General features: G+C 41.6%; 3 protein-coding genes across 9 annotated transcripts; 1 reads left to right on the top strand and 2 right to left on the bottom strand.

Moving 5' to 3' along the window:
* Window positions 1–701: 701 nt before the first annotated feature.
* DHTKD1 (dehydrogenase E1 and transketolase domain containing 1) lies at window positions 702–39,724 on the bottom strand. Its single transcript, XM_063308151.1, has 17 exons — window positions 39,520–39,724; window positions 37,635–37,790; window positions 37,052–37,263; window positions 34,436–34,630; window positions 31,568–31,837; window positions 30,036–30,207; window positions 27,401–27,599; window positions 19,197–19,509; window positions 15,224–15,308; window positions 12,408–12,547; window positions 11,079–11,229; window positions 9,627–9,733; window positions 7,625–7,789; window positions 5,847–5,929; window positions 3,827–3,996; window positions 3,457–3,542; window positions 702–2,471 (listed from the first exon to the last, which is right to left on the bottom strand). Exons 1-17 carry the CDS (start codon window positions 39,701–39,703, stop codon window positions 2,370–2,372), a joined length of 2,790 nt encoding a protein of 929 aa, XP_063164221.1. The 5' UTR covers window positions 39,704–39,724; the 3' UTR covers window positions 702–2,369.
* A 3,126-nt stretch (window positions 39,725–42,850) lies between these two features.
* UPF2 (UPF2 regulator of nonsense mediated mRNA decay) lies at window positions 42,851–97,157 on the top strand. 7 transcript variants are annotated; one of them, XM_063308143.1, is made up of 23 exons: window positions 42,851–42,930; window positions 48,718–49,097; window positions 49,547–50,326; window positions 61,680–61,840; window positions 62,040–62,237; window positions 63,992–64,138; window positions 65,396–65,458; window positions 67,629–67,732; window positions 68,339–68,424; window positions 70,811–70,919; window positions 72,425–72,538; window positions 72,874–72,990; window positions 73,617–73,802; window positions 74,906–75,109; window positions 76,529–76,804; window positions 78,617–78,800; window positions 82,024–82,178; window positions 83,437–83,526; window positions 85,048–85,146; window positions 86,375–86,542; window positions 92,527–92,668; window positions 93,884–94,004; window positions 95,845–97,157. In XM_063308143.1, exons 2-23 carry the CDS (start codon window positions 48,736–48,738, stop codon window positions 95,852–95,854), a joined length of 3,876 nt encoding a protein of 1,291 aa, XP_063164213.1. In that variant the 5' UTR covers window positions 42,851–42,930; window positions 48,718–48,735; the 3' UTR covers window positions 95,855–97,157. The 7 variants fall into 7 exon arrangements, with proteins under 7 accessions (XP_063164213.1, XP_063164214.1, XP_063164218.1 ...); XM_063308144.1 differs by lacking the exon at window positions 42,851–42,930 and adding an exon at window positions 44,615–44,638 and having other exon boundaries at window positions 82,024–82,163; window positions 83,425–83,526; XM_063308149.1 differs by lacking the exon at window positions 42,851–42,930 and having other exon boundaries at window positions 64,088–64,138.
* Window positions 97,158–110,072: 12,915 nt separating this feature from the next.
* Window positions 110,073–217,320, bottom strand: LMNTD1 (lamin tail domain containing 1). Its single transcript, XM_063309364.1, has 11 exons — window positions 217,237–217,320; window positions 217,038–217,136; window positions 178,723–178,838; window positions 171,258–171,472; window positions 165,881–166,085; window positions 150,832–151,015; window positions 149,299–149,418; window positions 148,448–148,653; window positions 145,497–145,673; window positions 139,682–139,769; window positions 110,073–110,231 (listed from the first exon to the last, which is right to left on the bottom strand). The coding sequence occupies exons 1-11, from the start codon at window positions 217,318–217,320 to the stop codon at window positions 110,073–110,075; spliced, it is 1,653 nt and encodes a 550-aa protein (XP_063165434.1).
* Window positions 217,321–242,336: the final 25,016 nt, after the last annotated feature.

Below are 242,336 nucleotides of genomic sequence, written 5' to 3'. Positions count from 1 at the left end.
CTTTCCCACCAGTATGGTTTTAGACTAACTTTTGGATACATCCAAAAGCCTGTGTTTCATTATATGTAGGGATAAAAATCTCACTTAAGATTGCTTGGGCACCACAATTTTACCTGCTGTCAAATGGATGTGGCTATTTATTGAAGGCATTTATCCCATTTGTTAATAAACTCTAGTCTTTAGCCAAACTTTGTGACTTACTGTGTTACCCAGACCTGAAATGGCCACCATCTGGATTTTGCAGAAACCAGGTACGTACTGTTAATTTGGGAGGGAATAATCCTCATCAAAAATGCTATGTGTCAATCACATATCAGCCCCAGTAGGTAGACCAGACCAGAAAATCAACTCTATAGGAAGACTAGAAATTCACTTTATTGAGATTCTAATAACAGAATCTTGCAAGCCTGATTGTGCTGTGCCTTCCTTTTTATACCCCAGTGAATCAGAGATGCTTTTGTCTGAATCATTTCTGAATATTACCTTGCTTCCCAGACTTAACAGATGTTTGAGCCCTCTTTGCCTTGGTAATGGTTCTTGTGTATTTCTGTTAAGTATGTCTCCCTTACTCTCTACAATACTTATGCTCATAGGACAAAAAAAGGACACAACGTGCCATAGGACAAGTTTTCTGCTTATCAGACACAAAAATCAGCCATTGCACTTTTTATTATTAAAATAAAAGATTCAAGACTTCAAGCGACCTTGATATTTCACTTTTATTACAGTGATATACCTTGATACTCAAGGTCATTTCTTTCCTTCCCTCTCAAAAACATCCTAACAATAAAAGCAGTTTCACATAAAATAGTTCTTCAAGTAGAAGACAGAGAGCCATCTGCCAAGGAGGCTTTAATTTGGATCCTTTTATTGAGCAGGAGTTGGACTTAGTAGCAATTTTCAACTCGAGAACTCTATCAAGGTAGCAGTTTAGACTGTGCAGAAATTTTACTCTGCCCTGGTGCCTGTCCTCTATTATCTGAACTTAAATCATCCTTGAGAAATTCCTTTTAGCCCGAAGCAGCAAAAATACAAGGATTTCCATGATCAGATCTTCCGAGGAAAGCAAGAAACATAAAATGCATTTGGATAGTGCTATAAATGTTACTTTGGGAACATGAAAAGATTTGGAAAAAAACCAGTCACAATTCCTAAAAAATTTGGTTGTAGATTCAGAAAATGCAATTAAAACATTCAAAGCAAACCAAATAAAAATGGAGAAATGATATTTTACACTATTCTATTTTTCCATAATAGAGAATATCTGTCTAATTCTTTGTCGTGACCATCCTCTGCCTCCCCTGTTTTATAGGTGTGAGAACAGAACCTACTATAATTTATTAAAGAATTGCAGTTTTCAATTTATTTTCCATCTACTTCAAATCTTCCTGGAGAAAATCTGTGTATGTGGTTGCTAAAAGTCACCATTGACTAGGTGGCACAAAATCATAATCAATTTCAAATCTAAGGCTTAGTTCCTAGGATGAACTAGCAGAGATGATGGAGAACTTTGGACCATTGATGAAGGATGCACAGCTTCATATTTAGTATGTAATAAAACAAATTCCAGGCTACCACACAGAACCTAGATAAAAAGAAGACATAATTTGTACACAGGAATTTATTTTTCTGGCAGGGAATTGCTTGGCAAAGTTATTCCACCGCCCGGAATCTGAAATGACACAGTCCAGATTTAATTGTTATTTGTATAAAGTAGGCCTATGTAACTCTTGGAAGATGGTTAAAAGTACACACATACAACAGGGTTTGTTTTAAAAATACAAACTATATGTATAATAATCTGTCATTATTTAAACATTCCCTGATTTACTATGGTTTACAAATACCTAACTTTGTTGTGAAAGGGAAATCAATTGTAATAAATATTTTATTATGCAGTCCCAGAAAAGCTTCTTTAATTTAGGAAGTTCATCCTGGGACGTTTTTTTATGGTGACTGCTAACGGAAAATACAAAATCCAAAATTTTAATTTATGGTGATTGCTAACGGAAAATACAAAATTTTACTTGTAATGCTACATGCAGGCAAGCAGGGGATCACTCTAGCTTTGTTGTAATATGAATTAAGAACTTCTGTAACAATCATTATATTGGTTTAAAATGTTGGTCTGTACCTCACACTCACCTATTGGTGCGAACCAGATAAATGTAGATACATTTAAGTCCCATCAATTTGCTATGGGACTGCAATTTTATGCAGATGTTTACATCTGCAGTAAAAGGAATAAGAAACTCCATTTTGGCTCAGGCCCCATTAATTTCAGCAGCATACCTCACAAGCAAACTGAGTTTCAGATTCTCGCTTTCTGGGCCTTGTTGTAACACCAAAAGTCCCATGGTAGGTAAGTCTCAAGCAAATGTTTCAGTAAGAAGATCTTGCTGCTGCTGCTGATGCAGAACTCCAATGCCTACGGCAGGAGCTGGTAAAGCTGGTCGACTTACAAGACAGACCTATGATGAAGTCAAAGAGGCAGCATTAGATTCTGGCCCTTTTTCAGCTGTGATTAAAATGATGCTGAAGATTCAGGTTGCAGTTCTGCAGCCTAGCTACTGTACTCAGATCACACTCCAAGCAGCCAATGGGACATACGTCACAATTCTACATAGTTACTGCATGCAGAAGTCATCCCCCTGTGTTCAGGTTCTCTGACTGCAGTAGCTATGCATGGAGCAGCACAACAGCCAAACTGAGTGCAGGATTGCAACACTGTACTGTAAAAAATACACTGAAATAGATTATTGTATTTTTTACAGCACAGTGTTGCAATCCTGCACTCAGTTTGGCTGTTGTGCCGTTCCATGCACAGCTACTGCAGAGTCAGAGAAGCCTATATAAAGTTAGTTTTATTTATTTATAAATAAAGTAATAAGATACACCTTTCTTTTACTTTCCACTTTGTCTTGGTTCAGGGCACATCTAAAGAGGAACAAGATGATAATTCAATGATCTCCTTCTCCTCATATTTTTAAGTCAGGCTTTTTCTATCCGTGCCCAAACACAGTAACTTTTCTAAAGGCCAGTGGAACCTTTCCATATCTTTCAGAGTTAGAAATCTCTTTCAACAGAACCAAAATTCTCCAAGCTTTCTGAATATTGCACAAAAAGCCTAGGAACTACGCTAATGGGAGCTTGCTCACAATTATCACAGTTCTTGGACCAATGTTAGTTTTGTTAAGGAACTAAGACTAGATACATGTCCTAGACTTGCCTACAGATAGCATACTAATCTGAACTCATTATTGTGTCTTCCATCTTATTCCCATCACGGAATTTGAGGCAGTATAACAGAGGCTGTCTCCCAAACTAGATGTCAACTTCTTTAAGTTTCAACAAAACTATAGAATCCTACGTCTTCATATCACTCACTGACTTTTCATACTTATGCTCCAGTGACTTCTCACTTCCTGACAATTTCAAGAAATCCTGGAATTTTACCTTACAAGCCAGTTGCTTTTGAAACCTTGGTGACAGAAATGTCCATGGGCCCATGTTCTGAGGTTCTTCCTGACTCCAGATGAAAGCTGCATAATAAGAAAAGCATTGTGTAGGCTCACTTCCCTTGTGGTTAATCCTCAGCAGATCATGTTCTTTGCCTTTTGGATTTTTCAATTAGGAGCAGTAAGAAGTATTATTGTCTTTGTCCAAAATATGTACAAGGTGGGACAATTTCAGTGTCTAAACAAATCCTGTGGTTGGGCCTTCTTTGTTTCCTTCATAAAGGGAACATGGGGTAAAAATCTCAATAAAAGAAAACTCTAAAACTAGGTTTTAACCAATTCTTTTCCAAAAGCTACAGCCCACCAACCTTTGGCATTAGTGAACTTATTCATCTCCTGCTGCAGAGGTTCGACTGGGAAAGGACACAGTTCTTCTAATCTTACAATTGCAATATTTTGCTTCTTTTCTTCAAGCAGCTCCCGGTGTTTGGCCAAAGTATAATAATGTTTCCCAGAACAGAGAACCACCTTGCTGACACTAGAGAGAAAGAAAAATGGAATAGTTTCAAACACACAGAGCCAAGGCAACAGGAGCAATACAACATTAACTGTTCTGGAAAAACAATCCCTAAAATGTATTAAATCTTGTTTCAGATGTTTGTTTCCTTAAGTGTCTCTCTCCCTCTCTCTTGTATAGTAGTATACATCTATATACCACTAAAACTCTCATTGTGTTTATCTGTTTGTCTGTTTGCATCCTCAAGTTGGCCCAAACAGTGCATTATACCGCAACAATTTTTGAATCTAGGTATCTAACATCCACTAACTTAAAGAATGTGTAAAACATCTGGGACCCATTACTTCTGTGGAATTGAAATTTCCATGATGTTCAGACCAGTTTTATTCGCAAAGTTGTAGCCATTGCAGTCACGTGATCGTGATTTCTGACATTCCCTGCTGGCTTCCCACAAGCAAAGTCAATGGGGAAGCCAGCAGGAAGTCAGAAGTTGCTGCCGCTCCCACTACTTTTTTGCTCATCTGTGGTCATTCTGTTGATCTGTTTAGGTAAGTAAATATTTACTTATTATGAAGTTCGTTTGCCACTACAATTATTTTTCTACTTATGATATACACTCTTCTTAGATCTTATGTTATGACCTATGGTTACAACAATAAACTTCACTACTACTACTATTCTCCTGTATTGGGGTAAAAAAAAAAATGGTCAGCGTAAAATTTAATGTTCATTCTGGTCACATCACACTGCACTACCTTTCTCTCAAAGGATGACCTAGTGGGTCACAGAGTTGTCTAGTTTGAATTAAAAGGAAAATCAGAATTGTACAGGGCCTAGCAAGGGTCTTTACAGGACCCAATGCTTTCATCAAAATGATGACATCATGTCTGTCATAATTCTGCTTTCATCATGCGTCCCCTCTTGCTCCCCCCATGGATTCTTCTGATGGCTAATGTTTAATATGACTGCAGATACAACTCACACACCCCTTTCATTCATAAAGTTTGCTGGAAAGCTTTGAGCAAGTCAGTCCATCTCGAGCTAACCTACCCCACAGATTTTAAACCTGGAGATGTTTAAACCTTGGAAGTGAAGCATGATCTTAATATGAGAAGTAACCAATGATTTTGCTTTACTCGGAACAGAGAGGGAATGTGGATGCTTGAGATTTTGTTTTATTGTTCTTGGCCTCTAAATCTCATAAATACAAATCTCATAAATACAAGAACGACCAACAGCAAGGTCGATGGACTCAGCTGCAGCAGCAACGGGTGCCCTTTTGGAAGACTTGAAAGACCGGGTTTGGAGCAGAGCATCCTGGAGAAGGTCTATCTGTGTGGTCATAAGTCAACACTGACTTGAGGGCACATAATCAGTTGGCTCTTTAAGCCACACTGTATGCATAACTCTTGCTTAGACTGTTCTTTTTACTGTGTTATAAGGCAACATGTTAAGTCCAGTCTCCTTCAGGTCAAGCTTGACCCCATTGACTTCCTGCAGTTTTCATGGCAATAATACAGAAATGGTTTCTCACTGCCTTCTTCTGGGGTGGTTGTTGACTTCACAGTCTATAAAGCTGCAAGTTCAGCTTGATTCCTGGGGATTACATGGGAACTACCATGCAGTTTTCTTAGCAAAAAACACAAATGCTTTGCCACTGTCTTTACCCAGCATTTCCTGACACTAGTTTACATCCTGAGATTTCTTGTCTCCCATCCAAATACAAAACCAGGCCTGATCTTGCTTAGTTTCAAATCCAGACAAGTTACACTGGGTGCTGCCAACTGCTGAGACCCCGTTCTATTACTTACTAGATTTATCTCTTTTTGAAATAGTAAATACAGTACTACACACTTAAAGAACCAAGTTACCATTTAGGATCCACTGTTGAATCACCAATGACGGGTCTGAAAGTTGTTCCTGGAGCCATTTCTAGTAAGCTTGACACAGCAGTCTAGGAAATAGATAAGAGGGGGAAATATGCAGGTACAAAATTTTGAGAGTTTAGAGACAAACTCTGAAAATGCTAGCCAATTAAAACTGGTTTGCCAAACATTAATCTACCGAATTATATACATGATGAAGATTGTATATAATCATTATCATCCCTTATTAGCTGGGATTTTAGTAGCTGTTTCCAGGTTGTCTACAGCCAACCCTCTTGGTTGCTTTGAAATGGATCTTCCCTCTCTCTGTCAAGGTCATCCTCTTTAGTCTCTACATGAGCTCCAGGAGATGAAACTCAAAGGTAATTGAAGTTGTTAGTAAGATTTCATGGCTCTGGCAAATAAATCTAGTAAGAAGTTGTTCTGATAAAAATATATTGACCAACTCAGATGAATGATACATATATTTTATATTAAATAAAATTACAGAGGTGAGGGTGTATACATGCACACCATGCACACATACGCACACAATTATCAATTAAACAGAATTATTGTTCTATAGATTTTCAAAGTATAAAGTCAACCAATATTTTAGGGCAAGTTTGTATTAATAGACGTATTTGGACATGGAACAAAAAATATCTGATCTGGTTCACTGTGGGCTTACACCCACCAATCATCTTCTATGTTGGGCCTTGACATGTAGGTTGTGCCTAGTAAGGGATACCGCTAACACCTCCCATATCTGCTATAATGAGCTCACATATCTACGTTTCACAATCCCCAAATATTTTTACCATATCCTTGTGCCCTCTATAGAAGGGCACTTATCTGGGGGTGCCTAAGGCCCTGTAATCATGTTGATGCAGAGATTTAATCATATCCCCTTTCAAGCTTGATTATGCATATATTCAGATGCTAAGCCCAAATCAGATGCACTTGTTCTCAAACTGCCCCATGCAACATTCAGAGTTTACAGCTGATTCCCCCTTTGACTGAAAATTTTTCAGACAGGTCTCAATAGCCAACTGTTAACAATACTATTAAACAACCAGTGTTGCAAAGTTCCAGAAAAATGACCAAATTTTGTGCATATCAACAGCGGTTAGAAACTGCTGGATCTAAACATAATCTAACTATGCTTAGTTTCTGATGTGAATGAGACTTTATGTTCAATGATTTGTATCTAGTTCTTTTGTCTATGACTGCATGTACACTAATAAAAAAGCCAATGTTAGAGAAAGGAAACATGGGCAAGCACAATTACACTACTAGATTCTGTAAACTCATTCAATTCCTGGCAGTTTTTGAGCAGGAATTAACCTTCACACATAAGCAGTGGTGTTTGCATGGTTTTAACTATATCACGGCCATGGTTAAAAAAAAAAAAAAGGCCAGATGGCAGTTATGATGATGTTATCAAAGCCAGTTGCTTTTTATATGTGCCTCACATAAAGGAAAGATGGAAGAGTGAACACAACCTGCAGACACCCTGCCCATTGATTAGAGCAGTGTTTCTCAACCTTGGCAACTTTAAGATGTGTGGACTTCAACTCCCAGAATTCCCCAGCCAGAATTCCCCAGCATGCTGGCTGGGGAATTCTGGGAGTTGAAGTCCACACATCTTAAAGTTGCCAAGGTTGAGAAACCCTGGATTAGACGAACAAACAAAAAACACCACACTGTTGTGCCAACACAACCTTTTTAACATAAATGAAAGATGAATGGTGGCAACCAAACCAGGAAGTCTTTATACGCACAGGTAACCGAAGGAGGGTTTTGGGGGAAACCACAATAAGTGGTTTCCGGAAGTTTCGAACCATCTGCCTTCGAAGTAAGTGGAAATACTGAGCTGGGGTGGTTGGATGGACAACAGACATATTTATGTGGTCGCCATCGATCCCCTCTTCTGAGCTATCGCACATCTGTGAAAGAAAAATACAACATAAAAAATAATAAAAGTGGGATATTAAATAAATAAATAAATAGATAGATAGATAGATAGATACTAATCGAAACCAGCTGACCAATTCTTTAAAACGTGTCCTTCATGGGGTTAAGAATATAAAGGTATTTTTCGCAATGTAGGTAGGGAGGTATTTAGGGGTTTTTTTATTTCTTAATAAATCTGAAGAAAGATATCATAAACTCTGGATGAAAGATTTTGTTATCATAGATTTTTATCCGTATTTACAGATAAATCGACTGCTGTAAATCGTCAAGGGAATTAAAGCATTATTTTTTTGGCAATGCAGATTGTAACCTTTAACATGTTAATCAAATTGTGGTGCCTCGTAAGCCTGAGGATGGATACAGAGCTGTCCAAAATGCCCTTTTACTGTCTTTTCTGCCAGTTCCACAGGAGGCAGTAAGTGGCTGATTTCATCCTGATTAGCAATCATCAGATGCACATAGCCAGATCTTATTACATGGAGCTCAAACTCTCAGCCAGGAAGTGAATCCATGGATTGTGCTTTAGATATTTACAGTACATCCAGGTCCTGGCATTCAGCAGAGTTGCAGGAAGAGATTCTGTATATAGAAGGTATCCAGAGGGTATATAGAGTCGTGTAAAATCTTGTACACAGGGGCATTGCATAATGTAACATCTGTTTGTCTTTCTTTCTGAGAGCTTTGGCGGATGGTATATACTGTTCTGATCATCCTCATTGCCCAGAGGCAAAATCGTATAGGGAATAAAGCTATCATATATGCTAGAGCCGTGGTTTTCAAACCTGGCAACTTTAAGACATGTAGACTTCAACTCCTAGAATTCCCCAGCCAGCATGTGGGCTGGGGAATTTTGGGAGGTGAAGTCCACACATCTTAAAGTTGCCAAGTTTGAAGAATTCTGTACCAGAACACTAGTTTCTCATTCAGTGGAATGTACTTGAGACCCTCTTGCCAAGGTCATACCTGGAACAGATTTCAATTTTCCAGACTTTGCTTTACCGGGCAACAATTACTCTTTCCACCACAAACTATTTGGATGGTGCATTTATGCAACTTCTCCAGCATTTTTGTCTATCGGTTGTTCCACGTGTGTTAAGCAACAAACCCCATCCACCAGACTAACGGCCATGTTGGCTGGAGGATGATGGGGATCGCAAGTGCAAAGCCCTGGATTGGAGAAGCCTGTGCTATAGTGTGTGCAGGCAGTCCTTGCTTAATGACCATTCATTTAATGACGGTCCAAAGTTACAATGGCCTCAGAAGAAGTGCTTTATGACTGTATTCACACTTACGACCGTCACAAACTGTTGCACCACCCCCACAGTTACATGATCGGAATTCAGGCACTTGGCAGCCGGCTTGCATTTACAACCAGCTGCAGCGTCCTGTGGTCACGTGATTGCGATTTGCAACCTTTTTTGCCAGTTTCCAGCAAAAAACGTCCATTGGGGAAGCTGGATTCGCTTAACGACCATTGTAAAAATGGTTGTAAAATTGGGTCCAGTGACATGGTGACTCACTTAACAACCTCACTGCTTAACAACCAATTTTCCTGTCCTTATTGTGGTCATTAAGTGAGGACTACCTGTAGTAGAATATGCCCCCAGACCGTGATTTCACAATCCCTGCTTACAGAACAGACAACAAAGCTCATAATCCTTCAACCAGCATAGCTAATGGATTACAGCTCCCATCATTTCAAAGCCACCATGACTACAGTGACTGGGGAACCAAGGAAGCTGTAATTTAACATGCTTAGAAAGTGTCTGGCTTAGGGAAACTGTCTTGGACTACATTGCATTTGGCTACCTGCAAGAATCGTTCAATTCGGCATGAAGAGTGTTCTGGTCCTGCACCATCATAGCCGTGTGGAAGAAGAACCACCAGCCCACTCTGCAGTAGCCACTTGGCTTCCCCTGTAGGGGAGAATATATTAAATATCAATAATGATACATCATCACAGTCCGCAGAATAAGATAGTGGTATTTCTGTCATTTGGTACCAGCCCAAATTAAGTCCCGCTAATCAAGGAGTTGATCTAGCTGTCTGCTGTTGGAAGAGAGGGTTCCCAAACTAATAACAATTCAGATGACCATTATGTAAACAGCCAGCTGCCAGCTTCTCCATTATCAGCGAAAAGACCTGCTCCTTGCTGGAACGTAAGTAGAAAGAAAATCAGAAAGTCTCTGTCCTAACATACCTGAGGAAATGTTGGCTCTAAATGGGAAATAGTTCAGTTGCTGGAATTCTTGTAACTCCATTCCATACATCTCAATAAATCTTGCCAAAGAGGACTCTAAGAATTTTGCTTGGAAGAGGATAACTTCTAGTTTTAGGCAGTGGCTAAGGAACCTACGAGCTATTCTTCCGAAGAAAGCCATTCTGAGAAAGGTTAAGACTTTTTAATATTCATTCAATAAAACTTGTCTCTCCCCAGCAGTTTATGTATTTATTTAGATTTATATGCCATCCAACTGCCAACAATTCTGGGTGGTTTACTAAAGTTATTCAAAAATTAGGCACTATTCTTCAGAAATATCTCCAAAACAAGGCAATAATAATTTTTAAAGCTGAATGTCCTTTAATTACATACAATACCTACACAAATTTACTTTACTCTCTGCACACACTAGCCTAAATGTACCTCTCCTGCTGAAGAATTTGCACATCTATCATTTAGCTGCAATATCTACTGAGCTTCCCATGAGTAACACTGCCAAAGGTTGACCCAGAACAGAGTTTTCTTATCATCATCTGCTTCCATTTAAATATTTTTTCCACTGGAAAAGTCCACACATTCAGTGGTGAATTATGAACGGTTGGTAAACTATGCATTAGGGCTGTGTCTGTTTTGAAAATGATTGAAAATATGTGCTTTGGAGCGTACAGGAACATTAATACAGCACCTCTTTAAAACATCTCTAAGTATCTCTGCTATTTCTTATTCCTATGCATGTCTACTTGGAAGTAAGTCTAACTTTATCACAGAAGCTCACTGCTTAGAAATGCAGACCAAGCAATTCTATATATTCTGTTCAATATACTATATATAGGATTTAAACCCCATCTTTAAAATACTCCTAAGGAAGCCTAGAAGAACTAAAAATACAAACCTCATTTGAACAGAGTTAAATAAAATGGTAAAATAAAAATAACTGGGCCTGAAGTTATGGGATAGGCGAAGGATCATATTAGAGTCAGCTTCAGGAGATAAGTTGTTGTAAAAGTATTTTCTATCAAACACAGATATCTGAGTCTCACCTCCAGAGATAAATGTATCAAATATTATTTGAGCTCCATTGAAGAAATCCCCAAATTGGGCCTCCCAAATGGGCAACAAATTTGGGCTGTCAATACTCATTCCATACTCAAAGCCAAGCACTGCTTCTTCTGAAAGAGGACTGTTGCTCACCTAATTGAGAATGTAAGACAGCAGCATGGAAAATGGCATATTGTCACACACACTTCTAAAGCAAAATAATTGTAGAAGCTAATAAAAGGAAGGAAGGAAGGAAGGAAGGAAGGAAGGAAGGAAGGAGGGAGGGAGGGAGGGAGGGAGGGAGGGAGGGAGGGAGGGAGGGAGGGAAGATTACTGCAGAAATAGTTTAAGGATCTAATCAGATCTGGAAGGTTCATATGAGACTTAAAACTTATACTGTATGTATGAAATTACATTGTTTTAAAAAAAACAACAAATTGGTATCCTAATCTAGAACTTGAGACATTCACAGATTTAAAATTGTGGAGTGTGTGTGTTTTAATCCATTCAGTCATGTCTGATTCTTAGAGACTGCCTGGACAAATCCCTGCAGTTTTCTTGGCAAGGTTTTTCAGAAGTGGCTTGCCATTGCCTCCTTCGAAGGGCTGAGAGGGTGACTGGCCCAAGGTCACCCAGCTGGCTCTGTGCCTAAGTCAGGACTAGAACTCATGGCCCCACAGTTTCTAGCCTGATGCCTTAACCACCACACCAAACTGGCTCTCCACATATATGTATGTATGTATATATACACTCAATCATCATTATCTGTGCATTCTCTTTCCACGGATTCACTTATACGCTTCTAGAAAAGTGTAACTCGTTTTTCATCAAATGTGGTCTTAATGCAGCTATATGTGGCCATACGCAGTACGGAAAAAAACTCCGAGAGCCTTACTGTGTTGTGCCAACATGAGCTACACCACGGGAAAGCGCATTCATCTTCTCACAGTGTTTGTTGTCTTAACAAGTCTCCACATTGTTCTGATAATAGTTCATGTGTTCTCAGTAGGATCAATGCTTCAATAACTGTGGTTTCCGTTTCTGCGAGTTTTCAAGAATGCAACCCCCATGAATAACGAGGATTGTGTGTGTGTGTGTGTGTGTGTGTATGTATGATCTGACACTTTGTGGAATGCACGTTCTATGAGGAGTAGGAAAAGCAGATTACAATACAATATTCTCACGTACTCTCAACAGGGCAAGCTAGTGTGTGACTACTTGGAAATAAATCCAACTCAGTTCAGGAAGTTTTGCTCCCAGAAAAGTACCCATGTGAAGTCTAAGTAAGGCGCAGCGTTGTGAAGTCATCTTGGTTCAACCTTCCTACTCACCTCAAGGAAGCCCTTCTGATCTGGAGACATGTGATTCAAAGGGATGTATGTTTCACCTGTCTCTTGACAAACCAGCATAGCATGCCGCTGGCTGAATGTTCCTCGGCCAACATCTTGCCCACTCAGACGAACGTTAAAACCTTGGTATAAAGCAAATCTATGGTGTAAATTGATAACAATTTGAAAGATTCAGAATCAGGAAGACCTCTCTTCTTCCTAAGGACTTTCCTCAAATCAAGACTGATTTCTTTGCAGATCTCAAGGTCTCTTTTGTCTTCTCTGCCTTGCTATAGTAAGTTTTTTGTTTATTTCTTTTACTACTGGGTGGTTCTAAATACCTCTTTCTGCATGCATTCCCCTATTTATGGGGGGGGGTCAGTTTCATGTCAAGTCGATACAGGTGGTCCTTGTTTAATGACTGCTCATTCAGGCATCATTTCAACTTGCAATGGCGCTGAACGAGTGGTAGCTATGACCAGTCTTCAAAGTTCCAGCCATCACAGCACCCCTGCAGTCACATGATCGCGATCCAGGCATTTGGCAACAAGCCCGGATTTCTGACCGTCACAGCATCCCACAGCCACGCGATCGCAATCTGCAACCTTCCCTGTTGGCTTCCCACCAGCAAAGTCAATGGGGAAGCTGGCAGGAGGTCAGAAGTCGTGATCACACGAGGTCCTCACTTAACAACCCGCACATTCCTCACTTAATGATGGTAAACGGGGACTGCTGGAACTGCCGTTGCTAAGCGGTGCAGTCCCATGACATGGAGCTTTACAACTGCATCGCTTAGTGATGGAAATTCTGGTCCCAATTACTGTAGTTAAGTTTTGTAAAATAGCTTCGGGAGCCAAGCTCACACACAGTACTCCCTCTATGTCAAATGGCTGGGAGCCAATGTTAGCCTTTAGGCAAGTCATGATCATCCCAGTCTAGCCACCTGCACAGGGCTATTTTGAGAATAAAGCAAAATACACCAAACTCTTGCTATTCAGGTCTCTGGAGAAAGTGCAATGTCCAGGAAATGGTACGTAACTGTTTCCAAGGTTAGGAATTTTCAGCTACTAACACAACATGCATAGAGGTAGTCCTCACTTAATGACAATAATTGGGACCAGAATTTCCATCACTAAGCAACACGGTCATAAAGCTCAATGACATGTGCCCTCACTGCTTAGCGACAGAAATGCCAGCACTTCCAGGTGCCATCGTCAAGCGAGTCATTGCTGGTTGTTAAGCAAGGATGTCACATAGTCACCATTTGCGACTCCTGCCAGCTTCCCCATTGACTTTGCTCATAGGAAGCCATGTGTCATGTTCACCGTTTCAATGTGCTTGGTACATTGTAACGTTTCGCATGTCATTAGCCTGATGCGTGTTTCATCTTTGAAGGGAGGACGGTTCCTGCTGGGAGTATGTTTATCTCTTGGCTGTGGGCTCGGAATGTATTTGGGTTATCTCATGTGTTCAAGGTTGCTTTCCCAGGCTAGAAGGAATGACGGTTACCAGCACCTGGGATGGGTGGTGGTGACTCTGCTGGTAGGGAGGCGGGGTTACGTTTGCAGCGAGGGTTTTTAGTTTGTATTTGGCGTGCTTTCTGTCATTCTCAGCTTTCTCTGTATTTGTCTCAAGTTTCCTAATAAATCAGATTTCATTTAGTAACCTCTTGTGAGTCTGAGTATTTGGACTAGGCAATCATTACACCATGGGGCATTGCGATGTCATAATTGCAAGCTGGGTACAAATGGCAATTACGTAACTGTAGGGACTCTGCAACTGACCTAAGTATGAGCACCACTGTAAGTCTGAACAGTTACTGAATGAGTGGTCATTACCCAAGGAGCACCTGTACGAGGAATTTCACACTAGCCTGCCTACTGCATACATTTTTGCTTGCTTCTGCTGTCCAATCCCATAGGCTCAGATAGCCACGGTGATTTCATCCCAGACAGCTCGGCTCATACAAGCAATGTTTTGAGCATCTGGTGGACTATGTCCATGCTCAAACTGACAGGCTGCACAGAATTATATAATGGAAAATTTGGAGGGAACCTTGAAGAGCCTCTAATCCAGCCCACTGCTCAGAGCACGAATCCATTAGGAGAGCACCTCCAACAGATGGCCATCCAGCTGTTCTTTAAATGCCTCCACTTAAAAAGAATCTACGACATCCTGAGGCCATCTGTTCTACTGCTGGACAGCTCTAATTGTTAGGAAATTTTTCCTGATGTCCAACCAAAACCCACTTCCTTGAAATTTAAACCCGTTGTTCCTTGTCCTAACTTCTGGCACAACTCAAGAACAATTCTGCCCTGTCTTCTGCATGACAACTCTTTGGACAGTTGCCATCCTGTATGCCCACTGTCTTCTCTCTAGGCGAAACATAACCACTGCTTCCAACTGTTCCTCATAAGGAACATGCTTTTTAATAATTCATGTTAAATATATCTAGCTGGGTTAAGCGGTTGGCCAGCTACCAAGAAGCTGAAAGAATACTGGCAAAACCAGATCAGAATAGCATCCAAATTTTTGGAAACTTGAGTCCCTGATTCCATAGAATGCCTAAAACTGACGCCCAGTCTACCAGCTGAATTTGGCAGGATACTCAGAGCTAGAAAGGTACTTTCCAGAGGATTAGAAACATGTCTAAATATTTCACAAATGGCATAAAGATCTCACCTGTCCCCTCCCATTAATTTAACAGTGCAATCACGAACTAGTTTGCCAAGCCGATTCTCTTTTTTATATACTTTTTCATTTATATTTATTTTCCTGGCTTAATAGCAGATGCAGCTCTTATATGTTTAAAGACCTACCTTGACACAGTAGAGAGCCAAAAGCTAATGCTTCAGCAGTGGCCCAGTCTAACTTTACTCCTTCTTCCATCTTCAGCACTCTTGACTGCACACCCCATGCAGAACACAGCAGAACAGAAACAAACAAAAATCATTAGTTTGTTACTTCAGCTTCTGAAAGGTCTATGTGTCTTCTCCTTCGTTTTTGGATCTTGGTCATAAACAACAGCATGTATGTCTGCAGGGTGGGGGGAAGAAGGAACAAGTGACATCATACACAACATAACCTCCTTGTGCAAATGGCACAAATTATGTAATTTGTGTCATTTGCACAACAATGTCATAATGCATGTGACACCATCATAGCTTCTACAAGACACCTATGATAACTGGTATAGTGCACTGGCTATGTCTGAACGCTTCCAAGGTAAAATTACATTACTGTGAATTTCACTCAAAGACTTTTGGGCATTCACTCTTTCTCTGTGTTGGAGGAATAAATAAAGGAAGGGAATGAATGTCTTGAAGGAAGGGGGAATTAAAAAGTGATTCAGGATCAGGTGGCAATCTGGTAGCCATCAGTAGCAATGTGCCTGCTGATATCTATCTTGGTGCTCTTCGCTGTGCATGGCTTTTTTCCTACCTTCTTTTAATTAAAAATGGGATGCTAAAATAGTGCAAGGCACTTCAGTAAAAAGTCCCTTTTTGGGAGAGATGTGCGGTGATCGAAATTTGAAATATAAATAAATAAATGCTTCTGTGGTGCCTTGCAATATTTCAGCATTATGCATACACATTTTCCTCTGATCCCTGCATCGAGCCCCCCGCCCAGGCATGTTTAGAAAATAAGAGTTATGGATGAAGCTTTGGAAAGGTGCCCTCCCACCTAGAAAGATGATTAAAATAAACTGGGTTGCCAGGGAATATCCTAGTGAGCTAGAAGTGGTTGTGGAGAGCAACCTTATCAGTTGGCCTTCTGGTCAAGAGATCCTGTATGGCAGGTAACACTCAACATTGCTACCATTTTGTCACTCGGTAAGTTTCCCAGGGCAATCATTTTGCAAAAGCACTCACAACTAGCTTTCAAAATTCCACTGTGCTCCCCGTTTCAAAAGGTTGTTGCCTCATAATAACATCCCATCCTATCCCATCCTTTTTTTTTTTCATACCAAGAAGGTTGGAAATCTTGGTCTTTTGAGTAAGAATTTTTTTCATAATGGTAGCACAACTGTATTTGCTGGTTTCAACTGATATCTGTGGGAGAAGGGGGTGTTGGCTTCCTTTTTCATTTGGCTATTAAAAATGGCTTAGCTGGAACACCAAGGCAGTCTCAGATTCAAACACTAGCATAATTAAGGCTTGCTGCATTTTTGTGCAGTAGAGGTATCATTTACCTTTAAATTAGGGTCACCCTATCAGGCCTGCAAAGAGCTACAGAGAACTCTGTGTGTTGTTAACAATATTGTCTACATTATTGTAGCCCAGATATGGTAGACTTTTAGTTTTTTCTCCAGGTCATACTGTGCCTTATCCTGCCTTTATTCAGAGGCAGCAAAGGAAAAGGTTGGGTGGGAGTAAATTTTTGGTCTAAGGTAATTTACAACAAGTAAATTAGCTTAATAATTAATTAATTAATTAAGAAGTATGAAAAAGCTGTATTTTGTCACCCTGCTTATTTAACTTATATGCAGAGTACATCATGAGAAATGCCAGGCTGGATGAATCACAAGCCGGAATTAAGACCGCCGGGAGAAATATCAACAGCCTCAGATATGCGGACAATGCCACCCTAATGGTAGAAAGTGAAGAGGAACTAAAGAGCCTCTTGATGAGGGTGGAAGAGGAGAGTCCAAAAGCTGGCTTGAAACTCAACATTGAAAACACTAAGATCGTGGCATCTGGCCCCATCACTTCTTGGCAGATAGAAGGGGAAGAAATGGAAGCAGTGACAGATTTTATTTTCTTGGGCTCCAAGATCACCGCAGACAGTGACTGCAGCCATGAAATTACAAGACACTTGCTCCTTGGCAGGAAAGCTATGGCAAACCTAGACAGCATATTAAAAAGCAGAGACATCACCTTGCCGACAAAGGTCCGTATAATCAAAGCTATGGTTTTCCCAGTAGTGATGTATGGCTGTGAGAGTTGGACCATAAGGAAGGCTGAGCGCTGAAGAATTGATGCTTTTGAACTGTGGTGTTGGAGAAGAATCTTGAGAGTCCCTTGGACTGCAAGGAGGTCAAATCAGTCAATCCTACAGGAAATCAACCCTGACTGCTCATTGGAAGGACAGATGCTGAAGCTCAAATACTTTGGCCACCTAATGTGAAGAGAGAACTCACTGGAAAAGACCCCGATGCTAGGAAAGACTGAAGGCAAAAGGAGAAGGGGACAGCAGAGGGTGAGATGGTTAGATAGCATCACCGATGCAATGAACATGAATCTGAGTAAACTCCAGGAGACAGTGGAGGACAGGAAGGCCTGGTGTGCTATGGTCCATGGGGTCACGAAGACTTGGACATGACTTAACAACAACAAATTTTGGTTGAAAGCCAGTTTGGTGTAGTGGTTAAGGCATCACGCTAGAAACTGGGAAACTGTGAGTCCTGCCTTAGGCACAAAGCCAGCTTGGGCCAGTCACTTTCTCTCAGCCCTAGGCAGGAGGCAATGGCAAACCACTTCTGAAAAACCTTGCCAAGAAAACTGCAGGGACTTGTCCAGACAGTCTCTGAGAATCAGACACGATTGAACAGACAAGAAAAAAAACCTGATTACTATATACCTCAACTGGCCAGGGAGGTGTCATTTGCTCTAAAAATTCTTGGATATGTACTTAAAAAAATTGTACCTGGAGTGTATGGGAATAGGTTGCTTGTGGGTTTCACAGAAGAAACCTAACCTCCATTACCATTGTGTGAACTGGCTCATTGTAAGAGGGACTCTGTTCAGAAATAAGCCCCACTGAGTTGAATGGGACTCACTTTCAGCCAAATGCACAAGCAACTGTGGTCTTAATTGCTTTCAAAGTAGATAAATTGTAATAAAATCCATATTTTCAAAATTGGCCTTGAAAAACCTGCATGTTTTTAAAGTTAGTTTGCTTTTAATATAAGGGCAATTGAAATAGGAACTAGTCAAGGTGACCGTTTGTTCATTCCATTCATACTGTTAGTTTAGAAAACTGACTTTATTTTTAATGATATTTCTTATCATAAACATGATGCCTAATATCATAATATCTGCAAAGCTATAAACTTTAGGACTGTGCAACACACTAGGCTCAAAGGCAAAAATGTCCTTTAGTGCACACACTGGCAACTCCTGAAACCAAACATGTTTTCCCAAACTTTAATTTCCCAAAATAGCAAATTTTACAAAACATGTTTTTGCTTTTGCATCCAATACTTAAAGTAGATTAATGATAACATCAATCTTACATCGTAGTTTATGTGCTCTATTGCCATTTTATTGGCTTTATACATCCCAAGCAAATAAAACATCATTTACAAAAATCTATTAGCTAGTGTTTATCTATTGGATAATTTGATTTATACTCCATCTGTCTATTCTATTTCAGCTCTCCATGCTTAATCTGAGCACATCATCTTCAATCACAGATTTCATTTCACAGCTCATTTCTTCCTAAAAGAAAATGATTTAATGATTTTCTTGCATTTGCTTTATTTATATGCTGCCCATTCCTGAGGGCTATCACAAACAAGACCCACACCAATCTTGAAGTTTGGTTTAGGAAAAAAGGCATTAATTTCAGCTTCCCTACAGACATGGGTTGGATTCATGAGAGAGGCCAAATTTGAACCAGCTCACAAGGATGTATTTCCAGATGTCCCAACATCACGGGGATCCACATGGGTGCCTGTATATCAAAAAAGTCAAGAATGTGGTTGCATCATCTTGACTTTTTTGATCCCTCCCCATGGACGCCCCTATACAATTTTCTGCATTTCTAGAGTTGTATTTGAGGATCTCAGACCTGAGTGTGTGTCTTCAGGATGTGGCTGTGCAGATGTAATTCTTCAGGCACCTCCACTGACTTGACCCCGACAAACTGAAGGAGTGGTACTGGAACGCCTGTATCCCATCTTGTGATCCTTGGCGTGGGCTCCACCATGCCAGTCCAGTGAGCCTGAAGATTGGGGCAAGGAGGTGCATACAAAGCCATGCTGGTGAGATGTTCATTGAGCTTAGAGTAATAGGAAGTTTTTATCTCAGAGATCTCCTCCTCAGTTGTAAGGCCCTTGGCTACAAGGCTTTCTGCGTAAGTGTCTGGGATGCTCTTCCGAGATCTATCAAGCAAAATGAGATGCAAAAATGCATGAAATGGACTTTTATCTGATTATGGCAGTGTTTCTCAACCTTAGTCATTTTAAGATGTGTGGACTTCGACTCCCAGAATTCCCCAACCAGCATGCTGGCTGGGGAATTCTGGGAGTCGAAGTCCACACATCTTAAAACGGCTAAGGTTGAGAAACACTAGATGTCATGCGCTGCCTACCTCTGAATAACGTTCAGACACTGGTTTGCAAAGCAGGCTCTGGTTTATTTCAGGGTAGGTACAACGTTGGTAGAAAAAAGCTGAGAGTGACAGGAGCGCGCCGGTGCGGGGTTTAAATACCCCGCGCCGGTCAGCGCCCCCTCGCTCTCGGTCACGTCACCCCCCTTTGTCCCATGCGTTGCCCTGCCATTGGTTGAGGGTTTCCAGGATCGCCCATCCTCAGGTTTTCATTCTTCTGCTGATTGCTTTCAGCTGGGCGATCCCCGTTGTATTGCCGCTGATGGCTTAGGTGGCTCCGTGATCCGTTTAGCTATTGTTTGTTAGCCGTTAGTCGTTGTGGGTTGATGGCTACTTAACTTGTACCCCTTCACCTATTTCCTTGTCATTGTCATGAGTGCCATTGCGCTGATGACTTTAGCTCAACGGCACTCATGACATACTGCCCCCTTTCCGAATAGTGTTCTCCCCCGGGTTTCTGGGTTTTCCCCATGGAGCTGTCAAAATGCCACATTTTTTTTTTTTTTTTTCAAAGTTCCCGCCGGAGTAGTTGTCGCCCCTCCCTTTGCTCCTCCCTCTACCACGTGCCTTCCCCGGGTGTGTCCATGGTGCGCATGCTCGGGTTCTGACCTGGCGTGCGCATGCTCCAGCCACACCCTGTTTGTTTGGCTCAGTTCGGCGAGGCGAGAGGCGTGGCTGGTCGGGTGCTTCTCAGCTCCAGGTAGGGCCCTTCTTTTCTTATTTAGAGTGCGTCGCCTTTGTTGTGTCTCTTGGGCGTTGCCCCCAGGTTGCCCTGTTGACTTGCTTGCCACTCCCCTGCGGCCGGGGGGCGGGGGGAGGGTGCTGGCGATCGTTTGTCACCACCCCGTGGGCCCGGGGCGGGGGGAGTGAGTCCCGGGGGGGGGAAGGTCCACCCAAGTCGCGGGCTTGGGGGGGGCCCTTTCCCTTGGGGCACGGGAGGCGGGGGGAGGCCTGCGGGGGGGGGTTTGGTTTTGCTGACCTTGGTTGCGGTTTGTCGGGGTATGCCCGGTGAAATGCTCTGGTCAGGTCAGGCGCGTTAACGTTGTGCGCCGCCACCCATTCCGGGTGGGGGAAGTGTTTCCACCTGACCAGATAGTGTAGGGTTCCTCGTTGCTTGCGGGAGTCGAGGATGTCCCTTATCTCGAAGTGGTGTTGCCCGTCGATCATGAGCGGTGCGGGCTGTGGCGTGCTTGGGTGCCATCGGGAGGTGGTTGCCGGTTTTAGGAGGCTGGTGTGGAACACCGGGTGGAGCCTCCGGAGGTTGTGTGGCAGGTCCAGGCGTATTGCTACCGGGTTCACTATTTGCGTGACTCGGAACGGCCCGATGTACTTAGGCCCCAGTTTTTTCGAGGGTTGGGTTGACTTTAGGAACTTGGTGGAGAGATAGGCCATATCCCCCGCCTGGAACGTCGGTTGTAGGCGCCGGTGCTTGTCGGCCTGCTCTTTGTAAGCAGCCTGTGCCTCCTTTAGCGCCGCCGTGATTACTGGCCATGCTTCCGCGATCTTCCGTCCCCAGTCGCTGGCGTCCACCTGGGGTTCCGGGGGTTGAGGTAGCTCCGGGATGGGGACGAAGTCGCGCCCCGAGACTACTTCGAACGGGGTTTTCCCCGTGCTCGTGTGGACGGCGTTATTGTATGCGACTTCGGCGAACGGGAGCAGGTCAGCCCAGTCGTCTTGGTGGTAGTTCGTATATGATCGTATAAATTGCTCTAAGGTGGCATTAAGAACCTCAGTGGCTCCGTCCGTCTGCGGATGCCAAGCCGTAGATAGGGCCTGTTGGGTCCCCGTCAGCTTCAGGAAGGCCCGCCAAAATTTGGAGGTGAACTGTGTGCCCCTGTCAGTCACCACACGTGCGGGACATCCGTGTAGCCTGTACACGTGGATGAGGAAGAGTTTGGCTAGTTGTTGTGAGGATGGGACCGACGTGCAGGGGATGAAGTGGGCCTGCTTTGAGAAGTAGTCCTTCACCACCCAAATGGCCGTTTTCTTCTGGCTGGGTGGGAGGTCCACTATAAAATCCATAGAGATTTCCTCCCATGGGCGGGAGGGTTCTGCCACCCGTTGCAGTAGCCCCGCGGGTTTGCCAGGTGCCCGTTTGGCCCTAGCGCACGTTGGGCAGGACGCCACGTAGGTTTTTACGTCTCGCCTGAGCGCGGGCCACCAGAATTGGCGCCGTGTTAGGTGTAGGGTCTTGAGGAACCCAAAGTGTCCCGCTTGCTTGGCGTCGTGTGACCTATGCAAGATCGCCTGGCGTTGCGAGTCCGGGACGTAGATTCTGCCTTCCCCCCATGCCAGGTCTTGCGCCATCGTTACCTTGTCGGGGTTTGCCAGGAACCAGGGGTCGGTTTTGAGGGCGGCGGCGAGGTCCTTGCGCATTCCCTGGTAGTTGCGGTTGGCTTCTTTCCGTCGCCGGTTGTCCCGCCGTTGGCTGCGCCGTAGCGTCGAGCTGCCTCCGTGCGCCGCTTCGGGTGGTCACGGCCATCCCCAGTTGCGAGGCGGATAGGACCGTCCCAATGGTGTCTGGGGCGGGCTCTTCGTCTTGGGGCAGCCGGGAGAGGGCGTCGGCCAGGAAGTTCTTCTTGCCCGGCATGAACTTCAGTTGGAAATCAAAGCGGCTGAAGAATTGGGCCCATCGGACCTGTTTTGGGCTAAGGCGTCTAGGCGTTCGTAGGGCCTCGAGGTTCCGGTGGTCCGTCCAGACCTCGAATGGTTGGGTGGCTCCCTCGAGTAGGTGTCGCCATGTCTCTAGTGCCGATTTCACCGCGAAGGCTTCTTTCTCCCAGACGTGCCATCGCCTCTCTGTCTCGGAGAACTTCCTTGACAGGTAGGCGCATGGTTTCAGGAGCCCCGTGGAGTCTTTTTGTAGCAGGATGGCTCCCAGGGAGAAGTCTGAGGCGTCGGCTTGGACCACGAACGGCCGTTCTGGGTCCGGGTGCGCGAGGATTGGCTCCGTCGTGAACAGCGCTTTCAGCTTGTCGAATGCGGTCTGGCACGCGGGAGTCCAATTCAGCACTGTGCCTGGGTTCTTGGCGCGTCGGGTGTCCCCCACCCCTTTGGTTTTGAGGAGGTCCGTTAAGGGGAGGGCTATCTCAGCGAACCCCCGGGCGAATGACCTGTAGAAATTCGCGAATCCCAGGAAGCTCTGTAGTTGCCGTCTGTTGCGGGGCCGCTCCCAGTTTAGCACTGCTTCGACTTTTGCGGGGTCCATTTCGATGCCGTCCCCGGAGATTCGATACCCCAAATAGTCTAGGCGCTCTTTGTGAAACTCGCACTTTGTAGGCTTTGCATAGAGCTGCGCCCTTCTGAGCTTGTCGAGGACTTGCCTGACTAAGGTTACGTGTTCCTCGTGCGTTTTTGTGTAAATGAGGACGTCGTCGATGTAGACCAGGACCCCTTTAAACAGATGTTCATGCAGTACCTCATTGATGAGCTGCATGAACACCCCAGGGGCCCCCGCGAGTCCGAAGGGCAGTACCTTGTACTGGAACGCGCCTAGGGGGCAGTTAAACGCCGTCTTCCATTCGTCCCCCTCCCTGATTCGGATGCGATAGTACGCCTCGCGAAGGTCCAATTTGGAAAAGACTTTGCCCGTGGACAGGTGGGCGAGCATGTCCTTCACCAGGGGTAAGGGGTATTTGTTGGACAGGGAAGCCGCGTTTAGGCCCCGGTAGTCGGTGCAGAGCCGTAGGGTCCCGTCTTTCTTCTCCCGGAATAAGACGGGGGCTCCGACCGGTGAGCATGCTGGCTCTATGAATCCCCTGTCTAGGTTTTTATCGATGAACTCCCGGAGGGTTGCCATCTCCTTCGGGGTCATCGAATAGATCTTTGGTCTAGGTAAGGGGACGTCGGGCAGTAGGTCGATCCGGCAATCCGTCTTGCGGTGGGGGGGTAGTTGGTCGGCTTCTGCCTCTCCGAAGACCTCGGAGAAGTCGGCGTATTGTTCTGGTAGGTCTGCTGTGGTAGCGGCATTGTCTTGTGTGGTCGCCTCCGCTCGTCCTACCGTGGGGTTGCTTTTGCCAGCTGGTACTGGTGCTCGATACTCGCCGTCGCCGAATGTGAAGGTGCGGGTCGCCCAGTTGATCCGCGGGTTGTTTTTCGCGAGCCATGGCATCCCCAGGACTGCAATGGGCCGTCCGATGGGCGTGACTACGAACGATGTGCGCTCGGTGTGAGTGCCCATTTGCAGGGTGACCGGCTCGGTTTGTAGCGTGGCTGGTTTCCCTCCCGCTGTAGAGCCGTCCAGCTGGTGGAATGCCAGCGGCGTGGGGAGGGGGAAGCAGCGGAGGTCGAGTTTGGCGACTAGGTCGGGGTGGATGAGGTTTTTTGAGCACCCCGAGTCCACTAGTGCCGCGGCCGTGGTGGCTCCGTTGCCGGCAGAGAGTTGAATTGCTGCCAATATTACGGAGCTTTTGTCGTTTCGTTGAGGTGGTCCGCGTTGCTGTCCCACCGCCTGCCTCGCCACGCGTCTCAGAGCAAGCGGGGAGCATTTCCCGCCGGCTGGTCGGGGTCGGTATTGTCCTCTTCCCCCCAGTAAGCGTCCCAGCCCTCTTCCGGTGTCGCTGTGGCCACGGTCATTCGGCGGTGAGGGGGCGGCCCCGGGTTGGGTGGTTTGGGGCTAATTTTCGGGGCGGGCTTGGGCGCGCTGGTCGGCGGTCGGTTGGCGAAGCAATCCGCCGTCTTGTGCCCTAATTTGCCACACCTCCCGCAGGGCTCCCGGTTGAACTTCTTTTTTGGGTATATGGGGCCGGCCATCCCCCCGTGTGGTGCGGGTACCTTTTTCCCGACATAGTTTGTGTCTTCCGTGGTTGTCATCAGGAAGGTGCGGTGCGCGTGTTCGGCTTTCCCCGCGAGGTGGATCCACCCGTGTAACGTTTCTGGGTCGTCGCGGTAGAGGGCCCATTGGAGAACGTCGCGGTTGAGCCCCCTTTTGAAGATTTCCAGCAGGGTGGTCTCAGACCAGTCGCAGACCTTTCCCGCGAGGGCTTTGAACTCCAGGGCGTAGTCAGGGACCGTGCGTGTGCCCTGTTTAAGTCTCTGGAGTGCGCTTTTCGCCCGTACTTTAGCTAGGGGGTCTTCGAAGTAGTTTTTCATCTCTTTGATGAAAGCAGGGAAGGTGGCGAGGGCGGGGGAGCTGGACTCGTACAGTTGGACGTACCAGTCCGCCGCCCTGTCTTGGAGTTTGATCGCCACGGCGGCGATCTTGTCGGCCTCGGAGTCATAGGAGTGTCCGTGCCTCCCCATGAACTCCCTAGCGTTGGTCACGAAAAACGAGAGTTTTGAGGGGGTCCCATCGAAGAAGATGGGGAAGTCCTTTGGGGCCCGGGCGTTTTGTGCGGCCCCGCCTCTCGCTTCCCGGGGTGTGGTGTCGGCCGCCTGTGCCGTCTGCTGGCTCTCTGCTGGCCCGTGTGGGTTCGGTGCTTCGCTCGGGGTGTGGGCTTGTGCGGGGACGTCGTTGGGTGGCGCGGGGGGCATGAGCGCCTGGAGCATGGTCCGGAGTTCCGTCAGCTGAGCCCGCATGGCCGCGAGTTCAGCTCGTGCCTCCTCGTCCACAGCCCGCGCCGCCGCTGGGGCCGGTTCCGTTGGCGCGTCCTCGGGGGTGGGTTGCCGGTGGGGTTCATCGTCCCTCCGCCGCGGGTCCGCTTCCTCCTCCGTCTGATGGGTGTCTCCGTCGTCCTCCTCCGTGTCGCTCACCGTGGGGCTGTCGCTCCACGCCCGTTGCTGGGGTGCGATGTGGGGCGCGGGGTCCTCCGCTGGTTTCGGAAGTCGTGCTGCTCCCTCCCGCGGTCGGGTTGCCTCCGTCGCCATCTCCCCTTGGGGTTGGAGCTGAGGCTCGGGTCGGGTGGGGTGGGCGTCCATGGCTCCGGGTGTCCGCGGTGCCTCTGGCCTCGGTCGGTCCTCCTCTGTCTCTTGCCGCGCGGCTCGCCCTCCTTGCCCGCGTCGTTCCGGCCTCATCTTGTTGGTCTTCTCGCCGTCTACTCCTCCCGCGGCTCGTTGTCGTCCGGTGGGGCTCGGCGAGGCTGAGTTTATGACTCTCAGCTTTATGTCATGCGCTGCCTACCTCTGAATAACGTTCAGACACTGGTTTGCAAAGCAGGCTCTGGTTTATTTCAGGGTAGGTACAACGTTGGTAGAAAAAAGCTGAGAGTGACAGGAGCGCGCCGGTGCGGGGTTTAAATACCCCGCGCCGGTCAGCGCCCCCTCGCTCTCGGTCACGTCACCCCCCTTTGTCCCATGCGTTGCCCTGCCATTGGTTGAGGGTTTCCAGGATCGCCCATCCTCAGGTTTTCATTCTTCTGCTGATTGCTTTCAGCTGGGCGATCCCCGTTGTATTGCCGCTGATGGCTTAGGTGGCTCCGTGATCCGTTTAGCTATTGTTTGTTAGCCGTTAGTCGTTGTGGGTTGATGGCTACTTAACTTGTACCCCTTCACCTATTTCCTTGTCATTGTCATGAGTGCCATTGCGCTGATGACTTTAGCTCAACGGCACTCATGACACTAGATTATGGCAAAGCTCCCTATTTTCAGTTGTTCTTGTTTGTACAGAACACTTACCATTTAATATATTTTAAAACTGCATGGTAATGTCTAAAACATCTCTAAGTCATGCATGTACTTAGGAAAAATAAAGCTCAACAAATAAAATTACAGTTAAACAGCAATGACACGAGAAAATAAAAAACTTCCTTTGAGTCAAGGTTGGTCTAATGGACACACTTTTGAGGTTTTCTCATAAACAGTATGGAAGCAGCTTCTCACTGCCTTTTTCCCAATGTTGTCTTGACTTCCCAGTGTAGCCTATGGGCCTGGGATTTCTCCTACCCAATTAAGAATTTAGTCCAAGGTCAGCTGGGTGCGGCCATCTGTTGTAGGCAACAGACCATTTTAGAGATTAAGCCCCCTTCAGAGAAGGCCCTCTTGGATTGTAGGAACAGAAAAAGCAAAATAATTACTCTGGTTCAAGCATGCTATTAAACTTGAGGGAGCTCAAGATTCTGTTCTTATAGCCAATTTCAATAAAAGTAGTTTTAGCCTTCCTGTGGAGTTGATTTTTCTTGGTCTGATCTACCTAGTGGGGCTGACAGTAATTCAGTTGCTGGCATTCTTGAAACTGCATCTTCTTCACCACTATCAATCTAGCTAAAGAGGACTCTAAGAATCATCTTTGGAAAAGGATCACTTTAATTTTTAGGCAGCTGCCAAAGAGCCTGAAAGGATTAGAAACATAATTTTCCTATCATTTTGAGGTAAGGAACTGGAGCGTGTGTTCTAGAGCAGTGTTTCTCAACCTTGGCAACTTTAAGATGCGAAGAGTTCAACTCCCAGAATTCCCCAGCCAGCAAAGTGGAGAAAAGTGCTTCAGATCCAGCACAGATGGGGACCTTCTTTCAAAGGATTTGTGCATTTCCTGGGCTTGCAAGGAAGCCATGTGGACTCAGGCGAACATGAATTATAGAGGCAAGGATTAGATGGCCTTGAAAGAGTTGGAATAGACCACTGAGACCATCAAATCTTACTTCCACTTCAATGCAGGAATTCAAATTACAGCATCCCCAACAGATGGGTGTTTACCTTCTGCCTGAACACATCTGGTAAAGATGAACCTGCCCCCACCCTGGGAACTGATTCCATTGTCAACAGCTGTTCTGGTTGCAATTAAGCCCTACCTGATTATTTTATACATGGTGGGGTTTGTAAAAGAAGGCTCATCGAGTTCATTGTGACCCCACTGCCGATAGCACAGTAAATCCACAATCACATCCTTCCGGAAATGTCGCTGGTACTCCACAGCCAGTCGGGCGGCTCTGATAACTTCTTCAGGGTCATCCCCATTCACATGGATAACAGCAGAGCCAACTATCTTACCTAAAAAGGGAGAGAGAGAATAGGGTGGAGTCATACAAAAGATGACTAAATGAAACAGAATTCTCTTGGAACATTTGGCCAGATAGACATCCATTTTTTGCTGCCTACTTGGAAGGTGAAAGGTCCCCTGTGCAAGCACCGAGTCATGTCTGACCCTTTGGGGGGATGCTGCTTTCGTGACACTTTCTTGGCAGACTATAGCGGGGTGGTTTGCCATTGCCTTCCCTAGTCGTCGCCTTCTCCAGCAAGCTTGGTGCTCATTTTACCGACCTCGGAAGGGTGGAAGGCTGAGTCGACCTGAGCGGGCTACTCAAGAATTCAGCTTCCACAAAAAACAGGGAGGTTGAGTAGGTGAGGATGGCTGCATTGTTAGGCAGAACAACAGGCATCAGATGGTGAGAGAAAAGAAGGAACAATTCATTGGATAGAGCTGTGCTCTAATCCTCCTAAGACTGCTGCTTTCAAACATGGAGGTGGACATAGACCCACTGCAGGTTTTGAAGTAAGATGTGGGAAGTACATCTCGTCCTTCATCAAAACATAAAATATCATGTGAACCAAACACTGAACAGGCTTGGATGATAATTTGATCAAATCACTTCAAATATATTAGGTAAAGATTATCTCAAATTGAGCTCAACTCCTGGGAAGTGACTACAAATACACCATCATAGTTTTATCAGCAACAGTCAAAAGAGATATGCCACTGCCTTCTTCTGTGATGTTTTTTCAACTGCCAACAGACCTGGAAGGTCCAAGTGGATTGCCACTGCCATCTTCTAGGTTGCTTTCTTTTAACTTCCCAATCTAGATTACAGATTCAGATTTCCTGAAGGTCTCCTTTAAATATGTTTGTCTATTTACTGTAAGGTTTTTGCAGTTCATCTCGTCTTAGGATGCAGGATTTTGGATCAGAGGTCTGGATCCTGAATCCATATAATTTTGCAAGTATACTGAAACAGGATAGCCACAGTCAAAGGGCACTATCCCCGCTATATAAATATTGAGTAAAATTTTTGAAATAACATTAGATTAGTACTGCATATAAAACTTATCAAAATCATTATTAAAATCAAGGTAATATTCAGTAATTAACAAAAGGTAGGCAATAGATGAAACATACGTCAAAGTAAACAATAACCAGAATTTCTATTTGATCTAAAAAGTCCTATCCTTATTTAACGAGTTAGGCAAGATCTAATATAAACCGCTGAGCTGTCGATCGGAAGGTCGGCGGTTCGAAACCGCGCGGCGGGGTGAGCTCCCGTTGCTCGTCCCAGCTTCTGCACACCAAGCAGTTCGAAAACATGCAAATGTGAGTAGATTAATTGGTACCGCTTCGGCGGGAAGGTAACGGCGTTCCGTGAGTCATACTGGCCACATGACCCGGAAGTGTCTATGACAACGCCGGCTCCAAGGCTTTGAAACGGAGATGAGCACCGCCCCCTAGAGTCGGACACGACTGGACTTTACGTCAAGGGAAACCTTTACCTTTACCTTTATACTAAGAGAAAGCTAAATTTTAGATGCCGTCTGAGTTCTTATGTAGAATTATAACCTGTGAATGGTTTCCAAGTTGAATTCAATTCTGTATCAGACGTATTTTTCAAATAGCGATTTTTGACAAAATTATTGTTAAATGTATGGATATTGCCACATTTTAATTTGCTGTCCTTCTAAAAAGAGAAGTATATGTGATTCCAAAAAACCCCATAAAATATCTTAGCAATTGTTATCATATACAGAGCCAACTCTGTCTGGTCTCTGAAAACACCGCACATTTCTTGTGTACAAAATTGTTGTACGCTGGGCAGAAATTGAGAAATTTCCCCCTCCCCTACAGAGAGGGTGGAAATGTAAAACCTCGCATGTGGGGGCATGACATAACGTAACACCTGTATCTTTCCCTGAATGCTCAAAGGAAGGTGGACTCTATATAACATTCTGATAGAGCTAACTCTGTGTACTTTGCAGGAATATAAGGTTTGGTGATGTTTAACAGAAAAACAGCTTGTAGGAAAAATAATTCCACCTTTAAGATTTGTTTCTTACTATACTAAATCACCTTTCTGAACTGCTGAGCTTTATAACATTGCCTCTAGATATGAAAGAATAATCCAACCCGATGACTGCATTTGCAACCTTTTTCAGAAAACAAATTATGTATTTTGGCCATCAGCACTGGCGTAATATGCCAGTTGCCAAGATAAAAGAGTAAAACATCTTGTACCAGTTTTCTCCAGGTGTGATATTCACAGTCTGTTTTATATTTGTCTTTCATGGGTATTCCCAATGTCGCACATCAATTATCCTGTTTAGGTTCTGCATCCATTTAACCGCACAGTCTTTAACTTGTTCAGTGTCTGAATCATATTTCAAATCTCTACATTCCTTAACATTTTTAAGCAACTATCCTCAGAATTCTGGGATACGTACCAATATCGCTACAGTACAAGGATGATCTTCCTCGCTCTGCTGGGGTGGTGTAGCCCAGTTGGTTATTAACAATGAGATGAATGCTTCCACCTATTCTAAAATGGGGCAGATTGGAAAGGGTAAATGTTTCTGGAACGATGCCTTGGCCAGAAAAAGAAGCATCTCCATGGACCTGTATCACAAGGAAAAATGGCATCAGTAACAAGACTGACTGGACCCTGCCTTCTTCCAAAGAGACACTCCTATACTCATGGGGGAAAACAGATATGTGGTACTGCTGTATTTACTTAAGGAGCTCAAAGTCAAAAGGGAAACTTCTCTGTATAATAGACCGGATGGGTAATCTGCTCACTCAGTTCCAAATGATCTGGAAATAATGGAGAACCCTTAACTTCACATATACACTGAGGGGTGAGGTGCAGATGTGAATTTAATGTGTGACAGCTGTGGAAAAAAAAAAAGAAATTCTGTGCAAGGGTATGGAAAGGGACTGAAAATAAAATGGCATCATTTTAATGCCCTTAGATAAATCTAAGGTATGTCTGCATTTGGAAGAGTGTGTAGAAATCTGGTCATCGCATTTGAAAAAGAATAAAATAGAGTTGGGAAAATACAGACAAAAAGCGATCAGAGGGGCTGAATAGATTTCTAATGAGAAAAGACTAGAACATTTGGGCTCCTTTAGTCTGGAAAAAAGATGAACGAGGGATGAAGAATGCAGACAAGTAGAGATCTCTGCCTCAAAATACTAGGAACAAAGGCATTTAATGAACCCTTGGAAGCAGCTTTAGGTCAGTGTTTCTCAACCTTGGCATGCTGGCTGGGGAATTCTGGGAGTTGAAGTCCACGCATCTTCAAGTTGCCAAGGTTGAGAAACACTGCTTTAAGCAAAAAAAAAAAAAAAAAGGATTTATTCACCCAGTACATAACAAACCAACTGGATTCGCTAATGCAAGATAGGGTAATGGTCATTAACTTGGGTGGCTTTAAAAGGAGACAGAAGAGTCCCAAGAAGGACAGTCCCATCATAGTCTGCTAATACCGAAGTTTCAAGGTTACCTCCACACTGGGGGCAGCACGCCTCTAAATGCCAGCTGCAGAAGAACAGCATGGAGAGAAGGATAGGTTTCCATTACCTGGAACTGCAGTTTGGAAATGGAGGGGGCCTATAGGCACTCTCACCCTTCTTTACAGTAGAAAGGCCACAGATAAAGCTTTCTAGTCTTCCAGAAGACTGAGATTACTTTCAAACTATTCTTAACCGTTTAAAACTTCTGGAGAAGCACAGTGATTAAAATAGCCTCCACTATTGTTTTACACGTTGATGGTCAGCAAAGCAGTATAATTCGTTTAATTCATCTGACATCCTTTGCTTAGTTTCTCATCTGAGAACAGAGAAGACCATGCTGAGTCTAGCTTTCGCAGTGTCTCTGTCTCATACACCTTCAGGGCAGTGCTTGGCTCAGGAGTTTAGTTCATTACCTCCCATCTAGCTGTCTATGCTCCCCATTTTCTGCTGATTCTCAAGATACCTGCAGGCAGACGACTTTATCTCCTGGCTGTGCAGAACTGGCTAGGGAGTAATCTCCATCCAGCAAAGATTGTTGTCTCCCTCGCGTTTTGCCAACGGCCACAGGGTTGATAGCTTCTAGATGGGAAGGATTCGGCAACAAGATGACATGGATCGGGCGGTGAGACCCAAAGTCCAGATCCACAGATGCCGTGAGGTGGGAGAGGACATCTCCAATTGCAAGCGAGTTCTCCGGGAATTCACTCAAGCCTTGCATTTTACGGAACATCAGCTTCCCAGAAAGGTAAGAAAATCACATGTAATCACTTTTGCAATTCTGAATAAAATTATTAATGCGACAAGTTCCAAACATCTGGTCAACCATCTGTTCCTTCCGTCCTTGAAGGTTCAGCTCTTGCTCTTTCTACCTCTGTCTGCTTTTTGAGGCATTGCTGTCTTTGCTTCTAAACTTCCTCTGTGACAGCTGGCATCTTTTCTAAGGACCGACGTATCATATCTGCATGGCTTCGCTGTAACTCTACCCTGTGAAAGCTGTAGCTATCACATGACCTGGCTTAATAGTGTTCACACTTACTGAACACTATCTCACATCATCATCATTATGCAATCTATTCCCAAATATGTACCGCAGGCTGTCCATAAACCATAACTTGCAAACCATAACACATGAAAGCACAGCTAAACAAGTTGTGACATGTTGACATGATGTTCAAAGCAGAACTAAGAAGCTGTGATTGGTCCCAAACATACATTTCAAAGCCAATGAGGGAAGCAGATCTAAATTCCAACTCCACTTCCTTTTCCCATGGAATTCTGGAAGCTCCAGAAAACTGAAGATGCTGAGTAAACTCTATGTTGGCATGAATCCTTTACAGATCATGTCACACCACTCAATAAGCTGCTCTCAAATATTTTGACCTTTGGGAGTGCAGCTCAGGGTAGAGTACATGCTTTACATAGCAAAGGCCATGGGGTGAAGTCCACACATCTTTTATTTGGCTTCTCCAAATAAAAAGGTGAAAAACTTCTGCAGGAGACTTGCAGAGTTGCTACCAGTCAGAGTAAGCAATATTGGGTTGGATTAGGAAATACTCTGACCTTGTAAAATGTTTTTCTAAGGTCCTATGATTCCAACCAAAAGCTAAGGTTTTGGAGAATTATTTCTAGTAGCCTAAATATGCTAACTCTAATAGTTAAACTAGAGTTTAGCTACCACATTACAAAGGCAATTTTGCTATATTTTTATTTAACCAGTAAGTGACGTAGAGCTCATTCACACACCATTCTTGGTATCTCCTGACACCGAGATTGCCTGTTTGTCATTGGTAGAGGATGTGCCCTCTATCTTGGGGCTAACCTGCCACTGAGGAAGATTGCAGCCAGATCAAAGTGATCCAGCAGGAAAGTCAGGTTTTCCTGGGGAAAACAGAACAAGAGCCAGTTTGGTCTAGAGGTTAAGGTTCCGGGCTAGAAGCCAGGAGGCCGTGAGTTCTAGTCCTGCCTTAGGCATGAAAGCCGGCTGGGTGACCTTGGGCCAGTCCCTCTCTCTCAGCCCAACTCATCTCACAGGGTTGCTGTTGTGGGGAAAATAGGAGGAGGAAGGAGTAATAGGGATGTTCCCTGCCTTGAGTTATTTATAAAAATAATATAGGTGGGATAGAAAACAAACAAACAAACAAACAAATAAGACTTCCTACAGGACTATTCTGCTTTGCACAGAGGAGCAGCCATTGCAGGACCACCCCACTCCCATCCAGCCACGAAGGTCTGTGCCTCCCCAGCTATTTCTGTTTTAGCTGCCAGAGGAATCAGATCCTCACTTAGCACCCCGCTTTTACTTTTGTTTTTGCTGTGGCGGGAATAGCGACCTCATGGAAATTATTCCACAAGATCTTTCATCTTGGGTTGGGAGTGCTGAGTGGAAAGGGAGAAGCCCACATAGTTGCTTCAAGGAGGACGTATGTCCTCTCCCACAGCAGGCACTGCTTCTTCCCAACCTGCAAGATCCCACCGCTGCACAGGAAGCATTGTGAGTTCACTTCTGTGCAGAGAGCAATTTGATTGGCCTTGCTGCGGAGGTGCAGTAAAAGGAGCACAGTTGCAGAGGGGTTTCAGAAAGGGCCACACTTTCTGCCCCTCTCAGGGATGGGGGAGGAAAGCACACTGCGGGGGACCCAGGGAAGAGCCCACAATCTTCCTACCAGGCCTTTGACTCTACCAGATATGAAAACACATGCCTGAGCTGTAGGCACTACTGGGTGACTTCTGCATACAATGCCAGAGAAGAGATTACAGGTAGTCCTCACTTAACCACAATAGGGACAGGAAAACAGGTGGTTAAGCGGTGCGGTTGTTAAGTGAGTCACCATGTGACCAGAACCGATTTTATGACCATTTTTATGATGCTCGTTAAGCAAATCACGAGTCATTAAGCAAATCCAGCTTCCCCAATGGACGTTTTTTGCTAGAAACTGACAAAAAAACTCACAAATCGCAACCATGTGACTGCAGGACACTGCAACTGGTCATAACGTGACCCCGCTGCCAAGTGCCCAAATTGCGATCATGTGACTGTGGGGTGCAACATTTTGCGACAGTCATAAGCGTGAGCGCAGGTCGTAAAGCATTTTTTCTAAGGCCGTTATAACTTCAGACTGTCGTTAAACAAAAGGTCGTTAAGCAAGAACTACCTGTATTAGGGGTGAAATATTTGTCAGATGAGATTTTGATGGCCAAAATCAGCTCCAAAGGCCTCTAAGGGAATAATCATGCCAACGCGATTATGGTACATGCAGCTTTTGCTTCCAGCTATCATTCCATATCAAAATTAGCTGTCCTGGAGGACATTTTTTTAAAACCCATTCCTTACCTCAGGCGGAAAGTGAAGAAGACCTGTGAGAAGATTAAGTCTGCCTCGATGAGGCATGCCAAGGATGATGTCTGTCACCCCGCTATATGAGCACATCTTTAACAGTTCGTGAAAGAACCCCATCATGCTCTCTGCCCCTTCGCCGCCATAGCGTTTCACTGTGGCAAACTTGGTGGCTAAGAAATGATCAAATTCCTGTGAAACATAAAATGTTGGAGTTATTTACTCAACTTGCTTCACTACTGGCTACCAAAGCCTCTAATGTAGCATCAGATCTGCATAAGGAATAACCACAGTGAACTCTAAGCGAAGTTACCCTTAGCCAGGATACACCATCCTAGGTCAAAACCAAGTTTCCAAACAGGGTGGATAATCTTGATGACTGCCAATAAAAGCCATTCAAAATGAACCATAAAAGGGAAAGGGGAATTTGTGCTGGAAGACAGAGAAAGACATACTCAGATCCAGAATAAATGACCACAGCAGTTAAGGTTTGCAAAACCTTTTCATCATGAACTGTTTTGAATGCAAAATATCTCCTGTCAAGTTCAAAACAGTTGTGCCACACTCAAAATGGGCTGTTTAGATCATTCTGCAAGTGTTTTGAGCCAAAAACAACCATTTCAAACTTGAGACAACCGTTTCAGAGGATTGGCACACACCTAATAATGTAATAATGTACTTTTAGTAATTGTTTAATCACAATTAAGAGATCCTTATTTTCTGTATCCATTAGGCCACGGCTATATGAGTATGTTCTGAAAAAACGGCGCACAAAATGTTTTACTGCTTATCTCTTAAATACTAACTTTGTCCTAACAGCCAGGAACCACGCTGAGACAAGGAGTAGGTCTCTAGTGTTTTATTACTGCTACATAACAGAGAATCCTAACAAACTGAAGAAGCATGGGAAAACCCAGACAGATAAACCCCAAAGACTAAGGTGGGCCCGATCTGTGTCTCTTTGAATGGCCACCTAATTCCTCAGTACTACGCATGCGCTTTATAGCCTGGATGGGAGCCCCCTGCTCGCCATCCTCACTCATGACAAACATAAACATCTGCAGATCTAAGTTCAGTTGACTGGTTGAATTAAAGAATTCTGCCAAAAATTCACTGTTTACAGGTAGTCCTTGCTTAATGATCACAATTGGGACCGGAATTTTGGTTGCTAAGCGAAGCTGTCATTAAGTGAATCTGACCCAATTTTATGACCTTTTTTGCAGCAGTTGTTAAGGAAACCAGGAGGTGGTTATGCGACTTACCTGGTTCCCCACTGATTTTGCTTGCCAGAAGCCAGCCAGGAAGGTCAAAAATGGCAAACACACATGACCACGGGATGCTGCAACAGTCATAAATGCAAACCAGTTGCCAAACACCCAGATCGTGATCATGGGACTGCAGGGATGCTGCAATGGTTGTAAGTGTGAGGACTGGTCATAAGTTGGTTTTTCAGCACCACTGTAACTCTGAACTGCCACTAAATGAATGGTCATTAAGTGAGTGTGATCTCATGGATAACAACCCTATAACAAATGCCTATTTCACTAGAACTCTTGCTCTTCCTTAATTTGGCTGTCCTTTTTCACCCCCAACAATGGCAGAGGGACAGCCAATACAGAAATGGAAACAGTTCTTTTACTTGTTCCCCAAGATGTAGTATTCACTGTTAAAAATGCATATGTACAGCCTATTCAGCTGTCTTCAGTCCAAAGGGATTAGAAAAAAATAAATAATAAAAAATAAAAATAGGATAGAAAAGAATGCAGTCTAGGAGTATTTAAGGAACATGCATGCACAGCTCACCACCTTGACTCCCCCCCCACTTTAAGTTTAATCCTATGCATTTACATGGTGTTTCACATTTGTACTAGTCTGGTTACAGATAACAAATGTTATCAATAAGACAGCCAACCTTAGCATCTTCTGTAGAAACCAGATGTTTTGCAAAAATGGACCAACGTCCTCAATTCCTCCTGGTTACGGAGATATTTATTCATTGGACTTTGCACTCTGTTCACTCATTCACCAATGTGGGCAGTATGAATACACAGTGGGCTAATCTGAACCTCAAACAAACTTTTAGGGCTTATCTTTTGTATTTCTGTAATAAGACTGGGATCAGAATGGACTATTTACCTTGCTCTATAAACACAAGGACTTTTTTTTCCTTCCTAGACTCATCTATGCAATTTGAGTAATGGATATTTTCTCTTTCAATTAGGCTCCAAAGTCAAAGCAAATCACTCCCTTGAAAACGCTTTACTATCTCTATTAGCACGTAGTTGAATGCATACAAATTTGCAAATCAGGGGAGGACAGACACGAGCACCAGCACACTTTTAAAACACTGCCTCCAACAAGAAAGTGCATTCGCCACAGACAGACATATTCTACAAATCAGATTATCTTCATATTCTAATTCACCAAATAATGCTGTCAATTAGAATTCAGTCAAGGGGAAAAAAAATCCCTTCACAATATCAGATGTATTTAGTATTTCAATCATATAGCTGAACAACCATCCATTTTTATGAATTAGCTTCGGTTTTGCTTCTTTATTCTGTAAAGATAATGATTTTCTTGCCCGTGTATGCAGATATGTATACAATGCACCTGAGATTCTAGCATGAGCTTGGACAAATACTTTTTCTCTTCAGTAGTAAAAGCTTCTTGTTTCAGTTCCTCAAACCGTTTAGCAATCCATTCCTTTTCTTCCATGCTTGACAGCTGGCTAGTCTCTATAGAAATATGTCCACAGAAGATATGTTCCAGGTAAGATAGGACATCTTCAAGAGAGGCTTCATCCTTTCCCATGTTCAAAAGCCCTGAAATGAAAAGAATGGGATAATAGGGTGCCTCTGTCCAGGAACCATCCAAGATTCCAACAATAACACAGATGTTCTCCTTGCAAAACAAAACTTTCAGTTGAGTTTGACTGTTGTGGATTCTATGGGCCTATTCTTAGCAACAATATGGAATATAGTTTGCTATTACCTTGTTTTGGGATTTGTTTTGACTTCCCAGTCTAGTTTTCAGCTTTAGGATTTGCTGGTGAATTTTCATCCACGTATTACTCAGGACCAATACTGCTTAACTGCTGCATTCTACGATCTTCAACCACTGAGGTAAGAGCTATTTCTGAACTGACATGAATTGGATACAACTGTAAAAAGACCCACCTAGTTATTATTATTACCTGCTGTATTGAAAGGCCCTTGTAAGGTTTCCGTCAGGACCTGAATTTCAGGCACCGCATCCATCACAGCCTGGCCAGTAAACAGTGGATTGATTTTGGCAGCTTTGTGCCCATGTTCATGATATGCAGTCACTAAGCGAACTAGTCCATGGTCAGCTATAAATTAAGAGAACAAGTATAATTTTAGCTAGTTTCCAAATCATTACATATGGTGAGAAAGTGTAGGAGGAATCCAAGTTTCTTCCATAGGTCTGATGTAAGTAAAAATATAGTAGCATGTATAGTCAGTGATAATTTGTGTTGAAAACTTGAGGGGTGAAATCCCAATCCTAGAAGAGAGAGATCCAAGGATTCCCAGGGAATCTGAACCAGGCCTGGTTTCTCATTTACTTCAGTGAAAGATGCAACTCTATAGATTCAAAGACATAAATCCAAGACTTGCTGGAAAAACAAGCTGGAAGTCTCGCAACACAGTAAGGTTTTCTGAACACTCTGGATGTTGGCATCATCTTATCCATGTCAATCTATTAATGATATTCTACACCAAACGTCCAGACAAGATTCCACTAAAGTTCCATTAATCCCCGCACAAACAAAATGCTCACCTGAGATTAACACAACCCTCCCTGTGAGCAAAGAGTTTTGAAGGGTTCTTCGCAAATTAGTCTCAGACGAAGACCTGCTCTATATTGCCCCAGAGTTCTAAAAATGATGGACCAGGACTTATCGTTGGGCTTTTTGGTGGCCCGCATCATAGCGGGACCACTGTAATCTAGCACATCACGTAAGTGGACCTGGTTAAAAGCTGCTTGATTCCACCCCTATACTATTTATTTCATTATATCGACAAGCCATATTTGGGTATTATGTGTCAGATGTATTAGTAACCTTGTAGCTTTTTATGCCTACAGTGTTCTGCCTGGGTTTGATTAATACCCAGTGCTATTAGCTGTGGGTGTCCAGGACAAGGGAGGAGGGAGGTGGAAGGAGAAAAAAGATTGTGTTTAGAGCAGTGTTTCTCAACCTCGGCAACTTTAAGGGGTGTGGACTTCAACTCCCAGAATTCCCCAGCCAGCATGGCTGGCTGGGGAATTCTGGGAGTTGAAGTCCACACCCCTTAAAGTTGCCGAGGTTGAGAAACACTGCTTTAGGGGGAAGCTGGATTTAATCCTGACTTCATCCTAATAACATTTAGCAGAAAGGTAGAAAATGGCTTTTTACACCACAGCAGAAACCGTGGGATAACCACGAAGAGGCAGTTCTTGCTGAAGGCACAAAAATCCCAGGCAGGCTTGCTCAAGAGTTAAGAAGCCAACCATTTCCCTTTATTCTCGTTTTAAGACTGGCGTAGCACTAGCTTTGATATTCTAGAGGTGATGGATTCGTCCCTGGGGGAGCTGGGGGTGTTGACGACCGACAGGAAGCTCTGGCGTGGGCTGGTCCATGAAGTCACCAAGAGTCGGAAGTGACTAGACGAATAAACTAGCTTGTCCCATTCTTGGCAGCAGGAGGAAAGCAGATCCAGCGTGAGAGAAGCCACTTGACCACCGATCTGCCGGGACTCTGTGCGTGCTCAAGCCACTGTCACCAACATGCATCTGAAGCTCGACTTTATATAAGATGGATTTTTTTTTTTTTAAAAAAAGGCAACTCTGCACAGAAGGCTTCACGGAAGGCTTTTGGGATTTCTAGGTACCTCTCATGGAAAACAAACTAGCAACTCTCCCATCATCAGCAATTTGGGAATTATTGCACGGACCCCCGTGCTCCCCCCCCCCCGGGGTGCATGCAAGCTCCCCCCGCGATGGAAGGAGCAGCGAAGCCGCCTCCCACCCACGCGGCTTCCCCATCCCCGCGCAGCTGCACCGCCCGGGCTCCAGCCGACCTGCTCGCCGCGAGGGCGCCGCTCGCTCCGCGCCGTCGCCCCTCTCCTCCGCCTTGCGGCTCGGCTTATACCCGTAGACGCCGCGCTCGGTGTGGTACCCGCGCCGCGGGGACCGGGCGAGCAGCGGCCTCTGCCACCCGAAGCGAGCCCCGCCGCGCAGCCAAGCCAGCGAGCGCGCTGCCATCGCGGCAATCCCGCTCGGCTGATCGCGGGCCAAAAGCGGGGCTCAGCCTCCGACGACGCCCCCAGCGCTGATTGGGCGAACCGGAGAGGGAGGAGGAAAGGACCCGCCCACGGGGAGGGGGGGCTCTGGATTTTTAGGAACAGTCCGAGCAAAAGAAGCTGCAAGTTGGGTTGTGGTTGACAGCGGAGCTTTGCAAACCGCGTGGATATGAAAGCCATGCCCTCCAACACGTGTTTTCTTCTGCATATTTTGCTATTTCCAATGGAAGGGAACATATATAGCTCAGGGTTGGGCTGTGAAGCCCTTGGGGCTCTCTGAGCTTGGTGGTTTGATTACAGACGTCCCATTACCTGACTAGGTAACAGCATCAGTGCGAAGGAGGGTGGGGTTTCTTAGTAGGGTAATGAAAGCAAACCACCAGGCTCCGAGGGGACCAAGGACTCCATGTTTTGCTATTTATTGCATTTGCATCCCAGCTTTGCTCTGGTTGCTCCAGGGGCTTACATAAAGGGGGTCTCTTCTAATGTTACCCCACAACCTGCATCCAGCTGAGCAGGGAGAGGGAGTCTGTATCTAAGCTACCCTTGAGCTTCTATGGGGGGGGAGCTGGACCAAGAATCTGGGTGTTCTTCATCCAAGCAATGCCTTCCTGGTTACAACACCATCTTCTAGAAAGCATCTCTTTGTGGCTTCTTCACTTGTACTTTCATTTAATTTCCAGCAGCTGGGTTTGATATTTACAATTTCAGGCCCAACCCAACCATAATTGCTGATGGCAGCTCTGTCCCCAAATACACTTGGACAACACTAACGGGATGTGGACCCCAAAATCAGGCACAGCTTTCCACTCATCCTTCTCTGTAAACACATGACCACCATTTCATCCTACTTTTAGCCATTGAATATTTCCGGTTGTGATTCTCCATCTGTAAAATGGAAGAAATTGTGGACTGTCAAAGAAGTCTCTTGCATAACATGATCAGACTAATAGTATTTTCAAGTTCTTTACACATGCGTTAACAACGGCTAACATTCGTACCCAATTTAGCCATGTTGATTGAGAATTCTTGGACTTATTTATTTATTTTATTTAGTTATTTTCTATCCCACCTTTATTATTTTTATAAATAACTCAAGGCAGAGAACATACCAAATACTCCTTCCTCCTCCTATGTTCCCCACAACAACAACCCTGTGAGGTGGGCTGGGCTGAGAGAGAGGGACTGGCCCAAGGTCACCCAGCTGGCTTTCATGCCTAAGGCGGGACTAGAACTCACAGACTCCTGGTTTCTAGCCCAGCACCTTAGCCACTAGACCAAACTGGCTCAAACTTAGACTCAGATAATGTAAATTAATTAGCTGCAATTAACTAAGCCATCTTCCAGCTGTTCACATGTCTCCAACCTCAGTAAGGCTGCTATGGATTTTTGTATATTTTTGCAGGAATTCTCAGCCACACTATTCTTCCAACTGGAAGATGGCTTAGTTAATTGCACCCATTTCTGTTTTCATGCTTCTGCTAAAAGGGGTAGAAAAAGAGAAAAACCAAGGAACATATAGTGTGCCTAGGCCTACCAGATTCTGGGTCTAAAAATCCAGAGAACTATTTGAAGGCAGCAAAGATGTATGGGTAGCCCCCTTTGCGACCATCTACAGTCATTCGGATTTTGCAGCTAATTAATTTACATTCTCATGATATTACTGGTACCAATTAAATTGAATTGAATACCATAAACAGCTGAGCCCACTACCTGACAGAATACTTCATTTAATTAAGCTTTTTAAGGCCATGTTGCCAGTGAGTTTTGCACATCAAGTTTTCCAGTTTCTGGGGCGGGTGGGGTGGCAGCCTCAAAGACTAGTGTATCTCAGAGGCTCTGAAAACCTGGCTTTGGTCCCAGGCCTCAAGTTGATGTATTATTGTTTCTCTCTGTCTTCCCATGTCTTGTTTTTGTTCCTTGTATGATTATTTCAGTCTGGGCTGTCTGTCTGGTTTAGTGTTTTTATGGTTTTTCCTGGTTTGCACACTACTCAGAGTCCATTGGAGTTGGGCGACTTTTCAATTCAAATAAAAAAAATAAAAACTAGAAGTAGAGACCTGGCGAAGAAGTTGAACACGTATCAGAAGTACAAGCCAGTTCTACTTTGAGACAAATGTTTATGCACTAACTGCACCTATATCTTACCTTTAATAACACCCACATTTCTCATTTCTGCCTTCATAGTTTATTTGATGAATGTACCACCCACCTGTTGTAACAGGAAGGCTTTCTTACAGCAATAAAAACATGTATACACAAGCACAATTCCTAGTGGGTTTCACTAAAACCAAGACAAGGGAGCAACTACATACTCTGCCTGATCCTTTTGCAGAAGTAGTAGATTCCTCTAAGCCTGCTGAACTCCATGAACATATAAACTTTGGTTCAGCTAAGATATAAAGTTAAGACCAGCCAGCTCATTCATTCATTCATTCAGATAAATGGTTTTGGAACCATGCAAACAAAAAAACACCCATCAGGGGAAGGTCAAATTGTTTTCCAAACTTTATATAGTTAAACCCTAAAAATGCATGTTGCTTGAGTCTCTAATTAGGGTCGGGAGTAAATTTTGTTTTAAAGATCTCTTACTTTGACAAGCATGAATAAGCTTAAGGCTACACATTCATTTCCCCCCTCTCTGAAAGACTTGGGAGCAGAGCAGCGATTAAATTCTTGCCACTGCCTTCTAATATTCTCAGATGGGCACGCACCCTACGCCTTCTTATCCTATCAGCAAATTGGAAGGAAATTGAACTGCTTTCAAAAGCTGGAGTTTGGAGGGTTAGCTCCACCCCCACAGGACAGCCACGCCTCCTCGGCCACTTCCGCCTCCCCTGGTAACCAAAGCACGGGGTTGCCCTGCTCTCTCTCCGCCTTCAGGACCCACGCGAGCGATGGCTGTCCCAAGCAGTGCCTGACAGATCTGCAGCCACGGTCCTAACCACCCGCCGCGGGGGAGGTTCCCGCTCCTTCTAGCGGAGTGCCGAACGCTGCTCTTTTCCTGCCTCTTCCCCTCTGAAGGCTGGGGGCTCGAGGCGGAGGCTGGGGCGGCCGGGGTGCGAGGAGGCGTCCTCCGGGGCAGCCTAGGGGGCGGGGTCCTCGCCCTGGAAGAAAGTGAGGGGGGAGAGAAGAGCCTGACGGAGCTAGAGCTGCAGAAGCTGGAACCGATGTTTACGGCGGGCCGAGGTAACCGCCCCCTCGGCTTCCTCCGCTCTTTCTCCCCCGTCGGGAGCGGGGCCTGGGCAGGAGCGGGCGGAGAGATTGGGGGGCGGGGGAGGGGCCTGGGGGCGCTGGGCGGCGGTGGCGGCGGGCTGGAGGGCCTGGCCGCCCCGGGAGAGCCGGAGGAGCGCGGGGACGGACGGGCAGGCGGGCAGACCCCGCTTCGCCACCCCCTTCCGCCGCGAACGCGCCGGGGGTGGCTTTGGCCCGGCCGCGCTCTCCCCCTCAGGCGGCCTACCTCGCAGGGGCGTTGTCGCGGGGAGGCAGGAGTTGAGGCGCCCCTCCCCCCGCTTTGAGCTGCTCGAGGGGGCGTCGACCCCCCCCGCCGGCCCCCGTGCAACGCGACGAGAGGGGGCGAGTGGGGGGAGGGTCGCTGGCAGGCCGGCGTGGTTGGGGAGGGGTCGCTGGAGCCGCAGGGCCGGCGGGGGTGCTGGCCCCGCTTCCCCCTCCTCCTCCTCCTCCTCCTCCTGAATTGAGCGCGAGGAGAGAGGAGGGGGCTGTCTTCTGCTCCACAGGGGTCGGGCTGGGCGGCCTGGGGGAGCTCGGCCGGGGCTGGGCCGTTCGTGTAGCTTCGGCTGGTCTGGAAGGGCTGCCGGGGAAGACCCGCGTTTCGTGGGGGAAGGCAGCGTCTCTGTCGAAGGCGGTGAGAGAGAGGAGAGGCGTTCAGGTCGGCGGATCTGAGGGAGTACCGGAAGCTCGTTTTGGGGAGCCCAAGGGCTCTGCTTGGCTGGTTTTCTTCCGTTCGTTTGTTTTGGGCCGGTCTTCCTGTAGCCTGTACTTCTTGGGGCCTTTCAACAGTTTGTGGCTTTTGTGTTCGTTCAAACCTTTTGGAGGCAGGTTTGTTAAGTCTTGACTTTCAGGTATTAGCAGTACAACCCACGTTGCTCTTTTCCTTTCTCCGAGGCACCTGAGCACCCTTTGCCTTGGCCATCAGTTTGGGACACGCGTGTGCGTGTATATATGTCTATACGGATAGATAGACATAGACAGACACTTGAAAGTCAAGTAGAAACTGCTGCCCTCTCATAGAATAGAATATAAATTTATAAATAAGAGAATTTTAGCTCCCAAACCAGCTTCAAACCTATACAAAATTTTGACCCATAAATTCAGGAGAGCTTTTAACTCCAGCCATTTTAATCCCCTCCCCATAGCTGTTTTGGAAGGGAGATATAAAAGAACTCCTTTTGAAACATGTTAGTGTCCCTGGGCATGGGTGCAATAGAAACCATGTCTCGTATTCTTTGTTATTATCAGTTTTATAGGGATACTCATCACCAGCCAATTACGCTTCTTTTAGCTAAGTTTCCAGCAGATTCCGATATCTGTTTACATTATCTGTTAATTTATCAAGACAGCTCTATTTCTATCAAGTAGCAACATGTTGTTACATTATATGTAAATACCACCCAAAAATGGCTGATAACAGTTATTGACACAGGTGCTAATTTTACTTTTTTAAAAGCCTTATTCTGCATATGCTGGTCTATGACTGTAATAAAGATTTGTTGTTATTTTTACAAATAACATCTGGTTTGTTTAGTGTATTCTGAAGCATAGTCAATTCCTGTTTGCAATTCACCATGGTTTGGGGGCTGCATCAGCCTTTCCTTAATGCAATTAGTCATATATTTTTTCAGCCTTGGAAGTAGCAATTCTCTGCCCAGGAGAGTAGGTGAGTGTCCAATTTCAGTGTCTGAAATCACTTTGAAGTGTCACAAACTCCTGTTTGGCCTTGCAAGAACTACGCATAACTTACATCTAAAAGAAGCATTTCAGGATCTGTGTAAGATTGCTGTAGTTCCCAGTTTAATAAATGTATACAGTATGATCTGCTGGATTATTATACAATCATGAGGGAACAGAAGAAGATTCAGTCCATGCATTTTAAGACAACTTTTTCTAATAGCTAGGATAGGTCACAGTACTATAGTCAGAAAATACTTGGTCAAATGATAGAATTTGAGAAATTTTTGCTTTAAAACCTAATAGAAAGGCTTTTGGCTACACATATAGCACAGTGAAAATAGTTTTAACAGTCAATTGCTATTGTTATATGGTTATGAATGTGTCAGTGCTTTTATAGCTGTACCACAGAAATACCGTAACTCAGGTTTTGAAAGTGATACTAATCGTGTTCTCCTTGCTGGTAACCAGCAAAGACAAAATTTCACATTTAAATGTGGCTCTTAGGGCAGGGTGTGCCTACTCTTAACTGAAGCGGTCTGTGTTTCTGCAGCTTCAAAGAACAGCAAACATCTGCCATATGACATGGCAATGCAGTTTAAAATATAGGTTTCCATTTATACTAACATATGTAGCTTTGTTGAATATGCATATCAGTAAGACAACAATTCAGTAATACTTTGATGCCATCACCATCATATGTAGTTTACTCTGTGACTTTGAATATTAGTATGCCAAAGGCAGAGGATTGTAACCCAAAGGAGGGTGGCAGAGTGTTTTTATATTATAGATAATAAGCACTTTTTGCAGACAATCTACATTGACTTGATGGTACATAATGAGATAAAGAAGAAGAAATTCAAAGCTCATTCAAATCAATTTCTGTAAGAAATGTAGAAACTTAAAATCTATGTAGAATATAAACTGAGTTTAGATTCCTACGTCTACACATTCTAGAAAAAATGACACTTGAAAATTAGGAAAATTTTCTAAAGATGTTCTGGGATGCTTCCAGTATTAATCCCTGATTGGTCTCTTGAAATTTCATTGCATCATATTTGTATTTGCTCACCCTGTTATTCTGTTGGACGTAACTGCTACTTTGAGGGATGGGAAGAGGCCCTGATAATCCCATGGCCATAATTCAGAGTATTGAAAGTGTTAGTTAATACACTTCGAAAAAGTTAGTTTTATGTATATGTAGTGTGAAAGAGAAGAATATCTTGCCACCTGTCTTCCATCCATCTTCACTAGATATACTTTATCCATCAGATATTCTTTGCTGGTTTCATTCATTATGCTGAGCTATGATATGTTCATAGTTTCTAAATCAAACCATGGTTGATGACTTAGTATGAGGGGCAAACCCAGAAAATTATGGATTATTTAGTAAAGCATGGTTAAACAATCTGTTTTGGCAAGCTGTCAAAATCAGATTATTAGGTTAGCTTTGTTTCTGTGTTGTGTAGTTACAAACACCAGAAATACTCATCTGTGCGGAAAGATGTCAAAGTTCTGTATTCCTGAATCTCTCTTTAAAAATGGCAAAGTTACCCTAGATTCAAATTTAATTCCTGGTGACGTTGTTTATGTAGTTTTTTTGACAGCATTAACAAAGCGGTTTGCCATTGCTTTCTTCCAGCATGTCTCTTCAACTTCCCATTTTAGCTTCTTGCGCTGGGACTAGCTGATGGCCTCCCATGCAAGTACTAGCCAAATCTAATCCTGATTAGTTTTCAGGATCAGCCAAGTTGATCTTCCCAGTGTTTTAAAGAAAGAAACAGTACTACTGTAGCAATTTATCTCCTTATAAAGTGAGGACTGCACTGAGTGGCTAAGAATAGGTAGGAAGGGCTGATTTATGTAATTATACTTCCTTAGTGAAAAGTGAATGCAAATAGAAAAGCCAGTGTATGGGTTATAAAAAGGAAGATCCTGTTTCAGAGAAAAATTTAAAATAAGAATTCACTGATCACAAAGTTGGTGAAAAACTTTGGGTATTAGCTGGTGAATTACATATAGTTGGGGGAAAAGATCAAGTGTCCCTTGAGTCAAGCATGACAATACAAATGTGGCTTGTCACCATTGACTTTGGGCTGGTTTTCATTTCCCCAGACTAGTTTACCCTCTTGGGATTTCCTGGTAGCCTCCCATGTAAGTACCAATGATGTATGTTGTAGGTTAGCTCTTTTTGAGATCAGCCAAGGTATGCTTTTTGTGATAGTTCGAATTATTTAAGTAGATTTTACGTGTTTGTCTGAATTCCTCATATAGTGTGTTTTAAACTGAACATCCGGTGATTGCTTCCTGTATTCCCTAGTTGCCAACTATTTTCAAATGTTATGTTTTGGAACACACCTGTTCATAGGGGCTGGATACATAGCCCCAACCTTGTATTATGTCTTAATGGAAAATGGAAGGTTTGTTTAAAATGTTCATTTTTATCCAACATTTCTTAATATGTCCCAGGGTCTGTAGCATGTTCCAGGCTTTATGCCCTACTTGATTAGATTTAATCTTTTAAAGTAATTTTATTGGAGATTGTACTAGTTTTTACTACTGTAATTATAAACTAAAAGAAAGAGAATAATAGAAGGAGTAAAGGATGCAAAGGGAAAACAATAGAGACATAAAGAATAGAAAGAAAGAAAAAACGTAAGAATATAGTAAAGAAAAAGAAAAGTATATAAAGAAGTGGCTTCCAACCTTCATCACAATAAGTATAAACTATTTTAGTAACTTTTTACCTCCTCTTAAATTACAACAAATGATTTCTTTTTTCCATATCCCATCACTTTTTGTTTCTAAAGTTCCATTACTATAAAGAAGGCAGGTCCTGTTGTCCCCATGCTACTTAGAATAAGTTTTCTGGATCAACTGTTACATAAAGTTTAAGATTATATCCCAATTATTTCCCTCTAGAAATAGTGCAGTCTAAATTCCTAAGGGCGGTGTTTCAGGTCTTCTCTACCCCAAATAGCGACTCCCATTGTGTCCTGAGCCAATTTGATCTAATGGTTAAGCTGCTGGACTAAAACAAGAAACCAGAGTTCTAGTTCTCATCCTGCTGTTGGCATGGAAGCCAGCTGGGTGACTTTGGGTCGGTCACTCTGTCTGCCCTGGGAAGAAAGCAAGGGCAAACCACTTCCTGAAAATGCTGCCAAGCAAACTGTGGACTTGTCCAGGTAGTTGCTAGGAGTCGAGTCTTGAAGACAAACAAACAAACAAGAAACCTTTCATTTTTGGACATGTAGCATGCTATTATTGTCTCTAATGCAGCTAAATTTTGTGTAGTGGCTTGTATAGTGCCGGAAAAGTAAGTGGACACCACCAAAGCTGGTAATCCAGGTCCCTTTCCAACTGAACAGCATAATCGCTCAGTGCTTTTATCTTACCATGTTATTATGTATTGTATTATTTATAATGTACTACTGTGTTGTAATACTGCTTGGACATCTGACTTCTTGTAATTTAAATTGTTGGCCTTTGACTGTAATGGAATTAATTAATTAATTCTAAATTATCTGACTAGAGAACGTGTGCTTAAACCCTTGAGTTTTGGAATTCTGGTCTTTGAAATTTTTTAAACAAGTGTTCATTGCACTTGCAGCTTTTACCTCTATTTATTAACTGCTCACTGTTAAATAATTCATACTATTCTTGGACTGAAATAAAATATAGCCGTTGAATGTTGTATCCGTTTTAGAGAACAATACAATGTGTTCATTTGCTTAAGCTCTTGCCAGCGTTTGCAGACTTCTTTCTTTACTTCAACTCTGAACAACTTTTTTTAAAAAAAAAAATTATAGTTACCCTCTAGATGTGTTGGATTTCAGTGGACTTTTTAGCACACCTGCACTGTCAGATTGAAAGAGGCTGATACATATCTTTATATTATAGATTAATATATTAGACACTCAGTTTATGACACGAAAAGCTATCTGACAGCATGTAGCTTTGGAGGCAAGGGTGGGAATGTATTGGTAGATGTAGTTTTGAAAAGCAGATGAAAGGCTTTGAGTAATCACTTGTGAATGTAATGACACTTTGATGCTATTAATCTTTCAGATCTTCCTGGATAACATAATGCCAGCTGAGCGTAAGAAGTCAGCAAGCATGGAAGAAAAAGAAACATCATTAAGTAACAAAGAAAAGGAGTTTGGTGAGAGGCGGTCAGTGAGCAGCCGGGACAGACCCAAGGAGGATGTGAGGCTTGGCATGAAGAGAGAGATGTTGAAGCCACCTGAAGACAAAAAGAAAAAAGTAGAGGAGGAGAAGCGGAAAAAGGACGACAAGGAATGGAAGAAGAAAGACGACGAGAAAATAAAATCTGAGGAAGAACAAAAGAGAAAGGAGGAAGAGGAAAAGCAAAAACTTGAAGAGGAGGAGAGAAAGAAGCAAGAGGACGAGATCAAGCAGCAGCAAGAAGAAGCAGCTGCTCAGTTGAAGTAAGACTTCGTGTGTTTCTGGTACCTGTGATTTTGGAGGATAGGGAAGAAGATGCTGGGAGAAACGTTTAGAGGAGCAGGGATCCTCTCCTCTCCCGCAAACCTCCCTCCCCTCTTGTTCAGACATTCTACTTTAACATTAAATTTTTTCACCATTCAAAGTGTATATGTGTAAAACCTTTTAAAAGAGACGGCTCAGTTTCAAATGACTATATATATATATAGCACTAGAGAACATCTTAGACAAGCCTTCCTTTCTGTATGAGTAGATTTTCTAAGACAATGCCTGCCATTTTCAGTTTGGATGGATGTGTGCATTACATTTATTATTATTTTTTTTAAACAAACGTATTGCCCAGTCCTGGTGTCCTTGTTGGTCTTTGGTGAAGGTTTTTTTATGGCTGAATCCTGACGTAAAATATAACTTTGCCTGTTCATGTACTTTTTAGGGAAAAAGAAGAAGCACATCAACTGCACCAGGAAGCTTGGGAGCGCCACCAAGCAAGAAAGGAGCTGCGAAGCAAAAACCAGAATGCCTCTGACAACCGTCCAGAAGAGAACTTCTTTAGCAGGCTGGACTCAAGCCTCAAGAAGAACACTGCCTTTGTTAAGAAACTAAAGACTATCACCGAGCAGCAGAGAGACTCCTTGTCCCACGACTTCAATGGCCTCAATTTAAGCAAGTATATTGCAGAGGCCGTTGCATCAATTGTAGAAGCAAAACTGAAAATATCCGATGTAAACTGTGCTGTGCATCTGTGTTCATTGTTTCACCAGCGATATGCTGACTTTGCTCCATCGCTGCTTCAAGTCTGGAAAAAACATTTTGAAGCAAGGAAAGAAGAGAAAACGCCTAACATTACAAAACTGAGAACGGACCTGCGATTCATTGCAGAATTGACGATAGTTGGGATTTTCACAGATAAGGAAGGCTTATCTTTAATCTATGAACAGCTAAAAAATATTATTAATGCTGATCGCGAATCTCATACCCACGTTTCAGTGGTGATTAGTTTCTGCCGGCATTGCGGAGATGACATTGCTGGTTTGGTACCAAGAAAGGTTAAAAGTGCGGCGGATAAATTTAACTTGAGCTTTCCTCCCAGTGAGATAATTAGCCCGGAGAAACAACAACCTTTCCAAAATCTGCTGAAAGAATATTTTACATCTTTGACCAAACATCTGAAAAGGGACCACAGGGAACTGCAAAACACTGAGAGGCAAAACAGGTGAAATTTTAAATGATCATAATGATTTGCCAGAGTTTAAAAATGGATTGGGTGAGAATTATTTTTATTTACCAAAGGCAGTGTTACTATCAGGTCTTGCCTTTCAAGTATAATAGCTGGATAGGGAAATGAAGTAATGGCAGAGGCCTCTCTGTGTCTTCTCCGCAGTAAGTCCCATTGAATGTAATGTTGCTTGTTTCTAAGTAAGTTGATGCAAGACTGTAATCTTGCATTCATTGTACAACTGTGTTTATATCCATTTATATATTACTGTCCTGGAGCTACATGTATAGTCAGTATTAGCATAGGGTGTTCTAGCTTATTTTTTAATTGCAGACCCTGATTCCATACAGATGAATTCTGTAACTGATGAAGTTTCTATTACAAGTCTTAAGTACAAGTCTTGTTGACAGCTAAGAGATTTACCCAAGGTTGCTGAACCTAATGATACGGCAAACAACTTCACGTCATTTGTTGGCCCCCATCTCTCTGGTTGTTGTTCCATCAACTTTGGGGACTAGTTTGGCTTTTCTCAAGCAGACAGACAAAAGCCAGAGTACGGTGGCCCAAATGGGATTGCCGTACACAGAGTGAGGAAAACTAATCCCTTTCTCAGCCCTTCTGTTTTTAAAAAGACCCCCATGTACACCAGGTGTGAAAAATGAAAGTGGAGCAATTCTACTTTTTCACTACTTTATCTTTCCTTGTTTTCCTGAATGATTGATGTTGCATAAGCTATCTGGGAACATGTGTTCAGACAATACAGGAGGCCATGGTTGGACCAGGTAAACTAAGGACAAGGTCAACTTTCCACCTTAATCACAGTGTGAAAATATGTCTTGTGCTTATTTTACTTGGTCTAACCGTGGCTTCCTATATTGTCAGAACCCAGCCCAAACCCAGTTTATTTATTATTAAGAAAGGCTCTCACATCTTCCCTTAGCCTAGATTTAGAATTATTAAGAAGGGTTCTCACATCTTCCCTTAGCCTAGATTTAGAATGATTTGTTAAGCCAAAGTACAATAAAGCTTAGTCTATTGTGTAAATACAGCCTGATTCTTTTCTCCTTGGTGAATATGTGATCTTTTATGGAAGCCTAGCATAATGGGTGGACTAACAGATGTATGTTCGGTAGAAAAACGTTGAGAGTAAAAGCAATTCAGACTGCTCTGTAGCCGGAAAGGTAACCTACTACAGGCAGTCCTCACTTAACCACAATTGGGACTGGAATTTTGGTTGCTAAGCAAAGCGGTCATTAAGCGAACCCAACCCAATTTCACAACCTTTATGTGGTGGTCATTAAGTGACTCACAGCAGACATTAAGTGAACTGTGTGGTCATTAAGTGAATCATAGTTTTCCATTGATTTTGCTTGCCAGAAGCTGACTAGGAAGGTAAAAAATGATGATCATGGGACACTGTGATGGTCATAAATGTGAACTGGTGGCCAAGTGCCCAGATCATGACCATGTGGATGCTGCAGTGGTTGCAAGTGTGAGGACTGGTTGCAAGTTGGTTTTTCCAGCACCATTGTAAGTCTGAACCATCACTAAATGAATGGTTGTTAAGTGAGGACTACCTGTATGAGAACTTTGTGTTATTTAAGGTCAGCAGTTCTTTATATATACTCACAGGAAAGAGTTGTGTAGGATATGTTTCAGATGGGAGCATCAAAGCAGCACATAGAATTAAGAAATGAGGATCAGAGGAATATTGTCCTATTTGTGACAAGGTGGTTAGGTGGTTTTGTACGTGTTTATGGATATTCTCCAAGATTTCTTTGTCTTGTAGCTCATGCCAGCTAGTACTTTCTCCCCATGTGCTCCAACCTATTTTTCTCTTTTAAGTATGTAACAGCTAATTAATAGTTGTAAAATCATTGATCTGGTAGTGCACCCTTGTTTATGATATTGCTTCTGTTACTACTTTTGTTTGTTCCAGTTAGTACCATTCAGACATAGTCATATTTTGATGCCATTGGACTGTTTTATACCTTAACAGTGGAAATAATGCCTGCATGACCCACAGAAACAAAATAATTTATTGGGGTAATTGTTTTTAGAGAGCCAGTTTGGTGTAGTGGTTAAGGCACCAGGCTAGAAACCAGAAGAAAACAAACAAAAATAAAGTTGTTGGGATCTCTTCCTTGCTGGTTTTTGATTTTTAGTCCATTGATAACTAACTTACCCCATAATGCAATATAATAAATTTTATAACATTGTAAGAATTTTTTTTTGCTGCAACATAATTAGCCCTGGCAGTATTTTTCTCTAAATCAGCTGTTGCTGAAAATCAGAACTAAACTAAGACGCCAACTTTCAGAAGATCAAAACGATCACAAACAGTAATACCTGAGAAGTTAAAAGAATAAAATGAAATGTATGAATTGATACATGGATGATTAATCTTCCACTTCTTTCATACTTTGCATAATGTTGTTTATTCTGATGGGAACGCATGGCACATATATATAGGTGTTTATGAAGAACGCTTGAAAATAACTCCAAATTTTTGTATCAAGTTTTGGGAAGTTATTGTATACCTATCCAACCTTCCCAACTAATTAGCACAGTCAAGGCAGTTAACAGCTCTCACACCAGCATCAACTAGTAAGATAAAAACACTAAGATGTATAGAGAGCCAGTTTGGTGTAGTGATTAAGGCAGTGTTTCTCAACCGTGGCAACTTGAAGAGGTCTGGACTTCAACCTCCAAAGCTGGCTGGGGAATTCTGGGAGTTGAAGTCCATACCTCTTCAAGTTGTCAAGGTTGGGAAACACTGGATTAAGGCATCAGGCTAGAAACTAGGAGACTGAGAGTTCTAGTCCTGCCTTGGGCATGAAGGCAGCTGGATGACCTTGGGCCAGTTTGTCTCTCTCAGCCCTAAGAAGGAGGCAGTGGCAAACCACCTCTGAAATCTTGCTAAGAAAACTGCAGGCACTAGTCCAGGCAATCTCCAGAAGTAAATGCTGACTTGAAGCTACGCCCCCCAAAAAAGTTTTTAAGTTCCTTGCAGTTGAGCATTTGGACTGAAACAATATTTTGAGATATGGTACTCCTAGAAAAGTGTGACTAGTAAATTTCCTTCTGAGAAAATATTGAAATAATGAGAGTTCATCTGGTTAAACACAAGTTGCCTGAATTTTATGACACTGGTGTTGGATAGGCAGCAGGTAGTATTTAGTAGCCTTATGCGTTGAATAACCTATGAATAAGCAAAAATATTAAAAGGCAGAAAATCCATGAATTGCTTCTAAAACTTGTGAAATTAGTATCAAAAGATTGTCACAATTAAAAATATCCCCTCCCTTTAATGTTAGTAAATATCAAATGATTGGCATTGGGTTTTAAATTTATCTTATGATTTTTAGATGATTTTTAGAAATGATTAGAGTATCTGATTTGATATCTCTAAGGGTAGTGTAGACTTGAGTAAGATTCTGCCTTCTCTCAAGTCCTCTTGACTCCATGGATATTATCCCTCCCAGCAGATAGCACAAGTTTTGTCTGGGCTTGGAAGTTAGTATTAGGGTCTGGTTAGTATTTGGATGGGAGATTCCTAGGGCTGCAAGCTAGACTGGGTAGTAAAAGTGTACTGGTGGCAAACTGCATCTATATCATTGCTTAGAATCTATATGGTTGTGTTCATGAATTCACAGAAGTTGTTTTTACTCAAGGGAGATTTTACTGCTACTTCTGATTAACTCTCTTCAACTCCTCTGACACAGTCTATGGATACGAAGGCTCACCAAACCTGTAAACTTCAGTAATTAATATTTTCGTTCAGGGAAGCAGTTTTATATTAGCTATCCTTGAAACCAGAACATTTGCTTTGATTTTTATCATTTTGACCTTCATAGCTTTATTATGTAACAGTAACCTATCTATCCACACCTGCATCACAGTTTTATTTCCAGTCATATTCCTGGCAAATACCAAATTTTTGTGAAGTAAATGTAAATTATGATTATTATTTTTTTCTCCTCACAGCGGCTGCCATGTCCTCAGCATTTTAATATGCTTAGCTTCAGAACTCGCCAAAACATTTGCATTCCCAGTCATAGCTTGTTGGAAACACTGCTGTATCTTAATGCTGGCTTATTTTTAAAAAATAGTAACCATTAAAAAAAATCACAATTGTTTTTTTTATTTTTTAAATATATATAATTTTAAGAATTCTGGTTATAATAGTAAAATCTAATACACACTAAACTTAAAAGAATAGAAATGAGTAAACAGGGCAAGAAAAAAGAAAAAGAGAAACAAAAAAGTAGGAATATAATAAGGAAAGAAAAGAAATATATAAAGAAGTGACTTCCAACCTTCATCACAACACGTATAAACAAGTTTAGTGACTCTTCACTCCCTCTGAGGTTACAAACATTTATCTCTCTATCCCATAGCCCATCTCTTATCTATAAACAAATCCATAAAACTTCATCTTTTCAGTCCTGGTGTCAGCAGAAGGTCCATAAAGAATAGCCAGCAGTTACAACATATCTTGTTTTAACCTTGATCAAATAAACCAACTTTATATTCCTTCTTTTTACTTCTAACAGTCTTAATCTTTAATTCAAATATTGTAGGATTTGATATCTCTTCATTTCTTTTTTGTCTCATTGCAGAGAGTTCTTCAGAGCTTTAACAAGCCTCCTTTGTAAATGTGACAGGAAAAAATTATCCAGGTGACACTCTTGGTTTGTCATTTGTATTTCCCTTTTAAATTTTAAAACTTTAGCCACTTTCTTTTGTAGACCCAGTGAAGCTTCCCTTTCTAAGTCATTCTCTTGGCCTGTCAGTTGTAAATACACTTTCGATACCATCTCTACCTTGTCAGCTAAAATTTGTTCTACATCTGTAATTTCTTAAATAACACATTTTGGACATAGTCTATCCATAGAATTAGATAGCATTACTGATATTGTTGATATTGTGGCTGCTGTTTTCTGATGCCATTCTTCAAAGGTCTCCAGTATTTTTATTGTTACAGGTAGTCCTCGCTTAACAACCACAATTGGGACAAGAATTTTGGTTGCTAAGTGAAGCGGTCATTAATCAAATCTGACCTGATCTTACGACCTTTTTTGTGGCGGTCGTTAAGCGAATCACCATGGGCCTTATGCGAACCCATTAAGTGAACTGTGCAGTTACCCACTGATTTTGCTTGCCAGAAGCCGGCCAGGAGGTTTGAAAATGGTTCTAAGTATGAGGACTTTTTGCAAGTCAGTTTTTTCAGCACCGTTGTAAGTCTGAACTGTCACTAAACAATTGGTTGTTAAGTGAGGACTACTGTATAATGTTTGCACCATCTTGCAGGCCTGTATATCTTTCTTCTACCTAAAACTTTTAGTCCCCTGTAGTGTCCAGTTTTTGAAATCATGAAATTACTTATTTTGATTATGTCTTGTAAAAACCGAAACAGAATCTATTTCCCACAAGAAGCTGAATAAATTCCAAAACCTTACTGTAAAAGTGTCAATATTCCAATGTTATCTGGACCCTTAGTCTGTTTATAAGTTTCTAAGATCAAAATCTTACTTAGCTTTTTGATGTTTATTTCATATTCTTTAAATTCTTAAGCTTATGATTAGGATTTTCTTTTGTTCAGGACTTGAAGGCAGACTCACCCGGCGTTTTCCAACTTGTTGTTCTGAAGGTCTTTAATAGCTTAAAAGTAGTTAATGAGCAATTTCCGAAAGTGAGGTTTGTGAATTTAGTGCCCTTTAAAAGTCGCCACTGTGGTTTGCGAGCATGATGGCTAGTCCCATTGTCTCCTGGCACTCAGACCCACAGAAAACCACTGTCCTGTGGTCTCCTTGCGAGGACAAATTGTCCAGAGCACAGGTGGGCACTATCCTGTCTTCTCCTTACCCCAAGGGGTTCCGAAGAACTGGTCTACCCACCAGTTCCTTGGTCTTTGCCATGGTCGTTGGCTCCGTTTTTGCGGAGCCGTATTCAGTTTCCCATATCTCCCCCGGAAGTCATTTTTTGTTCTGATTATTTTATTCCAGTTGCTGTTCCTCGTTTATAATGATTGATTTTAACAGAAGTATACTTTCATAGATAATAAAAGCAAGTTTGCCTTCCTGCCTGCCATTCTAATACTCCATGTAACATGAATTGGACGTGGGTTAACGTCGGTCACATTTATTTGCCTTTTCACTCTTTGCTTTAAACATATTGTTACACACTATTTTATATACCCTCAATTGGCCTAATAATGTATAGTTTTAATAGGTATTTAGGATTCTTTTTTGTTTAACAAGGTTGTTCTCACTCTTCACAATGGTCTGTTAGGTTTCTCTGAGATTTATAACTCAGTTTTGTGTCTGTATTGTTGCCCTCATAAATTAAATGTAGCCTGAGCCTTTTTTATATTAAAACATATTCACTAAGTTTATAACAGAAACCATGAAAAAAACAGCCTCTGCTTTAATTTCAAGGCCTATGCCCTACATATGGAGCTTTGTCTATTTTAATACTAAAGATGAACAATTACGTTTTTGAAGAGATTTTCCTTTTGTATTTGCTAACAGAATACTTTTTTGTTAGAAAGTTTTGCTGACGTTCAGGCAACATCTGTCATCTTAGCTTCTTCACACTGGGTTTATTCTCATTGTCCTATAACAAGCCACTGTAGACAGATCTGTAGGGTTTTTTGCTCTAAGCCACCATCTTATATTTCTTCATTGCCTTTTGAATCTGGTTTGAAATCTGCTTGGATATTTTTCTCCTTTTGAAAACAGATTAAAATCATAATTTAAACCAGTGTTTCTCAACCGTGGCAACTTTAAGGTGGGTGGACTTCAACTCCCAGAATTCCCCAGTGAGGTTGAAAAACTATGACTTAATGCAAATACAGTGTTCTAAATTTTAGAATAACTCCATTGGCATGATAGACCTTTTAGATATGCACACTTTTGAAATTCACTGAACAAGAATCGTTAAGAGTTGCTACAGGTTTAATTAAAACATTGGCATTGAGTACCTGATGTAGATACACCTCACAGCACAGTTTTGATTGAGGGTGCCTGTCAAGTGGAACGCACTGAACTGTGAAGAGAAGACTTGCTTTTCCTCTTCTCCAACATGTTATTTTGATAAGTTCTGTAGAAGGGAGAGTTTTGCTGCTGATTGCATAGAAGTAATGTGCTTGGAAATGAAGTGTGGTTGCTTTCTGAAGTATAGAATTTCAAGAGGCAAACTTGAGAGTTGAACTAGTAGCTGCCCTTTCAGATCAGCTGCCTGTCACTGGATCTGCTGTTGAGGCACTTCTTATTAATCCAGAACACTAGAAGACCTTTGATGTCTGCAGCCAATATACAGTTTTCAGCCTTGTCCTGTTTCTTTCTTCTGGGTCTGGAAGCTTTGAATGTTTGGCTTCTGTGACTCAACGAGTGCTAAGCCTACAATTAAATGGAGGAAGTATTAGATGGTTAGCATCCCATTAAGGACAACAAATTGATACCCATTTTATTCTCATAATCCCATTAACTGCAGCTCCTCTGTTCTCTTTTTTTCTCTAAATACTCCCTTTGTATTTTCTTAATCCACCCTTTTCACTCTTTCCTGATTGATGCCCTGCTGTAATTTTTCACCCCAGATCTTTTAACCTGTCCAGTTCCACAACTCTGAGTTACCTCTGTTTAGATATTGCATTGCCATTTCAGTTATGTCTCTTCATGTCTATTAGTACTGTACCATTCTGGGAAAGCAAGAAATCCTTCTATTCACAGGAAGGGCTCCTCTAACAGAAGCTTCCAGTAAGAGAAAGTTGTCCACAGTTGTTACAAATTTCTGTTTCCTTCCTTGAATCCTACCTCCTGTATTGTTCGGAAGGCGTCCCCCCTCCTTTCAGAACAGTTTGCCCCAAACTGTTGAATAAAAAGCATTATCATTCCACTTAGTATGATGAAGACTGAATTTATTTTATTTATTTTATTTTATTTATCAAATTTGTCACCACCCATCTCCTCCAACCAGAGGGACTCTGGGCAGTTTACAATATAAACAATAAATATAGAATAAAGTTTCAATATAAAACACACTATAAAACAATTTCACAGAGCTGCCGAATATAATAAAATCCAGATGGCTGTGGTCTCATTCAGTCATTGCATAAGAGGGGCACTTCAAGGCACTAGCCAGCCCCAAGTATGACTATTCTCCTCCCTGCCCCAAGCCCAGTGGCAGAGCCAGGTCTTCAATTGCCCGTAGCTTACCCTTGGTTGATCACAATATATTTTTATTTTGTTAGATTTATAACCTGCCTCCAGTACTCCCTCCTCCAGTTTTTCTTTCACAACTGGTCTATAGTTCTTATTCATGCCTTCAGTCACTTTTCAACTGATATTTGATTACTCTTCCTAGTTCCCATCTATCCTGTCACTGTATGTTGCTGCTTCGGCACACGTTATAAAAATGTGTTCCTTGTTCTTGGAGGAGGACTTGTTTGTTCATCTCCCGTACTGACCTCTGTAAACTTTTTCTCTTGGCTTTTCTTGCCGTGCCTCAAACCACTGGGCTTGTTATGGAGCTGTACAAAATTATTATTTTCTCATATTACTGAACACTTTTGCATTACTTTATTTCACTCTACCAGTACCATTTACACTTAGCACCTTATTTATTTGTTTTTATTTATTTTTCAAATTTGTGCTCCTGCCCATCTCCCCCCAAAAAGAGGGACTCTGGGCAGTTTACAATAAAATCAGCATTAAAACGATAAATATACAAAAACACAATACCATTTCCAGACATAAATACAAAACAAAAACAAATATAAAATCCACGTGGCTCTAAGGTATCTAATACAATGAGGAGGGCTCTACGGTGCCAGCCACTGCCAAGCATGACTACTTGCTTTCCCACCCCAGGAGAGACGGCAGAGCCCAGTCTTCATGTCATGAGTAAGGATGGCGAGCAGGGGGCTCCCATCCAGACTGTCAAGCGCATGCGTAGCACTGAGGAATTGGGCAGCCATTCAAAGAGACACAGATCGGGCCCGCCTTAGCCTTTGGGGTTTATATGTCTGGGTTTTTCCCACGCTTCTTCAGTTTGTTAGGATTTTCCTGTTATGTACAAGCAATAAAACATTAGAGACCAGTTCCTTGTCTCAGCGTGGTTCCTGGCTGTTAGGACACTTCAGTTTTCTATGGAAGTCCAGGAGAGAGGAGGCCCGCCTTGCCTCACCTCCAGGGGCAGAGTGTTCCAGGAGGCGGGAGCCACAGCAAAGAAGGCCCGCTTCCTGGACCCCGCCAAGTGAAATTCTCTCACAGATGGGGTCCATAACATGCCCTCTCTGCATGATCGGATGTGGTGGGTTGATGTCATAGGGATGAGACGGTCCCTTGGGTAGCCTGCAGCCTTGCATTGCTCCTCCTTGTATCCTCCTGTGCCTCAGTTATTGATAGAATAATCTTTGTGGTTCCACCTTTGTTGTGCTGGTCTTAGCTTTGTTCTGATTCAAACAAAATGAAGTTGTAAGCATAATATGTTTAGCTGCTGCTTAGTGAGTAGACACAGTATGGCTTACCTTTCTGTTTAATCATTTGTAATGCATTTTCTTCTTTCTGTGTGTAGGATAAGAAAACATTTTCACTGTCAGATATATCATTCATGTAATATAAAAGTATGCTGAATCTCATTCATTTTTAAATATTGACGTTCAATAGCCATTTGCCTTTTAAATTTATTATCATTTACTAAGAGAGCATCCAGATGCCAAGTACTCTTTACTTTGGAAGGATTCCTCAGTTGTATGGAAACCAAATTGGGACATTATAAAATATTGTAGTTGTATTTACGTGACAATCTGTTATATCTTGGAACAAGGATGGAAGATTTTAAAAAAATCCAGATGAAATCTGTTGGCTATAACCAAGTATAGCTTCAGTTGAATATAAAAAATACTGAGGGTGAGGTACTGAGAGATACAAAAGAATCAGGATGGATGTTCCCCCATCTCGGTCATAATAAAGATCATCCATAGGAACAACCAGTACTATCCTGGTTCAGAGCTGAATCTTGGCTGAAAAGGGTTGAGATAGACAGCTTTCTCTAGTGTGCTCTATGGATGGCCACTGATCTTGATCTTTGTAACCTTCCCCCAAAAGAGGGAAGGTTAGAGACTGAATGATAGTTCTCAAATATAGATGGATTGAAGGAGGAGCACACCACAGCCTTTTTCAGGACTTGGTGTTAACCCTTCCTATAGTGAGACATTGATTACCTCCTAGATCAAGTCTGGCACAACACCTCCAGGGCCCCTAAGGAGCCATGAGGGGCAGGGATCAGGCCCAGAAGTTACTGGAGACAAAACAGTATTTTGTCCATTTCATTAGAGTTTACAGGCCAGAAGTAGACCCAGATAATGTGGCCAGATGTACTGGTCACCACAATTGATTCTGCCCATGAAGAGTCAAGACTGGCAAATCTGAGCAACTTTGTCGGCAAAGTGCTATGCCAACTGGTCACTGTAGCCAAGTGGGACATTTACTTGTCCCTTTCCTAAAAGGGAATTGGCCATTCAAAATGTCAATGCAAGGCAAATTTAGATTATATTCTACACAATTAAAATTATGGTTAATTTAACAAATTACTCTTTTGCATTTACTAAGATATTTATGTGTCTTTTAAGGAAGAAATTAGTAGGTTCAGCTTACTGTATTCTTTGGAAAATATAATACTCAAAGTGTACCAACTGTTTGTACAATATGGTAATGTGTATAGTAACTGCCTTTATAATTCAAGTTATTTCATAGATTCATTCGCTTCTAGTTTTGGAAGGCACTTTTGTTCTTTGCAGTAACTTACCCATAGGTTTGAAACAAGCTGGAAGACAAAACAAATGGGTGTTGTATGCTTTTATGTTGCAATACTACAAGATGAGAAGGATACCCTTTTCTCTATCAGTGGTCTGAAGAACTCATTTCTCTATATTTGAACTAGCATTTTACTTCTAGGAGTAAATATGTTTAGAGAAGTATTTAGAGATTTGGACTGCATTCACTAGTTTCCTTTTTCTTCTTGTGAACTGCCATAAATATTAATAATTGTGTGTATAGATGTAGATATAGATATAGATTTGAATATAAGAAATGGAAAAAGACCTATAGCAATGTCTGTCTATAAGAAGTGAATATGTTTTGATGTATGTTCAATATTTTAGAATTGAATATTTATTGGTCAATATTTTTCATGCATTTTATTCTAGTTTTTTCTTGTTAAAGGAATTAAAAACTGTAGTTTTGATAACTTGTTTACAGTTAGATTTGGGATTAGATGGATTTGAAGGGAATGTTGGCAAAGTCTTTTCATTTTGCTTTTTTCCGGACTGCACATGCTCTTCTAGGCGTATTCTGCATTCTAAAGGGGAATTGAGTGAAGATCGGCATAAACAGTATGAAGAATTTGCTATGTCTTATCAGAAGTTATTGGCAAACTCTCAGTCTTTAGCAGATCTCCTAGATGAAAACATGCCAGATCTCCCCCAAGACAAACCAGTGCCAGAAGGTAAGTAAATTATGTAGTTTGAAAACTGGACAAAGATTACTACCTTTATTTCAATAGTAAATCCTTGCTTACTCTTACGTCCCACTGATTTTGGCCCAGTTTATATCTTTAACACTGAAGGAGGAATTTGGGGGCAAAATTATAACTGAAATCCCTACTTCACTGAATTATTTAATGCTTTTATATGTTTAAATTACAGAACATGGTCCTGGCATTGATATTTTTACTCCTGGCAAACCTGGCGAATATGATTTAGAGGGGGGAATCTGGGAAGATGAAGATGCCAGAAACTTCTATGAGAACCTTATTGATTTAAAAGCATTTGTGCCAGCTATCTTGTTCAAAGACAATGAAAAATGTTCTCAGAACAAAGATTCTGGCAGAGATGACTCTAGAGGTACAGTATTTGGTTTTATTTTTGAAATAATGTCTTGGAGAATGGGGTAGACTTTTATTCTGAGCTGTGGTTAGGGTTAGCTTAGGAGTACTGTATGTGCAAGTCTTATACTTTTTAACATTAATTTTAACATTAATTTTAAAATTAACTATGGCTATATTAGCATACAATGATGAATCATAGTTGGATTAATAAGAAGCCTTAGTTATGTTAATAATGGCTCATAGACAACCATGGTTTGTTTTTCCTTCCTTGTAAAATTCAGTATTCTAATAGCCTTTGCAGGGTGTGGCACCTGCTTGCTACCATGGAACTTACTGTAGAAATAGGTTTACTGAAGTATTTCCTATTCCTTTCCTACTACATCAGTAACATTTCATGCAGTGGATACTACTGTATTCTATTACTATAACTAAGAAGTACTTATCTCCCTTGCCCATTCTGGTTCCAGTGTTTTTCTTCTCTCCTTCAGCCCATGCTTGCCCATGTTGCTTGGAGGCATCCATAAGCTTAGTGAATAGGACTTTTCCAAGCCTTCTCAATACAGTGTTGTCCTTTTCTTCAACCTTTATTTTGAGTAAAGAGGTTATAAATCTGTTACTTTATTGCCGTGTAACTTCATGAATTTCAAAACCCTACTCCTTCAACTTCTTTTCTTGTGAAAAGTTTGTTTCATCTAAAATCCACATGTATCAAGAAGCTGTCATTATCCAGAGATTAATGAACACTTTCCTCCCCCCCCCCCCATCCATTACTTGGCTCACAGCTCCTAGAATTTCACTCTTTTCTGACATTTATAAGGAAGAAGCAAGGCATGGTGAATTTTATATACCACTGAGCCTGGGGAAAGAAATACTTTTACAGGCTGAACAGTATGGAAGAGAAGCCATAGATTAGAGATGAAAATATTTAGTAAGATACAAGAACAAGTAGAGAATGGCTACCAATGAGTCTTCAGTAGCTATATGTATTTTTAACTTCTACTAGAGTAGATGCTAGCTTTTCAAGAGGAAGTATGGAGTATTCTCAGTATACTGGGCAGTGGCCATTGCACGTAGCGATGGCCCAGGACGCAGTAATGTTCAGTCATTACTTTATAAAATAAAGCAGTTTTTCTTTAGCTAATAGTCAATTGTAGCAATAATCACATTCATAGATCAGCTGAAGTTCTCCAGGGATTCTGGCTCAAATTCAAAAGGAATTCCTCTGAATGGAAGTGATTTTTTAAAGGGGTTGAATTTCCTAGCCATTGTTTCCTCCCACTCTGTTTCTTGGTAGACCAGTTGAATTATATGTAGAAACAAATCAAAGATAAATAAGATATACAAGATAAATAAGACACTTTGTGAGCAAGCCAGATTTCATAAGCCAACAATAGACCATTATCTCAAACTGGTTTGTGGCATGTACCAAAGCATCGATAGTTTCAATTGGATTTGAATAAACCACAATGTAGCTTAATGCCTTGTGTAATATGATCATTGTCAATTTTCTATTTTTTTTAAATAGTTCCAGCTTTTTATTTTCTGGCAAGAATAGGGTAAGAGTGCTTTTAACTTCTTTAAGAAATGAAAATGTCTAAGAGATGAAGCCATGTAACAGCTTTAGGGGCCAGATAAATGATTTCTTTATTTCATCTATATTGCTCTGCTTTTATACTTCAATCAGAAAAATACAAGAGATCAATATATGCTGTTTGAAGGGCAAGGTTATATATATATATATATATATATAATTTACTCTTTTTGAAATAGAACTAAAAGAAACTAAGGATAAAGATATATCTGGCACTGAAGATCTAGAGCTGGATCTAGAAAATTTGGATATTAATGATGATACCCTTGATTTAGATTGTGGGGATGAAGCAGAAGATCTCACAAAAAAGATTCTTGATGAACAAGGTAAAAATGATTTGGAAAAGTATGTTATTAATTTCTTATTAATTTGTATACATGGAATTAAACAGTATACATAACCTTTTAATGATATGGATAGCCTTGTGGATGTGGACGTGGATAATGCAGCTAATTTGGGGAAACTTTTGTAACCCTGAACAATAGAAGTTTCATCTGTAAGTTGCTCTTCAGTACTCCTAATGTGTACAGTCAATGATACAACAACTTAACAGTTGCATGTGGGAGTAGAAAAAATCCTTTTGGCAAGGGTTAGTTAATAATTAAAAGGTAACGTCTCCTCTGCTGCTTTTGTGTGGGAGCGGACACCTGTTTAATAATTGTATTATGAGCAGTGAATCATTTTTCCATTGAGAATTGTGGCCAATAATTGCTTCCAACCAATTTCAAACAATGTATTGCTAGAGAAAACAATACTCTTTGTTTGCTTTTATTGAAACAATATCATATTTTCCAATTAAGGTAACTGGTTGCTCAAACCCAATGGCTTTAGCATCAGATTTCTTTGTGTGTGTGGATCATGTATAACACTTGCATGTTGAAAAAAGTAAATGTGACATTCTAGGCATATAACCTATTCAGTAATATCCCTGTTAACATTTTTAATCAAGACAAGTGTCACCCCTTGATGAACCTATGACAGCTGGAGGATTAGTAATTGTGGGCTCACTTTCCAGCCTTGCTTCAGTCACATACTTTCAAAGATGAGCACAGAATAAATTGTCACCTACCTCACAGGGTTGTTAGGGTGGATGTGATGGCTTGTAAAGCACTTTGTATGGTTAAAGGTGCAATAATGTGGCATGTGTCTGCATGTGAGAAAGATGAGTCATTGATATGAGCATGAGAAGACAAGTATTATCTTGTTCCATCCTGTTTAGTGAGTTTCCTTTACAACTGTAAATAAGTACTAAAGTTGAGTAAAAGGTGTAAATATTTCCTTTTTCCATTATGAGATCAATTATTCTAATTTCTTTCTCGCATGAGATTCACTTTATAGACATGGTCTATGGCACTGCATATTTTTGCCTAGTTTATAATGGCATTGAATATATTCTTAAGCCCCAAATGGTTTAAAATACTCACTGTATACTGTTGTAATAATAAGTAAGATAGTCTTGGATAGTTAATGTGTACAAAAAGGCAAAGAGGCAATTACTTATTAAATTGTTCTTAATAAAGGTTTGCTTCCGTGTAATGTGTTATGGGTATATTCAAATATTTTTCTATTTTTAACATGATTAGGCAAGAAACAGGGAGCAGATAGCACCGGAGCTGAAAATAGTGACGGAAAGCAAGCTGCAAGAAGTGAGTTTTGAGGTGGTACTAAGAAGAAGCAAGTGTTTTAAAGTAGATAAGCTTATAAGGGGTAGGGACTAGATAGAAGTTCCAGGAAGAAAGGCGAATGTCAAATTATCTGTAACCAGAAAAGTTGCAGAAATGTACCCAGTAGGACTTTTTAGGAACAAAAAGATAAATTATTTAAGATGGATATTCTTTGCACTAGTTTCATCAACAAAGACAGAGAAAAATAATTCAGGCCCTCTTGTTGATGAGTTTCAGCTCAGTGGTGAGCTGAAACTTTTAGGTTTTTTGGTTGAGAATTTTTAAGTTTTAAGTACATGTATGGTATAGTGGTTAAGGCAGCAGGCTAGAAGCCAGGAGGCTGTGAGTTCTAGTCCCGCCTTAGGCATAAAAGCCAGCTGGGTGACCTTGGGCCAGTCCCCTGCTCTCAGCCCAACTCACCTCAGAGGGTGGATGTTGTGGGGAAAATAGGAGGAAGGAGTGTGTGGTATGTTTACCGCCTTGAGTTATTTATAAAAATAATAAAGGCAGGATAGAAAATAAATAAAATAAATAAATGTATTTCTCTGAGCTAGTATCCAGAAGCTAGTATCATAACTTAATTAGCACACACAAATAATAGCACATTAGCCAAAATGTAGAAAAAGCGTTCTTCGGTTTGAGGAACGGTTGCTCATCCAATAAATTTCTCAGTGATCATCAGAAAGAAATGAAAACAGGTGATACTAACTATATTTAACCTGCCTTTTAATTACAGTTGTTTAATTTGAATTCATCCATCTTTGCAGTCACTTAAAATCCAGTGGCTTTCTCTTGAGTTACAAAAATATTTTCACAGTAGTTCAGTCAATGTAGACTGTACAAATATTTTGATCTAAAACAGATAGGACAACTATGGATATGCAGAGTATCTCTGAAACCTTGAAGAATTTGGGGAGTAAGACACTTTCCTTTCCTCAGGGCTAGGAATGGGAAATTAGGGGATTTTAAAAAAATGGGATCATGTCCTAAAACAAAGTCTGAATTTGCAAACATGCTTTCCTGTGTCAGCCTGCAGTTTAAATACTGAAGTCCATGTATTGCTTTATTTCATTAGTTGGCAAATGGAAGTGTGGATATGACTAGAGTATATCATATCAATAGAATCAGTGCAATGGGGGAGACTGTTAGATCTGTGTGAGAATATGGAATTAAGTAATACTTCCTGAAGCAAGACATCTAGCCCTCTCCCCTTGGTGTAAATGTATGCTAGCTAGAGAATTCAATGTAGTATACAGATATTTCAGTGAAAATCACGTCTATGGCTAGTGTACCATGAGTGCAAATTGCTATGTAAACAAGAGGCTGAAACAAAAACATTCCCTCTTCCATAGTTACAAATACTTCTGCTGTTAGGATAGCCTTAAGTTGTTGAAATATGCCAACTACTTTTCAAAGTAAAAGGTTTAGTAGTAGGAGAAATCGTATACAAAATAGCCCAAGTACATACAATTGGAGTTCAAGGAAAGAGGAAGAAATCCAAGGATAATATCCACAGTGAAGTCAGCAGCAATAATAGTAATAATAATAATAATTATGCTGTTCGATGTAGCCCTTCTAAAGTGCAAAGTGCTTTACAGTTCTTAGCTTGAATTACCTTGCAAGAACCCTGTAGGGGACTGGTGACAGGTTCCATACTAGGGAATTTATGAATGTGAGGATATTCTCCTTGTAGAATGTCAACCAAAAATGGATGAAGACACTGAACTGGAGATTTAATAAGGAATCTACAAGTCTGTGTTACTTTCTAGATGGAAATGGATTCCCTAAAATATTCATGTTGTATCCTTGATTTCTTCTAGGAGAAAAAAACCCCCAAATCATGGTCATTTTGTCTTCATCTATTAGTTCCTTTCTAGTCACCCTTATATGTGTGCTTTGCCCTGTGTCTGTTCTTAGGTGTCACTGCATTAATTCTCTGTTCTCTTTTGCTGTACTAATGTCAAATCCATTTCTCTGTTTTGTTTTCTCTTCCCCCTTTTAAGGCTGTACTAGGTATTAACTACTTTTTTTCCACTGAAAAACTATGATTCACCTGCCTGTGATTATGTAGTTCTTGGAGAGAGATTTTTAAAATGTTATATTTTAGTTGTTTATCTGCTTTTGGCTTATCTCTTTTTTAATACTTGATTAGAACAAGAAGATGAAGAAGCCAGTACTGGATCACACCTAAAACTTATAGTAGATGCTTTCCTTCAACAGCTCCCAAATTGTGTAAATAGAGACCTAATAGACAAGGTAAAATTGATATCTAATATTTCTACTTTGTTTTTATGTAATAAAATTTTCTTGTTGATGTAACAAAGTATAAAGATAAGGACAGAAATATATATAGCATTCTAATAAAAATATGGTAAATATTGACTGAGTTCCACTTTTATAAATGTTCATGTGCCAGTGAACTGATAATCAAATGTGTGAGTTTGTGTTCACTGCCTGTATATCCAACAAGTGACTAGATTTAAATGAAATTAAATCTAATTATCAAGGTGATTTTCCCAGTTTGAGTCTCATCTCTTGCATTCTGACCCCTTTGAATTCCCCTGAATGCAGGAAACTTGACAGCTTGCTAAAAGGTGTTCAACAATGATTTAAAATGGTTTTCTCACGTATGAATGTGAAACTTGGGTGGACAGAAAGGGACTAAAATTTGTTTGGATTATTAATAGCTGAACAAAATGATTCTATAGGCCCGGCCTCAGCCAGAAATCTCTTGTTGAGGGAAGAAGCTGCTATTCTCCAACATGTAACTGGAATATAATAGCAACCTGCATATTAAGAAGTGAATTTATTAATAGTTTGCTTGGTTCAATTCAGATTTCAAGTCTACTCTTCCTTGTACAGGCCGCGATGGATTTTTGCATGAATATGAACACAAAGGCTAACAGAAGGAAATTAGTTCGGGCTCTTTTCATAGTTCCTCGGCAGAGGTAAGCCTTGATGTAAATGTTGTATTTGAAGTTGGATCTGATATCTGAAGAGAAGTGTGGAATCAGTGTGGGATAGACAGCAAATTTTTCTCGTAAGTGTCTTCAGATTTTAAAAGCCATTAGTATGCAAGAAGAAGGATTATTGTTTGATAGAGGCTTGTCTAAAACTTGGTTAGAGATAAATTTGAAACAGCCATTTGATTGTTTGGATTCTGGCTGGAATGTTGAAACTTAGTTTATTTATTTTTTCATTCTACCACTACTACTACGACAATGTTTCACTGAATGTTACTTAATTGTTTTTCTTTTAAAATGTGGGTGATTAATAAAGCTAGCTAAAAGTGTGTGGGGCAGCAATGTAAGTGCCACATCTGATACATTCTAAGTGAGAAAACTGGCATTAATTTTTAAGAATGATATACAGACCACCCTGGTCATCCAAAGTTCTGCATTTCTACAATTGCTAGACAGGGAGTAGACTTCAGTATACGCATAAAAGTTTTTGTGTATCCACAATTTTGGCCTTGTTCTTTGTTTACACATACACACATGCCTGTTCACTATGTTAATCATCTCCTCCTCCTCCTCCTCGTCACTATCCATGGAATTAATACCCATGATCACAAGATGGGGATAGCCAGAGATAACAAGGGCTTCCTCTATGTAGCTATTTGTCTCAGCAGTGTCCGCCTGATCTTGTTTGGAACTGGAAGCTAAATCAGATCAGACTTGATTAGTGCTTAGGTGGGAGACCACCATAGAATTCCAGAAGTATGGGATAAATTACAAACTAAAATCATTTCCAGAAAATAGCATTTCCATATAGTTGCCAAGCAAAATAACTGGATGTGTCCCTAAGTCATTCTTGATGAAATATTTGGAATAACTCATTGGAAAGTCTGGGCAGTTTGTAATATAGCTCCTGTTTGAACATTAATCTTTTCTTGTGTTGTAGTGGGTTTGATTGTATTTTCTTATATTAGTCCTGGGACTGGGGCCATAATAAATAACTCTGAAAAAATATGGTTAACTCATTCTTAATACAAGATTAATTCAGAATCTCACCAAGATGCTAAGAGCCAGTGTAATGTAGTATCTAGCCTTTGGACAGGAAAAACTCAGATTTCAGTATGTTCTCAGCTATGGAAATACATTGGGTGACTTTGAATCAGTGTTCGTTTCTTAGCCTAAGCTATTCAAAATGGTTGTTGTGGGGATAAAGGTAGAGGGGTGTTATTTTATATATATATATATATATATATATATATATAGCCTTGAAGTTTTTGGAGTAAAGGTGAGATATTCAAGTAATGGTTATTTAATGAAAGAAATTATTAAGAATAATAATATATTCTTAATCACCCCTTAACACAATGGCTGCACTTTCTTGATAACTTACCAGTAATATAAATAGGTTCCCTAATATTAATGTTATAAATATTGTATTAAGGGCTGTGTGTGGTGTTCTGCATGCTGAAAACAGATGTATTATGAAATATACCGTATGCTTGAATTGGTTGGTGTTCATTGTATTGCATATGAATAGTTCTGTTACAGCTGTTAAAACAGGAATGGCAAATTGTGGCCTTCTAATTGTTGGAGTGGAGTGCTCATTATTCAGCTTCATAGGCCATGGTGACTGAAGCTGATAAAAAGTGGGCTAGAAAAACACTTAAAAAGCTGTATGTTCTTGCCACTACCTTAATGCGCTGAAAGGGCTTAGGCCTACAAATATTTGAACTAACTTGCATGCACTACATGGAAATGTTATGTCTTGTATGCAGTCAGGGTTCAGGCCTGGATTCGGGATTGAAACGGGATTAATTGCACTTGTGGATGAACAGGATGGGAATAGTCCATCCATTCTAGCTCTCCTTGAGCTCTCAATGCCTTCCAATAATGTTGACCATTGGGAGTTGGGGGCATGATCCTTCAGTTATTTTCTTCCTTCTCTGAGGCCAGTTCCAGTCGGTCTTGGTGAGGTGAAGCGGTCCAGCTCTAGAACTCTGCGTTGTGGAGGGCCACAGGGCTCAACCCTCTCCTTGTTCTGCTGGATAGATAGGTGGTTATCTAAATTTCTTATTAAATTAGAATCTGACTGACTCAGAAACTGAATTTGACAAGCCAGGATTGACTAGGTTAGAAAGTAATCTTGGTTGTGTGCTAGTGAGATACAAAGGTTTTTGGTGCTGGGGTCATGTCCCTTTTTGTCTTCCCACCCCTGTAGCTCCATATACTCTTAGAATTTGGGCCAACCATGTGCAGATAAAACATCCAGTTTGGAATTTATATTGCAAATATGTAAAAATTAGATTAAAAAACAGTTGGGGATTCCTAATTGTTCTTTGAAATACTACTTTATACATGCATTATCCTTTATTTGCAGGTTGGATTTGCTCCCTTTTTATGCAAGACTGGTTGGCACATTGCATCCCTGTATGTCTGATGTAGCAGAGGATCTTTGTTCCATGCTGAAGGGTGACTTCAGATTTCATGTATGTTTCTGCTGGTTTTTCCCATACTTCAAAACATCTAGGATAATATTAGTGAAACTTACAGTATAAGGCCAGCATATTTTTTTATGTTTCATAAATTAGAGTACAAAATATTATATAACCCTGAAGTTTGACCATGCATATATTCAAGAGCAGACTTATTTCTGAACCTTTCATGTGAAAAGACTTCTTTGAAAATACTGATTTTCAGAGAGTTCCAAACCTTGCTACCCACTGTAGAGACTGCCACGTGGCACTGTTTGTTAAATTGCAGTCTTTGAGTAAATGATGAGAGCAGCAATTGAAAAATAGCAGATTCATAATTCATAATTATTCATATGACAATTCATAAGCAGAATCGGCAGCCAGTTGAAATTTCTAGATACTTGCTTTTTCAGCATGTTCATCGGGCTAAGCCATAAAAGACTCAAACAGCAATTGCTTTTTAAATTTCAAGTATTTTCTTGTATGGTACCCATACATGAAAGACCAGAAATGGGGGAAGGGGGAATCCAACTAGTATTCCAAAACATAATGATCAATTGACTGTGAATTCTTTTTGTTTGTTTGTTGTAAGTCAGACGCTGTACTGTATAAACAAACATCTGTAAACCATTACATAAAATCGAGAGTGCGTTGCAATAAGCTGTCATGCCTACCATATATTTATATACTCCAAGAACATTTTGTAAAGGCTGTTTACAGCTTTTATTGTTGTAGCAATCTATTTTACCCAGTGATGAGACATTTTACTGATAGTAACAGTGGCTCCACCATTGACATTTTTTACCAGAGTCAGATCCGATCCTTTTCTCTGCCACTCATGACTAAGCCAGCGGGTTTGAGTTTGTTTTGGGTTCTGTATTGTGTGAGTGTTGGAGCGTAACATCTTCTGTATTATTGCTGTAGACCACATTTTGATATATTTCAACAGATCAGATACAAGTGAAAATTGTACTAGCTTTCTAAGAAATATATTGGAAACAGAAAAAGTAATGGCAATTTTAATTTCTGGTTTTCAGGCATGAAGGAGTGGTGAATCTTGTAATTAAGCTTTGAATTCTTTTGTCTAAAGACAAAGTGTTAACTTTCTTCATGGATGCAACTATTTGATTTGACTCCAAGCGCTATTTTATACACTCATGTATATAAGTGTATAAAATAGCCCTAAACAGCAACTCCTCTATCAAATCACAGGGTGTTTTTAAAGGTGAGCCTCCGTGCACAGCATTTTTTGCATCCTGGCTATTCAGCCTTTGAACACTATTTATATGATAGTACCAGGGAACTAACTTTATCTGAACATGAATGGAGAGACAGAAATATTTTGCTACTATATTTCTGGTCCTCTGTTGGAAGGCAGACCTTTGTTCAAAGCTTGTTCTGCAAACAAGAATTCTGATGTTCAACGCAGTCCAAATTAGCTGGACTGAACTTGTTGCTGTTTGTGTGTAACAAAATGTACATTGTCACATCTAGAAAATAAACCATAATCCTGTCTTCAGGTGAGAAAGAAGGACCAGATCAATATTGAGACAAAGAACAAGACAGTGCGATTCATTGGTGAACTAACTAAGTTTAAAATGTTCTCCAAAAGTGACACGCTGCATTGCTTAAAGGTTAGTGTTTATTTATCGGATCATGTCCCTTTTTCATGACTAACTAGAGGTTATTATGCTTCAAGGTAGACTTTTAAAATGGCAAAGGGGGTTATGCATAATTAGAATTGTTTGTAATGATGCTTTATGAATTAACCATTTATGGTTTTTTGTGTTAAGATTTAGCATTATAAATTGGAATAGAAATATGTAAATACATTGTAGCACCATGTTTACTTGTGTCCCAAAATAAGCTTTCTTGGGATCTAAAAGAAATATAGTGTGCGAAGAACACCTCACGGTGCATGAATGTTTCACTATGAAATACCTTTAACACGTGATGCAAACTTTCACAGATGCTTTTGTCCGACTTCTCTCATCACCACATTGAAATGGCATGTACTTTGTTGGAGACTTGTGGTAGATTCCTCTTCAGATCTCCAGACTCCCATTTGAGAACCAGCGTTCTTTTGGTAAGAATTGTATTTTTAAGACATGTTTTAAAGCTTTGTTCTCATGGTAAATTTTTATTTATTTATTTGATTGCTATGGCCGCCCATCTCAACAAGTGACTCTGAGCAGCGTAAACATTCTTGGGGGGTGGGGGCAGTGGAAAACTAGGCATGGTTCAAGTATTCTTCATGGAGTAGCACAGGTACTTAGGATTTACTTAGGGAATGTGAAGAAGGACAGTCCCACAAATGAGGTCTTTTCAGGTGCAGGTCTTATTTGTAACACCCACTTCATATTACTGGAAGCACTTGATCACCCTAGTAAACACAGAAACTGATTCCAAGGCTAGTATGAAATGTTATGATTGGATAGCTGGCTACAGGCCCAGGAAGTAAGTAATCTTGGAGAGAAATTGCAGGTGTCTTACCTTCCTATATTATCAGTCCCTTTGGTTGAGTACCTAAAAGTGGCACTTAGTGACAGTTGACAGGAGGCAGGTGAAAGAATACCTCTTAGTTGGTAATATGTATATATTTTTTAAGCTTCTGAGTTGGTTAGAGAAGGATGGCTATGAAGCTAGTCAAAACCAGGGTCTAATTAAAATCACCGCTTGCCTGCTCTGAATGATTTCATCCCTTGTTTCTAGGAACAAATGATGCGGAAGAAACAAGCCATGCACCTTGACGCGCGCTATGTCACAATGGTGGAGAACGCTTACTATTATTGTAACCCTCCTCCAGCGGAGAAAACTGTTAGAAAGAAACGCCCTCCTCTCCAGGAATATGTTCGGAAGCTCCTCTATAAGGATCTCTCCAAAGTCACTACTGAAAAGGTTCCTTGTTTTCTTCTTCTGTGGTCATTATCGATACGGAGAGAGAGATCAACCCATATGCAGGGGAGAGGGGTGGATGAAATTGGGCAGTTGGCTAAATAGATTTTCATTTAAAAAAAATTTTTTTCACGATTTTGTAATCGTTAAAGGACGTTGGCCCACTCTGTAAATGAAGATCGAAGGTGGAAACCAGATATTTAGAAGTAAACGATGACAGACCTAAACGTTGAGTAGAGCTTAAAATGGCAATATTGAATGAACATTTGATTCAGAATCAAATAATATTTCTCAGATTTCTTATAGATAATTAAGTTCTCCTGCATAGTTGTCTGCATTAATTTTAATGTTTATATTCTCTGAAACAATGCGCTTATTCAACAAATAATTTAAAGCTACAGTTCTTAAGCTGGCCCTGCAGATAATCTTACAATCATCACAAGCCTGCAGCATTTGGTAGGCCTGCTTGTTTGTTGCATCATTTGTTGCACCTTAAACAGCCTCTCCTGTGGACAGTCCTTACTTGCCACAAGTAAGTGGCCGTTCATAAGCTTGTAATTGCCACTGTTCATTGAGGGCAATCACATTTTTTAAAAATCTTACGCTTCCCTTGAAAGGTTTTTGAATTAAATTTTGGGGATTGAATTGGTTGGTTGTGGCTAGCAGGATTTTCCTGTAGTCCAACAAATCTGGAATTTGTTGTGGTAACAGGTCATGAAGAGAATATGTGTATCCAAAACAATGTGGTTGTTTTGGAATATTGTTAAAAATGCTCAAATATTAAATCTCCATTCAGCAGATTTTGGGTGCAACAAACAAAATTTTACTTCACACTTCACCACTGGACAGATCAGTACCACTGATGCAATTTACTTCACTTGTGGCAATTTATATCATGAGGTAAACTGACATAGGTAATGAAAAAAAATTCAGTTATGTGGTTGCACAGCTTATTTAATTACATTAGTCTGGATTTATTGGATGCCTCTTCCCCCCAGATGCTCTATTAAATTAAAGGTTTACTCTAATAACCAACTTACTAATTTATATATCCAACTTTTTTTTTTATTACTCTCTGAGTTAAGGTTCTTTAAAATTTTGCCTAGGTCCTGAGACAGATGCGCAAATTGCCTTGGCATGACCATGAAGTGAAAGATTATGTTATATGCTGTATGATCAACATTTGGAATGTGAAATATAATAGCATTCACTGCGTAGCCAATCTTCTAGCTGGATTGGTACTTTACCAAGAGGATGTTGGAATTCATGTTGTGGATGGTGTTCTAGAGGATATTCGACTAGGAATGGAGGTACAGTTCTTTAAAAAGTTGCTCTAACTACAGAAATAAAGCCGAAGTATATTTACATTACTATTATTTTTTTTGTAGTGCTATGTTCTCATAGTAAATTATATGTTTAAGTGCTTTTCAAAAGGAGAGATTTAAACCAGTTCTTGGTGTGAAGTAGCATCCTGGCCACATTCTTTTGTAGTGCTAAAACATAATTTCCTGCTTTGTGAATAAACAGAAAATCAGAAAAACTTTGATCTTGCATCCTCCCCGGTGGCTCCCATGTGATAACGGGGAAACAAAAAGTTTATTCCACCTGTCATGGTTTCACTTAGCAGGTTCCAAATAACTCATCCAGTCCAGTTATGGTTTCAGACAAACTGTAGCTTTCTATTTGTCTTGTTTACCGGTTCACTGCGGTTCTTTTTTAAACCACTGGTTTTGCTTTGTATGTACCTTTGGGATCTGTTCAAATGAAGCTGAACAGTTCCTTTTTCAAAAAGGAGACGACTGATAGCAGGCATGCTTGCAGATTAGGGCAGGCACATTATAGTTGTGTACATATTGCTAAAACATGGATTTAACATGTGAATGTTAAATACTTTTCCACTGAAATACTTCTCCACTGAAAAATGCCCTTTTGGGGGCAACAGATTGTCATGGCTGTACTATGGTAGTGTTTTCTCTAACATAATTCACTAGTTAAGACTTCAGCTTTATGTCCAGGATTCATTTGGTTGACTGATACATGTGAGATATTGGTTTAGATTTGTAGTTTCAGGTTGACCGATAGAGGTGCACATTAGCTACTGAGTGCTGGAGAATCTTCCTTGTAAGCACTTTTACAAGAGCCAGTTTGGTGTAGTGGGCAAGGCACCAGGCTAGAAACTGGGGGGCTGTGAGTTCTAGACCCACCTTAGGCCCAAAGCCAGATGGGTGACCTTGGGCCAGTCACTCCCTCTCAGCCCTAGGAAGAAGGCAAGGGCTAACCACTTCTGAAACCTTGCCAGGAAAACTGCAGGGACTAGTCCAGGCAGTCACAAGGAGTCCCCACTGACTCAAAGGCACACACACCAAAAAAGGACTTTTGCATACTAAACTTCACTGAGCCTTGTCATGCTGGTCTGTCATGAAAATCTGTAATATACGCCAGTCTTCCCTACCCCCAGACCTTGCAAATCTTTTGGGACAGCAGCTCTAAGTATTTCAAGCCAGGATTCACATCTTATTACCTATTTTCTACCACTATTTATCGCTTACAAAGCACTTGCATTTTTCACAAGTACAATATAGAGATTTAAAGAGAAGGCAGCTCTCTGAAGAAAAGATTTTAAGTCTTTGTCTAAGCCGTATTGATTTTTGTCTTTATTATTTTTTAACCTCACCCGGTCACAAATGAAGAGAACGTTAACTTTGCAATTGCTTTTTGTTCATTTGAAGGTTAATCAGCCAAAATTTAATCAGCGGAGGATCAGCAGTGCTAAGTTCCTTGGTGAGCTGTACAATTACAGAATGGTAGAATCAGCAGTAATATTTCGAACTCTGTACTCATTTACATCATTTGGTGTGAACTCTGATGGTACACCAAGTCTCCTTGATCCTCCAGAACATCTTTTTCGAATTAGACTAGTTTGCACCATCCTTGACACCTGTGGACAGTACTTTGACAGGGGATCTAGCAAGCGGAAACTTGACTGCTTCTTGGTCTATTTCCAGGTAGGATAATTTTAACCTTGTGATCAACTTTATCTTTACAAATTATACATTATTCTATTTACCATGCTAAATAAAATTAACAAGAATGACTTAGATAAGAATTGCATAATTGAATCAGTCAAAATGAAAAGAGAGGAAGGGAGAGAGAAAGAAGAGGGAATACACCAATGAAATAAGAGAGCATTTAATAAAATAGTCATTTGGTTTCATTCCAACCTTTCCTATTGATTTGGTATCAGCAGAAAATGCATCTTAGATGTAGGGAGTGTTAGGAAAATAAATTGGTGAAAGACCTAGAAACCACAGTGTAATTAAGAGATGAAAAAAGTAAGAATTGGAGCACTGAATATTCAAGGAAAGAACAGTATGATTAACAGTATCAATAATGGTGAAAGTGGATCATCATCTTCTCTCTCCTCTTCACTTTTGCATTTCCAGGGAGGCAAATCAAGTGAAAAAAATAAGATTGTATGTTGAGAAAAAGCCCCAAGGGTACATAGAAGTCAAATCTGTAGAGAAAATCCAGCGCCACATACCATTTATATTACAGTGGTTTAACAACACAAATGTAGTTTGTAATGACCAGGTTTTGATTGCTTTCCTAGATCCCAATAATGTTGGGGCAAAACAAATCTTGGGTGTGTGGTGGATCCTGTTCAAGACATGGGGGCAGCTATTGAGAAGGCCTCCTCCAAGAATCCTGTAGATGGCACTCTGGAGGGAGCCAGCTATTCCAGATACAAACAGTTGGAAGCACATGGATGTACAACCTCTGCAAAATCCAAAAGCCTGAGCTTTGATGATTAGTACACTCTTCTCTAGAAGCAGTCTGGTTAAAATAAGATGAACATTTTCCAAGGTGTTAAGAGGCTAGGTGTCATCCCCCACTTGAATATCTTGAATGTTTGTTCAGATTCTTTCAATTTAAAACATTAAACGGGAAACTGGCATATGGAAGAGTACCTGTGTGCCATTAAAAAAGAAAAAAAGATAAGGCTGTCAGGGAGCCTCCTTGGCGATCTGTGTTCTGATAAATATAAGCTTCGGGATGGGCCACACCTACCATGGCAAAAGGTTTGTGAATGGGGAATCTCTCCCCCATGGCAGGCACATTGTGAGCATGCTCACGACCTGCCGTCAGAATTCAAAAAAGTCAGGAGTATCTACAGACAAGGGGAATGTGTGAATGGGAAGAAGTACACCACTGTTTTAATTTAATTAATTTTTATTCATAAATATATAACTTTGGGGCAGCATGTTGCTTTTTGCTGAGTCAGAAAAGTGGAAAGTATTTTGCATGGTTCTTGTTCTTAACAAATGGCCACTTATGTACAGAATAAGTTAGTTGTGATCAGTTGTTTTATACCAGGTTATAACAATATTTTTTTAATTAACTAACTTGCTTAAAGAGTTCCTAATTGATTAGACTAACTAGAGAAACTGTGTAGAGCAGGTCCCCAGTTTAAGAATGAGTTCCGTTCCTAAGTCTGTCCTTAAGTTGAACTTGTATATACGTCGGAACAGTTATTTAGCATCAGTTAGTCAAATGTTTGTCTTAGTATATAGTATATATTTTACCTTTCTATGCATATAAAACATTTAAGAAACATTTCCAAATACACCAAAGCATCTTAAACATAATAATACATAAAGCAGTATTGTGTGTTTAACCTGAAACATTGTGCTTAACTTGAATTTTTAATATAACTGTCTTTATGGCAGTCCGTTCCTAACTAGGAGTCGTCCGTACACCGGGGTGTTCTTAAACCGGGACCTGCTGTATTTACTGTGCAGTGATCTTTGTTTTTTCAGAGGTACGTTTGGTGGAAGAAAAGCCTGGACGTGTGGACAAAAGATCACCTGTTCCCTATAGACATTGACTATATGATCAGTGATACATTAGAACTGCTGAGACCCAAAATAAAGCTCTGCAATTCTCTGGAAGAATCTGTTAGGCAGGTGCAAGAATTGGAAAGGGAGTTCTTAATCAAACTAGGTAAGACTGCTACATCAAGCACAAAGGGAGCTGAAAAAATTCCTGCTTTGGGATTTTTCATTCTTAGAGCACTATTTATAATTTTAAGATGTCTCTGGGTAAGTGGGTATGAATTTTCTTTTTTCCTCGGAGGAGAAAAGTGCTTGATCGGTGCGAATATAAAGTTCTATGAGACTGTATGAATCCTGCAGTGTACCAATTGAATAAATAACGACCCCCATTCCTATTTCCTGTACTGGGCCAGCCTCTTCGTTGAGAAGATGTATATTCCACTATGGGATTGTGAAGAAGGGACAGAACTAAAAGTTGAGACTGAAAGGAACACGTTAGGGAACATCTCTTTGCTTTGAATAAGCTTGAATCTCCAGAGCCAGAGAAGCGCTGCAAATCATGATGTATTTCCTTTGAGAAATCCTGAAGGACTATATCTGATGACTGGAGAAGGACAAACATTGTCCTTATCTTCCAAAAGGAGGGTCCTGAAGCTGCAGACCATTCAGCTTGGCATAATCCTTTGGAAGATTTCGTGATTCCATTAGAAAGCAATTAATCCATTAGCATCCTGAAAATAATGTGGTAGTGACCAGAAATCAAATTGGGTTCATCTAGAACCAATCTTCATACCTTGGTTTTACCTTACTTTTTCATTGAGGAACTCCCTTAATAGATTGTGGGAATACTATTGGTGTAATGAATCAAGAAGGTTGTGATTACACATGATACCGAAAGGGTATCACATATAACATCAATACTTGTCTCTGTTTTTCCACAATGCAGGATGCAAAATGGTAGATTTAAGTTACAGGAAGGCAAATTCTGGTTGTAGGAAAACAGTTCCTAGTAGTACATTTCCGTTGTTGCCTATTCATTTGTCCTTTCCAGACAAACACAAATATTACTCAGGAGGTGGTGGATTCTTAACTGAATGTGGTTAAGTGGAGGCTAGATGGTCATTTGTCATGGATGCTTTAATTGGATTTATGCACTGAACATGCAACTTGGATTTTATAGTTTTCGAGTTTTATTTTGGGATTGGGGGGTGGGGAGCAAAGCCTGTTCCAAAGGGAAATTTATTGGATACTTGTTAGCTATAGTAGAATAGCAAAGAGTTTGTTTTTCTTAATGTTATTTGTAAAAAAAAAAAATAGTGGCATTTTTCTGGGTTTAGAATCTCTTACTATTCACTTTTAAGGCTGTTGTTTTGTAAGCTTTGGGCCGGGACTGACATGATTTCATTGAATAGTCCAGCAAGTGAAATTCATCTGCCTTTCCTCTTTAGAAGACACAAAATTATCTTTGGCCTCACCTGAAAAAGAACACCAATGAATGAAACATCTCTTCTTAGCCTGGTTTCCTAAAGTTGTCATACAGTATAACCTTACACTGCTAAGTTGTTATGAATGAGCAGATGTTTCATCTTGCTATCATTCTGTGGATCTTGTCTTCCTGAATTCCATTCTGTCTTTTTTTAAAACTACTTAATCTATAGTTTTAAATGCATCTTTGCTTACAGCAGTATTGAATAATGTGATATTGTTGATGATCAGCTCCAGTCAACACCTAGCCATTGTAGCTAGTATTGAAGGCTAATGGGAGCTCAATTCAACGATATCTTGAGATCCTCAGGTTTTTCATCCCATCTTACAGGCAATAGATACCTTTTTTTAAAATTCACTGAAGTGCTGCTGATACATGGCAGATCTTTGGGTAACTGAATTGCATTACAATTGAATTACAATTGTTCAGTTGCATCACAAATCCTTTATCTGTAGCAATATTTGGCTTCTGCTGTGGCCAATATTCCAGCAGGGATCGTCTGCTGATCTTACAAGCCCTGAGCCTGTAAGGGACTGAGCACTGGTGACGGGCTCGTTGAGGTCAAGTTGCTCCCAAAATGGCATAATCTGGTGCAGGTGCTGTACATGGATTTTTGTGACTTTTCATGTGTGCTGGTGCACATAGATAGGGTAGAAGGAGAAGTGGGATGGGGATACTGTTTGCAAATGGCATGGTTGCACAGCAATACAAATTAACTTCTAGAAAAATAAAAACAGCAAAAAAGGGGGGGGGGGCAGATCTCTACTTGAAAGACTAGTCTGGGAAATTTAGAGTCCTGGAACCAGTGTGAAATTTGGAAGGGAACTATAGCTATCCCTAGGTATAATCTTGGACAAATTGAACTGTGAAGCTGAATCTAAAATTACATTCCAAAAATAAAGCACGACAAGATACTGCGGGGGCTGTTCTAGGACAGATGGCATTTGCCAACTCCCACAAACCATTTGTCTGCTAGTTCCTCTCCACATCTCTTCAACGCTTCAGCCAAGCAGGTGCTGCACGTGTTAATGACAGCAGCAGAAATTCTAAAAAGCAACTTCTTCAAGGTGATTAAAGTCATTATTACACTGTCTTGTGAAAGTATTAAAGAAAGATGGAAGAGCAGGTGGCAAAATGAACTGATGCCAACAAGAAATATAATACAGTTCATTGTCACGGATCAGAAATGCTACCTCTGGATCCAGAAATAGATGCCAGTATCAATTGTAGTTAGCAGCTGAGAACTACATTTCAGCATTAAAATATTTTTAAAAACTTAAATATGAACATTTTAAATTGCTGATCTAAGGTTTATAACAATTTTTCAAATATGCTCTTCTTAAAATTACTTCGAATTTTCCTGCTTAGAAGCAGTAAGAGTAGAAACTATCCGTCTGGACCAGCGTTCAAGTGGTAAATCTGTACCTATGCTGCTCACTTTTGCTCATTTTTCTGGGCTTAAAAACTGGCTGAGAATTTAATTTAAGCAGAGGAACCATCCTTAAGTGTTCCTTCTCCTGAACCCAGAACTTACGGGGGATTGATTGTCGAGCACGGCTTCCCACTGAGGGAAAATGGTTGGTATTGTGGCTCATGCTTTTCACAGGTGACAGACTCTAAATATGTGGTTGAATAACACAGAGAAGCATACATTAATAAGGATTGAATGGTATGTCCTCGGAAGGGCTCTAGAAATCAGTATGGGGAAAGCCCAAAGTCTTGTGCAGGTATTCTACTTTATGACAGTGATCTCAACCTAAAAAGGATTGCAGCTTAGTGTACCTCAGGGCAGGTCCCATTGATTTCAGTGGTGCTAACCTCCTTATAATTTAGCATCAGATCATAATGTTAGGATTTTCCCAAGTGCCTGCCTTCATAATTGTTTTTTGTTCCTTCCCCCCCTTAGGTCTTATGAATGACAAAGACTCTAAGGATTCGATGACTGAAGGGGAGAACCTGGAGGAGGACGAGGAAGAAGAGGAAGGTGGAGTAGAGATCGAAGAACAATCTGGAAATGAAAGTGAAATAAATGAGCCAGAGGAGGAGGTGATTCTCTCCCCTCTTAACTTTCTTAAATACAGTTTGGAAGAATGGGAGATACAGCTGTTACCAGTTGCTCCAGATTCACAAATAAATAGCTGTTATGCTTAAAGCCTACTACCACAACTGAAGAAATGTATATAATTTGGGCAAGCAAGGAGGAGCAGTCCAAGCTCATCCCCACCAGGAATGTCCACAGGATATGATTAATAAAAGCCAAGGTGCACTTACAAAAAAGGTGGAAATTGGTTTGCACTATGGTGGCTGCCACCTTGACATTTTTAACCATACCCTGTGGTCACTCTGCTCCCAGCTATGATAATATATTAAGTAGAGTATTGCTGAGGGATAGAGTTTCTGAAATCCAGTTGAGAATATTAATTATTTTGTGAACTGTGATTGATTGTATGCAGATTTCATTAGAATCCCATCAGTTCTGATTTTCTGTTAGGAATGATAGCAAGTGGAAGAAAAGGGCATGATGCTCGGGCCTGAGGGTGTCTTTATGAAAGCCAGTGGTCTTGTCATAGCTAGGACTATTCCATTTTGCCTGCTTTAGAGCATTTGCCTCTGTGTGGTTTGGAGAATAACTTCCATCAGCCCCCACCAGCAAAAGGTTATGTAAAATGTGGCCCCAGTCATGTAAAAGGTCTTGGATTGCCTACCTCTGCTGTAAACATAGATACATAATATTAGCAATATAATACTTTTTGATATAAAGTAGAGGTTGCCCTCTTTATCCATGGTTTTGCATATTAACCATGGAAAGTAGTTTCAGGGAATGGAGGGTTGGTATATTTTACAGAAGCATGAAACGATGGGCGAGCTTTTGTACATGTATAAAACCCCCTTTTTTCACAGATCCCATTATCTGCATAGTTTGGCTGCAGTGGAACCCTGTGGATGACCAGGGTCACCTGTATCTATCTTGGATAGTTCTGCTTCATACAGTAGTTTATTTTTATTATTTCATTAAATTTCTTATAGCTGTCTATTCTGGATTCCAGCATAATTCTGTCATTTTAAGAAGAGCAGGCAAATAGCTGGATAACTTTTAATCGTGTTTGGTGGGAACATTGTCCATTCCTGAACAATTGGACTGGCTAATTAAGTTTAGAGTGAATTTCGAAATGACATGATAGCTAAAATATCTTAAAATTTAAGTTCATTCAAGTATGTTTGTACACAAAAGCTTTGAAGATTGTAATTTGTATAACTCACATTAAGCAAGACTTTGGGCTGTGCATTAAAGCTCTTGATCTTTCAGGAGGGCTCAGACGATGATGATGAAGGAGAAGAGGAAGAAGAAGAAAATACTGATTATCTCACTGACTCTAATAAGGAGAATGAAACTGATGAAGAGAACACGGTATGTTTTTTTTTTTTTTTTTTAAACTGTTTGGTGCTAAAAAGACTGCATATAGACAAAGTTAGTTTTCGGGGGGGGGGGGATGAGTTTCCTTTGGTCTCTCATTAACCTGAAAAACAACTGCAAACACGTAATATCTTAGCAACAGTTTATTTAATTTTTATCCTGCCTTTATTATTTTCATAAATAACTCAAGGTGGTGAACATACCTAATACTCCCTCCTCCTCCTCCTATTTTCCCCACAACAACAACCCTGTGAGGTGAGTTGGGCTGAGAGAGAGGGACTGGTCCAAGATCACCCAGCCAGCTTTCATGCCTAAGGCGGGACTAGAACTCACGGCCTCCTGGCTTCTAGCCCGGAACCTGTATAACCCATTCTTTCCCTAGCAAGCATATATAAGCGTATGGGTCTATACACCCCCTCAAACATCTGAGTATTTAATTTTTAATTTTTTAATTAATAGAATTAATAGAAGATTCAAGAATATCCTCCTTAACAGAACTTTCAGTTTGCATGTCTACTTCTTTTTTGTTGGGGAGGACCCTACGGATGCCATGCCTGTGTTTTCCCAAGATCTTGGACTTAGACACATTCATCCAGTCTTGGATGTGCTGTTTTTAGACATTATAGTTTGTTTATTTTTATTTATTTTCTATCCCGCCTTTATTATTTTTGTAAATAACTCAAGGCGGCGAACATACCTAGTACTCCTTCCTCCTCCTCTTTTCCCCACAACAACAACCCTGTGAGGTGAGTTGGGCTGAGAGAGAGGGACTGGCCCAAAGTCACCCAGCTGGCTTTCGTGCCTAAGGCGGGACTAGAACTCTCCTACCATGCCTGATTGGCTCTTGGGCTGAGAGGGAGTGACTGGCTCAAGGTCACCCAGCCAGCTTTCATGCCTAAGGTGGGACTGGAACTCACAGACTCCTGGTTTCTAGCCCAGCACCTTAACTGTTAGACCAAACAGCATCTGTAGGTAGGCCATAATCACTAATTTCCAGACAAACTGACATCAGGAAGCAGAGAAAGAAAAGCCACAGACCACTTTCACATCAACCATGTGTTGACGTGGTGGAAGAGCAGATATTAATATCTGATTTCTAATATTGGCTCTTTGTGCTAAGTTGGGGAGATAAGGATCTAGTAAACTCTCTCCTTAGCTTACTCTATACCAGTGTTTCTCAACCTTGGCAACTTTAAGACAGGTGGACTTCAACTCCCAGAATTCCCCAGCCAGCTCTGTACAGATACGATGCCCTCATTAGAATGGATGGTGCTGTTTTCACATTGAAGGTTACCTGCAAAAGAGATCTTGATTGGAAGAATAAAAAGAAAGAAACAGTACTTAACAGAATTGGTCACATTTGCCTTAAAATGACATATAAAGGAGCTGACTGTAGAACCTGGGATTTTTGTATGTGAGTTGACCTATATGTCAAAAGGAAGGCTATCTGAAAAATATACATCAACTGAAAGCACATAATGATGTTTTTCTTTTCATCCTCTTTTTTTATATCAGGAGGTAATGATTAAAGGAGGTGGACTGAAACGTGTCCCATGTGCTGAAGATGAAGATTTTATTCAGGCATTGGATAAAATGATGCTGGAAAATTTACAGGTTTGGATTAATTTTTAGTACAAGTATGCAAAATGTTCTGTCATGCGTGAAACTGAGCTGTTCAAGCTCAGAAACTTCCAAGATATTCAGAGCATGCCATTTTGCACTCTAGCCTGCAGTTTGCACTCCAAGGACTGGTGGGCAGGTGAGATTTCATGCTCAGACAGTGCAAAGCAAAGAATTTTGTACACCCACAATTTTAGTGACTTGTTGCTACTAGCCACTAAAACTTTTGTTTTCAGCTGGTAAGGGTATATGCAGGAGATACCTTAGTGTGCCAACTCTGAATCTTAGTACTCCAGCTGGTGTGGTTGACACCATCCACCGCACTCAGCATCTGCAGGCCCTCTGTTCCACCCCCAAGAACATGAGTGAAACATTCTAATTTGTACAATAGGAATGTTTTGCTTTCCTTGAACAGGGGTGCCCACAGGGAAAGGGTCAGACAAGTCAGGATGGGGACCACCACAATCGAACCCCCTCCCTTTTTAGTACGAATTGTGACACACATACATAAAAGGATGGGATTTTGATTGTATGGTTGTGATTGTCGTCTTGCCTTTTTTAACCCCACTGTTGTAGATGCCCCCCTGCCTCAGCAAAATAGTCTTAAGAGAGCTTTTTGCAAATGATACATCTTAGCAGGCTCACTTAGCAGTTTGTTCATTACTTTGGTCTCAAGGAAAGTACAGTTCTCTGGTTAAACTCCAGCTCTTCGAACGGTGCTTAGCAATAAGCCAGCAAGAGTGAAACTGTCCAAGTTGCCTTCTTCCTTTAAAAATGGAAAATGTTTTACTGCTGTTTATGAGGGCTGAACATGTTGAGGCTGGTGAGTCAGAAGACACTAGTAGAAAGAAATCGGAGTAATATGTTGTTTTTCGTAGATTTTGTAAAGGGCAGTCTTGGGTTTGAATTCTTGGCATGAAGGTCTCCTAAATCGTGGCTCCCTTATGAATGTTCCTGATATGGATACAGTTGTTTGCATCCCTGTATTTGCCACCCTCACACTTCTAGATATACAGAGGAACACAGATACACATCTAAACCAGTATTTTTCAAATTCTGGGAGTTGAGATCCACACGTCTTAAAAGCTGCCAAATTTGAAAAACACTAATCTAAACAAAATAGAGTGTAAAATAGGTTTGAACTGAATGCTGTAATCATCCTGATTATCTTCTCTTAGTATACAGACATTTCAGTGATGTGTGTTTTCTTTTGCACTTGCAGCAAAGAAGTGGAGAGTCGGTGAAAGTGCATCAATTAGATGTTGCCATTCCTTTGCATCTCAAGAGTCAGCTGAAGAAGGGACCACCGCTCGGGGGTGGGGAGGGGGAATCTGACTCTGGAGACACCATGCCTTTCGTCATGTTAACTAGGAAAGGCAACAAGCAGCAGGTAAGTATATACCTTGATGTAAATTAACGTTGTCCTTTTTATTCCTCATTTTCTTTATCCAAAATACTGATAGCAGGTTTCAAGAAAGGACATGAAGGGCATGGGGGCGCTGCAAGAATCCCAGTGAACAGAAAGCAGTCTCTCTCTCTCTCCAGAGATGCTGGTCATTGTAATTTCCTCTTTTGAAATGGAAGAAAAGGTTCAAAGAACCGTGGTGGCAGCTGCTCACCTTCGAATGCCTGTTAACTTACTCATTTGCTTCACTAGCCTGGCAAAAACTTTTTAAAAGTTGCAGGTCCCCCCTGCCCCCTCCCATGTTTATTGATTTAAGCTTCAAGCAGAAACATGTCTTTTTTTTTTTCTTAATTAAGATATTCTTCTAATGCTCTTGGGATGTGAAAATGATGAAATTGCTATTACAACATCATTAAGGCAATTATACTGCTTTATCAGTTCCCCTGTTAGGTTAGATTAACATGCTTCCAAATTCAGCTCTTTTCAGTTTCATTCCATTGTTCTTGCTACTTAATAATAATAATATATTAAACTTGTATGCTGCCTGTCAATGACTCTGGGCAGTGGTTTTAGATGAGCTGGTCCTTCATTTGCAAGACAATGACAATATGAAACAACATTTCAGATTAATTGTATTATGTGGATACCTAATATTGTAGTTTTTAGACACCAAGAAAACAGTGACACACTTTTTTTCCCTGGCCATTCACAGTGTTTCAGTGGAGAAATTGTAACTTTGTTTACATATAAAAAAATAAGTTTTGGATTAACTTCCAAAAATGTATGTTTTGGGATGTGGTTGTAAGTGCTCCTTCATATACATTTACTCACTTGTCAGAGTAAAGCAAATGTTAATAGATTTTCCCAGATGAGCCTCTGTTTTGTGCAATTACAGTCAAGACCAGAAATATTGGAACAAGGATAACTGTTTTGGCATTTGGCCTCTGTATACCACCACATTGAAGTTGAAAGGAAACACACCCAGATGGGAGTGAAGTCAGGACTTTCAGCTGTAATTCAAGGGGTTTGACAGAAGTGGGGCACTAACCATTCAGGAAGTACAGCCAGTGGCATACACAAACCCCCATTGTTGGTGGCTCATAGGTAATGGAACAAACCAACATAATTACAAACATAAGGATTGCCTTTAAGACCTGGATGAAAATCCTTTGCAGTCAATGACTGCCTGAAGTCTGGAACCCATGTTGTTTATTCATTTAGTCGCTTCCGACTCTTTGTGACTTCATGGACCAGCCCACGCCAGAGCTTCCTGTCGGTCGTCAACATCCCCAGCTCCCCCAGGGACAAGTCCATCACCTCTAGAATATCATCCATCCATCTTGCCCTTGGTCGGCCCCTCTTCCTTTTGCCTTCCACTCTCCCTAGCATCAACATCTTCTCCAGGCTGTCCTGTCTTCTCATTATGTGGCCAAAGTATTTCAGTTTTGCCTTTAATATCATTCCCTCAAGTGAGCAGTCTGGCTTTATTTCCTGGAGGATGGACCGGTTTGATCTTCTGGCAGTCCAAGGCACTCTCAGAATTTTCCTCCAACACCACAGTTCCAAAGCATCGATCTTCCTTCTCTCAGCCTTCCTTATGGTCCAACTCTCGCAGCCACATGTTACTACGGGGAACACCATTGCTTTAACTATGTGGGCCTTTGTTGTCAGCGTGATGTCTCTGCTCTTAACTATTTTATCGAGATTTGTCATTGCTCTTCTCCCAAGGATTAAGCGTCTTCTGATTTCCTGACTGCAGTCAGCATCTGCAGTAATCTTTGCACCTAGGAATACAAAGTTGTTCACTGCTTCTACATTTTCTCCCTCTATTTGCCACTTATCAATCAAGCTGGTTGCCATAATCTTGGTTTTTTTGAGGTTTAGCTGCAAGCCAGCTTTTGCACTTCCTTCTTTCACCTTCATCATAAGGCTCCTCAGTTCCTCTTCGCTTTCAGCCATCAAAGTGGTATCATCTGCATATCTGAGATAGTTAATGTTTCTTCCAGCGATTTTAACTCCAGCCTTGGATTCCTCAAGCCCAGCATGTCGCATGATGTGTTCTGCGTACAAGTTGAATAGGTAGGGTGAGAATATACAGCCCTGCCATACTCCTTTCCCAATCTTAAACCAGTCCGTTGTTCCGTGGTCTGTTCTTACTGTTGCTACTTGGTCGTTATACAGATTCTTCAGGAGGCATACAAGATGACTTGGTATCCCCATACCACGAAGAACTTGCCACAATTTGTTATGGTCCACACAGTCAGAGGCTTTAGAATAGTCAATAAAACAGAATTAGATGTTTTTCTGAAACTCCCTGGCTTTTTCCATTATCCAGCGGATACTGGCAATTTGGTCTCTAGTTCCTCTGCCTTTTCTAAACCCAGCTTGTACATCTGGCAATTCTCGCTCCATGAACTGCTGAAGTCTACCTTGCAGGATCTTGAGCATTACCTTACTGGCATGTGAAATGAGTGCCACTGTTTGATAGTTTGAACATTCTTTAGTGTTCCCCTTTTTTGGTATGGGGATATAAGTTGATTTTTTCCAATCTGATGGCCATTCTTGTGTTTTCCAAATTTGCTGGCATATAGCATGCATTACCTTGACAGCATCATCTTGCAAGATTTTGAACAGTTCAGCTGGGATGCCATCGTCTCCTGCTGCCTTGTTATTAGTAATGCTTCTTAAGGCCCGTTCAACCTCACTCTTCAGGATGTCTGGCTCTAGCTCACTGACCACACTGTCAAAGCTATCCCCGATACTGTTATCCTTCCTATACAGGTCTTCCGTATATTCTTGCCACCTTTTCTTGATCTCTTCTTCTTCTGTTAGGTCCTTGCCATCTTTGTTTTTGATCATACCCATTTTTGCCTGGAATTTACCTCCAATGTTTCTAATTTTCTGGAAGAGGTCTCTTGTCCTTCCTATTCTATTGTCTTCTTCCACTTCCGCACATTGCTTGTTTAAAAATAATTCCTTATCTCTTCTGGCTAACCTCTGGAATTTTGCATTTAATTGGGCATATCTCCCCCTATCTCTGTTGCCTTTTGCTTTCCTTCTTTCTTGGGCTACTTCTAGTGTCTCAGCAGACAGCCATTTTGCCTGCTTGGTTTTCTCTTTCTTTGGGATGTATTTTGTTGCTGCCTCCTGAACAATGCTGCGAACTTCTGTCCAGAGTTCTTCCGGGACCCTATCTACTAAGTCCAGTCCCTTAAATCTATTCTTCACCTCCACTGCATATTCCTTAGGAATATTAGTGAGCTCATATCTAGCCGATCTGTGGGTCTTCCTTAATCTCTTTAGTCTGATCCTAAATTGTGCAAGAAGAAGTTCGTGATCGGAACTACAGTCAGCTCCAGCTCTTGTTTTTACCGACTGTACAGATGTCCGCCACCTTTGGCTGCAAAGGATGTAGTCAATCTGATTTCGGTGTTGTCCATCTGGTGAAGTCCATGTATAAAGCCGTCTCTTAGGTTGTTGGAAGAGAGTGTTTGTTATGCAGAGTGAATTGTCTTGGCAAAATTCTATCAGCCTATGTCCTGCTTCGTTTTGTTCTCCCAGGCCATACTTACCTGTAATTCCAGGTGTCATTTGACTGCCCACCTTAGCATTCCAGTCTCCTGTGATGAAAATAACATCTCTTTTAGGCGTGTTGTCCAGTAGGTGCTGCGGATCCTCATAGAACTGCTCTACTTCAGCTTCTTTAGCATCTGTGGTTGGGGCGTGTATTTGGATCACTGTGATGTTATATGGCTTGCCCTGAATTCGAATTGAGATAATTCTGTCGTTTTTTGGATTGTATCCAAGCACTGCTTTAGCCACTTTACTATTAATTATGAAGGCTACTCCATTTCTTCTGTGGTCCTCTTGTCCACAGTAGTAGATCTGGTGGTCATTTGATGTGAAGTGGCCCATTCCAGTCCATTTCAGTTCACTGACGCCCAAAATGTCTGTCTTTAATCTTGACATCTCACCAATAACCACATCCAATTTGCCCTGGCTCATAGATCTTACATTCCAGGTTCCAATGGCGTGTTGATCCTTAGAACATCAGATTCGCCGTTCACCACCAGCACCGTCGGCCGCTAGCCGTCCTTTCAGCTTTGAGCTAGCTGCGTCATCACGTCTGGGGCTAGTTGAGCTCATCCTCTGTTCCTCCCCAGTAGCATTTTGACCATCTTCCGACCTGGGGGTCTCATCTTCCGATGGTATACCGACATATCTCTGGTTGTACTGATCCATTTAGTTTTCACGGCAAGAATACTAGGGTGGGTTGCCATTACCTTCCCCAGGGATCGCATTTAGTCTGACCTCTCTGTCATGATCTTCCTGTCTTGGGTGGCCCTTCACGGTTTAGCTCATGGCATCATTGAGGTGCTCAAGCTCCAGCACCACGACAAGGTAACGATCCTTTGCTGAAGCTGGAACCCATGGACATGACCAAATGCTGAGTTTCCTCCCTTGAGATGCTTCACCAGGCCTTTACTGCAGCTGCCTTCAGCTGCTGCTTGTTTGTGGGTCTTTCTGCCTTCAGTCTTGTCTTTAGTAAGTGAAAAGCATGCTCTATTGGGTTGAGATCAGGTGATTGACTTAGCCATTGAAGAACATCCCACTTCTTTACTTTGAGAAACTCTTGGGTAGCTTTTGTTGTATGTTTTGGGTCATTATCCATCTGCAAGATGAAGCGACATCCTATCAGTCTGGCAGCATGTGGCTGAATCTGAGCAGAAAGTATAGCCCTATACCCTTCAGAATTTATCCTGCTGCTTTTATCAGCAGTCAGGTCATCAATAAACACCAGTGACCTGGTTCCATTGGCAGCCATACATGCCCATGCCATAATACTGCCTCCACCATGTTTGACAGATGATGTGATATGCTTTGGATCATGACCTGTTCCTTTCCTTCTCCATACTTTTCTAACTTGCGTTCTGGTGCAAGTTAATCTTGGTTTCATCAGTCCAAAGAATCTTATTCCAGAACTGGGCAGGCTTTCTTAGGTGTTTGCTGGCAAAGTCTAATCTGGCCTTTCTGTTCTTGAGTGTTACCAGTGGTTTGCACCTTGTTGTGAAGCCTCTGTATGTACATTCATAAAGCTGTCTGTTGACTGTAGATGTTGACAGTGATATGCCTACCTCCTCAAGAGCATTCTTGACCTTGCTAGATGTTGTGAAAGGGTTCCTTTTCACCATGAGCAGAATTCTGTGGTCGGTCATCCACTTTACTTGTCTTCCGTGGTCTTCCAGGCCTGTTGCCATTGCTGAGCTTGCCAGTTAATTCCTTCTTTTTCAAGATGTTCCAAACTGTTGTATTGGACTCCCAATGTTTTTTCTATCTCTCTGATGGATTTATTGTGTTTTCTCAGCCTAATGATGGCCTCTTCACTTGCATGGACCTCATGTTGAGAGTTCCAGTGAACAGCTACCAAATGCAAATGTACCACTCAGAACCAACTCCAGGCCTTTTATCTGCTTGATTGGTCATGGGGTACCCAGGAAACAGGCCGCACCTGGCCATGCAGCTGTTTGTCAGCCATTTGTTCCATCACTTATGAGCCACCAGCGATTGGGGTGTGTGTATGCCACTGGCTGTACTTCCTGAATGGTTAGTGCCCCACTTCTGTCAAACCCCTTGAATTACAGCTGAAAGTCCTGACTTCGCTCCCACCTGGGTGTGTTTCCTTTCAACTTCAATTTGGTGGTGTACAGAGGCCAAATGCCAAAACAGCTATCCTTGTTCCAATATTTCTGGTCCTGATTGTAGGTAGAATTAAATGGACTGATTTTGCATTCTTATGCACACATCTTCATTCAGAATATGGTTCTCGAAATACCTTGGACCTGTAGCGTGACAAGTAGTGGTGGAACTTAAAGGATAATACTTGGGTCTCTTCCTTTGCCCTGTAGGCAATGTTTAGTCAGGAATGTCTTCCTTTCTTTGGGATCTTAGACTGACTTCTGCTCTTTCAGTTTAAAATCCTAAATGTGCCGATGTCTTCCCAACTGGCTGCAAATCACTGGAATCAACAACAAGCTGAGCAAGAGGAACGCATGCGAATGAAGAAACTTACATTGGACATCAATGAGCGGCAAGAACAGGAGGATTATCAGGGTATGGTACTTTTAAAAGTCTGTCATATCTAGGAAGCAGTTCAGAGTATCCCCCTTCCACACTCTAATGCACTTGGGTTGGTTTTCTTCCTGCATACAAATGTACACATGGCTGCTCCAAATTATACAAGAAAAATAACACCCAAGGATCAGTATGCTCAAAAGATGTCCTTCGAATAAAAAGCAAACAGATATCTGTTGTAATTTGCAGTGGGCATTATTGAAAGATATCTTTAAAGTCCCTGTGTGCCCTGTACCACTGTAGGATTACAAATGTATCTGCTGTTGGCTGCCCAAATAGCTGAAATTTCTAGCGAGCACTGTGGGACATAATTTGCCCATTCAGTAAGAAATTAGTTCTTTTAGGCTTTGCTAAGTGGTAAAAACATGTGCATACAGGTAGTCCTTGACTTAAGACCACAATTGGGACCGGAATTTCCATTGTAATTCGTTGCAGTCGTAAGGTGAGTCACCATGTGACCAGACCAATTTTACAACCATTTTTATGGCAGTTGTTAAGCGAATCACCATGGCTGTTAAGTGAATCAAGGGTCTTAAGTGAATCACCACAGTTGCTAAGTAAATCCAGATTCCCTACTGGGCATTTTTTGCAGGAAACTGGCAAAAAAGTCACAAAATGCGAACACATGACTGCAGAATGCTGCAACTGGTCATAAATGCGAGCCAGTTGCCAAGTGCCTGAAATGCAATCTTGTGACCATGGGGATTGGTGCAATGTTTTGCTACACTCAGAAGAGCTTTATAGGCTGTAAACCACTCATTCCGAGCCATTGTAACTTGGGATCATCGTTAAACAAACGGTTGTAAGTCAAGGACTACCTGTACCAACATACTTTGTTTTCCTTTTCAAAATTACCTTTTGTTTATCCAACCATTTATAAAAATAATAAAGGCGGGATAGAAAATAAATAAATAAAATAAACTTGAAAATGGTTCATTAGTCTTTGTTGTTTCAAATACAGCTGAGATATTTGTTTCTCCCCCCCACCCCACCCCACCCCAAATATTGCAAATTCCTGTTCAAGAAGTCTTAATTGTTCACAGAATGACATTTTTCAGGATTCTTTAATTGAAAAATGAAGGAATTTGGGAACTTACGATACTTGCTGTAAATATTTCTGACGTTCTTTTTAATTTAGAATGAACTGTGCTCCCTATCACCCTTCAATTTATTTCTTAAAATATTAATCTGCAGAAATGATGCAGTCCTTGGCTCAGCGGCCAGCTCCAGCAAATACAAACCGAGAACGGCGGCCTCGTTACCAGCATCCAAAGGGAGCACCTAATGCTGATCTCATCTTTAAAACTGGTGGAAGGTGAGGATTCTGGGATTGGAATAGGGTTGTCAGTCTCCCCACCACTCCTGATTTCAGAACTGAAAAGTCTTTTAATCAAGAAAGGGATTATGTCCTTGAGCAAGAAGACATGTTTGCTTGAAAACCTTAGAGCAGAAATCACTAAAATACTGAGATCTCTTTCTTTGGAAGCATTACTGAGATGAATAGGGGCCATACGAGACGGGGAGAAAAAAATATGTTCTGCTTTTCAGAGTGAAAATGGAAAAATAATCTGAGATAATGTAAAAGTTTACGTGAGCTTTTACTTTTAGAAGTAGCCATAGCAGTCGGCTCAAGACTGGGAGGTTTTGCGTCTTCTTCAGTGGAGCAACCAGTCTTGACGTGCAACCCACACTGCAGCTCCTTCCAAGATCTACAAGTTCTTCAGGTTCTTCCATTTACTTTGGTTGGGAGACTTCCTACGGGGGATCTGTCCTGCACCTCTATACTCTAGCTGGGAAATTCTGATGGTTAAAGTGTAGTAGGAATGAGAACGTGCAGAAGTGTTTCAGCCTTAAAGTAAGCTGACTGTACAGGCTCTGAGCAGACATGCACATATATACTATAATTCATGTTTCCAGTTAGAGAAATATTTCTCTGTGCGGGAGCGGGCAACAGCGGAGGGAGCAGGCAACTGGGAGATGTCTTGGGGGGCTTTTAGCTTGCCTCTTATTCAGTCTCAGCTGCATTGAGATCACTACAGGAGGGAATGTCTAGGTGTGCATATAGAAATGTGTGCGTGTGCTTGCAAATTGGACATCACCCAAACAACGTGCCATTTGCCTATTTCTGTTGTATACAAAAAATCTGGTGAAAATAAACTGTATTGAGTGCCCTGCATGAACGGTGCAGATTTACATTGCATGCTTTGTTTCTGCTAGTTTTGGTTTAAAACAGCAAAATGACCTTTCCTTCTGACCCCTGGAAATAGGATACTTTGTATTCTGAACCTTTCACCCTTACATTTTTCCAAATTTCTAGCCCTGATGGTTGCAACTGGGAGCAGTATTGAATAACATTTTTTGAACTGCAGTATAATTTTGATCACAGTTGACTTTTGTGTTTGATGACTTTGTACTTGTTGGGCAGTACTCTAAAGAGCCCAGTTGCAGTACAGGTAGTCCTCAGATTTCAACCACTCGTTCAGCAACCGTTCAAAGTTACAACAACTCTGAATGGACAGAGGACAGCTCCTTGGAGTTGCGGCCATCACAGCGTTCCCCGCAGTCACATGATCATGATTCAGGCGCTTGGCAACTTGCACTTACAAAGGTTGCAGCATCCTGTGGACATGTGCTTGCCATCTGAAACCTTCCCTGCTGGCTTCCCACAAGGACAGTCAATGGAGAAGCCAGAGGAGGTCGCAAGTCACTCCTGCGGCTTTTTCACCCATCCTCGCTCTGTAGTGCCTGCCCATGGCACCCACACATCAGCCCGCCCACCCATACTCTGTAGTGCCTGGCTGTGGCATCCGCCTGCCTACCCACAGCTTTCACCTGCAGCTCTCGCCCACCGGCCTGCTTGCCTGGGACTTCCCCTCTTCCCACGTTGCAGTCATGTGAAATCCTCGCTTAGCAACCACGAGGTCCTGGGGTTACAAAGGCAACTGGGACTGCTGGGATTGCCATCGCTAAGCAATGTGATCACATAATGTTGTGCTTTGTGACTGCATTGCTTAGTGATGGAAATTCCAGTCCCAGTTACCATCGTAACTGGAGGACTACCTTTATTGATAACTCTGAGTGGTTATAATTCCACCACCAACGTAACTTAGTTCTTCAGCACTCAGACATTTTTCCTTTGTTCTTTCCTTTGCCAGGAGACGTTGATCCAGCAGCAAGCGTCATTTCATTAGGTCCTGTATCTCCAATGTTGTGGATTAGTGGAGTCCTCCAGCAATTAAACGAGAGCAGCGGACACATCTGAGCATGTCAGTCTAGAGAGTTCAGAATCGACAGGCTGGGGCCATAGAGCAGATACACCAGCCTCTATTAAAAACAGAAATAGTGGAAGCTTCCAGTCATGGCCTATCAAACAAACAAAAAGCATCTTGTTACGGAACCATGTGAGGGTTAATCTTCTCATGAGAATGGAAGTAAATAAATGAGATGGTTAACTTGACCGGTGAGCAGTTCAGTTACAACAAAGAGCAACTTAAATAAGATGGATTATGCTGGAACAGAGACAGTTTTGGTGGCTAAGTATGGGGAAAACCAAACCTAGTAAGAGTGGCATTTTCACTGGATGAAGCGTGGTGTGCCAGGAGAATGTTCATTGGTGGGGCTCCAGATGTGCACTAGAGAAGTGATAGAGCAAGAAGTGATTATTGTCTAGTAAGCCCCAACACACAGGATGAGCAAAACAGCAACTAATTTACCAAAACACAAGATACTTTACTAGAAGACGATGTTCTGAGAGGAAACCAGTCTGTTCCATAATGTGTGTGCGTGAGAGAGTGGGAGGGGGAAAAGAACGAGGAAGGAACCCGAGACAAGGAAGTGGGATGATCTACTGAAGGTCACAGGTAGATGGGAAGGTAGAGAGCGTTGACCAAAAGTTGCTTTGAACAGCCTGACACCAGCCTAAGAACAAGGATCTAGAGGAGCTCATTAAAGCATCATTGAAAACCAAAATGTGCCAGTCAGCATGACAGACAGATGCCAAGAAGTGGAGCTGAATGTTCTGTTGACTTTCATGGGTTGATAAGCCTCTGTGTCTACATATTAAAAAAAAAAAAAAAAAAAAGGAAAAAAATAGTTGGCAGAAGTAGAATTTTTATTTTTCTAAATTGAAATAAAGTTTCTTGGTCAGTTTCTGACAATCTTGCTTGTTAGTATAGTTGTGGGGGATAATTTCTTTTTCTTTCTTTTTTTTTTCTTTTTGTTTGCTTTCATGTAGTGTAGTACATTCAGTTTAAGAACACATCTGTATGCTACTAATTTTTTTTCCTAGCTATTTTAAAATTCTTTTTACCGCTGTTGAGTTCTGCATGTAGAATTTTAAATGAGATTGTACAACTTGTAACATTTCACATTTGCATATAACACACACAGTCAGAAATGCCACCCGATCTTCACCAGCTTCAGAAATCTGATCTTTGCCGATGCTGCAATAAAGTGTTGTAATTTAGAACGGCTTTTTGTCTTTCTGTGTCCCGTTTGAGGGCGGAGGCCTTAACACACAATGATTTATTTCATAAAAGTGGGTATTTCTTTGAACAGAGGAAAGCAAACTGTTCTGCATTTGATGTTTCTGAGCTGAATCTCCCATCTTCCCATTGCCCCTTTTAAAAACTTGTGGGGAAACTGCTGTCTGTGATAAGTTAATGTGAAGGGCACGGATACATTTTACAGTACTTACTTCATCATAAAGAGCCATTCAGGCAAACTAGTTACTAACTTAAAAGGAAAAGCAGTACTAATGAAGAGTTGTCTTTTTGTCAGAGCTATTGCATAGTTTTCCAATAAATTATTCTGACACATTTTGCATTGTGTTGCACTATGTTTTGATTTTTGGATCCTCTTTGTTAGGACCCAGTGTTATGATGTGCCAGCTTCACTTGAATTTGGACATTCCCATGACTCTTGGGGGGAAAAAGGCAGCTGCTTTAAGGAGTTGCTGGCCCGCCTTTTTTCCTTTGAATCCAAAGTTAAGAGCCTTAAATACTGTTTGGAAGTTTAAACAATGTGGGACTTAAAAGCAGCATAAAAGATTTGTTCCTCTAGTTGAAATTGGAGGCTCAAAGATAAGATGTGAGGTAGATTTGACAAGACTTTCCTTTTCTGTTAAAAAAGGGATGGTTGGGGAACCTTCTGACTCTTTTGCTATAATTCAATAATTGGAAATGTGATTTTATTGAAAAAAAATGTTCAGTTTTCAGTGAATGGAAAGAACTGTTCAGTACTGTACTTCCTGCCTGTATACAATAGGGTAGTCTTGTCTTTAGGCCTAGCTCACTTAATTTCATCCAGATGACCATCAGGCAGAGCCAGTTCTAGGATCACACTTGGCAGTTGGTTCTCGCTGCAAAGGCAGGACTTCAAGATCCTTCCCTTTAGGAACACCACATGAGGCCTTGCTTGCTAGATTCTACACATTCTAAGCCATGTCTGTGAAAAGCAGGTGGAACAATACCCAGAACTGATCTTTGCTGAATATGTTATTCCCTTTTAAGCCAGCTGAGCAGCTAACCAGTCATACTGGGCAAGACGTTATTCTGAGCTGTTTTCGTGAACATGGCTTTGGCAACTAATAGTGCTTGGCTTCTATTCACAATTGGCCCCTTTGCTCTCCACCCCCAGAGTAACATTTAAATGAAGTGTTGCATGAAGGCATTCTTCAGGCCAAGTTCAAACATGGCCCATTTACAGTTAAGTATAAAAGAAGCAGAGATGTGGCAGAAGTCTTCGGAGCGGCTACATAGAACCACTCCGCTTGAGAGAGACTTCTGTCTGGATAATACATGTTTAAACGTAGCAGAGAGATCCTTGAAAGTTCATAAGAACTCAGCCCTTGCCCCCCCTCCCCCTGTAAATCATTCCTTCTAGTAGCCAACTCACCAGTTCAGCGGGGATAGCTTTGTAACCAAAATAGAGATGCTGTGGAATGAAGATGACAAGGTAATTGGTACGTGCAAAGGCATCCTAGGTTTTGGAAAAGTATGGCTACAGGGGCTCTTCCTCCCCCCAAACCGATTGAAACTAAGTTTGGTCACGGCATGGAGTGGTTATTAGAAGAAGTGGAAAGAGGAGATCTGATTGGAATGTTTAATAGGAACGATCTTTTTAAAGGAAAAATTGCTTCCTTAAATGTCTTACAGGGGACACAATTCGGTTTCATACTGCATGAAATGTTATAGGACTGTCAAAAAAAAATCAGTGTTTCTCAACCTTGGCAACTTCAAGCTGTGTGGACTTCAACTCCCGGAATTCTGGGAGTTGAAGTCCACACAGCTTGAAGTTGCCAAGGTTGAGAAGCCCTGTTCTATATACTGTATGTCACCCTGCTTTTAGTGATCGCCATGCTCTGTCCTTTACTGAATAATACTATTACGTGGGCTGTTTCATTGGGATTATATCTCTCTCCCCTCCTCTCCCCTCTGCCAAATCTGCGGCCACAACCAGAGAGTTGTCTCGAGTTTTCTGATCTTTGTGCGTGAATATTGTAGGAAAAGGGCCATGTTTATCTATGGAAGCAAAAAAATCAGGAGTTTTCAGACTAACAGATTCCATTGAATGGCATAAGATTTCAGGATGAATCTGATGAACTGCACCTCATGAAAGCTGATGCTTTTTAATAATATCTGCTAGCCAGGAAAGCAAATCACTTACCAAACTCCTGATTTTGGGCATGGATAGTGATGATTTAATTATACTTGTTATATAAAGATTGGCACTCAGAAAACTGACGTTACTGTTAATTGTCAAGGTTACTATGCCTAATTAAAAGAAAAGTCAAGGTCTGATCACAGGAGATAGTTTTCACATTTAGCTTCTTTAAATAGGATTTAAAAGCTGCTTCTCCATGATAAACAAGTTAAGCTTTGTGGTGTAGATAACAGTTGTTCATTTTGAATTTTCTATACCTTATGTAAGACCGCCCAGAGTCGCCCTCTTTGGGGGGAGATGGGCAGTAATAGGAATTTGTATAATAAGACCTTTTGTTTCAAAGAAAAATGGGAAGACCTATGCAAATTGGTAAATTGGTCTCTTCCCATGCTTTCCCTTGCTATTTGCCACACAAGATAGCAGTGATAGTAGTTGGAGACTACATCTGGAGGGCACAAAGTTAATTACCATTGTTGGAAATCAGTACAGCTTCAATTACTGGAACATTTCTGGACTGACCTTAGGCTTATCCCAAGAGTGTTATATATGTATAAAGGAGTGAAATATAGTAGCATGCAAAGTTTAAGCCTCCCTGGTCAAATTGTACGTCTTAATGAATCCCTAAGTCCGTGAATCCCTAACCCCTGACCCAACATTTACAGAGTAGAAAGTTAAATTTGCTGTAATTCTTCAGTTTTGAATTGTCCTGACTAAGCAAAGACCACGCCAAGATGAAGAGAAAGCCTCTAGTGTTTTATTACTGCTATTGTAGACAGAAAATCCTACCAAACTGAAGAAGCATGGGAAACCCACACAGATAAACCCAAAACTCAAGGTGGGTCTGTTCTGGGTTTCTTTGAATGACAGCTCAAAGTCTCTAAACGACGCATGCGTTTTCCCCCCTGGATAGGGGCCTCCTTCTGCTCACCATCCATACTCATGATGAATGCATACTTGTCATTTATCTGCAGTTGTTTTCAGACTCAAGAAATGAATATAGTAGATGCAGAAATTCGGACATCCTTCCAGTGGGTGCTTTATCATGCCGTTGCAGAGATGCTAGCTTCCAAATGTTTCCTTTCGCCAGCTAAAGGTCTCCTAGTCTTTTTGGAATTCTTCCCCACTCGTCATAGAATGGACCCCGATGGTTGGAATGCTTAGCTGGAAGCACATAGACATGATTTTATGAGGGCCCTCTCCTTTGTAAGAGTGAACCGTTTTCAGATGCTGAGACAGCTGCTTAGCGAGCCCAGGTTGTTGAAAGCTTTCACAACCTGGGAAGTTAAGAAGGGTTAGAGTACTTGCTCACTTGGCCAACTGAGAAGTAAGGAGTCCATCGCTGCTTTGTTCCTCATCAACAACTTTACTGTGAAAATGAGTAACACTGAATCAAGTGGAAGGGTATCCAAACTTCCAACAATTATGTCATGCTGGCTGGGGAATTCTGGGCATTGAAGTCCATGCATCTTAAAGTGGCCAAGGTTGATTAACACTCAAACCAGTTACTGGTTTAAGCAATCCTAATGATGTCAGCCTCATTTCAGCCTGGGAAGAAAAAGATTTCCAGTCTGACTTAAACAGTCCAACAGCTTTAAGTTTTCAGTTGACCATATTTTTCACCAGGGAAAGATGGCCTTACGAATTTGTAGAAGAAGAATGTTGGAAGTGTATAGCAACTGAGTTCAAAGATCTAATCCATAACACAACAGCCCAGAAGGTTGCTATGTAAAGGCAGGAATTCTAAACTGCAATAGCTTCTCTTGAAGGGAGTTCACACTGAGCAAAGTTAAGAAGGTTGCAGTTTTTGCTGATGCTTCCCTCTCCCTCTCCCGCTTCTCAGATCTCAGTTTACACTAATGAAGGAAGGAAGCAGCGATAGATGCCCTTTTTAGACAAGAGAATAGCTTTCCCAAACATCATGTACACAGAAGTTATTCTGTGATATTGGCTCCCATTTTGTATGGAGATGTTAAAAATGGATGTTAAATGTCTTAGAGCTCTATTTCTTGAGCAAGATCTGAGCAGCTGTACACAATGGTTAAATATGGAAGGTTTAACCAAGTCCCTTATAACAAATGTACTTGCATTTGCAGAGCTCCAGAGATAGAAGACATAACACACACACTATTTGAATGTCAATTGTATAAGAAAGAGAGAGATCAGTATCTAGGACCACACATTAGACGAATGACCTATTGGGATCCTTATATTAAATCGACATATTTCATGTATGGACAGGATCCAAAAATTACATATAATACGGCCCTTTATTTGAATAAAACAGTTCAGTTGATATCTGCATATGTGAGCCTGATTGGGGTGAACTGTAGGGGTGATTCTGAAATAGGATCTGCATTTTTATTCCTTTTCTTATCCTGTCCTAACAGCCAGGAACCACGCTGAGACAAGGAACAGGTCTCTAGTGTTTTATTGCTGCTACATAACAGGAAAATCCTAACAAACTGAAGAAGCGTGGGAAAAACCCAGCCATATAAACCCCAAAGGCTAAGGCGGGCCCGATCGGTGTCTCTTTGAATGGCTACCTAATTCCTCAGTGCTACGCATGCGCTTTACAGCCTGGATGGGAGCCCCCTGCTCACCATCCTTACTCATGACATATCCAATTTGTTTCTTTTATTCTATTTTTACATATGATCTTGTTGATGTTCTGTATTGTATGTCCTGTACTTTGATATGGCCTAATGGCTAATCAATAATAAACTATACTATACTGCTGTATATGGATACAGCCTCGTGTGGCGCAGAGGGGAGGCGGCAGTATTGCAACCGAAACTCTCCCCGTGACCCAAGTTCAATCCCAGCGGAAGCTGGATTCTCTTCGGGTAGCCGGCTCAGGTCGACTCAGCCTTCCATCCTTCCGAGGTCAGTAAAATGAGCACCCAGCTTGCTGGGGAAGGTGACGACTGGGGAAGGCAATGGCAAACCACCCCGCTATAGTCTGCCAGGAAAACGTCACGAAAGCAGCATCCCACCAAGGGTCAGACATGACTCGGTGCTTGCACAGGGGACCTTTCACCTTTTTTCACACTATATGGATGCTTTCCAGTGAGAAAATTTTTCCATTCCCCCCTCACCAAACTACAAATCCAGTCGCAAGCTGGAGACATAAAAATTTGCCGCCTCTTTCAGTGGAGATGGACAGATGCAACTGAAACTGGGAATGCGAGAAGTCAGTTCTTCCTCCACTGAGATGTTCCAGCATCTAGCCACCAAGGGGCAGCCTTGATAAAGAAATGCTATTTCTGTATCCTAAATTCATAGTGCTGAGAACTAATGAGAGATGGGAGGTAACCTAGACAATAGTTTTAAAACCAAAACTGACATTTTGTCCCTTCTCCTTTCCTCTCCCTTTCACTGTATTCTCATTTTTTCCTTCTCTTTTCACATCCACTCATATTGTTGTTTTTCATACTTCTGCTTCTGCATCTTGTCTCATTCTTTATTCGCTAATGCAGAAGAGTTTATTCAAGGCAATTGGTTCCTGTGAACAATGGTAAAACAGAAAGATATAATTAAGACTAAGAAACCCTTTTAAGAGGAGCCCTTCAAATAATCACCCATTCCATCTCCATTTGCCTTAAAATATAGGCCATTCAATTAGAATAGTGCCAACAGAAATGCTCAGGGCACTCTGGGTCCTTTGGTCTTTAGATAATCTCCAAAGGCAGAAAAATGCTTTCTAAATTATGAATGCAGTATGACATAAGAGTGTTCAGGTAGAATCTCCCACAAGTCCAGCTTAACTCCTGGTGGGTTCATGGATACCTGCATATTGTTTTATAGGCAACAAAGGACAAGAAATCCCAGATCAATAGGCTGGACTGGGAAGTTGAAACAAAACTGTAGACAAAAGCAATCGCAAATCAGTTCCATATTGTTATCAAGAAAACTACAGGGATTTGCTCATGTAGTCACACCAAGGAGGCTTCATCTTATTTTAAAGCTTTAAAGAAATATTCTGAAGGCCTTTCTGTGTGGTGCAAAGGTGTTAGACTAGGAGTGGGAAGACCCAGATTCTAGTCCAACCTCAACCATAGAAGATCAGTAGATGACTTTCAGCTTTTCCCTCTCTCTTAGCACACCCTACCTGTCAGAATGGAGTCTGACTCTGACTTGGAGGAGGGGGAGCTGGAGTTGAACGTTGGTATAAGACAGCGTGGTAATAAGACAAAGTTGGTAATAAGTGGAGCATGATTCAGCAAGGCAGGAAAGTCTGGAGCTGCGGATTGGCGAGAGCCAGGAGGCGGATTCACCACTGCCTATGAGTGCAAGAGAATGGAGAGCTGAAAAGCTCACCAAGCAGGGAGAAGCCCGATTGGACTCTGATGAGAAATGATGGGAAGGAAACAGAATAAAAGGGCGCCAGCACAAGGAACGGGTTGCCGGAGACAACCATTCATTAGAATCTCCGTTGAAGCCTGCATCCATTGACCTTCAGTCTGCTCCTGCATCAGCACCTTCAACCGCTGAGACCACGAAGTCTGAGCTGGTCCGTACTGCTGAAGACTTAGAGCCTGTTGCTGAGCTCTGTCTTCCTACACCAGACCATGTGCTTAGCACTGCCCTGCTGCGCTCTCTAGCTGAGTCTTGCCCTGCCACTTCACTGCATTCTTCAGCCGAGTCTTGCCCTGCCACCTTGCCGTGATCCACAATTGAGCCTTGCCCTGCCACCTTGCCACGTTCTGCAGCCGAGCCTTGCCTTGTTGCCTTGTTGCGATCCATAGCCACGCCTTGTCCTGCCACCTTGCCGTGTTGTGCAGCTGAAACTTGCCTTGCCACCTTGTTGCAATCTACATCAGAGTCTCGCCTTGTTGCCTTGCTGCATTCTGCAACTGTACCTAGCCCTGTCCAGTTTCCGCGTGCTACAACAGAACCCTATTCATCAAGGCTCCAGAACCCTACAGTCGAGATCTGTTCTACCTTCATGCCGGGGTGGAACTGATAGATGAAAAATACTGTTGCCACTTGAATTAATTTTTCACTGGTGTAAATAGTCTTGTAAATAAAACATTAAACTACCTCCTCCTGGTCAATTCATACTCAGAACAGAACACTACCTCACAGGATTGTTGCTGTGGGGGGCTTCCGGGGAGGGATAGTGAACTGAAGACAGCTCTGCAAAGGTGGAGCTGATGACTTCAGCAAAGACCAAGGAACTGTTGAGTGAACCAGTCCCTTGGAACCTCTCTGGATAAGGAGAGGACAGGAGATTGCCCACATGTGCTCTGGACCACTGCTCCTTGCAAGGAGACCAGAGGACATTGGTTTTCCATGGGTTTGAATGCCAAGAGACAGCCATCTTGCCTGCAACCGCGGTGGACCCTTTTAAAGGACACTAAGTTTACAAACCTCACTTTCTAATCACTTTTGGAAATTGCCTATTAACCATCTTAAAGCTGTTAGAGACCTTTGGAACAACAAGTTTGAAGTCTTCATTGGGTGAGTTTATTTTCAACCCTAAACAGAAGAAAAATTAATTATAAGCTTAAGAACTTAAAGATTTTGAAAGAAACAGCAAAAAGCTAAATAAGATTTTGACCTACGAAACTTGTAAACAGATTAAGGGTCCAGATAAATTGGAAATATCAACTTTTACTATACGTTTTTGGAATTAACTATTAAAAATAAACAACTTCTGGTGGAAAATAGACTTCTTTTGGCTAACCTGGTTATTGCAGGTTATAACAAAAGATAAATGATGATTTTAGAAACTGGACACTAGAGGGGATTAAAGTTTTTAAGCAGAAGAGAAAAAAATACATGCCTGGTGTCATTTAATTCTGGGACTTACAAAATGATACAAAACTTTATAACATAAAAATATTAAAGGAGATCTTTGAAGAATGGAGGCAGACATTAGTAACTACAACATCAGCAGTGTCAGTAATGATGTCTTCTATGTCAATGTCTAAAAGATGTTAATGAAGGAACAAATTTTTCTGAGAAGACAGAGAAAGTACAGAGTGTGGAACTACAAATGACAGACCAAAAGAATGATCTGGAAAAGGATGCTTTACTGAATATACAAAAGAAACTGCTGAAGTTTTAAAAATTAAAAGGGAAATATAAATGATAAACAAGAAAATGACCTGGAAAATGTTTTCTTATTGGATCTACAAATGTTAATGAGCAATTTATAAGCTATTAGATAGAGACCATTGGAACGACAAGTTGGAAAATACCAGGTGGGTCTGCTTTTAATCCTGAACAAAATAAAAAATGAAAATAAAATTTTAGTCATAAGCTTAAGAATTTAAAGAATCTGAAATAAACAGCTAAAAGTTAAATAAGTTTTTGATCTTAGAAAGTTATAAATGGACTAAGGGTCCAGATAAAATTGGAATATTGAAACTTTTACAATAAGATTTTGGAATTAATTATAAAGTACAAACAGCTTCTTGTGAGAAATAGATCCTGTTTTGGTTTTTACAAGACATAACATAGAGAAAGAATTCCATGATTTCAAAAACTGGACACTAGAGGGGACTAAAGGTTTCAGTTAAAGGAAAGATATACAGGCCTGCAAGACGGTGCAAAACATTATGACAGTAAAAATACTGAAGGAGACTTTTGAATAATGGTCTCAGAAAATAGTACCCATAATATCAACAATGTCAGAAATGATGTCTGCTTCTATGGAGAGACTATGTCCAAAAGATGTTATTGAAGAAATGTCAGATGTAGAACAATTTTATCTGACACGATAGAGATGGTATCAAAAGTAGATTTTCAACAGAGAGAATTATTTAGAAAAGGAAGTTTCACTGAATCTACAAAAGAAATTGGCTGAAGTTTTAAAATTTAAAAGGGAAATACAAATGATAAATCAAGAGAATGACCTGGGCAATTATTTTCTATTGGATCTACAAAACAGGCTTATTAAAGCCTTGAAGAACTCTGTGCTATAGGACAAAGAAGAAATGAAGAGAAATCAAATCCTATGACAATATTTGAATGAACTAAATATTAAGTTGGTTAGAAGGAAAAGGAAGGAATATAATGTTGGTTTATTTGATCAAGGTTAAAACAAGATGGGTTGTTACTTCTGGCAACCCTTTATCGACTTTTTGCTGAAACCTGGACTGAAAAGATGATACTTTGTGGATTTGTTTATAAATAAGAGATGGGATATGGGACAAAGAGATAAATGTTTGTAACCTTAGAGAGGGTAAAGAGTAACTAAATTTGTTTATACTTGTGATGAAGGTTGAAAGTCACTTCTTTATATATTTCTTTTTTATTATATTCTTACTTTTCTTTTTCCCCTTCCTTCCTTCCTTCCTTCCTTCCTTCTATTTCTTTGCTGCCCATCTCGCTTACAATAATTCTGGGTGGCTTTTTTTGTTCCTGCGCTTTTATTCTTTCTTTCCATTCTATTTTCTTTCTCTAAGTTTAGTTTGTACTAGTTTTTACTACTGTGATTCAAATTCTGAATAAAAAATATATTAAAAAAAAAGGATTGGTGCTATGGGGAAAAACAGGAAGAGGAAAGACTATGTACACTGCCTAAAGTTCACAAGAGGGAGATATACTGTACATTTAATTAATTATAGATTAATAATAGAAACCCAAACACATGGTTCTAAATGCCAAGTCAGATCTTCAAAATCACCTTCAGGCTGAATTTATTCTTTAGCAGTTTCATTACATTGTTCAAAAATCAAAAGGTTCTCCATTTCTATCTATCTATCTATCTATCTATCTATCTATCTATCTATCTATCTATCTATCCATCTCTCCTTCCCTGCCTCCACATTTTCTTTGAATTGAACTGGAGACTTCTACTGACTATATCTGTATTCTTCAAAAATTACAAGAATTCTCTCTGACCAAACAGTTGAAAAGATACATCTAGGGATATGGGTATTTCGTTTCAAAGTTTATTCCAATTTACACATGGAAACAGGCTTTCTTTTGGAATGGAGTTTGTGCATGATGTTTCATTAATCTGCAGGAAACGACTTTTGGAAGAAACATCCAGATTCTGAGCTTGTACAAAGGGGAAAAATCCTTCTAAATATTCCCATTATCTAGTTTAATACAAAACACATTTTCTAACCCCTAGCAAACACAGAATTATTTAGATCATCACTGGAGTTAATTTTTTGGTAGAAATTGTTTGATTCTCTTCCTCAATCGCTGAGCATAGGGCTATGAAAAAAGCAGAACACCTTCAATGGAAAAAGAATCAAGCCATTAAGGAGACCCACTTGTCTGCCTTCCACAACTAACTTTTCCATATGTACTACTCAATGAAGGGATAATTAAGTGCAGTGCTCTAAACTTACCATGTCATTTTCAGTACACCAGACTTTCATTTTTAAATATCTATTGGGTGAATATTTCCACTTAGAAATATGAAATGGACACTGTAACCATTTCCCAGATAGGCTATAAACAGAATCCTAAATTTCTGGTGGCCTTTGCATACTATGAAATAGCAATTAAGATGCTGGACTTGGACTTCAAACACAGGACTCCAAAACACAAGGCAAGGTGTCAGGGTGAATTTTTAAAGCTTAATCTTGGGGTCCAGCTTTCTGAGGGATCAACTCTCCCCCTGTAATCCTTTCTAGTTGGTAAGATTCTCCTGGGAAGATGCCCCCCTTTATTTATAAGCTCCATCTATCCCCCATGCATAGATGGTCTGCATCACTTCCAGGCTTCAGATAGTCATCCTTCAGAAGTTCTTTCTGTCCCTTGTTCTTTCAGCATTTTAGAAACCTGCAAAGATGCCTCTCTTTCATAAGGCTGATATCTGTTTATTAATTTGTAGTGTTTCACTTTTTGCATTCTTTTTAAAAACATTTCATTAGTTGACTTGAGAATTTGCTGGAGGAAAAAGGCCAGATATAAGGAAATACACGTAAAAAATCAAATGTAAACACAACCCTGGTATTTAGAATTTGTGGCACATAAATGGGGTGATTGATTGATTGATTATAGATGACCTGTGTCATTTCATTGATTCTTTCATTCTTCTGGCAATGCAGTGCATTGATTATAGATTAGCATTTTTTTTCTTGACTGCCCCATAATTGTATATATGCATTTTTTTTCTCTTGATGACCTTGTAGGAGCTAAGCTTTTTTTTCTCTCTCTCAAAGAAGCATTGTGATATATGTTGGCTATGGTCTGTCCAAGACAGCTTTGCCTCTGTTCAAGCACAATTATTTCTGTAATGGAGGTAAATGATAGATATTAAGACAAGGCAAATCATTAGGTTAGAAAGAAAAACGCTGATTTCACTGAAGTGTATTTTATTTGCCATCCCCTTGTTGCCCAGTGTATAATATGAAAATGTCAAACAGCAAAGATTGCAACATTATTTTGACTGATTTCCATAAACAACATCACATCAATAGCATAAGGAATGACAAGATATACAAAAGAGTGTCTGCAGGAAAGGCATAAAAAAATGAAGTCAAGATGGTGGCCACAAGTGCAGATTTGAAGCTCTGCCTCTTTTTGCATGCACTGTGCACCTAACCAGTGTGTGTGTGTGTGTGTGTGTGTGTGTGTGTGAGAGAGAGAGAGAGAGAGAATCATGCTGTCGTGTCCATCATCTTGACTTTTTTGACTCATCCTGTGGATACCCCTGAAAAAGGCAAAACTGCAGTGCAAGCAAGTATTCCAGAACTAACACACGTTTTCTTCATGTTAACTAAGAAATAATAACAATTATGCATATAAAGCCCCAGGAATGATTTTTCACTTTCTGGAAAAAAACATACTTCAGTACAAACTAAAATCTCCTGATTTAGTTTTGACATTTGTTGCCGACAAGATTTTTTTCCATCTTCATGCTAGCCATAAAGGAAACTTCTATTCAGGTATCAAATCAGTTTCAAGCCAACTTTTCATCAACGAGAAGGGGGGAGGCATTCTTTGGAAGGTAAAAATTGGTATGCAATCACATAATTAAATACTGCACTAACCAGGCTGAAAAGGCAACCGGTAGAAGAAACAAGATTTTCTTTGGATGGGAAGATAAATTGAAAGGACAATAAACAATAATTAGTAATTCTGTTCCATCACTCTTGGTGAATCTGTAAATAATAATTAAGTAAATAATTCTGTTCCATCACTCTTGGTGAATCTGATGCGATACCCATGCAAAGGAATACAAATTGCCTGGCCCAGTTGCAGAAAGGAGAACCAAAAAATAAACCCCCTGGAGATGGGGCATCAGGTAAGGCTTGTGTTAATCTTGTGTTAATCTGGGGGAAAGGGACTGGTATCTCTGAAACCTGATTGCTCTTCATTTGTGTCAAGGCACATGTATTATTACAGCCCTTAAAGTTTTGAATTGAAATCCTAAACACATTTAGTCAATGGCCATTGAATTCAATAGGGTTTAAGCAGCATGCTTGTGGGTGTGATTTTAATGCTCAGGTCCCACAAAAGTGAATGTAGTCTTCTTGGTTCCTACTTTATGTTCAATGGAGGGTTGTTAATTCCTGATTTATGTTATGCCAGCATTAAGGGATTTATCAGACAATATCAATAGCCAATGAAGTTTACATGTCCACTAATGACGGAAATGAGACATGGGTCCTTTTCAACATATAGAGATCTATGGCATAATCAAATGTAAAATTTAGAGAAGGTCTGAAGATCCAAGCTGTTCCCTTCTTGGAGCAATGAATAACAACGTAATTTGTCTTTTGCTGCAGAGTGCTTTGAAAATAAGCCACTTTCATTCATTGATCCTCGGTGAGATGCTAGAGAAAGGTAACGGAGTCAGAGATGCCTGAGCCAGGAGCTTGAAGTGGGAAGATGAATGGGCAAAATACTTCTGTAAAGGAGAACCGATGGGGGCAGCCGAACCTATATAAATCACTCCACCTAAATTAGGCTGTGGAACAGAAGAAACAAAAGCAGCAAGGTACTTGGTCATTATTCTAGGCAGAATAAGCATGGGTTGCTTCAAATCAGTTGATAAAATTTATCAGGATTGGGTTAATTTTAATTACTCTTTCTCAGGGAATTAGACATTCAAGTGGTTTAGGGTGATTTGTTGTCCCTCAGGGCCAAACACGCATATTCCACAGAGCAAGCAGGAGAATGGAAATCCCTGCCAGATCACTGGGAAAATCCCTCAGCACCACCAGGAAAACATCATTAGGACAATTTTCAGCAGTCCTCCCCTCCTTCAGAGGTCACAGCTACTGATCCCTACTGAACCGAACTACTATAATGCATTCTACATAGGGATAACTTTGGAGACAACCCAGAATCTGCAACCTGGAATAAAATGCAAGTGCAAGATTGCTGGTGAGAGAACTCCATCAAGCTAGAATGATCCAAGTTTTGAAGTTCTTGCAACCAGTTGGCTTCTGGGCCCAATTCAAAGCTCTGGTTATTACCTTTAAAACCCTATATGGTACAGGATAAATTAAGCAGTGCCCTCTCAGAAATTAATCTATCCATCCATTCTAGTCACTGAGAGAGGGCCTGTTGAGGGTGTCCTCCCCACCACAAGGTCCATTGGATGGCAGATAACGGACCCCCACTTGATAGACCCCTCTACCCCTAGAGGGTCAAACAGCCCCAACCCTTTCAGAAACATCTTAAAGCAATACTCTTTAAAAGTACTTTCAGCCCATTTTTAGTATTTTATGATGATTATAATTATATATATCTTTATGGTCACCTCCTCCCCCTTGTGCCCATTAGATTTGGAGTGGGTTATAAATATTTGTAATGCATAAACAAACAAATAAATAACATGCTATTTCCAACAGTATCCACACAAACATGTGTCCCAGGTTAAGGAATGGAGTGAGCATGCTTTTCACAGCCATGCCTATGGTTTTCTGCTCTTCACATCAACTGTGTCCCTTGCTGGTTGTGTTTGCTACAAGTACATACAGCTCCTCCATAGAAGGGGGAGTCGCTCTGTGGGTAAACATTGATACATCAGTGTGCACACACATATGCACTGAATGTGTAGCTGACAGCAAGACTGGCCTATGCAAACTTCTTCCATTTCAAAGAATTCATCTGAAAGATTGCTCATGTCTGTAGGTTGACCTACACCAACCTGCCTTGGCAAGTCTTTTTTTTTTTGCAATCAGCTTCCTCTCTGCTTTTCTTTAAATTTCTTGATGCATTCTCTTTAGGTCCTTCCTTTCCTTTCATCCTCGATTTAACTATCCATCCAATAAGCGAAGTAAAGAACAGATATCTATCAGGCGTGGAAGGGAATTAACTAGGAATCAGTTGCCTGTCCCTTGCGTATTTCAGAATGTGCCCTTGTCTTTCACGTTTTATAAATTTCTTGCAGGCAGTAACAGTGTAGCCAAAAAGAATCCAACTTCCCCTCATAGTGAGAATTGCCCCCCTCCAATATCACAAAGCAGAGATGAGGTGGGGAAGGAAAAGGTAAATACTAAATGGTAAGGGGTGGGAAAATATACTAGAGTAGAAAAAGGTTTCACACTGGAAATTTAATTGGTGAGTTGCTGAGAATTAGCTATTGAAGGTGGTGCACATCTTCCTTTATAGAGTCATTATATATGAGGTGGGCGGCAGAGACATTTGACAAACAAACAAACAAAATATTTTCCATTTTTTTAAAAACTGCTGTCCAAAATGGGGACTGCTTCCATGATTATATAACCCCCTTCCTCAACATACTGCATTTTTCTCTTATTGCAGGATAATCTTTAATTCTTCTCATCTTCATTATTTTCCTTTCAGTTCTCTGATCACACCAGCAGTTCCCTCCATTTGTGATGTTACTCACAGCTGTTATTATATTGTTCTTTGGGTTATCTTTGAACCCTTAGAGAACTATTTCCCCAGGGCTAAAAGGAGAAGATACAATGTTTGGAATTGTTTAAACCTAGCCTGTCAATTACTACAATATTCACTAATAAAGTAGAGACCAGTCTAACAGAGAAAGACCCCAAACCAAAGAGCAGTGTTGGAACGGCCAGATGTGGGTTGCAAAAATCCACCTGGTCACTAGATGGAGCAAGATGTTGGTTTTATCTATTTCTGGACAGGCATCTAATGGTTCCTTGGAGTGTTGCTGCCACATCTAGTCACTCTAACCAGTGTTGGACCTAAGCAGGAGGTCTCTACTTTGTAATGGTCCCAACTCTGCTGCCTGGGGTCAACACATTTTAGGAATAAACTCAGTGATTCCTGTGTAAACTGCCCCAAACAGCCACTCTGCAGCAACTGCTTTCTTTGGCTGCCATTATATCAAGAATGTCTTGCCCCTTTGATCTGTACAAAGATTTCCAAGATATTTCTAATAGAGATGGGCAAAAACCTCCATGAGATGAAGTGAGGGATTCATGCAGTTCATCTAACATGTCCAGCAGATGTTCTGTGGACCTGTTTTCAAGGCAGTTTCATGTGCAGGCCAGCACTTATGTAGCCTTCTAAACCCAGAAGGGAGCATCACTACCACATACGACCTAATAATTGTGCTAAATTTATCCCAACAATAGTGTAAGAAGAAATTGTCATAGCAATCTGACCTGACGGTTAATGTCACCAAGCTGTCAAGGGTGGTGGCAGGTAGAAAGACAGATTCTGAACTGATTGTAAAATCTGTAAGCCGAATCTGTGCTGATCCTGTGGTAGAAGGAAGGTTCCTGACATGGAGATCTTTAATGATCCTGGCATAGCCTGTTGCGTAAATGTATATACATATGTGTGATGATTAGCATAGTGGAGAATCAGGGATTGCACACATGCCCCTTTTTAGAAGGAATAAGCAGGACATCCAGCAGAAGTTTGGAATTTCTTTAAAAAATAGCATCTGCCCAAAAGATGGTTTCTAGAACGCTGAGCTCAAGAGCTGCTCCCAGTTTCATATTTTTACAACCCAGAATGACATTCAATTGCAGGAAAATGGTTGCTCCCCTTGTCCCTGATTAATCTGAATCAGCTCCCTTCCATATTAAAAAGGTTTTCAAAACAGCTTGCAATGTGGTGGAAGAGTAATAAAATCAATCAGTGTTCTTCCTTTCTAAGTTGCCTTAACCTTGGCAAGAGCCAGGGAGATACTCAGAAGCTGCTATGTAAGCAAAAAGAACAGAAGGATTCCTTAAATGCTGGGAACAGAGATAGTATTAAGAAGACACTGAAGTTGGTCCCTCCCTGACTCACTGGGGTAGAAGAGGGAGGGGAGGAAAAATACAATTAGGCATGCGAGATTCTGTTACTATAACCGATCGCAATAAAATATAGTTCTGGTTTTCCTGTGGAATGGATTTTCAGATCTGGTCTTCCTCATGGGGCTGACAAACCTTGACTTGTTTCATAGTCGGAAAAACTGTGGTTCCTCTAGATCAGAGTTTCTCAACCTTAGCCACTTGAAGATGTGTGGACTTCAACTTTCAGCATTCTCCCAGAATTTCCCAGAAGCCCACATATTGTAAAGTGGCTAAGGTTGAGAGACACTGCCTTAGACAACATTTGAGCTGGATCAGCTGATTCCATCATGCAAAGATAGCAACCATCAACCTGCTAGTTCACCTTTTAAGGAACATGCTACACTTGTAAAATAACTTAGTCAGGGCCCTTGAAATCTACATTCAAATACTGCTTGGGAGACCACCTTTAACTTTTCTAGGAAAATCATTGCAGTGTTTAACTGATGACAAGAAATGCAGGGATCTATTTTCACATACTGAATTAAAATACTCCTCTCTGCCTGTTCTGCTATTTCTATCCAGATGGCATACTCAAGAGATTATGAACAAGTTTTTCTTGCAGATGAGAGCAAGTTCAGAGAATTATACATGTAAGCTGAATTATGAATAAGCTTTTTGGTTCAAATTCCTGTGTGGAGCTCCTCAATGCACTGAAAGAAAATTTACCAATGCTCCCCACATACAGTATGTTCACAAGTAGAAGAAGGTGTAATCCACACAAGCAATTCCAGAAAATCAGCCCTTTTTCGTTCCCAACTCTTCTGATACCAATACAAATATACTGAAGATTGATTCAATCTGCTCTGAATATTTGTGGATCTATTATTCCCTTTCTTCTCTTCCTTGCCACTTCGTCCCTGGTTCACCAGCCCATTCAACACAAGCAGAGGTGAATCTGGTCAAACTAGCAATAAACCATCTGGAATTATTTTATCCCAACAGATTTTTGGCTTCTCTGTTCCCAAGAGAGCAACTGCCTTGAAAAGGAAGTTCCATGTCCCCAGAAACATCAGGGATATAACAAAATTTTAAGCAATTGTACTCATCTCATGCAAAAACATTTCACTCCTACAGCCTACAGTACAATACTAACTCACTACTATATTCATACACAAGAAGGCTTTCTCTTCATTGTCCCCATGCTTCTTCCAACAGGTAAGAAATAAAGTTCACATAGATGTTTAATTCTGTTTAGTATTGTTTCTGGTGTAAAGGCCAAGTACAGGAGGAAAAAAAAGTTTTTCAGGTGGTATTGCATAGTATTGATCGTATCATTTTTGCTGCAGGGAGAAGTCATAGTTTTTCTCTCCTAGGATATTTATTAAACACACAGCTATGATTTGATCATTGACAGATCAAAGGAGTTTTGCATTGACTTCGGGTGACCTATGATCTTGGTTAGAAGCTTTTTTTTCTTCAGCATATTAATGATCCCTTTATGCCCTGCATTTGACCTGTTGAGGCAAGAATTCATTATGCACATTGCAACTATAGCTGAAGGCATTCCCATACTACCAGTTTCCCCTTTACAAAGCCATTGGAAGCCAACCTACCATCATCTTCACTTATCCTGGCCTTGACATGCAAAGGATAAGCAGGAAGAGAATGAGTTAATCAGTGTTTACCCTTCAGCTGACCAACAGAAGGCTGGAAAGACTGCCATTCAATCAATGTCCCACTTCCCTAAGCCACCATGTCCTCCCTCCCATTTCATACAAAAGAAAAATAAAATAAAAAAATTGCTACCATCTCATCTAGTCACGTTTTCAGTACGCTCAGTACATTTGTCTGGTGACTGCAAGAGAATCTGCCAAACCATTATTCTCTTGTTGCACTGAAAATCACACAGGAGTTGCAGAGGTGAAATAAGAGCAGGTTGGTAATTTTGCAACCAGATAAACCCACATCTTGATTTTAGAGCTTTTCTGCACTGCAGCTTAAAGCTGCTAGTCTCCTATGTCTAATCTGGCTGGAACTGAAGACAGTTTAAGAGATTGCTTTTCAGATTTTAACCCCTTGTTCCACTTCGGCCATGATGATGGCCTGATATTTTGTCTGGACTGGGCTTACAACAGCCACTAATTGATGGATTCTCTTGCTTCTTTGCCCTCCTGGATGAGCAAAGTAAAGATCATCATTTCACCTTTTTTCCTGTTATTTAGGCTTGAAGGGAAAACTGGCAGAACTTTTATTGACTCAGCTAGTTTTTCTTTTTTAAGGAACAGGTCCCTTTCGCTGTTCCATCAAAGAACTTGTTAAAAAAAGAAAAAGCCCAGCTTATCACAGCTCTGCCAGTGAACAAAAAGATGGCTATTGACTACTATTTTTGACCCATAGCAGAAAAGGACAGTTGAGGATTGCCTTCCCAGTGGGGAGAGGATGGTGCTGTCTGTTCTTGTCCTGGACACATGGCCAATAGCCTATTCTCAGACTGTGACAAATGGTCACACAGCTCTGTGCTTTTGGCAAAGACATGTACTCATGTCTTTCCCTCTGTCTTCTGTCTGCCCTATCTTTGCACAGGTCAGACATGCCCAGTTTCTTCCTTGAGTTATGCCTGGGATAGGTGGCCAGGAAGATAGCACAGTCAAGCCAGCGTGGTTCTTGTATTCCTTTTCCCCCCTTCATTCATTGCAAAATAGAAAAGAATCTGGACCTCACTGATAAAACATTCAGCTGCTCAGGCTACTAGCACCAGAGACAGTAGCATCAAATTACGTCTGATTAATGTCACCGAAAACCCAGTGGGATTAATTCTCTAGGTCTGTTTTAAATGATTCACTACCAAGTAAATAAACAATTAGGTATAGTATATAATAATATAATAGCTGAAATAAGAATCAACACCCCCCTCAGATATTAATAATTGCATGGCTAGCGTTTATTGGATGGTCTCAATATTAAGAAATGTACAGGGCCATCATTTTCCTCCCCAAAGTATCCATGCCTGAAAATGAATGTTGAAAAGGAATGAATATTTAGGAGTAATTTTCAAGAAATAATGGGCTTTGCAGAAAGGTGCTGAATGGCAATGCAAAATTTCATGCAATTGAATGTCTCATTTGATAGATTCTATCTCCTTTGCACATAGGGCTCACACACCAACAATCTATGGCCAGAAGAAAACTATGCATATTATGCTGCACATGAATTAGCCAGAACCTGAGTTCAGAGCCAGAGAAAATAATAATAATAATAATAATAATAATAATAATAATAATAATAATAATAATTTTATTGGATTTATATGCCACCTGACTCCCAGAGACTCTTCTGGAGTGCAGGATACCTTAAGGAGAAAAAGGCTCCCCATCTATCTGTGTTTCTTACAATGGCCCAGGGTGCATAAGCACAGCCCTGATTTTTCAGCCATTCTGGTGGATTAAAACCCTTCAATCATTCAGCATCCTACCAGTGAAACAGAAATATTAATAACGTTAGGAATGTCTTGAGGAGGTTTATGAAGAAGGGCATATTCAAAACTTTGAATGTATTGCTTTAAATAACTGGAGATAGTCATTCTGTACACTGACAATTCTGAACTTTATGAACCCTTGTAAATGGAATCATTCTGGAAATGAACTGCATTCCAAGCAGAGACATCCCCAATGCAACAGACTTTTATCCAGATAATGAAAGCAGCATTGCCCCATTATGATGTAAGCTCCGCCCCTTTTGTATGTCTTGATGCTTGTACAAAGGGGTGGAGCTTGCATCTCAGCAATGCAATGCTGCTCTTGATACCCTTTGTGGACCCCTCTGGTTCCAAGTGATGTGAGTGGGGTTGTAGGGTGATGTAAGAATACACTGTTGTTCAGGAAAAAAAAACTTCTTTAGATGTCTTGTGGCTGAGCCTCACACAAACATTACAACTACTACCAAGGCACTGTGTCTTCAGAAAGGATTTGAGAAAAGTGCTTTGGACCTTGAGCAAATGCAACATCTCTCTGCTACTAATTAAAGCAGCTATATCTGTCATGAGTACTGATGGTGAGCAGGAGGGGGCCCCTATCCAGGGGGGAAAACGCATGCGTAGTACTGAGGAGTTAAGCAGCCATTCGAAGAAACACAGAACAGACCCGCCTTGACTTTAGGGTTTATCTGCCTGGGTTTTTCCCACGCTTCTTCAGTTTGTTAGGATTTTCTGTCTAATGTAGCAGTAATAAAACACTAGAGATCTATTCCTTGTCTCAGTGTGGTTCCTGACTGTTAGGACAATATCCTTTTTCATTCTTCTCAGCAAGCTTGGAGAAGGATGAGGCACTTTAATGAAGTCAACATTTAAAGTAGCTGTATCTTCTTTCCCAAAAAGATGTGAATCCCAAAATTACTTCTGAATAGTTTTCCCAGCATGGACAGCCTTATTAATTGCCACTATTACTACTACTTGTAGTCATAAAGTTCAAAAACGGTTGTCTAACAAATATTAGTGAACATCCTTTAGAAACTATTGTTTCACTGGATCATTTACCACTGCAATGTATCATCTGATTAAAAATGGTTTTTAGTGTTTATTCTTCAGCACAAACCCATCTGCTTTTACTCCATCCTGCCAAAAATACATACCCTCAATATCTAATCATATTTCTTTGCAAGTGCTTTTTGGCTGTGATTTCAGCACACTTTCCTGACTTTGCTGCTTTCTCCAATTAATTAATATGTTTTTCAGAGGAGCACCAAAATTGGAACAAGTCCTTGAAGACTCAAATACGAGTCCCAAAAAACCAGCTAACGTGACTGCATACAAGAATATTCCCCAGAAACCTGGATCACAACTCTAATTAAAATAAACTGATGAAACTTCAGCAATTTTCAGGAGTTGGGGTAATACACTGACGTAAAGGTGTAGTTCAATATGCTTCAGAAAACTGAGCATCTTTACTTCTTTGAAAAACCTTGGGAAAAAGTGTTGTGTTGATTACATTTGCCTCTTGCTGAAGGCAATACCTAAATAATCAGCTTACCCTCGTTTGGGTCAATTAATATTCTATGGAAGTTCTAATGCCTAGAAAAGGGGTGGGGTGGGTGGAATGTGAAAAGACCAGAACATTTGGGTTACCTCAGCAAAAACTCATCAACAAAGTGTGTGTGTGTGTGTGTGTGTGTTTAATGAGTTCACAGACTACTTGATATGTGCAAGTAGGAGCCAGCCACTCTATCTGGTATATGCAACTTGACAGGTTGACCCACTGAAGCTCATCAGTGGTGCTGGGCATTTCAACACCAGGATCTTTGATACAGTTCAGAAACAGCCCTGGATATGGTGCACAGCATTGGCTGTTTTGGGAAGCAGAGTTGACTTACTTCAGCTTCTGTGCTACTTTATTTGAAAGCAGAGCAAGTCTCTCTCCCACCCCTCATTTGCAGCATCTCAGCTCTGTAGGGTTTCTGGATATCTGTTCTTCTATTGGTGGGAACTTGGTCACTGTCTCTACTCCCCAGCTCATTGGCTGGAAGGTGCAGTGATTGGCTTTTGACGTTTTCAATATTTCAAGATCAGCAAAAATCAAGAGGGTCGAAGTCTTGCTTCAAACAGTTTATGAGCAATTAGGAAGGAGATGCAATATAATGCAGTTCTCTGCTAGACCTTCTCTCTGCAATGGGGCTTTGACTTGATTAGAACTTGGGGGTGGTATTGTCACATTTTGTGCTGACTTCAGCAGGATAGTTAATACTGTATGACTCTGGATAATTCACTGTGGATTAAAGATGCATATGTTCTTCTTGGCTATATCCCCAGTATTCTGAATTGGCAAAGATAACAAGAAGTGTGAATTTGGGGGGCGAGCAGGACAACTAAAAGAATTTTATTCAACACTGGAAGAAAAATCTCTCCCTCATTTGCAGGAGTGGATTGTTGATATCTGCTCTCTATCAACAACTGAAGAAACATCTTTGTTTTTTGAGAGAGAGGCAAGGAAGAAAACTTTTGAGCAATATGGTAAAACATTTGGGGACTGTTCTGTTATAACATAATTGTCCAGGCCCAATTCTTTCTTTTTCTTTTCTCACTTGTATCATCACCATCATCACCATCATCACCACCACCATCATCATCATCAAATTGTGAAAACATATTATTTCATTATAATAGGTACGTTTTGCCTTCGGGTTTTCCTCCCCAGATGCAACATGTTATCAGCATTATCGGATATTGCCTTGCTGGATTTGGTCCAATATTCCTTGTAAGGAACTTTTAGTTAGGAATCATGATTTTGCCTTCTAATGTGCTTAACCAATCTCCCTTATATCTACATCAGGAGGAGACAGCTGGACAATGTATTTTCCATATCACAGACAACCCAGCTAATTATTTAGGCAAGCATATAAGATCTTCCTATTGCAGGGTTAGAATATTTGGTTTAAACCAAATACAATCCATTAGATCTCTCGCAATCAAGCACAAAGTTTTCACAGCACGCTATTTCTCAATATGAATCCAGTGTGTGATATATGTACATTATGTACAGTATAAAGGATGCTTTTATGCCCTCTTCTTTAGTATGACTGAATCTTAATCTGTGATTGAGCACAGATCCACACTTCCTGCTTGATTCATTGGCAGTATGGCCCCCCCACCACTTCCTGAGTGGGCAAAGAATGACATCATCATCCTCCCCCTCCCCGCCCATTGCAAACACACCCTGTGCTGGTGCTTTCCAGCTTTGGCTCAGAATGGCTGGACTCCAGGCATCTTAAGCTCATCTGAGCTGATGTTCTCCAGCACTTGGTTCCATTCCAGTAGCAGCTCCAGCTCTGATTGGCTGCAGGGCCTGGCACGCCCCTCCCCTCCAGGGGCTGGTCACTGCCTGGCAGCTACAGTATTTCGCCCAGGGCTGCTATCTTCTCTGCTGATTGGCAGCTCCTGCTGCCTTTATGATCTTTCAGTTGATCCAATAACAGCCCCTTAATCAATGAACCATCTTAAACCCTACAAGCTCACGTTCCATTCAACCCTTAGATCTCCCAGTGGGCACCCTTCTGTTTTGCCCCCAGGATTACGAAGTCTTTCCTTAATTCCTTGAACAAGTGTAATTTGCATATGTAGAAGCACTGCTACCTTGTTTCTCTGAAGCTCACGCCATCAGTTCTTCCTTGTTACAAAGTTTCCACGGATGTACAAAGGAAAGTAGGAGTCAAAGAAGAGTCCGTTCCCCTGTTGCTCGGATTATGGTAGCATCAAAGGAATGATGGAGCCATAAGCAGAAAGAAGAAGCAAGAAAGGGACTGTGTTAGTGTCAAAGGAGGTGTGAAGGCAACCATGTATGCAAACATCTGGGAAAGCAAAGGCGAGACACGGGAGTGGTGAGGAGGGAAAGGAGAAGGCAGGCACAGGGAGGCTGGTCCACGCAGGACCAGCAGGGAGGGTTGCCTTCCCTGCAGGGGTGGGAAGGGCAAGAAGCAGGGGAACCACCGATGAGGTCTTGAGGTGGCCATGGTCCAGACTGAGCACCAGCCCAGCCTTGTCGCCAACCCACGGCAATCCAGACCAGGCTCTCTCAAGTTGGCTGATGAAACAGTTGAGAACAGCATGGGAGACAGAATTATCCCGAACCTCATACACGTCTCCTCCATCAGTAGTCAAGGCAATTTTCTTCCAGCTCAGCTGCCCAGAAACTCAAACTGAAAAACTTCTCCTTTGAGATGAGGAGAGCTGCCTGCAATCCAGAAGATGAGGGGAGAGGTAACCTGTTTTCACTGGTGGGACTTTCCACCAATCAGCCTCTTAACTGTATGCCTACACCCTCACTTGGGCTATGAAGGCAATGTAGCATCACAGTCCCCTTGCATTGGGGGATGGGCTTTCTCCAGCCAGACCACCAGTTGGGGGATATATTTTCCTTTCCACAAGCAAGAAGGGTGATGATGTTGACCATGTGGAAGTGCTCTTAAAATGCTGAAAACAAGACTGCAAACCACTGCCTCTCACAGAACCGCAGCAACAAGATTCCTTTCATTTCCCTCCACACAAAAGGAAAGTGGGGGGAAGTTGGGGAAGGAAGCATAGCATCCTAGCCCTTTACAAGCTGGCTGGCTACCTAAAGAGAGGGGAGACTGCCTGCCAGTTTTATCCTTGTTACTTTGGACTGGGCTACTGGAGGGAAGCTGCAAGGCCACAAAGACGTATTTCCTTTAGAGGACCTGTAATTCTAGGGGGAGAGATAAAGTAAGAGTTGAGGAAATGGAGCCACAGCTCTAATTCCTGACAAATCTAGCTGTATGGCAGTTTCACCTGTTCCATAGCTGAGCCAGAAATAAATCAGCTCAGCTTCCTGATGTTGTTGATCCTGTGGAACCCAAAAGATCCAGGGCTGCTTTCAAGCTGATGTAGAATCTGCCTGTGGTCTTGCCACAGTTTTTATATAAACTATAACACAGTTGTGTTATAGTTTAACACAACTATAATATATTCTTTGGCACAATATTATCAAAGCCCCCCAAAATTCCAGTCAAAATGAAGGAATCCTGCAAGGAGAGGAATGGGACAAGCACTTCAAACTGAGGACTCTTTTTCAAGTCTGCGAAGTTTTTATTTATATTTCTTGGGGAGTTGATCACTTTTGCATTGCCCAAGTTGCAATTCCCTGTTTTTTTCATTCTGCTGCACTATGGCTGTTTTTTCACTGAAGCTGGGCAGCATCTCAATGTTTCTTGGTAACAAGAAATGTCACCAATGCAGGTACTGTACATTCATCTGTATCTCCCTAGCCTACATCTGGATAACTGCAGCAAAATCTAAGCTGATTTAGACATGTGCCAGAGATATAAAACAGTGAATAAAGGATATGTCATATTGGGTGACATCCAGCACCCTAGAAAACCACAGCAGCATTATGAACAAGCAAACAGATTATGGGTGTCCATGTGTGCGTGTCAAAATTCAAGATGATGGTGGCAACTGTGTGATCAAAGGCACACCCCTTTTTATATTGTAATGCATGTAAAAAGGGGTGGGGCTTCAACTGCATAATGATGCACACCCTATTGACTGTTTTCACTCCCAGGCCACCCCTGCTACAAATATATATTCTGGTATTTCCATGGATTATTTATGTAATTCCTGCTAGAAAAGGATGATAATTTTCAAGAAGAGAGAACTATCGCACTGCTGACTTAGCTGGTTCATTTCACATGTTGGTAATTTTATCACCAACTCTGCAGTTTGAAATAACAAACCCAGAAAATGCACCCCTATTACTGAAGCAAACAGGGCAGTGTTTCCCATTTTGCTATGCTGAGCTCTGCAGGCAGGTAATAAAATTTGTATAGAAATTGGTTCCCTGAGAATGTTTTCATTCCCAGGGAAGCAAGAGATTGCTGTAAATTTTGCTTGCTCCCTCTGACATCATTGAATCGATGGGCTCAAGGATCCTGCCATTTCACATGATGTACACAGTTCTCACCTGTTTGGGATCACTTCTGAAAGAAGATGGCTGGAGAGCACACCAACCGCAAGTAGTCCTTGCTTAACAACCATTCATTTAGTGAAAATTCGGACTTACAATGGTGCTGAAAAAACTGACTTACAACTGGTCCTCACACGTAGGATTGTCACAGCATCCTGTGGTCACATGATCATTTTTTACCTTCCTGGCCGGCTTCTGGCAAGCAAAATCAATTGGCATGATTCACTTAACAACGACATGGTCCCTTTAATGCCTGTGGTGATTCACTTAACAACCGCCATGAAAAAGGTAATAAAATTGGGTTGGATTCGCTTAATGACTGCTTTGCTTAGCAATGAAAATTCTGGTCCCAGTTGTGGTCGTTAAGCAAGGACTACCTGTAATGTGCAAGAAGGCACCGAGCAGCTTTTGTGATGGAGGGAACAATTTTTATACTCCCCTGCCCCACCATTTCTTTGACTTTGGATATATAGATATTTGTCAGTGTCATAGCTATGCAATGTAGCAGCCTCTTAACCTTGGTTTCTGTTATCAGTTTCCTCCTGGGATTAATGCTGACAGTGATAAACTAGGAACTAATACAATGGATGTACTGCCTGTTTGATAAAAGTTGCCAGTTTAATCACTGGTGAATGGGTATGATGCATGCCAGCCAGGAAAGTAAGAACATTCTTGATTCTGTCAATTTAAGCAATCTTGTGTTCCTGGTAAGGATATCTTTTAGCTCCTCTATTTTGACTGAAGAGTAACGTGGACATTATTTTACTGGAATAACATGGTCACTAAGCATAGCTGACTGGGAAGAAGCCTTCATTTTAATCTGCAAGAAGTGATAGAAAGAGAGTGAGCACAGTGCTAATCTTACTGGAGAAAATGAAAAAAAAAAATCTCATTGATGACCCTTTGCAGACAGGAAGCTGCCTTAACCTTAGGAGGAAACGAGAAGGCAGGGTTTAAAAAAAGAGAGAGAGAAAATGGATGCCCTTCTCGTCAAACTTAAAATTAATCCTGGTAAATGAATAACCTGCATCACTTTGTCCAAATAAGACGTGCAATCATTGGAGGGCGGATGGTCACTCCAAAATCTGAAGAAGTCCTATTGTTTCAAACTCCATTCACTGGAATTCATCTCGTTGCCACAATAATGTTTATCATATGTCCATGAAGTATCTTAATGACGTAAGAGCAATTCAGGAGTATCTCTTGCCTTTTTTGATCCCAGCCCTCCCCTCTGTATGAATGCCCTTGACATTTTTGCTGGTAAGTTGTTCTTTCATTCATTTTCATGTAATCATTTGAAATAACGATGTGGAAGAATCCTCTTGCAACATGCTGGCTGTTCTATGAACCGACATTATATTAATGATCTTTTTTTGTTTTTTTGTATAGCATTCTCAAATCTGACTTGACCTACAACAAAGCTGAAAGGGTAGCACCTCCTGGAGACTATTCACAGGAAACCCCATAAATGCTTGATATAGGGAGTTTACACATTCAGTTTGATTATGATAACAATGCTAACAAGCCTACTCTAACTAAATTGGGTTTGAATAATTGAATGAAAATTAGAGAGTAGGAATACCAAGCAGTTCAATAAAAATGTGTGTTTTCTGCAAACAGCTGTGTTCCAGCTCCATGGAAGAGATCTGCACCTGATTCCAGCAACACTTATGTATTGGGCTGGGGGCAGGAATTTTCGCCTGCCTGCCTGCCTGCCTGCCTGCCTGCCTGCCTGCCTGCCTGCCTGCCTGCCTGCCTTCCTTCCTTCCTTCCTTCCTTCCTTCCTTCCTTCCTGTTAATAATTCATTTTGTGGTTGCCCATCTTTGTTCCAAAACCTTCTTTTGACAATGGCCCAAGAAACAGCAGCTTGCAATTGATTTAATCATCACTGGGAGGGATGGTAATTTTTATTGGGTCATTGGGAGAACCAAGCAGCTTTTCATACATAAAAATATCTCATTAGCTTTATTATAAGTAAATGAGGAAAGCTGAAAATATTGTGCAAAGACATGGTTTCCTAAATGGTTTTTAAAATACACAAATAAATGGAACAAGTAAGTAGATCAAGTGCAAGTTATTCCTGTAAAGAAGGCTTCAAGCTAAACTGGTTTTGTTATATTAAAGTAATAAAGAAAGCTTAATAAACTACATGGTGGGCAACCTCTGTCAAATGCAATCCTTGACCAGATTTGATGGCCCCTTGCAAGTAGTTATACAAGCCTTTGGAAGCAATTAATCTGTCCTTTCCCTGCTACATAGAAAGGGAAGAAAAACAAGGAGGAGAATAGATTAGGATTAGGGTTATTTATACTCCTCAGTTTGTCCAAAGCATTTTGCAGCCAGCTATCATCTTCACTCCTGCCAACTTCAGAATGCCCAGAACAGGAATGGGACACCATCAGCCAATCAGCCCTCCCTCCAGCCAACCGATAGAAGAGGGCAAACATCATCATTCAGCCAGTGCCTGCCCACTCATCTACAGCAGGGTCTGGAGTAATAAATTCCCCTTGCTCTGAATAGGAAGGAAGAAAAGCAAATGGTTAAATAGTCCCCATGTTTTCAGTATGCATGGTGTGTATCTTTGGGTATTCTGTAAAATGCACAAACAACTTAGCTGATGGTAAAGGGGACTAGGAAATGCTGGCTGGCTGTCAAGCATTCTTTTTTCCCCCCCCTGCATGTGAATTCTCACTGAAAACTAATGAAGGTGTGCAGGGAATTCGGGGTGGTGGTGGTGGTCAAGAAGGGTGTCAAAATAGGGAGGGCTTCAATCACACAGCCATCTTTTGGACTTTTGACCTTCTTGTAGGTGTCCCGGGTAAGTCCTTGGATTAACATACCTTGGTTACAATGGACTTTGACTACAGAGGAGAAATTTGTTGCCATGTGTGTAAAAAAGGGACATGTCTTGAATTGTGTGATCAAGAGGGCATCTTGACCTTTTTGCCTCTCTGCCCCCTCCCCCAGTGGACACCTCAGTTGGCATGATATTACAGTTTTGCAGCCTGGCACTTTTCCAGTGGTTGCGAGCATGACTGCAGTGTTTAGCTGCTTGGTGTATCTGAGAGAGAGAATATAAAGCTTGACTGACCCCAGAGATGGCATGTGGCAAGAGTGAAGTGCATCCTGCTTATATAAGCAGGGAAAATCAAGCCAGGGATTGTGAAACTGATTTATAAACTGGCTAAAAAAGTGAAGCTTGGCTTTGCTGATGAGGTTGTCTGTGAAATTTACTACAGAGCTTAAAGCTGCAGCCATGGGAGATGGAGCTTCCATGAATGGGTAAATGGACAGCCTTGGGCTCCACAGAGCTTCAGGTTCATAAATTGCAAAATAGAAGTTCTGTAATTTGAGCAGAGACAAGGCAGAAGAAAACCAGCTCAGTTGTCTAAGGAGGTTGATGTTACACATTCCACATATAGAAATCTGCAGTGTCAGAAAGGAAGGGTGGAGGGGAGAGAAGTCAAGAACCAAAAAGACGGATATTAAAAACAGAGGGAAGGAAGACCACATGCTTTTATTCTGCCTCACTCTGTTACAACCTTCCTTTGCCTTTCAACTCTTTCCTTGATATAGAAGATCTGAGTTCCAGCTAAACAGCATTTAAATCTGCTCCTTCAGTTAGTTGCAAGGGGCAAAACTTAACCAATTCTGATTGATCAGGAAAAAAACTAAGCAGGCTCAATCGTTTGAAATTTCCAAGCTGCAGTCTAGAGTGGAGGTTGAAAAAAAAATCCATCTTGGAAGAAGGCAATAGGAAATCATTTTCCTATTGTTGCCAACAAAACATGGATATGGCTATGAAGTCACCAGGAACTGGACCTGAATCGAAGTAGACTTTAGTTAATATTTACAGTTAACTGGCATAATTTTATAGTATATGCACTTTCCTATTAAAGTAGTCCAAGTTGTCACCAGGAGTCAAGACTGAATCAAGGGAGACTTTATTTTAGCTTATTTTTGATAAACACATCAAAAAGGGATAGACCAATAAGCACTGACTAGCATAAATGTGATTTTGGACATGTACATCAGAACGTTCAATTGGAAGTGCAAACATTCAACATGAATGTTCATTACGAGTTTTCTGGCTAACACATCTAAGAAATCACTAAGCTTACCCAGGAAACCATTGCTGGACCCAGAAATGCTGGATAATTTCCTACCATTCTCCAATCTTCCTTTACTGGAGAAGGCTGTAGAAGAAGTGGTGGGCTGCAGTTTCTAGAGGACCCTGGAGGAAACAGATTATCTGGACCCCTTTAAATCAGATTTCAGGCCTGATCGTAGTATTGAGACAGCTTGATTGTACTTGTGAACAAGTTCAGATGGGCTCTGAATGTGGGTGGTGCATCCCATCTGCCCCTTCCTGATCTCTTAGCAGTTTTTGATACCGCTGATCATGATATACTTCTGGACTGGCTCAGGGGATTGTGAATGGGGGGCACAGTGTTATGGTGGTTCTCTTTCCTCCTCTGTGGTTGGTTCCAGTTGGTCTTGGAGGGGTACATAGAAGTCCAGTCCTAAGGCTTTACTGTTTAGGGTGCCTCAGGGTTCAACCCTTTACACCAGTGTTTTTCAATCTTGGCAAATTTAAGATGTGTGGAGTTCAACTCCCAGAATTCCCCAGCCAGCAATCCCAACTCTGGGAGTTGAAGTCTACAACTTAAAGTTGCCAAGGTTGAAAAACACTGCTCTACTCTGATGTAACATCTATATGAAGCCACTGGGTGAGGTCATCTGGTTGCACAGGGTTAGATATTATCTGTAGCTATAGATGGTCCAGAACATGGCAGCATGAATATTTATGGGTGCAGCTCAATACACCCATATAATACTGGTACTGCATAAGATGCAGTGGTTACTAGTGGCCTTCTGGGTGCAATTCAAGGTGCTGTGGTGATCTAGGAAATCCTTCATGAGCCTGGATATTTGTGGGACTGTAGGTTGCCAGTGATCTCTGTTCATCCTGTAAGATCCAACAGGCTCCAGTTTTGTCAATTAAACAGTGCCATCTTATGGAACCCAAGAAGCATGCCTTCTTTGTCACAGCCCCTGCTGTATGGAAAAAATTGCTTGGCTCTGGCCCCACTGGCTTTTAAGAAGGTCCTGAAGACCTGATTTCCCTCCCAGACCTACCCAATTATAACTATATGGGTTGTGTGTCTGGCTCTCAGACCCCAGTTCAATATGTTTTATTTATTTCTCATTTTCCCTTGTATTTGATGCTTTTAATCTTTGCTAGCCACCCAGAGTCACTTGGTGAGTGGGCGAACGTATCAACTGAACAAAGAAACACAGCATGAGGGTCTTAGTTGCAAAAGACATTGATGTGTAATCGTCCCTTGGAGGAGAGCTTAGCTTAGGCTAACAAAAGGAACATAGGACAAAATTTTGCTTTTTAAAAAAAAAAAAACTTTCTGCAGTTCCCTTTATTTAGGAAGGCTTTGGAAAAAAATAGTTTGTTTATGAATCATTTATTATTTAGAATTTGGAAACAGGATGCATTTTTCCTTTTTTTTTTTTTAGAGAGAAATAGAATCTACAGACAAGATTGTATTTTATTGTATCTGGAGGTTTGCAGGAAGCAGCATTTTCAAAGCCACATCTACCTCCTGCCCTAAAAGATATCATAGAAATGGCATTTCATGTTGATTTGCTTCAGATCAAAGCCCAAAGAAAATATGCAGGTACACAAAGTCATTGCCAATGCTCTGCGATTGTGCTCAGTAATTTAAATCTACTGCCTGAGAGAATATTTTTTTTTAAATCACATTTTATTATTGGTGTCTCCCAGGCAGAGAAAGCAAAATTATATGATGCACTGCAAGTTTGACATACAACAATCAAAATATCAGAATTCATCCTAGAACATAGAACCCTCCGAATTTAAGGCTACAGATGTTTCTCTGAATCCTGACAAAGTAGAATTAATAGCCCAGGCACTGATTCTACAGGTATAATTCAATAGACTGAATGAATAGTAAAAGAATAACCGACCTTCTGTTCCCACAGGCACCCCAGACTCAATTTCCTGCCTTTTAGAAACAGACTCAAGCACCAAAAACCTTGATCAACAAGTCTACCTGTTGACCTAAATGAGCAAAAAACTCTGTAACTGGATGGGCCCGGTACCTGAGAAGATTGTCAATATATTTTGAAAATAGTTCTCTTTTGTTCGTTAGGATTGCTGGTGGGCTGCTAAGGGAAACTCACCACGCCCACCATGATGTCTGGCCCTTTAAGCAATTCTCCATGATCTCATTTGGGAACCCTGATGGGGGAAAGACAACTTCTTCCCACCCCACCCCACCCCACCCCACCCCACCCCACCCCACCCCACCATTCAGTTGGCAGAAGCATGATCTCTCCTGTCAGGGTCAGGGGAGAATCCATCTTTCTGTGTTTCAGCAAGAAGAGCCTTTCCATGTATGTGCATCTCTCCCTGAACATGCAAACACATGTACATACACACCGTGAGCCCTCCACCCCATTAACTGGCTCTGCACACAGCCTTCTGGGTGGAAAAAGTTGCCTTCCTGATTTAGGTTCCCATCCAAGGCACGGACAGGTTTTATATTTCCTTCAGGAGAATGCAGTCTCCTAAATAATCAGCTCTTCTGATTATTTGCACATGTTGCATAAATGAGGGTTTATCTTACCCAACACAGGTCACTATCCAGTTTGTAACAAAGGCCTTAAACATGGGGCGCCCAAGAAAGAGAATTTCTCATGTTTAAGGAATCCTAGAGTTGGAACTCAGAGACCATGTTGTCTAACCTTGGCTCAGCAAAGGCCCTACATTGCAGGAATTAACTACACTGAACCTCATACAGACCAGTTCTAATCTCTGGTTAAATTCTTCTTTCAAGGACTTCCATTTTTGCCAAGCACTAGCTCCAGTTTTGCCCTCTGTGCACCACGGAATAAATCTTTGCATTTTGTGGAAAATAGCCTTTGTCTTTCTTTTTGGAAACAACTCTTCCATAACAAGCAGGATTCTTGACCCCAATCCCAGCATTTTTTCCCAGGTTTTACCATACACTGCATATAGGACTACTCGCCTGCTCTGAAAATGCTGTTTTTATATACAGGAAAAGTTTTCTTGAATTTCTTAGGATGGCAGAGATAGTGCAAATACAATTGGTAGGATGCTATGGAATGATTTTGGTTTTGTTGATGAAACTGTTTTTCATCCGATGACGTGACACTCCAGTAGACGTTTTTGTTCCTGTCCGGTACGAATCCTACTTGCTGACTTCGGAGTTTAATCATCTGAATGATTCTTAGGGCTTTCCTTAAAAAGTTGGCTTCTTTGTGAGTTCTAACAGCAGATGATGCCTGCCTCAACCGGGGCCTCTCACTGTTCACAAGATAAGCTTTTTCACAGCCTAAAGGAAAGTAAAATAGCAACACCAGGGTGATTAGCTCATTGGGAAGCAGACTGAAGATGTTAAGAAGGAAGTGCTTTTCCAGATCTTTAAGTATGGCACCAAGAGTGCCACCGCTTTTGGTAACACTAATGCTTCCTTTTTTCACATTTGCTCAATCTCTAGTTGAAGGTCTTTATATTTCCCTATTTTTTCTTAGTCCTTTCTCATCAGCCCTTCTATCTCCAGCTACTGCAATGGTAATTATCCATACTTATTTCAGTAAGTCATGTCTGGCTTATTATTAAGCGTGGCTTATTTTATTATTGTTATTGTTGTTGTTACAGCATTGGAGTGCAAGGCACTTTAGAGAGTACAGGTAGTCCTCACTTAATGACCATTCGTTTAGCGATGGTTCAGACTTACAACGTTGCTGAAAAAGCCAACTTACCAACGGTGCTCACACTTACAACCATTGCAGCATCCCCACCATCACATGATCACAATTTGGGCATTTGGCAACTGGTTCGCATTTATGACCATGGCAGCATCCTGTGGTCATATGATCGCCATTTTCGACCTTCCTTGCCGGCTTCTGGCAAGCAAAGTCAATGGGGAACTGCGTGATTCACTTAATGACCACATGGTTTGCTTAACGACCGTGGTGATTTGCTTAATGACTGCCACAAAAAAGGTTATAAAATCGGGCCAGATTCACTTAATGACCGCTTTGCTTAGCAACCAAAATTCTGGTCTCAATTGTGCTAGTTAAGCGAGGGCTACCTGTACTAATAAGTCCCTGCCCCACAGAGATTACAATCTGAAATTTAATATAGGAAAAAGAGAGAAATGTCTAAACAGAGAAAGAAAACAGCCCCCTCCCCCCATTACACTCTTCTTTTAGTCATTGGTCATGATGGGTCTTTATTTTCTCAGAATGGAAATAATTTGCTTAGGCAGAAAGACCTGAAACTAAAAGTGCACATCTTCTAATCTGAATAGTTTAAAAGGTTTTACTTCTGGAGAATGAGGAAAGAGAGCTTCACTTCCAGCAGTATTGACCAATCCCTCCCCTCAGCATCTGAGTTGTCATAAACGTTTCCTTAAGAATCGTAGAGAACTGGGAGAATTCCCCCCAACCACATCCCCCCCTTTTTACACTGATATCCCAGAATGTCAAATACACCAATTGACAGCTTGTTTTGTACATTGGCTTTTGGTCCAATTTAAGGACTTTAAGAACTTATTTCTGTATTTAATTTTGAGGCTGCCCAACTCCATAGCAACTCTGGATGGCTTACAATTGAAAAATTAAAAAGAAAACAACAGATATCAAAGAAAAAAGAATACAGGTGACCAGAAGACAGAACCCAAACCCAAAAGGTCTCCCATCTTACCCCAAAGCCTAGGAGAACAACCAGGTCTTCAACGATTTGTGGAAAATCTAAAGGGTGGGAGCATTACAGCTCTCCAGACATCATACCATCAAAGCAGTAAAAGAGAGGGCTGACTTTTACAGCAGAACGGACCAGTTATAAACAACTGAAGAGAGACAGTAGTGTTGTGCACCACTGAGAATCAATGTATGAGATGGGAGGCCATATACTGTAAGTTCTGTAAATAAATAAAGACTAGGAAGGAGAATGTGGTTGCAGCAAACAAGAGATCGTTAGCATGTGGTTCAGAGAAACAAATACAACATACCCTCTAGGACAGGGTTCCTCAACCTTGGCAACTCTAAGCTGTGTGGACTTCAACTCCCAGAATTCCCCAGCCAGCTGGCTGGGGAATTGTGGGAGTTGAAGTCCACACAGCTTAGAGTTGCCAAGGTTGAGGAACCCTGCTCTAGGATCTTCTAATGCCACCCAACCACTACTGAGGCCATGTAAAGCCTGCCTTCATTAATGTCAGGATCCACAATCAGACAAACACAGTGCATCTGATTGTGTTCTCCTGCCTTAAGTGTCAACGCATGTCAAGACCTGTCTGCCATGCTTGGCTGTGAACTGCATGGGAGGGGGAGCATTCCAGAGAGACAGTTAGAGTTGTTTGGATAAAGCAAGAAGCCAAGGTCAAACTGTTTGGAGACATCTGGAGCAGGCAGAAATCAAATGGCAGGGAGGGGGAGAAATATTGCTTGGGCGGTGGAATGTTTTAATTAGGGGAAAAGGCGCGAATTGGCATTTGCAGCTTTGCATCGGCCCTGTATACCTCTTTCCAATAAATTCTTTTCTGCATCTACGCTGGATTCCCTGAAAATTACTAGTATTGGAAATTGAGTACTACAGCTCTTACAATTATATTGGCAGTTACGATAGTCAGGTAACTCTGGAAGATGCCATAAATCACTAGTGGGGGCATGGCTAAGAGGGAGCTTAAGGAGAAGAATTCATAAGGGGAAAGAAGAGAAATTCAGCTGAGTTTGAGATGACAATGAAGCATCCAAGCAGAAAGACTGTTGAATGTCCAGAATTGGTGGGAAGGGAATAGTACAGCGGTAAAGAAAGAAGGAACGAATTATTTCTGCCTATAGGTGAGCCATGATGTTGGGCCATCTTGGAACCACGTGGGGAGAGAGAAGAGCAGAAGGTCAAGAACAGAAAAAGGGAAAATAGAATGTATTTCTTCCCATGGAAACATTGAAAGATGATCCTAATAAAGAATACTATCTGAAAACTGAATCACTGAAAGTTAAAGCAACCTAGAATAATCAACTGTACCCAAAGCATGGGGAGGTCAAGGAATATTAGAACAGAAAAGAAATTTTCAGATTTTACCAAAAGGAGTTTTCCATGATTATGATGATGGCCTTATTGGAAACCAAAATGCAGGGCAGCCAGAACAATGCTGGAGGAGAATTAAATACAAACAGCACTTCCTGCAACCAATGATGATTACATGGCCATCAAAGGTTGTTGCACTGGGGACTAGGCACAGTTGCTGAGAAAAGGGATCCTAACTTCTCTGATTCACCTGAACTCTGTTTGCTCTTTCAATTATGCTATTCAGATGAAGTCTCCCAGTCTCCAGGCTGTAACCACGATTGGCTGCTGAAGAAAGACCATGAAGTAGAAGCCACATTCCATTTTAAATTCAAGTATTCCCACTGTTATAAGTGGGGACAGCCCTGCTGCCTGTGGGAATTTTGAAATAGGGAAAGGCTGATTGGTAGGTAAAAGCATAAGGAGAAGGCTGCATTGTTTTCACAGAAATTATGTACAGGTAGTCCTTGCTTAATAATGATTCATTTAATGATGGTTCAGAGATACAACAGGGCTAAAAAAAGTTATTTACGACCTGTCCTTGAAGTTACGACTGTTGCACTACCCCCATGGTCATGTGATCACAATTTGGGCACTTGGCAACTGGCTCGCATTTATGACCGGTTGCAGTGTCCTGCAGTCACGTGATCACAATTTGTGACCTTCCCAGCAAAATAAATAGGGAACCATTGATTCACTTAACAACCATGGTAAAAATGGTCATTAAATTGGGTCCAGTCATCTGTTGCCTTGCTTAACAACTGCATCTCTTAGCAACCAAAATTCTGGTCCCAATTGTAGTTGTTAAACGAGGACTACCTGTAAAAGAAAACAGCAAAGATTGAATATGTGTAGTGGTGGTAGAAGTTAAAGCAAGATGGAGATCTGGAAGGAAACCTCTGTAGCCATCTGTAACAAACCACAGTAACATCAGAATGATGACATCAGCAACCTGACATCATTGCACAAATGATGCAATTACAAAAGAATGTCATGATGCCTGATGTGGGTATATAATCACATCATCTGCATGATGACATCATTATGTCATCATTTGCCACTTCCCACTCCTCCAGACTGGAGCTTTCAAACCTGGTGGCACTTCTGATCTTATTTTAGTCACAATGGCTACTTCTCAGTATACTCCCTTGATATGCTTTATTTACTGTTATCTGATTTCCCAAATTACTGTATACTGTATTCCCTCAATGATCTAACCACCAGGCCAAATAAAGGCAGGCTGGAGACACTAGCTAGTGTGAAACAATGGGTGTAACAGTGTCTACCTAAGGAGGCTGTGGGTTCCCCATCTCTGGAGGCTTTAAGAGGCTAGACAGCCACCTCTCAAGTTGCTTTAATTGGTTTTCCTGCATATTGCAGAGGGTTGGACTGGATGATGCTTGTGGTGCTTTCCATATTCACAGTTCTATGATTCTATGATCCCTCATAGCCAGAACCTCTTCCTTCTCTTCCCTACTTCCCACATTTTCATTTTTTTCCCCCCTGTGACCATGTAAGAACAGCAAATTATAACATGGAAGATCTGATGCTCAGGAAGTCAAAATCTTCTCCAGAGTCACCCCTATGATGCTCATGCAAACCAGGCCAAAGTTTTGTTAATTATATCAGCATCCAGCTATTATAGGTAGTGACGTGCTTTAAACTGGGAATGTGTTTTGTTTCAAAACAGTCCTGCTGTCAATGCCCTGTTGGAACCGTGAAGTTGGTGTGCTACATCCCAACAAAACTCAACGGGGTTAGACTCTTTTGCTCTAATGTCAAGTAAAATTCTTGGAATGTAGATATCTGGATTGTATCTCGCAACACTCTGCATAGGGTGTTGTACCTCTTGAATTTGGAACGGCCTTTCCATTTTGTTTTTAAACATCTGGGACACTGTGAATGCTGTTGCTGTTCCAGTTTTGTTCTAAGACTAGAAGAAACTTCCACTATCACAAGTTTTGTACTGAGCTGTTTTGACATTTTGAGCTCAAAAAGTCTTGCATACTTGTAATTATGTTACATGTAAAAATGAAATTACAATACTGTCAGTAAGGTCATTAGTACCAGCAAAGATAACAAACAAGGAATCCCTCACTCTGTAGAAGAAAAATTGGCTTAGAAGAAAGGTCCTATATTTCTCTATTTCAGGTTTGAAATTCAGGCTGATGTCTACATGGGTATCTGATTAATTACTTTAATGGGAAAATGCATGTAAAAATTAAGCCATTTAGCTTAATTATAAGTTACAAGACTTCCCCCAGACATTTCACTGACAGAAATTTAATTAAATGTATGCCCTAAGGATATATCTCATCATCTCCATCTACTAAAGTTATACAGCGCAGCTTGGAGAAAAGGATTGATTGGGTGGAAATATATAGCTAAGTAGAACTGCAGTGGGCCATCACCCCCTTGACAGGGGTCATGACTGGATTGAGGAAATTACCAGTTGGATCATCTGCTGCTTCTCCCCGTGACTTGTCCTCCTATCAGTCAGCACCTCTTTCTCAAAATAGTGAATTTGAGGGTTGCCATATAAATCGATAGAGCCTCGTGTGGCGCAGAGTGGTAGGCGGCAGTATTGCAACCGAAACTCTCCCCATGACCCAGGTTTGATCCCAGCGGAAGCTGGATTCTCGGGTAGCCGGCTCGGGTCGACTCAGCCTTCCATCCTTCTGAGGTTGGTAAAATGAGCACTCGGCTTGCTGGGGAAGGTGACGACTGGGGAAGGCAATGGCAAACCACCCCGCTCTATATAGTCTGCCAAGAAAACAGGGGAAAGCGGCATCCCCCCAAAGGGTCAGACATGACTTGGTGCTGGCACAGGGGACCTTTCACCTTTCACATCACTTCATATAAATCATTAACAACTATGACCAGATGAACAACAAAATAGGACTCAATATCTATTTTTCTTTGACTTCCAAAACCAATCAACCAATATGCCTCACTAGGTTTTAGCTGGCCTATCAAATGATGAGTACCATTACTGAATGATGTTAGGGCAGATGCATTGGGCTCCCCAAAATCCCAATTTACAGAAAGGCAAAACTGAAGTATCTCAACCTTATTCACTGTCAGCCCCACTAGCAAGACCAGACCATGAAATCAACTCCACAGGAAGGCTAAAACTAATTTTTATTGAGATTGGCTGTAATAACAGAATCTTGTAAGGGGGAGGAGGAGGAGGAAGAGGACAATGAGGGGGAGGAGGAGGAAGAGGAAGAGAAGGGGAGGAGGAGGAGGGGGAATTGCCCCAAGAAAAGCAGTGCAATATATTGGGTAGAATGTTGGACATCGAAGGGAAGAGATTGAATCTGGACTTAAAGTTTTGCTCAGCCATGATGTCTGCCCATTACAGATAACTGCTAGTGTGGACTGCCCAGGGTATATCAACTATAGGAAGAAAAAGTACCAAAACAAGCTGGAGGTCTAAAAAAATGATAGGATTGGTCCAGCAGTTCAGCAATGAATTTTTGAAATAATTGTTTTCTGAATATATGGTGTGCTATATCAACTAACCATGGGAAATTCCACCAGTCTGTAACTTGACGTTGAAGATCTTATTTGCTATTTGTTTAGAAACAAAGACTCCTTACCCCTTTCATGCTAAACACGCTTATTAGATTGATGGATGAAAGCCTACTCTGTCAGATGCAACAGATGGTATCCTAAATCGGTAGGGATGGGTGCTAAGAGAAAAACAGGTTGTGAACAGCGGAGTCCAACCCCATAAAATATTAGAAGGAGTAGGAGGTCTGTCAAATTTCTGTAAAATTTTGAATACCATGAAAAGAAACTATAACATTCTGTAATCCACACCTGCTGTTAGGCATTACACTTAAGAGAAGTGCCTAAGCAACAAAAACTGGCTCCAAACTTAGTCATAAATGTGTGTTAGGTTTTCCCCTGCAGAAGTCATCTGCATGATGGTTGGATGAAGAAATATTGCTGAAACTTTCCATAACAAGTAAGTTGTTGTGGTACTTTGATTTAAGTTCAAATTTGCTTGCCTCCTCTCTCTATGACATGTAATTTCTTTCCTATATCTGTATGCTTTTTGCAGCTAGGAAATCCTTGTACTTAGGCTGAAAGTATACCATGGCATGTACCATTGTGTCTATAGGTCTCCACTTCTCCCTGTTGTTTTCAAAGTCCACCACCATCTGCCTTGTGGAAAGGCCTCTTACCTGTGTAAACCCTATAAAGCCCCTTTGATATAGTTCTGGACTTTTTTGACCATTAAAAACCAGGATGCGTTGAGGATTAGACACATTTACTTGTAGGGAACCACTAGCCAGCCAATTGGCCAAAATTAGAGATCAGTAATTTTTCTCCAGGTTCCTACCTAACTCTCTTCCCAGTCTTCAAAGAAATAAAATATTGTAGTTCAATTTTCCATGTATTGCTCCTTGCCATGTGGTACACCTCTGTACTCATCAAAACTAAAATTGGGTTTACAAACATGGATTCTTTTTTTTTACAGAGTCTGGCCTAAGCAGAGCTACTTCCAGGTGGAGAGGAGTTGAGTGGGGGAGGCTCTGGCTTTCCTCCAATTTATTTATTTACTTTTATTTACTGTGTTTATATACCACTGGATTCAAAAAACCTAACTCTTGTCATTTATCTACCACCACATGCATACACACATATTTGTGCCATTTTCACACAGCAAACAGGTTTATTGCTGTTTCCCAGCCAAGCCCTTGCTAGATAAGGATGTCATTTTCTATTCTCTCATTCTCTCATTCTCTCATTCATTCATTCATTCATTCATTCATTCATTCTAGCTGCCCATCTTACATGTGTGACTCTGGGCCGCTCACAGAATTTGTTGGCCCTTCAATACTAGTGCTGTACAGCTTCAAATGCTGGTTCTGACTCTTTCTTAATCAGATCACCCAGGGATTGGTTTTTCATCACATGTTTGCTGCACAAAGTTAGGAGGGAAAGTTTTATCTAACTTTCACACCTTCAAGCACGACAAAGCAAAATTAAGCTGTTTGGGTTAATGGCATTCATTGCAATCTCCCACTTGTTCCTTGATCAGCAGAAAATCAATGGAAGAATGGAACTTCTCACGTTCCTGGGCCTTGAGCTAGAGTATCATCTGATCTTTTCAGCAAATGTCATTGTAAAATTAACTTTGTTTGTAATCGGCTGTTTGTGACTAAATAAGAGATCAAATGTAATAACACCTACCACACAAATGCTACCAGGAGGGAACTCTTCAAGATAACCTCAATATAAGCACTCTTAAGCCTAATATTTTGGTGTTGTGGAAGAAAGACTCTGAATTATATTTATTTCACCTCCAAATAAATTAATAGGAAATTACTTCTGACCAAATAAACCCAATTTTGCCCGAGGTTGATTCTGTGTCCTTCATTTATTGATATTCTTTAAATAGTGCCAATGAACTGGGTTCCAGCAGAATTGGCTGGAGGGGGGAAGGTGATCAAAATTGAAAAAATTGTGGGAAGAACATAATGATGCAAGGCTGGACCATCTGGAATGTGCACATTGTGGTGCATGCAGGGCTGCAACTAGGGTCTGTGTCACCCGGGGCAAACATGGATTCCGCACCCATTTTGGCGCTCCCCCCAGCACTCATTTTGGTGCCCCCCCCAGTGCGGAGCCCGGGGCACATGCCCCAGTTGCCCCCCTCTAGTTGCAGCCCTGTGTGCATGGTCTGCCATCTTGCCAATTTTGACCTCCCCACGTGGACATCACTGTTGGGTTCTCTATGAGCTATGAAATATTTTTAGGAGTTTAGATTCAAATTTCCAGTGTTTTAAAATCTGGTCCTCCTTCTATTCACACACTTGGCTCTTTTCCACTGAAATAATATAGGCTTTGTGAACTTTTCCCATCTTATGCACTTTTATGCATATTTTGTCCCAATATATGCATTTTGATCCCTACTGTCCCACTTGGGAATCAGACTGCCATGTCTTCCAAACTGTGCATTATGGCGTCCATGCATATTTTAAATTGATTCATTCTGCAGTTCTGAAATGAGAATTTTTATACGAAGGGCTGCAACCATACATTCATCAGTTCTGAGTGATCATAGTTGGGCGGGTGATCATAATTTCATTTGTTCATGTCTGTTTTCCCATTTCTCTACCAACTGTGGCTGTTCCCTTTTCCTTCCTTTAATGTCCTTCCATCATCCATCAGATCAGTGTTTCTCAACCTTGGCAACTTTAAGAAGTGTGGACTTCAACTCCCAGAATTCCCCAGCCAGCCATGCTGGCTGGGGAATTCTGGAAGTTGAAGTCCACACTTCTTAAAGTTGCCAAGGTTGAGAAACACTGCATTAGATTTTAAGTGAGGACAACCTTGGGGGTGGGGGGAGAAGTCAAGATGGCGTCTGTGACCGTCTCCTTGAAGGTCTAAAAGGACCTTTTTGATCAGGTCACGGATGCCATCTTGATTTTTTTATTCCACCCTCTCCCCTCCCCTCCCCCCAAATTGTAAGCTACTTGGGCCAAGCATTTTTGTGCTAATTTTCCTCTGTAAAGTGCCATGTACAACAACAGGATTGCAAGGGAAATCAAGCACTCTTATTTTTTTTTTACTTACCCCAGCTGATCGAGGTGGCTTTATTCGGTTTTTCCTGTTCCTACCCCCTGTGGCTGGCTTTATCTTACAACTTTCTCCTGAGTAGAAACTATCTGCGGAGGAAAAATGAAATACACTATCTTTAAATAAAATGAAATTCAGGGTAGGGAGACAAGGAGAATCACTTTCCCCCCTTTTCCTTTTTAAACTAAGGTTAAAATCAAAAGCGTTTTGGAAATTTCAATTACTGAGGCTAACATGGACATTGTGATTTAAAAGCTTGCAAAATGTCAATTTCTTTCTTTTCTGTTTAATTAAAGGCTGCTATATTTTTCTTTGGGTGATGAGGATTTTGACTTGTTGGGATTACAATGAAGCATGTTTGATATATTCAGCACTTCAAATAAGCTCACATCTAGCCAGATGTGGCCACTGAATCTACGGATTTGTCTGGGGCACAATCTAATTTGATTTTCCTGGTCAGATGTTAATTGCAATACCTGAGAACAAAGGCCAGAAAATGGAGGCCTGCCATGCTCATTCTTCAATGCAATGCAATGACAATGCAATCTCAAAAAAAGTCAAGATGATGGCCACATCTGTGTGATTGAAGCCCCATCCTTGTTTATTGGGTGTCCTTTGCAGACACCCCTGAACAGGATGTAATGTAGACCTTAAGGAGAGAGAGAGAAAGGGAATACAAATGCACAAATCATGGCATCCCGACATTGGGAAGCTTTTCTAGAAACACCTCCTTTTGATCCCTGAGATTCTAAAAACTAGCGGCTGGTCACTCATTATTCAGAATTCTTAAAAAGCCAAGAGGACAAAGAATAAGAGTTCTATTTGTATCCGTTTTTTATTGATAAAAATAAATGACTATATGGTTCGGTTCAAAAAATGAAATCGTTAACATTTATTTCCTCACATGTGTTAGGTTACCGTCTTGTAAAAAAGAAGTGGTGGCTTGGTTAACATTCATACTTTGTGACTGGGTTTAAATTTTTGTTTGTTTTCTCCAGGAAGTCAAGGTTATGTTTGTAGCACACCCTCTTGTTCTCCACAACAACAACTGAGTTGAGAGAGAAGGGCTGGCCACAGATTCCTGGGGAAGCTTCCATGGCTGAAAGGGGAGTAGAACTGGATCTTTCCATCCTTTGTCCAGCTGCTCCACTGGTGAACCAGAGTGGCTCCTTGGCTGAGAGGGAAAGACTGGCCCCCAGGGAACCCCCAGGAACCCAAACTCTGGATTTCTCTGCTTCTAGTTCTCCCCCTTAATCCCCACATCACACATCCCCTTAACCCATGGTTGACTGAGCCATAATTTGATGAAGAAAGCTATGGAGTTATCTGCTGTTCAAACACGGAAGTGCATTTCAGTTTTTCATCCCCCCAAATAGCTGTTTCCAGACTATTCCTGCATTTAGCATTTCTGTTTCTCTGACTAAAGTCACATTTGCAAAGCAGAGATACGATTGTTCCTGTTCTGTGGTTGCCTTGCTCACATGTGGAATAGATATGTTCTGTTGTACACATATAAGGACAGTTCACGTTTAATTACAGTTATTTGTCTCCTAGGAGTAATACAGCTTGGAAATAAACAGGATCGCTGTAAACCAGCAACTTGAGAGAACTGCCATCATACAATTACACAAAGGCTTCACGTTTGCAAATATTTAATATTTGTTTTAAGAAAATATTAGTGCTATTGTGATCATTTGTGCAACTTCAGTCTACCCCTTGCTAATCTGTTTGACACAGAAAATTGGTATTATACAGTATGCTATTTTCTAACATGATTGATTGCTTTAAATGTATATGTTGCCTTCGAATTTGATTTTTATTTTTCTAAAAAAATTTCACAAAGTATATCTTCCCTGATAGCATAAAACGCTATATTGAAAAGTAAATTGCTTTAGTGATAGATTTGGAAAATTGCTTTACAGGTAGTCTTCACTTAACAACCATTCATTTAGTGATGGTTCGGACTTACGATGGTGCTGAAAAAACCAACTTATGACCGGTCCTCACACTTACAACCGTCACAGTGTCCCCATGGTCACATGATCGCCATTTTCAACCGTCCTGGCTGCCTTCTGGCAAGCAAAATCAATGGGGAACTGCATGATTCACTTAACAACCACTTGGTTTGCTTAATGCCTGTGGTGATTCGCTTAACAACCGCTGCAAAAAAGATCATAAAATTGGGTTGGTTTTGCTTAATGACCACTTCACTTAGCAACCAAAAGTGTGTTCATTAAGTGAGGACTACCTGCAGAAATATGCAAGGAACTATTGGTAGTAAATTTGATCAAAATACCTAATTTAAAGTTGCTAAAATTATCTCTCATGATCCAATTGCTGGCCATCAACCCAGAGAGTATTGGAATTCAACCTGCTTTTCGCATAAGCCCTGCCTCGGTCACAGTGATAGTGAGGGTAGTTCACCTCTGCAGAGGAACAGGAAATCTCAACAATTCCCCTTTGTTTTCTCTATTTCAGGAGTGTCTTTGCATCCATGCAACTTAATTGAAAATTGACTTAGACCGGATGGCTAGAGATATGGTTTAATCATCTGAAGAAAATGTTGTACTTAAATAATGGGATAGGTGGTTTTTTTTTTCTCTTCCTTTTGGGATATGCATGAGTATTTACATAGAAATACATCCATCCCTTCTGCTCTGGGCAATCAGGATAAATAAATGGGCATATTATTGGTCATGGACATTATCCAAGAGATCTTTTTGACTGTTACATTTTTCTCCCAGCTTCCCCAGGGCTCACTCCAAAGGATCTGTTCAGAGTCATGCCACCTAAAAGCCCCCTAAACAGGGTCATTCTTCTAAATGAGGTGTAAATCTTTTCCCAGGAGACTCCAGTTACATAGTGTAGCTATAAACCTGCTGATAGCTACATTAATTATGCATAGAAAATAAAAGATCTTAACAGCCGCTTTTTTTCCAGTTACCATTTGTCTACCAGGCGACCTTAGCAGTGATAATACATTCCAGGCAAAGATAAATTCCTTTTGTAATAATATGGAATGAGGGTGGTATTGGTCTATTTATTCCTGGAAATATTCCCCATGAGAAAAATAAATCTTGATAGGGGCCTATATGTAAATTCACTAGGAAAACAACAACACCACGCTATTACGTTCAGTAGAGAGAATAGGGATGTAGAGGAGCATAATCATTACTCCATAATAAGCAGAATAAAGTGAGGCCCCTATAAATCAGTTTGTTCCCAATAAATGGGAAGAAAGCACACTTCTAAATACAAAATAGCATTGCCAGTATTTCTTAAAATATATAGTGATAGCTTATTATTATTGATTAGCCATTAGGCCATATCAAAGTACAGAATATAAAACACAGAACCTTAATAAGACCGTATATAAAAACAGAATAAAAGAAACAAATTAAATAAGAAAAAGAATAAAAAAATGCAAATCATATTTCTGTATCACCCCTACAGTTTACCCCAATCAGATTCACATATGCAGATCTGTTTTGTTCCAATAAAGGGCTGTATTATATGCAATTTTTGAATTCTGACCGTACATGAAATACGTTGTTTTACTATAAGGCTCCCAACAGGTCGTTCGTCTAATGTGGGGTCCTAGATACTGATCATGTCCTAACAGTCAGGAACCACGCTGAGACAAGGAATAAGTCTCTAGTGTTTTATTACTGCTACGTTAGACAGAAAATCCTAACAAGCTGAAGAAGCGTGGGAAAACCCAGACAGATAAACCCCAAAAGTCAAGGCAGGTCTGTTCTGTGTCTCTTTGAATGGCTGCTCAACTCCTCACAACTACGCATGCATTTTCCCCCCTGGATAGGGGCCCCCTCCTGCTCACCATCAGTGCTCATGACAGATCTCTCTCTTTCTCACACAACTGACATTCAACTAATATGAGTGTTATGTCTTCTGTCTCTGGAGCTCTGCAAATGCAAGTATGTTCATTATAAGGGACTAGGTTAAATCTTCCATATTTAACCATTGTGTCCAGCTGCTCAAAGTCATATAATATATATGTTATCTTCGTAAACCATAAGGAGGTCAACATTAATATTTGCATTGTGAGCACAGGTGAGATAGCAACATGCCTGAGGCATAGATAAAAGGCTTGATGGACTCATCCAGTTTACATTCTTATGGTCAGTTTTAATATTCACGTCTGTGAATTGAAATACTATTAAAGCAATGTTATTATTCACATAATACTCTGATGTCTGTTTCATTTGTGTAGTACGACTGATTCTCCTGATGTTCCTTTCCCCTCAATATTCCCTTTTCTCCCCGCTTCAATTATTTTATTCCTTTTCTTTGATTGAGCTCCTATATGCAAGTCCCCATATATTCCCAGCTCAGAGTCTTAATAACTCTTACCAGTGGAAATTGATTTACAATGATAAAATCTGTTTCCTCCATCTTCTCCTGTGACTGCAGGCAACGGGAGAAGTGATTTGTAGGCAAAAATGCCACGTCCCTTCTCCTCTGAGACTATTTTTCAGAGGACGCTTACAGATTTATGCACTTGTGAGAAATCACAGTTTTTGTTTTTCAATCTGCATTCTTGAAAAGTTGCACAGGAGGTTACTGGTGGGGTTTTTTTTTTGGTTGAAGCAACCTGAAACAGCAGCAATATTTTTGCATTTCTGTGGTTCAGCACTAAGTTGTGACTGGCGGCAAGTGAGCCCCATTTTTAGACATTCACATCTGAAAGAGACAAGATGGTTCTTGTCTGATTGATCCTGGTTCTCCCCCAGTCTTGGATATGATGGATAACATCATATGTGTATTGTTTCAATAATGTCTTATGTTAGCGGTCACAAGTAACTTTCTTGCTTAATCAGTGTAAAGTTATTTTGACCACAGATAAAGCACAATTAATGGAGCAAAATAAATGATCTGGCAGCTATAGGCTTCTTTTGAGAGCCAGTGTGATGTGGTGGTTAAGGCATCAGGCTAGAAACCTGGAGACCATCAGTTCTAGGCCCGCCTTAGGCAGGAAGCCAGCTGGGTGACCTTGGGCCAGTCCCTCTCTTTCAGCCCCAGGAAGCAGGCAATGACAAACCACTTCTGAAGTATTGCCAAGAAAACTGCAGGGACTTCTCCAGGCAGTGGCCAAGAGTCAACAATGACTCAAAAGGCACAAAAAATAAAAAGGCTTATTTTAAGTTCCATTAATTTCTGTTGAAGAGAAACTAAAAAGTGAAGCAAGAGAGAGGGGGGCTGGGGGAATAAACAAATAAAGGAAAAACCCCTCCCATTGAAATCAGCACAGCTCATGTTAAAAATACTTATTTCTTTCAGTAGCATGCTCTCACTGTTAACAATAGGCAACAAACCATTACAAGCCTACTTTTAAGGCTCTGCAAAGTCATAATACATAACAGAGTTTGTTTTCAGTGTTGTTCTTCTCTAATGCACTCACCTATGTGGACCTCAACTACTTGTGTAGAGTGCATAGCTTTGCGTTAATGTTGTGTGCTAGTTTACTGTCTTCTTTCCACTGCGCTGAAACGATTCACTGGCATCTCCCTGGAGTCTGCAGTGTTCTGTTTCTTCACACTTCACTCACAACACACCATCTCCCCAAATGATTTCCAGCGTCTCATTTTTACTTTCCCAAAAGAAATACTCCAACAGCAAAAATTTTGTACCAGCCACAACCAAGAAGGGTTACCAACAAGTCTTGGAAGGACTGATACCAAAGAGGCCCAGCTAGAAATCTTTCACTTTTGTCACCTTTATTCAATTTCTACTGATAAATATATTAAAAGGAAAAGCAAATCCAGAAGTCAGCTTCTTATAAATGATCTTTAACTCACCAAGATCAGGAAAAGGTTTCACCAGTTGTGACCTTGTTTGGCTCAACATGTGACTCGCTTTGCTGCCTGGTGGGAGGTATCTTCCCATGGAGAAATGGGGATGTGTGGGAGAATCTGGACTCTGACACCATGAATTTTGAACAGGGTGCAGGATTGGTGGCATCTTTTTTTCCCTAGAAAAAGAAAAATCAAAGCTTCAGTGTGGGAAATGCTGATACCTACAGTATATTCACCCCGGTATGTTTGCTATGTATATTAAGTAAAGAGTAGATTTTCCTGTTGCTTCCTATTATTATTATTTCTCTGCATGCCACTTCAGAATTCGCCCGTTTCTCTCCTTCCACTTTCTGTCTTTTTCTGTGATACTAATATGGATATAATATTGCAGCCTGCAGGCAAAAGAGAACAAGGGAGAAAACAGTGGTTATAAATCCTATTTATGATTGTATCAGGATTTTGTTTTAGTTTTTTTATTTCCATGCTCACTTGGCCCTGCACTTTGGAATCGTGTCAAGCAAGAAGAATCTTGATGTAACAATATAGAAACTAAAATTGCCTCCTTTTTTTGTCTGTAGAGGGCAGGGAAAAGGAAGAGGAATGAAAGAAAAGGACGTAAACTACAAATGGACACATCTCCTGCTGTGTTCATAAAGATGTCATGAAAGTCACAACTAGGCCAGACATGTGACAATCTTGTCCCATTGCTGGTCTCTGAGCAACTGATACTCTGAGTATAAGACATGAGATTGAGTTATTATAGCTGAGAGATATATTCAACATTAATCTGATTAATCTACCTTTAAAACTACCTCAAGCAGTTACCATTAACACATTTCATGGCAGTGATTCCACAAGTTAATTTATGCACTTAAGCACTGTCTTTTTTCTCATCCTGGAAATAGGATCCATTGGCTGCTGCTGGTTTTCATTCTGTTATACAAGATACATCTTCCCTTTCCTATGTATTTTGCATGTCTCCTCCTCTACCCTTTTGATGCTTTTTTAACTGAGATGAGCGACACACTACATTAGATTTCCAAAAGGTCCTTTGGCGCACAGTCCACAGGGAGAACCCAACAAGGCAAGATGTTGGCTACAGCAGCATGACTGAAGCTCTGTCCCTTTTGTGTGCATGTACAAAGTGGTGGGGCTTCGACTGCACTGCTATGCCGGACAACTTGCCTTTTGGGACACCCCTCTGCCCCCTGTGGATGCCACTGGTGTGCAGAAATATAAATGTCGCCCCTGTTAACCACACCCCTTTGTCACAATGTTGGTGATCTGAATTCAGCAGGAAGCCTGTTGGGGGATACGCTCCTGGACATAAGCAGAGCGCTAAAAACAAGTGTCTCTGTGCTGAAGCTGTGAGTGCCTCTTCAAGAAGCCATGCCTTTTCCTGGGCTTTTACAGAAGTCACACAGTCACAGGAAAATGTGCATTTGAATTAAAGCCGCACAACCAGATTGGCCAGGTCTTTGCACCTTCTTCTTAATGCCTCCTTAATCCAACCTGGTAGACTAGAGTACATCCCTACTATAAAGCAGCTGCATCTTTTTCTGCCCTCTGCAACCATCCTATGATGCAGCAGCTGCTTTAAGAAGCTGCCCCACCTGTACCAAAGGATCTTTTGGAGGTCGAATCTGAGGTGCTCCACAGCCCTCTGTTTAATTTTGGAGAAAAGGTCCATCTGAAACTTTTGCCTTTGCAACCTGAGCTGAGAAAACATGGGAAATGGGTGGTGGAGAAGGAAGAGCCACCCTTTACTGCATCCTATTCCCCTTCTCCATTTGGGCTTCCCAAGAGATTTTCATTTCTTAATTTAAGTGAGAAAGCCCAAGCAACAACCTCAGTCAGGTCCCACTGAGCCTTCAAGAAACGGGTTAGGCTCCATCACCATCTGCAGAAGCTGTGCTGCAATTTTTTTCCAGTGTTATTTTGTCATTTAAACTTTAGATGTGAGATAGAAATCAGGCTAATTAGCCTGCAGTTCCCTGGTTCTCCCCTTCTCAGCTGTCTTCCAGTCATTTGGAAAAAGAGACTAATTTCAGTTGCAAGGTGTCTATTTTGGCGAGAAGTACAAGAAATCCAGAGGTAAGGATATTTGAGATGCAAATCTTCAACTCTGGCAAATGCATTTATTAAATAACGTATACCATGTCTGTGGCATGCAGGGGAGGATTCTCACATGGTACCTTCAACTGATGATCGTAAAATTGAAATAGAATAAAAAATCAAAATAGATTTAAAATCTAATAAAAAAACATATAGAAAAAGTTATGCTTTCTTGTATTAAAACTCTGTGGACAGCAAGGATTGCTGGAGTGAAACTTCAGTTTGGATTCAAGTTCACATTAGTTTGAGCCAAACTGCTTTGCCCAGTGCTTAACAATGAAAACATATTTATTAGGACTATCATAAGGAAGAGATGTTCTGGAACACACGAGAATGAGAGTGAAGCACCTTTAAAAGGAGCTGCATCTTTTTTTCAAGCTTCTGCATGAGCCTGAAGAAACGCATGGCTGCTTTTCAGGTTGACTCATAAAAGCAGCCACATCTTTAATGCAAATCATTAAAACAAACTTATCTTTTTTCAGGGCTCACAGAGAAGCCAAAAACAAAACAAAACATTGCTTTAAAGAGTTGCAAATGAATACTACATCCCAACTCCCACCTGCTCCATAGTATCTTTTCTGGATTACTTCCAAAGCACTGCACAGCCCTGATATTCAATCCTTATTCAACCAAGTAAGCAAACATCCTATTAGGGTTTTTTTTCCCTTTCTGACATGACCATTAACTCCATGCAATTCATTGTCCATACACTTCAAAATTTCCTTCTTGTGGCTTTCCCCAAAAATGTCCTTCATGTAAAGGCCTACAGAGCAGGGGATTAGATCAAACATAGTTCCTTATATAAATAATGAAGCCCTTCCTTCAAGAACAGTACCTTATGATGTAATCTGGTTCGCTTTCTGCTATATAGCTTTGGCTAGGCATTCCTTGCCATATATCAAATGCCCTTGTTTCCCAGTGGTCCTGTTGCTGTTGGAGTCTTCTAACAGGCTGCGCTAATTTCATGCTAACTCTAGAATCGGCTTCAATCTCCTTTGATGTCTTTCTCTTCCAATTCATGGGCGTATACCAAGCAACAGCCTAGAAAGCAGACAGAGAAACTTTGAACAGTGCATTTTTTTTTAGGGATGCCAAGTTGCTACCTGGAAGACATTCCTTGACTTTTATCTCTAAGGCAGGAAAAATGGAAAAAAGGAACAAGAGAGAATTTGGTGACCCTTTTCCTACCTGGTGCTATTCTCTGGTTGCCTGATCTGGGCTACAAAAAAGCTGGGTGACCATAGAGGGCAGCAGGGAGATACAGTTGACTCCAATTCTGATTGCTGTTTCTAGTTGCTGCCATCTAGTGGTTGCTCAGACATTTGCAGTCAGATCTGGCAACTCGAGATAAACTGGATTGAAAGCATATCATGCAAGAAACACCAAGATGAATGGCAGCACCAGAAAATTAAGGTATCTGTGATGGAAGTGAAAGAGCAGTTTAATTCCCTATGTTGAAATAATCTTGAATCACAAAATTCTTTTCCTCCCAAAAACCTGGAAGAAGTCAGAAAAGATTAAGAAAAAACACAGTGAAAAAACCCAAAATACTATTATAATTCTAGTCAAACTTCCTTGAAACATTTGTTCCAGAATCATAAGATGTTTAAGTGTGCAAGCTTTGTTAGCTTCTTGATTTCACACTTACTACATCAAAAGCCAAAGGAGGGAACCTGAAATAGTTACCTGTCCAGAAGGATTGCAAAGAATAGTGGTGCATTCGGGGTCAGATTGGAACTTGTCCAGCTCCTTCCAGAGGTAGTCCGTGGGAGGCTTATGATGCATTTTAGAATTCATGGACCATACCTGCCGTAACAAAACAAGGAGCAATTGAGCATCCCATAGATGCCCTTCCTGAATTTTTCCACAGTAACAGAAGACATAGTCTTTAAACAGGTGAGCTTCCTCTCTAGTGGGCACTATATGGGGACATTCAATGTGCTTTAAATCTTGCATCTCAAACAGGCAGAAAACTGGGATGTCACTTTCAGCAATCCTGACCAGTGGGAGCTCCAGAGGTCGCACAAAGGGTTGCCTATCCCTGTCCTTGAACATCTTACCACATGTGGGGATTCTGCTATGGACAACCAGCAATTCCTTGCAAATGTAAAGGCATTACAAGGATTCACAACTGTTAGTAAATCTGAAATATTTCTATAGCAATATTTGGTGTCAGCAACAGTAAATGCCAGATTTTCTTAAAGTGTTTTGGGGGGTCTATAAAAGTTTTGGGGGGTCTATAATTGGTCCTAATAACTGGCGTTAAAGATGAGGCCAGATGGATAGATCATTAATGTAAAAAGTTTAGCTATAATACTTCATTCTGTAAACTTCTATGTGGTACAACCATGGTGTTTTTATGGACATGGCATGGTGGAGGGAGGAGATTGATGATCACACTAGAGATGAAGCTGAAGGCTAGATTACATTGACAGTACTTGAGAGTAGGGATTACAGAAGGACCATGGATGACATAGCAATTCTTCCTTATGCCCCTTGTACCTGTGATCTTGTGTATTTACTTGAACTGATAAATCAGGGCCAATGTCATTATCATGTTCCTCTCAGTATTGATACAAGTTGACTGCAACAAAGGAAACAAAGTTCCTAACAACACACACTGATGTTTACATCTCCAGATCATAGCTCTATTACCAGCAGACAGTCAACTTAGCTGGTCTCACCAATGAATAGCTCTAACTAGACCTTGAGTGATAGACTTTGCATTAACTTGATATAAATAGTAAAAATGGTGGGAAAAGAAATCTACCAGTTTGCCTCTGTAGTACAAGCCAATTAAGAAACGCCATACACACATTCCTTTGGTAGTAGGGTCCCAAGAGAGAGAAGGAAAATGGAAAAAGTTAGAATAATCTAGGAGAAACAAGATCTGGAGAAAGCTTCATAGAGGTAGACTTGAAAGTGGGGGCATCCACAGGGAAGTAAAAAAAAGTCAGGGTTCTGGTCATGACCATGCTGGGGCCCTGCCTCTTTTTTACATGTGTCACACACACCACAAAGAGTAAAAAAAGAGTGGGATTGTGCAGTTGTGGCTGCCACCTTGACTTTTTTGATGCCCTCCCAGTGGACACCTTTATGTTAAAAGAAGAGGTGAAGGAAGAAAAACGAAAACTGGCACATCTTGACAGCATTCCATTCCACCAAGCTAAGAGCTTTGCATTCCTGCAGCACACTGTATTGTTTTTATATTTCACTTACTGTCACAAAGGAGTTTGACTTCATTCTGATGTTTGGGGGGAATTTAAAAATGGCTGCTGGGTGGCCATTAACGTTCTGCTGAAGAGTATGGTCTCCAATGCCTTCTTCTTTATCAGGAGAATTATTAATTATCTTCACATAATGGCCACCTAAATGAACTTCAGTAATTTTAAGGTTCCCAACACTATTAAAAAAAGAGAACAAAACTAGGTTAGAAGACCCAGTCTCACTGGGATTATCAGTGGAGGAAAAAGGAGAATCTGTTTCTGCAAAGTTTTGTTCCTTGTGTCTCCTCCATTACCCAGGCAACACCACCCAAAAGCAGAGTGAAGCATTTTCTGGGGCCATGCACCTTTGCAAAGTCATTAAGAACCAGTACAATAAAACCTTGTATCGGAATACTCAGGGGAGGGGGAGTCTGTTAAACCTGAATGTCTGTTAAATCCAAAAAAACCCATTGGCATCATTTGTATCAACTTACATAATTTGTGTAATTACATTATTGATTTAAATGGCGTCATAGGCCTTAACAACCTGTATGTGCTTTGTAGCTAAAGTCCATCAAATCAAGGTCTGTTAATCCAAGGGTCTGTTGGAGGGGTGTCAAAAAAGTAAAGATGGTGAGATGTGTGTAAAAAAAGGAGCACGGTTTTGAGTACAAGGTCATGGCTCCCATCTTGACTTTTTAATTCCTCCACAACTTTCCTGGGGCTTACTGTACTATTTCTTTTCACTCTGAGCTTCACAATCTCAAGGCAGTACAATCAACCTTTGTATGGCTACACATAATTTATACCCAGAATACACCAGAGTGGCTTGTTGTGAGAATCAAGCCTGTCTCTGACTCAGAAATCAAAACTCTTTCTGAGTCCAAGGAGGAAATAGAAACTTACCGGGCTGAAACAGGGAAAGCGAAACTGGAAGATGAGTCAGCAGTGTGGGAAGAGCCTAAGGCGCTGATTGGCGAAGATTTGGTGGAGGATTTGAATCCTCCAATCAGCCTGCACCAACGATGGGCAGAAAAGCGTGCGAAGGAGAAGGCAGCCTGATTGACTGCAGAAGGGTCCAGGCACGCGAAGGATCAGCATAAAAGGCAGATGCGCGAAGAGCAAGCTGCCAGAGACAACCAATACTACAAGCCTGCAGCGTCCACAGAAGAGTCCCTACCAGCATCGGAGTCAGCATCTGTCACCAAAGAGGAATCAGTGCAATTGCTCTCCACTGAAGAGGACTTAAATCCTGCTTCTGCTGCCATCGAGGGTCCTCATATCACCGAGTCCAGCAACCTCAGCCTTCTTCCAGTATTGGCCCTCTGTGGTCATCTTGTGTGCATTCTGGGCACGCTTCTCGCCCTGTTTTGGGATTCCAGCTGAGTCCAGCATCTCCAGTTCTGTCTTGTCATGTCTCCAGTCTGCAGTTCCACCCCGCATCTCTGGTGCAGCCTTGCACTGTTTCTAGATTGCCAGTTAGCTCCAGGTCTCCTGTGCATCTTCCATGTGCCTTCGATCTCCAGCCTCACAGTGGATCTTTGGTCCAGTTTAACAGTGCTTCGATTGCTCAAATTTGCTCAGGAGTTTCACACCTATCTTGTCATGAAACCGAATCGCTGCCTAGTCCAGGGTTTCCAGTCAAGTCCAGCCTTACTCCGAGTCTCCAGCCTTGCTCCAAGTCCCTATCTCAGAGAATCCAGGCTAGTCCAGGGCTTCCAGCCAAGTGAAGCCTTGCTCCGAGTTCCTAGTTCAGAGAATCCAGCCTAGTCCAGGGCTTCCAGTTGAGTCTAGCCTTGCTCCGGGTTCTCACCCTTGCCTCCAGCTCCAGTATCCAGTCCAGTCTGAGTCATCGAGTCCAGTCCAGTCCGATCCTTATCTTCAGAAGAGTCCAGGGGGCTCTGGTCAGCCACATCCAGTGTTCCAGCATCAACTTAGTTCAAGAAATGTTCCATTTTGAGATCTGTTGTCTTCAGCTTCAGTGGCACTCTGCACTCCAGTCTCTTCCAGCCTTCCAGCCTCCGTTGAAGAGTCCTGTTCCGCCACCTTGTTACTGTCTCCTCCTGCAATCTTGCTGGTCTCCTTGCCACTGTCCAGTTGGTCTTGACTGAACCCAGTTCTTCCTGGATTCAAAGGACTTATTTATTGTTAATAAAAGTCTTTTTGATATTTAAATCTGCCTGGTTGCCTGTAGTCTGAACAGGACACTTCTAATAGTTGGTGCAAAGTTGAATGAAGCACAAGTGGTTTCCAGCCTTACAGGCCTCCATTGCTAAATAAGGTTGAAATTGGAATCAGTGCTCACCGTTCAGTATCAATCCAATCTGTTTCACTAGCTGAATTTTTAAATGAACTCTTAAAAACCAGCAAAATTGCATCCATTTCCATTTGCAGCTTGTACTTCTTTTAATGTGAATTCCCTGACAAGCCTTTTTCTTTTTTTCACATACAGTTCTCTGGTGTACTTTTTTTAAACACACATTTCTCTGACGCAGCATGTTTTTTAATGCACATGCCCCAAATGCAAGTTTTTTTCTTAATCTGTATTTGACCTATGTGATTTTTCAGATGTATCTTCACAATCAGTGTGTGTATGTGTGTGTGTGTATGCACACTCACATATGTGTGTGTATTTTTTATTGGAAAGAAAGCTAAATAGTAGTGGACAGCATTAAGCATAGCCACCAGAACCCTCACAGACTTTCTAAATTTATTCCCATAGTGCTTCATGGTGGATTGCCTTTACATCTCTGTTCTGGCAAGTTGATTTCTCCTTTTGCATAACATATTCCATTTCATTCCTTATGGGCTAAATTAAGATACACAGCCAACCAAAAAGTTCTCATTGAAAATAGCTCTTCTAACCTTGAAGGCGACCTCCACCTTGGAGTGGGGTAAACTAAGACCAGGAAAAGCTCTAGATTGGCACCAACCCTGGAAGATCATTTAACATCCCCTCCACTGCTTTTATAGTTTCTTTCCTACTGGAACCATGATTACATCTATTATTTAATATTAACATACTATGTTAAAAAATAAATTACAAATTGTGTCAAAATCGCCAAAGTTCAGTCTATTCATTTTTCAGCAAAGGGAGCATTGAAACAATACAATGATCTATAATTTTCAAAGGGGAGAGGGACCATTAGAATGACCAGAAAAAAATTAAAGACATGGGAAGGAAAGAAATGGATTTTTGGAGTCTAATTCAGGTAAGACAATGCAGTTGATAAGGATTGTCTTGTTGTGTAAAAAAGGGTCGTTGTAGAAGTGATCCTTGCATTTCATGGCACTTATCTGTTGGATTAGAGAACCAGCAGATTATGCCACAAGATGAAAAGGTGTTGCAAGGCTCCCCAGAGAAAAGAGAATGGCTGCATTTGTCTGTCTGGGGACACTTCCAACTGTGTTACATGCCCTTGCAGGAGAGAAAGTTGTCTGCATTTCTGAAAAGGTAAGTATTGAAGAATTTTAATTGCTGGACAGGGACAATACGCCTCAATTTTAGGCATCATCATTAGATAGAAAAGTCAATTGCCTCTTTGGATTAAGATGCATTATTTCAAAGAAACATCCAGCTCTTCAGGGTTTTTTAATACCTCCATTTATGCATCTATAGAGTTTTAACTTACTGGACTCTTTCAGTGGCTTACAGTATACGCGTAAGACCAGAGTGAAAGTAAAAAAAAAAGAGAGAGATAAAAATTAATAGAATCAACAATGAATAGTGGGCTCAGGAAGGTGTGGTTTTACAGCTTGAAATGAGTCCTTTCCACAGACCAGAAGCACCTTCTGGAGAACAGGAATGGAATGATCACAGAGAAGACTTTCTCCCAAGTCCCTGTGAGATATCTTGTGACACTGAAGTCAAATGGCCTTAGATGGCCTTGGTGAACAGAGTTCTCCAACGTTTTCAGGCCAGTGGGCACTCTGGGAATTTTGAGAGCATGGGACACTCTTACAAAATATTTGTTCTGATCAAAGAACCCCATCATGAAATAGCCATCTATCGGAAGGAAAACAAAGCAACAATTTATTTTCTAAAAACTCCTCCAGTATCTCTCTAGAAAACAGGGAATGTTGAGGTTGGCATGTTATTTTGCATCATGTTATTTTTTTTCTTCTTTTCCTTAATTAAAATAAATTTAAGCATCAAAACTAGATCAGAAAGGGAAGGAGCTTGGTGGGCCCAAGAAACATGTTGCTTCCAGATGCCATGTTTGGGACTTCGGCAAGTGGTTGGGAAGGGGAGTGTCTCCATAGTACTCACTAAAAGCTTTGGCCTCACCTCATAGAAGATGCTGCTTGCTCAAAGCCAGTGCTTGGAAGACCTTCAGCCAAAGGTCTTCCAGGCTGCACATACTGTGGGCAACCCATAATGACCCAGCCTGGAGCCCTTCATGCATGCTGAAAGTCTTCCAGGGTGAGCGGGTCTGGCACACATAATAAGCAATCCTGAAATTGCCGCTCCTAAAAATCACTCTGGCCAACACTGGTCAAGAAAAGTCTTCTTTCACAGCAACCACCCTAAGTGGTTTGAAGCCTCCCAAATTGCTTTGCTGAGTGACCTGGGTAGCCTTATTGCTTCAACGGTGCCTCTATATCACTTCACATGGGTTTCAGCCTAGTTGTGATAAGGTGTAGAGGAGTATAAAGATAGTACAGAGAGATGGTTTGTAACTGTTGGCTTGTACAGCACCCAGAGTCACTGTGGTGAGATGGGTGGCCAGATAAATGATCTAAACAAAGGAACAAATAGCTTTGAGGGAAATATACAGCAGCTGTTACAAAGACATTAGCTTAGCCTGGAAAGACAGGAAGGGGTGAGGAATAAACTTAAGATTGGCCACCTTGACTCTCTTGGGTATACAAGGTAGGGAAAGAGAAACTCTGTGAGGTTTTCAAGATACTACTATTATGGCCTATATCAGTAAAGTTCTGGTATTTCTTGTGGTATCTGCTTCCTGACCCAGTATGTCTCAAAGGACTGACATATGATCACTGAGTCTTTCCAGGGGCAAAGATTTTCTCAAAGATTTCCGGCGTGCTAGCCACAGTAGACCACATTGCAGCTGTGAAGCCTCACAGATACCAGCGCATGCACTTGCATTTTAAGGTTCTTTTAGCAACCAGCAACGAAACAGAAGGTCAGAATCCAGCCGCCCCAACAGGCATGGGGAGAGCAATGTCCTCCACAGATGCGTCAAGGTGTTCGACTTTTTCCCACTGCCCTACTATCACAGGTTGCATGAGCAAATGCGAATTAACTTGCCATGTTTAAAGGAAATTGCTGACTGTCTTGCATTCTTCCTTCTGTTGACCACACTAATGAATGCTTATACTCTCTCTGATAACCAGAATATATATATATATATATATATATATTTGGTGAAAAACAGAAGGCAATTTACATGATCCATGGAACCTTAGAAAGAAATGTCTGTCAGTGTTTCTCAACCTTGGCTACTTGAAGATGTGTGGACTTCAATTCCCAGAATTCTCCAGCCAGCATGGCTGGCCGGGGAATTCTGGGAGCTGAAGTTCACACATCTTCAAGTAGCCAAGGTTGAGAAACATTGGTGTAGCTACACTCATTGCCTCTATATACACTCAAGTTTTATACTACTATATTTTGGGGAAACATAGATGCTGTACTTTTTTTTTTCTCCAAGAGAAAGAGAGAGATGGAGGAACAGCTTAATAGAAAACCTTCCTTTTTCCTGGAGAAGTTATGAATGCTTTTGGGGGAGGATTCTTTCACCCCTGGGAAAAAAAACACAAAAGAACAGAAGAGCAGAGCCTGAAAAGAGAACTTGCAAACCAAATCTAGAGGGCATTATTAACCTTGTAAAGAGCCGATTCAATTAATTTCTCCTCATTTAACCAATAGTCGGAGGGCAGTCGAGTAACAATTCCTTAGGGAAAGCACAGTAAGAGCTCTTTCACGCAATGACAACTGTGTGGCCTGCAAAATACTCTTTCTCTCTGCTGAGTGAAGAAGAGGACTGTGATTCAGGAGCCCCCAGTCCTGCCCCTGAATGCTGGTTGAGTAAGGCAGGTCCACAAAAAAGGATGGATGGGAATAGCTTGGGCTCTGCGGATGCACCCTTTCTTCCCCTTATTTATCCCTGCAGCATACACAGCCTTCAAAGAGTCTTCCTGGAGCACAGAGAAGATACCACATTGGAAATGCCTGTGTGGTTCAGCTCAGAGAAAGAACTGGCAAGTTAGAGAAAAACAGCTACTGATTGACCCCACATAATACATTCTTCCAAACAAAGGTGTAGTTCGAAGAACATAGCCAGATGAGCTCCCTGTTGGACATATTCTGCCATAACCTGTCCATGCAATTGTAATTCCAAAATTACTCTTCTGCCAGTAGCATTCTATCCAATGAATGGGCCAAGGTTATTACACAAGCAGCAACGACTGCCACGGCTTCCAGAGTAGTCCGGTCTCTTGTGGAAGGGAATGTTTCACCATCCTACCACCCAGCTCCCACTGTGAGAATGAGAAGGCATGTCTGCAAGAAAGGGAACCAATGCAGAAGACCCGCCAAAGCAGGGAGCTCAGAAGATAATGAGAGCACACCCCTGCAGCAAGCACAGAATTGCTGGCAATTTTATCTCTTTTATTTTTTTTAAGAGGAAGAAAAGATGTTTGATTAGGTATGAAAGTGAGGAGATGGGACAAGGCAAACGAAGACTGGCGGTTAGTTCTCTGTCCTCAGTTATTGGCCAGGTCAGGCAGGTACAACCTGACTGTCAATTTTCCAAGAGTTATGCAGACTCACATGGGACGCGGTGGCGCTGTGGGTTAAACCGCTGCGCTGCTGAGCTTGCCGATCGGAAGGTCGGCAGTTCGAATCCACGCGGCGGGGTGAGTTCCCGTTGCTAGTCCCAGCTCCTGCTCACCTAGCAGTTCGAAAGCATGCAAATGTGAGTAGATTAATAGGTACCGCTTCGGCGGGAAGGTAACGGTGTTCCATGTCGTCACGCTGGCCACATGACCACGGACGGGTCCTTACAGACAACGCCGGCTCCAAGGCTTAGAAACGGAGATGAGCACCGCCCCCTGGAGTCGGACATGACTGGACTTTACGTCAAGGGAAACCTTTACCTTTACCTATGCAGACTCACAAACATGTAAGCATCCCTCTGCTCATAGCATCTTAGAGTCCACAGCCAGTTAAAACAGCCCAAATCAATTTTGGATGCATTTTAAAGTAGAATAGAAGAGGGGGAAAAATGGAAAGAATGGTGGTCTAGGGGCACCCATGGAATGATATGAAATAAAATAAAGCCTAATGCAGCCAAACCTATATTGTAGACTTCAAGAAAGCAGCTTTTGAATAGATCAGAACAATGATAAGTAGGTGTAATGGACTGTGAAAATAACCTTGGGAGACAGGAGGAAGAGCCACAGCCTAGCCTGATAAGAGAAATCTGAGTCCAAAGGAGGGATGGGGGTGGAGAAAGCATCTCAGAAGAAGCATCTCCCTGGTTTTCTGGAAAGTAAAAGCAGGGAAGGGGGAAGTGCTTTCAGACTTGCAAGAATCTGTTACTGTAATCTTACAATAAAGATCGTCTTAGTGCTCATGGTTTTGGTTTCCTGTCTGGACTACCTTGAAGGGCTGACAGTAGGGTTCTGTCATGGCAGAAGAAACTAATGGGGAAAAAGAGCTCCAAGTAGGGTGGGAGTTCCAAAAAAAAGGAAAAGTACAATTGCAAGCAATTCTAATTGCAGACAGCAGAGGAGAGTGTGGCTGCACAAAACACCTGAAACTTGAAAGTCAAAACACATAGAGGAGGTGAAAATGGGAATAGATCACCAAGGAACTATACATAAAGGTAACCTGGATTTATAGTGTTCATATCAGAAAAGCTGCATTCAGAATGAGAGATTAGTGAAGGATGGAAACAATAAGAAAACGTGTTTCTTCAAATACGTTTGAAATAAAGACAAAAGAAATAGTGTATCAGCTGGTCAGTGAAGATGGTCAAAGAGAAGCAGGTAGCAAAGAAAAGGCAGAACTTATTCTTTCTTCTCTAAAAAAAAAGAGATTTGTTCCATTGGCAGTTATGAAGCAACTGATGTATAAGTCATTCAGAAACAATGACATGATTACCAGATGCCAGCATGAATTTATTAAGAACAGGGCAACCTTGTATTATTTTTCATTGGATTGATTCCTTAGTAGAATGTAGGAATGCTGTAGACATAATATACCTTAGATTTAGCAAAAGATTTGATAAAATACTCTGTGGTGGTCTATTTAATGAGCTAGTTAAATGTAGGCTGGTAGACCATTATGTGGATGTATTGTACTCAGAGTGTTTATCAATAAAAGAAGGTAATGAATAGGATGCCACTAGGTTGATTCCTGAGCCTTATACTCATCAACAGTTTTATTAACAAGGAAATACTTATGAATTTTGTAAAAGACATGCAATTAGATGGGATAGCTATAAGATAGAAACAAATGTCTTGATATGAAATGATCTTGATAGGTTAGACAACTGGGCTTAAATCAGTAATCAATACATAATCAATAACCAATAAAATTGTTGAATGTAATACCGGTAGTCCTCAGTTAATGACAGTAATGGGGACTGGAATTTTTGTCATTAAGTGATGTCATAAATCATGATATCACATGACTTCATCACTTAGCAATGGCAATGCCCAGTTGCCATTGTTAAGTGAGGATCATGGGTGATTGAGCAAGTCCCAGGTGGTTTGCAAGCAGGCCGGCAGGCTGGCAAGGCGCAGTGTGAGGCACAGCACAAGTGTTGTGGGGCTAAGGGTGGCTGCTGCTGGGTGGGGGAGGGTATGCAAGTGGCCCGTGAGGTGTGGTACAAGCATGATGGGGCTGGGGGTGGCTGCTGTCAGGTGGGGGGAGGATGCAAGTGCCTTACTGGAGTGACTTGCCACCTTCTCTGCTGGGTTCCTCATTGACCTCACTTGTGGGAAGCCAGCAGGGAAGATCGCAAATGCTCAACTGCCATAAGTGCAAGCTGGTTGCCAAGCACCTGAATTGTGATCACTCGACCGTGGGGGTGCTGGGATGGCTGGAACTTTGAGGACCAGTCATAAGTACCACTCGTTCAGCACCATCATAACTTCAAACAGTCGCTGAATGAGTGGTTGTTAAATGAGGACTACCTGTAGAAATAAAATTTTTCACTTAGGAAACAGACCTCAAATGCACAGATACAATATGTGGGATACCTGGCTTGGCAATAGTAGCTATGGAAAATAATAAGAGTTAATTACAAATTGAATATGAATCAGCAGTGTGATTGCTTGAAAGAAAGCAAATGCAATTATAGACTGAATCAACAGGAGTATAATTTTCAAATCAAAGGAAGTAACCACTCCTTTAATCACTCTTTTTATTCTGTTTTGGTCAGATCCCACCTGGACCTTAAATCAAGATATGCTTTGTGTTGCTCCAAAGAACAAGATAAAGAATAATGGTCTTAAGTTACAGGAAAGGAGATTCCTGCTGAGAGCTGGGAAACATTTCCTAAGCGTAATAGCAGTTCTACAGTGGAACCAGAAGGCTGCCCTTCATTGACTATGGTTCAATCTGGATGCTTTAATTTGAATTTCTGTACCGCGCAGAGGAAATGATCTTGGCCTCTTCAAATGCTATGATTTTATGATTTTATGATTCTGTGATTAACGTGAAAACTATAATTCATAAAAGTGTTGAATATGCACATGCACAAAAAAGTGAGAATGTATTATTAACTGCAAGAGTCTTTTGTAATCATAGGCATTCTGGAACGGTTACACATGATTTCTCAGGAAACATATCTTTAAGAGTTATACAATACTATGAATGGATGCAGATTTTTCTTCTACCTTGCAAGAGACTCACTTTCTCCAATCATATTTCTCTTCTTAACTGATAAATGTATGCATATGCTCCCTGCTGCTCTTTGCCTGACATTAACTACGACTATCAGATTTGGGCTACAAAAACCTGGAGGACCATGAGATGGAACCATAGAGAAACAAAATCCCTCTAATCCCATTTTAGTGGCTATCCAGATTTTTGCAGTTTGGATTTGGTAACCCTAGTTACCAAAGAGTGAAATGGAACACCTAAAGATCAACATCTTCGGCATTAGTGAGCTGATGTGGACTGGCATCGCTCACTTTGATTCGGACAGTCATATGGTATACTATGCTGGGATGAATAACTGAAGAGGAACAGCATGGCGTTCATCGTTAAGAAGAATATTTCAAGATCAGTTCTAAAGTACAACGCTCCCAGTGATAGACTAATATCTACATGCCTACAAGGAAGACCAGTTAATACTACTGTTATTCAAATTTATGCACCAATCATGAATGCTGAAGATGAAGAAAGTGAAAACTTTTACGAAATGCTGCAATCTGAAATTGATCGAACATGCGATCAAGATGCTCTGTTAATTATTGGCGACTGGAACGCAAAAGTTGGAAATAAAGAAGAAGGATCAGTAGCTGGAAAATATGGCCTTGGTGACAGAAATGATGCTGGAGATCGCATGATAGAATTCTGTAAGACCAGTGATTTATTTATTTGCAACTCTTTTTTTCCAACAACACAGTCGATGGCTATATACATGGACCTTGCCAGATGGATTACACAGAAATCAAATTGAGTATGTTTGTGGAAGGAGAAGATGGAGAAGCTCAAAACTATCAGTTAAGACAAAGCCAGGAGCTGACTGCGGGACAGATCATCAATTGCTCATGTGCAAGTCCAAGCTGAAGCTGAAGAAAATCAAAGCAAGTCCAAGAGTGCCAAAGTATGATCTAGAAAACATCCCACCTGAATTTAGAGATCACCTCAAAAATAGATTTGATGCACTAAACACTGATGACCGAAGACCCGAAGACTTGTGGGAAGACATTAAGAATATAATATGTGAAGAAAGTGAAAAATCAATAAAAAGGCAGGAAAGAAGGGAAAGTTCCAAACGGATGTCAGATGAGACTCTGGAACTTGCTCTTAAACGCCGAGTAGCTAAAGCTAATGGAAGAAAGAATGAAGTAAGAGAGCTAAATAGAAAATTTCAAAGGGCATCTTGAAAAGACAAGGAAAAATATTATGATGAAATATGCAAAGACCTAGAGCTAGAAAATCAAAGAGGAAGAACATGATCGGCATTTCTCAAGCTGAAAGAGCTGAAGAGAAAATTCAAGCCCTGAGTTGCTATCCTTGAAGATACTATGGGCTATTAAATGGGTAGTATTAAAAGAAGATGGAAGGAATATACAGAACCACGGTATAAAAAAGAGTTAGTCGATGTTCAGCTATTTAAGGAGGTAGAATATGATCAAGAACCATTGGTACTGAAGGAAGAAGTTCAAGCTGCGCTGAAGGCATTGGTGAAAAACAAGGCTCCAGGAATTGATGGATTACCAGTTGAGATATTTCAGCAATCAGATGCAGCAGTGGAAGCACTTACGCTTCTATGTCAAGAAGTTTGGAAGACAAAGACCTGGCCAACTGACTGGAAGAGATCCATATTCATACTCATTCCAAAGAAAGGAGATCAAATAGAATATGGAAATTATTGAACAATTTTGTTGATTTCACATGCTAGCAAAATTTTGCTGAAAATAATTCAACAATGTTTGCAGCCGTACATCGATAGAGAACTACCAGAAATCCAAGCTGGATTTAGAAGAGGACGTGGTATGAGAGATATCATTGCTGATCTCAGATGGATCTTGGCTGAATGTAAAGAATACCAGAAAGATGATTACCTCTGTTTCATTGATTACTCAAAGGCATTTGACTGTGTGGATCATAACAAATTATGGATAATACTGTATTATGAAGAATGGGAATTCCAGAGCACTTAATTGTACTCATGCAGAACCTGTACATGGATCAAGAGGCAGTCATTAGAACAGAAAATGGTGACACCGAGTGGTTCAAAATTGGAAAAGGTGTGCAGCAACTTTCACCCTACTTATTCAATGTGTATGCTGAACAAGTAACTCAAGAAGCAGGAAGGTACAAAGAAGAACAGGATATCAGAATTGGTGGAAGACTCGTTAACAACCTGCGATATGCAGATGATACAACTCTGCTTGCTGGAAATGAAGACTTGAAGTACTTGCTGATGAAGATCAAAGATTGTAGTCAGCAATACGGACTACACCTGAATGTGAAGAAGACAAAGATTCTCACAAATGGACCAGTAAAAAATGTCACAATAAATGGAGAAGAAATTGAAGTTGTCAATGATTTCATTCTACTTGGATCAACAATCAATGCCAAGGGAAGTAGTAATCAAGAAACCAAATGATGTATTGTGTTGGGAAAATCTGCCATCAAAGACCTATCTAAAGTTTCCAGAAGTAAAGACATCAGTTTAAAAACAAAGGTGCTTCTGACTCACATCATGGTCTTCTCAATTGCCACATATGTGTCATGTTCATCGTTCCAATGGTTTGAATACATCGTAACGTTTCACATGTCACTCTCCTGTTCCGTGTCTGTCATTTGCGGGGAGGGGAATTTCAGCCGTGCCAGGCTGTAATCTCCTTGCTGTTCTGCAGGAATGTATGTTTGGGTTATGACATGTCTTCAAGGTTACTTTCCCAGGCCGATGTGTGACGGTTGCCAACACCTGGGAGGGGGTGGTTGCTATGGTGGGGCGAGGGGCGGGATTGGGTTTGAAGCGAGGGTATTTAGTTTGTATTTGGCGCGCTTTTGCTCATTCTCAGCTTTCTCTGTATTTGCATACTATTCCTTTAATAAATCAGTTATCTTTAAGCCCGAGCTTGTGAGACTGAGTATTTGGGTTTAGGCAATCATTACATAAAGCTGAGAATCATAATGAAATTTTCCGCTAGCCCCCATCCAAGCCTTTGGTGAAGGGGAGAGCTAGCGATGACTTTAACAATGGATGGACGAATCGGGGCGCAACAGCGCTCCAGCGGGGACGGCATGGCGGAAGCTCGGTCGGGGCTAGCTCATGCCACCTGGAGACCCCAATACCCCACGTTTCCGGAGGTGGAATTCGCTGATCGGCGGGTCAGGCCGCAACGGGCAGAGTCGCGGGGGAGCGACCTCAGCGCGGTGGCCGGTAGCGATGTTTCGGAGTCGGGGATGGGTTTGGAGGTGGAGAGCGGCGCCCCGGTGTGGTCCCCGGAGTGGCTGGCATCCTTGATGGCCCAGGCTGGGACGCGGCGTGGCTGCATGGTTCCGGCGAAGGAGGGCGGCACATCGGCATTTTCGTTGGAGTGGTGGGTGTTCCTGCTGACCGAAGCCGAGCTGCGGTGCGAGCGCTCGGAGGCGCAGCGGGACTGGATGAGGAACTTCCTGTGGCTGGAGATGGCGCTGCTCCACGGGATGCAAGCGCGGCAGGAGAGAGCCATCGTTCCTGCCTGTGTCAGCGCCAAGAAGGGTGCGGCCTCGAGGGGCCTGGGCTGCGTGGAGAGCGGCGGCGGTCGGGCGGGATGCAGCGGAGAGGCCGAGGTGAGACAGCCCGCCTTGGGGCCTGAGGAAGAAGGCGACGCATTCATCGCACTGAGGGCGGAGGAGGTGGACCCACCGAGCGAGGCTGGTGATCAGCGAGAAATCCTGGATTTCGGGCGAGATAGGGGTGGGTTTCAGGGCTTTGTTTGCTGGAAGCATGTCCCTCCGGACTGAGTGGAGGGGCGGGGCTCTGTGGTTTGCTTTAGCATTCTCATGCTGTTTAGCCTTTTGCATTTATATGCTGTTTAACCACTGTAACCTGTTCCTTGCGTTTTGTCATGATCGCAATGTTCAATGCTAATATCTGCATCGTGAAAATTTTCATGCCAATGCTTAGATCTTGTGTAGAGATGAATGGGAGCGTTTCACATGTGGATTCTTTGATGCGTGTCTTCCTATGTATAGGTGCTGATGCGTGTCCCACACTGTAAAATCACTTAGCCCGTCTTTATTCTGCCTAGCCGCATGAACTTGCTGCTTAGTTTAGTTTCTTTAAGGGGGGCGATATGTCATGTTCATCGTTCCAATGGTTTGAATACATCGTAACGTTTCACATGTCACTCTCCTGTTCCGTGTCTGTCATTTGCGGGGAGGGGAATTTCAGCCGTGCCAGGCTGTAATCTCCTTGCTGTTCTGCAGGAATGTATGTTTGGGTTATGACATGTCTTCAAGGTTACTTTCCCAGGCCGATGTGTGACGGTTGCCAACACCTGGGAGGGGGTGGTTGCTATGGTGGGGCGAGGGGCGGGATTGGGTTTGAAGCGAGGGTATTTAGTTTGTATTTGGCGCGCTTTTGCTCATTCTCAGCTTTCTCTGTATTTGCATACTATTCCTTTAATAAATCAGTTATCTTTAAGCCCGAGCTTGTGAGACTGAGTATTTGGGTTTAGGCAATCATTACAATATGCCTGTGAAAGTTGGACATTAAAAAAGGAAGACAGAAGAAGAATTGATGCATTGGAATTGTGGTGTTGGCAAAGATTACTGAAAATACCATGGACTGCCAGAAGAACAAGCAAATCAATTTTAGAAGAAATACAACCAGAATGTTCCCTAGAGGCGAAGATAACTAGGCTTAGACTCTCACACTTTGGGCACATCTTCAGGAAAGACTGATCTCTTGAAAAGGACATCATGTTTGGTAAAGTCGAGGGCCAGTGGAAAAGAGGAAGGCCTTCAATGCGATGGACTGATATAGTTACAGCAACAATGGATGCAAACATGGGAAAGTCAGGCAAACGGCACAAGACCGAACAGCATTTCATTCTGTTATACATAGGGTCGCCATGAGTCGTAAACAACTCAACGGCAACTAACAACAACAACAACAACCCTAGTTTACCCTCAAAGGATTTAAATCTGAATAGGTATCTAATGCACATTATGTCCCCCCACCCCAAACAAAGTTTGGGAGGAACATAAAGCCTGAAGGGCAGAAATCTGAATGCTAGACTTCCTCTGCAATTTGTCCCAACCATCAGATCTTCATATCTATTGCCCCCAGAAACTTGTAGGCAAAATAAATGGAATTACTTAGATTTGTGAAGCAATAGCAGCATTTAAAAATTACCTGGATGACGATGAACTGTAGTATTCGGGGGGAATATGGGACCGTGCTGTCTTCTCCATCACTTCGGTACTGCTGTTCTTAGCACCAGCAAATAATGCTCTCGTATAGTCCTGACCTTTCCCAAGTTCTTCGTTGTCAAAGCTAATGTTGTCGGGGCTGGGAAAGTACTGTTTTTGTAGTAGATTGCTGCTGGTGTTGGAAGCTGCTAAACCTAAATAAAACAAACAAACAAATAAATAAAGGGTCAGGGAATAAAACAAACCTTTTTTTTAAATAAAAGAGAAGCTAATTTTTAAAAAATTATTAAGGGGAAAATGGCATGATTGTCACTTTCTTTTGCTGCCATTGTTAAAGCGAAGTGGATTTTCTGAGCATTTCTTAAAAGTCATGGCCATAAAATGAGGCACAGCTGACAAGGTGAGTATTTTTCTTGTGACATTCAGATTTATTTCCTTGCTGGAATTACATTCTGTAGGTGACCATAAGAACCCTCAGTGAAACAGCTGTTACTCTGGATGTCTAGAGAATGTATTTTCAACCAGGAGCCACTAAGGATTTCCCCAAACTTTTTTCCACCTACAGAATGCACGATTACTGTATCTCCTAAGGCCAGTTCTGTTTTTTTCCCCTCCCAGTCATGCTTTAAAAACAGTCAAGGGCTATCTGTCTGTGTAATGATTAGGAGATCTGTCCTGTGCAAAACACAATTGGTTATTTTCTTAGAAAGTAACACTCAGAAGAGACCCAGTAAGGTGTAGTGATTAAGACACCACACTAGAAACCGGGAGACTGTGAGTTCTAGTCCTTCCTTAGGCAAAAAACCAGCTTGGTGACCTTGGGCCAGTCAGTCTCTGTCAGCTCTAGGAAGAAGGCAATGGCAGACCACTTCTGAAAGTGCCACCAAGAAAACTCCAGGGATTAGTCCAGACAGTCACCAGGAGTTAACACTGACTTGAAGGCAAAAAACAAACAAACCCAGAAACCATCTAGATGTTGGAGACTTTGAAGAACTACAGGCCAGGACAGGTGAATTTTTTTCCCCTCTAAGAACAGTCTCCAACTTGCTCAGGAGTGCTTTGTTTAGCAGCAGTATAACAGTTTGCTGTTGTTTAATTGTTCACTCACTTCTGACTCTGTGTCCTGGGAGATGTCATTTGCTAGGGTTGTCTGTCAGTAACAGCTTCCTGAAATTCTTGTAAGATGATCCCAACTTTGTCAGTGGTATCTACCAACCTTGTCTTTTTTCAACCTCTTTTTGGATTGTCTTTTATTTTTCCAGTCATCAAGGTCTACTCCAGCGACTCTTGCTTCTGCATTATGTGTCCAAAATATTTAAGTTTTAGCTTCGTCATTAGGGCTTCCAGTGAACAGTCTGGTTTAATTCATCTGCGTAGAGTAATTGGTTCCTCTTGTGGTCTTGTGGTCTTCTCAACAGTCTTGTCCAGGACAATTCAAAGGTGTTACATTTTCTTTGTTAAGCCACTCTGATGGTCTAGTTTTCACAGCCATACATTACAACCAAGGCTTTGACAATACAGTATGTATCAATGTGACGTTTCTGCACTTTAATATTTTGTCTGGATCTGTCATAGTCCTTCTTCTAAGTAGCACTCTATTTCATGGCTACAGTGACCATCCCTGTGAATTTTTGAGCAGGGAAAGATAGTCTGTAGAATTTCAACCTTTGCATTGGGTTCATATAATTTTAGGGCCCTTCTTTTTTCTTTTTAAATATGGAGCTGCAGATTGGGTTTTTTTTCCACTTTCCTCTTTCACCTTCAACAAGAGATTCCTTAAACCTTCCTCGCATCCAGTGGAATCATCAGCATTTCTGTTTTTGTTGATGTTTCTGTGAGCAGTTTTAATTCCAGCTTCTATTTCTTCTATTTCAGCATTCCTCATAATATATTTTACATTTCAGTCAAACAAATAAGGTGACAGCATAAAACCTTAATGAACTCCTTTTCCAATTTTTAACCATGCAGTTGCTCCATATTCTGTTCTAAATGTTACTTCCTGGTCATAATATAAATCCAGGGCCACAACTAGGGTCTGTGTCACCCGGGGCAAACATGGATTCCACGCCCATTTTGGCAGCCCCCCAGCGCTCATTTTGGCTCCCCACCAGCGCGGCACCCAGGGCACATGCCCCGGTTGCCCCCCCTAGTTGCGGCTCTGTATAAATCCTTCAATAGGCAGATAAGCCCATACTTTAAAGAGCTATTTGCAATTTGTTGTGCTCCACAGCACAGTCAGATGCCTTTATATAATCCATAAAGCAAAAGCATTTTTTAAAACATTCCCTTGCTTTTTCCTTAATTTTCTTAATTCATTGGTTATTAGCAATACTAAGCTGCCCAGAGTCATTGTATGTGAGATGGGCAGTAGAGAAATATGATAAATAAAAGAATAAATAAATAAATATAATCTTAGGGGCCCTGCCTCCTCTGAATCCAGTTTGTAACATATTGCTTAATTCCGCTGGTGGGGCGCCAAAATGAGTGCGGAATCCATGTTTGCCCCGGGTGACAGAGACCCTAGTTGCGGCCCTGGTGGGTCTTGCTCTCAGTTTATATACCGTGGTTTGCCCTGCTTGTGTTGGTAGTTGCCCAATCTGGCAATGAAATATCTTCAAGAAAACAACAAGGCTCAGAGAGCACCAAGGACTCTACAGTTCAACCCTCAGCTACAAATATTGGCTTCTATTAATAAGTGCAATTGTTAGTCTGAGCATTCTTTACCGATGCCCTCTTATGCTTTTGGAATTAAGTTGATCTTTTAATGCCCCTTTTCAGATTTTAAACATATCTGTTGGCATTTCATCAATTCTTTCCGGTTTGTTGTTGGCATTGTTTTCTAAGCCCAATTTAACTTCTCTTTCCAAAATGTCTGGGTCTAATTCAGTTATCAAAATTTGGTAAGTACCACTGATTTGAGGAGTGGGGGCAGGAGCAGGGGGTACAATTATTCAGTATATTCATGCCATCCTTTTTTTATATCTACTTTCTTCAGGAAATCTTTGTCTTCTTTAATGTTTAACACCCATAACTTTGCATAAAAGCTTTCCTTGATTATTTTCTCCCCTTGGTTTATTTTCTTAAATAAATCTCTTTTCCTTTTCATTCTTTTGTTAACCCCTCTCTTTGCATTGCTTATTTAGTTATAACTCCTTGTCTCAAAGTTTAGTTGGCCAAATTTGTATCCATTGCTTTTTGCTTTCCACTTTTCTTTAGCTATTTTCCAAGTATCAGCAACTGGTCATTTCACTTTCTTTTGCTTTTGGGGATACTTTTTATTTGCTTTTGCTTTAAAAAATGCCACAGATTTCAGTCCAGAGTTCCTCAGGCACTCTGTTTATGAAATCTAATCCATTTAATCCTAAGCAATATTGCTGTTGTATCTTGTTGGTGTGCCAAGTTTAAATTGTTAAGTTTTAAAGGAGGAGTTCATGAGCTGAGCTCATGAGCACCAGGTCTTATTATTGATCGAATCAAGCTTCTCCATCTTTGCTTATGTTATCAGGTGATTTCCGTGTTGTTTATCCTGTGATATTCATGCGTAGAATCATCTTTCAAAGTGTTGGGATTTACTACAACCTTTTAATTTTCTTCATATTCTGTCTCCTGATTAATTTCTTACATCAAGGTTCAATTTCCCTGTTACTCCAGATGCTATTTCATTTCATTTCATTTTAATGGAATAAAATATTTTAGTGTTATTTATTTAGGGTTCCAGCATAATGTCTGTTTGTGTGTGTGTGTGTGTGTGTGTGTGTGTGTGAGAGAGAGAGAGAGAGAGAGACGGTATGTGTGTGTACAAGATGTTGCATGTCATTATAGAACTGTTTTATTTCCAATTCCTCAGTATAAACATGCATCACTGTAATACTGATTAGCTTCTCTTGGACTGAAACAGAGATAGTTCTGTAATTTTGGGGAGTTATACTCAGGCACTGACTTTGACCCTGTTTTGTTTATCAGGATAGCTACTTCCGTTCTTCTATGATTTTTTTTGTCAGTAGTGGAGGATCTGCTGCTCCTGTAAGGTGAAGTGACCTACTCCAATCCGTTTCAGTTCACTTATTCCCAGAATTTCAATGTTCAATGTTCACATTTTTGCTATGACGACTTCAAGTTTCTCTTGGACTGTGGGTCTGGCATTCCACATACCAACGATGATGAATCTATGCAGTGTCAAATGTTCCTTTCGCCTTTGGCTATCTGAGCATCTGAACGTCCTTCTGGCTTTAATCCACCCACATCGGAAGCACTAGAGGTACCTACCTTTGCCTTCTTTCTTTTCCCCCAATAGTTTGTTGGATATCTTCCAGCCTGGGAAGCTTATCTTCCAGGATCATGTTGACATTGTCCATGGATGTCTGTATGGTTTTCATTGCAGAATACTGCACTGCTATGCCACCTCTTTCTCCAGAAAACTGTACTGGAGTGAACCTGTTGCCATAATCTGCTTATTATGGGTTATATGTCTGGGAGTATCTGCTCCAAACTTCACTGGGATGCACAGGCCCATTCACTACTATGAGGCAACGATCCGTGAAGGGGGTTCACAGAATAGTATCACCCAATCACACTCATCTTGTATTTTCCATGTGGTTCTTCCACTTTTCTCAGACCAGAGGAAAATATTTATTTATTTCAAAATCAAGAAAAGTATTTCCATAGAAGAGAGGATCCTTTGTTTTCAAAAGGTTCTTTTTCAATGACAGCCATAATGTATCAAGTAAGTGACATATCAGAATTCAACACACACTCATTATAAACTTTATGATAGGGATCATTTTATGTTCCTTTTAATGGAGCTTTTAATTAGCACTATAAAGCTTTCCCAATTTTTTATAGACAGTCAAAGTTAACCAAAGAGAACACCATAATGCTAGAAAAAACCTCTGTGGTTATCATCATTAATCATGTTGCTATAATGGTGGTGACCAGAAAGATTTTTTAAAAACAATCAAACGTGTGGACTCCTGGCAACTGCCTGGAGAAGTCCCTGCAGTTTTCTTGGTGGCATTTTCAGAAGTGGTTTGCCATTGCCTTCTTTCTAGGGCTGAGAGAGAGGGACTGGCCCAAGGTCACCCAGCTGGCTTTGTGCCTAAGGAAGGACTAGAACTCACAGTCTCCCAGTTTCCAGCCTGGTGCCTTAACCACTACACCAAACTGGCCCTCTTCATAGGTATTAAATCCCCTGAATTTTCAAACATTTCCTTTAATTCAACTTTTCCCTCCCCCCCCCCCCCCAGTTTTCATGGACCATTCTGGCTGGGGTTAATGGAAGTTGGCTAGGAGTTCAGTTGGGAAAGACCTGGGATGCCAGTAACCTAAAAAATGAGTTTTTAAAAAAAACTCCATGGGCTTACCTAAAGCTTTGTTTACTGTTACAAGAGAAGATACAGGAAATCGGACTGTCCTAGATGAAGATCTTCCTTGAAGCAGAGTGACTGTTGAAGTAGACTCTCTGAACTGTGAGAATACAACTTTCTCTGAAGGCTTGGCTGTGATGCTGGTTTTGGACTCTGAGATATGCTGGAAGTGGATTGGAGTAGCAGGCAACTGATACAGCGCTGGCTTCGTTCTGTATAGACATTAAAAACCAACCTGGTGAAATTGCATTTATTTACAGCCTAAGACAGTGTTTCTCAACCTTGGCAAGTTTAAGATGTGTGGACTTCAACTCCCAGAATTCCCCAGCCAGCCTTGCTGGCTGGGGAATTCTGGGAGTTGAAGTCCACACATCTTAAACTTGCCAAGGTTGAGAAACAGTGGTCTAAAATAAGCATTTTCCTTATATTTTAGTTTGTACACATCCTTGATATGCAGTGATCATTCCAAAATCATGTGAACGATCATCTGGATTATGGCCAAATTACAGCCATCATAGGACAACCCCAAATCATGTGAGCAACTTCTAGATATTACCTCCAACAGCCAACCCTCATTAAACATTTGTGAAGTCTATAATATACACAAAATACAGTTTCATTTCTCTTCCTGAGGTTCAGTGACTCCTTCTGCAGCCATATTTAGTTCTGTACATCACTTAACCAACAGAATATGTTCCTCGTTCATTAAGATGCCACCAGGGCCTTGTCAAGAATGTTTTTATTATCTCTTATCCTTTATTTGGGAACTGAACTATTTCCCTGCCTTATTTGAGAGACGAAGGGCATTTCACTCGTGGCTGGAATCTAGCATTAATTGTTATATGCCAATATTTCTATATTTTATATACTAAACCTATTGAGATTGTGTAGCAGTTTAGTATTTTATCTGATGATTAGTTAATAAAGTCCCATGTAGTTTTTATAGGTTCTATAGAATATGTTTCTATAAGAATCTATAATGATTAATATTTAATTGTTGTTTGGATTGGTTTAAATATTTAAGAATTTTTACTCCCAAGAAATTTTTCTCACAGTTGGCTGTACAGTTCTCTCTCCCTCTCTCCCTTTCTCTCTTTCTTTCTATCCATCCCAAATGAAAATTGATGCAAATATGGAGGCGACCCCTAGAGGGTGAGATAGTAAAAAAAGGATGTTACTTCAATATTCATTTATTTCTTCAGAGGAAGGGTTGTGCAACCATTTGGACTGGAAACAGGAAAGGTGCTTTAGCTCTGGCATGGCTCTCTGAACCCATCCGGGACTCCTGAAAGAGGCACCATCTTTTCCTGGTCTCATGTGACAGCCAAGTGGTCTCAGAAATATGCTTGTTTGAGTTAAGGAGAGGTTAAGGAATTGGTCCCCATTGTGTTTGTATATGATACAAGATCATTACTCTATAAGGCTGTGAATGTACTTTTGAATTATATCCCCCAAATGTGGAAATTACCACTATATGAAGAACCATGGATTTATCAAGCTTGGGGTAACAAAGATATCAGTTCATGCTGGAAAGAGAGTGACCTCAGATTTATGGCCTTGAATTACAGGTGTGTGCTCACATTCTATGTGCTGGCTATTTATTGATGCAATGGAACGAATATGATTTTGTGTGGTCAAAGTTAAGTGATTAGTTTCAAAATTAGGCTGAATTGAATGCAGTATAATATGTTCCCATTCCATTCCATTCCATTCCATTCTGTTCCGTTCCATTCTTCATTTATTTGTCAGATTTCTAGGCTGCCCAACTCCAAAAAAACTCTAGGCAGCTTCATAAAATTAACAATAATATACATTTCTTCTTTTTTCATCCCTAGTTCTTTTCTGTTTCTTTTTTAGATACTCAATGCAAACACGCAAACATACACACACAACTATGACACAAAGATTGTGATAAGTTCCAGAGCTTTTAGTTCAGTATACTGATTAGGACTCAGCCTTGTTCAGCTTGTTAACAAGAACCATGGGATTCCTTGAATTATGGAAATCTTGCCTCAGCTCTCCAGGCCTTGTGGATTTGCTCAGAAAAGGAGGAGACATAAAAAGGATCACACTTCCTGTACAGTGTGCTTCTGTGAATATTTTTCTGCCAACGTCCTCCATCTTCTCACATTGCTCTAATCCCTAAATGAGGTTGGTTTGGTTTTGGCTTAGCAAGAACATAGCCATTGGGATGTTAAACAGTTGACTGCTTTGTGTGATGTGTGTACCCTTGCAATTTGGCTTAGAGTTAAACAAATCATGGCTTAGCATGAACTCAGTTACTCTAGTACAACTTTGGAAAACCTTCTTAATACATGCCACTGTGCCCTTATCAATATGCTGCTACCATAGGAAGCAAGTGATACCAGTGTCAACCACTTGCAACACTGCACCTGTATTTGTTTGTTTGTTTATTTGATTTCTATAGCCCCCCATCTCAGCAAGTAACTCTGGGAGGCTCACAGCAAGAAAACCACAAAACAATTGTTCTTGTCAAGTTCTGCAGAGGATTAATTGGAATTGTAATACTGGCATAACATTACCTCCCTAACCCACCCTAACCCTACATTTCACAAATAGGAAGAGAGATGCCATGATATTGTTGAGGAATCTGGGAACTATTGTAGCCTGGCATCCTGAAGACCATCTACCCTACTGCAGTGCAGCAGGTATGCAACTGGTGTTACCATTTCTCTTAAGACTCTTCCCCAGTTGTGAAGTTCTACATCAGTATCAGATGCTCAGCCATTTTGAATTTTGGAGAAGTTGGCTGGTCTTCACCTAAATGCCTAATAATGAAATGTTACTATTACCTATTTGTCATTGCCAATTTCTCCTCTTTTGTAACTGGTACAATATTATGAATTCTTAAATACAGAAAAACATACTTGGCTGTTATGTGGGGTTGTTGGAATTTTTTCTTCTGAAGTACACAACAATCCTTCACTTTCTATCCTGGCTTGCTTAAGGCTGTTAGCAACATACCAAATAAATGGGCCGTTTACATAGATTTCTACCTGCTTTATTTTTCTTACCTTATGTTTATAAACATATCATCTAAAGCAAGCAATAAGCCAGGCTGGGAGCGAACATTTTATTTAACTGAGTACTGACAGAAATTCAAATAAATATACAGGTGGGAGGGAAAATTGTACATCTATTTCATTCATGAATGGCTTTCTTTTGTCTCAGTCCAGCCAAGGCTGGTGTGTCATCAATGTTCATCTGAAGTCACTTTTTCTTGAGAGGTGTTTTTCTTCCACAACAAAAACATCTGGTTTTGATTAAGGGAAAGTGATTCTTTCTATTGGCAATAGCCATTTTTAAAAGGAAAAAAAATGGATGTCAATACAGTGTTCAAAATAAGTGTGCAAAATATAAGTCTCCCTCAGAACTGACAAAGGACTAATGTTGTTCTTGAAACACAATCATTTTGTATTAAACAAAACCTTATGATTACATGGAGGGGGTGTCAGATAAATTTGTCCTCCAGAAATAAGGTGATATTAGCTGATGCTGGAGACTGACGACGAAACCAGATGTTAACTGTCTAATTACCAACCATGCCTAGTTTTTAATTTAAATTGGTGCAAGGTGTCTGCAGGGTATGGTAAAAAAGTGAAGATAGTGGCTGTGATGATGTGATTGAAGCTCCACTTGTTTTTTATGGGCATTGCATGTGCAACACACACACACAGAATGTGGAACTTCAGTTGTACCATTGCATCTGCCATCTTGGATTGGAGCCCAGATTTAGCAGTCTCTCATTAATAAATTGATTTGATGAAGATATGGGCACATTTTAAGCAGTTTAGAGAAGATGCATCCCAGAAATGAATTCAGTGGCTCAAATTGCCAGCTGGCATGATGTAAAGGGCAGAGGGAATGGCCCTGAAGCTGCATAATGGGAAGAGAAAGAGACTCAGAAGGGACCCTCCCTAACTTCTCAGACTGTAAAAGAGACAGTGGGAGATTTGTACTTTCAGACTTGCAAGATTCTGTTAACGTAGCCTCACAATAAAGTAGTATTAGCTCATCTGGTCATGTTCCCTGTCTGGTCTGCCTGGGAAGGCTGACAGTACCCCGTCCCTCAGTATAGTATAACTGTGGCTAACTTTTGAACTGTGTGTGTGTGTGTGTGTGTGTGTGTTTGTACTGTAGAGGCTTGGGAGTTTGAGGGTTCTGTACAGTGGTAGTAGACAAGGACCAGAAGACAGCGGTGGTGATAGATGTAGTGGTGCCAAGTGACAGCAGCCTCAGGAAGGAGTATGAGAAGCTGGAGAAGTACCAGGGCCTGAAGGAGGAACTAGAGAAGATGTGGAAAGTGAAGGCCAAAGTGGCCCCAGTGGTGGTAGGAGCACTTGGGGCTGTGACCCCCAAGCTGGGGGAGTGGCTCCAACAGATCCCAGGAGCAACATCCGAGCTCTCTGTCCAGAAGAATGCAGTGCTAGGAACAGCTAAGATCCTGCACAGAACCCTCAAACTCCCAGGCCTCTGGCACAGGACCCGAGGCTGAGGAAGACACATACCACCCAGAGGGGTGAGCAGGGAATTTTTTAAAATAATTTTAACTAACCTCTATTTTAGTATTGTAGCTTTATGTCTTAGCACTCTGTTTTAGAGACATAGTTTACATTGGTAATAATAGTGATAATAATATTCTGTACCACTCTTTTAGAGCCTCGTGTGGTGCAGAGTGGTAGGCAGCAGTATTGCAACTGAAACTCTCCCCACGACCCGAGTTCGATCCCAGCAGAAGCTGGATTCTCTTCGGGTAGCCGGCTCAGGTCGACTCAGCCTTCCATCCTTCCTAGGTTGGTGAAATGAGCACCCAGCTTGCTGGGGAAGGTGACGACTGGGGAAGGCAACGGCAAACCACCCCGCTATAGTCTGCCAAAAAAACGTTGCAAAAGCAGCGTCCCCCCAAAGGGTCAGTCATGACTCGGTGCTTGCACAGGGGACCTTTCACTCATCACTACTCTTTTAGATTGTGTTTTATACCCAGCCTTCCTCTTTTACTTTTAAACAGTTTGTTAATTGTTTTGTTCTATACTGGTCTTTGATTGAAACAAACTTTGAATCTTAAATTCATTCCAGTGACAGGGGACTGTGCCAAACTGGACCAGTGTAAAAGGCATATGTGAAAATGCTCTTAACTAATGGTTAAGAGCTTCATAAATGATAGTTCCAAAGCATGTCATTTTATGTCCCTCTAATGCAGCCTAGCCCCTGAAACAAATTGAGCAGAATAATTTATCTTCCTGTTTGGGGTCTCTGCTTGAAAATTAAGAACAGTGGACTAGCCAAAAGGCCAAAATACTGATAGGCTACAAATTCTGCATGACTGCCAAAAGGGAATAGTTTATAGCAACTAAAATTCTCCGTAAGTCCCTAGCCATCTCCCTTTCTCACTTTTGAAAGTGAATGTTTACTTTATTTATTTATTTGCGATACGGCTGTAGACCGAAAGTTAACATAACCTTCTAAAAGTGCACTTGAGAGCAATGTTAGCAAGGACAGAAATCATAAAAGACTGTTCAATTTTATAAGCTACCGTGTATGTCAAACTTTCTTCTAATCTTTGCATGGCTCTGATAGTGATGGCAATGGCAAAAAGTCTGGCATCTTTCCCAGAGATTTTGCTAGAGTGTTCCATTAAGAAAAAAACTTTACAATCTAGCTCAAACATTTGTTAATAAGAAGAACAATTAGCTCTCCATGCCTTTTATTTTTTCCTTTTACAGTATTAATAGGTATTAGATATAGATATAAATATAAATAGCTTTCACACACACACACACAAACAATAACAAGAGAGACTTTAGTAAGTAATCAGCTTAAGATCGAAAATTCTAGTATGTAACAATTACAGGTAGTCCTCACTTACCACAGTTGGGATTGGCAATTCCATTGCTAAGCAATGTGGTTATAAAACAAAGCATCATGTGACTGCACCCAACTTATGACATCACTTCCACTTGTAGTCATTAAGTGAGTCACTGTGGATCATTAAGCGTGATGTCACGTGACTGTGACATGCGACTTCCTGCCAGCTTCTCCGTTGACTTTGATTGTTGGAAGCCAGCAGCGAAGGTTGCAGATGGTGATCATGTGACCGTGGGATGCTGCAAGAGCCGGTAGTTTGAGGACTGGTTGCAAATCTCCTTTTTTAGTGCTGTCCTAACTTTGAATGGTTGCTGAACAAGCAGTCAGTAAGCGAGAACTACCTGTATCTTGATGTGACTTGTGGCAGTTCTTTTTCAACATTATATTCAACTTTGGATGAAAAAACTAGATAATTTTACATCTGCAATTTGCCATCTCAAATTGTAATTAACATTGATGGAATATTTTTTCTTTCTTTTCTACTCTCAATATTCTAAGCTATTTAAATAACAGAATGTTAATTTTTAAACACATCATACAAACATCGACATATGGAAATAACACAATGTACTAAGATTTATAAAAACATAATAAAAAGGATGAAAAATTACAATGTAGCTCAAGCATTTGTTAGCGAATTGTTGTTGTTAGCTCTGTGTGCCAGATAAGGTATGAAGGGCAGCTCAACAAAACATGTCCAACGGATATGACATCCATCTCTGTGTACCTGCATAAGCATTTTTGGGAAGGGATGTTACTAACTTTCCTCTCTGACTTTCGAGAGTAGAGCATCAGATTTTGCCAATGTGAACATCCTTCTGTGAAGAGCAGGGAGAATATAACAAAAATATTTAATTATGTCCATAGTGGTGATTCAAAATTTTAGATCTGTTGTTTTGTAAAAACACATCAAGCACTTTCTTGGTGTGTACGGCATGACTTGAGAGGCCACAGTAGGGCAGATCAGAGGCAAAATGTTCCTTCCGAGAAAAAGTGTATTTATCTTCTAGGATAGGCAGAACCAAAGACTCTCAAATTCTTGTTTCAACCAATACTTCAGACAGAAGATGCTCTTACAGGCCTCTGCAGAGGCACAACCGAGTTCAAGCCAAAGAAATGTCCTTGCAACTCAGTGGGGAAGGCAGAGCATAGTTCTCAAAAATATAAACTGAATTGCTTCTAAGGCTGTTATAACTTCGTAAGTGCAAAACTGTGCATTAAATGGCAGTTGGCTTAATATCTAGCTTTGAATCATTTGACTACTTCAGGCACCTAACTTGCAAATCTGATTATTGGATTAGAAACCTTTTCAGTCTGGGTTGCAAGCCCATAGGCTTGACAATTCCAGGAGATAGGGGATTGGAAATAGATGCCTAGAGATTTAAGGGCCTTAACTTGCTCTGTTTGGTATTGTTAATTTTGCAGTTATGTAAAGCAGAAGTTGAGTGTTTTCTGCCTAATTGACGCTTATTGTTTCAGTTTACATCTGCCATGGCATTGTTACTCAGGGAAACCAGAGAAAGGTTACATAAGGTAGCAGATAAGTGGATTGCTCCTGGTTAAGTGAATAACCTACCCTTTGATACATCCAAGTGTATTTTTCAGAGAAGTGATTTCCTCTTGTAGAGAAGCATTTTTTTCCTGAATAGCTTCTACAGCTTTTAACTTGGAGAGAACATGGTCTTGTATTTCCTTAAAAATAAAAAAGGCAGGGAAAACAGAAGAAAGACTTGATGAAGTTAAATGTCTATGACAGTGGATCTTAAACTCTTTGACCCAAGTAGCCTTTTTCCCCATCTCAAATAATATCATTACTACCCCCCCCCCGCAAAAAAACCCCAGATTCCGTTCTTTTACACAAGTGTCTCAGCAGTAGAAGTCCCAAACTGGATCCTTGACTCACAAACAATTACAAATTGCTCCATTACCACCAGGATATGCTCAAATTACCTCCTTGAGGGTAATTACCTCCACTTAAAGAACCACTGGTCTATCGTCACCTTTTTATTTGAAATAAAACTCTATCATGAATCTTGAGAATTGTCATTGGTCTGAACTAGAATCTCCTAATTACTCTTAAGCATTAGAGCAAATTTACTGTGGATCATTTTGTGTGTGTGTGTGTGTGTATCTTCTCTCTTTCTGTTTCTCACATGTGTGCATGCACACACACAGACAGACAGACAGACACACATCCTATCTATCTACCTAACTGTCCTTTCATCCGTTCATTCATCCATCCTACATATAATAATTTATTAATTTTCTACTTTTCTACTCAAAGATCTTTGGATATAGTAAATCTTAAAGTTCAATTTGAAAATAGGTAGCAAAATAAACCACTAAAGGCACTACACTAAGCTTTTCTTTAGTGGCATGACAGCTTGCCTCCTTTCCCCAGAGAAAGCAGATGTTTTTGTAGGAAATACCAGCCTAACAGCATGGTTGCGTTCAGATTGCAGGAAGACTGAGCTAGTGACATAAACGGAGAATTCCTATCTTCTTCTTAACCGTTTTACTGTCAAAATGCCCCACCATGATCTACAAAAGACTATTACATTTCCAATAAACCATGAAATGTTAATGTCATGAGTGCCGTTGAGCTAAAGTCATCAGCGCAATGGCACTCATGACAATGACAAGGAAATAGGTGAAGGGGTACAAGTTAAGTAGCCATCAACCTACAACGACTAACGGCCAACAAACAATAGCCAAATGAATCACGGAGCCACCCAAACCATCAGCGGCAATACAACGGGGATCGCCCAGCTGAAAGCAATCAGCAGAAGAATGGAAACCTGATGATGGGCGATCCCGGAAACCCTCACCCACCGGCAGGGCAACGCATGGGACAAAGGGGGGTGACGTGACCGTGAGCGAGGGGGCGCTGACCGGCGCGGGGTATTTAAACCCCGCACCGGCGCGCTCCTGTCACTCTCAGCTTTTTTCTACCAACGCTGTACCTGCCCTGAAATAAACCAGAGCCTGATTCGCAAGACAGTGTCTGACTGTTATTCAGGGGGAGGCAGCGCATGACATAAAGCTGAGAGTCATAAACTCAGCCTCGCCGAGCCCCACCGGACGACAACGAGCCGCGGGAGGAGTAGACGGCGAGAAGACCAGCAAGATGAGGCCGGAACGGCGCGGGCAAGGAGGGCGAGCCGCGCGGCAAGAGACAGAGGAGGACCGACCAAGGCCAGAGGCACCGCGGACTCCCGGAGCCATGGACGCCCACCCCACCCGACCCGAGCCTCAGCTCCAACCCCAAGGGGAGATGGCGACGGAGGCAACCCGACCGCGGGAGGGAGCAGCACGACTTCCGAAACCAGCGGAGGACCCCGCGCCCCACATCGCACCCCAGCAACGGGCGTGGAGCGACAGCCCCACGGCGCTCGACACGGAGGAGGACGACGGAGACACCCATCAGACGGCGGAGGAAGCGGACCCGCGGCAGAGGGACGATGAACCCCGCCGGCAACCCACCCCCGAGGACGCGCCAACGGAACCGGCCCCAGCGGCGGCGCGGGCTGTGGACGAGGAGGCACGAGCTGAACTCGCGGCCATGCGGGCTCAGCTGACGGAACTCCGGACCATGCTCCAGGCGCTTATGCCCCCCGCGCCACCCAACGACGTCCCCGCACAAGCCCACACCCCGAGCGAAGCATCGAACCCACACGGGCCAGCGGAGGGCCAGCAGACGGCACAGGCGGCCGACACCACACCCCGAGAAGCGAGAGGCGGGGCCGCACAAAACGCCCGGGCCCCAAAGGACTTCCCCATCTTCTTCGATGGGACCCCCACAAAACTCTCGTTTTTTGTGACCAACGCTAGGGAGTTCATGGGGAGGCACGGACACTCCTATGACTCCGAGGCCGACAAGATCGCCGCCGTGGCGATCAAACTCCAAGACAGGGCGGCGGACTGGTACGTCCAACTGTACGAGTCCAGCTCCCCCGCCCTCGCCACCTTCCCTGCTTTCATCAAAGAGATGAAAGACTACTTCGAAGACCCCCTAGCCAAAGTGCGGGCGAAAAGCGCACTCCAAAGACTTAAACAGGGCACCCGCACGGTCCCTGACTACGCCCTGGAGTTCAAAGCCCTCGCGGGGAAGGTCAGCGACTGGTCCGAGACCACCCTGCTGGAAATCTTCAAAAGGGGGCTCAACCGCGACGTTCTCCAATGGGCCCTCTACCGCGACGACCCAGAAACGTTACACGGGTGGATCCACCTCGCGGGGAAAGCCGAACACGCGCACCGCACCTTCCTCATGACAACCACGGAAGACACAAACGATGCCGGGAAAAAGGTACCCGCACCACACGGGGGGATGGCCGGCCCCATATACCCAAAAAAGAAGTTCAACCGGGAGCCCTGCGGGAGGTGTGGCAAATTAGGGCACAAGACGGCGGATTGCTTCGCCAACCGACCGCCGACCAGCGCGCCCAAGCCCACCCCGAAAATTAGCCCCAAACCACCCAACCCGGGGCCGCCGCCTCACCGCCGAATGACCGTGGCCACAGCGACACCGAAAGAGAGCTGGGACGCTTACTGGGGGGAAGAGGACAATACCGACCCCGACCAGCCGGCGGGAAATGCTCCCCGCCTGCTCTGAGACGCGTGGCGAGGCAGGCGGTGGGACAGCAACGCGGACCACCTCAACGAAACGACAAAAGCTCCGTAATATTGGCAGCAATTCAACTCTCTACCGGCAACGGAGCCACCACGGCCGCGGCACTAGTGGACTCGGGGTGCTCAAAAAACCTCATCCACCCCGACCTAGTCGCCAAACTCGACCTCCGCTGCTTCCCCCTCCCCACGCCGCTGGCATTCCACCAGCTGGACGGCTCTACAGCAGGAGGAAAACCAGCCACGCTACAAACCGAGCCGGTCACCCTGCAAATGGGCACTCACACCGAGCGCACATCGTTCGTAGTCACGCACATCGGACGGCCCATTGCAGTCCTGGGGATGCCATGGCTCGCGAAAAACAACCCGCGGATCAACTGGGCGACCCGCACCTTCACATTCGGCGACGGCGAGTATCGAGCACCAGTACCAGCTGGCAAAAGCAACCCCACGGTAGGACGAGCGGAGGCGACCACACAAGACAACGCCGCTACCACAGCAGACCTACCAGAACAATACGCCGACTTCTCCGAGGTCTTCGGAGAGGCAGAGGCGGACCAACTACCCCCCCACCGCAAGACGGATTGCCGGATCGACCTACTGCCCGACGTCCCCTTACCTAGACCAAAGATCTATTCGATGACCCCGAAGGAGATGGCAACCCTCCGGGAGTTCATCGATAAAAACCTAGACAGGGGATTCATAGAGCCAGCATGCTCACCGGTCGGAGCCCCCGTCTTATTCCGGGAGAAGAAAGACGGGACCCTACGGCTCTGTACCGACTACCGGGGCCTAAACGCGGCTTCCCTGTCCAACAAATATCCCTTACCCCTGGTGAAGGACATGCTCGCCCACCTGTCCACGGGCAAAGTCTTTTCCAAATTGGACCTTCGCGAGGCGTACTATCGCATCCGAATCAGGGAGGGGGACGAATGGAAGACGGCGTTCAACTGCCCCCTAGGCGCTTTCCAGTACAAGGTACTGCCCTTCGGACTCGCGGGGGCCCCTGGGATGTTCATGCAGCTCATCAATGAGGTACTGCATGAACATCTGTTTAAAGGGGTCCTGGTCTACATCGACGACGTCCTTATTTACACAAAAACACACGAGGAACACGTAACCTTAGTCAGGCAAGTCCTCGACAAGCTCAGAAGGGCGCAGCTCTATGCGAAGCCTACAAAGTGCGAGTTTCACAAAGAGCGCCTAGACTATTTGGGGTATCGAATCTCCGGGGACGGCATCGAAATGGACCCCGCAAAAGTCGAAGCGGTGCTAAACTGGGAGCGGCCCCGCAACAGACGGCAACTACAGAGCTTCCTGGGATTCGCGAATTTCTACAGGTCATTCGCCCGGGGGTTCGCTGAGATAGCCCTCCCCTTAACGGACCTCCTCAAAACCAAAGGGGTGGGGGACACCCGACGCGCCAAGAACCCAGGCACAGTGCTGAATTGGACTCCCGCGTGCCAGACCGCATTCGACAAGCTGAAAGCGCTGTTCACTACGGAGCCAATCCTCGCGCACCCGGACCCAGAACGGCCGTTCGTGGTCCAAGCCGACGCCTCAGACTTCTCCCTGGGAGCCATCCTACTACAGAAAGACTCCACGGGGCTCCTGAAACCATGCGCCTACCTGTCAAGGAAGTTCTCCGAGACAGAGAGGCGATGGCACGTCTGGGAGAAAGAAGCCTTCGCGGTGAAATCGGCACTAGAGACATGGCGACACCTACTCGAGGGAGCCACCCAACCATTCGAGGTCTGGACGGACCACCGGAACCTCGAGGCCCTACGAACGCCTAGACGCCTTAGCCCAAAACAGGTCCGATGGGCCCAATTCTTCAGCCGCTTTGATTTCCAGCTGAAGTTCATGCCGGGCAAGAAGAACTTCCTGGCCGACGCCCTCTCCCGACTGCCCCAAGACGAAGAGCCCGCCCCAGACACCATTGGGACGGTCCTATCCGCCTCGCAACTGGGGATGGCCGTGACCACCCGAAGCGGCGCACGGAGGCAGCTCGACGCTACGGCGCAGCCGACGGCGGGACAACCGGCGACGGAAAGAAGCCAACCGCAACTACCAGGGGGAATGCGCACGGACCTCGCCGCCGCCCTCAAAACCGACCCCTGGTTCCTGGCGAACCCCGACAAGGTAACGATGGCGCAAGACCTGGCATGGGGGGAAGGCAGAATCTACGTCCCGGACTCGCAACGCCAGGCGATCTTGCATAGGTCACACGACGCCAAGCAAGCGGGACACTTTGGGTTCCTCAAGACCCTACACCTAACACGGCGCCAATTCTGGTGGCCCGCGCTCAGGCGAGACGTAAAAACCTACGTGGCGTCCTGCCCAACGTGCGCTAGGGCCAAACGGGCACCAGGCAAACCCGCGGGGCTATTGCAACGGGTGGCAGAACCCTCCCGCCCATGGGAGGAAATCTCTATGGATTTTATAGTGGACCTCCCACCCAGCCAGAAGAAAACGGCCATTTGGGTGGTGAAGGACTACTTCTCAAAGCAGGCCCACTTCATCCCCTGCACGTCGGTCCCATCCTCACAACAACTAGCCAAACTCTTCCTCATCCACGTGTACAGGCTACACGGATGTCCCGCATGTGTGGTGACCGACAGGGGCACACAGTTCACCTCCAAATTCTGGCGGGCCTTCCTGAAGCTGACGGGGACCCAACAGGCCCTATCTACGGCTTGGCATCCGCAGACGGACGGAGCCACTGAGGTTCTTAATGCCACCTTAGAGCAATTTATACGATCATATACGAACTACCACCAAGACGACTGGGCTGAACTGCTCCCGTTCGCCGAAGTCGCATACAACAACGCCGTCCACACGAGCACGGGGAAAACTCCGTTCGAAGTAGTCTCGGGGCGCGACTTCGTCCCCATACCGGAGCTACCTCAACCCCCGGAACCACAGGTGGACGCCAGCGACTGGGGACGGAAGATCGCGGAAGCATGGCCAGTAATCACGGCGGCGCTGAAGGAGGCACAGGCTGCTTACAAAGAGCAGGCCGACAAGCACCGGCGCCAACAACCGACGTTCCAGGCGGGGGATATGGCCTATCTATCCACCAAGTTCCTAAAGTCAACCCAACCCTCGAAAAAACTGGGGCCTAAGTACATCGGGCCGTTCCGAGTCACGCAAATAGTGAACCCGGTAGCAATACGCCTGGACCTGCCACACAACCTCCGGAGGCTCCACCCGGTGTTCCACACCAGCCTCCTAAAACCGGCAACCACCTCCCGATGGCACCCAAGCACGCCACAGCCCGCACCGCTTATGATCGACGGGCAACACCACTTCGAGATAAGGGACATCCTCGACTCCCGCAAGCAACGAGGAACTCTACACTATCTGGTCAGGTGGAAACACTTCCCCCACCCGGAATGGGTGGCGGCGCACAACGTTAACGCGCCTGACCTGACCAGAGCATTTCACCGGGCATACCCCGACAAACCGCAACCAAGGTCAGCAAAACCAAACCCCCCCCCCCGCAGGCCTCCCCCCGCCTCCCGTGCCCCAAGGGAAAGGGCCCCCCCCAAGCCCGCGACTTGGGTGGACCTTCCCCCCCCCGGGACTCACTCCCCCCGCCCCGGGCCCACGGGGTGGTGACAAACGATCGCCAGCACCCTCCCCCCGCCCCCCGGCCGCGGGGGAGTGGCAAGCAAGTCAACAGGGCAACCTGAGGGCAACGCCCAGGAGACACAACAAAGGCGACGCACTCTAAATAAGAAAAGAAGGGCCCTACCTGGAGCTGAGAAGCACCCGACCAGCCACGCCTCTCGCCTCGCCGAACTGAGCCAAACAAACAGGGTGTGGTTGGAGCATGCGCACGCCAGGTCAGAACCCGAGCATGCGCACCATGGACACACCCTGGGAAGGCACGTGGTAGAGGGAGGAGCAAAGGGAGGGGCGACAACTACTCCGGCGGGAACTTTGAAAAAAAAAAAAAAAAAAAAATGTGGCGTTTTGACAGCTCCACGGGGAAAACCCAGAAACCCGGGGGAGAACACTATTCGGAAAGGGGGCAGTATGTCATGAGTGCCGTTGAGCTAAAGTCATCAGCGCAATGGCACTCATGACAATGACAAGGAAATAGGTGAAGGGGTACAAGTTAAGTAGCCATCAACCTACAACGACTAACGGCCAACAAACAATAGCCAAATGAATCACGGAGCCACCCAAACCATCAGCGGCAATACAACGGGGATCGCCCAGCTGAAAGCAATCAGCAGAAGAATGGAAACCTGATGATGGGCGATCCCGGAAACCCTCACCCACCGGCAGGGCAACGCATGGGACAAAGGGGGGTGACGTGACCGTGAGCGAGGGGGCGCTGACCGGCGCGGGGTATTTAAACCCCGCACCGGCGCGCTCCTGTCACTCTCAGCTTTTTTCTACCAACGCTGTACCTGCCCTGAAATAAACCAGAGCCTGATTCGCAAGACAGTGTCTGACTGTTATTCAGGGGGAGGCAGCGCATGACAGTTAATGGGGTTATACTTACCCTCTGCCCCCCCCCCATTTTGCAGCACACAGTCTCAGGAATGTTTTAAACAGGATTTTGACTGGTGCTAACTCTCTGGCATGCTAATATATGCATCCTGATCAGGATGCATATTTTGCACAACAATTGCTGTTTAATTCATGGAGCAAGCTACGTTATTTTTCATTCTGATAAGACGATATCTGGCTCAGTTGTGAGGCACAAAACATTTTTCTGTAGCATTTCTCCTTCAGTATTCTGATTTCTCTCAAACTAGTACTACAATATTTTTCCAACAATTGCAATGTCTATAAGATGCTATTTTATCTGTGTTCCATAACTTATTATGGCTTTAGGGCCAAAATCTGTTTCAAACTAGGCCTAAAGGTATATGTCCAGAATATATGAAAATATCTATATACTACTAAAACTCCTGTGTCTGTTTGATACCTTGTAACCTTCAACTGGGCAAAACGGTGCATCATAGGACAACAGTTTTTGAACCAAGGTACTTTAAATGGGCTGACTTACAGAATGTGTCCAAAATCTGGGACCCATGGCTCTCATGGAACAGAGATTTGGCAAATATTTTATGACATTAAAATTATCTTAAAATTTTATGACATAATACAAAATGTCATAAAACATTTCCTGTGGTCAAGTCCTGAGTTTGATTGTGCTACATAATTCAACATTGGCTACTTTCAAGGCAGATACATCTCTTCCTGAATTTTTAGGAACTTTTTCAATATATTAGAACCTCTGCCATTGTTGAAGGCACTGAGGAATCTGGTAAGAAAATATCTTTGAAATGATGACCTAACGGGTCACAGGCTGTCTAGTTGAGATTATAGTTCATCTTTGTACCATAGGTATGGCTGAATCATATTACACATGCACTAAACTATCCTTTTTGCAAAAAAAAAAAGCACTAATACTCTTCTTTCACCAATAATTTACCTTTTGCCAATAACTCATCAAAATCCATTCGGCATGGTGATGAACACTTTGGATTTACTCTGCCTTGTGGCTGCAAAGGAACGTGTGCTCTCAGATTTTTTTTTAAAAAGTTAATTGCTTCTGAGGGATTCATTCATCTTCTCAGTATGCCTACTTTCACAAAACAAAATCTATTTAAGCTGAAGTTAGACAACCACATGTCTCAGATGTTTTAATATGAATTCAGAGGGTTGGACTTGATGGCCTCAGTGGCCCCTTTCATTTCTAGGATTCTAAGATTATGGATTCCCTCTGATGTATGAGGAATGGGTTTAGGCACACAATACTGTAATGGTTAGGAAGTAATTTGTTTTGTGCTGGGTTCACACAACACACTAGACTAGGCTGAAAGGGCTTGGATAGTTTATGATTTCAGCATATAGGAACTCAGTTATGGTCTGAGCAGGTTGTGTGAACCAGGCCATCACATTTTTTTTAAAATGTTTGGGCATAGCCTATCATGTGAGCATAGCAATTGTGTTTTGTTAATGTGAGTTAACGGGTAAATATGTATGTGTGAACATCACCATGATCATCTGCAAGGACATTATGTCCAAGGTCAGTACCATGCTGCCTGAGATCCAGGTTTTAGCAGAAACAGGGGGCCACCTTAAGCAAGAGTCTCCCTTGCATTCTGATATATTGCCTATGCAAGACAGATACAAGGCCCCTGCCCCCCCACCCACAAAGTTCTGAGTAACCAAGTTGTCCACATTTAATAGGGCAGATTGCTATCACTGTCAAAAATGTTATTGGTGAATAAATTTCACCAATAACATGCCATCAGACATATTCATCTCCACAGATTTTATTCCTTCTTTTCTCAAATTATTACAGAAGTGTGGGCTGGGGATGATAGGAGCTGTAGTCCAACTTATTTAAAGGGCATCTGCTTGGCTATGATTGTTATTGAAAGTGGGGAGTTCATCCTCTCCTTTTTCAGAGCAGTTTTAATCCAGAATGGCTTCAGACATGGCTTTGGGGAATATTTTGCACCACTTCTTCCCATGCCCACTCCTCATTTTTATGCCTTGTTCAAAATAATTTTTAAAAATGTATGTTCTTCTGCCTTGCACATTTCTTGCAATACTATTGAGAGGGGAAGATGTGCAAATTATGTTCTGGATGAGACAAAGATCCACAAGGAGCTCTAGGCTCCTTCATTGTGGCATTTTCAAAATTCTTTCCATCCATTTAGTTAAATTTCTCCCCGTCCATAATAAGCTACCAAGCTAACTGTTTGAAATGAAACCATGGCTGTTGGAAAGTCCCATCAATTCATAAGTTTTTATTCAGCTCAGCTAAACTTTGCCTGACGCAATTGCATCTGTGGATGTTTTCCAGGCATGTTAGCTGCACTACATTTTTTTTTGTACAAAATTCTCTGTTGTAATCACTCACATCTTTAAATGAGCAACAAGGGATTTGTCAGAGTACAGTATCTCAAGTCTGCCAAAGATTCTTACTGAAGTATTACCTGTTATTTCTTTAGCAATTATCCAGAAGTGCTTGACCCTGTAAGTGCCACAATATTCAGATTTTTGTCTCCATCTCCCAACAAGGAAATGACACGATTTCCCAAATAAATGAGAGATTTTCTAAATAACAATTTCAAATCACCAGCACCACCACCATCCAGTGACATTTGGTTAAAAAATGAGTTAAGGGTGTTTTCAGAAATTGCAAACCTATCAACAGCACTTGTAATCTAGAGTTTCCAGTTAAAACCACTAGAATGTATCATTCCAGTTACAACCACTACTATGTTCACCCTGGATGATGATACTTCCCTCCCAAAAACAAGTGATGGTGAATCTGCATTTGACTCCAGATAGCTACCCCCCCCAAATCTAGAAGTGTTACTCCCAAGCACCATTAGATCACATAACTAAAATACATGCATAAACTTTATCACAGGTCCAAATCTGCTCTAATTTTGTATCAGTGCCCCATATTTTCTACAAAGGACACAGTAGACTTTATGTGAGCAAAACAGAACAACAACAGAAACCCCACAAATTTAACATTGGTGAAACTCCCCTCCTTTTGGGAGTGTTGTTAAGCAGACCAGGAACCCAACATCTCATTTGTATGGAGGGGGGGGGAGTAGGGGTGTCTTCAGGGCATGGGCAAAAAAAGATGGCACCTACTACAGTGGAGTCAAAGCTTTTCTGCCCTTGGAGCAAAGAAGGAAGGGTTCCCCCTCCTTCCCCTGCCAAAAACATTTGCTACCTTGGTCAAACTAGTGTAAATAATGGTTTAACTGTTCATTTCTGTAGCTACCTAAAATTAAGATCAAAAGAGGTTTGGTGCATATAGTACACTGCACAGCAAGTGAGATAGGGAAAAGACAGGAGTATGGCCTGTTTGTATCCCTATTTGAACTGTTCTGAATAATGTTAGAAGTACAATTGTTTATCTATTCACAAGCAAGAAAGTGGGCTGGAAATGAGTGTATTAGACTTCAAGCTGGACTGGAACATAAGAAACGATCTTGCTTAAAGAGAAAGCTAGCGGGAACTTGGCATTCAATGGAATTCCTGCAAAATCCAATTCTCAGGATGAGCCTTTTTTAAAACACAGGAGCTCCTTATGAAATAGAGACTTGATACATGCAGTGATCATTCTGGAGCACAGGAGCTACAAAGATTTCAACACTAAAGAAGGAGCGATAGGTCACCAAAGTTCCTCGATGCTCCCATGCCTTGAATGGGGATAAAGGTGTTTTATCATATGCATGTGATAAGCTCACCAAGGCAAGAATGTCAGTCACAACTGTTTTATACTCTGTTCATAGGAAAATTATTCATCTCTACTTTGTGCATGTCCTCTGCCATCACAGTTTACAGTTGTCCCCAACAAGGGAAGTATATCCCATATCTTTGGGCCAGTGACCATCTGCGGAATTTTGAGGGCGTATTATGGTCACTGTCACAATGGCTGTTAAGGAAGTCTTTGCTCATTAATATGGTTACCTTGTTAAGTGTTGGCCACTTCTAAACATCTGGCTGGGTTATTCTGGGAATTGTCACTCACACTTCTTAAAATGGCCAAGGTTGAGAAACACTGGCCTAACCCAAACAAGAAAGCTGTTGTATTCCTAGATAATGTGCAGAACAATCAAAATCCCATAATTCCAAATTATGGAAGGAATATAGATGTCCAGTATAATTCAACAAGTTTTCTTAGTTTTGGACAGAGTAATTATCTCTCTGTAATGGAAAAATGAAAACATTAAATAGCAGCTAGAACAATGGGTAGAAAGTAATGTTTTCCTTTGCCATCAACAGAACTGACAATGTACTGAAGACTACGAATATCTTTCAGGGGTGTGTCAAATGTTTTTGGCTTGTTGTCTGATTTTTGCTCCAGAAAATTGGTGGGTGGTATTTTTGTTTGGAGTTTTATAGCTTTCAGGGAAGTTGTGTCTCAGGGACTAAGTTCTTTAAGCATATAAAGCAAAGGGAAGGGAGAGGAAGGAATGAAAACAAAAGTATCTATTTTCCTATGTGTTTTGTTGAAGGGAAGAACCTGCTGTAGGTCACCAAGGCAAGGGCAGCTATATTTACTATCATAAAAATGCAGAGTACAAATAGCTGAAAAGCATTTGCAGCTATAGAGAAGTGAATAACCACCCTGAATCAAACAGAACATGCAATGTAGATCACAACTAATGTGAAAGCAATACAAAAAATAAAATAAAGGCAAGGTTAAATTTCTTTAACATAGCTTTGCCAAGTGCTTGATCTGCCACATGGAAGTCATTTTGATGTATGAGGTGATATAATAGAACTTATCATTACAAGGAACAAACTTCTGTTTGGCCAGATTCCAGAAAGGTGAAAATGGAAATTTGCTTGACTAAGTGATGCCTTCAAGTGTTTCATTTTCCATGTTTACAATCAAAGCTGTCCATGCACACTCAGGTTGTGGGCTGAATGAACCTTGGTTATTCCACTCTTCGGGCCAAAAGTTGTGTCTTGCTAATCTTAACTCTGGCCCAGTTTTCAGCATGTGGGACAGGAAGGAACCAGCCCTATCTGCATAGAGTTACTGGTCATCACGTGAGCTTTCGCTTATCTCAGAACTAGTTTGGGGCAGAGGAGAATGTACATATTGTATCTACAAAACAAAAACATGAAAATACTCCTCTCCCCAACTCACTGGTGTGATTCCTTTTTGTCCTGTGCAGGCGTGTGGAAGGGAAGGAATGATGTATTTCATTTGCAGATGACCTGGAAAAGATCTCCAGATGTTGCAGGAAGAAAAGCTCCCCAGAAAGAACTAGGAGGTGAGACTGCAAGCTTGGGGGCTGGTCTGTCTTCTCCCCTCTATGGTTGTCCATGGGATGGTTGCAAATAAAAAACAAGTGGAGCATTGGTTGTCCCATGGACCACCCTGGTCCCCTCCATCCAACTGGTTGACACAAAGCTCTTGATCAGCTCATGTGGCAGGGTCATAGGAGACCTTCTGTCCTAACAGTCAGGAACCATGCTGTCATGAGTAAGGATGGCGAGCAGGGGACTCCCATCCAGCCTGTCAAGCGCATGCGTAGCACTGAGGAATTGGTCAGCCATTCAAAGAGACACAGATCGGGACCGCCTTAACCCTTGGGGGTTATATGTCTGGGTTTTTCCCACGCTTCTTCAGTTTGTTAGGATTCCTGTTAAGTACTAGCAGTAAATATTAGAGACCAGTTCCTTGTCTCAGTGTGTTTCCTGGTTGTTAGGACATCAGTCCTAACAAACTCCTACTCCCATCGAAAGAGGGAGGAACAAGCAATTAAGGAGATACATTTAGAAATGTCTTCAGAAAACCAAGAAATGCTGCTCGCCATCCTTACTCATGACACACGCTGAGACAAGGAATAGGTCTCTAGTGTTTTATTACTGCTACATTAGACAGAAAATCCTAACAAACTGAAGAAGCGTGGGAAAAACCCAGGCAGATAAACCTCAAAAGTCAAGGCGGGTCTGATCTGTGTCTCTTCGAATGGCTGCTTAACTCCTCAGTACTATGTATGCGTTTTCCCCCCTGGATAGGGGCCCCCTCCTGCTCACCATCAGTACTCATGACAGCTTCCTGGACAAGACAAATCTCTAGGATGGTCCTCCCACCCAACATTAATCAGCAATTAAAGAGCTAATGGCACCATTCAAGGGAACTGACCTTTGGGGCTGGAACATACCTTCTGCTCTGTGTGGGGGGGCAGACTGGACCACTCCCTCAGTTGCATCAGCACTAGGGCTATCAGATCCAGACTGCAAAAATCTCAACAACCACTAGATGGTAGGAATGTGTTTCCTGCTTGCCATCCATGGCCACCCTAGTCAGCATGCACGGAAGTGGTCTCCTGTCCTGTGTGGGGAGCTTGCCTATAGTCTATTTTCAAATGTTACCCCACTGTTATTTTTGTGGCACCTTAGGGAAATGCCTACTTCCTCTGTGTGTGCACTGCAACCCAGCAGGAAACCAACTCAGATTTTATTTTACAGCAGGTTAAAGGCCCAGCCAGAGCTTCCTGTGTCTATGGTCCTCAAGGTGCAGCCACCCTGGCTTTGTCGGCATTCATGCCACTGTCATACTGTGATGGACATGGTTTAATGGCTGAAATCTATTTGTGTCCTCTCTTTTTTCCATCTTTATTTTTTCAGGCAAATCTTTTTCATCAATCTGTTTCTATTGCTGGTAGAAACCAACCTGAATTTAAGATTGTTTGCAAACTACAAGGGGTATCCATGGGGAGGGTACAACATTAAAAAGGACTTGGCTTTGATTGCAAGGTCATGGACCCTACTTTGACTTTTTTTACCTCCCCCCACCCTCGCAAATGTGCCTGCAAACTGCTTACCTTCAGGAAAGACTTATTAATAGCTTTAGATATATATTTCCTTAGATGCCTATGTTCAGTAAGACTTATGCCCAGGCAACTCTGTTTAGGATTATAAACTTAACTGTGACTATTAAAATCATTTTACTCATCTTTTTAACTGTCCTGGTTAAATAGAAACAGAAGCTGTTTCTTTGTTAGAAAGCTGAATTTGAATTTACTTCCAGTGCTAAATTATTGAAAATAAAACAGACCAATAATGATATATGAAGAGAGCCAGTTTGGTGTAGTGGTTAAGGCATCAGGCTAGAAACTGGGGGATTGTGAGTTCTAGTCCCGCCTTAAGCAAAGCCAGCTGGGTGACCTTGGGCCAGTCAGTGGACTAGTCCTTGCAGTTTTCTTGGTAAGATCTTAGAAGTTTTTTGCCACTGCCTCCTTCCGAGGGCTGAGAGAGCGCAACTGGTCCAAGGTCACTCAGCTGGCTTTGTGCCTAAGGCAGGAGCAGCCTGATGCCTCCACCACTACACCAAATAGGCTCTACATGTATGTATGTATGTATGTTGTATGTGTATATAAATATATATACACACTAAGTAACAGTACAATGGTGTCTTTAATATTAAGTAATCAGCTTAAGATCGAAACCTGTATTATACAACAGATTCTCTGATGTGAGTTGCACTGGTGGTTTTTTCAATGTTATACCCAGCATTGGATGAAAAAGCCAAACAATTTTATACTTGTAAGATGGACATCCTAAATTGTAATTAATATGGATAAAATACTTTTTTTTTCTTTTCTCTCTCCTCAATACTCTAAGCTATCTAATTAATAGAATGTTAATCATCTTTAATCATATTATATAAAATCACTGTATTGAAACAATACAGTGTATCAAGATTCATAACAACATAATAAAAAGGAAAATAAATACATACATAAATACATGTTGCCCTATGCTTTCCAAGATAGGATCAAAACAAACTCAATAATGCAAAGTGATTTTGATATGTTATTATATCTTTTTCCGGCTCATGCTGTCATGCTACCAAGTCACTTGTGACAAAATCCCTGTGTAAGTTGTAGAACAATTGCTGACTATATAAATCTCTTTTCCTTTGACTGATGTCATAACTAGTTTTAGCTGGATTTTGCCCATTGATTAGTTTTGGGTTTTTAAAGCCCATTTTTTCCCCCTTCCTTTTCTCTAGGGTAGCTAAAGAAATTCCAGAATATTACCCGACCTGTATATTAGTACTAGTAATCAGTATTTTTGCTAGAATTTTAACATTTCGAAGACTTTTGTAACTGAAACCATTTCACATTAAAATTAATAATGATATTAACATTGTTAATAATTCCCAAGCATTTTCCATCTAGACTATTCTAATTTCATTGAAGCAATACTTAAATAATGCATTATACTTCGAACATCAGGGAGAACCCTGGAAAAGGGTCATATTTATTGATGACAAGGGGATGGAAGGGGTGGGGAAAAGAGAAAGAAAGGTTGGTTTTTTATGCTTTATTTTCTATAAAGTTGTTATAGCCCATCTTAGAGATGGGTTCGGAATAGAAGTCCAAATAACAAATAAGCATGTCAGCTTGCAAGCAACGCAGTGAAGGCTCGCTTGGTCCAGCTTTGGCTTAATTTTCAAATAATTAAATTTTAGGAAGGAGGTTTCATGGTGGTTGTTATAGTCCATTTGATCAACCCTGACATACAGCTTTCTTGGCAACATTTTCAGAAATGATTTGCCAGTACGCTCTTCCTAGTGCTGAAAGAGAGAAGGACTGGCCCAAAGTCACCCAGCTGGCTTTCGTGCCCAAGGCAAGACTAGAAATTTATAGTCTCCCATCTTCTAATCTAGCATCTTAACCAAATTGGTAGAAAATTGAATTTCCAATGGCCATAAGCACACCAACTCTATTTTAGGTGCAAAATACTAAAGCTACAGAATAATTTAATTTATTTTTTTTAAATCCTGCATTGGCAAAATGATATAGAGGAGAGTTTATTGTGGAAATGGGACCAAGTGCCACACAGATGACTCATAAATGTATGTTGCCAATAATTTAAGGCAGAGACAGCTCTTTATAGCACACAGATGTTTTAATTATATTTCATTGTTCATCCCTAGTCTTGAGTGCATAATGCCCTGCTTCTCTTTTCGTAGTATCTAAAAATGGTGGTGGGGGTGTGTGTGGAGAGGGAAGGAGGAGAGGAGCCATGTACAGTACCTCTTTGTTTGATATTTTTAAACAAAATTTCCTGCTAAGATTAAGTTCTACATTTAGGTAATATTCATTTCTGGAATCCCCTTTTCCCCTCCTTCCCTGCCCCTTTGCTTAGTAAAGTACAAAGAGTTTGGCTGGTCTAAAAAAAGGAAAATAAATGAAAAAATAATTCTGAGCTCATATTTGCTGCTAAAGGAGACTGTATCTCACAATCTCGACCAAGCCACACTTCCTGCTCACCCCATCACCAGATCTGGCCACCCACTGTTTCCAAGTACAGAAACAATAAGGGGCTGTTGACCTAGAAAGAAAATTGGTTGCAATTAAGTGTCTGATTATTTCTAGCTGAATTAGGAAGCTAAAGCAACTGAGGAACTGGGAAAATACCAGCACAAGGCAATGTAACTCAACCAGCTCATGGGGGTGGGAGACAAACACCCCTGGCTATATTGAACCGAAGATCATGTTTGATAAATTTAGATCATTCTAGTCAAAGATTCCAGCCTTCAAGTTTGTGAGTCAGTCTTCCTTCTTGGTTGAGGAAATTTAAGATTGGTAAATATTCAAGTTCTATTCTCCCAGCAATTTTTGTGTGTGGAATAAGCTGTCTTCAACTAATGCTGATAATTTTGAAGCGCATTCTGCACTGAGATCACAGAGAGCTTTGTAGCAGATTGTTATTGTTATATGTGTTAGTTATAGACTCTGAAATATACTTGCAGGATTAGAAAATTTTGGTGGTGGAGGGTGGGACATCAGAAAACACTATGGTAAATCTGTTCTGCAACCATGTTGTCATGGGTTATATAACTCAGATTTTTATAACTCTAACCACTATGTCATAATCCTCCACAGTAAAGTCATACTGGTGCATGGTTTTTCTAATGGGTACATATTTATATATATTTTGAGGTGGAAAATGTGTCATGAAATTTTGAGAGGTGCATATGTCAACATTCATGTGCATTCTACATTGATAGGACGGTAAGGCTTATAGGATGGCTCCAAAAGATTGCCCTTCTTCAGCTTTACCAAGATATAAGCATCCTACTCAGAAGGTGCTCGGAAAGCTGAAAAGCTGCTATTAGTGATGATTTTTGACAGATACATAATAAATAGATTCTAATTTTATTCCACTGAAATTCTATTTTGTTGTTAACTGCCATGGGCCTGATTGCTTGTGGCTAACAAAACAAGCAAACAAATAGTTTGTATTAAAACTATTCATTACTGTTGCAAACTATAACTGAAAAATACTGGCCTACTAATATTTAAGATATTCCTACTGGCAACTGACTTCTGATATCCCAGATACCAGTTTACTCTTTCAGGCCTCACACAATTTCTGGCTAAGAGCCTAGACATTCAGAAATGGGACACTGTGCATTTTGTTACCTGAAGGCATCACTCTGTCTGGCTGCGTGAACTCAAAATACAAGATTCATAGTCAATGTATTTACAAAACAGAGTAGGAAAGAGATTTATGATGCTAATCTAAAAATCTAGCTGACTTGTGCAAATTCATACATCCCTACCCTGGGAAGCATTATAAATGTAGACCATGACTCATTGGAGTAGCAGAATGCAACCCAGAGGATAATATAAGTTGGGTGCAAAGTCTCAACTTTCAATTTTAAACATCGTTTCATTTTTTTCATGAATGAAAACCAAACCCCTATAGATTGCAGTCCTAAGCACCCACTTACAGTGTCGTATGATCAGCAAGAGGTACATCTTGCTCTACCAGGGAAACTATATTTCTATCTGGAAGAACTTTTATGCATCTCCTGGAAGATCAGTCCAATGAAAATCATTGTAGCTGCAATTATTACACACGATAATACATAATTATTATTTATCTTTTTAATTATTCTGTAGTGGCAGATCCTGGGGATGAGGGTTAATCTTGCAAGCCATCCTAGAAATATAGCACTCTTCTATTTTATATTTATATGTGAGGACAATTTGAAAAATACCCAGAGTAATAGAATGAAATCACCAAGGTTATGAAATCACTGGTAATTTTCTATGTCATTTCTCATTTGCGCTCACAGAAACTAGCACTATTCATAAATCAGCCATATGTCTTATCCACCCTCTTACTCAGATGTTCAGATTGCACTCAATATATGCACATACATGAATGAAATTAACTTAGTAGAAAATTGAGCATAGAATTAAAAAAACCAAGCTCTTGCAGAGGACATCTACTGCAGCCCAGGGAATCCTGGACTGATTTTGCACTATTTTTAGACATAAAGATGGCAACTTTTTATAGGTCTTTACTGCAGTTCTTTGAAATACTTTGCAGTGTATAATAGAGACTGTCATAAAATCAAAGAAGCTTCAGATGAGAGGAGAAGAAATTCAGTTTGACATGGAACTTGAATCCTGTAACCGCACACAGTTAAGATTTTTGGGTAGAATAAGTAGTCCAAATGCAAAGAATAAGCTTCTCCTGCATGAAACCATCTGCTTTGACATCTGAGGGCTGTATCTAGAAATAGCAGATCAGACAATTTGATCTACAGCTGTTATGTGTTCTTAAGGTTCTCCTATGTGATCATTTTAACTGGATAGACTCTAGACCAGTATTTCTCAACCTTGGCAACTTGAAGATGTGTGGACTTCAACTCCTAGAATTCCTCAGTCAGCCATGAAGATGGAAATCATTCCTTAACTATAACTTAACACATGGATTTGTACCACATCTAAATCTGGGGCTTCTCTTTGTATAAACCAGTGTTTCTCAACCTTGGAGGCTTTAAGATGTGTGGACTTCAACTCCCAGAATTTCCCAGCCAGCATTCCTGGCTGGGGAATTCTGTGCATTGAAGTCCACACATCTTCAAGTTGCCAAGGTTGAGAAACACTGCTCTAGACTGATATTGGACTTTCTGACTGAAACATTGTACGAACATGTACAAAATGGCTCACTTGATACTTCATGTATAGATATGGATGTGAAGAATGGAAGTTAGCAAAATTAGAAGGTAGGATTGTCCTAAGGAAAATCTTACTTGCAAACCACCCTGCTATAGTCTGCTAAGAAAATGTCGCAAAAGTGGCGTCCCCCCAAAGGATCAGACATGATTCGGTGCTTGCACAGGGGACCTTTCACCTTTCACCTTTCAAACTCAGATGGCAGGGTTTCAGGTTATAGGTATAGGATTTTCTTTGTGTTATTTTTATGGTGACTGTAAATAAATCATTATCTATATTGATTTTAGAGTGTTTGGGAACTTTTACTTATGCTTTATCTTAATTGATCATTTGGATTGTGGTTGGACTGTGCCCCAGTGGGGGACATGTTATAAATAAAAAAAAAAATAGTATCATTTTCATATACGGTTTTTGCAACTTGTGGATTCAAGCACACATGAATCAGGAAGGAAAAACAATTTAAAGTATTAATATTTTCTTAAATCTACTGCAGAGTCACTATGGAAGATTTCACTTGAGCAGACCATCAATTTCTCTTTAAAAATTCCAGACCGCGGATTTACTTCCTGGATTACTCATTTGTTGCATTGACTATGGGAGTTACTCGACTAATATATAGTTCAGTTTTGGCAGAAGAGGAGCTTCCTGATGATCAAACAATATTGTGAGCAGTGGCTTGCCATTTCTCTTGTTTCCAAGATCAGCAAACTTCCATTTCAAGTGGAAAGTGATAAGCTATAGGAATGCAGAGATCTCCTTGATGAAGGAATGCAGTATATATTAAGGGAGGATAAATAACAACTTAGTTGTCTACAAGAACTGATGGAATACCACAGAAATATGACGAGCAACAGAAGAAAAATCAGTAAAGGTCCTAACTAAACTATGCCAGCAAATCTAGAGAATGACACAGTGGCCAAGAGATTGGAAGAGGTCAATTTATAATCCAATACCAAAAGAGGAGACTTAATAGAGCGTGCAACCTATCATACCTTAATTTCACATGCTAGCAAAACAATGCTTGGGATCATCCATGCAGATTACAATCCTACATGGAAAAAGAGATGCCAGATGTTCAAGCTGGCTTTAGAAAAGGCCAAGGAACACAAGACATCATTTCTGATGCACGCTGGATAATTGAGAAAGGCAAAGAATACCAAGAAGAAGTCAATATGTGTTTCATTGATTATAGAAAGGCCTTTGTTTGTGTTGATCATGTCAAGTAGTGGGATGTGCTTAGAAAAATGGGAATCGCAGGATATCTCATTGTCCTACTAGGAACCTATATTCCGGTCAGGAAAACACATGCAGGCAGAACATGGTGAAGCAAACTGGAGTAAGAAAAACCTGTATACTCTTCATTTAATTATTCAATCTATATGCTAAATATATACTGTATTAAGGGAAGCTGGATTGGAAGGACATGAGTGTGGATTTAAAACTGGAGGAAGAAACATGTACTATGCTGATGACACCACCCTGCCAGCCAAAAATATAAAGGATCTGCAAGGTCTACCAATAAAAGTCAAGGAGCACAGTGAAAAATTGGGACTGAAATTAAATATAGAAAAGACCAAACTAATGATAACAGGTACAACAACCAGCCTTAAATTTGATAATGAAGATATCAAAGTGGTGGATAGCTTCTGCCTTTTAGGGTCAACAGGAAAGGAACAGGCAGTCACAAAATATGCCACAGACTAGCACTTGGTAGAACAGCCATGAAGGCCTTGAAAAAGATATTCAAATGCCCTGAGGTGTCCATACCTACAAAGATCAGAATCGTGCAAGCCATGGTATTCCCTGTGATGCTGTATGGAAGTGAAAGTTGGACTTTGAAGAAGCAGGATAGGAGGCTTATTGATGCCTTTGAACTTTGGTGTTGGCAAAGACTCCTGAGAATACCAAGGACAGCCAAGAAAACAAACAAATGGATCATTGAACAAATCAACCCAGAGTTCTCACTCAAGACAAAAGATCAGGCTCAGATTTCCTACTTCAGACACGTTATGCAGAGACCCAGCTCTCTGGAGAAGGCTCTAATGCTGGGAAAGGTAGAAGGAAGGAGAAGAAGAGTATGACCAGCAGCAAGGTGGAGGGACTCAGTTGCAGTGGTGATCGGGGCACCATAGGAATGAAGCCATTAGTGGACAGCAAGGACCAGTGAATGGAGCACAGCTTAATACAGTGAAAAACACGCACAGAAAAAGAATATTATCTAAAATAGCATTAATGAGCACGTTAGAGAAATATAGGTTATTGATCTTACACACTTAGCCCACCCAAGCATAAAGAATTAGACATTTAGACAAAGTAGGTTCAAAAAGTAAGCAAAAGAAGTCTTAGTCATTTATTTGGTCCAGTTACATCCATCCAGAAAAATGATAGTTGTTCTTTCTTTTCCCTAAACTGAATTAACTCTTAGCCCTCATTGCTGCTAAGAGCTGCATGCAGAAAGGGGCAAGCTCATGGCTCTAGGCCCAAGTATCCTGTTCAGACTATGCAACCAGGCAGGGTAATATCAAAAATACTCTCTATTAAAAGCTATTTACAATAATTAAGTCCTTGAAGTACGAAGCTCTGGGTTCAGTGAGCCCAACTGGGCCATGACAAGGCAGCGTAACAGGACTTCTGACTGAAACTGGGAGGCTGGAAGCAACTGGAATGCAAGGTGCTACTGAAGCTGAAGACAACAGTTCTCAAAGTGGAACTGTACTGGAGTCTTGAAGCAGGACTGTGAACTGGACACGAGGCTGGACTTGGAACTCTGGACTAGATTGGAGGCTTGAGGCAGGACTGGAACTTGGAGCAAGGCTCGGCTCGGCTGGATGTCCTGGACTAGGCTGGGACCTCTGGACAGAAGACTGGGAGCAAGGCTGGGAACTCGGAGCAAGGCTAGACTCAGCTGGAAGCTCTGGACTAGGCTGGATTATCTGGACTGGAGACCTGGAGCAAGACTGGAAACCCGGGGCAAGGCTGGACTTGGCTGGAAGCCCTGGACTGGACTGGATTCCCAGAACGGGAGACTTGAAGCAAGGCTGAGAAACGGGTTCACAACAAGATAGGTGCAAAACTCCAGAGCAAGGCTGAGCACCCATAGCACTGTTGGACTGCACAGCAGGCACGCCGCGGAACTGAGGATCGAAGGCACAAAGACGCTGCGTGAAAGGTCGAGGATTCCAATGCTGGATGCAAGGCAGTGAATGCTGGGCACAACAAATACAGAATCCCCAGTGGCAGCAGAAGCAGGATAAAAGTCCTCTTCAGAACAGAGTGAAGGCATGATTCCTCTTTGGTAACACATGTGGTCTCTGATGCAGGTAGGGATTCTTCTCCTGAAGCTTCAGGCTTGGAGGATCAGTTGTCTTCGGCAGCTTGCTGAACATGCATCTGCCTTTTATCCCGATCCTTTGCGTGCCTGGACCCTTTTGCAGCCAATTGGGCTGCCTTCTCTTTCATCCGCTTTTCTGCACAAAGCTGGTGCGTGCTGATTGGAAGATTTGAATCCTCCCCCGAATCCTGGCCAATCAGCGCCCTGGATTCTTCCTACGCTGCTGGCTCATCCTCGAGTTTTGTTTTCCAGGGTTCAGCCTAGTAAGTTTCTATTTCCTCCTCTGACTCCGAAGAATTTTCACTTTCCAAGTCAGAGGCAGGCTTGACTCTGACACTAAGCATGGCTCACGATGGAAGGAGCAGGCCATGTGGTCCCTTCCTTCCCAGATGGTGGAAAAAGGAGGAAGAGAGCAAAGGAATGTGGGAGGGGCAACAAACAGCTTCCTCCAGAAGCACATAGAGGATTTGCATCCTAGAATGAACTCATCCATATGCCATTGAGGCATGCCGATGTCATGAGTACTGATGGCGAGCAGGAGGGGGCCTCTATCCAGGGGGAAAAACGCATGCGTAGTACAGATCAGACCCGCCTCAGCTTTTGGGGTTTATCTGTCTGGGTTTTTCCCACGCTTCTTCAGTTTGTTAGGATTTTCTGTCTTATGTAGCAGTAATAAACACTAGAGACCCACTCCTCGTCTCAGCGTGATTCCTGACTGTTAGGACAGCTGATTTGCTGAGAGCTCCAACAAGGAAGACCTTAAAGACCAGGTTAGGGATAGATCATCATGGAGAAAATCTATCTATGTGGTTGCTATGAGATGACACCGACTTGACGGCACACAGTCAATTAACCTATTAGCTGCTTGGAGCAATAGATTCAAGAGGTGCAGAAGTTTTCTTGCCTAAAAGAATCTCTCCACATAACATGACTCCTATCTTTTAGACTGAAATTTTTAGCTTTTCACCAGTTCCTTCCTCTTCTAGTTCAACTCTTTTTTTCTTCTGATTGTGACCTGTGCAATACTTACTTAACTCTCTTCATAGTGAGGATAGTACATTAGCTGTAGATAGACTTAAGTCGCTCAGAATTTTCTATCCCAATGTTATTTACCAAACAAACCACCAGTGTCAAGAACACTTTCCTACAAAAGTTATACTCTCCACTCATTCATTCCATTGTATAAGTCTATCTACTAACCAAGAAAACCAACAAAGGCCAGCCGCAGAGAGAGGCTGGATTCTAGATTGGAAAGAAACAGAAAGATTTTTGTCTTTATTCTAAGGGTACTTTTGTCAGTTCACAAAGCAGACACATTACAGATAGACTAAAATAACTCAGTGTTTCCTATCTCTTAAATAAAGCTTATCTTTACTTCCTTTTATACTAGGCTGACCATACATCCCATTTTGAATGGGACAGTCCCATTTTTTTAACATTTCCAGACCATCCCATCATTTTAATATAAATGTCCATTTTGTCCCATTTTCTTAAAAACTTTATTTAAAAAATTGAAAGTTCCTGCAAACCTGTCAGAATGCAGTCTGACTTTGAGTGGAAGGAGGGGGAGCTCAGCAGAAATGGTGGGAAAAAAGCCGCAGAGCTCAACCCGGCAGGAAAACTAAAGAGAAAAAAACAGGATCAGCTGATAGGCGGTGATCAGAAGTTGAGCTGATTGGCTCCTGCCTTGAAATGGTGGGAAGAAAAGAACGTAAAAGCAGTCAGAGGAGGAACGGCTTGTCGGGGACAACCGTTCACTAGAGTCTCCAGCCCAGCCTTGCCTCTCGCAAATGAAGGAATCTGAAGATTCCCAGCCCAAGAAAACTGGAGAAGTTCCTGCCTGCTGATCCAGCTTGTTGCCCTGCCCTGCCCCATTTTGCCATCCCAATGCCCCATTTTTAACCCCATCCCATTTTGCCATCCCAATGTCCCATTTTTGTCTCAAGGAAATATAGTCAGCCTATTTTATACAAACACACCATCCTTAAGAACACTTTCTTACCAAAGTTATAAACCTAAGTTAGGGTTCTTTCTGCTCTATCAAACTACTAACCAACAGCATCTGCATATGCATCTGATTTATTGATTTGCCATGTATCACATGTGCCATTTCTGGAACGGTGTTCTTGCACACACTTTTTACTTCCTGCTTCTGTTTGTAGCAGGTTGGACAGTGTTTAGCCAATATCATGGACACTGTCAAAGCATAACACTTATCCTTTCCTTGTGTGCAGGAGCAGTTCTAATTTCATGTGTGAATTGATGGGACTATGAAATGCCTTGGGAAAAATTCATTAAATGTCCAATTAATACTCTTAGGAAAGATAGTGATGCTTACTATACCTGTGGGCGACTGGGTAAAAGAACGGTTGCATAGTCCATCTCTCTTCCAGCAAACCAAATATATTTTTCTTGTAGTTTGTCCCAATCAATTAATCAATGAGTCAGTTAAAATTAGTTAGTGTATATTTATTTATTTATTTTATAAATTTATTCACTGCCCATCTCTCCCCTATGGGGGGATTCTGGGCGGCTTACAACAAAACAGGATTAAAATTCAAAACTATTACAATACAAAATACAATAAATATACAAATATAATAAAATCTACATGGCAAAATATCTATAGCCAGTCAATCCCCCCCAACCCCCAAATCCAACCCCACAATTCACCATATTTTACAATAAAGGCAGGGGCATCTGTTGTGAGGTATGTGTAAAAAAAAAATTAAGGTGATGGCCACAGCCACATGCTTGAAGCCCCACCCTTTTAAAATGCTTTGATCACCTGATGATGGCTGCCATTTTGGCTTTTTTGACATCTTAGCAGATGCCCTTGAATCCAGCCAGAATGCATTTAAATACCAGAAAATCCAAGCAAAAAGAAAAAGAATGAAAAACCTATTCTCACTAATAACACACACTATTATCTATTATTAAAACATTACAATGTAATGTTTTTTCCCTTTTTTTCTCATTGCTGGTTGCCTGACTCATATTTACTTCAATTACTTAATTAATTGATTATTCTTAAGATCGATTTTTGTTTTCAGATGCTCAAAGATGTATTGTTCCTTTGCATGGAGACTTCAGTAGCAGCAGTGCCAATAGCAGCATCTTCCTCTAGCTTTTATTAATTTGTGATTGCAACACTTATCTTTGGAGTTAATGAAAATGGAAAAGGCAGGACGTGCTGGGCCCCGCACAGCTTTCATAGCCCATTAGCTAAATGCAGTTCCCTAACCATGTTTTCTACCGCTTGTTCATATGACTTCTACACCTTCTGGTTCTAGTGCAAAAAGAGGACACTTAACCCCCTCACCCACATCCTGTTCAGTATCCCCAGTAAACAGTTCCAGGGCTGTGTTTGGCTAAGGGAGTCAGAGGTTACCACTCCTGTTGTAAGCTATTTTGAAAGCACAGAGAAGTTGTTTTCTATCATTGGCAAATTCTGCAGTGAGCCTTTTCCCATCATTTGCAATACAAGTCTCAGACAGGAGACATCACCCAATCTAGAACCAGCTATTAGTTAGTTGGACTGTTGCAGTAAACCTGGGAAATCTCCATCTCAGCTGCTTTTTTTTTTTAATCTTGGGGGGTTCAACCCATCCCAAGGTTTCTGGCACTTGGATGCTTCTAACCCACAAGTGGAAGCAAGCTTGACTGTGTGCAGTGTGGGAAATGCATGGCTCCACTGGCTGCCAAGCATAACTTGCTGTTTTTTTCCCCTGTTTTGGAGTTAGGTGAGGATGTAACCCTACAGCAAATGTCAAAAATGAGTCTGCTTCATTTCAGCCCCACAGCCTGCTGATGAGCCAAGAGTCATGCTGGAGGATGCTTTTGATCTCCCCTTGACAAATGCTTGAGGAACACTAAACATAGGATAGAGGTTGAATGGCAGCATGAATATATGGAAAGGACAGATTGAGAGGGATTGAAAACTCTAGATTGGCAGCAAAGCATAGGATTGCTATGCAGAGACCCAAGCAATGCATCAAGTTAAATGCAGAAATATTTGTGACTGTTTTTCTTGTCTCTCCCTTCTTCAAAAGAATGTAATCAGACCAACAGTGTTGTGGAGCATGTTACTTTTACTGGAAAGTGAGCTAATGTAATAAATAAGTTTTGGATGCCTTGGATATCCCAGTCAATGGCAGATAATCAATCAACCAATCAATCAATGGCTGCTATTAGTTCTGGGAGGATAATGCATAGACAAATTCAGTGCAGATTTACCAATCCCCAGCATCTGTTTTAAAGCAGGGTGCGGTCTAGGAAACCTGAGCACAGATTGTCAACATCACATAAATTTTGGCCCCAATCCTTGGAAATTTCATAGAATCATAGAATTGGAAGGGACCTTGGAGATCTTCTAGTCCAACCCCCTGCCCAAGGCAGGAATCATCATACCATCTTGGACAAATGGTTGTCCAATCTTTTCTTGAAAACTTCCAGCAATGGAGCACCCACAACTCCAGGAGGCAAGCTGTTCCACTGCTTAATGGTTCTCACTGTCAGGAAATTCTTCCTTATTTCCAGGCTGGATCTCCCTCTGATGAGCTTCCACCCACTGCTTCTTGTTCTACCCTCAGGTGCTATGGAGAATAAGCCGATGCCCTCTTCCCTGTGGCAGCCCTTCAAGTATTGGAAGACTGCTATCATGTCTCCCCTCAGTCTTCTTTTAGTTAAGCGAAACATACCTAGTCCCTTTAGCCATTCTTCATTTCAGTTAAAGGAATTCTTATGAATGACTTAAGAAGAGTTTTTAAGAAGTACAGTATAGTCAGTAATTTGATGTTATTCAGTGGTATATCACTACCCCAGGCCAGATCAGAGATGGTACATCACAGTGCTGTCTTGGGAACTGCAGCATGTGGGACCTGGATGGGTAAAACACGATCAGAATAAATCCACCCAAGATGGAGCTACAACTTGTCAGTGATAGATCTGGCTTGATTACAGTTCAAACTCTGTGGCCAGGGTGGTACTCATCCTAAAGGAACAGGTCCGGAAATTGGAGGTCTTCCTAGACCCCGCAGCAGGGTGGTCTTCACCCAGCTTCAGCTGTTATGACAATTGTGGGCTTCCTTGGACCAGGATGTCCTGGCAACAGTGACTCATGACTGTGTCACCTCATGGGTAGACTACTGTAACTCACTGTACATGGGGCTGCCTTTGAAAACAATTCCAAGTTTGAACTGGTCCAGAATGTGGTAGCTTGTGCACTAACTGGAGCTGCCAAATTAAGACATTTATACTTATGCTACAGACACTGCATCAGTTAGTGGTTTACTTCCAGATGTAATTCAAAGTGCTGGTGATGGCTTTCAAACCACCACATGGTTTGGCACCTGGTATTTATAGAACAGTCTTTTCTAAATAGATGTGGCCTACTCCATGTGATCTTTGAGAACAGGAAGGCTGAGAATAGCCCATTCAGTAGCTGTCCCTACACTGTGAATCCCTTTGTCTCCGGAGACACAGAATACCCCCTACCTCTTGGCCTTTAAGAAGCTCTTACATTTCTACAGGGCATTAGGGCAGTGATCAGAGAAGGATTGCCTCACTTTAGTTGGATGTAACGTTATTCTTTTCACTTCCTTTGTCTGATTTTGTTTGTTGTCACCATAAACTGTCTTGAGTCTCCGCAAGTAGGTGGTACATGAGAATATGTATAAGTAAATGCATGAATAAGTTTGCAACGTAGACATTTTGAGCAATAGTGAAGATGACCCATACATCAGAAGCTGCCTGCTTTTGTAAAATGAAATAAATTGAAAACATCTAAATGGGAGGTTAGTGTTAACTAGAAAGGCTAACCTTGCCAGGTGCCCAGTTGCTCAACCTTTTAACCCCCATACTGCAATAAATAAATAAAGCAGCACACTGCTTCTCCAGGTGGTTGGGCAGAAAAACAGGTTTGGAAGATTGAAACAGTCCCAAAGTCATCTCGAATTGCTTCTATTATCAGCATGTTCCAACTTAAATACTCCATGGCTTTGATACTCCTATGCTATTCACAATGGAATTAACCAGGGAAATCTGGAAGAAAACATAATAATAATTTGATTGGATGATCAGAGAGAAGTATGTAGCATATAATGTTTAAGGCACAGCATGTCCAGCTGTGCTTTGAAACCAAAAGGAAAATATTGTTGGCTTCCAGTTTTCTATTATGCATAAATTTGCCAGAAATCTTAGAGACAGCAGATCTGAAGGCAGACCACTGGTAACTATCATAAGCACTGAGCTATGTGCTGTTTGGTGTGCTTTCTTGCAATATTAGCTCAATAATCTCAATATTGTCAGAGGTGCAGCTCTCAAATACCAAATCCGGAAGTTGATCATTGACTTTGTATGTCTCTAGTTTGGTCAGTTTTCTCTCCTAGCAATTTTCTATTTTTATTTCCAGCTGAAACACAAAGATCCATGAGCATTCTTTGCTTCCATTGGTTGGCTTGCTTCTTCAAAATTTCCCAAAGCATGCCAATCTCTCTCTCTGGCATTTTGTAGTTTCTGTTTATTTCTTTGAGTCCATATTACCTAAGTTTGCTACTAGGAGTAATGAAGGGGGAGAAAGGGAGAGCAAGGGAGGAGGTTATGACGATCTTCCCAGGATTTGGGAAGTAACATTTATCTGAGAGTCTGTATCTGCTCAGCTAGCAGATATAAGAGTTGGCATTTCCATCTAATTATAGAAAATGTTCCTCGTTGGTGCAAAAGGGTAATTAGAAAATTGATATCTGGAGCTTCAGATTTGCCCTGTTCTTTGAAGCAGAACTGATGGGGAGATGGAAGTTCACTCTGTGTGTGTGTGTGTGTGTGTTGAGGAAATCATCTGAGTCAGGGTCCTTTGCAAAAAATAGAGGACATTTCCGTTCAAGGCTTGCGTAGATCGTTAACCTCTTGACTGCTTTTTATTTTTATAAAGGGACTCTTGGCTAGATTATCAATATCAGCTGTATCATAGATGGGGTTCTTTTGTTTGATAGCTTATTTAGATCAGGAGTACCTACAAACTACCACCTATTCCTTTAGAAGGAGTGCAGCTCTATCTGAGACAGGCAGATTGCAAATTGAATCTCTCCAGTTCGCATACTTGGAACTATCTCCTAGGCCTCAATCTTGTCAGGATTCATCCTCAGTTTATTGGCCCTCCTTCACCTCTTCACGGCATCTAGATCCCAGGTCAGAACGTTGCCTCTTGAAATTGCCTCTTTAAAGTGAAGCCCGTATTTTAATCTTTTCCTTCTCTGACTTAGATCAGGGCTTTAAATAAACAAGCAGTTTGATATCGTATCTGAGGAGTACTGGCAGCCTGCAGATGGAAATTCTCCTGGTTGTACACTTTATTCTGGGAGAGGAAAGAGTGTTGAAAGTACAGATAGATCCATGGCATTTATAAGGTTGTGCTGCAGGGCAGAAAGGGCCCAGGAGGGACACCTCCCCTGGTTTATTTGAATCATGGCTTAATACTTTAGAAGTCAGTTCTTCCCAGAAGTTCAAGTCTATTTCCAGGCATGACCTTGCTTCTGCTGAGAAATTAGATGAATAAGCAGCATAAGTGGAAATGACAATGAGCCGTTCCTTTCATTACTTCTCATCATTTCAGGAGGCAATTTCTCAAGTATGCCCAGTGCCCTTAGCAATGCATTCTTTTTATGTCCAAAGACATAATGCAGCTTTTCAGAGGATGCAGCACTTTGGATCCAGGCTCAACCTACAGTTCGGTAGTTCAGTCTGTACAGTAGGTGTTAAATCCCACACTGTGTCATAGGAGATTTCCAGACATCATCCCTTCCTCCTCCCAACCCTTCCAATTCCAGCTTGAAAGGTGCCCACATCTGAGATGTTCTGACTGTTTTCAGATCTATTTGGATATTAGATTGCCATAAACCTGTTTATATTTTAGTGAGCCAAGGAGTTCATGGAGAACCACTAGCAAATCTGGCCAATACCTGACCACAGACAACAGGCAGTCAATCAGTATTTGGTTACCAGCTAGTCCAAGGCCCTTTCCCACTACTTAGTTACAGTACTACTTACTTAGCCTTGATTTGACTTCTACCATCATGAAACTTGCCATCTCCATTGCCCATAGTTCTTCTGTCTTTGTTACCTCTGCCCCCAATCCCTGCCAATCACCTAATTTCCCTCCAAGACAATGAAGCCTACCAGATGGTAGTGTTAGATGGATGGTGTCAGGGCAAAGGGGAAAAGAAAGTAGGACAGTAGCCAGCTGTAACACCGGTAAACCTAAGAATGGCTTAAGGTTCTTTCACTCACAGGCTGAACATGAGATAAAAGCAGTATCACAATGAAGCAGCAGAACAAAGATTTTACCAGGACATATTTGTGGGAGAAGGTCCTTAGTCTAGTTTCCCATGTCAGGTTTTTTGGGTATCCGTGGGTATGTGTGTGTATGTCAAAATCTGCAAAATGGCTGGGGCAGTGTGGTGATCACAGCCTTTTTGATTCGGGGGAAGGGGGGGGGCTTCAGTTGTGACAGCAAACCTGCCTTCTTGCAGATATTGCCACACACCCCTGTGCAGACACTGCTGATCCATGCTGACACACTTTTCCCTCCCACTTTTCTCAATAATAATAAAATAATGTTGTTAACTAGTTCTCTGTTCCCCCACTAGCAAGCCTCTCCCTTCCAAATTTTGCAGTTTTGCATTTGAGTCCCTTGATTCAATTAAGCCAACATGATCCCAGGATGGGAAGACCGGAATTGGGAGGTGGGACTTCCAGCAGAAGCCCACTTGAAGCGAAAGAGAGTGCTCCATTGCTGATGCGGAGGAGGCACGAGACACCTTGAAATGGGTTTTCCCCATCCTTGGAAACCATTCATCGGAATCTATTGGAACCTGCAATACGCTGCAGGCCTGCACTGATGAGACCACATGCACATCATCTGTATTTGTGTGTGCTACCACGAATGGATAGCTCAGTCTATGGGGGAGTGTGTATTTGACTGGGCTCTGAACCTAGCAGAGCAGGATTTACTCCAGACTTGAGTAATATGGACAATCATTGGTGGGCCCTCAAAAGATTTCCTAGCATTTGTAGTGATAGAATGTTGCTTCCCTAAAAGCTACAATTTTGGTTTTCCTTGGTCCCCAAGAGGAAGCATATTACTTAATTAAGAGAGCAAGTAGACATAGACAGTTGATGCTACTGCAAATACTGAGTGGAAAGATTTATAAGGAGCAGTATAGGCACCTGAAGCACATCTTAGAAGAATCATCTGACAACGTAATATAACAATTCAACACACAGAGAAAATGTTCAATCAACCCCTGCATTTTCTACCTGTAGGGAAGATGCGTGTGTTTGTTTTTTATGTAGGGAAGGTTTCATGCAATATGTCTACTATATGGATTTTTATGCATTGCCAGAAATGTGATCCATAGTTTCAGTTTAATATACTGCTGACCAACAGTTCTCTTGCTGCCCCGGGGAATCATTTGGAAGTTGAAATGAGGAATTTTTAGTAATGTAATTCTAGTACCACTAGGGACCATTTTGCTCAATATATATTTCATTTGCTTGGTTCAGCATTTGGTCAATTAATTCTAGGTGGCAAAAGGCTCCTTCCTCACACTACAATGGCAAGAGATAATGAATCTGGTGGAAACCAGATCTTAAATTCTACAGTGCAGAAAAGGACTTTATAATATAGACATTTGCAACTACAGTATTCCTTCCCACTGGGGTCAATTCATGTGAATGGAGGTATGCTGAAATTGCTGGTGCATGGGTGCGTAGGGCAGGCAAAGGGTGTGGGGGGGAGGGAGTGCCATCATATGTGTCATCACAAGAGTAAGACATGCTGGCTGGGGAATTCTGGGAGTTGAAGTCTACACATCTTAAAGTTGCTAAGGTTGAGAAACCCTCTTCTTAGCTGTTTCCATCTCATGCTTTCCTCACTGTTCTCCTCTGCCTCTGCCTTGTATACTACAATGCATTTTCATCTGGATGACTTGAACTGTTATAAAGACATCTTTCAACCTCACATTCTTTCTAAGACGTAGCCTTAGAAACGAAACAGCATTGAGGAGCCAAGAGTCAAAGATCTGGCTGGTTATTTCAAATCAATAGGTGATTTGAACCCTCCTTACTGGGGATGCTCTTGGGTCTCCTTTTTTTAATATATATATATATAGTCTTTATTATTTTTTAACAAAATGTTCATTAATCTTAAAGAATTTTTTTTTCAAGTTAAATGTGCAACTAAAAATAAAACTAAGAGAAGGGGAAAAAATCTAATAATTTATACTTATCAATTGTCACTGGTTTACCAATGAATTCACTACTATAACATGAACAATACAAGATGTTTTTGTAAAATATCACAGAATCTCTGCCATAGTAGCAAATATTGCTGCATCTTTTGAATAGTAGAGAATATTGCCTTGTCCTTTGTTTCAGAAAAGGTTAGAGCATGCATGAGAATAGGATAGACCAGGGTTTCTCAAGCAGGGTTCTGTGGAACCCTAGGGTTCCCTGGGAGATCACAATTTATTTAAAAAATTATTTCAAATTCAGTCAACTTCACATTAAAGAGATAAGTTTCATTCTTTATGTTTAGTTTAAGAATACTGTTAATGCATATATACGGGCTTATACATGAAATGACTGATAACAATTTTGTAACTTCTGGCCTATATTTGAGCCTGTATGTGCAAGGGTTCCCTGAGGCCTGAAAAATATTTCGAGGGTTCCTCCAGGATCAAAAGGTTGAGAAAGGCTGGGATAGAGCAATCCATACTACAGGTAGTCCTTGTTTAGCAGTCACAATTGGGACCAGCAGCTCAGTGAAGTGGTCACTTACTTCAGCTTTCCTTTGCTTTACAGTGCAGAACTGTGAAGGTCATACGTGCAAGGATTGGTTGCAAAGTTACTTTTTCATCACGGTCATAACTGCAAATGGTCATTGTGCAAGGCAGTCACTAAATGAGGAGTACCTGTAGTAGATTATCGCCAATGTATAGGTAGTAGATGTCCAATTTCCAAGTCTTTTAATGACTGCAACAACTGCTTTGCAGGTTGAGGGTAGCTCAAAGATTAAATCAGCCAAGTGACTCCTCTATAAACTGGGTGCATGACTCAGGGAAAATAAATGAATGCAAAAGAAATGTCCAGTATTATGTCTCTGAATGTCAGCTTTGAGTTTTTATGTGGCAGCTCAAAGCTGGTCCGACACTCTATTAGATCCCTTTATCAAAGCATTCAAACAGAAAATGAGTGTGTAAAATTAACCTTGCCTCAGCAAACTGTCTCTCTAGGCCTGATTGCCAATTGTTTTCTTGCTATTGTATTTGAAACTGAGCCGCTTAATGATGCTGTTCTGCACATCAACAAGATGGTACGTTTGCAAGAGGACAAGATAATGCATTTCCAGATTTCTTCCAAGTTCTTTCCACAGAAAGAAAGAACTTGGCAGTTTAAAGTCAGGAAATGGAACTATAGCCAGGGGTGTTGGGAGGGTGGGGGGATTAAAGAAGTCAAGATGTCAGCCACAACTTCATGATCAAAGCCCTGTCCTCTTTCAATGTGTCTTGCACATAAAAAAGGAGTAGGTCTGTGATCACAAGATCCCAGCTTCCATCTTGACTTCTCTCCCCTCTAGAAACCCTGGCTAGAACCCATAGCTCATATTTAATTTGGGCATGAAGGGTTAATCTCATTTTCTCACTTTATAATCTGTATATCGATGAACTTTTTATACAGATGAAGATGATCTACCTATACAATCAGTGCCACTTATTGTAGTTATTAGCTTACCAATGCGCAAAGATACGTACTCTCCTAGCAATATCTATATGCAAAGATGCAAATAATTTGTGCCAACTAAAAGGCTAATCTAAAACAGAGCAAAAATCCAATTCCAACTCACATATTGAATGTATTTGCATAATGTGATTTTGCATGATTCTGCCACATTTCCAATTTTTGTGTGTATATCATTCTGGTTTGCTACACATATAGGGAATGGCAACAACTTAATGACAACCCAAATTATTAGAAATCTGATTTTCTCAACCCAATTAATGTGTCCATCCATGAAGAACGAATGAATACACCGTGGAGGAAAGATAGTGTTCATCCAATATGGAGGGAGAGGAATGGTAAGAATGGATCTGGAAGCATGCATGGAAAGATGCCACCAGGGTGTCCACAATAGAAAGAGTCAAGCTGGCAGCGGCAATAGTGTTCAGCCCGCTTTTTATCTATGTTCACTGTGCAATGCACATTATAAAAGTGCAGCTTTGTGCCACTGTGGTCACCATCTTGATTTTTTAAACCATGCTGTGCAGACACCCCACATGGAAGTAAGGAAATATCCATTCCCATCGCGAATATTCTGAATGATGAAAGTTTAACCCCAGGGCCAAAGCCTTCAGTTGGCAAAGACATCCTTTAGCCTAGATTATTTCTAGACTTGGAACTCATCCATTCCTAGTGACAATTTGATCTGGATTCAGAGTCATCTCCCAGCACCTTCAAGCTACCAGTGGGTCCCATTCACATTTTCATCAGATCTGCATATTTTCCATGACCAATGGAATTCACGAATCAATATAATCATGTGTCCATGTGAAATGTTTGTGTTGGCAATTACATTTCTTACATAGTAGAAGAAAAGATCTGCACTCAAAAATATCAGAATGGTCTCCAACAGAGCAGGATTTGACTGTTCACTTCCAAAGGTCACCTAATGTTTGAATTTGCCTTGCTTTCTTTTATGTAAACCTGTTTATCAGAATGTCCCAAGCTTCCTAGTCTCAGCTAAACGGTGGTGGTTGTCCCACTTTGTGAAGGGCCAAAATTTGTTTTGAATAAACATTTTTCTTGTCAACAGTTTGTTTGTCCTTCTTTTCAGCATGTTTTTTAGGAGCTGCTTAAAGAGGGCACAGCCAAAGTTGGCCATTATAATGCATTGAAATTTTGGGAAACTGGCTAAAACACCAACAGTGGTGATAATGCCAGATGAAATGCAGCCAGGTTCTGCTTTCCTGGAAAAGAAAAAGAGGACTTTTTGTGCAGAAGACAGGAGGAAAGCAACCTGCTACAAAATCAGCTTTATCATCCCAGTTAACAGGAGTGTTGGTAAAAGCCTATGAAAGGGCAATCTTATTTTCTTTGTCCACAGCTATGAATGCAGAAATACATATATACAACATTCACGCTTGCCAAATGGCATGAACCTAAATGAAGCTGGGTCTGCCTCATCTCCAGATGTAAATCTCCAAGTGGAAAGAAAGTGAACAGCATTGGGTCAGGAGTTTTTCAAAGCAGAGTGACAGTGATGTGTAAGTCCCTATCTTCAGGTCTTCTGGAGAATAGGGTTACTGTACCTGGGTGCAATAATCTGGATGACCACTAGATGGCAGCAAAAAGATACCAAAGAGATACTCTTTGCTCCCAGTTAGTGGTTGTGTGGAGTTTTGCAGCCCATATATGGTAGAGGTTGGATTTTAATTCTACTTTAGTTAGTAAACAGCCCTCTACTATAGGCCATCTGTAAAGAGGCATCCATGGAAGCGAGGAAATCTACATTCTCATCATGAATTTTCCAAATGATTAACATTTTGCATACTGTATTATTAGTAGTAATACTGTTGGGAAGTGTTCTATTGAAAGTTACCTAGAAATCTAGGATTTTGTGATATCTACAACATACAAGATCTACAACAGATTGGAATAATTTGAATGCAATTATCCTGAGTTCTACAGACTTTTCTGGCCTAGGCTGAGTGTGCTTAGGTGAATCATAACATTCCAATCCATGGCAATTTATTTTATATCCTAGTAAAGGTAAAGGTAAAGGTTTCCCTTGACGTAAAGTCCAGTCATGTCCGACTCTAGGGGGCGGTGCTCATCTCCGTTTCTAAGCCTTAGAGCCGGCGTTGTCCGTAGACACTTCCGGGTCATGTGGCCAGCATGACGACACGGAACGCCGTTACCTTCCTGCCGAAGCAGTACCTATTGATCTACTCACATTTGCATGTTTTCGAACTGCTAGGTGAGCAGGAGCTGGGACTAGCAACGGGAGCTCACCCCACTGCGCGGTTTCAAACCGCCGACCTTCCGAGATTCACCAGCCATGATTCTACTTTGTTAGAAGTTGCTATTTTAGTTAACTCACAGCTTACTTGAAGGATCAATATTACATGTGAATATTATAAGTAATGCTGCCTTCAGATATAGCTTGGCCTCTTCTATAAGGTTGGAATTGCTGCGAAATTGCTAATTGGAGATGGATGACCACAGTACATTATACTGCTACTTCAAGGCATTGTTTTTTACCTTTACAGCCTTTCACAGCTTGGGACCACAAAGATTCCTTTCCCCACAGGTATCTATCCACACTTTTAGATCTTCAGAGGTCTTTGACCAAATGCTATATGGTGGGAAACCATAGGCATCTTATAGAAACCATGATGAAGTCCTGTGTATCCTGACATCATTATGCACATGCAATGGAAATAACTCGTGCGAAGTGTAGTTTGTGTCATTTGTGTGATGACATATGTGATCTACCAGCCAACCCTGTCTTTAGATGTCTACATGGGGAACTATAGCAGGTGATGGCAGGAGGGACAACCAAACCATGATTTGTACAGGGTACCCCTTCCTCTAAGAGATCCACCTGGTACTTGTAATTTTAAAACTTTCCCTTTTCATCATTTCTGGTTTTAAGCTGTTTTTACTCTCTCAATACTTCATATATTTGTCCTGCATTTATATTTTTATTGTTTTATTTCTTACAGTGAGTTGCCTTGAGAACATTCTTGAGGGGTAGCTTAAAAATATCTATTTCCTTTCCTCTTTACTCCCTTTCTGTATGCATGAGTGCCATGCATTTAAAATAGGGTTTAGCTTTCTTTTTAGTTGGATATGATGTGCTTTGCGAGATAATAACTGAAAAATAGTATAAAAATACAGGAACCAACAAATAAATAAAGTGCAAACCTCAGCTGATCTCCATTATAGCAATTATAATTCCTGGGAAGAGCAATCAACTTTCTCTTTTGGAAACTATGATCAATTTTTGATTTATGTTGTGAAACTTATCCAGGTAAGTTTCCTTATTCAGCTATAAATATAAGCTTCATCAGGATTTATCTGTTTATCACTTCTGGTGTGCTATCAGAATATTTAGTTCAGTTTTTACTGCCACATAGAAACTGTATGAATCAACATCATCACTACCACCATCACCATCACCACCACCATCATCATGAAAAGAAAAGAAGGATTTGTTCCTGAATTTGGGCATTATGATAGACAATCCTGTCTCTCTTTATGAAATGGACAATTTAACCTACAGAGGAATTAAATGAAAATATCCATCCAGACTCTCCAATTTCTCATTACAGCAACTCAGGAGGGCAATTCCAGCCACTGACAGATACTTACCTCCAACTTTGTCTCTAAGTCCTTGATCTGTTGTTGGCTGTGGGTATGTTCTGTCTGGAGTTTTTCAATAGCGTAGCTATTCCCCTCTTTGGAGATGAGCTGTTTGGGGAAAAGAAATATTGTTTGCAAGAGTGAAAGAAAGACTGATAAAGAGGAAGATGTTAGCCCTTCTTAACCACTTGGTACCAGGAAAGTACACAGGGGATGGGCAAAAAGTCAAAATGGTGGCCACAAAGATGGTGGCCACATCAAAGAACTTCAAGTTCACCACTGTGGCCACCATCTTGATATTTTTTATCATCATCATCATCATCATCATCATCATCATCATCATCCCCTGTGACACCTCTGCTTGGTAAATAAATCCACAACATGCTGCTGCCTGAACATGTTGCTGTAACATAAAAGTTATTGTCTCTTTCCTAGAAGAAGTCACACAACATCGGTACCTTTGATTCATTATATACTAGTTAGCTACATTGGTTTCATTATACAAATCTCCATATATTAACTCTTTCCTTTTGAAAGCTAGCTTCTGGTTTGCCTATAAATTTAAATATTTTATCACAGGAACTTAGCTAATTGCATTCTGCTGAGTTTACAAGATTTTTTTATCGTCTTTTGAAGAAGGATAAAGTAAAATCAAGATTTTATTACAGTATTGTAAAAGAAAATTAAGAGTGATTATCTTTCTAAGCTGTGGAAAGAGAAATGACATAGGAATTCATGGAACATTTCATCATTGACACATTATTGCTCTGTGTGTGTGTGTTTGTGTGTGTGTGTGTGTGTTTCACATAAAACATGGCCTTAGTTTTAAAATATATATACACGTACTATGCAATGCATAGCTAGACTTGCTGACACACACACACACACACACACAATTCAGAACTAATGAAACTATTCCATTAAAAACTAGACTATATTTCCTATTTTTAAGTAGAAAAGGTGGGATAGAAATCTCATAAAACAACAAGAAGATTTTTCCAAACTTCAGCATGCTTGGAATGGGTACAGAATCATTTGGTGACATCTGTATGAATACATTTTCAAAAATGTCCCAGAGATCTCCTGTCAGCTCAGAGAGAATGCTTTTTCATGCGAGTTGGTTTCTACTTATATCTCTGAGTCATGTAGCGTGAGGGATAAAGCATGCATTCGTAACTGGCCCTTTAAAGAAGCTAAGTTTCATGCCATGGTTAGCAGACCTTATAAATAAAAAAGTGCATGACTCATATCCTTCTCTTTGTCACAAGAGGGGGTGCAGAATCCTCATTAAAATTGATAATAAACTGTGAATATAAAACTTCTTGCTTGATGATGCTTCTGTTTTGAACAAATCAGAACTTTAAAAGTTTTTTTAGGACTCAGTGGATAGATTCTCTGTGTTTTTTTTTAAACAGCTTTTTGACATCAAGAAAAATGTATACTTTCCAGCACATAAAAGTTTCACTTATCACAGTCTCTGGGTTTCTAGCCCGTTGCCTTAACCACTAGACCAAATTATTATAAGCCTGATTTCACCTCATTTTCTTCATCCTCCTTAACTGAGTGTGGCCACGCATATGGCCAAATTGGGATAGGAAGGAGGAAGCATTTGGTGGCATTAGTGAACAGACTTCTTCAAAACCTTAATATTTCTTTAGTCGGAATTTATGAGGGCAAACTTTCTACACTGTAGAGTCTTCGGTGCTCTCTGAGCTTGGTTGTTTGCTTGCAGACGTTTCATTACCCAATGAGGTAACATCATCAGTGCTAGTGAGTGTGGGGTTTGCTCCCTGTTTATATCCAGTTGCTTGCCCTGCCAGTTTTGGTTCCTTGATTAGAGTATTATTTTCTGCCCAACTGTTTGTCTGATGTTAATTCCTGCTTATATGAGTGTTGGCTGCTGGAGAGGATCTGCTCTGGTCTTTTATTTCCTTCCTAGTTTTTTGGCTGTCTTCTTTGAAGACAATGGCCATCAGCAGACACATAGCGATAAACCATATATACACACCACTCAAAAGCTACTGAATATAAACAACCAGCAAACTTCACTCTGGTGATATTACCTAGTTGGGTAATGAAATGTCTACACAAACTCTCTTCTACTGGAACTTTCTATATTACCAAACATAATTCTAACGTATACTATTCAGAAGTTTTACAAACAAAGTACATTCACTTCATGATGTTATATTGTAACTATGCAGGTCCAGGATATATTCATATTAGATAAGAGTATTTGTGTTTGTAACGTTTCTTCTTTCAAAAAAAAAAGAAAAAGATTTGCTTCTGCATCGGTTATAACTACACAGTGGGATAAAACAGACTTGAGTTGATTAAAAAAAATCACAGAGGTTTTCCTTGTGCTTTCATTTCCATAAAGTTAATATCATCCTCTGGATCTTAATTTAAAAATAATTCATTGGAAATCAATTGCCTCTGGATACAAATATCCATTTTTAATTAAGCTATTAAGAATATTAAGCTCAAGGTGAAAACTAAGGCAACCAGCTCCATTGTAATGGTTGCCTAAACCCAAATACTCAGTCTCACAAGCTCGAGCTTAAGATAACTCATTTATTAAAGGAATAGTATGCAAATACAGAGAAAGCTGAGAATGAGCAAAAGCGCGCCAAATACAAACTTAAAAGCCTTGCCTTCAATCCAGTCCCGCCCCAAGCACCCGTCAGCCCACACCCCCTCCCAGGTGCTAGGAACCGTTACACGCGCCTGGGAAAGTAACCTTGAACAGGATTGCAAACCCAAACATACATTCCACACATCCAAAACAAAGGAGAGTGCAGGAATGGAAAAACCCCAACATGATCCAGGCGGGTATACACGCAAAACGGCTTGACATGTGAAACGTTTCAATGTTAACAGAACATTGAAAGAGGAAACATGACATATTGCCCCCCCCAAAATAATGCTAAGGAGCGGGTTTGTCAGGATATGTAGAGTGGAAACGAGTAACTAGGCGGGGCGAGCGGACATCAGGAGTGGAAACCCATTCAGGATGAGGGAAATGTTTCCAGCGAACGAGGTACTGCAAAGCGGAACGCTGGCGGCGGGAGTCCAAGATTTCGGAAACCTCGAAGTGTTGTTGGTTATCAATCATGAGAGGAGGCGGTGGAACCGGTTGGGGATGCCAGCGGTCCGACTGCAGATAGGGCTTGAGCAAACTGCAATGAAAGACAGGATGTAAACGTTTGAGGTTATGGGGTAAATCAAGTTTAAAGGTAACAGGGTTAATTTGTGCCACAATCAGAAAAGGACCGACAAACTTAGGACCAAGTTTCTTTGAGGGCTGTGGTGACTTGATGAACTTGGTGGACAAGTAGACCCTATCCCCCACAGCAAAAGTAGGTTCGCGGGAGCGTTTGGCATCGGCATGACGTTTGTAGGTGGTTTGGGCGTGGAGCAGAGCTTGTTGAATGTTCAGCCAAGAGTCCTTGAGAGAGTCCGCCCAGTCAGTGAGAGAGGCTGGTAGGGGCTGCGGGTGCGGGAGTTCAGGGATCGGGATGAACTCCCGCCCGAAGACAGCCTTAAAGGGAACTTGACCAGTGCTCTGATGCACGGCGTTGTTATAAGCCACTTCAGCAAACGGAAGCAAGTCCACCCAGTTGTCCTGTTGGTAATTGACAAACACTCGAAGATATTGCTCGAGAGTAGAATTAACCGCCTCAGTAGATCCATCCGTCTCTGGATGCCAAGCGGTGGATAGGGCTTGCTTTGTCCCAAGCAGTTTTAAAAATGCCCGCCAAAATTGTGACGTAAATTGTGTACCTCTGTTACTCACCAAACGGGCGGGGATACCGTGAAGGCGGTACACGTGAACGAGGAAGAGGCATGCCAGTTGCTGCGCGGTGGGGATAGAAGCGCATGGGATGAAATGGGCTTGTTTTGAAAAAAAATCTTTGACCACCCAAATGACGGTTTTTCGTTGACTGGGGGGTAGGTCGACAATAAAGTCCATGGAGATGTCTTGCCACGGGAAGGACGGAGTGGCAACTGGTTGGAGGAGACCTTGAGGCTTGCCAGTCTTGCGCTTCGTGGCTGCACAGACAGGGCATGCCGTGACATAGGCTTTAAGGTCCTTTAGCAAAGTTGGCCACCAAAATTGACGCCGAATTAGGTGAAGTGTTTTTAGATATCCGAAATGTCCAGCTAACTTGTCGTCATGGCAACGCTGAAGGATTGTTTTCCGCAAAGCGTCAGGCACATAAAGACGATCGTTGCGCCAGGCAAAATTGTCAGTGAAAGTTACAGTGTGTAGGTTTGCCTGTAACCAAGTATCATTTTTAAGGTGGAATAGCAACTGTTGTTGCAAATCCGATGGAATTGGCAAGCGCGGTGAGCGGCCGGGAGGCGGAGTGGCTTGAGGCTGCGTCTGGCGCGCTCGCGCTTGGCTGCGTGTCACCGCAGCCAAACCCAATTGCTTTTCAGTCCAGACAGTACCTTGAACTGTTGGCCCTGGGCCAGCATCCTGGGGTCTGCGGGAGAGCGCATCGGCTAAGAAGTTTTTCTTGCCTTGTGTGAATTTGAGGGTGAAGTCAAAACGGCTGACTTTATGTAATGGTTGCCTAAACCCAAATACTCAGTCTCACAAGCTCGAGCTTAAGATAACTGATTTATTAAAGGAATAGTATGCAAATACAGAGAAAGCTGAGAATGAGCAAAAGCGCGCCAAATACAAACTTAAAAGCCTTGCCTTCAATCCAGTCCCGCCCCAAGCACCCGTCAGCCCACACCCCCTCCCAGGTGCTAGGAACCGTTACACGCGCCTGGGAAAGTAACCTTGAACAGGATTGCAAACCCAAACATACATTCCACAGATCCAAAACAAAGGAGAGTGCAGGAATGGAAAAACCCCAACATGAGCCAGGCGGGTATACACGCAAAACGGCTTGACATGTGAAACGTTACAATGTTAACAGAACATTGAAAGGGGAAACATGACATCCATGAACATTAGGTATAAAATCTCTCTATTATAATATACTTAAAGATTTTAATTCCAAAGTCCTGGATTGTTCAACAGATAGTCAACTGTAAAGGTGATCAACAGCCAAAGTCTGGTTTTAATTAAAAGGAAAATGGAATTAGTTAAGAAAAGTCATCTTGCAGGAGGAAATGTTACAACCCTAGTAAATAGACTGTTTGAGGAGTCTAAAATAAAAATGTAAGCCACAAACAATGTGTATAGTATGGGAGGAGGCACAGTAAATGAAAAAAAAAAATCTGCCACATCACTATCCTTTCTATTTTCATATCATCCCCAATGCATTTTAATGCCACAAGGACTTGGCCATTATTGTGCATGACTTACGAACACATTCAGAGATCTTTCTTTGGCAAAATGATTTTCTTTGCAAATTAGAAGCCACAACATTGGCTTGGAGCCTACATTATATAATGGCCAGGAATATCCATGGCCAAAGGAGGTGATGGGGACTTAATGAAATCCAATGTGACCTCAATAGCATGGTTGGGGCTACCATCTTGACTTGTTTGACCCACCGTTTAAGCAGATCTCCTGATGAAAGCTGTGGACACATCCTGCAGCAGTCCCAAGATATAATCTTCATATGATAGGACTCGAGGAGCACAGAAGATTTACGAAATAACATTTCCATCCACTGTTGAATTGGATGTTCCTTCAGCTGAAATTCTATTTCCTGGCATTTCCTTGGTTATTTTCTGGCCTCTTCCTCAATATCAGTCATAATAACCATATTTGTTGGCCAACATTTCCAGACAGAGCACATTCCAAGTCTCTGATTTTTGGCTATGGTTATTTTTCTTAGCTTTTCCCTGATAATTCCACCTTCCTTTTATTTTATAAAATCAAATTCTGAATTCAGCTAGAAAAAGGGCAGACACCCATTGTCATCTATAAAATGCTAAATTGTGGTTTTATTAACCATGTTCAACCACGTGAATCCCACTGATGGGACTCACAAAGTTACCAAGTCATAACGTAACCATACTAAGCCACAGCTTAGTTAATCACAGGTTAGCCTAGCATGTTGGGGAAACCCAGGCATAAAGAGGAAGGGGTTTTTTCCCCCCTTGGGAACTTCCAAGATAATATGCCTGTCCAAATAATGGGTAAAAATCAAGCTAAACATCTAAAAATAGCCAGAAGGATTTCCATCCATTTTCTGTCAAAACTTGGAGGCTGATTCCTACATTGCACTAAACTAGAACAAGCTTTCTCTGGTTTTGTCTCAATGTGTTGTGGTTTGCAAACCATAATTTATGGCTTAGCATGTGAGCTCACTTAATTTTGGTTTATTTGGCAAACATGATTAAAGAAATCATGACTTAATGTAGGATGTGATCCTAGACATTATCTATTGTGTTTTTAAAAGGAGGAGAAAGAGGAACAGAGCTATGTACTGTGTTATAATCTGAGCTTCAAACATGTTGAGCATCCCTGTAACAACTCAGAGCATAGGTTGGAATTTGCACAATTTCTGCTGAATTCAGGATATTGTCATCTTCTCCTTTTGAACCATTAGTTTGGATCATACCCCACTCGAGTTTATTTCATCATCAGCCCTCCTGCGATTGTAGCAAGGTCACCATTTGATTTCTTCCAAGTATTTGAATGTTCAGACTCATTTCTGTCAAATCAGTGGATATATCAAATTATATATAAATAATATATAAAAAACATCCACTTAAACAGCAGCCTCCCTCTCTAATCTGCAGCTGTGTCAATGTGGATGTATCTTATCACAGGATATACAATGCATTTCATGCCTTTTTCTTTCTAAAGAATTGCTGTGCCATTTCCCCCCCCCCCCCCCGCTAAATGCCATTGCCACTTGGTGGGCACAGATTAAGGAATAAAGTGCAGTATGTACTATATTTATGGCGTGTGTTTTTGCTGTGTTCTCATGACCTTGCCTTCATCTGATCCAAGGTACATGTGAGATAGTTTAAATCAGTGTTTCTCAAATATGGCAACTTTAAGATGTGTGGACTTCAATTCCCAGAATTCCCCAGCCAGCATGGAACACTGGTTTAAATCATCCTTAGCTTTGGCCGTGTTAAAGTAATGTTTTCCTTTCTTTTGTTTTATTTTATTTTATACTGTTTTATTTTATTTGCAGCAGGGCTGTGCAAAAAGTTTGAAAAAGTGCTTTTTAAAATGTCTTTATGCAAGGAAGCCCCTCCCTCTCCTTGAAGGTTAAAGCAGCTGATAGGCTGTTGTACATGTCTGGAGGGGTGTCTTGGTTTATCTGCACGTATGTGTGCATGGATTCACTCACAATGCTTTTGCTGGTGCCACAGTGGCTGTGCATGCACATACATGCAGAGACAGCCTTCAAAGCAGCTTTGCACACCTTCTGAAGACATGGTTGCTTTAACTCTTCATGGAATGAAAACACCTTGGAGGAAAGACGAAATGCAATCACGAGAAAAAAATAAATAAAATAAACAAGTTTATTATATGCAAATGGGTTTGATGTTGGGTTTTGTCTGAGACTTACAGTTTAGAGGCAGGGTATCTGTAGTGTCAATCAATCAAGAAGATCCGCTGGACCCTGATGGGCTAATTTCCCACTAGCCAAACACATTTTATGTAACTATAATTCACTTAATTTTTGCAGATTATCACTTCTTTGTAATTTTAGATGTTATTATACATACCATTTTAGTGTCAATTTTATATTTTAAATATAGACTGCACCCTGGACCTCAATCATAGATGTTGGTTAGGTTGTTTTACAAATGTATTTTAACTTTGTCTTAAATTTTCTTTCGCTTACTATCTATTAAGATAGATTTATATATATTCACTAAGCACTCTGCTTGTACTGGTCTATGACTGTAATAAATAAAGTGATTGATTGCAGGGGTATCTGCAAGTTGGGTCAAAAAAGTCAAGGGGGTGGCTGCCACCTTGAGATCAAAGAGCCTCCCCTTTTTTATATGCATGGCAAGTCTTCATTCCCACAGATGCAGCTGCCACCTTGGCTCAGTAGGGTGTCTTGAGTAGAGTCGCCCACCTGGCCTTGAAATCCAGTTTTCAAATGGTAAATTTCCATGAAAAAACAAAATGAGAACAACTCATTCTAGAGTCATGCACTATGCATTCTCAGAATCCACTTCCCCACATCTGCCAGTTTTGACTTCCCAACCTATCACCAGCATTACAGGCTGCTAGGAGATTCTTCCCAAATGTTTTCGCTTCCCTTTGTTGAATCAATCAGGGCACCTTCCAGATGGGGCAGCACTGTTCCTTTCTTGTTCTTCCCAGGACTTAAGAATGAAATAGGAGTTCCCATTAATGGGAAACCTCCCACCCCACAAGTCCAAGGGAAACCCAACTAATCCATCCTTACTATGTTATTTCTGGAACAGCACCTTGTGGAAACTCCTGGAACCCTTGCGAGGACCCTCAAGAATGGGGCTGACCTTGAATCAGCTTCATCTTTAAATATGGAAGGGCACTGGGTTTCCAAGTACAAAAGGAAACAAACAAAAAGAACAAAGTGGGGGAAAATCTATCCAAGTTACTGAAAACTTGTTAGAAAATCAAAGAAATGTTGAGGAGACTCACCACTGGATGTTCTACAAATAACTAAATAAATACACTCTTGTAATATACTGCTGATTATAAGGTATCAAAATTTCAAGGGGATATACACTCATGCACAAACACACAGAGTATATAAAAACACTGTTCTATTTTGCCAAGATTCCTTAAAAATTTACTCAAGCTATTTTGCTCAAAGGAAAGGATAACTTTATAGCATGGAACAAGAAAAATCAACATTTCTTTGGAGTATTGCCACAAATGCACGCTAGAGAAACAGGCTTTTTGGCGATATCTAGGCTAAATGCTAAATTTGAGCCCCACAATTTTATTTAAATGATTTGTAACACAACAATGACCAACTACCATTTTGGAAGAAAAAAGCATGAGGGTCCTTAAAATATAGCATTCATGACCTTAGTAACATAGAACATGCAGGAACAACAAAACCATTTTGATCAAATTAATAGAAAAAATGGCAAAGTGCAAATGTATTATATGTGGGATATGAATACTTTATTAGTAATGATTTAGTAACTCCTAACCCTTCTTCCTGAAGAGGAACCTATAATTTTAGTAGTTCCAAAAATACCAAATTTAAAAAGAGATTTAACAACCCAAAAAAACATTTTTTTTTAGTTTGCCGTCCTATGAAAAGTCCTGTTTCCTGAGGTTGAGGTTATGGCCAAGGTTCCCAGTTAATAGAAAAGACATGTTGTATGATCAGGTACATCTAATTTTGTACAGGCTTCAACACTTCGCCCAATTATTCCAGGAAAAAAAGGGCTTTTTCTGGCAGACTTGGTACAATGGAAAAAGGTAGTTTTACTTACTCAGGTCTGTATTCTCTGGACAGGCGTAGCAACAAAACAAACAGGAAGCCTGCTTTCTGTATGAAACTTATGCAATACAATATCCATGTTACCTAGAGACAGCACAATAGCTTTCATACCCATTCAGCTTTTTTTCATCTATATGGAAAGGAACAAAAAAACCCTTTCAAAAGCATAGAGAAACAGCCAAAGTTTGTGTTTGTTTTAAAGAAACATTTTTGCTAATCTAGTTCATCCAGGTTCAGATGTTTAAGAAAGGAAAAGAAGAAAAATCTTGTGCATAAACAATTTGAGGAAGGGGTGTCTGTGGCGGTGAGAGGGAGCCAAGATGGAGGACACAACTGAACAATTGAAGTGCTGTTTCCTTTTTTCTGTCCTAGGAAGAATATTGATGCTTTTGAACTTTGGTGTTGGAGAAGACTCTTGAGAATACCATGGACAGCCAAGAAAACAAACACTTGGATCATCAAACAAATCAATCCACGATTCTCAGTTGAGGCACAAATAACCAGGCTCAAATTATCCTACTTTGGATATATTATGCAAAGATCTAGCTCTCTAGAGAAGGCTCTAATGCTGGGAAAGGTGGAAGGAAAGAGGAGAAGAGGACAACCAACAGCAAGATGGATCGTTATAGTAGCAATGAGTGCACCGTTGGCAGAGCTGAAGGACCAGGTTAGGACAGAACATCATGGATAAAATCTATCTATGTGGTTGCTAAGAATCGACAGTAATTTGATGGCATGCAATCAATCAATCAATCATTATATTGCCCTTTTTCTCATCCCAGGTCCAAATCAGAGGCAGTTTAAAATAATTTTTAGTTTTAAAGCAGTGTTTTTCCTCTCCTCCTGATACAGTTTGATCTAGGATGCTTCCATGATGTGGTGGTTGGAAGAATCAGGGGTGGGATATGTAGAGCTTGAATTGGACACTGGAGGCTGCTGCAGGCACACCTTGTCCCCTCTGGTCCCAGGAACTGTCCTACATGGATATCTGGACTTGAGCTGGAAGAAAGAGTGAACAGCTGCCTTCCAAGAAGGCATCTGCTTGGGTAGAAGTTCACTAGTACATTCCTCTTTGTGTGCGTCTGGGTGTTTACTGAACACTGAATATGGTATAAAAACAAACGGGTATCTGCAGGGTATTGTCCAAAAAAATCAAGATGGCAGCTGCGACACACATAAAACCAGGTGGATCTTCTGCTGCAGCATTTCTCAACCTTGGCAGCTTGAAAATGTGGGACTTCAACTCCCAGAATTTCCCAGCCACCATGGCTGTCTGGGGAATTCTGGAAGTTGAAGTCCACACACCTTCAAGCTGCCAAGGCTGAGAAATGCTGTTTTACTGTATTGCAGTGTTGTGGCTGCCATCTTGGACTTTTATGGCCATTCCCTATGGAAAACCCTGAAAACAGACTTTAAAGGAAGACAAGAAGAGGGAATAAAAAGAAAAATCCAAATGAACGAGCAAGGAATTTAGACATGTCACGGAGGTTATAATTTTCCAGTATGCCATAGTTAGTTGCAAACTAAAAATATTATATCACTTGAATAGACTAAAAATCACTGAACTAAAACTACTATTGAGAACTACAGTGAACACAGTATAAATTGCTATGTAAAATTAAAGGCTGTAATAAATGCAATTCTTATTCGTTTTTGATACCTTGTGAAATTAATATATAGTCTAGTTTCTCAACCTTGGTGGCTTTAAGATGTGTGGACTTCAACTCCCAGAGTTCCCCAGCCAGCAATTCTGGGATTTGAAGTCCACACATCTTAAAGCCACCAAGGTTGAGAAACACTGGTCTGTACAAAGAGAAGCCCCAGATTTAGATGTGGTACAAATCCATGTGTTAAGTTATCCTCAGGGAATGACTTCCATCTTCAACTGCATTCTGGATCAGACTTGCTTTTAAGATGCAACGTTATTCTAGACATTGAAGCATATTCCCACAACAGTAAAGCCATTCTGCCATTGAGACAACCAAACAAACCAATTAGTACTTTCCAAGCCTATTGGATTTTGGATTTTTTTATAATGGAACATAAGCCTGTTTTGCTGACTTATGGAAAATGATAGATGACACTGCCCTTCTGAGCCTGTGTGGAGTTTGGGATAGAATGGCAGCAGCATCTGCATACAAAATGATGGTTATTCTGCAGCCTGCAAATTTGGGAGCATGAAAATCAGTGTTGTTGAGAGTTGATGCCATCAAAGGAATATATAGATTGAACTAGGAGAATGCCAGGATGCATCCCTGCTAGACCCCTCTCTGTATGGCTCTTCTGTCCAAGAGGAGGCCTTATGGGGAGCTCCTTACAAGGAGGAGGAGGAGGAGCTTATTTATCAATATGTTGAAGAGTTTTTCCCAAGATACTTCTAGAGATGGAATCAAAGGCCAACTTGAAATCTAGAAATGCCACGTTACAAGGGAATTTCCATTTTTTAACATGCTTCTGGATAAGATGGTAGAGAACAAATACATGATCAAGAGTTGACTGACCCTTCATAAAGCTAGCTTGTTTATCTCCAGTAATTTTCTCAGACTCAATCCAAAATTCAAGTTGAATGTTTAGACCTATAGATTATGTTCAGTAGACAAATTGTTTTGTAATTAGCTATCTCTTGTCTGTTGTCCTTCTTATACTTGGGCATGATGATTGCCACTTCCAGTATTTTGGTATAAAGCCAGTTTGGTCAACCAGGAAGATAATACTGGTGTCATGTTCACTGTTCCAATGTTCCTGGTACATTGTAACGTTTCGCATGTCATTTGCCTGATATGTGTTTGATCTTGGGAGGGAGGAGGATTCCTCTTCGGGGAGTTGTTATCTGTTGGCTGCTGGGTTGGAATGTGTTTGGGTTATCTCATGCGTTCAAGGTTGCTTTCCCAGGATGTGTGGAAAACGGTTACCGGCACCTGGGAGGGGGGTGGTTGCTATGGCCGGGCGAGGGGAGGGATTACGTTTGGAGCCGAGGGTTTTTAGTTTGTATTTGGCGTGCTTTTAGTCATTCTCAGCTTTCTCTGTATTCGCATACTATTCTTTCAATAAATCAGATATCATTCAGTACCTGCTTGTGAGTCTGAGTGTATCAGGATAGGCAATCACTACAACTGGTGTCTATCAATTGGAACTCCACGTTTTATTATTTCTGGTAGAAATTGATCAATGCCTAGAGCTTTGCCCATATTCTGAATTCTTATCAATTTTACTGTTTCCGTTACTGAGACTGGGGACCATGTTTCAAATTCCACCAGCCCTGTTATGGAGCTGTGTAATGCATATCCTGGATCTTGGCATAGGGCTTTTTCGTGTGCCTCCCACACCAATACAGGAATTTTGTGAACTAGATCTGAGGGTGCATTACAAGGACCTGAAGCTGTTAAATGTCAGTGAAGCTTGACAATCTCTGCAAGGAGTTCAGCTTTTCTTCATCCAAGTCATACAATTTTCTACCAAATTTTGGCAGATCAACATCTGCCAGGTTCTCATGATGGCTTTGGTCATCTTCTTTATGCAGTGTATAAGATAGTTTGATGTTAAGAAGAATAACTTGATGGACTTTTGGAGGTCTCTATAACCTAGGTGAGCCTCCATGAAGGCCATTTTGTCTGTATGCATTCATGGTCACACCACATAGGCAGTTTATGGCTTGAATTGACTCCCCTTATATTTCTTCTCTGCACCCAGATCGGATTTCATCACAAGCATTAGCTGTTCATGTTTCTATACATCCTACATGAGGCTCAATGGTGATTAAGTCAGTGTGGGTTTCCACAGCAGGTAGAGTTTAGCCATTTCGTGGTATCTGTTGCCCTTTCTTCATTCCACCAGATAAGAACTCATGTCAGGATGGAGGCAATCCAGAAGCAATAGTTAATGGCATCTGGATGCCTCACCTGAACATGGATTAAGTAATAAGGGAGAAGTAGATTAGATTAGAAGCTTGCAGCTCAGAGCACTGAAGAACAAAGAAGTGAGGGGAAGGCATGCATTCCAGCACAGCCATTAGAGGAACTTCAAGGTTGAGTGCCTGGCACTTTCTGGGACCAAATGGAAAAGAGATGACAGCCTGAAATCGAAAGGGAATTTTACCAGACAGTAAATTATAGCAAAGGGGAGGGGGGAAGTAGGAGTGTAACTGAAATGCTTTAAGAGGAAGTTTTGGGCACGAAAAATCATTCGTAGCTTCGCATGAGCTTGGACCCGTATCTTAATAAAGAACTCTCCATATATCCTATATGGCGTGAATTGAGAGTTACTGCTCTTAAGATTACAAGGACCAGGAACCTCACAACTCCATTATTATATTTCTTTAATAGGAGAGGGAACAGTTTGGCTGGTCCTTTTACAAAATGCCATTGTTAGCATTACTGGGAAGAGGTCACTAACCAAGGATTGCTTCACCTCCAAACTGAGCAGTAAGTGTGTCATATTGCAGGAAGCCAGCCAAGAGTCAACAGTGGGTTGTCTGCCTGTCCCCCCAATAGTGTAATCAGCAGGACAGTCCCCAGCAAGAGAGCCATTTGATATGTACAAGCCCAAATGAAGAGCCAGCTGTTTAACCCAGAGCCTGGCCAAATTACAACTGGTAATTGCAGGTCCTTGGCAGCTCTTGGTAAAAATGAGATGACTAATATTTCTTCCTCAGGACAACAGTGAAACCTCTGAAAGAGTGCTTGGTCATCAGCACCCATCCTTGCGTTTAGATTCCTCCTCCAGTAAAATTGAGGCTGCAGGATGGGGTATATAATTATTCACTTCCAGAAGATAATAATGTTCATCTCTTTGAAATATAGCAAGGAGGTTACTACCAAGTATGCAAATTGCTTCCAACTGTGCCAATTAAAGCTGCTAATCCACCTCTAGGACATTCACTTGCCTTGCTCTGAGATGTCTTACATTGGCTGAGGTGATAACCATCTACAGTAATTCTGTATTAGGGTTGCCCACGTCTCTTGCAGGAAAAGAATATACTTGACGGATACTTAAACAACAGATGATCTTTAAAACAGGAAAACCATCCCACTGTGTTCCATGAAATGGATGTGAGTCTGTGTAATTTGGAAGTCATTCCACAGTTTCTTCGATGCAATTGGATGATTCCTTCGAAGCTGGTAAGATTCCACTTACCAGCTGGAAATGGAGATTTTCTCTAGTCTCCCTGGTTGTAATGGTATGTGGGGAAGACCTTGTGAGACGGGGTGAAGAGATGCTACCTAGGGAACAGTCAGATAAGAGAGGGGATAGCCCACAGATGCATAATGGGTAGAGCAAGAGACTCAGAAGGGACCCTCCCTAGTTTCTCAGGCTGTAAAGGAGATGTGGGAGATTTGTACCTTCAGACTTGCAAGATTCTGTTAATGTGGCTTTACAATAAAGTAGTATTAGCTTATCTGGTCATATTTCCTGTCTGGTTTACCTGGTAAGGCTGACGCGGGTGTTTGGCTTATATTCTGCATTTGGAGGGGTTATGAGAGTTTATCACTCCAACAAGAAAAGAATATAGAAGGAGAAAATACATAGAGGAAAATTGGTTGGGCAGTGTGTCTTGTATCCCTTAAAAGAGTTTGATTTATAGAATTGTAGTTCCAAGTAAAAAAAAAAAATTCCTGAATGCAGCTGTGCTACCCCCCCCCCCCAAAAGACACCCCAACCTACCTAGATGCATAGCAAAAGCCTAAACTGATGTGCTTTCAAGCATCTTCACTGGGCATCAGGTGCTGGTAATTGTGTATGTCACCACTTTCCAGAACAGCATGGAAGATACTGTAGAAAGGCCTTCCATTTCTGAACGAAAATGAACATTTTTAATCTCAGTACAGAGGATCACTGCCTGCGTAAGAACAGAATAAATGACCCTGTTGTCAGAAAGTGTAATAGGTTGTCCAAAATAAAGAAACATCTCAGAGGAACTGTCTCCAATTAAGGAGAAAAATGAGATTCTTTAACAAGGATTGTGAAAGCGTTGTGAAACTCAGGCAGTCTGCCTATATTTATGAAAGAGAGAAAAAGATGGCTGTGGTTTGGGGAAAAACCCAGTGCTATACGTTCAGGCATTCAAATGTTTTAACTGTGGCACTTCCAATATTTCTTGGCCTTATTACAGAAGCAATAGAGTAAGTAGGAGAAGTGAAGTCAAAGCAATGATTTTTAGGAATGAATTACAGTCTTTTGTTAAGAGTTCTCCTAAAGGAAGTCCTGGCTATGCAAGCAAGCTAACTTGGCATTTAATCAGTTCCTATTTTTCACTGAAGACAAAACAAACTTTGAGGGCTTTTAGAATTCCAAGAAACGGAAAAATATTTCAAGGAAATGTTCTGACTGAAGCACCAAAGATTTCAAACTGACAACTGTTTAAAACCTGGCACCCCTTTACCAACTGGCTCTGCCAACCAAGCACTACAAAGAAACAGAGGACATGGACTAAAAAGAAATTTCCTTTTCAGTTTGAGAACTAAAAGAAAGGATCTTTGTTTGGTGCACAGTTATAGGTTGCCATCATACCAAAAACACCCTATTAATTTGGGCTGGTAGCCAGGGGTATCCACAAGGTCAAAGAAATCAAGGTGGCACATAACAAAGAGCAGAGTTTCCATCACTCCATCGTGGCCACCATCTTGACTTCTTCAACCATGTCCTGTGGATACACCTGGTTGCTACATGACAGCAAATAAGCCATTTACAGATTTCCTCAACCAAATGTACTAACCTCCCGTCAACTCTGGCCTGATGAGGCCTCATCTAGGCCCTGCCTGGGTTGTTCCATCTGATCTACATTGATGGACCACTTTTAGGCTTGGAAGCTATGCAGGGTCAGAGCTGGTCAGTACTTAGATGGGAGGCTATGTGAATATGTCCTGTAGTTGCTAGGAGTCATGCTCAGCTTGAGAGAGATGGTAGAATTCCCATTATGCAGCCAGGAAGGCTACTCACTTGATTTCACAGTAGAAACCATACAGGTAGTCTTCACTTAACAACCATTTATTTAGTGACAGTCAGACTTATGACAGTGCTGAAAAACCCAATTTATGACCAATCTCCCACTTACGACCATCGCAGCATCCCCAATGTCATGTGATCATGATTTGGGCACTTGACAACCGGTTTGCATTTATGACTGTCACAGTGTCTCGTGGTCACGTGATTGCCATTTTCGGTTTCTGGCAAGCAAAATCAATGGGGAACCATGTGGTTCGCCTAATGACCATGGTGATTTGCTACAAAAACGGTCATAAAATTGGGTTGGATTTGCTTAATGACTACTTTGCTTAGCAACAGAAATTCTGGTCCCAATTGTGGTCATTAAGTGAGGACTACCTGTACTTCAGCTGCACCGGGTCTGCAAGGACACTCATTCAGCCACTATTGTTTTCCTGCGTTTGTATTGCTTCAAATTTCTGCTGCTTGATATGATTTGGCACCATTGCTGCTCCTGGGATTAGAAAGGATATCTGGCCTGATGGTGTACAGGCTATACAGGCACAGCCTTTCCTGTTGTGATGTCTTAAGGGCTTGGGTTCCAGACAGTGCTAAGCGTAAGAACAAGGAGAAACAGGTCTACACTGTTGGATGAACATTAAATGAACTGGCATTACCCAGGTCAGTCCCACCCAGAACAAATTCTTCACTGCTATCCCTGGAATATCCATAAGTTCCCTTTCTATCCTTCATTACAAGGGACTATTCTTGTGTTGTAGTAATCACTGCAATAAGATGTATTATATTTCTGTTTCAACACTATTTAAGGTTAAGTTTCCCATGAGTTAAGTTCAGGCCATATTGCTTTCTAGCATCAGTATGGAAAACATTTTCCATTGCTTTCTTCTGAGATTTTTTCAAATTCTCAATCTAGTTTACAGTCCTGGGTTTTCCTGGTACTCCCCAATGCCTGTACTAACAAAATCCAACCCAACTTAGTTTTTCCAAGATCAGTCATGGTCAGCTGGGTATAGCCACTTGTCATGGCTAAACAAGGGTAGCTCTTTCTTAATGTGAATCTACCTAACCATATCTAGCTATAATTGGCCTATTTACACAGCATGCAGATATGCCTTCTTTCGTTCTCTCATTTACAACGAACAAGCGATTAAACTGCATTTCAGTCAAGGTCAGAACTCCTACCCAAGGCTGTTCTGAAGTACAGAAGTAAATGTTGAGGCATCAGTTCATCCATATCCCACATCATCTATCATTTAGCCATAAAACAAATCAAGATAGGTGAACAGTCTCATGAGATGAGAGGGTGGGTTTCAGAGAGTACAGACGGCTCTTCTCTACAGCCAAGTTTTAGTGTCCTCTACCCATCCTCGAGTTTGTAGGAAGCTACTGTCCATCAAGTCAGCCTGATTCCTGGTGACTACAGGAACAAGTTTGCTTGGCAATATTTTCAGAATTGGCTTGCCCTTGCCTTCTTCCTAGGGCTGAGAGAGAGGGGGACTGGCTCAAAGTCACCCAGATGGATTCCTTACCTAAGGTGGATTCCCATCTCCCTCCAAGTTAATGGATGACAAAGCCTAACAAATTGAGATGGGCAACATCTTGAACTGTGTTGGAATTAGGGAGAAAATGCTTGATTCGCTCAGCAGAGCCCAGGGCAATATGTTCCTCTTCTGCTTTGTTTGCAGGGAATCTTGTGTCTTCTGGCTGTAAGACTGTAATAAAGTTGAATCTTAACAAAAAAACAATTTCAGGAAGGACCATCTGAAGGGGAGACAGGACACGAGGACTTTGGAGACTCAAAATGAAACTCCCTCGTGAGTTGATAAAAACAAAAACAACATCCTTTTTGACCATCAGTAGATATTGCCTACTAATGTGAAGGAATTAGATTATGTCCTCCAGCCTTCCCAGATTAGGCATGGCCACACAAGCTGTGTTATATGACAAGAATTACTAATATAAGGCAGCAATTAGTAAGCTTTGGGGAAAAAAAACCAAATTCCTGTGCATAGAAACCCATCAATAGCCCACATGCTTATCACAAAGTGAACTAAAAAGGAGACAGTCTGAGGGATTGGTCTTCCCTTCATTTTAGTTCCTTGTCAATTTTTTGATTAAGCTCCTAACTGTGGAAATGCATCAGAGATGTAAGTGTAGTTGGTAAAAAAGGAAGGACAGTGAAGATCATTATGATGAAATGGCACTGAAAATTGCTACGTTACTTTCAAGTGTATGGGTTCAACCTGCTTCCCACAGTGTGAAGATGCCCCACTCTGGTCATTTGCTGAGGACATCTCCTCACAACAGAGCCTTAATTTTGTAGGAAGCCCATTGATGAGGAAGTGGCTTGAGGTGATCTATTCAGGGATGGTGAATGCTCACATGGCCCAGCTGTTGTAGGATCTAGCCTTCAATCCAAACCCTCAGTTTGAGGTCTGTTCCACAGTGATGTTTTGGCTATGAAGGAGACCAGAAAGCCAGTTTCCACACCCACTTCCCTTGTATTTTCTTTTTTAAGCAGGTTGGTCAACTATAGAGTGTGGAACTCTGAAACTGACTAGCCTATCTCAAGTAGGGGAGCTGTAGGAGGCATATGGAGGCATATTATGGGCAAGCTGAAGGGGCTCTGCAATTTATGCCATCGAGATTTTCTCCTGGATTTGCAATGGAAGGGTGAAATGGCTCTTAAGAACACCCTCAGCAAGTACTGCCAAAGGCAGGAGTGTTTGCAGTGGGGGGTCAAAAAAAGAAGACGGCCATGAGTACATGATGCCCATAATGCCTGTAGGAAAGGCCCATCTTCATTTTTTTGACCCCCTACTGCAAACACCTTAGTCAGAAGGGTCACTAACACTGTATTTTGAAGTTGCTCATATGTTAACATTATTGATGTCAATCTGGTGCAATTGTTTAGGTCTAGTTTTTAAACATTGCCAGCATCAAAAGTAAAATTTCACTTTAAATTTGTGAAGATAAATTCACTGTTCAAATTCAGAATAGCTGGGTAGTTACTGACCATGGAAATGATTAGCATATCAATAGCTCTTTCCTCATTTCTGTTTTAAGCATACAGGCTTTTTTACCTCTATGCCTTTTAAATGCAAAGTGATGCACATAATAAACTAAAAGAAAATGAACTCACATCAATTTTTTTTTCTCCAGCAGAGCAAATGGTTTAACAAGCAGATAAAACTGCTGTCTAGAAAACACAATTATACATCGATTTAACATGAATCTCTATTATTTTCCATATGTTTTAGCTGGCTCAGCTCTGAAAGTTCGGAATATGGCAATAAATAGCACATATTACATTTATTACTAGCACGGAGATTAGCACCAGTATCCAAACTGTGTATTCTCCTAAACATTATTAATACATTTAGAGAACATGTTTCAGGCTTCAAAAGAAGCCCTGGAGATCCAGATCTATGGGGAGAAGAGAGTCAAATATAAAAAAACAGGAAAACCAAATATATAAAAACTAAACATATAAACATATAAATTTTATATCTATAAAAATATATATAAATAAAGGGAACCCCTTATAGTTACCCTTTTTAAACAGCCATTGCATGCATGATGCATGTTAAAAAGGGACCGGTCTTCAACTGTGCGGAGGTGGCCACCATCTTGACATCTTTGATGCCTCCCCCATGGACATCCCTGTACAGCAGCTCTTAGCGCAGAGATGGCAAGGAAGAAATTAATGCAAATACTAAGCATGTTGAGCGCAGGAACAGATAAAAATGAGGTTGCCCGCATGTCACTTGCTCTATTCAGCTTGTTTCGTGCTCATTATGTTTAATCACAGAAGGCTGATTAATGTTGAGGGTTGCTTAGGAGGTTATCATGTGCCTTTCACTTTTCCTTGCAGCTCTCTGGGGTATCAGGCATGGCTGACTCAGCACTCTTTCTAATTGAGTGGAACAGGGCCATTCGGTTAATGAGGAGCTAATCCATGGCTGAGAAACTGTTCAGGGTGGAAAAAGGGCTGCCGGGAGGGAACGCATTATGCTCGTCCTTCTAGATTATTGCATTGTGTCATTCATGCGTGGAAGCAAAATCTGATGAGTAGCAGTGGAGCAACAATGAAGTTGCTGATTTTTACTCTGCTGCTCTTTGAATATAGGAGAGCAGAATTTGAATCCCACCGGCCCAGGATGAGACTGAGCTCTTAGGAACACCTGAGCAATGGTGCAGAAGAAATCAAGTCATACATTCTTTAGGCTTATAGTAAGATAAATCGTTTCAAGCAGATATGGTTGGGAGCTTTTAATGTCTGAATGCATTCCAATCTCTTCTTCTAGTCTGGGTATTAGTTTCAGGTTTTGTAACAAGCAAAGTGATATTCCAGCCAAAATCAGCAACTTTTCAACCGCGTTGATTCAGATGAAACACTTCAGCACCCAGTCCAGTCTCTTCTACTGAAGTCAACAGAATTACAAGCATTCAGATTTTTATATCAGATGGTGCTGATATCACCATCTTGCAATAAAAAGGATTCGCACATGTTAACACGCCAGAAGCTGTGTCTATTTAATTATTCTTGACTGTATGCAGCTACTTTATGTTTTCATATCCCTGTACATTTTTATGATGTCTGGAAAACAAAATGCTATTTGAAGAATTGGCAGAACCTGCAGGCTGAAAACAGTGGAACAACATGGGAATCTGCACACCAGGTTATCTGAACCCAACTAGTCTTTAAAACTCCATGATTTAAAAAAACAACCTCAATGCATAACACTGAGGATTATGCAAATTAATTCATCAGGGATACCAACCTGTGATTAAAGTGTTTGTTTCTTAATCTATATAATATGCCCATATCTCTTAACCCTCATGTTATTTTATTCACTTACACAGTCAAAGACATGTGCTTTTTTAATGAATTGTCAAAATACTGCATGCCCTCAAACACAAGAAGAGAATGCAAAGCCTGTGTATAAATTTAGTAATATACTGTAAGGAGTGGTAATAGGAGCTTTGAAATACTGGAGAAATATTAACTATGGTGGATTAATTGTCCCTTGGTACAATGGAAGAGAAAATACACGCTGATTATGTTACTGCTTGTAGGTTTATTTAGAGAAGTTGTTTAATAAAAAAATACATTAAGCTCTTATTGGAACAGTTTAATGACTGTTCTTCAGTATAAATATCACACTTTGGCAACAAATCTAAAAGAAGATCTTAATCTTCTTGTCACATTATGGAAGGACAGGACTGCTGAGTGAATGTATGTGTGCATGGATTGAATTTTTACACTTTTAACCAATTTATATGTATATTTATGGAGAAATGAATCCTTTTGATTTCCTTGGAGTTCTCCCAGGGGCATCTGCAAGAGGGGAAGGGTCAAAAAGTGTCCTTGGCCATATGATTAAAACCCCACTCCTTTTCTATGGGTATCAGGTTGCCCCTAAATTCTGGTACCAAATTTAGTGTTTGTAAAGACTGATGTGGTAAGAATTAAGAATGGCTTTGATGGATTGGTAGGCTAAAACTTCATCTTAACCTAAGAAGAGCACAATTTGGCAGCTCTTCTACATGTTCCTGTGGTGAAGAAGAGGGAAGTCTGGTTCAGGTGAGAGGACCTTCTTTGCAATGCTATTTAAGGCACTTCCAGGCAAGCAGCCTTTCTGTCATCCAAAGCTTTTGATCTCACAATTAAAATGCGGCAGGGATGGGCTGGATGACTTTCTTTATTTCTAGATCTCTAAGGATACCAGGATTCCATGACATGCATCAGGGGTTTCTGCAAGGTATGGTAAAAGTCAAGACAGCAGCCATCACAGTGCAATTGAAGCTCTGTCCAGATGTGTCACAATAACCATTTATTTTCTGCCATGTCCTCCTGGTGTTGCCATTGGCTCAGTCCCAGCCCATAGCTAAGGCTGCTTAAAGTCTTCCTGAGATGCTCCAGTTTTAAAATAGTGAAATATCTTCTCACAACACAAGGTTGGCAGTGAGTATCATCTGGAATGCTTCATGGACCATGTGGTTCCTGCGGTAGTGAAGGGCTGGAGTAGTAAAGGTTACCCAACAACCTTTAGCCATTTTAGGATGCTGTGAGCAAGCCCCTCTCCTCTAGTTTCTGGAAACTGTTCTAGTTGCTGAGAATGGCAACAGAGACTGGGCATCTGTATTTCCCAGAGACATCTGCCACATAATGCCTGAGTGATGCTTTCCATAGCATATGGCAGGTCTTACCAGCCTTCTCGTGAATATGGGTTTAGTGCTCTTTTGAAAGAGCACTAGACCATTTTTTAATCACATTCCTCAGTGCTGTACAGATGGTTGATTTAAACTGGGAACGAGAACTAGGTTCTCCTGTTGTTGTTGTTTATTCGTTCAGTCGCTTCCGACTCTTCGTGACTTCATGGACCAGCCCACGCCGGAGCTTCCTGTCGGTCATCAACACCCCAGCCCCCCCAGGGACGAGTCTGTCACCTCTAGAATATCATCCACCCATCCTGCCCTTGGTCGACCCCTCTTCCTTTTGCCTTCCACTCTCCCCAGCATCATCATCCTCTCCAGTGTGCCCTGTCTTCTCATTATGTGGCCAAAGTATTTCAGTTTTGCCTTTAATATCAGTCCCTCAAGTGAGCAGTCTGGCTTTATTTCCTGGAGTATGGACTGGTTTGGTCTTCTGGCAGTCCAAGGCACTCTCAGAATTTTCCTCCAACACCACAGTTCCAAAGCATCTATCTTCCTTCTTTCAGCCTTCCTTATGGTCCAGCTCTCGCAGCCATATGTTACTATGGGGAACACCATTGCTTTAACTATGCGGACCTTTGTTGTCAGTGTGATGTCTCTGCTCTTAACTATTTTATCGAGATTTGTCATTGCTCTTCTCCCAAGGATTAAGTGTCTTCTGATTTCCTGACCGCAGTCAGCATCTGCAGTGATCTTTGCACCTAGAAATACAAAGTCTTTCACTGCCTCTACGTTTTCTCCCTCTATTTGCCAGTTATCAATCAAGCTGGTTGCCATAATCTTGGTTTTTTTGAGGTTTAGCTGCAAGCCAGCTTTTGCACTTTCTTCTTTCACCTTCATCATAAGGCTCCTCAGTTCCTCTTTGCTTTCAGCCATCAGAGTGGTATCATCTGCATATCTGAGATTGTTAATCTTTCTTCCAGCGATTTTGACCCCAGCCTTGGATTCCTCAAGCCCAGCATGTCGCATGATGTGTTCTGCGTACAAGTTGAATAGGTAGGGTGAGAGTATACAGCCCTGCCGTACTCCTTTCCCAATCTTAAACCAGTCCGTTGTTCTGTGGTCTGTTCTTACCGTTGCTACTTGGTCATTATACCAATTCCTCAAGAGGCAGACAAGGTAACAATCCTTTGCTGAAGGGTTCTCCTACTGTGTGATAATGTATCTGTCATCAATGAATCCATCAGATGTTACCCGTATCTTCTGTTTAGAAGCACTTTGGCACAGCTGAACTTTTGGCTGTTTTTATGTATGCATGTATGGGTATGTACTAGGTTTATATCTTTCCTTTATTTTGCACATTATGTACACTTGAAGCAATGTGCATAATGCTCCCTTCCCCTTATTTTCCCTACAACAAGCCTGTGTGGTGGGTTGGGCTGAGAAAGAGTGACTGGCCAAAATCAACCAGCTGGATTCCATGCCTAAGGGAGGACTAGAACTGATGGTTGCCTGTTTTCTTGTCCAGCACCTTCACCACCATGCCAAACTGGCTGTCATTCCATGGGGGAACAGTGACATTTTACCTGCTCTGTTCTGACCTTTCTCAAGAGCAGAACTAGAAGCATTTGTCTAAGTATCCACCTGTCTTTGCCCAAGCCCATTACGAATTGCCATGGCAGGTAGCACAAGTTACCCTAGCAAACTATTCTGCCCACTCAAGCTGCAGATCACGTTAACACAGCCATCTGAAAGTGCCCTTAGAGTTAGGTGCACGTATTCATTACATTCATGCCATGCTTTCAATAGGACTGATTTGCAGGGTATTTTTATATCATTTATCCCTAGCCTATGAAAGAGTCTTATGGAACATAGTCAAGCTGACAAGGTTTAACCCTCAAGCACAGGAGTCTGAGCAGAGGAAGACGGGACTAGTTTTATGAACCATCATATTTTATTTCTGCTATTTAGCCTCCATTTGGGAGGAGACATTTTAAAGGTCCCCTGTTAAATTCCTTGCTAATCTGCAATCAGATTCTATCCATTAGGTTCCATTCATCCTGACATACCTTTTACTGTATACTTCTTTATTGCAGGTAAGTATAGATATCTTACTTCTCCCATATATAACAGGAGCATTAGAATTGTTCTACATTCTCAGGTATTAATCATGGACTCTAGGACTTTCTGGAAGTGCACCAAGAACCATCTGAATTTCCTAGGGCTACATTTCAGACCCCTCCATTCAAGACATTAAAAGCAACAAACTAGCCACTGGTTTTCTACTTCTTCCAAAATTCAGAACTGCTAATTCCAAACCCTTGTTACTGTACAACATGGTAAAGAGAAAGGACCGATGATAGAAAACATGATGGTAACTGATTCACAAGGACTTTTCCCCATGGGCATCTAACCAAGGAAAAAACATGCCCTGGAAATATCTTTTTCTGCCCTGTCCCATGAAGTTGCCTTCATCTCATTCCCAGCCCGTGAATGAGACAGGCTTAAGTTGTCCCAAGCTCTTCTGATGTTAAAGTTATATTTCCCCCCCTTTTTCAACACTGTCCAAGCTTTGTCCACCCACTACCTTGAGTAATGGGTGACAAGAGAATAGAGGCAGGTAGGGATCAGCAATGGACACAAACAATTTTATTCCAGAGTTGCTTCCTGCTAACTCAAGTATGCAGCTGGACTGTGGACAACATATCTAAATTTTCCTGTGAGACTGCATGAACTTTTACTTCTGATCTTCTTCCAGCATTGGAAATCTGATGTCAAAGAGATGCCAAAGGAATTATTCCCAAAAGTATACAGGTAG

This window comes from Candoia aspera, chromosome 7 (assembly GCF_035149785.1).
Source record: "Candoia aspera isolate rCanAsp1 chromosome 7, rCanAsp1.hap2, whole genome shotgun sequence".
NCBI classification, from domain to species: domain Eukaryota; kingdom Metazoa; phylum Chordata; class Lepidosauria; order Squamata; family Boidae; genus Candoia; species Candoia aspera.
The sequence above is the reverse complement of the archived record's forward strand: the minus strand, read 5'-3'. Positions and strand labels throughout refer to the sequence as shown.

Coding starts and splice junctions, on each gene's coding strand:
- DHTKD1 (XM_063308151.1), bottom strand. CDS start 39,703: ATGGCAGCGCGCTCGCTGGCTTGGCTGCGCGGCGGGGCTCGCTTCGGG. Junction 9,734..11,078: donor TGATACATTTATCTCTGGAG/GTGAGACTCAGA, acceptor TCTCCCCTACAG/GGGAAGCCAAGTGGCTACTG. Junction 5,930..7,624: donor AAACCCTCCTTCGGTTACCT/GTGCGTATAAAG, acceptor TCTATTTCCTAG/ACTGCTGTGTCAAGCTTACT.
- UPF2 (XM_063308143.1), top strand. CDS start 48,736: ATGCCAGCTGAGCGTAAGAAGTCAGCAAGCATGGAAGAAAAAGAAACA. Junction 50,327..61,679: donor AACACTGAGAGGCAAAACAG/GTGAAATTTTAA, acceptor ATGCTCTTCTAG/GCGTATTCTGCATTCTAAAG. Junction 70,920..72,424: donor AGGGTGACTTCAGATTTCAT/GTATGTTTCTGC, acceptor TCCTGTCTTCAG/GTGAGAAAGAAGGACCAGAT.
- LMNTD1 (XM_063309364.1), bottom strand. CDS start 217,320: ATGGTGGCCACAGTGGTGAACTTGAAGTTCTTTGATGTGGCCACCATC. Junction 178,839..217,037: donor ACTTAGAGACAAAGTTGGAG/GTAAGTATCTGT, acceptor TTTATTTTTAAG/GAAATACAAGACCATGTTCT. Junction 148,654..149,298: donor TTTGCAATCCTTCTGGACAG/GTAACTATTTCA, acceptor TCTGCTTTCTAG/GCTGTTGCTTGGTATACGCC.